General features: G+C 38.6%; 6 protein-coding genes and 3 long non-coding RNA genes across 18 annotated transcripts; 4 read left to right on the top strand and 5 right to left on the bottom strand.

Annotated features, from left to right (window-relative positions):
- Window positions 1-26957: 26957 nt before the first annotated feature.
- Window positions 26958-32218, top strand: LOC135782715 (uncharacterized). The gene is made up of 5 exons (XR_010545469.2): window positions 26958-27814; window positions 30656-30712; window positions 30854-30915; window positions 31203-31264; window positions 31425-32218. It is a non-coding gene; the product is annotated as an uncharacterized lncRNA (long non-coding RNA).
- Window positions 32219-33704: 1486 nt separating this feature from the next.
- osbpl6 (oxysterol binding protein-like 6) lies at window positions 33705-115100 on the top strand. 3 transcript variants are annotated; one of them, XM_065293185.1, is made up of 23 exons: window positions 33705-33951; window positions 61391-61651; window positions 65599-65721; window positions 65805-65858; window positions 69247-69360; window positions 69524-69685; window positions 69769-69877; window positions 70022-70125; window positions 72599-72691; window positions 89430-89598; window positions 89709-89839; window positions 90003-90110; window positions 95778-95915; window positions 98970-99057; window positions 100189-100442; window positions 102553-102651; window positions 104442-104505; window positions 104588-104666; window positions 104750-104894; window positions 105912-106056; window positions 108444-108570; window positions 109141-109263; window positions 110519-115100. In XM_065293185.1, exons 2-23 carry the CDS (start codon window positions 61505-61507, stop codon window positions 110625-110627), a joined length of 2685 nt encoding a protein of 894 aa, XP_065149257.1. In that variant the 5' UTR covers window positions 33705-33951; window positions 61391-61504; the 3' UTR covers window positions 110628-115100. The 3 variants fall into 3 exon arrangements, with proteins under 3 accessions (XP_065149257.1, XP_065149256.1, XP_065149258.1); XM_065293184.1 differs by having other exon boundaries at window positions 102553-102690; XM_065293186.1 differs by lacking the exon at window positions 72599-72691 and having other exon boundaries at window positions 102553-102690.
- LOC135782886 (uncharacterized) lies at window positions 77896-83629 on the bottom strand. Its single transcript, XM_065293373.1, has 7 exons — window positions 83390-83629; window positions 82444-82516; window positions 81905-82108; window positions 80442-81493; window positions 80299-80368; window positions 80044-80218; window positions 77896-78061 (listed from the first exon to the last, which is right to left on the bottom strand). Exons 1-7 carry the CDS (start codon window positions 83627-83629, stop codon window positions 77896-77898), a joined length of 1980 nt encoding a protein of 659 aa, XP_065149445.1.
- A 2237-nt stretch (window positions 115101-117337) lies between the features above and the next one.
- Window positions 117338-123225, bottom strand: prkra (protein kinase, interferon-inducible double stranded RNA dependent activator). Its single transcript, XM_065293187.1, has 8 exons — window positions 123134-123225; window positions 122693-122868; window positions 122435-122516; window positions 122281-122350; window positions 122074-122191; window positions 121902-121996; window positions 118568-118730; window positions 117338-117948 (listed from the first exon to the last, which is right to left on the bottom strand). Exons 1-8 carry the CDS (start codon window positions 123166-123168, stop codon window positions 117791-117793), a joined length of 897 nt encoding a protein of 298 aa, XP_065149259.1. The 5' UTR covers window positions 123169-123225; the 3' UTR covers window positions 117338-117790.
- Window positions 123226-138554: 15329 nt separating this feature from the next.
- LOC135782869 (uncharacterized) lies at window positions 138555-143193 on the top strand. 2 transcript variants are annotated; one of them, XM_065293362.1, is made up of 5 exons: window positions 138555-138721; window positions 138896-139204; window positions 139290-139401; window positions 141224-141257; window positions 141364-143193. In XM_065293362.1, exons 1-5 carry the CDS (start codon window positions 138688-138690, stop codon window positions 141478-141480), a joined length of 606 nt encoding a protein of 201 aa, XP_065149434.1. In that variant the 5' UTR covers window positions 138555-138687; the 3' UTR covers window positions 141481-143193. The 2 variants fall into 2 exon arrangements, with proteins under 2 accessions (XP_065149434.1, XP_065149433.1); XM_065293361.1 differs by having other exon boundaries at window positions 138555-138751.
- A 13337-nt stretch (window positions 143194-156530) lies between these two features.
- Window positions 156531-157992, top strand: LOC135782712 (uncharacterized). Its single transcript, XR_010545468.2, has 3 exons — window positions 156531-156970; window positions 157398-157534; window positions 157853-157992. It is a non-coding gene; the product is annotated as an uncharacterized lncRNA (long non-coding RNA).
- Window positions 157899-159743, bottom strand: LOC135782711 (uncharacterized). The gene is made up of 4 exons (XR_010545467.2): window positions 158563-159743; window positions 158332-158464; window positions 158149-158249; window positions 157899-158038 (listed from the first exon to the last, which is right to left on the bottom strand). It is a non-coding gene; the product is annotated as an uncharacterized lncRNA (long non-coding RNA).
- A 354-nt stretch (window positions 159744-160097) lies between these two features.
- On the bottom strand, window positions 160098-171082 carry casp10 (caspase 10, apoptosis-related cysteine peptidase). Of its 4 annotated transcripts, none has more exons than XM_065293179.1 (12): window positions 170953-171082; window positions 168330-168416; window positions 167052-167392; window positions 166741-166846; window positions 166544-166676; window positions 166248-166306; window positions 164711-164738; window positions 164240-164284; window positions 164062-164138; window positions 163877-163982; window positions 163088-163586; window positions 160098-161279 (listed from the first exon to the last, which is right to left on the bottom strand). In XM_065293179.1, exons 3-12 carry the CDS (start codon window positions 167354-167356, stop codon window positions 161126-161128), a joined length of 1512 nt encoding a protein of 503 aa, XP_065149251.1. In that variant the 5' UTR covers window positions 167357-167392; window positions 168330-168416; window positions 170953-171082; the 3' UTR covers window positions 160098-161125. The 4 variants fall into 4 exon arrangements, with proteins under 4 accessions (XP_065149251.1, XP_065149252.1, XP_065149253.1 ...); XM_065293180.1 differs by having other exon boundaries at window positions 167052-167384; XM_065293181.1 differs by lacking the exon at window positions 168330-168416 and having other exon boundaries at window positions 170953-171072.
- Window positions 171083-182246: 11164 nt separating this feature from the next.
- Window positions 182247-233753, bottom strand: adam23b (ADAM metallopeptidase domain 23b). 4 transcript variants are annotated; one of them, XM_065293176.2, is made up of 27 exons: window positions 233519-233753; window positions 232473-232684; window positions 231415-231491; window positions 225399-225462; window positions 220488-220570; window positions 220337-220400; window positions 219853-219925; window positions 219104-219168; window positions 217866-217931; window positions 217491-217559; window positions 215420-215586; window positions 215236-215320; window positions 214752-214839; window positions 214590-214641; window positions 212882-212981; window positions 210006-210077; window positions 209802-209888; window positions 205361-205441; window positions 205126-205176; window positions 204816-204879; window positions 204607-204712; window positions 201859-201978; window positions 201449-201617; window positions 197757-197868; window positions 194585-194675; window positions 190537-190661; window positions 186498-186520 (listed from the first exon to the last, which is right to left on the bottom strand). In XM_065293176.2, exons 1-26 carry the CDS (start codon window positions 233592-233594, stop codon window positions 190652-190654), a joined length of 2304 nt encoding a protein of 767 aa, XP_065149248.1. In that variant the 5' UTR covers window positions 233595-233753; the 3' UTR covers window positions 186498-186520; window positions 190537-190651. The 4 variants fall into 4 exon arrangements, with proteins under 4 accessions (XP_065149249.1, XP_065149247.1, XP_065149250.1 ...); XM_065293177.2 differs by lacking the exon at window positions 194585-194675 and having other exon boundaries at window positions 182247-186520; XM_065293175.2 differs by lacking the exon at window positions 190537-190661 and having other exon boundaries at window positions 182247-186520; window positions 233519-233752.
- Window positions 233754-234650: the final 897 nt, after the last annotated feature.

Genomic DNA, 234650 nt, shown 5'->3' with positions numbered 1-234650 from the left:
CATCAATCGTCAAGGCGGTTTACGCTCGCGTCACCTGTCGCATCTCGCCCGTCATCTCCTCACTTGGAGTCAGAAGAATTTGAGGTCTCTTCATGCCATTTACATCCCGGGCACGCTCAATGTAGAGGCGGATGCGCTCTCTCGGGCTGCGCATCCCGGCGAATGGCGACTCCACCCCATTGCGGTTCAGCAGATTTGGAGACGTTTCGGCAAAGCGCAGATAGATCTGTTTGCTTCCCCAGAGACGACCCATTGTCGCCTGTTCTATTCACTAGCCGACGACTCGCTCGGCGTGGATGCATTGGCACACAGCTGGCCGCGAAACATGCGCAAATACGCGTTCCCTCCGGTGAGCCTCATTGCGCAAACCCTATGCAAAATCCGGGAGGACGAGGAGAGCGTGCTGTTGGTGGCACCGTATTGGACAACCAGGAGTTGGTTTCCAGAACTCTCTCTCCTCGCGACAGCCCCTCCGTGGAAGATTCCCCTGAGGAAGGACCTTCTTTCTCAACAAGAGGGCACATTATGGCACCCGCGCCCCGACCTGTGGAACCTCCATGTGTGGTCTCTGGACGGGGCACGGAGGATTTGAGTGATTTACCGCAAGAGGTATCTAACACTATTGCTGCTGCGCGAGCGCCGTCTACGAGACAGGCTTACGCGCTTAAATGGAACCTGTTTGTCGACTGGTGTTCTTCCCAAAGTGAAAACCCCCGAGAATGCCCGATTAGTGTTGTGCTTTTATATCTCCAGTGCCGTTTGGAGAATAGGCTGTCACCATCCACTATTAAGGTCGATATAGCTGCGATATCAGCTCACCATTCACCCGTAAACGGTAGGACAGTGGGTCAGCACGACCTGGTCATTAGATTTCTCAGAGGCGCTCGAAGACTGAATCCTTCGCGTCCTCCCTCTATTCCTCCTTGGGACCTGTCCTTGGTGCTGAAATCACTCCAGGAAGCCCCATTTGAGCCTCTGCATAGTGTGAGTGTTAAATTTCTTACTATGAAAACATTAACTCTCCTTGCTTTGGCTTCTGTTAAGAGGATAGGGGATATTCATGCATTTTCGGTCGACGAATCGTGCCTTCAGTTCGGGCCGGCTGCATCCAGCGTAACACTGAGACCCCGGCCCGGCTTTGTGCCCAAAGTTCCCACCACTCCTTTCAGAGATCAAGTGGTGAACCTCCAAGCGCTGCCTTTGGAGGAGGCAGACCCAGCCACGGCTTTGTTATGCCCTGTTCGTGCACTACGTGTGTATATAGACAGGACGCAAAGCTTTAGGACCTCAGATCAGCTCTTTGTTTGTTACGGTGGTCAGCAGAAAGGAAAAGCTGTCACCAAGCAGAGGATGTCCCATTGGATTGTGGATACTATAGCCCTTGCATATCAAAAGCAGAATGTGCCTTGTCCGTTTAATTTACGTGCCCACTCTACACGCAGTGTGGCATCATCTTGGGCACTGGCTCGCGGTTCCTTGCTAACAGATATTTGTAGAGCTGCAGGCTGGGCGACACCTAATACGTTCACAAGATTCTATAGTGTTCGTGTCGAACCGGTTTCCACTCGGGTTCTTTCTACTTACTAGTTAAGAATGCCGAGGGTCGGCTCGTGTGTCGGCTTGGAGCCTCTATTTTGGTGCTGCACATCTGCACCAATATGGAAGGCCATCGGGGCAAAAACGTCTAAAAAACTGTTTTTGCCTCTCCTCCACCGCCCTGATAGCTGGTGTTGCGGAGCATCCGCTGTCAACCTATCACTGATGTATTCTCTGTAAACCTGTGTAGGCTAGGCGTCCACATTTGTCCCCTACGTGGGGTTCATTTGTGTGTATACTCCGTGGGGTACTAATCCTCCACGTTTTCCTTAGCAGAGCCTGCTCTGCATCTCTCTGCATACTGTTTTGTTCAGAGACTTTTTATGAGCAACCTATCGGTCATCCATTCAATCTTCTTAGGGGATGGCTTCCGCAGTGTTCTAGCTCCGCTCAGTTTAGACGCTTCCCCAGTTCGCTGCTTCACTATCGTGGGTTAAGGAACAGGTAGTGACCGGCCTTCTGCATTTCGCCTTAGGTTCCGCCCCCTATGTGGAGGGCGGAGGGCTTTTACAGACACTGGAAGGGTTCAGCTGCAGTGGCGTTTTGGTAGGGATTCCCAATTCGTCGGTCACGACGTGACGTCGTAGTGACCGACTGAAAGGGAACGTCTCGGTTACGTATGTAACCCTCGTTCCCTGAAGGAAGGGAACGGAGACGTCACGTCCCGTCGCCACAGTTTGCTGTTCCATTGCTGTTTTTCAGGCCGGGCACTGTTGCTCGGCTTCTCAGCAATAATATAGCTAATTTGGTATTGTGCACCTGCGGCTTATATACGCACCTGGCGGGGCGGCGTCGGCATTATGCAAATACCTGCATGCCAAGTTCATTGGCGTTTTTATAGTTTCTCGAAGTAGATAGGTCACCCGCGGAGCGGTTCCCAATTCGTCGGTCACGACGTGACGTCTCCGTTCCCTTCCTTCAGGGAACGAGGGTTACATACGTAACCGAGACGTTTTCCACCTTGGTAGGAAGACTGTCCATACTCTCTGGAAATAGTTTGATTTCTTTGTGCTTCTCCTATCGATTGTCCAATCTTTTTCATTTTTGAAAACAGTTCCTTAGATGAAGCTTTCATGGCTATTGTTCCGATTCGTATGTCACAGGATCTTTTAGACCTGTCGTTCTGGATCTTAGCAGTCGTTCTGGATCTTAGCAGGTTTGGAAATGTCTGGATTTCCTATTCCAGTAGTAACTCTAGAGAAGTCCTGATTCCTCTTTCTTGAGGAAGTACCCTGGCATCACCTGTCCTGTTGGCCTTCTGGTCCAAATCGTCTTTCTCCCTAAGGTTAAACATTTTAGACATCTCCATGCTTACACCTGAAACAAGAAGAATAGAAGAGGTTGCCCCCCTTTTCCCCCACAAGAATTTTCCACATTCAAAACATCAAAGTCACATATGATTAATCACAACATATGATTAATCAGAACATCAAACATCAGTAATGTTTAAAAAAATATATTTTTTTAAATTATTGTCATTAAAACATTTCTTCTAAATAAATGTACATATCAATCACATTAAATCATTTTTAATGAATCTTCAAGAATCACCCCCCTTTTGATAGTAAACATATTTTTCCTAAAATGTGCTACTATCATAAAACAATTCTCTAGTTCACATCAACATCTGCTTGTGACTGAGTTACAGTCATGTTGTTCACACAGTGATGTGTCTGGCAAGGTTTCTTCCTTCTTTCCATTCAACAGTGCTAACTGGGTTTCTAAATTGACCATTTTCTTAAGCAAATCATGAAAGCCCATCTGCCTTTTATGTGAAAAGTGACACTGTCTTGCCTTGTGTCCTGTCTTTCCACATCTAAAGCAAACAACTTCCTTATCTTTCCATCTTTTCTCTGAACAATGCCTAGCAATGTGACCATCTTTTCCACATGCATGACAGACAAAGTTTCGATATCTCTCTTTATCTTGACAATGTCTAGCAATGTGACCGGCGTTTCCACATGCATAGCAAAGAATAACACCTTCTGAATTTATTCCTGCAAATCTCCTTTGTCTATGATGGAAGCCATCAGTTAATCTAAAATATTCTGTTCTGCCAAAAGCAGCAACTGGGTGTCTAGATTTGGCACTTTTCATTTTAGTATTAGCATTATTGTTGTAAAACTGTGTCATTTTAGCAATAATGTCATCATATTCAGAGAAAGGCGTCACAAACATTGACACAGCAGAATGAGTGATTGGATCACATTTGTTAATCAAGGCAGACTTGAAAGTGACATCATTCTTAGTAATATCAGGATTGCCACTGAAAATTTTAAATGTCTCCAGTAATCATTCGGAAAACGCTGCTGGGTGCTCCCCTTTCCTCATCTGCATCTCAGATATTTTATCCCAATCAACTGACATCATACCCAAAACTTCAAGAAGTGCCTGTTTCCTCTCTGACTTATTTGCTGTTCTGTCCTTTACTTTCTGAGTTAAGGCTCCAGACAAAGTATCAGGGAGACACATTTTTAGCACAACACAGGCATCACCATCAGTAAAATTATACAGATCTGCATATTGTTCCAGATTCTTTAGAAAATCTAATGGGTCCTGCTTGGCAGGGTCAAATTTCCCAATGTTCTTGATCACAATTTCTAGTTCAGTTGGATTAAATGCTCTGACCGTAGAGGTCATTCGCTCTCCCCTTCCTTCACTAGCACGCATAGCTGTAGTCACATGAACTGGTGCCATTGGAAATCTAACTCTACAGTCAGAGTACTGACTTCTGAATGATTGAGAATCTCTTTCCCAACACTCAGGACTTTCTTCCTGCAAATCTGGCATTTCCAAAACTGGACTACACACTGTAACATCTAACAATGTCTTACTAGCATTTTTCTCAATTGTGCCATTCATTATCATACATTGACAAGCTGTCTGTGCTTCCTCCAAATTGTTGGCCAAAATTTCCACAGACGATTTTAAGCATGTCCTTGTTAGTTCTAAGGAGTGCAATCTCATTCTGCATCTTGACCTTTTCTTCTTTCCATATTGTTTCAAAAGCCTGGTAATTTTTGTAGAAATTACCTCAACACTGAGTCGCTCATTTTCAGCTTTTAACTCATCTACTCTCTTCCTAATGACGTTGTATGACGCAAAAACCGCTTGAAGCGCATTGGCAATCTTTCCTTTTTCATTTTTAGGCATTTTAGGATAAGTTTCAAACTTAGAGATAGCCCATTCATATGGCTTATCAACAACGTTCTCTATCCCATCAAACATTCCATGTGAGCCATGCTTGGCGATGTATTTAACAATCAGCTTTTCCATTTCAATTGTCTTACCGAATTATGTGCAATAATTCAATAGGTATTTACAACTCACTATTACAATGACTACACGTTATCTAGTTGCTTTAAGATATTCGTTAGTCTGTTTGTTCATAGTTCCTGTATGTCGGACACTGAATTAACAACACAATATGTCTGGCCTCTAAACCTGAAGGTTCCTGCTTCAGACATGGCCACAGTCCGTCAGGCCTTAAGTTCATCTACACAAATGCTCACAAGCAGTTTAAAATATAACACTGTCACAATACATCGGACCCACCACACTATTATATTTTACAATAGTCTACCTAGCTGTAGCACTTCAGGGGCAACAACAGTTATCAAGTTTAAAACACAGCTGCAATACCTCGAGCAAACCCCCACTGGTTAAGGTTTTTGTTTTAAACTTCACAGAGCCACGGTGCGTTGGGCTCTCTACACAACAATTTCAGTTACTTTAGGAACTTATTTGTTATAATTCTGCCACCACACTATGTTCACTAATTCAATTCCTTTAGAATCTTAACAGAGATTATAACAATTCCAAACCAAGTTTCTTTTAACTTGAAAGTCTCACTACTTTGGAGGCCACACTCCTTTGGGCCTCAAACTCTGCTTCACCAATACCCACAAATAGATTAAAATGCAACACTGTCACAGTACGTCGGACAAAACCACAATACGTCGGGCTTTTGTGTTATATCTTAAACTATCTAGCCACAGTACTTCGGGCTTACAACACTATATATCACGTTTAAAACTCTACTACATCAAGCAAAACCACACTGCTTCGGGTTTTTAGTTTTAAACTTCACAAAGCCACAGTTCGTCGGGCTCTCACTACAAGATGTTTCAGTTACTTTAGAAACTCTTTTGTTATAATTCTGCCACCACACTACGTCGGGTTGATTCAGTTACTTTAGAATCTTAACAGAAATTATAACAACACAACCCCATGTTTCAGTTACTTAAGAAACACACAAACTTAAACACTTTGCTTCAATTACGTTAGAAACAAAAATTCTAATACAACTCTGCTACCACACTGCGTCGGGTTAATTCAGTTTCGTTAGAATCTTAAACAGAATTGTATAGAATAGGCTTAAGAACTCCTCCTGCTAAATTAAACAAACTAAATTCCTTCCTCTCCTTACAATTTTCTTTTCTAGATTTTTTTTAAACGAGGGGGTTCCCTAAAACAAAAACAGCATTAAAGAAGAAAAGTCCACCTTTCTTACCTTTCCCCGCTTTTTTTCCGGAAATCCCTCGCTGGTTGGCTCGCCAATTGTAAAAAAAAAATGATGACGTTGAAGGTCTCAATCAAAAAGTCGTTTATTCAATTGAAGCAGTAGCAAAGTACATGAAGCACTCTGGGTTCATCGGAGTTGGAGTGAACCCTGAGCAAAGTCAGTCTTAATACTTTATAGTTTCAAACCTGTTTTCCCACCCCTAATGCTAATGAAGTATCCCTTTAAATGTAAATTAAGACTAATACTACAAATGACCCCTATGTCTCCCACTGTGCCTAAATGGGTCCTGGGATTTGTATGATCAGGCTATCTTAGTACCCAACTGTGTGCTCAACCAAGTGGTCAGATAATGGATAGATGTCTTTTATTATCATGAACCCTCTTTGATCTGTGTTGGTTCGAGAAGTCTCACATTTGCTCCCATACTACTAGTAAGAAAGTATTACTTCAGGTTATATAATTGTAATGCTTGAACTGAGATTACCTTTTATGATTATCAAGCCTTTTAGAGGGATGAGCTTGTTTCAACATCTAAATTGGAGTGGAATCTTTGTCAAGGCTGACTATAAATTCTTACAGTGGACTACTCCTTTAAGTGCACTCAGTAGTGCACACATGGAGAAACACGTTGTTTTCTTTAAATCACATCAACAGTAGGCAGCAATGTAATGCTCGTGACATGCGTGTCCCTTTATCCAGTGTGTTATTCAAAACAACTCTGTTTACTATAGCTCAAAAAGACAGGGATTTGACTGTTTGTGCTTTTTACATTAGTGCAAAAATTTTATCTATAAAAATCTTTGTTTTTATCACAAGCATCTGCTCTACCTTTAAATCCGCCCATGTTGCCCTACGCATATCTCCTATTAAAAATTAACTACACATTCGCCACTACCACGTCCCATCTTAAACCCATCTTAAACCCATCTTCGAGGTCAGTGGCGGAGCGCGCACCAGTACAGTAACTAGGAAATGACCAACAGTAATATCTGCCAGTCTTCTCAGTTGCACGATCAATTTTCACAGCCCTACACCCGTCGCTCAAGAGATACCAGTCTGTAATTTTTATTGATGTTCACAAAGTGAAATGGTAGGAAAACTATTCCAAACAAATAGAGCGCTTGAGACAGACTGGGGGAACAGCCATGCTGTAAAAAAGTAACTCTTTAAAAGTGACAATCTCTGATGTTTGCTGCTCGGGGGAAGCCTTCTCACGTTGTAAGCTGCTATGGTCACTTAACCTGATTTTAGCCTGTTTTAGACTTGTTTTAGACCAGGGGTCTCAAACTCAAACTGGCTTGGGGCCATTTCTGAGATTGACATTTCATCGGAGGGCCGCAGACTTATTTTAATGTTCAAAAAAGTAAAATTTTTTGGTAAATGTACTGTTTCAATTCTATTATTTAATGTATAATAATAATAATAATAATAATACTTGAAAATATATATAATCAGGGGGTTTTATCTTTTAAATATACATTATTTTATAAAAGTAAATCATTTCTTAACCTTATCTTTAATAAGTAAGGCCTATTAAAACCTTGCACTTATCTAACAAATTAAATTTCTGTATACATTTATAAACTATTATAAAAATATTACCATCAGTGTTTTGATTTATTTTGGATTGTTTTCAGTCATAGTATTGACTTCAGAAGTTCCATCTTTGATATTCCACAGTTTTAATGAATTTGTTATTATATGTGGAAAAATATTAAAAAGTGAAAGTGATCCTAAAACTTTTGAATGAGTAGTCAATGTTACATAAGCTAGTTAAACAGAAAACAAATATAATACTGCTCTATGTGTAATTGCATAGCAAGCTATAATATATTATACTTCATTATATATAGCAGTATACATACTTTTATCTTCTGTAGGCTACGTTTCTCCACATCTTTCCTCTTTTCTTAACCTGGGCACTTTGATGGTTCTTTTTCTTATCTGTACTTTAATACTGCATTACATCTATGGCTCTGCCATGCGGTGTCTCCATAAAAAGTGACTTGTTGATGTGAACTCCACCGCAGCTCTTCTCTGAGCTGAGAATCCACCCGGAAATAACAAATCTTCTCTGGACAAACACAAAGTCCCGACCAGATTAACTGATCGCATTGTGACAATGATATGATTGACGCGAGGTTCAGATGAGGAATTAAAATCCGATCACGCATTCCGTTCTCATCGCAATCACGGAGGGCGCGCGCGGCTCATGGCTGCGTAGCAACGGGTGACGCCACCCGTACGGAGCGCAACGTCAGAGCACTTTAGAAAGTAAGAAACGCCTTAACACACATTGTTAGACGCGACATGTGAACGAACCATTAAACGTTTAAATTAAAAATCAGACGAATATTTAACAAAGTGAATAAAAATCTTTCTGCGGGCCAGATTATGTTATAATGTTGAAAGGTGCCGCGGGCCGCAAATAGGGGGAGGGCGGGCCGCAAATGGCCCGCGGGCCGGGAGTTTGAGACCACTGTTTTAGACTATACCTGCTTTCTGGAATATCCTCAACCCGAATTCCCCACAGAAAGAGCTTAAATCTCTCTTATTTCGTCTTTCATCAGGTCGAGTGCTCCATTGGGCCGAATCTCTGTGTCAGCAGAAAGAACCAGCAACACAATCACTCAAACGTTTCATCTTGCACTTCCGTGAAGTTTTTGGATGTCTAGAAAAGGGGGTTCAACTATCAGTGATCAACTCTTTTATCTTAAACAAGGACGTTCGACCATCCATGACTATGCTCTCTGATCCATACTCTAGCTGTAGTAAAGAACGAAAGAAGAAAGGCCCATCGTTGTCCTGACTTTTATTTGTGTTCTGTAAAAATTATAGTACAAACACAACAGTTGGCGACGAGGATTTATTTTTGGATATGATATGAAAACGCTGTCTCCAAGTTTTTTTTCGGATGGGCATTTTTTTTTCTGGGAGAAGCGTGACGAAACCCGGGCACAGAGGGGTAAATTCAGTGCAAAAACAGTAAATAAGAGCAAAAACAAGACAAAATGGCTGGATACATTGGAAAGATCGACCCATTTGACAGCGGTACGGATGACTGGACGATGTACTGTGAACAAATCGAGCAGTATTTCAAAGCGAACAGCATCGATGACGACAAGCGAGTGTCAGTGTTGTTGAGTGCGATAGGAAGTAAAGCGTATGCACTGCTGAGAAGCCTCACTGCTCCCGCAAAACCGGCTGATCTGAGTTTTGACAACATTGTAAAGGTAATGCAAGAGCACCTAGCGCCAAAACCGCTGCTCATTGCTGAGCGTTTCAGATTTCATAAAAGGAATCAGAACGACGGAGAGTCAATTGCAGCTTATGTAGCTGCGTTAAAAAAGTTGTCAGGATGTCACAAGGTGACGATCTTTTGGGCGGAACCAAAAGTCGGGAAACTTTGGTTCCGCCCGGATGTTTCCGCCCAGACCGAAGAACGGAAACACCGGACATCCGGCAGCCTCGCGAAGGCTGTAATCAGCCGATTGAGCACAGCTGTGCCTAGTTAAAGAGATCGCCGGGCAATTGGACAACTAGAGTACATGAAGGAGTATTTAAAGCACAGTTAAAGGACAGTTCGGGAGTTCGGGCACGAGAGGGGGATTGACACGGGGAAAGCTCCTCTGCTTAATGCAGAAAAAGAACGACGTACCTTTTGAAGAGCCCGCAGGCTCTGTTGATCCGGGCTGCGCTTGGAGCGCGCGGAAAGAAGACAGGAGCTGCCTGGGGTGAAAGAAAGGCGATACGTGGGTGGAGAAAAGGAGCACCCCGAAGAGAGCATTGTGCTGACGGTGCGTAGTGTGTGCTGAGAAACGGAGCTGTGCTCATTGTTTGGACGTGGTGGCTGTCTGTGTTTCTCTCTCTCTCTCTCGTTGTAGTCTTTATTGTGGACCTGCTGGAGTAAACAGGAAAATCCTATGGGTAGAAAGGAACTTTGTTCTAACCAACACTGAAGGAGTAAAGCAGGAAGAAAATTGACCTTCTGGCACAACGTAAACAAAGGCTATTCACCGTGAGTATACCCTTTTGGTGTGGAGTAACTTGCAAAAATTAACTTGTGTAACCATTGGAAACCTCCAGGAGAAGGAGGGCGGCCCTACCCCTACAATAGTGTGGTGGGCGAGCCGTTAGAAGTACAAATTCAAACAGCCACTGCTACAAGACTTTATTGTGGTCGTATTTTCCATCGCCCCTATCGTAGCCCAAGCGCAGTGGAGGACACCGGGCGCTTCCCTTGTTGTGGTGCACTTATAGTGTGGTGAGTGAGACTGTGTAATAAATCTTTTCACGTTGGAGTGGTGCTGTGTATTTGCTGTGGGTTGCTGTGTGTCTTGTAGACGAAGCCCCGCACCATCCATTTTCTTCTACTGGGCAGAGGACGGAGAGGCCAACGACCTCAGAAATTACTGTTACCATATGTAGTGTGCTGTTCGGAGTACGAAGGGACGCAGACCAAGAGCTGTCCGTGACCGTGAGTAAACCATTGGAAACATTCGTGGTGTAAACTTACCTGTGTCTGTTTTGTCGCAGAGTCAGAGGCGAAAGGGTCCGCCGCCCCGTGGTCTCTACGAAAAGGGCGCCCCCGTCTAGGAATCGATCGGCCTATGGGCATTGGAGATAGGGCAGCGCTCGACCCGGTGAGGTGGTGTGTGACCTTCGCCCCTCTGCTGACCTACGGAGGAGAACCATACCTACCCAGAAAGCTGTAAACAGCAGAGCCGGTGAGAAATACTCGAAGTCTCAGTAACAGTGTCTTTGTGTCCTAGCGGCCACCTGTGGAGAGAGAGCAGAACGAGAGTGAATGATTGAAGAACAGACTGTGAACGTGATACCTACCCAGAAAGCTGTAAACAGCAGAGCCGGTGAGAAATACTCGAAGTCTCAGTAACAGTGTCTTTGTGTCCTAGCGGCCACCTGTGGAGAGAAAGGAAAACGAGAATGAACATGAGGAGCATGGACTGTGTGAAGATACAGTGGTGGTGGAGGAGAGCCTAGAGTGGCCATTATTTTAAGTTCCCCTTTTCCCCTTCCCTATTTAATATTTTTAAGTAATTTAATAAAGGATATTTTAATTTTATGCTTACCTTGTGTGTCTGGTCATTGGGGTGGCTTTGGGAATCTCCTCGAGGTGGAGAAAGGGGCGTGACCTTATTTACACCTGGGTCCACCCCTACCTGTGACAGATTTGGCGTAGTCGGCAGGGCACCTCGGGTTGAGACCAAGGTCCCCCAATGGCCTACCACGTTTTTTTAAAGAAAAGCTCCCATCAACACCCTATCAGTCCCTAAACAACGCGTTCTCGGGACGAGAACGGATTGGCGGGGGAGGATGTCACAAGGTGACGATCTTTTGGGCGGAACCAAAAGTCGGGAAACTTTGGTTCCGCCCGGATGTTTCCGCCCAGACCGAAGAACGGAAACACCGGACATCCGGCAGCCTCGCGAAGGCTGTAATCAGCCGATTGAGCACAGCTGTGCCTAGTTAAAGAGATCGCCGGGCAATTGGACAACTAGAGTACATGAAGGAGTATTTAAAGCACAGTTAAAGGACAGTTCGGGAGTTCGGGCACGAGAGGGGGATTGACACGGGGAAAGCTCCTCTGCTTAATGCAGAAAAAGAACGACGTACCTTTTGAAGAGCCCGCAGGCTCTGTTGATCCGGGCTGCGCTTGGAGCGCGCGGAAAGAAGACAGGAGCTGCCTGGGGTGAAAGAAAGGCGATACGTGGGTGGAGAAAAGGAGCACCCCGAAGAGAGCATTGTGCTGACGGTGCGTAGTGTGTGCTGAGAAACGGAGCTGTGCTCATTGTTTGGACGTGGTGGCTGTCTGTGTTTCTCTCTCTCTCTCTCGTTGTAGTCTTTATTGTGGACCTGCTGGAGTAAACAGGAAAATCCTATGGGTAGAAAGGAACTTTGTTCTAACCAACACTGAAGGAGTAAAGCAGGAAGAAAATTGACCTTCTGGCACAACGTAAACAAAGGCTATTCACCGTGAGTATACCCTTTTGGTGTGGAGTAACTTGCAAAAATTAACTTGTGTAACCATTGGAAACCTCCAGGAGAAGGAGGGCGGCCCTACCCCTACAAAAGTGTGGTGGGCGAGCCGTTAGAAGTACAAATTCAAACAGCCACTGCTACGAGACTTTATTGTGGTCGTATTTTCCATCGCCCCTATCGTAGCCCAAGCGCAGTGGAGGACACCGGGCGCTTCCCTTGTTGTGGTGCACTTATAGTGTGGTGAGTGAGACTGTGTAATAAATCTTTTCACGTTGGAGTGGTGCTGTGTATTTGCTGTGGGTTGCTGTGTGTCTTGTAGACGAAGCCCCGCACCATCCATTTTCTTCTACTGGGCAGAGGACGGAGAGGCCAACGACCTCAGAAATTACTGTTACCATATGTAGTGTGCTGTTCGGAGTACGAAGGGACGCAGACCAAGAGCTGTCCGTGACCGTGAGTAAACCATTGGAAACATTCGTGGTGTAAACTTACCTGTGTCTGTTTTGTCGCAGAGTCAGAGGCGAAAGGGTCCGCCGCCCCGTGGTCTCTACGAAAAGGGCGCCCCCGTCTAGGAATCGATCGGCCTATGGGCATTGGAGATAGGGCAGCGCTCGACCCGGTGAGGTGGTGTGTGACCTTCGCCCCTCTGCTGACCTACGGAGGAGAACCATACCTACCCAGAAAGCTGTAAACAGCAGAGCCGGTGAGAAATACTCGAAGTCTCAGTAACAGTGTCTTTGTGTCCTAGCGGCCACCTGTGGAGAGAGAGCAGAACGAGAGTGAATGATTGAAGAACAGACTGTGAACGTGATACCTACCCAGAAAGCTGTAAACAGCAGAGCCGGTGAGAAATACTCGAAGTCTCAGTAACAGTGTCTTTGTGTCCTAGCGGCCACCTGTGGAGAGAGAGCAGAACGAGAGTGAATAATTGAAGAACAGACTGTGAACGTGATACCTACCCAGAAAGCTGTAAACAGCAGAGCCGGTGAGAAATACTCGAAGTCTCAGTAACAGTATCTTTGTGTCCTAGTGGCTACCTGTGGAGAGAGAGCAGAACGAGAGTGAATAATTGAAGAACAGACTGTGAACGTGATACCTACCCAGAAAGCTGTAAACCGCAGAGCCGGTGAGAAATACTCGAAGTCTCAGTAACAGTGTCTTTGTGTCCTAGCGGCCACCTGTGGAGAGAGAGCAGAACGAGAGCGAATAATTGAAGAACGGACTGTGAACGTGATACCTACCCAGAAAGCTGTAAGCAGCAGAGCCGGTGAGAAATACCCGAAGTCCAAGTAACAGTGTCTTTGTGTCCTAGTGGCCGCCTGTGGAGAGCAAGGAGAAACAATTGGAGAACAGACTGTGTAACGTGATACCTACCCAGAGAGTTGTAAGCAGCAGAGCCGGTGAGAAACACCCCAAGTTCAAGCTAACAGTGCTTTTGTGTCGCAGTGACTATCTGTGGGGCACGTGGGGCGAAGACCCCCTGCCGACTCGAGGAAAGGTATACCGACAGTGGAGATCCTCCTTACCAGTCACACCGAAATTATTCTGCCTCCAGGACGGAAGAAGGAGGGCGCCACGGTTAGCAGGGTCCAGGCCGGAGCCTGACGTTTCCCTTCTCCCCCGGCTTATGGTGGTTGGCACCCCTGTTGCCCTTGCCTGTCTGCCGTGGCTGCAGTCTCCCTGGAGGGAGGAGAAGAGACCTATTAGTTTTAATTTCCCCTTTCCCCAATTCCCAGTTCTTTTAAATATTTAAACCAAATAAAGCTTGTTTTAAATTTTACTTACCTGTTCCCGTGTTTGTCTGGTCATTGGGTTGGCTTTGGGGACCTCCTCGAGGTGGGAGTTGAAAAGGGGCGTGGCTTTAGTACAAAATAGCCAGCCCCTGGTGGTGACAAGAACACTGTCAGTTTGGGGATGGACTAAATGATGCGTTGAGAGATCGTTTAGTCTGTGGCATTTCACAAGAGAGTACACAGAAGAGACTGCTCACAGAGGCGGATTTAACGTTTAAACGTGCGGTTGAAATTGCTGTCGCTATGGAAACGGCTGCCAGAGACGCTATGGAGCTGCGATCTGGAGTGAAAATGTCTGTGAACAAGGTGAGCACTGTGTATAAACCTAAACAACCAATGCAAAGAGTTGAACTGTGTTACCGCTGTGACAGAGGTGGGCACAAAGCAAACCAGTGCAGATTTAAAACTGAAACGTGCAGAAAGTAGGGGTGCAACGGGTCACAAAACTCACGGTTCGGATCACATTACGTATTTTGAGGCACGGATCGGATCATTTTTCGGATCAGCAAAAAAAAAGTATGGGAAAATTCTAATAACAAATCAAGAAATTACAAACATTTATAAAAAGAATAAGGTTGCACATTAAGTAAGGTCTAAAATCATTAGTTACAGAAATCAAATGAATAATAACACTGCATTTATTGTATTAATTAAATGTAATTATTATTTTTTTAAAGCTTCAGAAGTGATTTTCTCTTTGTCTTGGGTTGTTTGATAAACATTAATGACACAGACTTAAGGAGGTCAATTGAGCTTACTGTCTCTTTAAGACCAAATGTGCACAGACTGCATCTCTCTGTTTGTGCACTACCGAGTCCCCTTAAACGAGCGCACAGACACAGACAAAGGGTGAATTACAGACGGCGCAGCATTACAGTCGTCCCACATAAAAACGTTACGTTGTTTTTCATTGCTCTATTAGCCAAATGTATTTTAATACACTACAGTATGAGAGAGAGTAGCGCAACTCTCTGAAATGTAAACATCAAGAGTTCTGATCTTTGAAGGATGATTACGTCTTACTCGAGCTGGACCGGACGCATTCAACCGCACGCGTGCGTTTGTGCGTAAAGTAAACTGATCACTTTAGCGCCGTTTTGCAGTTAAACTGTTTAAAATCACTTGAATGTTAACATTTGCAAACCTTTATAACACTTACATATTATAAACTTTCCCTATTTAAATTTGCGTATTAATCCGCGAATCACATGCGAGCCGAACCGTGGGTCGTGATCCGTACGGATCACGGATCAACTGCGATCCGTTGCACCACTAGCAGAAAGTGCAACAAAATTGGACACATACAAAGAGCATGTCGATCAGATGTACTGCACAAAGAGAGAGAGAGGCAATACAAAGCTCAGAAAAAGAAAAGTAAAAATTTGCATGTTGTCGGACAGATCTCTGATGAAGAAAGTGAAACAGGGTTGGCAAATTTAGAAATCTACAGTCTGAAAAGTGACTTGAAACAAGCAATCTGGCTTACACCACAAGTGAATGGACAAACAATCAGAATGGAACTGGACACAGGCTCTGCTGTATCAGTGATGTCACAGCATGAGTTTAAAGAACATTTCAAGTTCAATAAATTAAAACCGTCGCCTGTCAAACTGAAAACATATACATGTGAGCCCATAATTCCTCTAGGAATAATGCCTGTGACAGTAAAGTACAATGATCAACAGAGTGAATTAGATCTGTACATAGTACCAACAGATGGACCAGCACTTTGGGGACGTGACTGGTTAAGAAAGATGCAGTTGGACTGGAAATCCATAAAAAGTCTGCAAATTACAGTTCCAGAGTCACTGTGCACTAAAAAGAAACTGGAAGAAGTACTGGCTGGGGCTGCTGCAGTGTTTCAGTCTGGCATTGGAACTCTAAAGCATATAAAAGGAAAAATAACGCTGAATAAGGATGCAGTACCAAAGTTCCATAAGGCACGTCCTGTTCCCTATCCTATTCGCCAGAAAGTTGAAACTGAGCTGGATCGGTTGGAAGCTGAAGGAATACTTTCCAAGGTTGACTGGAGTCCATGGGCAACCCCAGTTGTTCCTGTTGCCAAAAAGGATGGAACTGTAAGACTGTGTGGGGATTTTAAAGTCTCCATTAACCCTGAATTGCAGGTGGAACAATATCCACTACCGAGAATAGAGGATATTTTTGCTTCACTTTCAGGAGGACAGCTCTTTAGCAAAATAGACCTTGCCGAAGCCTATTTGCAAATGGAAATAGAGGAGGACTCAAAAGTCTTCTTGACTATTAATACCCACAAGGGCCTATATCGTTATAACAGACTTGTTTTTGGTGTTGCCTCAGCACCAGCTATATGGCAAAGAGCTATGGATCAGGTACTTCAGGGATGCCCCAGTACCCAGTGTTACCTTGATGACATCATCGTCACGGGTGAGAGTGACAGCAGTCATCTGGAAAACTTAGCACAGGTCTTAAAGAGGCTGGAAGAGTATGGACTGCGTGCAAGACGTGACAAGTGTGAATTTTTCAAAGAAACCGTCACATATTGTGGACACAAAATCGATGTAAACGGTCTGCACAAATGTCACGATAAGCTAAGAGCAGTCGCAGAGGCCCCTCAGCCAGAAAATGTCTCACAATTGAGGTCCTTTCTTGGATTTGTCAATTACTACAACAGGTTTTTGCCAAATCTAGCCACTGTACTGCACCCTCTGAATGCCCTGTTACAAGCAGGAAAGAAATGGACATGGACAAAACAGTGCATGCAAGCTTTTCAGGAAGCAAAGAAACTGGTGATGTCAGATACAGTTCTGACCCACTTCGACCCACATAAACCACTAAGGTTGGCGTGTGATGCTTCTCCATATGGCATCGGAGCAGTGCTTTCACATGTAATGGATGATGGAACGGAGCGTCCCATAGCATTTGGATCACGCTCCCTCAATGCTGCCGAAAAGAATTACGCACAGATTGACAGAGAGGCTTTGAGCCTGGTATGGGGTGTGAAACGATTCAATCAATATCTGTATGGAAACAAATTTACACTGGTTACAGACCATCAGCCTTTGGTTTCCATCTTCAGTCTACAGAAAGGAGTTCCACTGACAGCTGCAGCACGAATGCAGATATGGGCGTTGTTCCTGGGAGGACACAGATACCAGATTGAGTTTAAAAGAACACACAGACATGCAAATGCTGATGGACTATCACATCTTCCATCGGATGGACCTGATAAAAACTCAGTGACCGAAAACATACCCTTGGATGTGTTTACATTGACTCAGCTTGAAAGTTCCCCTGTCACAGACGAAATGATTCGAAGAGAGACCAGGAGAGACCCCGCATTGTCCCAAGTATATACAGCCATACAGTCTGGTTGGACTGCAGATAAAAAGATCCAGTTCAAGCAGTTCTGTCAACGCCGTGAAGAACTAACTCTGGATGGTGGTTGTGTTATGTGGGGACTCAGAGTTGTTGTACCACCTAAGCTGCAAACCCAAGTCTTGAAGGAGCTTCATGTGGGACATCTTGGAGTGGTAAAGATGAAGTCACTCGCCAGAAGCTTTGTATGGTGGCCTGGTATAGATCAGCAGATTGAACAGCTCGCCATGCAGTGCTCTGGATGTCAACATGTGCAAAAGATGCCAAAAACTGCACCACTACATCCATGGGAGTGGCCTGCATTACCATGGCAACGGATTCATGTCGATTTTGCGGGTCCATTCATGGGCACCACATTTCTGGTCGTGGTGGATGCTTGCTCAAAATGGCCAGAGGTGTTCAGCATGGCCTCCACAACAGCTGCTCAAACTGTGACGGTTCTCAGAGAACTCTTTGCAAGAACTGGTGTACCAGAACAGCTAGTGAGTGACAATGGGCCCCAGTTTATATCTGAGGAGTTTCAGATCTTTCTAAAGAACAATGGAATCAAGCATGTGACCTCAGCACCCTACCACCCAGCCACCAATGGCTTAGCTGAAAGGTTTGTGCAAAGCTTGAAGAATGGTCTGCGAGCCATGACAGATGAACGGCTTACACTAAACCAGAAGTCACATAATTTCTTGTTTGCATATCGCAATGCGACTCATGTCACTACAAATCGAACACCCGCTATGTTGTTCCTTGGTAGACCTTTACGCTCAAGGCTGGACTTGCTGAAACCCAATCTGAGGAGAGCTGTACAGGATAAGCAGATGAAACAGTCACAAGGAGGTGGAGAAACAAGAGAGTTGGAAATTGGAGAGAGTGTGCTTGCTAGAAATTATAGAGGAGATCACAAATGGACGCCTGCAAAGGTTAAAGAAAGAACAGGACCACTCTCATATACTGTTGATATTGCACCAGATACTGTCTGGCGACGTCACATTGATCAGTTAAGAAGATCGGCTGTTCCTCTGGACAGTGCTCCTGTGAGTGTTCCATTCACCACTGTTAATCCTGCTGCAGGTGGAAGTGATATAACAACACCTCAAGATGTCACTACATCTTTCAGTGAAGCACCACAAACATCAACTTCAATTTCTGAAGAGAAACGTTATCCTACCAGAATAAGGAAACCACCAAACCGTCTTGATTTATAAATAATAAAGAACAACCTTACAAAGGACATCATAACTATGCAGTAGCATACATTTCTTTTTGTTTAGTATATAAAATGTTTTGTTGTAAAGAGAACAGAGAGAAAAAAAAATTGATTGATAATACTTGTTTAAGATTTTCTTATCTAAGGGGGGAGGAAACTGTAGTGTATTTATATGTTGTTGAACTCTGTGTAAGGTTTTGGTAGTGTATTTAGATGTTGTTGAACTCTGTGTAAAGTTCTGGTTGGCCCGTTCATGATGCAATGAATAACAAGTAACGTGTTGCAGAGTTTCTGACGCGCAGTAAAGAACGAAAGAAGAAATGCCCATCGTTGTCCTGACTTTTATTTGTGTTCTGTAAAAATTATAGTACAAACACAACAATGCAGGCATCGATTCATGTGGTCTACTGCAGGGGTCCCCAACCTTTTTGTCACCACGGACCGGTTTCAGCTTTAAAAAAAATTCGCGGACGGGGGGGTGAGATTGGGGGGGGGGGGGGGTTGGGGTCGCTGAGTTGCTGTTCAAACATGCTGAAAATCCTCCTTTTCGAAATTTACGTTTTAAACGGAAGTAAAGATAACAACCATGCATTAGGAAAATAAATAATTGCTTTATTTCGGCTATAGTATATTTTCTATAGACGTGTAAAATTATATTTTGGCGGATTGTTTTTTACTTTCATTGTTTTTACTAGTTTGCCTGCCCATTTAGTCTTAATAATTAATGGAACCTAAACGAACTTGGCTTGCTGTTCTCGAAGGCAGCTTGAATCTTGGTCGGGCTTGAGACCCAATTCCAAGTAACAGAAGAGAAGCAAAAAGCAGTGAAGGAGGAGAGATGCCAGAAGACTTGCGGCTGGGCGCAGAGGCATGGAGACTCACGTTTACCATGATTAATGATGATTGACAAGTTTATAGGTTCCTTTCAAACCTACGTTAAAAGTGTAGCCGTTAAAATATTATTAGCCTAATAGTTTATTTTGATCATGGTGCTACGATCGATGGATAATTCTGAAGTTGTTTTAAAGAAGAATAAAATAATTACTTTTCAGTCATTTGCGGTGTCACACATTTGAACGTCTCCGCATATGTACACATTGCGACGTACATTTGCAAATGCTTCATAAAGTCATACCTCCGCAATTCTTTGATCGATTGTGTTTTAGAAGTACTGTATGCTCAAACTCTAATGACAGCAATGTGATCGCTGATGCGCTGGTAGAGAGAGAGAGAGGCGGAGAAAAAGAGAGAGAGCGCGGCTCTGTTCAAAAGTGGAAATGATTGATGTTATTTGAAGTCGGCTCTTACAGTACAAAATACCCGATTAAGCTATTACGTGGCTATTATACACATTTTTTCGGGACGTTCTTGCGACCCGGTGGCAACTTGTCCACGACCCAGTACTGGGTCGCGACCCGGTGGTTGGGGACCTCTGGTCTACTGTGTGCAAATCTGTATGGAAGGCCACGATGGCCAAAATCCACGTCAATTTTCCACCAACCCGAGTACACCAGCACTCCAGAACCAACAGCTGAGCCCATGCAGGTGGATAACACCTTTTTGTCCTCGGTCAAACACCAATGGCAGTTGACCCCTTGGTCTTTGTCTCTATTGTGGCAATGCTGGACGTGTTTTACAGACATGTCCCATACGTCCACCACGTCCGGTGGAGTGTTTTTTCCCCTCTTCTTTCAATGTTTAACTCCTCACCACTGCTGTGTTAATCACTACTGAGTCACAATGTGTCTTAGCCACTGCTCTCCTTGACTTTGGGTCAGCCTGCAACTTCATCTCGGCCAGTTTCTGCAATAGGCTTCAGCTTAAGAAAATACTTTATATAAAACCTCTTACAAAGTCCAATCTATAACAGGAAAACCCATCGGCCGGAGACATGTCAAGTTCTGTGTGAGCCCTGTCCCCTTCTCAGGGTCGGACTATTACATGTTTAAGACACAATCCCATTTTCTAATGGTCAACCGGAGAAGTAATGAAATGTGATGATAACTGTTTTCAGAGAGGTCTCCCCCGGTCTACCTCAATCTGTTCCACTAATTCCTGTGCTTCCTATGAACTCAACATCCAAAAATCCAGCTAAAAAACTGCACTTTCCATCAAATCTCCATCCAGTTCCCTGGTTACCAAATTACTGTCAACGGCATCTAGATGAATGAGAAGGTGGAAGCCATCTATTCCTGGTCCATTCCCACTACTATTAAAGAACTCCAGATTTCTAAGTTTTTCAAATTTCTGACCCTAATTCATAAAAAAATTACAGAATGGTCACTTCACCTCTCGCCAATTTTTTCAAAAATAAGCCCAAATATCTTGTCCTGGACACCTGCAGCCGCTGCTGCTGCAAAAAAATTATTTGTTACATTTAATCTTGTTCATATTTACCATCATGTAAACAAGTCAAACATTTGCTAACATGCCGCATCAAATGTAATAAAGTAGATGCAAGTGGACTGGCCAGTTGTTCCCAGTGTTCCGCCTCCAGAATGCGATCAGAATGGGGAACAGCGACGCAATCGAATTCTGGAGGTGGCACATCGGGGGAAAAGACCCAGTTCTTGAGTTTGCCAGTCCACTACAGCGATCGCGGACAGACTGTGGAACGGCAATGTTAAATGACTGAGATGGAGACCACCTGGAATCACCAAGAGAGGGGTGTGAGGTGTGCTGCTTCTGGTGAAACAGTCCAGGGCTCTTAGGCTTTAACCCACTAAACTTATGATTTCAGGTGACAACAGCATTATAAATCTTGCATCTGGTTTGTCGAAGGATGTATGATAACATATGACAATCTTCCAGTGGTGTCCCATTGTTTAGAGGATTTTTCTAACCCTTCCCCATTCCACTCTTTCAATTGGCAAGCACAGGGGTATATGTATAAGTGTATATGTAAATGGGGATATTAAGAGAATATTATCTTTTTACAGATTCAGAAAATGCATAGTCTGAGGCTTAGTTGACAATAAACCCCCATCACCATTCATCAACTGACTAACCAATATATGTTATTCTGAAACCATACATTGAAAAAAAAAGGAATTTGTTTATATAAAATCTTATTAAATATAATATCTTCTAAGGGAAAATTTATGTTTATATGCCAATGTCCATGCCATTAGAGCTTGCTAACGAAATCTTGCAAGTTTTACTGGAATTTTATCAATAATTAAATTTTAACAAGAATTCAAGACCACCAACTGACTTAAAAAAAAAAGATAATGTTGAATACTTTTAATAAATTCTTGTTTAAGTGTTGTGTTATCCAATTCATTTTAAAATGTAGTGTATCATAATTCAATGCCTCTAAGCCTCCATTATCTTTAGAATTGCACAAAATCTCTTTTCTCAAGTAATGGGCTTTCCTCTTCTAAATAAAATCAAAAAGTAATTTGTCCAAAACTTTAGTTCTTTTAGAGGGTATATCAAGTGCTAAGAAAACATAAACTGATCTGGAGTTTCCTTCAGCTTTGTACAAAAGGATTCTTTCCTGTAATGATATATCCCTTTGTAACCACATGTTGAATCATATATTGTTAGTTTTTCTAATTATTGGGTCAAACTTTAATTCACTACGTGTATTTTCATCTTTACATATAATTACTCCAAGATAAATCACTGCATTTTTCATTGGAACGCCACAAATATCTGATAAATTACAGTTTTTCTAAAGAAAAAAAAAAGTATTTAATCTGATTCATTTGTAATCCTAATACATCTGAGAACTGATTTATACAGTTAATAGCTTTATGGACTTCATGTATATTTTAAAATGCTGTTGTCATCCGCAAATTGACACAACTTAAATTCCCTCCTTATAGTTGTAATACCTTAAAAAATGTCCTTTCTTAAGATGAGTAGCCATTATTTTGGGTTGCTAATACAAATAAAAAAATAGAGGAAAATGGACAACCCTGTCTTATTCCTCTGCCACTTTCAAATCTATTAGATGTTCCTAGTGCTAATTTTACAGAACTTTTGCATCCTTTATATAATGTTTTAACAGCCTTTAAAAAGTACTTGCCAAATAAAAAAATTAAATCAATAAATATTATAAGTTAAAATGTATTCATTATCTACAGTAGGATAAATCTAATATTATTACTAATACTAATGTCGTCCTGGAATGAATTTAGTTTGTTCTTTATCAATAATGTCATCTGACCCTTGCTTTAGTTTTTAGCAAATGTACGTGCAAATACTTTGGCATCATTATTTACAAACTAATAGGCCTTTAGTTGTCTAAGTGAAGAATATCTTTGTGGTTTTGGAGTAAGATTAATCTTGTCTTTACTAGTCTGGCAACTCTATTTATTGATTCTGTATATACTGCAAGCAAAAACGGGGCTAATTTATCTCTGAAAAACGTATAAAATGTACTAAGTCCATCATTACCTGGAGACCAATTATCTTTTACATTCCCAATACCTCATTTAATTTCTTCCAATTGTATTTTTTCATCACAGAATAATTTGAAATCCTTATAAAACTGACCAACATGTTGGGATACTGCTTTATAATCCTCTGGCACTGTATTATTTATTAATGGTCTATACATTTCTCCATTTTCTTTTTCCAAGTAAAAAAAGTACTTTCATAACTTTAGCCTGAGCCCAATACTGGTCAACAATTTTTATTACCTTCAAATTAAATGTTTCATTTTCTAAAAGTGTCTTATTGAGTTTCCAGTAACTTCTGTCTGCTTTAAATAAGCTTGAACCATGTTCATTTGTCAATTGCTATTCGTTTATGATCCGTCAAGACTGAAGACTATGGAAACCGATTAAATTGAATCTTCCAGTGTGTCTGAAATTAAAAATTCAATACTTGACTGTTTGGACCGATCTTTATTACTCCATGTATAGATGATTTGGTTTGAATTGTTACAGCGCCAAATATTATTCCTAAACTAAAGCATACATTGCTTATTTCAGCATTAACATCATGTTTTGGTGGCCATCTATCCAGTATTTCATTATTTACGAATCTAAATTGCCCACCCCATATTATTTTAGCATCAGTGAATTTATACCTAATTTGTACGTATTTTAATTCAATATTTCAAAAACACAGCATTTTGTTGTTTGTTTTTTAGTGACGCATGAATTCACCAAGACATAACATGACTGATCACTGCTTACTTGCATTATTACCAATCCTCCAGAATTATTTCTCATGGCTAAGAACATGACCTTTAAATTTCCCCTTGAGTATTGCGACCCCTGCTGCTCTGTTGCTGCCATGGGAAAACCAAATATCATTCCCCCATTGACTTCTCCAAAACTTTTCATCTTCTTTAAATGAATGTGTTTCCTGCGCAAAATAAAAATCTGCATCCTTACCTTTACAGTATAAAAATTAAGATTTCATTTTCAAGATTACGTAAACCTCTGGCATTAATTTTAAAAAATTGAATCAGACACAACAAACTTTAAACAATGGCTTATCTTAGTTAGTACTAAGACTAAAACGTATGGTCACTCATTTCTGAATTTCCTTTGCAAAAATACATTTTCATTTTTAACAACATATCAAATTACAACAACAGCGATACTTTATCATAATGGCATTCATTTGCACGGTAACAATTGATGGACAGCTATGCCCAGGAAGACACATCATTCTCCAAATGGAAAAGAAAAGTCAAAAATAAAACCTGTGCATCACTTTCAGGTCAGTTCACAAGCCTGTGAAAATGTATAGCTTTGACTGCCATCACCACCAACTCATCTACGTGATTTAAATAGTATAACAATGTACCAATTGATGTCATGTAACTTTAATTGTTTAAGTGACATTGTGCTGTGTTGAGTTTTGAGGTATGGTAAAGATATCTATGCCATTCGTTGTTTTGTATTATGGTAATAACTACACTTATTTAAATTAACAAAAACTGTTAAACCTTTATGCTTGAGCGTTAAATCAATCAAACACCTGAATTATTGAGAACATAACCATACATACAAACATTTTCTTTTGTTAACAGACATCTGCTGTTTTCTTACAAGAAAGACATTTAGTAATTCTCCAAAATTGCTTGGATTTATACTGACACATAAGATTAGCTGTCACATTAGATTAAGCTGAAGTCCATTACACGGGTATAGGTGCAGAAATATAGGCTATATAATTGCATATTTGTTTAATTGTAGTGTGTTGCCAGCAAAATGCAAATATAAATAATAACAATAGCATATTAATAAACTTCAATTCTGACACATACTATAGTGGTGTGTGTGATTTTGTTGTTTATTTGTTTTTTAACTACAGGGGGCACCAATCTGGCCAGCAGCGGCCCTGACCATATGTTACAACACCACTGTTAAGTATACACTGTATACTAATATGGGCACTAAAACAAAACTTCTTGTGTAAGTACATGAAAATGTCTCAGCCCTATACCGGTATATTATGTTAGAAAGTTGTCTTTAAAAAAATATTGGTGATATCTACATAAGGCTTTGGCCCACATTTTGACTGTTGATGATGTTGATTCTCATGTCCTCTGATCTCAGCAGGATCCATGTGCTGTGTCATAGGCAATCAGATCTTCACCAACCTCATCTTCATCATGTTGAGCTCTGTCTCACTGGCAGCTGCCAGTCTGCCCATCTGCCAGAAACAGCAGAGGTGTAAAGCAGTGAAGTATTTTTGCTCACTTCTCAAGTATCTGTACTTAGTGGTGCCTGCAGCCTTACTGCTGTACACATTGTGCGTACCATGAGAGGGCGATAATGTGGTTTTGTTTTTACATCATTTTAAATTGATTGTTGATCTCTCTATGTACACTCACAACATATAAGAATGCTAGAAAGAATATGGAAAAATAAAGGTGTGCATTTAGGGGAAAACTGTGCATAAGTGATTTCATGTGGCACTGCAGAGAATGATCGGCATACATGAACGTGGGAGTTCTGCAAGAGCGATTAGTATGCACTGGTCTCGAAATAGTGTCGCGTAACTTTGATGTCATACGCTGATCAGTCTGCGCAGTACTGCATGAACTACAACACAGTGTGGTGGAGGAGAGCGGGTTTAGCCTCAAAAACAAAATCTTAACGTTGTCTGTCTGAGGTGACGTCTGCATTACTCTAGTCTGTCTTACCCTGAAATTAAATACCATGCTCTTGTGTACTTTATCAGAATGTTATTCATTGGCAAACTTTTACTTTACTATATTCTGATGCATAATATTCTACTTTTCACTCCTCTAAATTTCATGAATAAAAGTACTTTATTTTTCATACTAAAGTACATTAAAAACTTTCTTATTAATTCTCAAGTGCAGCTTTTACTTAAGTGAACATAATTCAGTACTTTTAATTTTAAATATTATTAAATTTGAAATGTAGTGGAGTAAAAGTATATAAATAGATAGTTGTTAGGCGTGTGTGTGAGGAAGGAGATGAACAATGAAAAAGATGAACTTCATGTAAACAAGAGTAGAATAAACAACGATGGCAGGTGATGATGATTGGAGACACGAGACGGAATAGATGGGGAAAAGAACAGGAGGACAGATAGGGAGCATGATAATACTTTGCAAAATTTTCTTGATTTCAGTAAAAAATATTTGATCATTGTTTGGTGTAAATGTAATTTTGTGGGCCAGAGGTGTAAGCAAAGGGTTCATATTTTGACAATTTTTCTCACAGGTGTACACATCTATACTTTAACCTAACCCTATTGCATTATTTATTCTTAACAGAACAAATATGGATCTTCCCAAAAGGTTTTTTCATGTTTCTCTTACTTTTGGGTACAAATTTACATTGATACATAGATTTTAACCGTATGATCAAACCAATGACTGTTGACATTACAGGTCCATATCACTTTTTGAGGATAACTGAAACAATTGTATACAATCCAGTACAGTCCAGCACAGAGAATACATGTGTACAGTTATGAGAGGGAAAAGCCTGTAAACAACTAATAAGTTATTTATTTTTGTCATATTTTGCCAGGCTTTACAGTAGTCATTTAACAGTTCGTAATGGAATCCAGTCCAGGCTTTACAATAGTATTCTTACAGTTTATGAAATCCAGTCCAGGCTTTACAATAGTATTCTTACAGTTTATGAAATCCAGTCCAGGCTTTACAATAGTATTCTTACAGTTTATGAAATCCAGTCCTGGCTTTACAATAGTATTCTTACAGTTTATGAAATCCAGTCCAGGCTTTACAATAGTATTCTTACAGTTTATGAAATCCAGTCCAGGCTTTACAATAGTATTCTTACAGTTTATGAAATCCAGTCCAGGCTTTACAGTTGTTTTTTTACAGTTCGTTTACGTAATCCATGCTAGGCTTTAGTAGTATTCTTACAGTTTATGAAATCCAGTTCAAGATTAACAAAAAATTTCTTACATTTTGTTATAAAAATCCAGTCCAGGCTTTAAAGTTGTCATTTTGCAGTTCGCAATGAAATCCAGTACAGGATTTACAATAGAATTATTACATTTTGATATGGAATCCAGACCAAGATTTACAATAGTATTCTTACATTTCATTATGAAATCCAGTACAGGATTTACAATAGTATTCTTACATTTCCTTATGAAATCCAGTACAGGATTTACAATAATATTCTTGCATTTCGTTATGGATTCCAGTCCAGGCTTTACAATAGTATTCTTACATTTCGTTATGAAATCCAATCCAGGCTTTACAGTTTTTTACAGTTTGTTTACATAAGCCATGCTAGGCTTTACAGTAGTCATTTTACAGTTCGTTACATTGTAGTGGAAGATTTTCTATTTTCATTTTAATTATAGTTTATGAACTTATAATTGTTAAATGGAAAATCCTGTTCTTCTGTTCTAGTGAAAGATTTCTGTTCTTTCCATCTGTTCAGTAGTAAAATGTCCAAAGACTAGAACATTATGCAAAGTCCTACCAGATAAGATAAAGGGGGGCTAGTGAATGACATAAGTAACAAATGATGAACAAGTGGAAAAACTCAGTAACGGTAGTTTCACTGAGAACAAAATAATTTCTTCTATTTGACCAGATGTGCTTCAACTGATACACTGTTAGATGTCGCTGTAGATTTAGCAGCACTGTACTGTAAAAATCCACAGTACTATACTGTATGTGTACATTACAGTACAGTACTGCAGTTCATAATGCATTCTGGGTAAATTTGTTTGAGCGGGAAAATTTTACAGTATATTTTGGTCTTGATGTAACCTTGCTGTAGCCATTGCTGTAATGTGCCAGGTGTACTTGCAATAATCAGAGAAAGTGCGCCAACGTCAAATCACACAGACAGAGGGAGAGCACAACTCTTGGCTGCAGCTGAAGGAGGACGATTGATTTCTGTCAGTTCGGTAAGTTTGAAATATTTCTGTTTCATGAAAACTTAATTTTTAGTTTAAGAATGTTGTCAATAGTTTGTCACAATATTGTTTTAAACGTGCAATGAGAGAGAAAAACGGTCGCCAACAAAGTTTCAATCTCCCTCAGAAAGTAAGCTAACGTTACACACAGATGTCTACCGCTGCTTTAACTCGCTTTACACCTTTTTTTTAATGAATATAGGGTTGTTTTAACTAAATTATGACGGTTTGGTGAGTTTATATTGTGTTGAAAGTGTGGTGACAATGAAACTATTTTTAACGAAATGGACAAAGACAACCCGCCAGCGCGGTCTTGCGGTCCCAGCATAACGGTCGTTTATCTCGGCGTTTCATCCGTTCAGTTAGCGTCAGAGAAAAGTATTAAGTTCGACTGTTTGGCAAGGCTGACTCGTGGTTGTAAACAGATAGGACTTGACACCCCGTACACAGCATAGTACCGAACTCCTCCACAGAAGTGAAAACAAGAAACCTCATATTTAACTGGATACATGCATCAAACTCATCGCAGCTTTAACTTCGACCAAATATAATTCAGACCTGGGCTCATCTTAATATCAGATGAACGAAAGGGATTGCCGCGCTTATTGTTGTTGTTATTATATTACGTAGCAATGCTGACATCGCGGGCACGCGCGTCGAATTTCTGGGTCGAAGAATCTGTTTCAGCCCACGCAGTACTTTTAAATGTGTGTCATGCAATATCCACTTCTCGCCGCAAGGTTGTAGTATGTTTTTACTAAATACGACAATTAATAGGTCAAGTCCGACCACCGGAAGCGTTTGATGTTTTTAACTTTCAACTCGGAGGTGTTTTTAATTCACAGCAACTGTTTAAACATTTGTGTCAGTTTCAACCGGGCGGTGTGCTTCCACTAAGCTCTGGTCTCTAATGAAAGGTAGATGGACCCAAATAAATATCTTTTATCTTGGTCCTGAAACATTTTACTCTGAGTCTATGGTGGAGAACGTATTTAAAGAGTAACTAAACCCCTGGTCAGAGCCTGACTCCACCCACTGCAATATTTGAAAAATGCAAGAAAAGTGGGCAGATCCCAACGAAGATAGAGGGGACGAACTAAGCTCGTATCAAGTGTGTGGTGAGATCGTAACAAGGGCGTGGTGAGCTTGAACCTGCTTACGTCACGAGTCATTTTTTGGACCCAACATCCAATGGGAAAATTCAACTGCAGTAGCCACCGTTCAACCTGAAGAGGGCAGCAATCAGACGTTTTTACACCATATATTGTAGTATTGAAACACTTTATAACCAAATGTCAAAAACATTACTTAAATCAATGAACAGCACTAATAAAGCTTCATTCTTACAGATCATTAATTAAAAAAAGTTGGTTTAGGGTTTAGTTACTCTTTAAATAAACCGCGGAAATTTCGTAGTCGCGTAACTTTATCTATTAATAGACTACAGTGAACGTTCTGTCAGAATGTCCACTGCAGGTATCGTTCTAAAAACCATGGTTCCGATGCACATTCCAACTAAAGTTTGATGCCCATTCCAACTAAAACAGTAAATGTTTATAATTTATTTTGAAAGTACTAACAAAATTCTACCTTCTGTTAAAATTTCATGCAAATATCTGATAAAATGAGAAAGTTACAAGCAAAAACTTGTGAATAAGCAGCATTTCGGTCACACACATTCCATAGACATCCATATATAACTTTTTCCCCTGATTTCTAATATTAAAAATATCATATCTTTCTCAATACTCAATAGATTTTTACAATCCTTGTTTCTTTGCAAATGGGAATGTCTGCTCTGTCTAGTCATGTGATAAATTTAGAGTTTTGGGGTTTTTGAAAATTTTGTCATCATACCTATAATTATTACGGTATATCAGCAAAAGCAGAGAATATCTTCTCTTAAGCGTTTTACACGCCCAGTAAGTTGTCCAATACATTTTTATGGCATATTGTTTCCACCACTTCAGATGCATTACACGCTGTATATAAGTTTCCAAAACACATCAAATCAATGCACGAAAAGAGAATGGGCTCCGCATTTACGTACCTTTGTCTTCTCGTCTCTGTCATCTGATCCTTCATCTCTGGATGTAAAATAGTCCATTATAACATCGTGTAGGAAACTGGCATCACCAGGATTGCTCAGATTTAGGCGATCATGTTTATCTTTAAAGTGAGCAGCTAGCTACTAACTTGTTAAAAAACTTTGCGTGAAATAGTGTTACACCGCAGCCGTCCGGGTAAAACATTAAAGGGACAGTCTTTTTACCTTGTCACTATAAATCGCTATTTTCTGCAGTAAACGAGACATTTTCAGAGATTTTCTGTAGACAAGATGTTATAGAATAATAATTAAAAAAGACTTATTTAGATATTTATATATAATATAACAACTAATATATATATATATATATATATATATATATATATATATATATATATATATATATATATATATATATATATATATATATATATATATATATATATATATATATATATATATATATATATATATATATATATGTTTTACAACTGACTTAACACTTACAGTAATGTTTTATTTGTTAGCATAGCATGATATTAGATTTAAACACTTAATACATTTTTAAATCAATCACTTTGTCTCTGCACAATGAACATTATCAAATATTATTAATGTTGTAAAATATATTGTTCATTGTTAGTTCATATTAGCTAAGGCATTACCAAATGTTAAGGAATAAAGTCTTATAGTAAAGTGTTACTAAATTTTCTTTTACCATTTCCTTTACAATGTCTACTTATTTCTATGGCTAACAGATTTTGTAACATTTGTCTTTTTTACAGTCTTACCATTGCTTGTAAGTCGGATTGGGTAAGATGGATCATCTTTAAAGGCACCAGGCAAGTACATGATGTACAGTTACAAGTCATGTATTTTTTCGACTGCAATATTAAATGCTTTCACGTCATATGTAAAAGTACACAGGAATGTGCTGATCACTTTTTATTTGTAGTTTACATGAGTGTCCTTGCACTTTTCAGGAGTTAAGGCAGATGTGGAGGCACAACGGGTGACACCAGACACACACCAAGCACATTGTTCGGTAAGTTTGCACTTTACCACTACAGTTTCTTTAAATACCCATGTATACACTCATTCACAATTCCCACACACAACACTGTAACACGACCATACACAACATGTACACAATTGTCTTAGTTTGCCATGTAGAAATATACAAACAGAAATATTCAGACTTTGGTTATAAGAAATTTAATTTAATAATTGTATTTATTTAGCAGAGGTGTCCCTGGACTTTATTGACAAAAGATTTTGTTTTCAGAATAAAAAGTTGTGTCCAAATCAGTAACAATTGTACTTTCTGTTCAGGACATTCAATCATGACATGATCCATGTGGATGCTGTCCATTGAGGAAAGAGTTTGTTCAGCGGTAAGTGAATCTTCTGTATTTTAGTGAAATTAGGTGTGGAACAGTAGAATAAGAGCAAAAGGTTTCAGAATAGGGGTAAATTCAAGGCTGAGTTTAGTTTTTTTAAGAATCTTTTTCTATCTTATATTTGTTGACTTAATGTTTATGATATTTCTAACAGGTTTCTGGATAGAATTAATTCCAAAGATGGGAAAAAGTGCACATCCAGACAAGGAGCAAGCAAATAGACAAGGAACTTGGTGCAGAGAAAAGCTGTGGCCATTGACCCCCATGTGAACAGCTTCATGCAGTCCCTGATTGAGTTCGAATGGACGACTTCAAAGTAAAGGCCACTGTGGTCTGTCTGCCACAGTTTAATGCATTTATTTTTAGTGTTAAATGAAATTCAAGTAGAATATTTAAAACTATGGGCCAGTGTTCTTTTTACCACAGTGAAATGTTACCTTTTAGTCGATGATGGACTTTAAACTGAAAACTTCAAACTATGGAACAGTGTTCTATTTGCCAGAGTTAAATATGTTACAGCAGGGGTCTCCAAACTTGTTTATACTTGTTGATTTTATTTTATGTTACTTGATTATATGTTTATTATTGTTTAAAATCTTGTTTTAAATATGTTTTGTTTCGATTAAATGTTTTTTAAATAAAATTTTGATACAAACATTGCTTGGATTGCCTTTTAATTCATTATGTCATGTCAAGGATAGCATTTTTACCATATTAATAACTATAGATTTAAACCTAAATCTCTAGCTATTTTATATAATATTATTGTATTAACTGTAATAAGTAATAAATAGTATTTATGGGTCAATATAGACATTACAGTAAATTACTGTAAAAATAGACTACTGTAATAAAATATTGTAAAATTACAGTAAAGTACTGCTTTGTAACTATACAGTACTAGTTTGTGTACTGTAAAATGGTATTACAGTACAGTACTGTAAAACCAAAATACAGTAACTTACTGGCAACCGTGCTGCCAGTACCGTACTGTAAAAATACAGGGAAATCGTTAACAGTGTAGGTTTCTTAGTCATTGATAAATTGAAGGTTTATTTTCTAAGTGACGCTGGAACTACGATGAAATTTTTGCATCATGGGCGGAGATGGGATGACTGTGTTTTTCAGTATCTTACTATAAATATGTGCTCAACCTTGTAAATGGGGCTCTTAGGTTTTTAAACTTCTAGCACCACGGGGGTGAGAGCCTATTCTGCAGAATATATTAAATTCAGACAAAGAAAATTCTGTCGACAGTGTGTCTGTGTGATCCTTGACTTTTGCTCTTAGTGAGTATTATTTGATGCGGCTAAAATTCCACGACAACATAATCCAGTCTATCCCTGATAGCAATAAGCTCCGGAACGGATCTGCAACGGATCTGCTCCGAAGCCGACAGCTCCGGTCTGGATCCGTTGCGGATCCGCCCCGGAGCCTATTGCTATCAGGGATGCTTTAGTTTTATTCTTACATTTTATTATGAAATCCAGTTCAAGATTAACAATAGTATTCTTTCATTTCGTTATAAAAATCCAGTCCAGGCTTCACAGTAGTCATTTTGCAGTTCGTTATGATATCCAGTGCAGGATTTACATTAGTATGCTTACATTTCGTTATGGAATCCAGTCCAGGCTTTACAATAGTATTCTTACATTTCGTTATGAAATCCAGTACAGGATTTACAATAGTATTCTTACATTTCGTTATGGAATCCAGTCCAGGCTTTACAGTAGTATTATTACATCTCGTTATGGAATCCAGTCTAGGCTTTACAATAGTATTCTTACATTTCGTTATGAAATCCAGTACAGGATTTACAATAGTAGGCTATATCCAGTCCAGGCTTTACAGTTTTTTTACAGTTTGTTTACATAAGCCATGCTAGGCTTTACAGTAGTCATTTTACAGTTCGTTACATAATCCAGTGCTTTAGTTTTATTCTTACATTTTATTATGAAATCCAGTTCAAGATTAACAATAGTATTCTTTCATTTCGTTATGAAATCCAGTCCAGGCTTTACAGTTTTTTTACAGTTTGTTTACATAAGCAATGCTAGGCTTTACAGTAGTCATTTTACAGTTCGTTACATAATCCATTATATGCTTTAGTTGTATTCTTATATTTTATTATGAAATCCAGTTCAAGGTTAACAATAGTATTTCATTTCGTTACAAAATCCAGTCCAGGCTTCACAGTAGTCATTTTGCAGTTTGTTATGAAATCCAGTGCAGGATTTTCATTAGTATGCTTACATTTCGTTATGGAATCCAGTCCTGGCTTTACAATAGTATTATTACATCTCGTTATGGAATCCAGTCTAGGCTTTACAGTTCGTTACATAAACCAGTCCAAGCTTTACAGTAGTCATTTTACAGTTCGTAATGTAATCCAGTCCAGGCTTTACAGCATCCCTTGAGTCATTCTACTGCAAGGAGGAGCGTCGAGCGCGCAGCATCCGTCTCAACTGCGTTCAAATCCAACCGTACACAGCACTTTGACTGACTTACCCCACTTAATACAACCTAACAGTGACAACCATTGTTTCTATAACTATGATTACCTATTGGAACTGACTGCTGACCTAGCGGAATTGTATAAAAGATTTCACCGCGGTTACGGCATCGGTAATTCAGAGCATCGGGTTTCTACGCCAAGAGATGATCCGAGCAGCAAACCACCGGTACGTATCGCTTTTGTAACGCTACCCTTGCTTTCCTTTCTATTATTGTTTATTTCATTTTTCCACATTTGATCTCTATTTGGGTTAAGAAAGCCCGTCGCAAGCGTTTAGTGTCAGTGCCCTCTAGATATTGATAAGCTGATTATAATGGATCAATGGCAGCCGCGCATCATTACAGAAGTCTGTCACTAAACATCATGTTAAATGATATATAATTCAGCATTGTAGACGACAATCATATAAATCTTGTTTATTTGGTCCTGCTCATCTGAAATGTCTGGTACATCATCTATTTGTCTTAGTTTGAAGACAAACAGGTCAGTCTGTATATTAACTTGCCTGCTTTGGTGATTGTGATGATGTCTGTGTGACCCGCTGGTTGCCCGAAAACCTCTTGCCCACCACCGGGAGACGTTTTGTGGATCTTGAAACCCAAGGTCAGGCAGAGACACTGCAGTGTGTTTGATGGAGACATTAAAATGATGCCTATGATAAAATATGACTCTGACCAGTTCATTTTAATCTGTCAATAGTTTGAATGGGTAGTGATTATGGTTGGATCTGACTCACACTCCTCACACACACAGACAGGCAGGCAGTTGTCCTTTACTTGTGTGTGTGTGTGCTCATCTGTTCTCATACTGAAAGAAAATCTGTCGTCATCTACTTGTTTACTCATTTATGTAACTTTGTTTCACACATAAAACACGTTTATTTTATATTAGATCTCTGTGAGAGGAACAGATCAAGCTATATGTTGTCACTTGCTAAAAGTCAAGCCTTTGCTGTCTAGTGCTGTGTCAAACCTGAGGTTATAAGTTTGTAAGTGTGCAGGTCACTGTAACCTTAAGGAAAAGAGAAGAGGATAAATAAATGATAGTGACAAATGTTTTTTTTTCTTTTCAACAAACGAATGCACGATTAAATATGGCAAAACCAAGGTAGTGATACTGTGTTTAATTGTTATTGACATGTTATGTCTTGGAGTTAATCAAAATTTTGATAATTTTAAGCATTTAACATCATAACGGACAGCATTCATTCCATTCATAAGGGGAGAGTGGGGCACAACTTAACTCAGGGTTAATTGTAACACGGCTACTTTACATATTTACAGGGTCAAGCAATCTGTGCTTTTGGTTTTTATCAGAAGATGATCTCCTGGGAATTAGTGAAAAGTTTTGATTAAGATATTGAACAAAGAGTGTTTTGGAGGCATGAAAGTAAATTTCTTCTTTTTATGTTTTTTAAGATTTCTAAGTTGGGTGAGAAAGTCACCGAATCCAACTTTACGTAAGGAATAATAGACAACTGGCCATTGAATTATAAGAAAATAATGCACAACCAAGGTGCAATGCGGCACGACGCGAACTGGAGCTGTTACACCGTGGGTGTGCATTATTTTCAAATAATTCAAAGGACCGGAGTCAATTATTCCTCTTATACCACGGTTACCACAAACATTGTTCTGGTGCCTATTTTTAAGACATTTGACAAGTTAGGTGTGCGGTTATCAGAAATTAATGCATACCCACGGAACATTTCTCAGCCAATCAGAATAAAGCATTCAACAGACCCGTGGTATAAAGTATTTAAATCACGGTCTTGTTACCTAAAACATAACACCATTTTAAAGGTGCAGTGTGTAATTTTTAAAAGGATCTCTTGACAGAAATGCAAAATAATATACAAAACTATATTATCAGGGGTGTATAAAGACCTTACATAATGAACCGGTATGTGTTTATTACCTTAGAATGAGACCTTTTTATCTACATACAACGAGGTTCCCCTTATATGGAAGTCGCCATTTTGTGCCGCCATTTTACGACAGAAGCCCTTAATGACAAACTTTTTTATTAAGTTGTCACTGACGATGACATGTTTGTCTGCTGGCAGCTACCGTAGCTTCTCAATGAGGCTGTTTACACTTGGCATTAACATGCGTTTTCGTCGATCGGATCACAAGTGGACGACGTTAATGCCAGGTGTAAACGGTGTTCAAAACGTTTTGAACGCGTCCACTTTCGACCACTTTCAACCACATTCAGAGGTAGTCGAAACCACTTTCGATCGGATCGCTTTGGAGTTGCGGAACGCAATGTGGTTGAATGCGTTCGAACAGCCACATGCGACCGCCTTCTCTCCGCCCATTTATCTAATCTGAGGTATTAAACACTAATTTTACGTCTTTTTTGACTTCTGCCGTGAACATACGGTGAACAGCGCTATTTTTAGCCTTTCATTGATAAAACTACTGCGGGGTGTTCTCCGTAGTTTCGTTTTGAAAGCGTGAAAGTTGCGCGATCCTATTTCATCAATTGTGCTGAAAATTCAGAGAAAGCTCCAACAAATAAACGTACAAAACACTGTGCAGCATGTATACTTGCTAAACAAGCAGCGGGCTCCGACATTATATTAGTTTGCGTCCATATAAACTCATAATTACTCCCGCTCGCGTTTGAATGACAGCAGAGAGACTCGCCCACCGTCTCACAGACCACCCCCTCACAGTATTCAGGACAGATGCGGTCGAAAGTGGACAAAAGAGACGGATTTAAATACCAGGTGTAAACGCAATGTGTCTCTCTCGTCCACTTGTGATCCGATCGATGAAAACACATCTTAATACCAAGTGTGAACAGCCCCTATGTGTTTCAAAAGTGAGGGGTGAGCAGTGGACTAAGCCGTTGGTTGCAGTTCACAACCTCACCACTAGATGCTGCTAAAATTTACACACTGCACCTTTTAAAACATGTATTCTCCTAGTAACTGATAGCTGGGATTGAAAGTTGTCACACAGTGTTAAAATTAAACCTCAGGTATACAATGATTATGAAATAAAAACAATGTTAATACTGCGAATAATCTGCGAACACAGCAGCCACATATCGGCCGATGCCAATACACATAAAAAAATCCAAAAACGGCCCGATATATCGGCCTATCAATTATTATAATACAAGGATGGTTAGATGAAGGATCATCGATGGATGAATGAATGTGTGGATATCTATCTATTATATGCAGATACAACATTTTCTAGCAGGTGTTACAACAAATCCTCTGTTTGCTAGTTACACCAATGGGGTAAGTTGTAACGTTTGCACTCCTTTCACTTTCTGTGTAATTGTACGATAACTTTAGGTTTCAGCAAACTTTAAGTGTTCATTTGTAGCAGAGATGTGTGTGTTGATTTAAGCTTCAGTATGTACATGTGGTCATTCAGGTTGACCTGAACACTATTAGTATTTGTTATAAAAAGGTGATGATAAGAGAGGTCTGTGTGCTTAAACAATAGTAAACTGACCCCCACTGCCTGATTCTGACAATTACAGACACCTTTAATAATGCAGAAGACTGAAACAGGACTGTTATTGTCATGGACAAGCACGCACGCACACAGAGAGACTGTCTGGACTATTACAGTCAATGTTTATAGACACAATCATCTGTAATTGATGTTTGTGTAATTAATGTGTTTATTAATTTGTTAATACCCATACTGGTTTGTGTTATCGAGTATACTGTTGTAGCGGTTATGACTGCCAACACGAAGCTTTGTGATCGATGTGACACTTACACTTGAGAGATGATGTGTGTTATTACACTAAATGTCAGAGGCGTCACATCTTTGCTCATGAGAGATGATGGATGAATTGTAGATTTGGTTGTCCAGAGAGTCCTTCCCCTTTAAATACAGTAAGTAGGCGCAGTGATTTACTGTTTTCAGAGTCTCATGGGTGACATTAACATTAACTCGTGGCGGTCATTATTCTTCTGAGTAGGGATGTGCCAAACTAAACATTTATTTTAAGTACATTTTTGTCTCCTAGACAGTAGTTTGGGAGAGGACAGGAAAGCACAGGGAGAAACTCTCCACTACATCATTGGCAATCAACATATTTCTGAATTGAAAACTGGACTGTTTGTAACTTGATACAGTGACTTAAAAATGCAAAACGTATGGTTGAGATGCACAAATACAGTGCAAGAATTGCTAAGACATTTGTTTGAATATGTCACTACACTGTACAGTGTAAAACAAAGCATTACCATACTGCTAAAGCAAAGTGCTCTTATGAAAGCACCGGTTGTTAGGTAATTCTCGGTTAAATCGCCATTGTGAGCTCACCTGTCAATTTCGAACAGAGTGAAGGGGGCAGAAAAATATTTTGTGCATAATATATGTGCATTTGTTTTTTTCGCTCATATCCAGTTTTAGAGAAGAGATTGTTTTTTCTGTGCATTCTCTTATTTGTTATAATAAATAACTGGACTGGACTGAGCCGGGTTCAGCGGGTTAAGTTGTGTATCCATCTGTTCTGTTCTTGCATGCAATGGGCGTGAACTCCTTTTATGTGTTTGTGAAGCGTAGTGCTTCAGGTACTGTATGTTTGAGGTGAGTAAATACTTTTGTCTGTATAAATGACTGTTGACAAATGAAGCAATTACTAATCTCAGTCATGGGTTTTGGGAGGACAGCTGTTTTATTTCTGGTGACCAGATGCAGACTCAACAGGAGTCGGTGGGATTTTACACACCTTAATCATGGGAATATACTTCACAAATCTGTGCTGTTTGTGCAACAAGCTAGATAAACTTCTGCTACTGATCAAAACAAGCAGACCTGTTTAAAAACTGAGACCAGTTTCATTTAAATTCTTACAGTGCTCTTCGGCTCTTTACGCTGTTTACCGTATTGCACACAGCAAAAAGATTAAACAGATCAACTAGACTTTTACATTTTTTGAAGAGTTAAAGCAGTGATTTAAGAGCTTAAAGGAATAGTCCATTTTCTTAAAAGAATAATCCAGATTTTTTACTCACCACCATGTCATCCAAAATGTTGATGTCTTTCTTTGTTCAGTCGAGAAGAAATAGTTTGGACTTCAATGGACACCAACACTTAACATAGTAACAGTTTTTTTCAACAGAGAGGCTGTTTACACTTGGCATTAACATGCGTTTTCGTCGATCGGATCACAAGTGGACGAAGTTAATGCCAGGTGTAAACGGTGTTCAAAACGTTTTGAACGCGTCCACTTTCGACCACTTTCAACCACATCCAGAGGTAGTCGAAACCACTTTCGATCGGATCGCTTTGGAGCTGCGGAACGCAATGTGGTTGAATGTGTTCGAACAGCCACACGCGACCGCCTTCTCTCCGCCCATTTATCTAATCTGAGGTATTAAACACAAATTTTACGTCTTTTTTTACTTCTGGCGTGAACATACGGTGAACAGCGCTATTTTTAGCCTTTCATTGATAAAACTACTGCGGGGGTTCTCCGTAGTTTCGTTTTGAAAGCGTGAAAGTTGCGCGATCCTATTTCATCAATTGCGCTGAAAATTCAGAGAAAGCTCCAACAAATAAACGTACAAAACACTGTGCAGCATGTATACTTGCTAAACAAGCAGCGGGCTCCGACAAAATATAAGTTTGCGTCCATATAAACTCATAATTACTCCCGCTCGCATTTGAATGACAGCAGAGAGACTCGCCCACCGTCTCACAGACCACCCCCTCACAGTATTCAGGACAGATGCGGTCGAAAGTGGACAAAAGAGACTTATTTAAATACCAGGTGTAAACGTAATGTGTCTCTCTCGTCCACTTGTGATCCGATCGATGAAAACACATCTAAATACCAAGTGTAAACAGCCCCAGAGCTTCAAAGGACTCTAAACGATCCCAAACGAGGCATAAGGGTCTTATCTAGCAAAACGATTTTCATTTTTGACAAGAAAAATAACAAATACACACTTTTAAACCACAACTTCTCGTCTAGATCCGGTCCAGCGCGACCTAACGTAAATGCGTAGTGACGTAGGGAGGTCACGTGTTACATATATAAAACGCACATTTGCAGACCATTTTAAACAATAAACTGACACAAAGACATTAATTAGTATCAGTTGACATTCAACAATGTCGGAACGGTCCTCTTTCAACACACTTGTAAACACTAGGCCGGAGTTTCGCGTTCGTCCTCTGTGACCTCTTGACGTCATAACGTATTGCGTGAGGTCACGCTGACGCTTTCAGGACTGGATCTAGGTGAGAAATTGTGATTTAAAAGTGTAATTTGTTATTTTTCTTGTCAAAAATGACAATCGTTTTGCTAGATAAGACTCTTATGCCTTGTTTGGGATCGTTTATAGTCCTTTGAAACTCCGAAAAAAAAAAAAAACTGTTAAGTGTTGAGTTAAGTATTAAATGTTGGGCTCTATTAAAGTCCATTAAAATGAGAAAAATCCTGCAATGTTTTCCTCAAAAAATATAATTTCTTCTCCACTGAACAAAGAAAGACCTCAACATTTTGGATGACATGGTGGTGAGTAAATGATCTGGATTTTTCTTTTAAGAAAATTGACTATTCCTTTAATGTTGGGTGGTTAGTATGCGGCTGTTAGAGTGTTGCTGTGCTCTTGCACGGATGTTGATAGCTGTTTACATAAAGAACCACTTAAATATAACAGACAGTAGTTAGTATGGATGCCTTCTATTAACCCTAAAAAAACCTTTCAACAGAAAAGCAAAAATTAGGGATGCACCGATTGTTCGGCAACCGAAATTATTGGTTCAAAAATGGCAAAAAAACAATAGTGAAAAGACCGAATATATTTTACCAAACAATGAGGTCTATGATCGCGATCAAATAGCAACCAGCGCAGAGAGCTGCACAAATTCAGAAAACATGTTGGTAAGCATTTTAAAGTGTCTGAGAGACTCGAAAACAGACAACACTACAAGTTTCATTTAAAAATCATGAGACAACCTGAACACCATGCAGTGTATGAGAAAGATACGGCGGTGATCCTGGCTATTTGTTGAAGAACGAGAGACTTAAGCTCTTCATTTCATGTCATAGATGAGGAGAGGAACAACGAAGCGCGTCAGCAGTATGTAATAATTATTTTCTAGAACCAGTAAAGTCCTACAATACAAACACACTTATATTAAATCAGAAATAAAACATTTAATGACAAAAGCTTTTTGTTAGACCCAAGCGTTTTTTCTCTGTCCTCTGTCAATCTTGCAGCAGTCTTTCGCTCTCGCTGCTTGTGCCTCGTTCTTGACCGTCCACGCAGGCGCGCGTCTGCTGCTCAGCATCAGTGCTGCATAAAAGCGTCATTGCAAGTTTTTTTAAGACAGGATAATGAAAAGGTTATTTGCGTATTGTGCTGGAGAAGATCAGATTAATATCCGTTTAGCAAAGACTAATGTGGTTGAATGTAAATGGAACAGTTTTAACTCTGATATCTTTCTGATTTGAGAAGTGACCAGATGAAAAAGGCCCTATAATTTAAATGTGTGTGTGTCTCTCACACATATAGCTGTCATATTACTTTATAAGATAAGACAACAAGAATCATAGTGAAGGGAGCTATTCTGAGAAGCTGTTTTCAGCTAATGACCCATAGTGGACCGCACAGCAGTTTGTAATGAAGTTACTTACTGTACTTTGACTAACAGCACACATCAGTACGGTCAGGAGCATCTCTATATACAAACTACATCACCTCGGTTGACCTTTCTGTAAAACACTTGAGCTTTACTGATTGACCTCATACTGTTAGCGAAAGTCACTAACTAATCTCCTGTGGACAGACTGAGGTGGAACTAATCACAGATCAGCTACAATCATTATAAACTCCAGAAGCTCCTTAAAGGGACAGTTCACCCAAAAATGAAAATTCTGTCATTGACTTACTCTCATGTTACAAACATGTATACATTTCTGATGAACATGAAGATATTTTGAGGAATGTTGGAAACAATCCATTCATGAGCCCCAGTTTTTTTCTACTATGAAAGTCAATGGTGCTCATGATTGGTCATTTTTGGGTGAACTATCTCTTTAACATTACAGCAGGCTCAACTGTTAGCACTTTTGAGACCTTCGGGTCCTTGGGAGCTTTGATTTAGTCAGGATGTTGATAGAAATGAATGTAGACTTTTTGTACATCCTAAACTAATTCACAGACACAACATATACACTTCTGCATGTAGTTTATAAAGGTTTAGTATGACGTTTTGATACCACTAACCCAGGAAATTCAATATTTGAAGGGCTTACTGAATTGGCTAGTCTCTTCCAGGCCTTGAAATGCACAGTCACATTGTGATCATAAGAAATTTGCTGTTGACATTCAGCATCTGCAGTAACTCCCACATATTAATTTACATTCATGTTAACAGTGTACAGAACGTCATATTTACATTGATTTACGCTGCTTTTTTATTCTGCTACAGCTACATAACCTCAATCTGTAGACGCTTACTTTACATTTTATTGCTGCAATGCATTCATTTATTCAGTCGGACTCTGCCCAGCTAGAAGCATTGTTTTAACATACTGGATTTATAGAGTATGATTAAAGTATATTAATCTAAATCTTTATCTTCCAGTGAAAGGATTTCACCTAATATAATGATTACAGTATATATTTTATTTTACGGAGTAAAAAATAATAATGAAAAAAATTGTGTCCTTAAAGTCGCAATGAAATTGAAATGAAAAACTATATATGTATTTTTAATATTGTGGTATTATTAACAAATGACTTATCTGTGAGCTTCATTATTTTTTAAAAATTCGTGTGTGCTCATAATCTTTAATCAAAAATGCAAATCTCCTCCCCTCCTCAAAACGATCTCTCTTCACTTCCGGTCAAAAGTATGGCAGGTGGGCGGGGTCCGGGAGAAGATCGCAGTGATTAGCAATTAGCAACACGACCCAACTTCAAACGATCCAATCAGATCTCGATGGACAAATTCAAATCCAGCCCTGCCTTATTTCATCTCAAAAGCCGTTTCATTCGGATATACGTCACCACGGGGAAAATAAGGCAATCGCTACTTCCGTTTCATGGCGACTTTAACTGTTTTATTAAAGCCATAAGATGTTTGAAGGCATATTATATTGTGAATAGTTACTATATTGCTTTGCAGATAGTTGTCTTTCTCTTTACAAAGTGTAAGAAGATTCTGGATGCTTTCAACAAAGAGAAAATTATTTTTAACTATCATATAAATCTCCACACAGTCTTATCCTGAGCCCCACACTTGAGTAGTTTATCAAGAATTTCCCATACTTGGCTGCGTTGGCTTTCCTAAAATCACTGAGTAAAATAAATGGAAAAATACTTCTGTTACTCTGTTGTTTAAAGGTCAAGTTCTTTAGTTAGTGTGCAATGTTACTGTTAAAGCATAAATAATACCTGCAAAATGATAAAGCTCAAAGTTCAATGCCAGGCGATATATTTTCTTTAACAGAATTCCCTTTTCAAAGCCTACAGCGATCGGCCGGTTTGGACTACAGTCCTTTAGAGGCTGTTTACACTTGGCATTAACATGCGTTTTCGTCAATCGGATCACAAGTGGACGACGTTAATGCCAGGTGTAAACGGTGTTCAAAACATTTTGAGCTCGTCCACTTTCAACCACTTTCAACCACATCCAGAGGTAGTCGAAACCACTTTCGATCGAATCGCTTTGGAGTTGCGGAACGCATATGTGGTTGAATGTGTTTGAACAGCCACACGCGACCGCCTTCTCTCCGCCCATTTATCTAATCTGAGGTATTAAACACAAGTTTTACGTCTTTTTTTACTTCTGGCGTAAAAACATACAGTGAACAGCGCTATTTTTAGCCTTTCATTGATACAACTAAAGCGGCTGATCTCCGTAGTTTCGTTTTGAAAGCGTGTGAAAGTTGCGCGATCTTATTTCATCAATTGCGCTGAAAATTCAGAGAAAGCTCCAACATATAAACATACAAAACACTGTGCAGCACGTATACTTGCTAAACAAGCAGTGGACTCCGACATAATATTAGTTTGCGTCCATATAAACTCATAATTACTCCCGCTCGGGTTTGAATGACAGCAGAGAGACTCGCCCACCGTCTCACAGACCACCCCCTCACAGTATTCAGGACAGATGCGGTCGAAAGTGGACAAAAGAGACGGATTTAAATACCAGGTGTAAACGTAATGTGTCTCTCTCGTCCACTTGTGATCCAATCGATGAAAACGCATGTTAATGCCAAGTGTAAACAGCCTCTTAGTTCCCGGTTGAATCACGTCAGAGTGTTTGACTAAACTCCACCCACAGGAATACGTCAGTCACCAGCTAATTTAAGCTGCTTTAAAATCACAACACACTAAACAAACTACACAATCAGAACTTGTTATGTATTTCTGAAGGAGGGTTCTTATAGGACGAGGAAGACACCTGCCCGTTTTTAGGAAAGTGAAACGGCGGTGTAGAGAAAAGTAATTTGTGTGAAAATACTGTACTGTGTTTTTTACACACGTGAAACATGAACATGTTATATTGCACACCGTAAACCCAATCATAGTTTCAATAACACGGGACCTTTAATTGTTTATCCAAATTTTTGAAGCAATTTAGTGATATATTGATTTTACAGATTTCTTTAGAAGTCTAATTTTATTTTAATGTATAATCTGCAAGTCATTTGGATATTTGGTCAATGTGTGACTGACTGACATCCACATTGTGTCCAGTTCTGTTGGATTGTTACTAGAGTTAAATCACAATGACATTTATGAAACCCCATGCAGTTGTAACTCAATGACACAGATGTGTGTTCAGTTAGTATGAGACTCATGAGCCTTAAACAGACCAAGGGCAAGATTTACAAACCGCGCAAACTATTTTGTCGTTAAATAACGTCTGTTGTGATTTACTTAAGACGTGCAGTGGATAATTAGCTCTGAAAAGGTGTGGTCTAGTTATTTTTGCGACTGTTCTTATTGCATATGCATTTCTAAGTTTCTTTTTCAGATGCAAGACTTATGGGAGGAGATTATTTAAATAATTTATGCAACATGATTTACTAATGTTTGCGTGTGTGATATGACTGGTATTTTGCGCCATTATTTAACGCCAAAAAAGCATGTCTTAAATGATTTTGCGCTTAAAATGAAATGAAAAGAGTTTATTTGGAATGCCAGAGGAACATATTATTAAAAAATATTGTTTGCCAAGTAATATTATTTTTATTTGCTGGAGGAAATTCAATAGCAGGTGTTTAAAAACTTGTCCTCCAGTTCTTTTCAGTGTATTATGTTTCATTAGCTGGGATTTCACACCCCAGCTAATGCCCATGGTGCTGAACTCAAGCACATCAGGCGTAAGTTGATCACCAGCACCTCAACAGCTCTGCTTATTTATGACCCTGAACTAATTTGCGCTGCTCTTAACTCTTAGATTACGTTGGTCATTGTGGAGCTGTTGCACCTGTGTTGTTTTATTTGCGGCTTTTTAGTTAATAACAAGCAGATGTTACCACTCCATTGGCGCTTTTTGGGATTTGCGCTCACGCTAATTTGCCCAGTTTAATAAATCTTTGCATTTAGCATTTGTGATCACATCAGTGTTTGCATGATGAAAGTTTTTTTTTATATAATACTCACATGAGTTAATGTCTTTTTACTTGAAATGGGAATACTAATAGTATGTCATTTAGCTGTTCTTCTTCCTTAACAATTCCTTTCATGAATCTCCTTCAGAGATAGCAGGATAATGTTTTGTGTGTGTTGCTTGCTTATGACTCGCTCCGCTTGTGGTACGCTTCCAGTGGCTTGGGTTTTTCTGGAAACTATCGCTGATCAGTCTTTTAGACTGTTTTAAACTCTTCAGAGATAAGAAGGATGAAATTACTACTCTATAGGTACTCAAGATTAACGTAAGATAAGCAGAAACAGCATTTGTTATGTGAGCTTTAATGAAAGCTGTTTATTTTACATGGAGCAGGTCGCCTCATGGTTAGTGACACGTCAAGATCATATGACATCTAGAATCAGTTAGAGGGGTCGTATTAGTCAGTGTTACATAACCAAAATATAATGAAATATAATATAATTGAAATCTTGCAAATGCATTGAATACAGAAAGGATCAGAAATAGTTTTTTTATGGTTATGTGTCTTATATTATTTTAGTGACTACCAGTTATTCACTCTACCATTTGAGTGTAGGAATTATGAAAGTCAAGCTTCCTATTTGTGCCTTTCAAGAGATTGGCTTGACTGTATCTAATATTACCTTTGTTTGGGCATGATGTATAAACTACAGGTTGGATAGTCAATACAAGATGTTCACTTGATCCAAAATTCTGCTTATGTGATTGGAAAATATATCCATAATACTTACAGAGCACTTCTGTCTAAAAATAAGACTAGGGACATATATTTAGGAAGTAAATAATCAATATTATGTTAAATTATAGGATATGGCATTTGCAAGCTGTTTGGCTCTTGTAATATGATGTATTACCATCTCATTTAAGACTGGACTTGAATTCATCATTTATAATGGGCCTTGCATACCAATTTGTCTGTTAAGATTACTTACAATTCTTCAATAATCTGTGGAGACGTTTGATGACGTTAGTTTTTTTCAATGGCAGGGCAGGTTCTTACATTCTGATCATATTTCTTTCTTTTGAATAACAATGAGGAAATGTTAATAAGAACAGGAACACGTGCTATAAGAGAACAGTTCGTGTCTATTGGTTGAATCCTGTTGAATCATTACTGCGCACCTGTCATGGATAATGACATCATACCTTAACATTAATATTTAACGTTTGGTGTGAAACCAATGTGTTACCGGAGCTGCTCCTGATAACATGATACAGTGTTTCCTCTAGGATTTTTTTCAGCTGTGGCGGCAGGGGGCGCCCATGAGAATTATAAATGTAAAAAAAAAATTAATGTAGAATATATGCTACAGTAAACTAACATGTATTTTTTTTATAATTTTCGCGCTGTCATTTACTTTTCCTTATATTTATAGCATATTGCTTTTCTATGTTTGATCTAAACTGTATTTTCTTAAAAAACGTTACAGCTAAGTACGTAGTTCGGATATTTCATTGTAGTTTTAATGTAGTGTGCATTGCAAGTTCGTCCTCGTGTTTAGCGTACAGAGCTGTTACAAAGTCATGCAGTCCTGTTTGATAATCCGCACCGCTGTGATTGACAGAACAACCGACCAGTTATCCGACATCAGCAGCAATTTTATTTCACACCCGTACCATTTGACATAAAGACTGTGACCCCGAGCCGGTCACACCGCAAATCGTGCAGTTAAATATAAACCTTTACCGGTCTTCAGACAGATCTTAAACACAAATAAGCACGGGACATTTAAAAACGAGTCGAATTTTGGTCTTGGATGTTAGACACGCATTTTACTCTTGTCTATTGAGTCCCGACCTGCATCTACAACACAAATGACACGCAAATAGCCTATTACACCCGTTAGATCAAATATTATGCGGTTCACCCGCGGGTACCCCGACCCTGCTGTTTCGTCTGAAAACAGATAAAACAGTCTCAACGTCTGCCTCAAGTTTCTATTACCAACGTTCTTCTCTTCCACGGGAATAATGTAAGTTTCCTTACAAACAGATTCGACTATTAATGTCTTGCAGTCGCATATAAGTAGTATTCAGTATTTAGCCTTTTGTTTTTGGACAAATATCTTATCATTTAATGTGAAACTTTGTGAGTGTCGATCTAAAGCACAGACGATTGACTGACAGCTGAGCGCTCAGCAGTGCGCTGCGCTTATAGCCTATACTGAATAACTAATGGCCAGATAAGTTGATAATATGAGTACAGTGATTCCAAATGAATGTCCAAAAAACTCGTAATATGTTAAATCAAAAGTTTAATAATGTCTTTTCTCGCAGCCCTGCGCTGTGTTGGTGTAGATATGCGCCGGTGAACATCATATGCGTTATGACCTTGCAGCTTAAATTACCCTAAATTTATAGTCATAAAGATAAAAGTAAAACAACATTCGAAACTTCAAATGATGTATTTTTATTTGTGTAAACTCACAATAAGGAGAAAACCTTGTGCTTATTTATAATCATTAAAAACATGACGTGTTTTCTGCTGGTTTGGTTTTAGAGCGCGTCACAAAAAAAGAACAGAAACTCATCATTTTTATTCGTTTTGTCAATTTAATAATTATTTAAGTGCAACATATTTCGTATAGGCTTATTTATTTTATTATTATTTCTCAAAACAGAAACGTAGCTTAATAATCCTCTGTTGATTTAAATCTATTTGTGCAATGAAACTAAACCCATGGAGGAAATTATGATATTTTAGGAGATTTATTTATAAATGAGTGAACAACGCAAATCCAGAAAGGAATTTATTTCTAGACAGCCAGTCTCGCAGAGCGGACATTTCGGTAGCTTTTTGCGAGCTGACGCTGTGGGTTTTGTCTAGAAGGGATACAGCAAATGCCGAAAAGTTAAGGATTAGATTTGGAGGTAGGATTTTTAGGATGAAAACAGCGGTTCTGGCTAAATTGGATACAAATACATCCTACAATCGTGTGAAATTTTGTGTTTAGAGTTGGGTTTGGTTAAAGGATTAGGATAAAACAGTGCTCATCCAACGAGATTTCGTTTGCTGTATCCCTTCTATCCATAACCGCAGGCGTGGCGGGGATGTTTTAGGAGTGGCGGGCCGCCACGGTTGAATGTATATAGCGGAAACACTGTGATATCACAAAAATTGAATTTTACAAATACTTTGTTTAATAAAGAGCTAGCAGTAGACTTCAGTGAGTAATTATGCCTCATTTTTATTTGGTTTAGGGATGAGATGTTTTTTGAGTATGGGATGTGTTGGTGTTGAGATGATGTTACAGGTAGATGTAGACAGACAGTAACTGAATACACCTGAACTACTGTACAGGCCTGCTCTACTTTAAAAATGAACTTGTGTGCTGAAAGATCTTGTTCCTCTTTATATAAATATACATGTGTGTGTGTGCAGCATTGCAGACAGATCTGAGTTCAGTTACTGTCTGAACCGTAGCTTTGACTTCAGTGCACACAGGTTGTAGTGATCTTATCCTCGGTTAATCTAACACATCTCAATGAATGAGTGATGCACGTTTTCAAAAACATTTAAAACAAACATTTATATCTAAAATATACAACCGCACTTATAGACCCCAGCATTTGTTTTTCAGATCTGTCCTGGATCTGTTGCAGGTTTCATTGAAGAGTATTGTTTCACTTGCTCTGGTTTTGAGGAGGCAAATTTAGGCAGAACTTTTAGGGGTTAACTTTTGTAATAAGTTTACATTTTACTTTTATCGATATGATGGTGTTTATTCTTGTAAGCCTACAGAATCTTCACTCATGAGAAATAAAAGCATACAGTTAGCTTCTGCTTTTCCCTTCCTTATTTTAAGGTTTCTGTGCTGGTAAAAATCTTCTGGCCAATCGTGTGCTTTGTGTTTGGCCTTGTAAAGAGGATCTGAGCAGAACGTCACGTAAATGACCGTTGTAAGGTAGTTTGTATGTGAACACAACTCTCCATCAGTCATAAGCCGCTGGGAAAATCAAAGTACTTTTGGGAGGCTATTGTACATTGTGTTCTTGTTGCAGCCCTAATCTACTTTCTGAAAAAAAAAACAGTTTTCATGACTTCACAGGAAAGAAACTTTTAAGCATCCAATCATTTCTCTTTCTGAAAGCACTCATAGGTTTTTCAATTCAGCTGCTGATGTTTCTTATGACGTGTGTTTACATTAACCTTCAGTCTCTGTCCTCCAGGACTGTTGTCTGCTGTCTGATATGATAGTTGAGCTCTCCGTGTTCTGGATTTAGCTCCAGTTTTTGCTATACTTGCATCTGTGTCAACTGTACAATTCACAGTGAATAGATGACACAAAATATAAAAAATTGAGAATACTGAACGGGGCATATATACCAAGGTGTTTTCGCGTGCAGCCTATGTTTTCAATTGTTTCCCACAAATACCACAACCAACTGATAAACAAAACTGTATCACTTGGCAAACTTGAATTTGGTTTCTGACTGCCGTTTTTAGCGACCTTAAAATGCTTGTGTGTACATGCTTTCTAATGGGACATACACACCCGAAGCGAATTTAACTATTTGCGTGAAGAAACGCAAACTTGCACGGGGCAATGCGAATGGCGTGTATTGCCTTGTATTCCATACAAGTTGAAAATATTCAACTCAAGCTAAAATTTCATAACACGAGGTTAAATCTTGCGAGTAATCTAGAGCGAGGACTGTAATGCTTGGCTTTTGGAGTGTAGGGAGGGAGTATAAAGGCCGGTTCACACCTCGCCTTTAAAACTACGCAGAAAGCACGACCATGCCACTCTCCTCCTCATTTCTAACACGCTTTCCAACGCAGCGTTTTTAAATGGCTGTAAATAAGTGTACAACACGCCCACGTTGCGCTCCGTTTGAGCGTTAAAAAAAGTATTTGCATGCACAAAAGATGCGAAATGTGAACCGTACACACCAAACACGAATTCAATTAGGGATGCACCGATAGGATTTTTTGGACCGATACGGATTTAAACAGACAACTTCTGGCCGATACCGATATTAAACACTTATATACTATACAGTTGGTCTATTAGCTAGTATATTTCTGCATCAAATTTTTTTACTGAACATGGATTGGATCTAATTAACATTCAACTAACCAACATAATAAGAGATGGACAAATTAAGCTAAAACTAATATAGTTAATTACTAGGGTTGGGAACCGATAACCGGTTCTTATTCAGAACCGGTTCCGTTTTTTAAAAGGAACCGGAATCGCACGTAATTCTTAAGTTTCGGTTCTAAAAGCGGTTCTGATGCGAGGCACGTGCAAAGCGCTTATGTCTCTTACCTCATGAATATTAATTACGTTGAGCCACTGTTTATAGTCACTCGCGCGCTCAACCAAATTAACCCAGCTTACCACAGAAAACACTCGGGCTGCTGAGGTAAGCTTTGTATACTTAGTGTTAAACATGTCTAAAAGTCAAAAGTGTGGATTCTAGGGCTGTTGACGGTACAGTGCCACCCGCGATGCCGTGCACTTCACAAACTATGAAAAATATAAAGTACAGTCTCACCCAGCGAGATGTCTTCAAGTTCGCGTGAAAGCAAACGGACATAAGACTCAAGAGTTAATGCGCTATAAACTGATATCAGTGATGACCCGCTGGCTTGGGGGCGGAACAATGAGGTAAGATATTCTTGGTCAAGGTTGCGAAAAAGTATCAATCTGCACTACCAGTATAGCAACATGCGTTTTCAGCACTTTGCAGACATTATAACCCCAAAAAGGTTCCTCACTTGAACCGTGTGTTGTTTCACGGATGAAAGTGATCAAATAAACACATAGCCGCGCTGATCCCGTGGTCGCTTCGGGGCTCGAGCATCACCCACCGAAATGGCCATGCACATTATGCTCAATTGCTTCACATTTCGCATCTAAAACCACGCGGAAAACGTGATCGCGCCACTTTTCTCCAAAGCGCGTGGATGCTCCAAAGCGTCTGTGGTTGCTAAGTAACCTAAGCATTGCTTGATGTTGTGACGAGCAGCCTCCGGCGAAAAGAAATCAGCGCATATGAACACGCATGTTTGTTAAGAAACGTATATCTGATCCTCATTTACATTTTTATATTTCAAAATATATGTATGCATTATATATAAGCCTATACGCATGCACATACAAAAATTATTACTTGTACAGCAGCCTTTTCAGGATATAAAACACTTGCTCCAGCCTATAAATCTCAAATCATATGTTTGAGAACTACTGCTGCTATCATGTTCACTTCAACAGGTAGGATCTTACGAGGACTACAACAGGAATAAATGATATAGGCCTAGTGACTGAAAAAGTGAATATATTAATCATTTTACATTTAAAATATTTTATCAGTAATTAATAGGGATGTGACGAGATCTCGTGCGACGAGATCTCGCGAGATTAAATGTGTATCGCGAGATTTCTTGTGTAGGTGAAATTCTGGCCGTTTCTCAAAAAAAAAAGGCTGCATCCTTCGGAGGTCTTTTTAGAGACTAACAATTATAAAGTTTACTAATAATTTAGTTAATCGCAAATTGTTGTAATATGCTCACGACTTGCGAATGTAATGCTCAGTTAATGATCTGAAATAAACCTTAATGACGTATGCAGCCTGCATATGCGACCTCCGGAGGAGGCAGTTGCAGGCGCCTTTTTTAAATGATATTCTATGGGCATGGAGCGTTTGCGCGCTGTTTATGCGCGCTGAGCGCCTTGCGGTTTTTGCCGGCGGCCGCAGCACGCGCCTTTGAAGGAACGCTGAGAGCGGAGAAGCGCCCGACGTCATTCGCGTCTTTCCATTGTCCACTCGAATGAGGGGAGATGCGGGCCTTACGTTGTGGTGAGGGAAGTTTACAGTTGCTTTGAAGAACCGGACTCCACTCGCTCACTCTCTCCTGCGTGTTTGTGCACCTCTCACCCTCAAACAAGGTCAGATCAAGCATCCTCTTTTTAAAGTTTCTGCTAATATGACAGTCAACAGCAAAAGAGCGCACGCTTCAATATTTGATTGACAAGACAGCTGACTAGGTGGGTTGCCTAGCAATATTAAAAGCCGCGTCGACACGCACTGCTCTTTTTTTTTAAAAGGCAGTGCGTCGCGTCTTGCGTTTCCAAGCGTTTAAAGCGTGGTTGGTATAATAAGCCTCTTACAGTGCATGCATTATATTCTATCTTTTACTGCATTTGCTTTTTTGTTTGGGTTTCCAATAATGTTCGTTTGGGAGCTCGTATGAAGTCTGAGACGTGTTGTGTTTTTCTGTAGATCAGTGTCAGATGTGAAGTCTCAGCAGATTAAACCATCACAGAGTTTACATGATTTAATGTCTGCATGTTCATTTCTATTGTAAAGAAATGGACGTATATTAAATATTCAAATGGATTTAAACATTGTTTGGCTAAAAAATAAGCGTTTTTTTTCCGTCTAAAGTGAAAGTGAAAGTAGGGCTGCACGATTAATCGAAAAAGAATCACGATCTCGATTCATACATATAGGCGATCTTCATTTTAAATGACGGCGATTCACTTGCATTTACAGTATTTCCCTGTATTCAGTTTCTGCGTTCAAGTGTTCACGTATTTACATTACAACAACCCAAGAATATCAGTCAAACTTGCTAACACACACTCATACAGGGTAAAACCAAACCCTATTCATTCACCAATCAGACCCGATCGTTTCTCTCCTCTCTCTCATCTCATTTGCGGTGTTCCGCTGTCACTCGCGTGACGTATAACATGGCGGCAGACCTAAACACAGTTGTTTACTTGGTGGATCTGGAGCGGCAATTTTCACAAAAAAGAGAGGATAAACGAGTGTCACTGTGGAAAATCCTGGTGGCGACGGAGAAAGTGAAGATGCAACAACATTGGTTTCGAAAAAAGGCAAGGAAATTATTTACCTCAGGCTCCGGACGTTTCTAAATCGGAAGGCTGCAACCTCAGGAGGTCGCATGCAGGCTGTATACGTCATCAAGCCTGGTTCATTTGAGTCAACGGAGCATTACATTCGCAAGTCATTAACATACTTCAACAATTTATTATTAACTAAAAATATTAGTCATCTTTATAACGTTAATTGTTAATATTCTGAAATTAGACAGTCTTTATGATGCGCAGTTTAGAAATGCGACCTCCAGAGAGGCTGCAGCCTTCACATTGAGAAACGGCCTCTTTGCGTTCCCCATTAGAAAGGGTTTTTCGCACGAGGGGAACATTGTTACATGTCTGCGTTTCTCTCTGATGCCTCAAAATGTTGATCTTTTAGTCTTTTAAAGGTTTAACGTTAGTGTTTTTAAAGTTTTAAGGTTGGCCAGTTTGATAGTACAAAAAGCACAGGTGCAATTTAACAGCTAACAAATTTTAAATTATTCTAAATTTTAAGGGGTCTAAAATAAGAAAAAGAGACTTTTAAGAAACGTTATTATAACTGAAAGTCCTGTAGCACATTTTTTAGTTAAGTGCATAATAAATGTTTTTGTTAAAATAAAGAGAATCGGGTGAGAGAATCGGGATCTCAATTCCCATGGAAAAAATCGGGATTCACATTTTAGCTTGAATCGTGCAGCCCTAAGTGAAAGTGAAGATAGCATCCGAGACGAGTCTACTATCGCCCCCTGCAGGCATTTGTTATAATATATACATAATGCTATTTATTTATAGACCACAAATGTAATGTGTTTGTTAATGTAATGTTGTTTAATGTAACTTGGTTTTAATACTTTATTTGAACCAATTATTATTGCATCTTCGTTATTATGTAATTTTAAAGGCTACTGCTCACTTGGGTCTATTTTTATTACCCAAAAATAACAAATTACTTCATTATCAGTTAGTAAAATAATTGTAAGGGGCAGTCCTTGATTAGTTAAAACATTTAAAAATAACATGATTTCAGTTTCTTATTCATTTATTTTATCATCGAGGGTTTCTTAAAAAGTGTAAAAATATCGTCTCGTCTCGTTCTCGTGAACCCAATCTCGTGTCTCGTCTCGTCTCGTGGATTAAGTGTCTCGTCACACCCCTAGTAATTAATAAACACAAATTGAATTGTTTAAGTATTGTGCATTATTTTTTATTATATGGAACCGGAATCAGAACCGGAATCGTTAGGCAGAACCGGAATCGGAACCGGAAAATTTCTAACGATTCCCAACCCTATTAATTACAGTTAATTAGTTAACAATCGGTATCTGCCTTTCTTGTGCTATTGCCGATATGCAGATGGTTTCAAATTCATCAAAAATACATCGGTGCATCACTAAATTCTACATTTTGCGTGCGTACATTACATACAAAGTCGGTGCAAAGACGCAAAAAGATGTGGATTCATGTGGGGCGATGTGAATAACGCCATCGCAGCAATGGCATTATTCACATCGCCTCGCATGAATCCATGTATCAAACACACACACACACACACACACACACACACACACACACACACACATATATATGCATAGATTAATCTCATACAAAATAAAAGTAATTTTTTTGCATAACATATGAGTTTGTGCTGTGCGTTATACATTCATGTTTGTTTGTATTTAGAAACTTTTTCATGTGTATGCATATTTTTTTATATATTCTAAATTATATATAAATAAAAACGATATTTAAATAAAACATTTCTTAAGTGTGTGTGTGTGCGTGCGTGCGTGCGTGCGTGCGTGTGCGTGTGTGTGTGTGTATATATGTGTATATGTGTGTGTGTGTGTGTGTGTGTGTGTGTGTGTGTGTGTGTGTGTGTGTGTGTGTTTAAATATACATATTTACACACATCACAGACTCATTTATTATGCAAAAATTACTTTTATTTTGTATGAGATTAATCTATATTAATCTATGCCCAGCCCTAATGTATAGTATGTGTAGTAATTATTATAACCTTCTACAGTGTGCCATAGGAAATATTATACTAGAGTATTAAAAGTAGATTACAGAATTTTTTTTCTGGGGAAGAAATTAGAAATCTTTCTCAATCTCATTTTGCATTTGTTAAATGAAACTAAAAGAAACCATCTTTTTATTTTCTTCTTTCATTCAGATGGGATATCAAGAAATAAAATGCATTGGTGAAATCTCATTTTGATTTGCTTGAATTAATTTATATTCAAAAACAAGTCTGTGAACGTTTACATTTTGTGCATTTGGCAGATGCGATGAGAATCAAACCCACAACTTTTGCACTACAGACACAATACTTTATCAATAAAACAGAAACCGGAATAATCAAATAAGCAACTTCATCAGTCTCAGTTATTGCTACCACAAACACTTTGTGCCTAGAAAAAAAAACTTAAAACTTTAAGATGGCGTTTCATGCCCTATGCACATACGTCGCCTGTGGAAAGTTACTGGAGCATGCACGTCTCTCACAAGGATCATAATGGCAGTGATTGACGAGGGCCAATTGGGTGATGTTTTTAAGGCCATATCTTGTGCACAGATGACGTATATTAATATTATTACTTTCAGTGCACCTAAAAAATTGCCTTTTATCAGTTAGAAAAAAAAAATGCATAAAACAAACATCCTCTATTGTACATTTTAATGATGACTCTTCATTAGTTTATGGTTAGTACATGCCTTAGCTCAGCATAACTTAATATTTAAGTAAGAATTAAGTAAATGTGTAATGTCAGAACCCAAAAGTAAAGGGAAAACAGATTTATTAACTAGATAAAGTCCAACTCAAAAATGTTATCCTTTAAAACTGGTGCATTTTAACAGCATATGTAACTGATAATTTTTCATGCCTTATAACAGCTTGAATGTAGCTGTGCATTCACACCGCCACCGGCGAGAGCATCAATAAAAGCTCTGGCTGCCCTGCCAACGACGCTAAAGAAAAGGTGTAGTGGACACTCTGACGCTCTAATGCATTCTCTGAACTCCTCTCAGGCGGAGGTTTCCGCCTTCCGATTGGTTGCAGCTGAACATTTCCGCCTTCCGATTGGTTGCCGCCGAACCGCGTCATATCTCATTACCATAAAGTTGAGCTGATTTCAACTCTCCTCGACGCTCACGCTAGGGGTGGGCGATAAACCGGTAGACAAAATTAACCGGTAGAAATTTGTCAACCGGTAGAGATTTTGGACTATCGTTTCTATCGAGGTTACGTGCCCACGTCACGCTCCTGTGCGTGTGGTCGCGAAAACGTAACGTTTGTACACGGATTTAAGCACTGCAGTTTTAAAACAAGTTATTTTAAGCCATTGAAACACAGACAACAGATCTGTATGCGTGCGTTCTTTCTGTGTGTCAGGAGCGGACAAGTCGCGCAACCGCTGCTCTTTCTGTCTGTGAGGAGCGCGCAAGTCGCGCGACCTCTGCTTATTAAGCTCGTGAGCATTTTTCCCGCTTTATTGGCCTTAAATACACATATGCGTCAAAATTCCCGTCTTTGCAAGCATCATCATAAACACGACCAGTAAGGTCTTAAGAGAAAGTAAACAGCTAAAAGAGAAAGCGCATGTGTAACAGTGTATTGGATCCGGACTTTGGTCTTAAAGGGGAAGTTACCTAATTTTGCTCCTGTCTGTCACTCGTGTTAATCAAACAGGATTGAGAAAAAAATCTCTCACTGCTCCTGATTAAATCACTTTTCTACCTTAAATAAAAATATATATAGGCCTATACATACATGCATAATTATTTATTATCATTCTTATTGACTGTGTATCTTCAGAGAGCTTGAGTTTTGTTTGTTTTTATCTTCTTTCTATGCTTGTATATGTTTTTTGTGAGAATTATGAACATTTCTATGGTATTAAAGATTTAAACCTTATTAAAACATAAAAAACTCTACCGTGATACATATCGTTATCATGATATAAAATTAATCCTATCGTGATAGAAGATTTTGGTCATATCGCCCACCCCTAGCTCACGCTGTACATGATGCGCCGTGCCGCTGCTCGCCGCCGGCTCTCATTGAAAATTAATGACTTCCAGCCACTTTGACGCTCTCGCCGGTGGCGGTCTGAATGCACAGTAACTCTACACCCTTGTCTCATTTAGTTTTACGTGGATCTATAAATATGAAAATTAGTCCCCGCCTCCACTCAATCCCAACACCTCGGAGATCTTGACGAGATCTTGTGCGTCGAGATCGCGCAAGATTAAATGTGTTTGTCACAAGATTTCTTGTGGAGGTGAAATGCTGGCCGTTTCTCAAATAAAAGACTGCATCCTGCGGAGGTCGCATTTCTTAAATGCATTTACATCACAAAGACTGTCTCATTAGAGAATATTAACAATTATAAAGTTTACTAACAATTTGGTTAATCGCGAAGTGTTGTAATATGCTCATGACTTGTGAATGTAATGCTCAGTTAATGATCTGAAATAAACCTTGATGACGTAGGCAGCCTTCATATGCAATCTCCGGAGGATACAGCTTTCTTTTTGAACCTTTTACAGTGCATGCATTATATTCTGTCATTTACTGAGTGTGCTTTTTTGTTTGGGTTTCCATTATGTTTGTATGGGAACTCGTGTGAAGCCTGAGACGCGTTGTGTTTGTCTGTTGATCAGTGTCAGATGTGAAGTCTCAGCAGATTAAACCCTCACACAGAGTTTACATTTTTTAATGTCTGCATGTTCTTGCTCAAAAATGACAGTGACTGTATCATTTCTATTGTAAAGAAATGGACATATATTAAATATTCAAATGGATTTAAACATTGTTTGGCTAAAAATAAGCATTTCTCTCCGTCTAAAGTGAAAGTGAAGATAGCGTCCGCGAGACGAATCCACTATCGCCCCCTGCAGGCATTTGTTATAATACATTCATAATGCTTTTTATTTATAGGCCACAAATGTAATATGTTTGTTAATGTAATGTTGTGTAACTTGGTTCTGATACTTTATTTGAACCAATTATTATTGCATCTTTGTTATTATATAATTTTAAAAGCTACTGCTCACTTGGGTCTATTTTATAACCCAAAAATAACAAATTACTCTATTATCAGTTAGCAAAATAATTAAGGACAGTCCTTGATTAGTTAAAACATTTAAAAATAACGTGATTTTAGTTTCTTATTCGTTTATTTTATCATTGAGTTTTTCTGAAAAAGTGTGAACATATCGTCTCGTTCTCGTGAACCCAATCTTGGGTCTCGTCTCGTCTCGTCTCGTGGATTGTCTCGTCACAACCCTAGTAGCTGATGGTTTCACAATGCATGTGTAGGGTGTGGGTTTGCAACACGCCAGGGCGTGGCAATCAAAGGGGCGGGGCTTACGCATCATGATGAAAATTAATATATTTTTATTTAAAACACTCAAATAAAACTTAATTTTGAAGAAACTATGATAGAAAATGAACACATACTAGATTATTAATGAATTCAATGTTTTTACCTCTAACGGGAATAGCTGCGTGATGAAGTGAAACTAAAGGGTTAATAAACACAAACTAAAGCAGATGTTTTAGAATGTCTGGCGAACGATGATAGATGCTCCAAAAATTGTAAAAACAGATCATTTCCCACTATTAATTACATTATCTTAAAGGAGTGTAACTACTATAGCATGTAAATAATGCACATAAATTAAGTAAGCAAGAGGCTCAACAATTATATCTAATCAACAGGCATGTGAAACCTAGCTAGCAGGTTGCTCAAACAACAAAATCACCAGCTAACTTACTTTAAAATTAGAAGAACTATAGACTAATACAGGCTTAAATAAACCCTAAACAAAAGTCCACTTACAGTTCTCACGGACATGTGTTTTATCAACTGGCTATTCTCCAGACATGACGGACCACATCTGTATCTCATATCGGCCGTGTGGTGCGCGTGCACTCTCGCGGTGTGAAGCGCGTCCGCGCTATTCTCCGAGATATTTTATCAACTGGCTAGTTATCCTCCAGACAGTGACGGTCCGGACCACGCCTTTCTCATTCGGCCGTATGGCATGTGTGCCCGCCCGCTTATGGTGTGAACCGCGTCCGCGTTATTCTCCTAGATGCACTTGAGTATTTTTTTTTTTTGGACGACCTAGTTAAGGCGATTAGGGTTTCCCAGCTTAGGCGGGCCGCCCGAACTGCAAAATCCTGCAGGAAACCCTGGACTACAACAATTACACGGGTTGTAGTCAACAGTTTACCTCCTGGGATTGGTAATGTAGACAAGACCGACATTATCATCATTCCTCCCGCTTCAGACTCACAGCCTGTAAGTTAACTCCTGTTAGCATTGCATTGTGAGCGAATCTTTCAAACATGGTAAGGAGCGTCACATTTCCTGCTGACATCAGAGATATTCAGTCCAATGAATACGTTCAGATTGGCTGGCCAATCAGGAACACTGCGCTTTTCAATCGATTAATTTTGTGCAAAATCATTGCGTTTCAGAAAGACCGTGAAATCTTCAGCTACAAAAATTCTAACAAAATTTGTTTTTTTTACACCATGAACCACGCAAACATATTTTATGTTGTTGTTTTAAGCAATGAAATGGGTGCACTTTAAGGCTATAATTTATTTAGGCTTAGTGCACGTTTTCTTTATTAGAAAGTGAATCTTGTTGAGGAGAAACTTGAGCACTCTTCTGTTCTTTGTTTGTATTTTCTTCACACCTCAGTTATGTGTGTTAGCACAGCGCTGGAGGAGACCCCTTCAATTATAAATGTGTGTTCATGCTGTGTTTGTGGTTTTCTTCAGAATGCTTGGTAAGCATGTTTGTGTTAGGAAGGTCTGAACAGATGTATCCTGTTATCTCAGCTGTAACCGTGCCCAGTCATGAAACACATTTACTCAAACTGCAGAACCTGCACAGTAACTGGATGTGTCTGTTTGTTCATTTGGGTTCAATTATGCTGGATGGGTTTCCTCTCAATACTGCATGACAAATCAATACTGTCGACACATGCAGACACTATAGCACATACAATACTGTACACACATATGTGTGTAACCCTTACATTATGTCTGTATAGTGTGACATCATCAAGGCTAGGGTTGAGAATCAAGGAGTGTTTCAGAAAACATAGGAATCCAATTTTCTTCATATAAAATTTATTCCCGTGTTTGTGTTGTTTCTGTGATGTGGACTGAGCATTAAAATGTTTGGTCTGTTGTTTTGGTATTCATGTTCAGTGGCGTTCAGTGTACATGAATGCAATTCATCACGTTTGTATAATGTAACATTTATATATGAAAGCTAGTCAATCCTTTAACCCAGTGACTTGAGATGGTTGGTAGACTGAATGACATAGAAAGAGGAAAAACATAATGAGTCGTGCTCAATGCTGATTGGACAATTCCTCTGATCAATGGTAATCCAATTTCCTATGCCTTGTGTCAATCACAAGTGTTGCTTTTTATTGCTGTGGTTGTATAAACTCATTATCATTGAAGAGATCAGATAAGCTGCTGGATTTGTGCGTAACAGTCACACAAAAGGAACGCATACAAAGTTTCTGTCTAGATATGGGTGGTATGACTTAAAATTTTCTGGAATCATTGATTTTATTTAACTGTATATTTCATGGTATATGTGTTTCTCACCTTTATTTTTTATATTGTTTTTGGAATATACAAGTTTGCAGAAATGTCCCACTCACTAATACGCTTTTATCAGGGAAAGCCAAAAAAACGGCGTAAGCAAAAACCGATCGGCACTGGTAGTTTTTTGATTTCACATTGCATGTAATCACTTTAACCAGTTTTCTCAGTTTTGTTCATGTGTGCACGTCTCTGCGTATAAAAGATAAATGTCACACACGGATGTAAGCCCATAGTAACGCATAGAAGTCTGCTCTCGACTCACGCAGGTGGCCGGGAAACTTTGATAATTAAAGCTCATGTTACATTTACAGGTTACAAAGATATACAACACTAAATAAGCATTTTGAGATGAATGGACTTCACAAAGCATTCATCTGAAAGGTGTTTCATTAAAAAGCAATAAATATAACTGTATATAATGTCATGTCAAAGGTGCATCTTTTAAATGAATTGTTGTCGCATTATACATTTCTGATTCTCCCTTCATTTGTGTTTCAGGTAAACGTGATCAAGGATTGACTGGTCATGCTGCGCTTTATTGGAACAACACGAGTCAGTAAATAAAATAGGAAGAAAAAATTCGAGTGAGAGAGGAGGCTGAGAGTCGTCATTATGTCTCGCCATCAAAGCCGAACCACCAGCCTGGAAGAGAAGACGGTCACGCCCATTCACAAGAGCTCCACCTCCTCACACAAGAGCTCCACCCCCACTCACAAGAGCGCATCCTCGTCCTCTTCCTCTCAGAGAGACAGTCGACAGGCAAGATTCACCCAAAACATGACCTGCATAGGCCATTCATTTTATCCACAGCTTTTTATTGTATCTTTAATAGATTCTTAACTGTAGATTAAAACATGAACAGTGCAAAATATGGCATAAGATTTTAGATACGCCGTGGTCCTGAAGTCAAACCAGATTACTCAGATTAACCATAAGTCTCTTACTTTTTATTTCTATGGTAACAGCAGCTTATTTTCCATTAAAGGAGCATTTCAACCGTAGAAACATTCATCTTTATTGAAAGATATATTTGTAGTCGAAATGAAACATTCATTTAGAATTTGGTGCCTATTTGACAGAGAAAAGGGGTGTTTGTAGTCTCACTCCCTCAACAAAGATATTGGACTTCCTTCTTTCAATGATGCAAAATGATGATTTTTACATCATTGAAAGAAGGAAGTGCAACACTGAAATCTGTATTTCTCCTGTCTCAGCATCAACTGAGAAAATTATGCATGACCATTCAAAAACATGACTGGGGTTCTAACTATACAAAGCTTAATGCAAATGGGTGAAGTGTCCCTTTAAACTTCTACACAAGAATTTGACTAAAAGGATTTTTTTGAGCTTATAGCAGACCTGAGGTAATATTACCATGGCCCTCTAAAGCAGTGATTTTCAAACTTTTCAGCGTGCAAACACCCCCCCCCCCATATAGGGGCATCATTTCGTCAATTCTTTACTTAAAACAATCTCAAACGTATTAAATGATACAATGTTTAGTTTGCTTAGTCACCTTATTTTTCTGATGTTTAATTATGTAGAATTTAAGTTATATTAATATTTTTATAAGATGTAATAAAACTGGACCCCCTGGCACCAACTTGCGCACTCCAGTTTAAGAGCCACTGCTCTAAAGTATTTAAATCATGATAACTCTTGGAATGTAGTTTTATCATTTTAATGTGGCACGAAAAACATAAGCTTTGTCTTCAGCGGCTTAAATCTGCTAAGCTGCCTGCTGGCATAAGCGAAAGCTTTTGCTGAATCATGCACACATTTACAGAGAATAGGAATACATGCTGCTGCATGGAAATAGGGAGAACTCTTGTAACAGATCTAGGCAGGTGGTGCTTAGAAGGAGGTGGGCTAGGAATACCCACTGAAAGCTAGTTATTATAGTTTATAAAGTTTTAAATATGGTAGTTCTTACAAAATCGATCACCCTCAAAAGTCCCTGAAACCGCATGGATTACATCTGATTTGAAGCCCAAAAAAGTCAATCCATCCTTCGCAGAAGTTGTTTCCTGGTCCCTGTTTTTAGCAAGGACATTTTTTTGTATAACTCTAATTGTGTTCGCCTGAAGAAAGATAATTATGTACATCGAGGATGGCTTGAGGGTGAATAAATCATTGGGTAATCTTCAAACACATTCTTTAGCAATGAATGCACTAAAACACCTGCAGCACCATATTGTAAATAACCATAAAAGCAAGAGTCTGAGGTTTTGCAAGCACCAGTCACTTTACACGTGTGTGCTTATGTGCATATTCTTGGATAATTATATTGCTCTGTTTAATGGTATTTTTAAAATGTTTGACACAGGGCTGAGGCTACATAAGGGCCAGGGTGGCGCTGGCCCACCCAGTCAGAAGGGACACAAAATAAAAGCAGAAGAAATCACGCATGCATTATAATAATCTCTCTTTAATAATCACTCAAATCATTCAGAAATAAATAACTGTTTATATAGAAAGTGTATGATTTGCATGTGTTTCTAAACCTTGCAAATGTTAACATTTGAGTGATTTTAAACGATTTAATCGCAAGATGATGATGTTAAAGTAAGCTTTTTTGTGCACACACGCAATAGCGCAGAGGCACACACATACTGAAATAGGCACATACTTTGTTTTATAAAATATATAAATAATGACTTCAACACAATATAGAAGACTTAAAACAGACATTTATTCACAGATAAATAAACACTTACAGATCTTGCCACTGCACTTAGTTGCCTATCCGTTTTTAGATAAAACATTATCAAATTCCTTTTCATCATATTCTCTTTATAAAATGTGTCAAATCAATCGGAAATCATTAAAATATATTTTTGTTCACACATATTACTATTACTATGTTAACGTTACTAAATTAATAAATATATAAATATATAAAATAATTCGCTAAAATAGTCTGAGATATGAAATGAAGAAAACGAAAAATAAAACATTTAGCGCCATTTTAATATCAATCAAAAGTTTCTAACGTAATAGTCTCTTCATATAGACTTTAACTCTTTCGCCGCCATTGATGAGATATCTCGTCAATCAAGAGAAACCGCTTCCCTGCCAATGACGAGTATTTCTGGCTTTCCGCAATACCGCTATTATCCACCAGGTGGCGCCCTTCCGCAACTTTTTAAACCCGGAAGTATTGCCCTATGGCAGTGCTTCTCAAATAGTGGGGCGGGACCCCCAGGGGGGGCTCGAAGCGACACCAGGGGGGGCGCGCGAGACCCCAGGGAAAAATACTTTTTCAGGAAGTGCTTTTTTTGCACCGTCACTTAAAGACATTACACCCCAATCACGCCGATAAGTTGCTTGAGTTTTTATTATTATTTATTGATTATATTTTATTTTATTTTTCAAATGGTCAAAAAATATTATACTTTAAATAAGGATAGATTTTTTTATTTCAGGCAAATTGATGCATTTTAAGTCATTTCTGTTACAGACTAAAAAACAATGTTAATGAAGTTATTCTTTGTTGTAAGTTGATCGATGTTTCTTTTTTTGTGTGTTTTCTTTAATGTTAATAAGGATACAATGTTTTGCAGATGTGTAATTTTATAAACAAATTATACTATTTACAGTCGCGGCGGAGAGTTGGGGTGGCGCGAAATGTTTACTTCTTCCTAGGGGGGGCGTGACAAAATTTTTTTGAGAAGCACTGCCCTATGGCAAGCTGCTGCATGTCCGTGTCTGTTTTAAAGATCGCTCTGAATGGGATCTCTATGAAAAGTCCGTCACAAAAATGGAATTATCTCTGCTTTTTGCTCAAAATGTGGTGTTTTTGCAGAAACCTACCCATATTCAAAATTCATTTTGTTTGAAAGCAGAGAGTCTGTTCTTTCATTTGGTATATGGTATGTTTATATATTTAAAGGAGAACATTTTCTGGAAGGCATTAAACTTTTGTGAAAATCATGAAAAGCGCTGGCGCTGGCTGGCAACTTAAAAAAAAAAAAACGCTGGTGGCGAAAGAGTTAAATCAATCGAAAACCTGAAAAATATATATTTGTTCTCTCATATTTACGTTACTAAAATCAGTAAAATAATGAAAGTCTCTGAGTCTGAGGTAAAATTAAACAATTGGAAATTTTTTAATCGAGCACGTGCTGGAGCAGAAGAGCGGAGCAGAGAGGCGTGTGCTGCAGCAATGGAGCGCACACATCACACTTATAGTGCACTAATAAAGGAATACAATGAATTTAATGATGGTTTCACTTAATTCCCTCAAAAAATCTGATTGATAACGCAGTAGAAGTGAACACACACGGAGCAGAGGGCATTTACTGCGCTACCCTGGGAGCTTTACCAGGTTGTCGTGATAAAGCCCATCCATTATAAAAGTTTATTCGTTATATCTCAAATAACCTACAGGGAACATTCTATAATTTCTTAATTTGTTCTTATTTCATTTTCCCTAGTTCCATTTTTTGCTGATCTGTAAATTGTTCGATCCATAACTCAAAAAACGTAATGTAATCCGTTTAACCACTATATTGTAAAATTATGTAATTTGAGAGGTCCACCTTATTTAACCAAGGTCCACTCAGTTTAACATTTCTGGCCTTGCCACTGGTTTGACATTTAGATAAGCATGTGAAATAAGCTTTAAACACCATGTGATCTTTCTTTCACAAACACATGACTAAAGTGACAGGGCAAATGAACATCTCATTGATGTTCTTCTGTAGGAGACAGATAGCTGGGAAATCATAGAGGGACTGAAGATTGGACAGACTCATGTACAGAGACCTGACAAACATGAAGGGTTTATGTTAAAGAAGAGAAAATGGCCTCTGAAGGGCTGGCACAAGGTTAGTACAACTGCACAGCAGTACTGTATATTAAAAAAAGAATTATAAATAAAATAATTAATTTTATCTTGTGTTTTTTGCAGCGTTTTTTTGTTCTGGAGAATGGGATCCTGAAATACTCCAAATCTCCTGTAGATGTGAGTTTGTTTTGGTTGTTTAGTGGTACATAAAGTACTGTACGTCCTGTGTGTGTTGTGTGAATAATACTGATGTGTAGGTTGGTCAGAGGGAGGCTGAGCTGGGATTGGTTTTCTGCTTTGGCTGCGTCATGATTCAGATGGGATGAGCTCAGAGTCAAAAACACAATCATCACTTAACGCTGATGCAGCAGTGAACACAGACGGTGTGTGTGTTGTGTGTGTGTGTGCGTGTGTGTGCGTGTCTGTGTTGTATTCTTATATCCTAAAATATACTGAAGTTACAGGAAACAGTGTAGAGAGGATGGGTCATATTTCAACAAAAACATTTTGTATGAAGAAAATGAAGCCTTTTATAACTGAAGCCTCAAGTAATGAGACTTTGCATTGCATTATTATAATAATAATAATTAATTAATTTTAATTCAGTCAGCTTAAAGGATTACTCCACTTTAATAAGAAGATATCCTGATAATTTTTTTCATCCCTATGTCATAGATGTTTGTTTTTCTTTCCTCATTCGAAAAGAAATGTTTTTTTTTTTAGGAACACATTCTAAGATTTTTCTCCATATAGTGGATTTCAGTTGATGAACCCAATGATTTGAAGGTCCAAATTGCAGTTTAAGTGCAGCTTTAAAGGGCTCTAATGATCCCAATTACGTAATCACTTGGAAAAAGTCATGTTTGACCATAGTGGGTGAAGCTGAGGTGACTGGCTGCCAAAACCACACCTGCCTAGCTCGACTCTAGTGACAGCAGTGGCAGTTCACCTGTCACTTAGAACTTTAAGGCTTAATATCATTTAAACGAATGAATTACAAAAAAATTCACCCCCCTCACAGTTGTCATGAAGGGCAAAATTAGCTATACAGACCAAAAACACTTTTTGTATCAGGCTGTAAACATATTATTTTCTGCTCTAAAGTTGGTCATTTTAGCATGGAGGTCTATGAGAATTGACTCCCTTTTGGAGCCTGCCTCTAGCGGCCTGTTAATGAATTGCAGTTTGAGTCACTCCATGTTGGCTTCATCGGAGAGATCAGAAGGTGTCGTGCTTGACATGTTAAAGGCGCTCTAAGCGAATTGAAGCGTTTTAGACCATAAAACATTTTTTGTTACATACCGGAAACATCTCCTCACTATCTGCTTGCTGCCTGTCCGCTGATCAAACTGTAAAAAAAACGCGATCTCTGTAGACAGCCCAGGCTTCACAAACAGCAATATCAACAAGTGGCCAAACCTAGCATCACAAAACAAAACAAAGTATTCCAGCCAATAAACGACAAAAAAGATTTGGGGGTGGGGGTTGGGCGCGTTCATGAAAGCACAGAAGGGAGGGGGAGGAGTTAGCTACGCTCCGTCTGTTTGAAAACCGTTTCAAACGTCAACAATAACTAACGTCTCGCAGATTCGCTTAGAGACTTTAAATATACACGTACGGACCATTTTATCGCTGGAGCAGGAGTGTGATGTAGCTCTATATCATATATAGCTCTATATAGCCTTGTGTCACTGGCCTAATCACAGCCGTGATGATATAGAGCTATATCACATGACTTCAAGAGTGATATTGCTTTTATACAACAGTTCGACACAAGTTTGAAGACTAGAAAACAACAACGTAGTGATTTTTAAAAGCCCCTTTGTTGGGGAACTACTTTCTTGCACCACGGATTTGAAGGCCTGAATGACAGGTAACCCTTTCGGCCGTTTGTTTTGAATGTCATAATAACTGAGTAGACTACTGTAAGTGTAGTTTTAAGATTAGTTCAGTTGAGAATTTATATATATATTTGTATAATATTCAATTCTGCAGTCGATTAGTAAAGATAGTGCCTACTTGAACATTTGCTTGTAAAGATTTCGGACCTCAGTCTGATCTCGGACACTTATAAAATCTCGCTTGCTCTGATGTATCTGTGTGTGTTGGTCAAAAATGAGGTTTTATTTATTCTGGTTTGATCAAACCAGCAGTATCTGGTCTCATGAATCTGTTACTTATTTCTTTTATTCATATTTAGTCTTTGTTATTGTTTTGGCGGAGGTAAAAATTAAACTATATTTATGTGCTATTGATTTTCCATTTTCTTTTTACGTGGTACGAGCACTTGCTTTATTACTGGGTGTTTGTTCTTGTCAGTACTACATAAAACAGAATCATTAAGTTAAGTGTTTTATATTGCAACCGTTTATTTTTTTTTTATAAGTCAGAGATGTTTCTGTGTGCTGCTTATAAATATCAGTGGTGATATCTCACTCGAAAATAAGTCATTAATTGTCCCAATGTATAGTGAGCCAGTGTCCTTACCTGCAGTTCCAAATGTTTTTGCATCACTTTAAGTACACTTCGGGAAGGAGAGACGCGTAAACAGACACTCCAGATAAAGCGATAATGATCTTTTCATTGCTTTAAAGAATCATTAAAGCAATGATAATGTCACACGATGTGACATTAATACGCTACTCCCTCGAAAGTTTACATCCAAGAGCTCTAAACATCGAAGTGATTAGGGCGTAAGGATAATCACTTTCGATTGGGATTCACAGACTGATTCATGAGCTATTGAACTTATTGAGACACTAAGAAAGTGTTTTAAAACAGCATTTGTGCCCATGGATGTGTTTGTGTGACCAATCGCTCTGGTGGCACCTTTTTCAGTTAGATATATGAGCGTAAGTGTTTAAAGAAGCCTCCCTCACTAATAATAAAATGATACAAATTGGACAGCGGTTACTGTTATGTTATCAGTAGAATATCTCATGGCTGGGAAGGGCTCTTAGCCAATCAGATTTGAGAACCAAAAAGAACTGTAGTATAATTAGTATCATTCCACATATAACAACTTCTGAATATTTGTCCTTCTCCACACTTGTAAACATTGGAGCGGTAGCTTCACGTATGTCATATGTGACCTTTCTACAGGATAACGTAATGTAACGTCGCACATGCTCATCCCAGGTCTAGTGCAAAAAGAGAAGTTGTGATTTTTAACACTTTTGTTTGGTCAAATTATGCTTGTTTGCTAGATCAGACCCTTATGACTAATTCGGATCGTTTAGAGGCCTTTGAAGCTGCATTGAAACTGCAATTAAAACCGTCAAACCGTTGGGTTCAATTAAAGTCCGTTGTATGGAAAAACCTAAAAAAAGTAATATCTTTTCGACTGATGAAAGAAAGACATAAACATCTTCAGGGACGTTTACATACAGATGAACTGCACACGTTTACAGTAAGAAGTACTAAGTGTTAAATGGCTTAAATTCTGCATTTATTTTAGTTTACCTGATTCTTTCATGTACAACTACTATTCCAGAAATGCAAATCTAGTACAGCGTTATCAGACACACAGAATACCTGTATGAATATAGTGTTTGTGTTGTGTTAGATTCAAAAGGGAAAGCTTCATGGCAGTATAGATGTGGGACTGTCTGTGATGTCCGTCAAGAAAAGAGCTCGACGTATTGATTTGGACACAGAGGAACACATCTACCATCTAAAGGTGTGTGTTTGTTCATCTGTATTTGTGCATTAATTTCATTATATAAATGTGTATGGAATAATAAATCTATAGAGAAAGTAAGTGGTTTTTCTTCAACTAGATGCAGTTTTGCCCCTTTTGTTTCCTGAATATCTCCTGTCTGTCTTTATTTTCTCTTTTCAAGGTGAAATCTCCAGATACCTTTGACATCTGGGTGTGCAAGCTGCGTAATCATCGTTTATTTCGTCAGAACGAGATTGTCCGTTCTCCTCGCGATGCTACGTTACGAACCTTCCCTCCGTCTGCCAGCGCAGAGACGACTCCATCCGCCACACACCAAAGCAAGGTCAATGCCGCCCCCTTCTGTACTTGTGTGTATTTGTGAAATGAATGGCAAGTTATGTTTTTGTGTCTGTGGCCATTGAGCAGGTTAAACCCAGCAGTCTGTCCTGGCAGTTACCTCCGTCTTGTAGTAATGGACAGAGTAAAGTAGCCGCCTGGTTACAGGAGTCAGAAGAGATGGACAAGTGTGCAGAAGGTAATGCAGAGTTTTATTAAACTGGTCCTTATGGGAACACTACATCAGACTGTGTCATACAACAGAGGTGTGTGTGTGTGTGTGTGTGTGTGTGTGTGTGTGTGTGTGTGTGTGTGTGTGTGTGTGTGTGTGTGTGTGTTACAGATCTCGCCTACTGCCAGTCTAGTCTTCTAGAATTAAGTCAACTGCTGCAAAATCTGGAGATCTTACAGAGGACACAGTCAGCTCCAAACTTCACGGACATGCAGGTATACAAACACACACAGTGACAGGTGGTCAGAGATCAGGTGTACAGACTGTGTTAATGTGTATAGGTATAAAGAGCTGATTTCCTCGGCTGCATGCACACTTGGGCCCTGATACACAGATTTAATATTTTGACAAACGTTTCCTTGTCTGTTTACATAAATCCTTCATGAGCGTACCTGTGCTTGGGCCAAACTGGTTGATGGTGCTGTATAAGCAGATCATGGCTGTAGCAGCCCCTTGGCGTCGACAAACGAGACACAGAGAGTTTCGACGGGTGCTTAATCCTCTTTATTTCGCTCGCTCATTAATCGTGACTTTGAGAAACGTTGCATTGTAGCACCGTGAAACTACATAAAGAAACGATATACTCATAAATACAAAACGTATGTACAAATGACACATTGTTTAAACAAATACACACATTTACAGATACCCAAAAGGCAAATTAATTTTTACATGCATAAGAAATTAACCAGAAGAGCTCGACAGACACGCAATAAAAACACATACCTCGCTCCGCTTGCCAAAGGGTACTAAAGGAACCGAAACATGAAGTGCATCCACCTTTTACAATGTATTTTTCAAACTTTAGTAAACACCATGTGGGAACCACAATGTGCTCCTCGTCCGCACCTCTCTCTTCTACCTGCGGCTGTTGATGTTTGCATTTTGATTGGCCCTCTTTTGGAGAGTTTAATACTGAAACACACAGTGTGCCTTTTCTTTATTATCCTTAAGCTATTTCAGCATTTATGACTATATTCATGGTAGGGATGGGACGGTATGAAAATTTCAAATCATGATTATAGTGACCAAAGTTATCACGGTTATCAATATTATCATGGTTTTGTTAAAATGAGATGGAAATGTTCAAAAAGAACTGATACACACACGGAAAACATTTTAAAGTTTTATTTTTGAAATTACAATGTAATATTTCATGTCCCTGAAATTATTTTTGTGGTAAAAAAATAAATCTGTCTAAGTTTATCGTGAAGGAATACAATACATTATCCCTTAAATGCCGCCTTGTGCAAAAAACTATGTTGCATGTGCGCGCCTGCATCAAACTGATTATACGATAATACTAACCATCAGGACATTTTATCGCGGTTAATCGTGAAACCAGTAATCGTCCCATCCCTAATTCATGGTAAGAACCGGTTAATCTACACACAAGTTAATGTATACACAATTGATCTATATAGGTTGGGACTGTTTGACTTTAACTCTTTCCCCACCAGCGTTTTTAACTCTTTCCACGCCATTGACGAGATATCTCGTCAATCAAGAGAAAACGCTTCCCTGCCAATGACGAGATTTTCCGTCTTTCCGCAATACCGATATTATCCACTAGGTTCCGCAACTTTTTAAACCCGGAAGTATTGCCCTATGGCAAGCTGCTGCATGTCCGTGTCTGTTTTAAAGATCGCTCTGAATGGGATCTCATGAAAAGTCCGTCACAAAAATTGAATTATCTCTGCTTTTTGCTCAAAATGTGGTGTTTTTGCAGAAACCTACCCATATTCAAAAGCTGATTACAAAAGAACCACTGAAGATAGGATGAAACGTTTTTTTTTTGTTTGAAAGCAGAGGGTCTGTTCTTTCATTTGGTATATTGTATGTTTATATATTTGAAGAAGAACATTTTCTGGAAGGCAAAACTGTGGTGAAAATCATGAAAAACGCTGGCGCTGGCTGGCAACTTTTTTTAAAAACGCTGGCGGTGAAAGAGTTAAAAAAAGTTGCCAGCGTGCACAAGAATTTTTGATCCTTTTTTGAACAGATCCTCTGCTTTCATCCTTTCTTAATTTGTTCTCTTTTTATCACCTCTCAAACATGGGTAGGGTTCTTCAAAAATACCTAATTTTAAGCAAAAAGCTGAGATGATTGCATTTTTGTAAAGGACTTTTATTACAATCAGGGTTCTTTTCTTAATTGATAACTCGTCAATGGCGGGGAAAAAGTTAAAGGATAATTCCGGAATTTAACACTTTGAGTCTCATTTCTGGTTTGTTTTGAATGAACTTAAGTGATGGACAATGAAATTTTGACAATGGGTTGTGTCTTGAGTTTTTGACTCGTTTAGAAGTGTCTCTTGACTGCTTTAGAATGGAAGTCAATGACCATGCACAAACATGTCATTAAAACAACACTTAACGTTCTTTTTCAAAACTGTACTACACTAAACACTGTACTGAAAATTATGTCTGAGAAATAATATAAATATATTTAAAAAGTGTAAGATACCAAATTTAATTCTCAAACATATATATTGTATTTAGACCCATATAAAAGAAATGGTCTCAAATCATGAATTTTACAGCTGACCTTTACTTATGTCAGTCTCATCACTTTCTCTTTACATAATATACAACCCAATCCATTCATCATCTCACAGCATCTCATCTGCACCTGTCACTGCTTTTAACCCTTTCACCCGTGTGCTGTGCGTGTGTGTTTGTGATTTAGAGTAACTGTGTAGATTTGAGAAAGAAAGAGAAGCGAGGCAGCCGAAGATGGAGGACTAAAAGTGTCAGCAAAGATGCAAAATTGCAACTGCAGGTACATCATCTTCATCACACTCACCTTTAGCACTCAAGGCCAAATTCACCAGACAGCTCCATCGGTTTTGTTACGGTATTTCAGCACACAATCCACATGTCATTCTGTTACCTCCAGTTTAGCACTTTAGTTTTAGCTAAAGGATTAGTTCACCCAAAAAGTTTGAATAAGACAGGAGTGAATTTGACTAAATAATCTTTTTTGGGCAAACTAACCCATTAGATCATTGGTGCTAGTTGTGCTATTACAGTAAAGTTAGCAAATATTTCTATGGATCATGGTTGAAGTAATTTATGAAATGATTATGATATAATTGAGCGATATAAATGGGTGCATTTTACAGACATGCAGTGAAGTTGTGTTCACTTTAAAGAGTCTACTTTACTCTAAAAACAAACGGTGCTATATAGCACCAAAAGTGGTTCTTTGCTCGTAATCATGGAAGAACCATTTTTAGTGCCATATAGCACCAGTGAAGCACCTGTGTAGAACCAAATAGGGGCCATATAGCACCACATATGGTTCTACATAGCACTATATGGTTCTACACAGGTGCTTCACCGGTGCTATATGGCACTAAAAACGGTTCTTCTATGATTACGAGCAAAGAACCACTTTTGGTGCTATATAGCACCGTTTGTTTTTGGAGTGTTGGATGTGAGGGGTGATGCTGTAGAGTAAACCAGATTACTGTAATTGGCCGTGTCTAGGTCTCAGAAACAGCCTGCAGGATGTGCAAAATCACAGTGTAAATTGGGTTTATTACAGTTTATTGGAGTGTTTTCATCATTATGAACACTACACAGCTAAACAACACTACCAGCAGGAGTTATTCACTCCTCTCACAGACCACAGCTGTGAGAGTTTAATGTGTGAATGTGTTCCTAACCTTTACACACACGCCCACACACATGCAGACACCCATGCCAACATGCATGTACACACACACACACACACACACACACACACACACACACACACACACACACACACACACACACACACACACACACACACACACACCACACACACACACACACACACACACACACACACACACACACACACACACACACACACACACACACACACACAGAGACTTTAACTTCACAGTTTAGATATAACAAATAAATATGAGCTTTACAATTCTGCTTTAATGCTTCAGTTATTATTATTTATTTATTTGTGTTAAGCGTTTGTTTGTGTTTGAATTGTAAAGTCTGTTACACTATTTTAATGGCCACGACTAAATAAATAAATAAATAGATTTGACTGTAAACATTGTTTTTGTAAATGAAGGCTAATCAAAATGATTTCATTCACCACTGTCACCCCAAACCCAACCCTTAACCCAAAATCTCATCCCATTCAGCCAAAACCGCTCTAGGTCCAGTTACGTCTTCAGTCACACAGTGCTAAAGTAAGAACCTGCATGGTGATGTCATTGTGGTATCACTTATGGTGCTTTTCCATTGCCCACGGGTCAGGTTGTGTCAGCTCACTTTACTTTGGCTTGGTTAGCTTTTCCATTGAGTTAAGTACTACTTTAGAGTGGGAGGGATTGTAGACATGTTATATTTGAGCTGCCTACTGCTGTGACATCATACAAAAAGTGGAAGTGAGCAACAGACGGAGCATCGTTGGAATGCAGTTTTCCCATACATACATGCATTTATTTGTAGTCTGCCAAAAAAACAAAGCACTTTGTGTAGCATCTCTGTCAGCATAGCAGTGGTAAGAGAAGCTGTGTGATTATATAATAGATCCGAAGATATTGTATAAATGGAGAATAGGAGTGGTCCAAGCACTGATCTTTGAGGGACTCCAGTGACCGTGGTATGTAATTTGGACAGCACTCCCCTTCTAAACATCCTAAAGCATCAAACAAGTGTAATGCAGTTTCCTGTTATCCCTAGCAATGAGACGATTGATAAAATTATCTGGTGATTTAATGTCTAAAATCAGCAGACAGATATAGCAGAATAACAACTAAAGATTTAGACTCGGCCTTTGCTAGCCGCAGAGTTTTAAAGATTGAGAGCAGTGCTGTCTCAGTGGAATGCTTGCTCTTGAAGCCTGATTGCCTGCAATCCAGCAGATTGTTTTGAGAGAGTAAGATACCAGGTTGAAAACAGCTCGTTCAAGTGTTTTTACTCCAAACGGGAGATGGGAAATGGGTCTGTAGTTGTCCACAAGTAAAGAATTCAGTCTAGGTGTTAACATCCCAGACAGAGTGGGCAAAAACTTGCCTATTTGTGCCAAACAATTTTGCCAGACTCTTACAAACCTGAGCCAATACAAAGCTGGACTACTCGCATCCAAGTTGTATTTAAAGGATGAAGCTGTGCCATCAATCCATCACACAGATGTAAGTTGTAAAATATGTAAACACAGATTAAAAATCCTATTTGTGTTTCTTTTGGTTAATGCTAGCAAACACCAACATCTGAGGTAGTGGCTTATAGTAGAGGTGTATAACGTCAATTTTCAAACATGAGTTAATAGCTTACAATAGATGTGTTTGTATTCATTTTAATAGCTAATTGTGAGTAACAGGTTAACCTTTATACAGTTTTGTTGTACTATTATGTCAATTTATAACAATAATAACAACGTTAGTCTATTGTGAACTAAACATATGGTGGAGAGGGGGGCTAAAGGGCTCATTATAGTTGTGCGTAGGTCCTACGGCGTAGCCGCGACGGCATAGGTTCCACGTCGGTTTTCATTTATACTTTTGCGTCGTCGTCCGCATCGACATGCAAACACATGCGCAATCTGCTGTTAGGCAGTATCCACGCATGTTACCTTTTAGCAGCGTGACCGTCAGAGAAGAAGAAGCTTTGCAAGTTAACCCACAAACGAAGAAGAAACAGCAACATGTTGTGTATGATTTGAGAAGACCAGCAATGATGGAAGCAAATAAACAACGACTTTTGTTGCAGTTTGAGTTAAATCACTCCTCAACTTGGCTCATCTTTGTTCTCACCGTTGCAAACGGAAATAACTATGACTGATGGGAGGGGTTCTGGTGGACCAATCACAGCGCTTGCGGTCCGCGTAGAACTGACGCGCTGTTAAAAATATTGCGAGGTGTAGGACTTACGCACGACTATAAGGCAAAGATAGCATTTAAAGCCTAAAACATGCTCTACACTGTTAGACATTTCAAAGGGTTTTTACAGTAGTCTACTGGCAACACTGTTGCCAGTAGACTACTGTAATCTCAATTTACAATACTATACTGTATTTCAGGTTTACAGTATCTCTGCAATACTGTAATTTTGTTATACAGTAAAATACTGTAAAATACACGGAGTTAACGGTACACTACTGTAATATTTCATCATTTGTATTCATTGGTTTATCAATTTGTTCTAAATATAAATTAGGATTTTATAGAAATGATTTTATTTATACTACACAAATACAACTGAAATTTAATACAAACAGCCACAGTTGTAACAAAATATAACATTTTTATTTCAAAAATGACATACAAGAACTTTCAACATTCAAAAATTGAATGAAAAAAATGTATTTAATGCTGCAATGTAATAAATTACCACAAAACACATGGGTTTACATGGGCATTAACGTGCATTGTAGAATGCACACTCAATAAATAGAAACAATCACAGTAGCTTCAAAATGAAAACAAATAAATTACCACAAAACACATGGGTTTACATGGACATTAACGTGCATTATAGAATGCACACTCAATAAATAGAAACAATCACAGTTGCTTCAAAATGAAAACAAATGTGTGTCACAAAACACATGGGTTTACATGGACATTAACATGCATTATAAAATGCACACTCAATAAATAGAAATAATCACAGTTGCTTCAAAATGAAAACAAATGTGTGTCACAAAACACATGGGTTTACATGGACATTAACGTGCATTATAGAATGCACACTCAATCAATAGGAAAATCACAGTAGCTTCAAAATGAAAACAAATGTGTGTCACAAAACACATGGGTTTACATGGACATTAACGTGCATTATAGAATGCACACTCAATAAATAGAAACAATCACAGTTGCTTCAAAATGAAAACAAATAAATTACCACAAAACACATGGGTTTACATGGACATTAACGTGCATTATAGAATGCACACTCAATCAATGGAAACATCTTATTAACATCAAAATCAATTGAACTTTTTGTATAAATACAAAGTAAAACGTTAGTAAAACATGTTGTCTTGTAACAAAACAACCCATCTGATGTCCTGTAGGTAAAAAAGATGGTTATAATAATTTTTTGACTAAACATACATTTTTATGAAACTTAAAATATCCTACAAAATATTCCTCTCTATAAAATTAAACATTGATGGGCAGTTTCCCAGACAGGGTTCAGATTAATCCAGAACTGGGCCTTGGTTATAATTAAAGGGATAGTTCGGCCACAAAATGATATTAAATCTATGATTTACTCACCCTCAAGCTGTCCAAGATGCATATGTTCATAACTTTTCAGACAAACAGATTTTCAGTTATTTTAGAAAATGTCCTAAATCTTACAGTTCATAAAATGCAAGGGTATGGGGTGCACCGCCAAGTCCAAAAAATCTGCATCCGTCATTCACAAAAGAAATCCAAACGGCTCTAGTGGGTAAAAAAGGCCTTCTGGGAATAATCTGTATGGTTTTGTTGTACAAATATCCACATGTAAAACTTTATAAGAATATAACTAGATTCCGGTAATGCGGCCATCTTAGACCCCTCTGCATTCAGATAAGAGTGTATGCACTTTGCGGAGTTCTTTGCTGCTGCTTTGTGCCTTCGCCCTCTGCGTTTGTCATACATGACTAAGAAAAGAGCGTACACTACACTGATACTCTCTCCTGAATGCGGAGGAGTCTAAGATGGCGGCAGAACTGGAAGCTAATTGTTTTCGTTTATAAAGTTTTACATCTGGATATTCCACAACACCGCAGAGATTACCCTGGTTGGATTACTTTTGTGAGGGATGGATGCACATTTTTTGGACTTAAAGGAGGATCTTAGACATTTTCTAAAATAACAAAAAATATGTTAGTCTGAAAAATGATGAACATATGCATCTCAGAAGACTTGAGGGTAAATCAGTCATGGGTTTAATATCATTTTTGGCCGAACAATCCCTTTAACTAAAAACTAAACTGTCTGTATACTGTACATGTCCTAATCAGAAGTGTCTTACCTAATCAAAGTTTTTCCATTCAAACTCTGTGAGGTGTCGTAGGAAGGAAGATACTCTGCTGTTGATGACTGTTGTTTTTCTGTTTACCATTTCCCCAGTCTTGCGGCTCACTCCAGTTTTAGCAGTGCACTTACTTCCATCCTCTGGATTGATCCTCACGAAGAATCTTTAGGTTACAGGAAAAAGTAAAAATTAATACATGTGTGATATTACATTGTGACATAACATTGTGACAGTGTGAACAAGGTCTAAATGGCTATTGGACTTGTTTTGTTTTGAGTGCATATAAACTAGGTCTACACAATAAATCACATGCCATTGTCACACGCATCTTGTCAGTAAAGCCGGTTCTTTGATTATTTGTTAATCGTCATCACCTGCCTTCAGATTGAGCAGCTTTTACTACACAGAGCCGTAGTTCACTGACAAGCTGGGCAATATTGCATTCATAATTGCGGACAAATCACATTCAGTAATGAATCAGATATTGCCTAGATTTTCAGTAGGCTCTGTGTAGTAAATTCTGCTCCATCTGAAAGCAGGTGATGACGATTAACAAATAATCAAAGAACTGGCTTTACTGACAAGATGCGTGTGACAATCGCATGTGATTTATTGTGCAGACCTAGTTTATATGCACTCAAAACAAAACAAGTCCAGTGGCCATTTAGACTTTGTTCACACTGTCAGTCCAAATCTGATTTTGGTGCATATCCGATTTGACACTCACTTTTTTGATTCAACGTCTGGCGTGTTTACGTTTTACGTCACGCTACAGCATGATGTAACCGAAAAGCTACACAAATGCGATCAGAGCGATCAGACTGAATTGGATTTCCGGAAATGTGATTTGAAAAGGTTTTCAAACCACCTCTGGATGTAGCCTGAAACGGATTAGAAAAAAAACAAACAAATTTTGTGTGCTTTTTGACCGTTCACACGTTCTAAATGTGATTGGATTCGGCTATGCACCAAAATCAGATTTGAACTGAAAGTGTGAACAATGTCTTTGAGTCTAAATACAAAAACAATTTAAAAAATCTTTCCTCGTTTAACCAGCAATAAAAATTATAGAGAAAACAGTTTAAAAGTTTACCAATTCTAAACACAAACTGGGTGTGATTGTCTCTTGTACACTGTAAAAAAAATCCGTAGAAATTGCAGCTGGGTTGCCGGTAATTTACCGTAGATTTAAATTTATGTTATTTACTTGCAAAATTTTGTTCAAAGTTGAATGAACATTTAACATTTACAAGTCTTTGTCTTTACAGAGTAAAACTAAACAAACAGCATCAAGTAAAACGTTCTGGGAAACAAAATCTGAAGCAAAAAACAGAAAAAGGTTGATGATGATTTCTGGTTCCCAGAATGCTTTGCATGAGACTGTTATTGTATAGTTTTATTCTGTAAAGATAAAGACTTGTTAATATTTAAAATTTATTTAACTTTGAACAAACTCTTGCCAGTAAATAACATAAATTTAAATCTACGGTAAATTACCGGCAACCCAGCTGCAATAACATTGTAATTTCTACGGATTTTTTTTACAGTGTACTTGGCCTGCAGCCTTTATACATATTTTTGGATATAAAAAGTGTATATGAGAGAACCATCTTTGTGAAAGCACCATCTTTGTAAAACTGCTTTGAACACGTTTTGCACTTTTGACAGAGATAGTTCCCCTAAAAGCTAATAAAAGAATGTCAAAAACAACAGTTATGAAGGAAGAGGTTTTGAGGAATGTTTGTAACCAAACCAATGATGAGCCCCATTCACTTACATAGTTGGAAAAAGAATACTATGGAGGTGAATGGAGCTCATGAACGGTTTGGTTACAAACATTCCTCAAAATATCTTCCTTTGTGTTCATTAGAACTATCCCTTTAAACCAGGAGTGGGCATTCCTGATCCTGTAGGGCCACTGTCCAGCAAAGTTTAGCTTAAACCCTAATCAAACACACCTGCAAGATTTAATCAAAGACTGCAGGATTAATTGGAAATTATATTCAGGTGTGTTTGATAAGGGTTGGAACTAAACTTTGCTTGACAGTGGCTCTACAGGACCAGGAATGCCCACCCTGATTGAAACAGATGTGAAATAAACACTGAATTAAAAGTAAATGTGGAGAAACAAAGAGAGGTACTTACCGTTGTATGAGTTCCAGTGTCACACAGGCTTGCTCCTGGTATTCTATGTTGAAAACATAGAAGCTTGCAAAGAATACTGAAAAGGCATCTGCGAATCCCAGGTGCTCCTCCAGAATATAAGCCACTTTTCCATCAATGCTCACCATCCACTTTGATGCAGAAAGAAACGTGTTCCCTAAAATACATGCAAATAAAGGCTTAGCTCAAATGGACAACACAAACCCTTCTCAAAATCATAGGCAAGTCTTTTCTTACCAAGCATTATTAGTCTGGGTGTGGCTGGCAGACTCGTGTCTTCCTCTATGGATGACTTTGTTGCAGTTGTCTTTAAAACAGAAACATTTGTGAAAACGAAATTAAAAAATGATGAATAATATGCTAATAAAATGTCTACTTACATCTGCCAAAATAAAGATGGAGTCTTCTTTTTCAAGGAAGTGCTTCATCAGAAGCAGCACTGCTGCTATGCCGGTCCGGTTCTGCTGCATGACTGTTGTGTCATTGTCAATGTCGTGTAAAAGTCTCTGGATCTGGATGTCTTTGTTTTGTGTTCCTCTTTGAAAAAAATGTATGATCCTCTTTCCTTTGGTTTGTAGAGCCTCTCCTACTCGATCACAAATGTCAATACCTGTGAGAGTTTTGAAATGGGCACAGAGTCCTCTTTTTGTAAAAAGAAAAGGCCATTGTTCCTCAACTGTAATCATACTTGGGGGAGGGCAGCTGTTTATCATGTGACGTTGATAAATGTATGTCAAATTCATTGACTCGTCAATTTCTGGCAAGTCAGCAGCTCTGGGGCCAGCAGACTGAAATATGACCACCATATTTTGTCTTCTGTCTTCTAGAGATTCAACTGTCTCTCCTTCTGGTAGATGTTTTGGCTGCCAATTTGTGCAGCCATAGCGGTCTTGTTTGCTTCGTACGGTTTTGGAGGTAGCGCTACCACCACTAGTTTCTGTCACTGCCCTTGGTTTCCGCATTCTTTCCCTTACATTGTTGCGGTTGACATGTTCAACTCTTGTTTTAAGTTGATTAACAAGTGAATAGTAACCTATTCCTAATTGTTCACCTTCCTCATCTGTGTCTGCAAAGGTCAAAGGATATTTTGACACAATCACTTTGGCTATATCTACACAGGCAGCCCTATTGGGATTTGGACAGCTTTTTTGCATAGCTGCCACCACAGTTCTCACCATGGCTCTTCTGTCTGCAGAGTTAGCCCTATGCCCTCTTAATATTGCCTCTGAGAGTGAAGTAGGCATCTTGTCCCAAGGAATCTCAAACTGATGGGTCCATGAGTTTGGTGTTTTTGTTAAAGATAATCCAGAATTGCGGGACTGTGTACAAGATGGTGTTGGGTGGGAACGTTCATCAATCAATTCGATGTTCAAGGTAGTGACTGGCACTGGGCCTGTCTGTTCATTTGGCACGCAGTTGGCAGTAGTGTCCACTATATTCAATTATTTGAGAGAGAAAACAAATACATTAACAAGTTTTTACAAATACATTAACAAATATTTACAAAGTTAGCTTATTTACAGTATATACTCTTTACATATAAAATAACTAAAATTTTATGAATGATTCTCAAATATGCTTTAATTTTCTAAACAATCCAACATCAATAGTTATTAATAAGTCACATTTTCTGTGTTTTAAGTGGTATCACAATATCAATTTATGCTTAGATGAGAACAATTAATTAGTTTTATCCCTACTGTCATTTTAGAGGCTACATTAATTTAGTAATTTAAAATCATTATAAAAACATAAAATAATAGTGTCTCAAGCTTTACCAAGAAAGATGTCTTATACAGTATCTTCAAAATTTTACACTGCTATAGACCCACTGTTTCCTCACCTCTTTGTTTAAAGGTGTGGATGACTTTCAGGCACTGTATTGGTGTTAAAAGATGCTGCAAGTCATCCTTCTCAATAAAGGCAAGGTCCTCTTTTCTTGTTACTCCAACCGCTGATGACAGGTGTTCTATGAGGACCTTCAATCTCTCATAATCTAAATCAGGTAGCACTCTTTGAATTTCCTGAATGCAGTCGACATCCATACCTAGAACAAAGAACACACAGAATGATGTAAGCAAACAGTAGGGAGGTCAAAGATGTTGTACACTGCCAGTGGGTAATAGTCTTGCAACCTGTCTGCATTGACATATGTATATTCATTATCTGACTTTAGGTAGTAGACTCCAAGATCAACTAACAGAACTGCATGATGTACCAACGCAACAAAGTAAACCTCTTTGTCATCAGTAAATATTAGGGATATTTTCCCAAAAACCAGTGCATCACCAGTGTGCTTTAAAACAACAACAAGGCCCTTGCTGTACTTGGTCCCTTTATAAATTACTGATGAAACCTCTGAGGTTTTGCTTTTGTCAATACCAGCTGACTTTAACAGCATCTGTATATCCCTGTTGTATGCCTGCTCATCAATTTCATTTGCTTCACCAGCAACCTGAATAGGAGGAGGAAACAACTGACCACAACTTAGGTATGACTGTAGAAGCTGGTGTCGTTCTGCCAGTGTTTTACTTAAGTGTAAAAAATTTCTAAGTTTCCTGGCACATTCCTTGAAATAGGAGTGCTTGCTCTCAAACCGGAGGGTCCACAAGCGTATCAGTGGCCCAAACTTAAGGATAAGATCAGGATAATGCAACATGTAGTGATGCTTTGGTTTGAGGGGGTGGTCAGGGAACATGCTGCTGCGCAAATACATATATTCCTCTAGCAAAACTTTCAGATATGCAACCTCATTCTGGTTAATTTTTGGAGCACAGATTAATTCAGCTATTTCCTTTAGTTTTAGACACAACTGCCAAACCTCACTTTCAATAGGATGTTTGATCCACTTACCAACATAAACTGGTAACAGTCGTAAGAGACACCAATTCTGTGTTGCTGTACCACTCAGCTTTTTAGCATTTTGCTTAATCTCACATGGTTTGTTATTCGAGTCACTACCCTGAAGTTTTGTTTGTGAAATGGCACGATTTAGCTGTAAGTAAGTGAAATCTTTTTCAACTTTTACTAAATGTTCAATATAGAGGGCCAAATCATTTGCTACTACTCCCTCAAAAAGGTCATGTCCAAGACATGGAGGAAGGCCGCTGCAGACATGAAAAGACTTCAGTGTGTTAAAACATGAATCAAATTTGATTCCATCTACTAAATTCTGTTCAGAGGTCAGTCGCTGAACACTGTCATTATAATTTGCAGGTGTTCGTTGTGGGCCAAATACCAGTGGCGATTTGGTAAATGTTTCCCTGTCAATCAAGCAGTACCTACAAAAGTTTGTGCTACTGCTAAAATTTTCTGTAAATCCACCAACAGAGTGGGAACCAAGATTGTCACCACATATGGCAAGTAGTGATGCTTTAATGTGGCTTCCATCCTCTAGCTGAAAACCTGAATCCTCCAAGTCTTTAAGGTCACCAATAAGGCGGGAAAACACCTTGTCCTGACCAAAATACTTAAAATCTTGCTCTCTGCATAGCAAAACAAGTTGTGTAGGGTCAATAGTGGATCGATTATGGGGTAATATTTCCCCAAGTGTCATGTACATGGCCATAATTTTGTGCTTTTTTTTCCCAGAGCCTAGGGGGTTTGTCACCTCAAAGGCATCAAGGTACAGAATAATTGACAAAGAACCAGAATCCTGTAAAATGACATTTTGTTTAAAGTTTTTGCCATCATTTACATCGTTTAATAACATATCACTTTGCACATGGAGTTTGGACTGTGCATACTGGTCTTTCACAGTGGACTGTTTAAACAATGCAGAAAGTGTATCCTTTACAGGAACATACTGACAAAAACGTTCCTTACCACTGGTATCTGTCCCTAGGTATATTTGAGCAGGTGCAACATAATCAAATTTTTCTTTGAAATATGTTTTCCTGGTTCTGTCAGATCTCAAAACACCTTCATTGCAAACAGTTAATAGATCCGTCTGTCTAATGTCCTCAATTATTTTCTGTATTTCATCCTTGGTAATGTTTAGCCCTGTCAGTGTCTGCTCAACTTTTTGAAGCACTTTCTTCATTCCAGTGCTATGGACCTCCTGAAATTCCTCAACAATGCACTGTACTGTTGTGGCTGGCAAAAGCAGTTTGGCCTGTAGTTTTAAATAAAACAATGCCAGATTCTTTATAAATATGTCAGCGTATAAATCTTGGATTGTTTCATCACCATTAAGCAGTGGACAAAGATTCTCATCAATGTCACTGATGTCTTGATCTTGAACTTGCAGTCTTGAATTAGTATCTGGTGGTGTATCTGGCTGTGCTACACATGACTGCCTGTGTTTTCTAGATATGTGTGTAGCAAAGGATGACCTCACTCTAAAATATTTTGAGCATCCCTCAAAAGGACAAGTTACTTTTTTACCATTCCGTATGTGTATTCTTAAATGTATGCACAACGATGATAAATTATCAGTCACATAATCACATCCTTGAACGCTGCATTTTTGGTTACCACTTTGCTGATACACATTATGTTTTTGTGACACAGCAGGTGTGTGGTTTCTGTACATGTGGGACTTTAAGGCAGAAAACGTTCTGAAGTTGCAAGAGCAGTGTTCTATGCCACATGAAAATCTGTGATTAGCCAAGTTTTTATGAGTTTTGGTATGGGCACAAAAGGTTTTGAAACTGGCAGTGTGGTGGCTACAAACTTTGCAGATATACATGCTGCTAGCAGTCTTTTCACTACAGACACAAAAGAGTTATATTTATACAATATGGTCAATAATGGAGCTTTTTCATGTACCTCTTGTTGAGCTTATAATTTTTATGTTCAAACAAACAATTTACTTTCAAATATAGCGTTTAAACATTGGCCATCGATAACAAACTCTACTTTATAATTTAAACGATACAATAAACGCGTAACAAGCAAATGTTATTAGGTTATTAATTCAGGTAAACAAACCATATAACAGCGTATCAAATATTCTTACCTTGCGGGCCTTTTTCTCTTCCCCGAATGAAATCTTCTGGGTCTTCAAGTCATTAAAAAAAACCCGTCGTCTCCGGGATATAAATCGTCGTCAAAAAAAGCACTGCTGGTGGAAATTAGCGTTAAAAACCCATTTGCTTTTATCCTCCGTTAGTTCCTCGCATCTGTGTCACAAAACACGTACCTTTACTGTCAAATCTTCGTTAAAAAAGCACTGTTATTTGTGGCAAAACTCCTCGTTGAAAACTCCTCAGCTTAACAAAAATACACTTTATTTAGTACCAGCACCCGTGTCACAAAAACAACATCCCTGACAAATCTTCGTGGGGGAACTCCTCGTTTAAAACTCCTCAGCTTAAAAAGTACACTTTATTTGTTCCCAGCACCCGTGTCACACAAATAACTTCCCTGACAAATCTTCGTGGATAAACTCCTCGTTTAAACTCCTCAAATTAAAATAAATAAATAAACTACACTTTATTTGTTTCCATCACATGTGTCACTAAACGCCTTCCCTGACTAAATGTCGTCGAAAAACACCGTTATTTGTGGAGAAAATCCTTGTTTAAAACTCCTCAACTTAAAAATAGATCTCCTCAATTTATTTTCTTCCCCGCATCTTTGTCATACCTAAACAACTTGCATGGCAAACCTTCGTCGAAACGCGGTGTTGTTTTGGTGAAACTCGTTAAAAACTCCTTAGTTTACCCGTGTAACAGATTTGTGTCACCTGTGGCACCTTCCCTGCAAAACGTGTGGCGCGGCTGTGGGGGTTCCTAATCTAAAACATGGGGCATAGCCTGTACATGCATTTGTAAGAAATAAGCTAAATGGCTTAGATTAATAGTAAAAAGACCGCCAAAAGAGAGACTGTAAATACAGTAGCATACTTCAATTCTTAAAAATACAGTAAGTAACTGTATATTGTGTTTGACGTCACAGAAAATTCCCACAATGCACTGCAAATTACAGTTCCTTACTGTAAAGATAATTTGCTGTATGATACTGTGTGAAATACAGTAAATAACTGTAAAAATTACAGAAATGTCTAACAGTGTATATTCATCTGTTATTTTATGGGCACTTGCTGTTTGCCTGTATGTCAGTGGCGGCTGGTGACTTCTTTTTTAAAGGCGCTCGATGCGAAGCTCGTCACAACATGTATTTAGCTCTTCATGTGTGTGGTTCGTCATTTCAAAATTTGTGTTCTGCGCATCAAGTTACCTATGTGCATCTTGTGTTTTGTCAAAATAAGTGCCTGCTGTATACGCATATAAAGGGTTAATGATAAATGAGATGCTAACGTTTGCCAGATAGCGTCTCTTTTATCATAAACGTGTATCATCGACGCATGTGCAGCAGGCACTTATTTTGACAAGACACGTGATGCACGTGGTTCACATGAAGCAAACAACACACATTTTGAATTCACGCCCCTCACTCACCAGCCACCACTGATGTATGTTGGTATGTGCATTAGTACGTTTAGCTGTGGCATTGATGTCACTGATGTGTAATATTTGCTCTGTTTGCCATGTGTGCTATGGTGAGCTCATTCAAATGCACAGAAACGGGTAGACGTAAACAAAGGCTGAATCTAAATACTTGGTGTTTCGTGTTCCTTACCACAACCCCATGCAAAGTTTAAAGATTGAGGACTTGACATAAAGTACGCTTTTGTCTTGTAAACAGACTCAATGAATTTAAATATTTAGTAAGACAAGGTAGAAACGGTGTTGCATTACACAACCATAAGGAATTTTAACCAAAGTATGTTAAAAACATTTTATAAAGACCCTAAAGAATTATACCAACTTGATGCCCTCTTTAAACCATTATCAAGGTGTTCAGGACTATTTGAAATTTTATGATTGGAGCAAATAGTTTCTAAAAGCTCATAAGTTCTTAGACTTTGAAATATGGGATTAATAGTAGGTTGTCTGAACAATGTACCCACCAGCCAGTTAATGATGACCTGTGGAAGCCTAATGTCCATATCTGCTGCCCCCAATAAATAAAGTAGCTATAGGGATCTTGTGGTTCCTCACTACTTCCAACACTGAATAACTCTAGAAGATCCTACCCTATTTATCCTACAAGACTTTTGTTCAAGCAGGGATAAGAGTGTAAGATTAAACCCAAAGCACTTTCTGTGCTGAAGAGAGACCTCAAGACCTCTATTCTTTAGTTCTGTTCTTAAAACTACATTCTGAGAGACCATCTGTTCCTGCGACTAACCATTCAATCATTGAAATATCTCATAACCCTCATACTCCTCCTCAGCACCATTTATGTGAGGCACCAGGGTTCAATAGAGCTTCATTTAAATTCAATTCAAATTTATCTCTATAGTGCATTACACAACTTTGCATTGTTGCAAAGCAGCTTTACAGAAAATACATTCTAAACCATTGTATATTAACATAAGTAAAAAACAATCAGAGAAAACAGGAAGTTGATAAATATATGGTATCTATAAATAATACATGTTCTGTATATTTCATAATGTTTTAAAATGAGAAGAGAGATGCTTGGTAAAACAGTGAGGCTCCAAAATTGTCATTCTCTCTATTCGTCTGTCTCTGTACTTTTGAGTCTAACCTTTATAGCGTGTGCTGAATGCTTTTGTAAAAAGTGAGAAAATTGATTGATACTGGGTCCATGCAATTATGTAAGGAGTGTGAGTCTCTAGTTCACTGGCCAGTGGCATAGAGGTTATGGTAAGTGAAGCTGGGTGGTTAAACAAATCTCCTGTAGTAAGATGTTGACTAAAAGATATCCAGTAGACAGTGTGCTTATGTATCTGATGTAGTTGTGTTTTCTCCACTCTCCTTCTAAGCACCTTAAGTAGGGTAGACTGGGTACAGTTGAGACACAGGTACAGTTGAGACATCTTAAAGGAGCGGTGAATCAAACAATACATTTTAACTTGATTAATTGTTATATAAGGGGTCATTATACTTAAATCCTGCAAGTTTCAAAACTGAAAACGTCCTCTTTACTGAAATGTAATGTTTTTTGGCACCAAGCCAAGAAAACGGTTGGTTCAGGAATCTCCCGAAATATGATGTCAGAGTAGAATTGAAACACCTCCCCAAACCCAAATATAACGACCACTTTTGTAGCCCTGCCCACAGCTTCACGTGACACGTACGGGTCAGGGGCAAAGCAAACCATGCAGTGTCTCAACAATCAATAAACATGTCTTAAAAGATTGCCAAATGTAACCAAAATTACTTTTAAATAAATTTTTCCTGAGAGACTTTTATTTTGAGGCGCTGATCTGTTATGAGTAACCATGTAAACGGAGTGTTCGGTTGTGGAAGAACCGTCTGGGAACAACACACAACGCTGTATACCTTCACTTGGAGACTCTGAACATAACATTAGGAATGAGTGATTAAAGTTTGTTTTTAAAGAAGTTCCAGCTCTCGTGGGGAGTGTTTGTTTGTTTTTTATTCAGTATACACAGTAAGTAAAATTTTTTACTTTATTTAAGATAACGTTACGCAATTTCACTATTACTTTGTAAGAGATGTCCTTTTGTAACATCCGTGTCTAATGTTTACTAAAAACATTAAATGATTAATAAAGGTGCCACACTTAACAATACGACTGTAATATAGCGGTAGAATTTAAATTACTGTGTTGTATATGGTAATTTAGGCAAGTTTCGTTTGAAAAGTCCAACACTTAACAAAGCTTTTTTATCATAAGGTTTTTACCATTTTTTACCAAAGTTCAAAATTTCCAACTCGGGCGTCAGCCGCAAATTTGCATCAAACGCAAAATCCACAAAAAGCACCGTTAGCACGTACCGCACACCACGCTCAATTTGCGCCATTCACGTGAACTAGATGTGCGAATAACGCCTCATCCACGCCGGGGGACCTACAGACGCGCGTCAACACGTCTTCACATTGACTTAACATTGAAATCACTCACGCTTCACGCCTCTACCGCGGCTGGTGTAAACGCAGCATAATATTAATCGATAATATCTTAGTCTACAAGCTAATGAAATGTCATGTGGAAATTCACTTCTTTTCAGTATCTATTTTTGTGTGAAAAATCTGAAAGCAAAAAGTGTCTCAACGGTACCAAGTCTACCCTACACATATGGCACTCATGTCTTCATCAACGCCTTTATTTACCCCATATGACATTGTTGGGTCAAATGTTTATCTTGCGGAGGGGTCACAGAATCATTATGCTGTGGTGTTTAAAAGACCTGCTGTCTTAGAACTGCTATCAAACTAAACTGCCCTTTTCTCTAAACGATTGTCAACATACACTGTGGTTTTTCCTCAGCCGATGCATTCACTTACAGGTTCTTTCAGGGAATCTGTTTGTCTGCTCAGAAATCCCTGGTGCTCCGTCTCATGGTGAATGCCGTGTGTGTTTTTCAGGTTCCCTTGAGTGCGAGTATGTCTCAAGTGCGTCTCCACTCCTCTAACCCTAACCTGTGTGCAGAGCTGTCTGACTTTCAGACCCCTGGCACGCGTCTAACTAACAGTATCGATGGCGCCAGTGACTACATCAAACTTCAGGGTGATTTCTGTGTCATTGCTCAGAAAGGTAAAGAAAAGCTGTACAGCTGTTCTTGAGGAAAAACATCCAGGTTGTAACAAAGAGGTAAAACCCTAAGAGAGTTGGGAAGTGCTAAGCATAAACTGTGTTTGTTTCAGTGCATTCCCTGCTGAAGTCTGCTTTCAACACTGTAGCCATAGAAAAGGAGAAGATCAAGCAGGTGTTGTCAGAACAGGAGCAGACTGGCCAGACGTCTCAAATTATGACCCTTCGCCACTCCCTGTCACAGGTCTGCGTTTGTCTACCTTATTATGCTACCATACTATTCCAAAGTCTGTTTGTAGGATTCATTTGGCATTAGCTTTGTTATGTGTTTGGTGACAATCATGGCTTTCAATAATGAGACTTCAGATTCAAAGTTTCATGCTTTTTTGACAATACTCTTTTTTTAGGCCCTGTCCCAGAATGTTGAACTGAAAACCCGCCTGAACAGGATCCATTCAGAGTCGGTTCTGTCGGAGCAGGTTGTGAGTGTGAACATCATCAGCAGTCCGGACGAGGTTTGCCTTTTCTTTATCACACCAGTTAACACTCATTCACATACATTTGGACTTTTTCAAACCTCTGTGCATGGATCACTTTAGTTAGTAGTCAAAGGTAGTTAATATAAGATTTGTTCTGTAAAGATAGTCATGAAATTGCCACATTAACCTTATATAATCTTTGTACAATGTAAACTGGTTAATAGAAAAAAGTTTGCCACAACAAGAGTATGAAAATGGACTCAAGAAAGTTGTCTTTCGTAGGTTCAGTGCTGTTTTTGGGGAAATCTTCAGGTGTTACGAACAGTGTTGTGTGTAACGCGTTACAAAGTAACGCGTTACAGTAACGTAACTACTTTTTTGAGAAAAAAGTAGTGTAACGCGTTACTACTGAAAATTTGGTAACGTAACGTAGTTCATTTGCCAATTCAGCGCAACGTTACTTTTGGTTAGATTTGACAGCGACACTGCCATCTGCGTGCTTGCGCAATATAAGGTCCACACACATGACAGAGGCTCGTATCAGTCTGCAAAGAAATCATGGCAAGCAAGAAGCAGCTGACGCTAACTGTTGAGGGATGGAGGCATCTTAATTTTAATCAATGTTTTATCAACCAATTGCCTGATTTTAATAAATAAGAAATAAATTAAAGAAAACGATTCAGCTTCATATTTATGTTTAAATGAAATATTTTTTTTAAACATAAATATAAAACTAAATCGTTTTCTTTTATTTATTTCTTATTTATTAAATTCAAGCAATTGGTTGATAAAACATTGATTGAAATTAAGATACAATTAATACAAAACGAAATTTACTTTAGAGAAAGGTTTCTACGAAAACAAACTTAATAAAGTGGTCAAAATCATGTCTCCCCACTCCGTATGAAGTGAATTTCGTTTTGTATTAATTGTATCTTAGTATAGTATCTCGGAAGCTCGTGCTTGTTAAATAGCTCTGTGGCTATACTGCACTGAATCGGCAGTTTAAAATATAAACCCAGAATTCAGCGAACGTCAAGAACAAGAAAACGGAAACAACAATCAGACAGAGACGCGGAATTTACATAATGTTACACAGACCATGTTTAAATTTCAATGTTTCTGCACAGAAATACCAACTTGTTCACTTTGTTTGGTATTAATAAGCTGCGCATTGGAGTGCTGGCCGCGGTGCTGAAGACGCGCTCGGACGGAGTACTGGTGGCAGCACAGATATTTACGTGCAACCTATTGGAAACTATTATTCGTTATTATATAATTATTCGTTATTTTACATTATTACTTCCACTTAAGAAGAGTTCTGCACTTTTTATTTCAATAGTTCTCTTTATATAAATACTATATAATATATAATGAATATATAATGAAATCTATAATTTCATTATTTTACTAACCCAACTAACTCATCTGGGCTTTCCGATAGGAAGCACGAAAGGGGAAAAGCTTTCTTCCCCTTGAGAAGAGTTCTGCACTTTTAAACTTAAAAAAATATATCTCTTTACAAAAAACTTATTTTCTTCTATTTAAAAGCTGTAATTTCGTTATTTTACTAACCCAACTAATGACTCCTCCACTTTCCAATAGATTGCACGTAGATATCTGTGTATATGTGCCATCACGCGTCTTCAGCACCGCGGGGAGCAGCCAGCACTCCAATGTGCAGCTTATTAATACCAGACAAAGTTGGTATTTCTATCCAGAAACATTGAAATTTATACATGGTCCGTGTAACGTAATTTAAATCCCGCGTCTTGGCCTTATTGTTTTTTTCTTGTTCTTTACGTTCGCTGAATTCTGGGTTTATATTTTAAACTGCCGCTCCAGTGCAGTATAGCCACAAAGCTATTTAACAATGAGCACAATCTCCCGAGACACTACAACATGCTACTAATAATTCATTAATAAGAGCTGTTTTCTTGTACACAATTAAATATTTTAAGTTAAATGTACAGTGTTAAAACATGTAAAAAAGACAAGATTTAAACAATGTCAAGATCAAATGCCTTAGTAACAGGGTATTGTGTGTATGTGTTCGTGTGTTTGTGTGTGTTTCCAAAATATTTTCAAAATAAAGAAAAACAAGACAAAGCTGTGCAGTTTGTTTCTGTGTAAGTTATGAACAAAATGATCGGAACACAATTGTGATTCTGGGACCAGGTGAAATCTTGCCTAGGGCAGCAAATTGGCCAGGGCTGGCCCTGCACCATCCAGTGCACTAGTGGAAAGGCTGTTCAGCCTGGTAGGTCTTGTGCTTACCCCCAGAAGAAACAGACTTTCAGATAAATTTATTTTGAGACATATGACTCATCATTTTGAGGTTACCATGATGTTCCTAAGGAACTTATTGATACTTTTTTATAATAAAGAGCACAAAAGAAATACCTGTTATGTCCTCCATAGTATAACTTTATTTAGGCCTACACATTTAGAAACAGATATTGGGTTCTGCCCAATGTCAGGCAACATAAAAGTAACGTAAAAGTAACGAGTAACGTAAAAAGTTACTTTCCAAAGGCGGTAACTAAGTAAAGTAATGGATTACTTTTTTTAAAAGTAACGAGTAACGAGCAAACACTACTTTTTTAAAGTAACTTCCCCAACACTGGTTACGAATGTGTTAAGCGCATGTACTACAATGCCAATTTCCCTGGCCAATGATGAAGCACATGGCCAGTGCATGCACCTTCTCAAAGCTCACTCCTTCCGGAGGATGATAGTCTGTTGTTTGTGTATAAGGATGGATTAACTGCATTTAGAAAGTGTAAATTCTCTGTCTCTGTCTTCATCTTTATTATTAAAAATGAAGAAACGCATGATTTATGTCTCTCAGAGTGTGGCAAGTTCTCTTAGTACTGGAGGGCAGAATGGCTGCTACCCATTGTTCTAGCTCGACGTTTCCACACAGACTGAGATCATGGGGTCTGTTTTATCTCTGTCAGTCTGTTTCACCAGCTTATGAGTCTCATGCCAGCAGTTCTAGTTGGCCCTGTTTCATATGAGGCCGTTTCAGTGGTTGCTTAACAGCAGAAACTTTTGTTTGAGCAGGATGTGAGTGTGAACTGTTACAGACAATAAGGGCTACAGTGTCCTACTTAGGGAGGTTTATTATCAACTGGTGGTGCTGTTCACGAGAGCCTAGCACTGTTGAATCTTAACATACTGTTAAGGCAGCGGCTGAGGCCCAGAGAGACTGTATCCCCAGTTGGTTAAGTTGATTTGGAAGTGTTTCAGCAGGGAGAAAGTTTATCTGTTTGCCTTGATCAAGACGATCCACAATCCCCTCTGGTTTACTCTCTTGCTTCCGTACTGCTGTGGCTGGATGCAATGTTACAGATGTGGCCACGGACATGCCTATACGCCTTCCCTCAAATTGTGCTGCTCCTGAGACATCTGGCGAGGATGCGTTGAGACTGAGTTTGCTTTTTGGTCCACACTGGCCATCCTGAGACTGGTTTTTGGACCTGGCACTCTTGGGAGACTTTCCTTGGGAGATTCTGGTCAGAAACCATCTGCTTGTTTCTGAACTGAGGTTTTGGTTGACCTCTACCACAGTGGTTCTCAAACTGGGGGCCCGCGAGATGGTGCAAGGACATTTCATAAAATACATTAATTTATCATGAATTCTGTGTAATTAAACCTAAAAAAAAAATAAGGCTACTAACCAACAGCACAACTTTGTGTACTTTAATATGTTTTGTCTTATTAAAAGAACAAATTTGTTATAAAAAAAATTGGGGGCCGCGAAGGAATGCACCATATACAAGGGGGGCCGCACGCTGAAAAAGTTTGAGAACCACTGCTCTACCAAGTATGTTTTTTGGCAGGGGCAACCTCTGGACACTTTAAAGGGGTATGCACACCAAAACTTTTAAACGTGCCTGAAAACGCCTCGAGGACGCCGAATGCTTTAATTTAACTGAGCACTTTGGAAGCTCTGAGACTTGAGGTGTGAGCCAGTTGTTGTGATTTTTGTCCCGCCCTTCCTCTGCTGTGATTGGAAGGCCGTGTGAGAACTGACATTGATGAGCAGAGCTTTTCATGAGCGTGGAAAAAACGCAGAGCGCCGGCTTTCAGTGTGGAAAAAATCTGCCAGCTGCTTTTTGAAAAACACCACGCTTCCATTGGAAACAATTGAAAACACTGCGGGTGTAAAAGCTTTGGTGTGCACGCCTTGTAAGTGTGCTTGATCGCCATTGTTGCTCCGCATTTGCTCTTTGATAACACAATTATCAGGCTAATCCTTGTCAGAGTCAGATTTGAATAAATTTATCACCCTTAAGGTGGTTCTTTTGCTAGCCTGATGTCTCTTAAACGTGGGTTTTTCCTGCCCCACTTATTTGCATTTTTCCTCTGGCCTTGTTAAAGCCTCATTGCATATTTGCCGTGGATTATGTTCTGAAGGTGCCTTCCTCTACACTGTAAAAAAGTTAAAACATTTTGGTCTTGCAAGTCAATTCAACCTAATATTTAAAGTTTTGGCTTGTGATAAGTTGACATAAATTAAAAAATCAAGTTGTAATACTTTTTCCCCCATCTTTTCAGTCTGTGAACCAAGGAAGGAACATTTTTGTCAACCACACAGGTGGATTTCGGTTTTAAACTCAGGACTAAACCCTGGGATCTCAGGTTCTTATGGGTTAAATCTGTTCACTGTTTGCAAAACTTGTGCTGTGTTTATTTCATGATTTTGGTGGACTGTCATTCTATCTTTGGTATCATTTCCCCAAAGTATTGCAGATGCACAGTGTCAAGAAACCTATACATAACCTTGGTTTCCTGAATAGGGAATGAGAAGGATTGCCATACTATGTCATCTTTGTTAAGCCTTCCTCAGAGAAATCTGGAAACATCATAATACAGATGGCCTTTTATTGGCATGCATGATTTAGACACTGCACATCTCTGGTGTTCCCTTAAACATCAAGTATTTAGCATCATTGAATTGTGGGTGATAGAGAGGATGCTGGAAGAGTCAGCATACTTCACACAGTATACAACACAGTACACTTGTGATGATTGACACAGCAGAAATTACTTTACGAACTGTAACTGTGTACTATGTGTTCATAGAGTGGGTGGCCAAAACAGTAAAACACCCAACCAAATATTGATAAAATTTCATCAATAAGATGTAAACCCATATTTTAGATTTGTAAAGAAGTTGTGTGGAAAGCTGGGAAGGGTGGAGAGAGAGAGAGGACGAAAGGGACATTGTACTCTCTGACCTTATACTCTTTGGCTGCTATATGGACAAACAGTGCAATCGCTGGACCTAATGACTCAATTTTCAATAACCTGAAACCTTTTGACACTCACATTAGGTTATATGGTTTCTCTGAACACTCATTTTGAACATAAGTGGTTTTCATACGGCACATGGATTCAGCTCAGTCAAACGGAATGAGTTGAGAATAATTTTCCTGACCTACATCCACTGTTCCTTTCTGCCAATGTTTTTGCTGTTTTATTGTTTAAGAAAATTTTCTTTGACCCACACATTTGTAGTTTTGTAACACTTGCAGCAAATTTTAAACAATACTTGACCTCTTATTAGTTGTCTAATGATGCTGTAAAAAAGCGATATTTTCAGCAGCATTTAACTGGACTTGACACAAGTTTTCTCATGTACTGTATGTGTTCTGAACTGAATGCGTCTTTATATTTGTGTGTTGTGTTGTGCAGGCAGGTGAGTCTCTTCATGTGGGCGTCCCTCTGTCTCAGCAGATGACCAATGAAAGCAGATTGTCCATGTCAGAGTCTGTGTCCGAGTTCTTTGACGCTCAGGAGGTTCTTCTGTCAGCGAGTTCTTCAGAGAATGAGGTGAGACACGTGTGTGTGTGTGTCTGTGTGTGTGTGTGTCTGTGTTGATATAATGTTAAGGCATGCTGCAGAAGGTAAAGATCACACAGGACAGAATAAGGCAGATTAACTGTAAAATAAAATAAAATAAAATATTAGTGGTATTTAATATCAAGTTATAACTACTTTTTTTGATGTAGCTTTTAGCAAAAAACCTGTGCATTTATTTTTCCTTACAAAATTAATCATGGTTTTACTACAGCTAATAGTAATCATTACACACACACACAAAAAAACATGGGGTCTTATTCGTAAATATACGAGTAAATATGTGGGTGATTTGCGCGTAAACAGACCTTTCTGAAAACTCTCCTCCTGATTCACAAATACTTTGTAAACGTCAAATTTGATAGTGAAATGTGTGTAAATTTAATGAATTCCAATCATTCCTAAACAGTCTCTGTCTATAAACTACAGCTATGCAAATTGCGTATCTTGGAATGCTGTAATCCTCTAAACCCCATTCTCTGGTTTGGCTACATTATACGAGTAAATATGTTGAAAGCTTGAATTGCGATTAAAATGTGAATCGATTTTTTTTTGCACAACCCTAATGACAACGCTACATTCAACTGCTTTTGAAATACAGTGTTTTTTTTCACTTCCTGAAAAGTAACCGTTTTGGACATACGTGAGTTTCATCGGGCAGCGACGATATGTTGCATACAAATTATATTGCATATATGCATAAGCGACTTATATGCTACATGCCTATCAATAAAATTATTTAAACTGTGTCCACCCAAGCATTTTTAAGCCAGCTGAAGTAATGCCTTGTACTCTTTTGAAAACGACCAGCATGGTGTCGCTGGAGAGCGCTTTGAAGTATGAAGCATGATGGTTGGTCAATGTAGTGTTTGTCCCGCCCCTCCTCTACTGTGATTGGATGGCTATGTAAAAAAGGACAGTGACGAGGTCTATTTTTCCCAAAGTTAGATGGTAAAAAAAAGAATAAAGACAGCATAGTTTAGCTTGTCTAAATAAATACAGAACGTTTGAATGTTTTAGGCACCATTTACATGTGGTGGAGAGCAGGTGTACATTTGTCATACCAGCTAACCTTTTGAAAATACGAACATGAATCCGAAAATTTACGCCAGATCGACTTTACGGACAATTTACACAAAAATTCGCTCATGTTTCATGAATGAGACCCATACTGACTACACTTTTACTACACAACAAAAAACGTGGTTAATTTTTGTAAGGGTTCGTACATACTGTATAGCAATATATCGAAGACGATCTTCCACAATTAGGAACGCGAGTTTGCCTAGCTTTTCCGTGAAGTACGGCTCTGTGTAGTAAATGCCGCTCCATGTAAAAGCAGGTGATGGCAATTTACTACTCATCACTGAATCGGCTTTACTGATGAGATGCGCATGAGAATCGGTGAATCGTAGACGATTTTTTTCACCAGCTCTAAGTTATACTTACCGCCTGTGACTCATGACCCGGTTGGGACTGCTCCATATAAAAAAATCCCTTTTTAAACACACACACATGCACAACTCCGGATAAACAAACTATATCCCTTGTTTAACATAATGCTGGGTTCAATGGGAAGCTGAACAAGCCTAAATTTCCCTCACAAACAAAAAACACCTCTCTGGTGATGTTGATTTGATGTCAGGTTTTGGTTGTAAAGCAATATTGTTACATATGCATCTCATTTTCACAACTTTCTGAAACTTGTAGGAACCCTGGTGAAGTGCATTCGGCACAGAAATACTCCGTCATGCGTCCAACTGCTATTTTGGACACTTGTTTAGCACAAGGAATCTAACTCTTAAAGCTGACATAGAATGATTGAACGGGGTATTTATCCTTGTTCTGTGATGTGACATGAGGACAAAAAATGTTTTGTTTGGGTCTGTAATGCCTTAGAAGCTTCCTAAAAACCTCTCTCAGATAGCTCTATTAGGGTGGGGGATTTTAAACAAGTGGTTTTGCACCTATTTGGCTCCCCCTACTGGCTTAACTTACAATCTCATTACTGATTGGCTGACTTTGCTGCCACTCAAAAAATGGAGCCAATTATTTTAAAGTGGAGGGGCAGTGAGATGCCTGTGATGTCATAAGCATCAGTTTTTCAGATTGGGCCGTTTTCTGACTGACATTTCTAAAAGAGGAATTTCTATGAGACTGAGATGTTTAGCATGTTTAGCACTTTTTGTATGTTCGTGAATGTGGGTAGACTACCATTATTCAACAAAGACAAGGTAAAAATGTTTTTTTCATTCTCTGTCCCCTTTAAAGGGTGTTAATAAGTTAGAATGCATGAAATAGCATTAACAACCCGCCCCCCAATTTAATAACAGACCTTGAGGAGAAACTGTGATAATGCTATTTTTAACCATTCGGCATTGCTTTCCAATATCAATTTCTGACGAATTAGGATGAAGTATGTGGTGATGTTTAGAGTATTTCTTCATGTCTCTAAAAATGTGTGGGCTTTTTGGACATTACCAGTTACTGCCTAGAAAATTACAACCCAAAATGATTACTATTGTATAGGTAAAGGTACACACAGCCAAAGTTCAGGTGAATAATTACATTCATCATTTATGTAACAGACCTTTAACAGCTGTCCTGATTTGTTTTTTTGTGTGTTTGTGTGCCTGATTGTGTGTTAGTGTGCATATCTGCACACACAGATTGTTGTAGGTCATTGCGTAGACGTGTGCATGTTTTCCTATTAGTCAGCATTGCACAAAATGAAAGACAGTGAGTAACCTCACCTCCCCTTCTCTCTCTCTCTCTCTCTCTCTCTCTCTCTCTCTCTCTCTCTCTCTCTCTCTCTCTCTCTCTCTCTCTCTCTCTCTCTCTCTCTCTCTCTCTCTCTCTCTCTCTCTCTCTCTCCTCTCTCTCTCTCTCTCTCTCTCTCTCTCTCTCTCTCTCTCTCTCTCTCTCTCTCTCTCTCTCTCTCTCTCTCTCTCTCTCTCTCTCTCGCTCTCGCTCTCGCTCTCGCTCTCTCTCTCGCTCTCTCTCTCTCTCTCTCGCTCTCTCTCTCAGGCCTCTGATGATGAGTCTTACGTCAGTGATGTGAGCGATAACATTTCAGAGGACAATGCCAGCGTCATAGATAACGTTTCCAGACAGAGTAAGATCTGCATTCAGCATTTATTACAGCACAACACTGACATGACCTTAGTGAAAGTTTATATTTAGCATGTTAGTTAACATGATTGTTTTTTAATTATAGTGGCTGTTAGGGCACAAAAGCCTTTGAACTCAGCGCCCAATGCTGAGAAAATAATTTTTTTATCAATAAAAGGTATTTCATTAAGCTATACCAGTAAACCTTTGATGGGTCATTCTCACAAAACTGTCAGTAAAGATTTCAATTAGGGGTGGGATTGGATATCGGGTTGATCTAGACCTTTTTTGCTTTTTATACACTTACAATAACCATTTTAAACATCTGATAAAGTCTCAGTAAACCAGTGGATGAATGCAATAGACTATGTGCCTAGCATATACAAGATCTGTAAGAGGATGCTTTAAAAGGACATTTCATAGATAAAAACATTAATCTCTATTGAAAGGGGGTCATATTTGTAGTCGTGATGTAACATAAATTTAAAATTTGGTGGCTATTTGACCAAGAAAAGACAAAGCGTGACTTTAGTGTGCATTTGTATGGAAAACTACAACTCCCACAATGCACCACAATGTACAGCTCTGCAAGCCACTCCCACTAACCAGAACAGCACTCAGCTGTATGCTATTGTGTACATACATGCCACGTTAGTATAACAAAGAAAATAGAAACACTCACTTTATAGTCAGACGTCCGTTTATCCCTGCAGGCTTTGGCTGTTGCTTCCATTTTAGGATTCTAAAATATGTATCCAGGACGACACAAACTTAGTGTGACGTAGGAGCAGGCTTCTTGCAGCAAAGAGAGCCTGTCACCAATAGTTGCTTCTAGATTTAAAGCATTTCAATGCAAAAACTTAAAATCCGTTAAAAATGTTTACCACTGACAAAATACTAAATCTGTTAAAATGGCAGTTCATATACGAACTAATTTGGGGAAATGAATCGACTTTTTATTTAGACCCATTTTGTAATCTAGTTAAATTAAGTTTTTCATCTACATGTGTTATCTTTAGGTCTTTAAAAAACTTACTGGTCATCAGGTCAAATAGAAAATGCAGAGCACCGTTTTTAAAACATTTATTGTAAATATACCAAATAATCTATACGTGACTGTCTGTTTCTTCCACAGTGCTGAATGGAGATGTGACTAGTGGCGTGCTCCGAAATGGGAGACGTACGTGTCTCCCGTCTCCCGCCCCTGACACATCCAACCTTAACCTGTGGAACATCTTGAAGAACAACATTGGGAAGGACCTGTCGAAGGTTTCCATGCCTGTGGAACTGAACGAACCGCTCAACACGTTACAGCACATGTGTGAAGAGCTGGAGTACACAGAACTGCTGGACAAAGCTGCTCACACAGATGATCTCTATGAACGCATGGTACGAAACCTGACAGCCAATGAAATCAGAGCTACAGACATAATCATAACATCATGTCATACAGTGAGACACATGAGCTTTGCTTGAATATGTGTAAAGGTCATTCTGTTAGATAGCAACGTTTTCAAACAAAGCAACATTCATTTCAAAGAAAGATAAAACAGGATACCCTGCCTCCCCGCAAGACACAATAAACTTGAAGGAAACTCACATCAGACATCCACTAAAAAACAACTTGATGGCATCATTGTAAAAATTAAAGAGTATTTTTTTAGAAAAGGTCTGGCATGCAGATCTAGTTTGCAGATGTTTGATATTGCGTTATCCATTCAAGTAAAATACATATGTTGTATTTAAAGGCTTGAGAGCACTTTGAAGGGAGGGTGAGATCTCATGCTTTCAAAGCTAGCTTGCTATTGCTAGCCTTTTTGAAATTGCCTACCCTAAGGTTAAATACTTCCTGGACAACAAAATCTAGAAATTCAGATTGTAATGTTTTCCTACTTACATCCAGTCATTCAAATGACGGCAAAGTAACCCTGTTGGAAGTATCCTGTCATATTAACTTCATGTGCTAATGACCTAAATGAACTGAATTTTCCAGAAAGGAAAGATGCTCAGAGTCTGAGGACATACAGCACATGATTGTTCACACACTGGCCTACATGCAGTGAAATAATCGGATCTGTAAAGTCATACAGTGCCTAAAGCAGGAGCTCATGTCCCTCGTGGATGAACAGACTTTATGAGGGCAGAAGAAGAATTCCCATCTGTTTAGCTCTGTAGTTTGGCACACATTGATGTACTGTACACCTTTATACTGTACATACAGCTCACTGCCCGCTCTCATTGACTGTTTGATGTGTTGCTGTTATAGGCAGATTGTCATGGCCATGAGTTTGCCAGGAAACAGATGTTAAAACTTTAAGTCATTGTAGGTGTTGTTGATTTTTTTTATCATAAGAGATCCTCAAGAGAGGTTTGATTTCAATGTGAAGCATGACCTCTACAATGTTTCTGCATTGAGTTGCCAGTGTTTCTGGGTCAACATCCTAGAATAACATTTTGACAACTAATCAGATGTTAGGACAGAGACTGGAGTACACAGTTTTTTATTACAAGAGACCCTATGACATTGCTTAAAAACATTATTTGGTGTAATGCAATATGTTTACGTGGTTTATGGTTCAAAAAACACATTCCTCATATCTCCTCCATGCCCCGCCTTTCTAAAAGCATTGATTTCTACAAAGCTCATTGTTTTAGAAGCCCAGCTATCCAGTGTGTTTTGATTGGCTGCAAACCTCAAGCGTGTGGCAGAAATGTGACGCTCCATACCATATTTGGAAGATCAGCTCCCAACAGGAGTTAATATTGTGTTTTGTACTTTATCAGCCAGAATCTGATCCAGGAAATGCAGATGACCAAGCTGATGGCTTGAGCAGGATGTTAAAGTGCATTTATTCATTGCTAAAAACGTTATTTTGTGTATTTGATATAATACAATGTGTTCACGTGGTTTATGTAGCTTCAGATTTCACCCTCATTCCTGAAACGCATTCACAATGCAATGCCAACAGGAGTTAACTTACAGGCTGAGTCCAAAGGGGGAGGAATTATGAAAATTTCGGTCTTGTTCGTGTCATCCGACCCAAGGAAGTAAACTGTTGCCTACAATCCGTTTGTTTAAGTCCAAGAAAAGAGATTTATGTTGGAGACGATAACTTGTGTCATTGTAGACTTTGGGATTTGAAACTTGTCAGATGGTTAACATGAACGAATACACACCTACACACCAGAGGAATTGTAAAATCATGATAAGGAAAATAGGGACTCTTTAAACTTATATTTCACTGTAGTTTAGGGGTTGGGTTATGTTTACACTTGAACTGTTACAAGATGTTGAAAATATGTTGACCCAGGATCACCTTACTTTCAAAATCAGGATGTATCAAGAATCAGCCATTTCAATTTCCCCTGAATCTGAGGCTAAAGGCACATTTACTCCATTATCATCTTTCATAAGCGCCGCTCCGTCTCTTCTAAGAGTACACAGTGCTGCTGTCAGTATAATGACCGTATTGACAGGTTGCTTTGTTTGTTTGTGCAGGTAATCGTGGCTGCGTTTGCTGTTTCTGGATATTCCTCCACCTACTACAGAGCAGGCAGTAAACCCTTCAACCCACTGCTGGGAGAAACATACGAGTGTGTACGTGAAGACAAGGGCTTCTGCTTCTTCTCTGAACAGGTGTCAACTTTATAATGCATCACACACACTTTATCTGTAGGTCCCGGTGAACACTTTACTTTTAGTGAATGCTTTACTCTGCTGCTCCCGTGTGTACGCGTGTGCGCGCGTGCGTGCATGTGCGTGTAATGCAGTATTCACCCTCAGGTGAAGTTTCTTTATTGTTTGACTTTGTTGTCAGCACTAAACTTTCCCACTGGCTGTGTGTATGTGGGACATAATGCAGTACGTTCACAGCAGAAGTCTGTGGATGTTTTCTATCACATGCACATATTTAATCTAAAACTTCAACAAGATATGCGACATTGCTGTTGCGTGAGCACTGATACAGTATTATGATGTTATGTGTTTTATACCCATCAACATTGGGATTTGAAAATATGGGACATTTCCCAAACCGTGCTACACTTGGGAATGGATGGGTATACCTTATAATTTATATAATTTATTGTATGACTCTCTTGCATCTGCAAGGTACTTGTTATAAATGTAGATCACAGACGTTGCATTCCTTAACACCTTCTGGGTTAAGTGGTTAAGCACAAACAGCAGTGTTTCACGCAAAGTGCACATCCAAGTGTGCGAGTTTGTGTACGCGGGGAGTGGATGGAGGTGCACTAAATGCCCGAGGCGGTTGTATCTTTGCAAGTGGCTCTGCATTCTCCACCTGCCCTCAGGAAGCTTTTCTTCTTCGACTGCTATTCTTGTTTTATTGGCGGGTGGGTTTTTTTGACTGATATGTTACAGATATACTGTCGTCTGCTTTAGCGGAGGTTAACACTTTTTTACAACACTAACGACAGTTTCACACCACAAGCGTGAGCAGCGCGTGTTTTTTTTTCGCCGCCCGTGTTAACAAGTTAAAGCATGCACACCACATGTGGTAGCAGCGTCGCTGAACAGTGCATTGTTTATGGTTTAAATGATTGTGGATTGACGCGAAAAAGTGTAATTTTACACTTTGTTACACGCCAAGTGTGTTTCAAACAGTCATGACTTTGAGCAATTTAAAAGAAAGCAATGAAATATTTAAAAACACACTGCTGCCAGAAGACTGCGCTGTCACTAAATGAATCCTCATCTATCTTAATAATCTTCAGAGAAACCGATACATCTATTAATCTAAATCTTATGCTTAAACTGTTGAAAGGGAAACACGATCGACTGGTTCATGCTGTCAATCACTGAGAGTGAATTTTTTGTTGTATCGTAAAACTTCAGAGAAACAGATTTAATAATGTGCCATGGACTTTTTATGTATATAATTGTGTATTGTATCTATATCTTTCATTGCATGGACCAGAACAGCATGAAAATAATGTGGATTAAATAAATCAGTTATATAAATTACACTGACCGTCAAAAGGCGTCTTGGAGAGGTTTTGCTCATAAATGCATGTAAAATAATGTAATGTGAACTTGAGATTTTTATACTGTTATTTAAACTGCACAGTTTGTGCTGCAAACGCAGCCGGTGTGAAAGCAAAATGGCCACGTACAGTAAACGCTGTCCTCACGTGCTGCTCACGCTAGCGTTGTGAAACATCAAATACGGCCAGTGGGATTTTTTAGAGAAAGATTAAAAATACAGGAGAAATAGGGGAAATAATTTAAATGGGATGATGGTAAGTTAGAATGGTAAAATAAGGGAGAATGCTGAGAAAAATGGGAGGGTTGACAGGAATGTGTATTTGATAGGATTTGTGTCCTTGTTCATGATCAGTTCATTGTATTTGCCTATCTATGTGCAGGTGAGCCATCATCCACCCATCTCTGCCTGTCACTGTGAATCACAGAACTTCACCTTCTGGCAGGGTAAGACACATCCTATTCATCTCTTTATATTCTCATATTTACATCATCACACTCCCAACGTCTGTATGTCTCTGTGCTTCAGATGTCAGGTGGAAGAATAAATTTTGGGGGAAGTCTATGGAGATCCTTCCTATTGGAACAGTGAATATTATGTTGCCCAGGTACTCGCTCTCTCTCTCTTGCTCTCTCTCCTGTATATGTCTCTCTTTCTCTATTCAAGTGTGATTTTTGTATGTGTTAATAGTTATGGTGAACACTATGAATGGAATAAGGTGACGACATGCGTACACAACATTCTCAGTGGCAGACGTTGGATTGAACACTATGGAGAGATTACCATCAGAAACACACGCAACCCTACCTGCATCTGCAAACTTACCTTTATTAAGGTACACACACACACACACACACACGCACGCGCGTGCATCAGTTTGGTTTTAATTTTAACTCCCTCCACGCCATTGACGGGTTAACTCGTCAATTAGGAGAAAACGCTCATCTGCCATTGACAAGTTTTAGCGGCAATCCATATTTCCGCTATTATTCACCAGGTGGCGCTCTAACCCAATTTATAAAACCCAAAAGTATCCCCTTAGGGCAAACTCTGTGTATGTTTTGAGGATCGCTCTGAATCTGATCTCTAGCAAAAGCCCTTCACAAAAATTATCTATTATTTTTAATTCTATAAAAAACTTGTGGGTAAAGAGTTAAAGGCAGGGTATCTGATTCGATCCAGAAACAGTTAGTTATGCTGGTTGAGTCTTCTCACATCCTGATAGCAATCACTATGTTAAGTTGTCTCAATGTATTTGTATAAATAATTGTCATCTGTGGCAGACATCATACGTCATGAGAGCACTCACATCCGCTCTGTAAACAGAGGAAAACAAACTTTCCTGTTGATTGACCACTATGTAGTTTCTGTACCTTCGCGAATTAAAAACGATATCGTTTTCAAAACTACATCTACACAACTGAAAACGTGCTGTATCTTATTTTTGTAATGTCATTCACTTTGTACTGCAAAGTTTTCTCACTGGTGAATGAAACATGAGATGTGGAAGTCTGGTCCGTGCGTGTTTGTGTTTTGGAGGAGGCGTGGCTTTGGATGGTGATTTGAACGGAGGGTGGGATTGTGATTTCAGTGCTAGTAAGCTAAAGTTAGCATTTTTCAAAATCAAATACCCTGCCTTTAACATATACTGGTACATATGCAACATAAGCAAACAGATGCAGGTGCTGTGCAGTACTGCAAAATCCCCCCCAGAGGGCGAGCATTCAGCAGCTGATAACACACAAACACAAGCTAAACAAACTTCTTATATCACAACCTTATAATGGCAACAAGTGTTTGTGTGATGAGTATTGTTTCCATTTTGTGTGTCTGTGTGTGTGTGTGTTTGCAGGGAAATTACTGGAGCTCGAATGTGAATGAGGTGCAGGGATCTGTAATGGACCAGGAGGGCAAAGTCATTCACAGACTATTTGGGAAATGGCATGAGGGTCTTTACTGTGGAGTTCCACCTTCAGCCAAGTGCATCTGGAGACCAGGTACACACACACACACACACACACACACACACACACACACACACACACATTCGTACAGACACAGAGTACAGAATTAAGACTCAATACAGTGCAGAGTGGGGACATTTAATGTAAGAGATAATGTTTTAGACAGAGATATATTTTTGCTGTGGTCAATAACTCAAGTGTGGTTGATCAATAACAGGTGGAATATTGAACAAATGTAGATAAATGTCAAAATATCTTTGCAGTTACGTATGTCAGGTATAATTAATAAAAATTAAAGTAACACAACAAAATCGTTCTTGTACTGTTGTTTAACTTTCGTCCCAGCTGACAGGGTCTAAAGTAACAATGTGCAACTTTAGTATAATTTCAATTACATTTTTATTTTAAATTTAAGTTTTATCATTTGTTTCAAAAGCAACATAGCAGTAACTTGAATTGTTGAGAATAAAACCGTATGAACACTATTAAAATAAACTTAAATGAGCTAAATTTTCATTCTCAATATAATGCAACAGTGTTTTCTTCCAGATGTTTTTGTTTAAATTCAAAATGTGCATAAAACATCAGGATTAAAACACTACAAAATCATAAGTGTATGTAGAAAAGCTGATATATGGCTTAAAGAGATGTTTTAATAAATGCTGCAACACACAAAGTCGCCACATTAGCAGTGTATTATGCCAATCACAACGCACTGGATAGCAGCGCTTTCTCAGAACGATGAGCTTTGTACAAGTTGATGTGTTACTGAAGGCAGGTGCTACAATAATGTACGGTAACTGAAAATAATGCGTTTTTTAAACCATAAACCACGCAAACACGTTGCATTACACCAGATGCACAGTAATATGCTTTTTAGCCATGGAATATTGGCCCTTTAAACCTGATTTACTTTTATACTGAAAAACTCTGAAAAGGCTTTAAATTTACAGCATTAAATAACATGTAGATTGATCAGTACTGTAACATAAAAAATAAATGACAGCATTCTGGACCTAACCGCTGTGTATTATATCGAAATCATGAGATATTTGGCAGCCCTATCAAGGGTTTCCCTTCTGGACTCTGAGTTACTGTGTAGTTTTACTGACAGACCAGTCAAATATTTGCTTGTAAAAAGAAACAAGCTAATAATTTGTTTGTTAAGCAGTCGTTTATTGTGGATATGAAGTTACTTTTATAAGTGACCTTACAATTTTTATGTGGCTGAAAAAGGCCCAAAATTGAACAATGGAAACTACAGTTTACGGTTCAGTAAGAAATATTTGTGGGCAGTAAATAATCTCAATTCACTTGACGTGTGTGCCAATAAATAAAGTGTAGGTCCTTGCCAATGGGAGTGCAGTTACAGTGCCACATACAGTCAAAGAGCGAGATCAAGTGTAGATATACATCATGGCTTTCTGCAGCCAGGAGAAACCCCTTACAGGAGAGAAACGTATCAAAGGACCCCCTTAAAACTCTAACCATTACTAAGCACTTTCCTTAAAGCATATTTTACACTTATTTTATAGTGATTAAACCTATGTGTTTTTATAAGGGTTGTTTTGTTCAAATTACATTTATATCTTTCGATTCAACAGTTATATTTATGATTTAGCTTTAAATTGTAGTAAGACCGACATGGTTTGTACATGTAAACATTCCCTTATTAATAATACAACACAATTATATCATTTATTATTTTTCCGACCCCCTGGCTAATCATTAAGGACCACCAGGGGTCCCTGAACTCCACTTTGAGGACCCCTGGGGACCGGATTTACGAAAACATTAAGGCAAAAAATAAGAACGTTCTTGAGATAAATGATAAGAAGTTTGTAAGAATGATCCTAAGTGCAATTCTCAAACATTTCTTAGGAATTTGTTTTCTTAAGAATATCTAAAAATTTTATTTTAAGAGTAAAATGACAAGCTTTATAATGAAGTCTTCTACCCTGCTAATGAGGTAACAATACACATATCCATTAATCTTTTCACTACCGTACCTTGCGATCATTAACGTGATATACTACAAATGGGTGATGTGTTAAGAATATAAGATGTTATTCTCCAGAGGCCAGCTGGTATTAAGGCGGTGGGTAAATTAACATCAGTCCCTAATGTCCCAATCGGTCCGTCATGTGGGTCGAGCGCTCTGTGCGTGCGTGCATGCTTTATGCACCAAGAGACAGACACGAAGAGTGAAGCATGTCTGGGCTTAAGTCATCCTTAAGGAAAAAATAAGAACTTTCTTAAAAAGGTTTTTTGAGAATACAAAATATATTCTTAACTTTCTTCTTAAGTATGTTTTGTGAATCCAGCACCATATGCAGTACTGAGGTTTTCTCTCCCTCTCTGTCTCTCTTTCTGTCTTTCTGTGTGTGTGTGTGTGTGTGTGTGTGTGCGTGTGCATGCAGGTGTTATGCCCACAGATTATGAGCTGTATTACGGCTTCAGTAGGTTTGCTATAGAGCTCAATGAGCTGTTTCCTGAGATGAAAGATCTTCTGCCACCAACAGATGCACGTTTCAGACCGGACCAGAGGTACACATATAACACAAACACATACACATTTGATGTTTTTATATGTGGAGAACAAAATGACTGACAGTCTCAGATAAAAACCACTTCATTATAAAACCTTGATTTTCTCTGGATGATATTGTTGCATTAAAAGTATTACACAGATTTCACAAGCTTAAAAACCCACACTTATTTTTTTTACTGTGAGATGCTTTGTGAATATTTTTAATGCCTGGTTAAGTTGCACTTTGTTCTCAAAATCTGTTCATATCAACAGAGGAATATTGGATGTTTTTTTTGTGATTCTTTGGCTGAAGCTCAATTTGTTAGCAACATCACAGTCATGAGTTTGATTTCCTCTGAAGACACCTACATGATTCATTACCATAATATGACCATATTGTACTGAAAGTCACTAAAGAGAAAAGCATTTGAGCCTTACTAAGAATTGTTTTCATTAAAAACACACAATGTGATCTTAAAGTGTTTATTATTTTAGTTTTATATGAGTATATTTAATGTTCAGTTTTACATTGATGTAAAGCTCAAGGTTAAATGATGATGATGATGTGCGTGTTGAATGTGTGACAGGTGTCTGGAGGAAGGAAACGTTCAGATGGCAGGAGCTGAGAAACAGAGAATTGAAGAACAGCAGAGACACAGGAGGAAATGGATGGAGGAGAATAACATTAAACACCAGCCACGATTCTTCAAGTCAGTGCATCTTCTCACCTGTCTCATCTCTACCTTCTAACATTACTGCATTCATCATCTGTGCTTCTGCTCTCACATCTTTATATACATCCTCCTTTAAAGCAACACTATGTAGTTTTTTTACCTTTAAGTAATGTCTCTAAAATTATTTCAGTGATAGAACAACTTTTAACTGGACAAATTGTACTGTTGCTGCAACCTGAGCAAACTTCTAGCTGCTACAAGCACACTTTGAAAGTGGCGGTGGAGGGTAGAGCACACAGCCCCGTCCCTCCCTCCCCCTGCCTGCAGAAGAGTGTCTGATACCAGGCACTGTTGCGCTTTTCAACCACATGGGGGAGCTGTACATGGAAACTACATAGTGTTGCTTTAATAGAGGCTTTCTACATCCACAGCTTTCCCATAAAGATAAATAAAGAGTTTATTAAACATCCATACTTACATAAGTCCATCCTCATGCCATCCTAGATATACTTTTTTTTAAAACAAATATACACGTTGAAGCTCTTAAAAGCATCACCATTCATTTAATAAAATCATCCAACAAAAAAGTGAAATAATTGGCGTGTATGACAAAACTTATGTAGTAAAGCATAAACCAAGTTACCAAAATATATTAAAAAAATAAGAACGATAACTTTAAAACTCATTGGTTTATGTGTGTCTTGTGACCTAAATGTGATCCTGTCTGTGAAATCATAATCTAATGATGCGATTGGGAGCCGCAAAAGAGTTTCCTTTAATGATGCTGATGATAACATTATCATTTATTTTAAGGGCATCTGCTATATACAGTGGTATGAAAAAGTGTTGCCCCCTCCAGATTTATTATGTATTGCATATTAGTCACATTTTAATGTTTCAGATCATTAACAATTCACACAAATATCAATCAAAGATAACACAACATGCAGTTTATAATGGGTTTTTTTACTATGAAGGCAGAATAAAATCCAAGCCCACATGACCCTTTGTAAAAAGTGTTTGCCCCCTAAACCTAATAACTGGATGGGGCACCCTTAGCAGCAACAACTGCAATCTGGCATTTGCAATAACTTGCAATGAGTCTGTTACAACGCTGTGGATAAATTTTGGTCCACTCATCTTTGCAGAATTGTTGAAAATTCAGCCACATTGGAGGGTTTTCAAGCATGAACCGAATTTAAAGGGACCTTTTTAAAGGGGTCAGCTTTTGTACCTTTATCTGTGAATGTGTTCCTGACCCGTGTTTCCTCTGGGCTTTATATTATAACAGAAAGGTTACGGACAGTAACCAAAGAGAGAGATGGGTGTCGAATAACACATACTGGGATCTGCGAAAGGACCCTGGATTCCTCAAACTAGAAAACCCGGATCTGTGGTAGGATCCCATCACCTGCTCGGATGATGCTTACTATGCAGAACCCAACTGAACAGGAGAAGCCCTGTGATCTGCGCCTCACTTCAGCAGTCTCCGCCTCCATCATCTCCATAGTAACGCAGAGAGATGCTGCTGTTGTCAGGGCAACAGTAAGAGCCGTCCACACGAAGCCACTTGCGCTTCCTTATATGTCTTTGCCTTAAGAATTCGCTTCTCGACGACATGGTTTTAACGAAACTCATTCATTGACTGAATTCCGTCATCATGTCTACAGAATATTCTGCATGTGTAGAAGGCAGCTTTCATTGGCAATATGTTATACAAACACATCAAAACGACATGTAGACTTTAGTGGTATTTTTCTAAATGACCAAAAGGACATTGTTGCTTTTTCAGTTTAAGGCTGATGATGAGATCGGACAATTTCTTCTTCTTTCAGATGGGCAGTTGAATGAATGTACTGTATGACAATGCTTTTATAATTGTGGAAATCCTCACATTTCAAATCCTTCCAAAGAATCAAACTGAACGATTTGAGGTGATATCAATCCGCTGATGTTGAGAGACGAGAGTCATGGCTTTCTGCTATCTCTGTAGCTGCTTAAAGGTGCAATGAATCTACCAATGGCCAGAAGTAATGATCAGCTGTAGCAGCCCTGTCCCTGTTCAGATAGTCTTCAGAAGTCATCTGTAGTCCTGCTATTGCTTAAACCAGAATTTAAGCCTTAAATTGATATAGAAACCACATGCATAAGTCAATTCTTCATAGCTGCATTTAGATTTTTCACACAGGGATGTTAAATGGAGATGTGCAGGTGTGTAAACTCGCTGGAGCCTCTGCTGGCTGATCATCGCTACTGCATCCATCACAATCTTTCTCCCTTCATGAAAAGGTGTTTGAAATACAGTACTCGTGTACTGCTTACTGCATAATCCTCCTAATACTGTATATGCTGTACTCAGTATTTGAAATATGTGCCATACGTACGCAGTACTATGGAACACTAAACACATCACATGGGTCACATGGGTCTTTGACACAGTTATTTGACATTTTCTCCTAAATAAGATGTTAAAGTCAATATTTGTAAAGTCACAATCTGAAAAAAACTGTTACAAGTTTAAATCAAGTTCTGCATTGCATTGTGGGATACAGTATATTGTATGCTAGTCTCGCGTACCCAGACCTTCAATACTGGATAAAGCCCGCCCACGAGCTGTTGACCGACATGTCAAACAACCAATCACAGTTTGTTTCGTCTAGCGTCACATTTCGTACTCCCCACAATAACGAGCCGGCTGGCAACAAGTCAGTTATTGAAATAACCAGCCAACCGATTAGCATCTAAATAAACAACATTACTCACCATAGAACAACGTTGTGCACTTTATCAACAGCCACACTAATGAGACGCTCCCGTTAAACGTCTGTTTGAAGCATATCTCTTCACTTTTTAACACCTACAAGCAATTCAGGAGAACCACACTTTTTGACTCCACTAACTGCCTCAAGCAAAACTCTTGGATGTCTTTTAGAGAGTTTATGCTGCGAACTTTGCAGATTTTTGAGAATCCAATGTTTAGCTGATCATGATAACTGCTCATTATTATCCACGTGAACACGACTGATTCTCTTCCTCAATGGAACGTCAGAGCTTTGTTTTCCAGGGACCGAAACTAATCGCGATACTCGCGTCTCCTGGAAATCCGGTTTATTTCAACCAATTAAATAGCGACTTCGACATTCCCACAGGGTTTCCAGAAAAGTGTACGGAAAACATCAGACGTTTAGGCAACAATCTGTGGGCGTGACATCTGAGGCTGAGACTAACTGTATACTAAAAATATAGCCGGTCAAATGCAGAAAACTGCCATACTGTACACTAAAAGCCCTAATGCCATTTTGTATTCTTAAATTTTGCATTTTTGGATCCATAACTCAACTGTCTTCGTTCATTTAACTTATTAACTTACAAAAACAAACCATAAATTGATTGACATAGAGTCAGTCCTGAATTATTTTCATTACACTTTGTTATATGAAGTTACATTACAATTTTAAGTTCAGTCACTGTGAAAGCCAAGTGAACTTAATTGTTTAAGTGCATTGCACAAACTCCCAAGTTTGGTGAACTTAACAATTTAAGTTCATCCATGTGACCACCAAGTTATCTGAACTTAAATATTTAAAGGGGACAGAGAATGAAAAACCATTTTTACCTTGTCTTTGTTGAATAATGGTAGTCTACCCGCATCCACAAACATACAAAATGTTCTAGACATGCTAAACATCTCAGTCTCATAGAAATTCCTCTTTTAGTAATGTCAGCCAGAAAACGGCCCAATCTGAAAAACTGATGCTTATGACATCACAGGCATCTCACTGCCCCTCCACTTTAAAATAATTGCCTACATTTTTTGAGTGGCAGCAAAGTCAGCCAATCAGTAATGAGATTGCAAGTTAAGCCAGTAGGGGGAGCCAAAATGGTGCAAAACCACTTGTTTAAAATCCTCCATCCTAATAGAGATAACTGAGAGAGGTTTTTAGGAAGCTTCTAAGGCATTACAGACCCAAACAAAAACATTTTTGTCTACATGTCACAACACAGAACAAGGATAAATACTCCGTTCAATCATCCTATGTCACCTTTAAGTTTTTGGGAGTCCCGTTACTTAATTTAATTGAGGGAATGAGTTTACTCGATCAAATGAGTTCAGTCAACTTATTAGGGTTTTCAGTGTACGGTAGACTTTCTGCATCTTATTGATCATTATCAATCAGACCAACAAAAGTTTTAGGACATTTTTTTCCAGAACATGGTTAGGTCATGTGACGACAATGTGGAGTACTGCTTTTTAAAATTTTATGCATTATGTTCTCCATATATTTTTTGAGGGATGGTTGATGATTAATTTACTCATCTTTACGCAATCCACGATGTTATAGAGATTGTTTGAGCTGAAACCATGATGATTTATAAAATAATAAGTCCTTCTTTGTTTTTTTACAACATTACTGTTCATCTATAGCCTCAGGCGAATGACCCGGGCGCATCTGAAACATGAGCTTTCTATTGCATTGATGTTTGCGCACACATTTGAGATGGCCTTAGAGTGAGGAAATTTCAGTAGTATGCAGTGTACAGTTTAAGGGTATTGTATGCAGTAAGTAGAACTAGTATTGTATTCTGAACATTGCCATTGGATCTCAACTGACTTTAGTATCACTCATGCCATTAATGGACTTCTTTCATCACACAAACATTCACAACATTCTTGCATAAATTGTTGCATGAATGGAAACATTTTTATACAGAAGCTACCGGCTATAGCAAGCAGATTTTTTGCCCTAAGCAGAAGTTATAAATATTTAAAAAATAAAAGATTATTTAATGTGCTTTACTGTAGATTTACTGTAATGTTGGTAGATTACTGAACAAGCCAAAAGCAGTGTAGACACAGTGAGAGAGAGAGAGAGCAGCTCACGTCTCCTGTATCTCACTGTTTGAGTCTTTCACTGTGCCTTAATGTATATATAAAATCATATCAACACACTTTAACACACACACTGAGCAACAGATTCTCAACACTAATGCACTTTTCCCTACAGAGCTCTGTCTCGCACTGATATCAAATATATATATATACATATATACACAGTACTGATATGAAGGGTCTGTAAAACAAAGTAGATACAGTGAGCTCCAAAAGTAGAGTTAAGTAAAATGAACTTTTCATTTCATACATTTACACAAATCATCTTTAAGGACATCATCCACTCCAGGGCAACACCCCATGACGACATGAACTGAAGATGTCTTGTGCTTTGATGGAAAGGAGATCTTATATTTCTGTGTGGAAATGATTAATGGTCATCACCACTTTCTATGATTAGTCATTTGTGAATTCTGTTTGTTTGAAAAAAATTGGAGATTTAAATGAAAGGGACATAAAAGCGTTCACTGTGGTTTTTGGATCATTTCTATTAAATGCAGTTCAGTTTTGTATCATGCTTATGTTTGTATGAATAGCATCATCACCAGCTAAACTCTAGCTCATCTGATTGAATCTTTCTGAAGCATACAGAGATTATTAATATTATTATTATTATTATTATTTAGATTGATCAGCTGATCCTGGAAGAGATTTTTGTTATAGTTTATGATAAGTGTACTGAGCTGGCATTTTCTCCCCCATTGCATGAAAACATGTGACAGTCTGCCAATGATGATTTCTAATGCCTTATAGAGATGTTGATTTTCTTGATAGGGTTCATTCATTGACAGATCCTGCACTGTGTGTAGGATAAGATGTTCACAGCTGCTGGACCGCTTTGCTTTAACAGAAGACTGATGTACAACTGTTGTTTCTCTCGACGTGTTAATAGGACACCAATGAATATAAAAAACTCTCTAGACCTGCTGTTTCACATTTACACTAAATACATAGAAATACATATTTATGTTCTAAGCCATGATCTGTTTCTGTGTTTTTTTTTAAATAATCAAAGTATTTACACAGGTAAAAATAAAGTATACTTGCATGTACACTGTAAAAAGTGAAAGTTGGGTTAACATAAAAAAAGATTTTAGATTACTTTTACATAAGTTTATAAAGCTTATTTTTTTGGTGTTACCAATTAAAGTATTATTTTTTTAAATAGCTCCAACTTTCACTTTTTACAATAAAAAAACTACTTAAATACCAGCACGTACATTTGTAGTATATTGCTATTTTTGTGCTAAATAAAAGTGTAAAAGTTATACACTATAAATATACTTTAGTACAGTTTAACTTTAGTACATTTGAAAAGGCAAGTTGTGGTATAGTATTGAAATATTTGATTGATTTATCCGTGTTCATGGACGTGATTTTCCGTTTTTATGCCATTGAGCAAGAATGTATTTTTTGTTTCACTTGGTACGAATTTCTATAAATCGTAGTTTTCGTGTTATTTTATGTATGTGTTTTTTGTTGTTTTTTCCTATTTTTTTTACCATTGTCGCTAGGTGTTGGGGTTAGAATGACTTTGTTACATTTCAGACATCCTAATCCAAACCCCAATTCTAACCCCAAGTGAAAATAGTTTAAAAATAGGAAAAAACAAAATATAAAATGACACGAAAAAGAAAGCCATGCTACAGACACTGAACACTATTTATAGAAATGAGTTCTAAGTGACACGAAAAAAATCCCTGAAAATCGTGTCCATAACCATCAAAGAATCTGTGACTATACCACAACGTGCCTTGAGATTGTGTTGAATATTTTTACTCATGGTTTTACAGACGAGGCTTAAAGGAAAACACCACCGTTTTTCAATATTTTACTATGTTCTTACCTCAACTTGGATCAATGAATACATACCTATATTTATTCAATGCATGCACTTTTAATCTTTATACAGCGTGTCATGATAGTGTTAGCATTTAGCCTAGCCTCATTCATTCCTATGGCTCCAAACAAAAGTTTTATTTTGTTTACTCGCGTAACTACTTATGTAACAGTCTTTAAATAGGGAAAATCATAGTGTTTGGTGGCTTCTAAAATTCATCCATGTTTGGATCCTAAGGAATGAATGGGGCTAGGATAAATCCAATCACAAGACTGTTATCTTTGATCACCTGAAGTGCAGTCACCATTTGTCTACACTGTGAAAAATATGCAGCATTTTTATCAAAGCAACATATTTTTGTCACTTTAACTAAGAAATAAGTTAAACAATTTAAGTTATTTCAACTTTTCACAGCCAAACCTTAATAAGTATGTTGAATTGACTTGCATAACCAAGTTGTTTTAACTTCATGCTGCATATTTTATTACAGTGTAGAAAATGGAAACCCGTACTCGTGTCATTTTTTCAAAAGGCTTCTTAAATTATTACTTTAGACTGTATATTGAAGAATAAGCAGCCGATAGAGCCTAGATTAAATGTGAACTCCTTCAATAATCTTTAAAATTCATCCTATGTCATCTAATTTGAAGTGTCTCAAAACTTGTCATAAAAGTTGTCTTAAAATATTGAACAATAGGCATTCTTGTCTTGGAACAACTTTGAACTTTTTGGATCCACTAGTGTATTTCAAAAAGAATATTTTAAAATAAAGATGTAGTTTAAAGAAATTAATGTTTGGCACAGGTATATTGTTGTCTATAAAAGTGATTTCATAGTAGCTAACATTTCAGTCAAGTGTTCCTGAACTTTTGACCGCTAGTGTATGTTAAGAATGGTAGTGCAAGATGTTTTAAAATGAATGCAGCTCAAACATGCATTTTAGTCTGGGACTAAACCCAGTCTGCCCATTGAGATTGGAAGCATTAAAGATGTTCTTGCCATGAGTTTGGTTTCTTTAATATTGACTAAGAAAGATCATGTCAAAGATATCAAGATTATACTTTCACAGAATGCTCTTAACATTATTAAATCAGAAGTAAATCACTGTTTTCAACATAAATCACAGTAAAATAACTTTAGCTCAGTTTTTACAGACTATAGCTCACATTTACTGAAACTAAACGAAAACAACAAACTCGGTCCACATCAGCAACATCAAGCAAATAATTAAAAGAGCAAATCTTAATGCTTTTAACATTTGCTTCACCATCCCGAAAAAGACATAAAGGGTCACACAAATATTATATATACAGTGTGTAATTTAGGATTGTATTGAACTCATTGTAACTTAAAAGGGAAAAAACTTCACAACACAGACGTTTGCAATACATGTTTTAATAAAACAAGATTAAAATGCAGCAGTGAAGCACTGTCGTGTTTGATGAACATACTCAAAGACCAACATACCGACAGCACTTTATTCAATAAACCACCTGACTGAATCCAGACTATTTAAAAACCTAACAATGACATGATATAGTTTTAAACAAGTCACTAAAGATGAATTCCTTTTAATAAACCCCTCCAATTCAGAATTTCATTTAAATGTGTAACTTCACCACATCTTACTCCTTATTCTTTTATTTATGGTGGTTATTGAAGGAAATAAATGTTTACTGACACAAACGCTGTCATTAGTGTGAAATCATGCTGGCTGTTTAATCTGAGCGGTGTAAAACAGACTGAGCTCATACAGGTCTGCTCATAGAGCAGATATCATCCACCATACTGATCTCAGTTCAGTGCTGCAAATGCTGCTCACAGATCTGTTCCTATTGTTTATTGGCGACCATCTTGACGTACTGCAGGGCGTTATGTGCAGCAGAGTTTTGGGCGTTACTGCTGGTTATTCCTGATCCATGGCAAACGGTCACAGGTCTGGTGGACAGTTCAACCAAACACTGATACTGTCCATTCACTGTCAGCTCATCTGAAATAAACAACCACAGAGTTTAACACATCACAGATGAAATACACAAATAAATCATCTGACACTTCATCACTATGTGTTATGACTGCTGTCGTGTTATTCACCCCTATTTTTTTACAGAATAATAATAATAAAATGGTAACAAGAGGAGTTTCTTTACATTCAACATTTGTAATAAAGACACCATAAAATAATTACTAGTAATAAGGGTATAAGTAATATGCATAAATACACGCAACTAACTTTAAACCTAAGCCTACAACTAGGTACACACCAGGTTGATGGTCGGGCAAAGTCATCTGACTTCCACAAGGTCCACTAAAGTATGTCACCGTCGCCTTGTTTTTGGCCCGTTCACCATAGCTCTCACACACAGATTACAGGAAAACACACCGAAAATGCCTTCTGGGATTCGTTTAATTTTGGTTTAATTTTGCCAATGATTTTCTGGAATCCCATGAAGATCCCGTAAAGACTCATGACGTGCATTGTGTTTTCAATCGTGCACTTACGATTCATCTCAAGTTTGCTTATTATTCTCGAGAAACCACACGCATACATGTTTGTTTATGATTCGATCTCTCTCTTCTCGTGTTTTAACTGAGAAACATGAACTAACCAATGTCCATGTATGTGACCTGAAATCCCTGTTCCAGTGAAAGCTCCAGCAACATCTGAATGTAGTCTGTGTTGGGAATGCTGAGAGGAGATCTCTTCAGGAGTGAAATCCTCTCCCCTGTTGAATGCCAAAAACTGTCCAGATTCACACGAGGTGGAGGGGTCTGAGGATCACAGAGAACACAGCTGGATAACATATCATACAAAACAACAAATCAAGTCATACGTGGCATGCAAAGAGACCTTTATCCATAATATATAGTAGGTGAGGCGACTTTACGGTACGATTTGTCACGATACAGGGCAGTTTTTGATTGCTTATTGCTTATAACTCATACAGAGGAGTTTGAAAAAGAAGGCGACTGTATCAGAAGGTGCTGTATCAATGCGCGCATCATCATAAGTTCATGACGATGCATCATTGGAACGATATTTTGAAAACAGCACTAGTGATTCAAATGCCCAAATTCATAGTATTCGAAAAGTTAACAGCTCACTTGTTGTTGAGACAGTGTGTGACACGTGATATCAACATGGCAAAGATAGTATGTCAAGAGATTTATTCACACTACCCATATTATACTATACTGAAATGTACGGTTTTAACAGTAAGTAGCAGAACTGGAACCATTAATCGCGATTCATACTAATAATACCTGTCTGAATCGCATAACTTTCATGTATTAATGGCTCTTTGATCACCAGGAAGTCCTTATCAATCTAGAATCACTGAGGGCTCTATCTTACACCCGGCGCAATGCGCGACACAAGTGTCTATTGCTAGTTTTCAACCCTGCGCAATGATAATTTTGACGTTTAGCACCACGTTGTTTAAATAGCAAATGCATTTGCGCCCATGGGCGTTCTGGTCTGAAAACGAGGTGTGTTCAGGCGCATTGTTGGCGCGTTGCTAGTTTGAGGCAACTAAAATAGACTACGCCATTGACCAACAAAAACCTGCTCTAAAGTCTAAAGTCAATGGCGCAATAGTGTTTTTTGTTATTTAAAGAGCGCATTAGTAATATGCGCCTATAAACGGGACAACAATGCGGGTTTGCTTATCACAAGGTACATGAATGCGCAGCAGCACAAAATGCTTTAAAATATGAAAGATTTAAGGATTGAATGTAAAAGATTATTATTGAGTCTCTTGGACATAAATGAGGACTGATTATGAGACGTTAGAAGACAAAAAGAGCTGCTTCACCTGTAGCCTGGTAAGTAAATAAATGCTTTGCTTTAAACAAATGCGTCTGTTTTTAAATGTTTTTTTTTAATGCTACCTCACGAATTTATTATATGATGACTCTGTACCTGTGGATATGATGTGATGAAAAAACATTCTTAAGTAATGCTTTTAAAAAACTCATGACGCTGTCCAAGTGCTGAAAAGGCTTTCCGCACGTTTGTAAATTCTTTATCTCCTGTTTGTTACAAATAAAGTATTTTTATGGTACAAACCTTATCTTACATACTTGTAAATTATTTTTTGATGATATTGGATAGCCATACATTTAAAGCAATTTAAAGCCTGCTTTTTTACTTCCATGACTAAAAGAAAATGGGTTTTAAAGGTTTTAATAAAAAAATAACAATTTCAATACAAGTGAAAAACAACACTATTATTTAACATTAATCTTAAACTGGGGATCTTCTTCCTCCGCTTAGTTTTTCAGTTTACAAAGTCTGTCATCTAAATAGGGATTAGACATAGCGCCAGCACAACTTGCTTTTAAAGGGGATGAGAGCTGAGACTCTCATTGGTTTATTGCACGTTACGCCCAAAATAATAATAATAGGACCAACCCTTTTGGACCATGCGCTCGGCGCACAAACCATTTTTCCCGTCGTTAAATTAGAAAAAGCGACATCGGACACACTAATCAAAAACGTTGCGCTGTGTGATTTAGACAATGAGCTTAGATTGTTAAAAAGGGCCCTGAGAGTTTGAGTCATTTATAACATGCACTTACAAAATTAAAAACATGAGTCAAACATAATCATTATAAATTAGAGCTGGACAAAAAAAAAATATCGCCTGCGATTCTTATGCGTGCTTCATCAGTAAAGCTGGTTCAGTGATTAGTAGTAAATTGCCATCACCTGCTTTCAGATGGAGCGGCATTAACTACACAGAGCCGTATTTCACCAAGAAGTTAGGCAAAATCGCGTTCATAATCGAAAACGATCTTCCACGATAACAAACACGATTTTGTCTAGCTTTCGGTGAAATACTGCTCTGTGTAGTAAATGCAACTACATCTGAAAGCAGGTGATATTGGTTAACTACTAATCACCGAACCGGCTTTACTGATGAGACCCGCATGAGAATCGGAGAATCACAGACGAGTTTTTCGTCAGCTCTATTATAAATATTCTTTATTATCATGAAAATACCTACATTTTTTAATATACATATGCTTAAAGGCATTTCCTGGAGCTGTGTGTAAATGGTACATCTGCGGCGCATATTGAGTTTGTAGGGGAATTTCACCGTAATTCATTGAGAAGCGTAGAAAGCATAATCGCATGATTAATCGCCCCAGCCCTATTGAGTAGGTAGGAACGTCACTCTTAAGCCGGGTACACACCACAAGATAAAAACGGGCTGAATTGGGCACACTTACGACAATCCTCTGTAGTATCTCAATCGTCTATGTGTTTAAACCAATTAGCTTATCAGATTTTCCTGTGGTGCGCAGTGCATTAAGATCTCAAATCAGTTGTGTGGGGGGAACCCCAAGGACAAACACACACATGAAACATAACGATAACCAATAAGAAAGCGAGCTGATGAAAGACGAAACTAAAAACGAAAGTCGAAAGTGTGATGACCATCAAAGATGTAAAAATGCAATCCATTACATGCAATTTTTTTGTTTACTGTGAAGTCACGTTTGGCCGCAAGAAACATTGCAAGATCTCAGCGAGATTTCCTGTGTTCTTAATTGAGACTCGCGTTGTTTGTGAAGTTAATCTGATGGTGCGCGGTGTGCTGTCATGACCACATAGCAGCACTCCACACAACATAGGAACAAACGTGTTAAGTGTTTTTCTCATCATGTTTGTGGTCTCTCACATTTTGAAAATCTGATGGATTTAAAAAATCTTTTGGTGTGGCTAAAAGTCACAATATGCGATTTCAGGGGCAGGGATGCAGACTTGAAATAGGTTGAAGAAGAAACTATGAATTAGAATATGTATTGAGGTCAGCCACTTTCTGTAAAAGAAACACAAACGGCCTTCATATACTACCTTTGGGTTTGAGGTCATGTACGTGAGCAATTTTATTATTTAAATACATTTATCATGTGTACTGTATGTGTCACACTTACCCATGTAATCTCAGAAGATCCAGATAAAATCCGGAGTTTTTCCAGCATTCGCTCGGCCGCCGCTCTTCTGGCCATCTTTTTAGAGCTGCCGGTACCTGGTGTGTAAAAGCACATTTACAGTCACAGGAGCGTTCATACACAGAACATGCGAGTAGCATTACGGTAAACTTACCCGCTTCTTCCAGTCCTTCTAATCGACAGACAACCGAGAACTCTTTCATATGATCGGGCCCTGTTTCCATACACAACACATACTCCGGCAAACACCAAACTCTCTGCATCGCCAACTCCTGAAACACAAAACGTTTGATAAACACTACAGTTTTACTAAAAACACTCTCGAATAATAACACTTGACATGAAGGGTTGTGTCAGATACCTGCAGTATTCCCACAGGATTCGAGGCATCAACAGATTCAAGAGACACACCATGATTCTCTCTCTCATCACTATGAAAGATTCAGGAAACAAGCGTTAGCTCAATTTAAAGTTAATATTGTCATTTATATAAGAGTCTATAGTGTGTTGTTTACTTCAGCTGGGTGTCGATTTGTAATAATTTTAAGGCAGCGGTGGCAGCTTCTTGCTTGGCAGCCTTTTTAGTGGATCCTTGACCTTTACAAAACAATAGGAATCGTGTTAATAATGGTGTACACAGATAATGTCGTTTGAATATACAATACACTGTGATCTACAGGTTTTCTAAATATCTTAATTATAAATGATTGTAATAATACTAGTATTGCTTTAAATAAGTTTAAAATGAGCTACAGACTGATGTAAAAACAGACCTTTGCAGACAACATCTCCAATAGTGACACTCAAGATGAAAGAGGGCTGGTGCGCGTCCCCGTCAGCACGAATGAGCGCGTACTCGGGGGCAGTGCCGGTTTTGACGCCGTATTCATGAAGGATCTGGACGGGAGTTTTATCAGCCACACTGAGCCGACGAGGAGCTAAAACGCCGCTGAAAAACAATGACATACCGTTGTTATTAAACCAGATCGCACCCCCCCAACAACACGTAAACTTTAACAGTAATGAAACGAGCGTGTGTTTGAAATATTAACGCATGATAAACTCCCGCCTTTAAGACTGTAAACAAAACAACGTCACATATTCGTTTAGCTTCAGTCTCACAACATACATTATATGAAACAGACTCACGTTTACAGACATGATATGATGTATGTGTTAATGTGTAAATGAAAACAAAAGCGTTAGATACTTACGCTGAATCGGCCATCATTGTTGTCCGTATGCGCATGCGTACACGGTTTCTGATTGACGGACAGAAACGCTGGCCAATAGCTGCTGCTGCTGCTTCTTCCTTGAGGTTTAACGGTAGCTTCCATTCAAAAGCGTTGCATTATCGCCATCTAGCGGTTTTGTTTCTGTACTGTTCATCTTATAGTTCTCCTTATAAATAAAACAGTTTTTCTGCCTTATCCATTCCCACCACTCTGCAGGATATACTTTTTCTGCCCCGTCTGATAACTCAACCTTTCTTAATTCTTCCATCATGTTTCCCTCTGTCCTTCATAATCTCTACCTCTTAAGCACATCCATAACCTGACAACCCTGCTGAAAAAAAACAATAAAACCATAACAGAAAATTCTAATGGTTTCCATTAAAATACCAATAGGAACCATTAGCTTTTACCATTAAAACCACTACACTTTAGTGTGTTTTGGGCCATATTCCATTAGTACCAATACATATTCAATTAGAACCAATAGAATTTTCTGTAATGGTTTTATTGTTTTTTCAGTAGGGAATACTCTGTTTTGAATCCATTCTAGCGCCACCATCATGAAAGAAAATAACTAAGGTTGCAAAATTCTGGAAATTTTCAAGGCTGGAAACTTTCCATGGGAATTAACGGGAATAAACTGGGAAATGCAGAGTTGCCTATAACAGGGAATTTAATATAGTTTTAAAAATCTTGCAGCATAACTTTGTTTAAAACAACAACAAGATTTAATGCAATTTCAGCTGAATTTATATCCTTCTTCAGTCACATGTACACAGCACACTGTTTACTGAATGGCCATTGAGGCCACACCCCTTGCATGTACTTGTATTCTTCATAACATGCACAGATCATTTCTTGAATCCTGCACAAAAAATAACGTCAAAATGTCCATCTTTGCGTATATTCACGTAAATTACATAAATGTGTTTAAAACTTCCTTGTGCAACATTTAACATTATACCATTGTAAAACCAATATACTTACTGAGAAAACATTTAAGTGAGATAATTTTAAAAATTACCCCCTCTCCCCACACTTACTCCCCCTGAAATAAAAAATCTTACAAATCACTTAGGGTGATTTAAAGAATCCATTAAAAACAATGTTTTTTTGTGTATTTGGTATAACACAATACGTTCGCATGGTTTATAGTTAAAAACACTTTATTTACCACATACCGTACATTTGTGTAGCTTCAGATATTCTGCATAGCTCCTTACCGTGTTTGAAAGATGTGTTCACAATGCAATGCTAACAGGAGTTAAATTACAAGCTGTGAGTCTGAAGTGGGAGGAATTATGATAATGACCGTCCTGACCACGTCAACAGGTCCAGGAAGTAAACTGTTGCCTACAATCGTGTGTTTGTTGTAGTCCAAGAAAAGAGATTTGTGTTGGAAACGATAACTCGCGTCATTCTTTACCTTGGGGTTTGGAGCCTACCTTTTGCATATCGTTAACATGTCCGATATTGTGCCCCCTAGCTGAGAAAGAAGGTCCTTCTAAGGGGAATTGGCCAAGGAGCGCAGTCGCGAGGAGTATGAGTTTGGGGAACCACATCATGGAGAAGCCACTAGTTGAACGCACTCCTTGTTCTCCCTGACTTTACACAGTGTTTGTGCAAGCAGGCTCACTGGGGGAAACGCATACTTGCGAAGGCCAGGTGTGTGCCAACACATCTAAACCAAGTGTTCCTCCGGTCAGAGGGTAAAACAGGTGGCAGTGGGACGTCTCTGAGGAAGCAAACAGATCATTTCCAAGTAGGGCTGCATGATAAAGCGCATGCGATATCACGCGCATCTCGTCAGTAATGCCGGTTCCTTGATTAGTATTAAATCGCCATCAGCTGCTTTCAGATGGAGTGGCAATAACTGCACAGAGCCGTAATTCATTGACAGTCGGGGCAATTTCGCATTAATTATCGCAGACGTATCACCTGCGATATGTATGCGGTATGGCCCAGCTTGTCAGGGAACTACGGCTCTGTGCAGTTAATGCCGCTTCATCTAAAAACAGCTGATGGCGATTTAATAGTAATCAAGGAACCGGCATTACTGATGAGATGGGCGTGATATCGCATGCAATTTATCGTGCAGCCCTAATTTCCAGGTCGCCCGTCTCAAGGCCCCTTACATTTCATTTTCCCTCCAGGATGGGTGGCGAGCGAGGCAGACACAGCACGATGCCCTCGGTAAGGAGCAGACTGAAGAGCCAACATAGATGGATAGGAAGGGGCAGCTGGCTTCCGACATGGCAGGATGTGTTTGATCGCCTTAGTCTGCTTCTGGGCGGCCGAGAACTGTTGGGCAAAGCTCTCGAACGCTTCATTGAAGAGGCCGGCTGGGGAGAAAGGGGGACTCCTCTGCATCCTTCATGTCCACCAGGCACAGCCATAGATGGCATTCCTGGATCACCATGTTGGACATTGCACCACCCACAGCCTGTGCGGGACCTTGGTTGCACGAAGTACAAGGTGGTAGCCGCACAAAGGTCTTCAAAGACAGCCTGGTTGTGACCTCACTCGTGCAGGTCCTTCAGTACTTGAGCCTGATGAACCTTCAGCACTGCTATAGAGTGCAATCCCTGCAAGGCCGGTACGCAGTAGCCATCAAGGTCAAGTGTTTTCAGACTCACGAGGGAAGGGCTGGCTTGACCCTCCTGGATGCAGCAGTGTTCAGACACAGTTGCATTGCGATTGATCGCTCCACCATTGGGACAGCCGTGTCGCCCTTAATGGCCCCACCATCGAGAGAGGTGAGGGGTGAAGGCGTACAAGGCCGGTAGTGGGAGGAGAAAGGAGCCCCCCACTACCTTGTCAGCTCTTCATGTACCTCGGAAAGAATAGTACTGGAGACGGACGCTGAGGACCAGCGCAGCCCCCCCAGAGAACCAATTATCAAGGCATGACGGATCGTTAATTCCACTCCAAGCCGAACGCCGTCCAAGCAAGCATAGCCATCATCTCCGAGTCAGTTAGGGGCTGTGCAACCCGCTCTGAAGGCGGCAACATGTTCGAGCTGGCGTCAGAGAGTAACTGCCCCCCATCCTCGAAAGAGCCAAAAGATCGTAGTGGTCTAGTTTTTGGCGGGTCAGCCCCTTCAAAGTCTCTACTGGCTTCGGAACTAGGGTGTGAGAGGGCCCGAAGCGTTGGTGTCCTGCGGGGTTACCTGACAGTGACCTGGAGGTCGCCTCCCTGGGTGCCTGCACTCATAGTTTTTAATGTGCAAGGCAAGGTGAGGGGGGCCACACCATTTTCAGATAGCGGACCCATCTCTTTAGATCCACGAGAGATATGTTCCCGCAATGGGAACATGACTCCTCCACAACTCTGCCTCAGAGTGCTTAATGCCCAGGCATTAGAGGCAACTATCGTTACCATCCACAGGTCCCATATTTTTGCAACATCCATTAACACACAGGCTATACGACACTTAGAAAGACACAACACATCTGTGTACATAAGAGAACAGTTGTATTTATAAAAACACAAATTCAGCTAGTGCAGCTCTTTTAGAAAAACTGTTCTTTAGTGCTGCTTTCAGTGGCTTTGCACCAACGATCTGAGCCCGCAGTTAGTTCCCAGACTTAGGAGAGCTTCTAACAAGCAGCTTACTGCAGCCAAAAAAGCTGATTATGCAGTGCACCTGCTTCTCATTTTATACTCGCACAGCAGGGCGGCACCAGCAGATGCAAATAAGGCATGCCAACATTCATTGGCTCTTTGTTAGTTTCTTGAAGCAGATTAGTCTCTCTAGCGAGTACTCAATATGTCAGTCAACGACGTGACGTCAAAGTGACCGACTGAAAGGGAATTTTTTTATTTTTAGGTGAACTATCCTTTAAAAAGGATGAAAGAAAAAGGTCATGAATTGGTTAATTTTTATGTTTTTGTACAAAACTATAAACTAAAGTAGTATTATAATTACATCTCAGGTGAAATGAAAAAAAAAAACATTTCATGACTATTGCTCTTGTGAACATCTTTCAGTGCAACGCCTTCACTGTAAAACATTTGACAGTATCACTGGCAGCTGTTTGCCAGTAACTTACTGTAGATTTAAATGTATGTTATTTACTGGCAACAGTTTGTTTAAAGTTAAATTAACATTAAACATTAACAAATCTTTATCTTTACAGAATAAAACTAAAATAACAGCCTCATGCAAAGTATTCTGGGAACCAAAATCTAAAGGAAAAAACATAAAAGGGTTGATGAGGATTTCTGGTTCCAAGGATGCTTTGCATGAGGCTGTTATTTTAGTTTTATTATGTAAAGATAAAGACTAATGATTAATGTTTATTTAAAGCTCCACTGTGTACTTTTTTGAGTTAATTCTTAGCAAAAACCCATGTTTTCTTTCAAAAGTATGTGCTCATTCATGTGTAATTATTTCCCACCCACTAATCAAAGTATTCTCGTAAGTGTAGAATCTGCTATTTAAAATACATATGGTCGAGTCGCTCGACTGGCGCATCCATGTTGTGCCTCCATCTTTGAAATACATTCGCCGACGAGGGACATTCCTGAAATTCAAGCTCCGCCTTTCGCGCTTTCACTCTACACTCACGCTGGCCGCTAGCTGAAGCCTCCCGAGGTTGCATGTGTAGGCGGTATACCTCATCAAGACAGTCTTATTTCAGAATATTAACAATTATAAAGCTGACAATTATTCTTAGTTAAAGGTAGGGTAACAGATTTGATCCTGAAACATTTTTAGTTATGCTGGTTAAAAGTCTCCTCACATTCTGATAGCAATCACTGTGTTAAGTTGTTTAAATGTTTTTGTAAAAATTTATGTCATCTGTGAAAGGCGTAGGACCAAAAAATGTTCAACAAATCATAGATTTCGGTCCGAACGGACGTTTCCTTTTATGTCCCTCATACGTAAGCGTAATTTGAATTCCCACCGCGCAGCGAGTCCACGCAGATACCATACGTCTTCGGCGCGTTCACGTGCGCTCTGTCTGTAAACAGCGAGAACAGCAAACTTTTCTGCTGAATTGACAACCTACACAGGAGCAACAAAACTAAATGCATCTTTTATAACAACAACAGCAAAAACTGCCTGGATCAGCAAGAGCAAAAACCGAAATTAACATCGATAACTTTACTGCTTTACCGCGAGATGCAAACAGCTACAGGAGGCAAAGGGTCTGAAAGGGTCGTTGCACTGTTTATTTTGGTAAGGTAGGTATGCGATATGTTTGTATTGAGATGGATTCAGATATTCTACTTTGATGAAACGTTGTGTTGCTTATGAAATTTGTGTTCGTTTTCCGGATTAGCATAACGATATAGTTACTACGTCTACACAATCGAACGTGTGCTTAAACTAATTCTGATGTAAACCAGTTGTTTGGTTATTTTGGAAGTGTTATTCACTTTGTACTGCAAAGTTTTCTCACTGGTGAATGAGACATGAGATGTGAACGTCTGATCTGTGCGTGTTCATGTGTTTGGAAAGAGGCGTGACTTTGGATGGCGATTTGACTTGAGGGTGGGATCGGGATTTCATTGCTAGGCGGCTACCGTTAGCATTTTTCAAAATGTGTTACCCTACCTTTAATTGTAAATGTATGTAATATGCTTATGACTTGCGAATGTAATGCTCAGTTAATTTAAATAAACCAGGCTTGATGACGTATGCAGCCCGTATATGTGACCTGTGTAGACTGAATCCTTCGGCTGCAACAGCTGCAAACCGTGATGATCCTGCGATCTTTGATTTGAGGCAGATTTGAAAGCCTGTTGAAGACCTATTCTCGAGGACATTAAAACAAGTCGCCAAGGAAGCGAAAATGGGATTTAAAACGACAACGCGACAGGAAAAACAACAAGACCAAAGTCAATATTGGAGTTAGTTTTCCAAGATGGGACTCAAGGGAGACAGAAGTTGCACTTTCTATCTTCTCCACAGGTAATTCAGCATATTCGTTTACATCTATACAGTCTATGTTGTAAACTTGAAGTTTTATAGTTCCTTGTGTAACTGTAGCATGGTTATGCAGTTAGTGTAAACACGCATGTGGTTTAATGTGTTCGAACAGCCAAACGCCGTCTCTCCGCCCATTTATGTAATCTGAGGTACTGAGATCAATGTTTTTCATCTTTTCTGACCTCTAGCACAAACACACGGTGACAGCCCTATTTTTAGCCTTTCATTGATAAAACTGATCTGTGCGACTTTCGTTTCATTTTACAAGCGTGTGAAAGTTGAGCGATCTTATTTCACCAATATCAGAGAAAGCTCTTACATATACACGGACATGTAACGTTTACTTAAAACATAAGCATTGTACTCTGACATAATATTAGTTCGCGTCCATTTAAACCCGTCATTACTCCCGCTCATGATTAAATGACAGGAGAGGGACTCGTCCACAGACCATCCCCTCAGTAATCTGGAGAGAAGCAGCGAAAATGGACAAAAAGAGACGGATTTAAACACCAAGTGTAAACGTAATTTGTCTCTCTCGTTCACTTGTGATCCGATCGACGAAAACACATCCAAGTGTAACAGCCCCTGGGATATTTTTACTCGCGTCAATGAAAAAGGAGTGTCTAAGCTACGTTTATGAATGTATGTGATTTTAAGCGGACATATCATGAAAATCAGACTTTTTCCATGTTTAACATAAATCTGTGTGATTTGATGGATCACAGGCAAAGGACATTGCAAATTGTTCATTTTTTTCATTGCTTTTGCTTTGTAGCTACTGGAAGCCATGTTAACTCTTTCACCGCCAGCGTTTTTAAAAAAAGTTGCCAGCCAGCGCCAGCGTTTTTCATGATTTTCACCAAAGTTTAATGCCTTCCAGAAAATGTTCTTCTTTAAATAAATAAACATACAATATACCAAATGAAAGAACAGACCCTCTGCTTTCAAACAAAAAAAAAAAAACGTTTCATCCTACCTTTAGTGGTTCTTTTGCAATCAGCTTTTGAATATGGGTATGTTTTTGCAAAAACACCACATTTTGAGCAAAAAGCAGAGATAATTCCATTTTTGTGACGGACTTTTCATAGAGATCCCATTCAGAGCGATCTTTAAAACAGAAACGGACATGCAGCAGCTTGCGCCATAGGGCAATACTTCCGGTTTTAAAAAGTTGCGGAAGGGCGCCACCTGGTGGATAATAGCGGTATTGCGGAAAGACGGAAAATCTCGTCATTGGCGGGGAAGCGTTTTCTCTTAATTGACGAGATATCTCGTCAATGGCGGGGAAATAGTTAACCTTGGCATGACACGGCCACCGTATGAGTTTAAACGCGCTCCGAATGGGGGGGGGTGCTAGAAAGTAATATTCAGTTAGTTGTCATATAGAATTTCACCGCTAGATGGGAGTAGATCTTACACAGTGGAGCTTTAACTTTCAACAAACTGTTGCCAGTAAATAACATAATCTAAGTTACTAGCAACCAACTGCATAATTACAGCTATTTTTTACATTGTTGTAGTTTATTCTATATGTTTTATATAAGTTTACTTATTTACATTTTTGATCTTATTTTTTTTGTGGGGGGGCTGTTGGGTTTAGGTGTTTTGAAACAATGTAACATTAAAGCAACACTATGTAGTTTCCAGTGTTGGGAACGTTACTTTAAAAAAGTAATTAGTTATAGTTACTAATTACTTCTCACAAATAGTAACTGAGTTAGTAACTGCGTAACATCATTATAAAAGTAACTAATTACCAGGGAAAGTAATTACTGCATTACTTAAAAAATGTATAATATTTCACATAACTTGGATGCCCCTTAAAATTAAATATGTTAAATGAATAAAATGGATACTAAAGAGAAATCACTAATTTTGTGGCATCATGTGATGTGAGGTGCTTTATTAGATCAGAATTACACGTGGAGAGACTTTTTCTTCCTGGGCATAATTTGCACTTTACACAAACATTCATGCCTTTCACATCAACAATGGAAAAGTAGTGCTTCGTGTTTGCGACCGCTACCTTTAAGCTCGTTGTATTTGCCATCGCCCTGTCGCTGGTGTGTTCTGAGTGATTGATGGGCGATGACCGGGCTGCATGTCAGTGCTTTGAGATGGGGCACAGCAGCAGCAGCCGCTGCTCGTTGAGAAGAGAGAACGACGCGTGTTTTCATGTCAGTCTACAAAAGTCTCCAACCACGCCAGAAAAGATTGCTAGATTTGTCCTTGTTGCTTTTTTGAAATAAAGTCGCTAAAGTGATAGAAAGTTGCTAAATCTAGCGACTAAGTGACCAAGTTGCTCAGACTTTTTTACACTGCTCGGAGTCAGACTGTGCGTGCTTGCCTTGTGTGGGAACTCTGCCTCAGGTTGGCTAACGATGGAAGTTAAGCCAATCATCATCAGCTATGTGGTTGTCCCCCCCCTCTAACACGCACACACCAATCATCATCAGTTATGTTTCTCCCAACACACACACAAGAGAAAAACAGTGTCTAGCTGAGAGAGTGAGCATACACGGGTGAAAATCACTTCAGTGAGATTAATTTTAGTAACGTGCATCATTTTAATGTAAGTAACGATAACGGCGTTATAACAGGGGAAACAGTAATTTATTTGATTACTCGTTAGTGAAAAAATAACTTGGTTAGTAACACTGATTACTTATAACGCCGTTATTCCAATCACTGGTAGTTTCCATGTAAAAATGACTTACAGCTCCCCCATGTGGTTGAAAAGTGCAACAATGCCTGGTATCAGACACTCTTCTGCAGGCAGGGGGAGGGGCGGGGCTGTGTTTCCTACCCTCCACCGCCACTTTCAAAGTGTGCTAGCAGCAAGGAGACTGCTCAGGTTGCAGCAACAGTACAATTTGTCCAGTTTAAAGTTGTTCTATCACTGAAATAATTTTAGAGACATTATTTAAAGGTAAAAAAAACTAGTGTTGCTTAAATAAAGTGCTGTATATACATAAAAAAATGAAATATTGTTAAAAGAAAGTTACAACTAAATGGCCAGTGAATTCTAAAACCATCTGTATAAAAACACTCATGCGTTTATGAGTGAGTGAAACTGTCAGGCTTCACTTCCTCTCCCACTAACGTCATGCAGCTGTTTTATACAAACACACGCACACATGCATGCACACACACGCACGCACACACAGTATAGACATGCAGTATTACAAACCTTATAAGCCATGTAAGTTAAAATAGTAAATTACTCAGCGCTGACTACTATACTACAATATGTGTGTCAGCTTTATTTTGAGAGGTCGGTTTTATGAAGTTACAAGTTTTTTATAATAAAGGTTTGTGTAACAAAGGAAACAAAGGTAACTGGTAATATATGGCCCTGATAGTTTGTGGTTAAGGTGAGAAATAGTTTAGTATTTTTAGACTACCAAATGTTAACCAGACCATGCTTTTATTCCATAACACAAACATTTCACTTAACTACAGTATAACAACTAATAGATTAAAACTCAGATGTTTATTTTAATCTTAGATTTAATTTCAGATTAATTTTTTTTGGGGGGGGGGGGTTAACTTTTTTGGACATGAATACCTATATTTTTATACCTGCATACATGACCTATAAAAATACAAAAGTATAGTTTACACCAGAGGTCGTCTTAAACTACTCTTCTTCAAGGGCCAGATTTTAATAATGTAAATATGATGTGGGCCAAACTTTAACTCCTATTTTTACCTTGTATATATTTTTATATTCTCTTTTATATATGGAATAATTGACGACAGGCCATTATTAGAAAATAATGCACACCCAAGGTGGTCATGCGGCATATTATTTTTTAATAATTCAAAGGACTGGAGTCAATTACTCCACTTACATTGCTCTGGTGCTTATTTTAAGACCTTTTAAGGTTAAGTGTGATTTACAGAAAGTTATTTATACAAAGTTATTATACACAGTTCACACACATATATGATGTAAACAAAAACGTTTATTCTGCTATAGATTAATCGCGATTAATTGTTAAGCATCTCTTGTCACGGTTAATCACCATGATCTGCTTTTGTGTGTGTTTTGTTACTTTGATTGTTGTCACCTGGGCATGTCATTAATTACTATCATCATCAACACCTGTTTTAGTCTGTATATATATGCCTGTCTGTTGATCTGATGTGTTAGCATTGTCATTGAGTCTCTAGTGTTTTCATATACGTTCTTGTCTAAGTGCCTGCCTGTTTGTTTACGTATCATTACAGAAGAATCTGGCCATGTATTCGGAAGACGTGGTCGATGACAGTTACCGCTGTTTCCTTGGCTGACGGTAATTTGGGCAAGGAAATAAAGTGGGTCGCCTTCGAGAATCGGTCCACTACGGTTAAAATCACCGTATTACCATGGGATGGTGGGAGGACGGTAATAAAATCTAGCGAAATATGGGACCAGGGTCTCGAAGGGACTGGCAGCGGTAAAAGTAACCCATCTGGAGGTTGATTGGAAGTCTTACCAGTGGCGCAAACCGAGCAAGCCAAGATGAAAACGTGGGTCTCGCGAGCCATACCTGGCCACCAAAATCGTTGCTTGACTAGAAATCTAGTTCTACTACCCCTGGATGACAAGACAGACTGGAGCAATGACCCCACTGAAGGACGTCCGGCACAAATAAACGGTTTGGTGGGCAGCAAGCCGGGGGTGTTTACCCTTCTAAGGCTGTCAAAACCTTCGATTCGACCTCCCATCTGAGCGTGGAGATAATGATGGTCTCTGGCAAAATGCGCTCGGGAGTAGCAGTATGATCGGAACACTCAAAAAGAAGGGATAAAGCATCAGGTTTGGTATTTTTGGATCCCGGACGGTAAGAGAGTGTAAAATCGAAACGGCCGGAAAAAAGAGCCCACCGAGCCTGCCTGGAGCAGAGCATGTGAGCGGTGCGGAGCGGGAGCGGAGCGTTGAGCGGTGCGGTAATATTTCCATCAGAGCGCAGAGCGCATTTCCGAAAATTACGCTCTGTTTGCTCAATACGCTCAGCACCGCTCGCTCATCCCAGAATGCCCTTTGGTAATTTGCTAGTTCGAGAATCTGTAAAAATGGCTAGCAATAAGTTATGGAGTTCAAATATTGTTTTAATGAAGTTGTCAGCCTTATATATAAATGAAAGAAATGAAACTAAGATGACAGAATAACTGTAGCGTCGTCTGCATCTAGATGCAGTTTTAAAGATTAAAATAACTTTAATCTAACTGATCAACACAAATACAAATATATTTATAACTGATTGCTTAAAACCACTTAAAATAAAAACATTTATAGTTCTTTGTGTATGTACAGCGGCCACTCCGTGGATGAGGAAGCTGTAGCCAAAAACGCCGGTGCATTTAGTATTAACTGACTGAACACTTGACTTACCTGGACATTTAGATATTAAATTTTTTCATCAACAGTATCTGCGTGGAACATTATAAACATTGATGATAATCTGCCGACTCGACTGATTCAGCACATCCTCTATTTTACAGAGAGTCCGCTTAATTAACGGCTTTTCGTTCGGTCCGCGTGACCTAAACATTTTTGTTCTGTAATTTGTTCTCGTATAGGCTATATTTCTACATATTTTCAACCATGTAACATTTGGGATAAAATGTAAGTTGTTATAGATAGCATTTAAGCTTGTTCTTGTACTGAAATGATGAAATGTTTAGTCTGACTAAAATGATCTATCGAGATTAATTTAGCCAAAATAATGATTTATTCGTTTTCATAGATACATGTTAATTTATCTACTAATATACTATTGAAAATGCCATAAATAAATATTCTGTATTGCATTCGTTTTGTACATTTACAGGTTCATAAATACTGTCTAATTTTAATTTCTTTAAGACACTGTGTTCTGTTTTTACCGATGCAATGTAAATTCGCACTTAAAAACCTTCTTGTTAAGAAATTGTTCTTCAATTTATTTTAGTTTTTTTCAAATAATATATTTATATAATATTATAGTTTGTTAATCTTTTTCTCGTAAGGGGAACGAATTGTTATAATATTTCGTAATTACTTATTACATTTATTATAACTTAAAATTGTGAATTAGTAAAACATGTGGATGTCATGGAAACAAATTGTTAATTTGAATTGTATCCGTATCAGTTAAACTAGGTCTAATAGCCAACACACAACTGTACATAACTGCTATTTATCAGCTAATACTTTAATTAAATGCAATTATCCAAGAACGTCAGTACAGAAAACAATTAGGCTTACTAAATATTTTTTTTATGTCGGAGCGGGATCTGAGCGGGAATTGGTTTATTTGCGAGCGTGAGCGGAAAGTTAACGGAGCGCTTGCTTGGGCGGTGAGCGACTGAGTGGAGCGCTTGAACAGTAGAGCGGAATATTTAGCGGAGCGTCACACCGCTCCACACCGCTCACATGCTCTGGCCTGGAGTTAAGTCTTTTGGCAATTCTAATGTATTCGAGATTCTTATGGTTCGTCCACACAATGAAAGGTACCCCCGACCCCTCAAGCCAGTGACGCCATTCCTCCAGTGCTAGTTTGAATGCTAACACCACTGGATGCAGCGAGTTACACAACGCTGGGCATGGAGTCGAGGAGTGGATCTCCTCCTAAAATTTTTCTGAGGGAGAGTAGGGAGCATCGGGCTCTGCAAGTTTTAGAGCTTCGTTCCAATACAACCTCACTGAGAGGGAAAGCTCTGAACTTCCTGCTTGACACAGGATGGCCACTACTATTCCTAGTTCAGTTCCTGGGATGACCGCCACCATGCTCGCTTCAGTTCTCAAGTTGGCCGCCACCATGCTCGATTTATTCCCTGGGGTGGTCGCTGCCATTCACGAGCCTGTTCCCGAGATGGTCGAATCTTCTGAGTCGGCTCCCAAGACGGTCGAATCTTCTGAGTTGGTTCCCGACACGGTCGAATCTTCTGAGTCGGTTCCCGAGACGGTCGAATCTTCTGAGTCGGTTCCCGAGACGGTCGAATCTTCTGAGTCGGCTCCCAAGACGGTCGAATCTTCTGAGTCGGTTCCCGAGACGGTCGAATCTTCTGAGTCGGTCGAATTGTCGGAGGAAGGCTCTGCCTGGATCAAGATGGCCGGCCCTGTTCTGTCGGATCCGTCCTGGCCACCCAATCTACCAGCTCCGCCCTGGTTTCTTGACCCTCCGTCCCTCCCCCAGATCCACCCACCTAGACTTGAGTTTTCCCTGAGGTGGAGTGTCTGGTAGCCACTCCTTAGGGGGGAGGTTATGTCACGGTTAATCACCGTGATCTGCTTTTGTGTGTGTTTTGTTACTTTGATTGTTGTCACCTGGACATGTTATTAATTACTATCATCATCAACACCTGTTTTAGTCTGTATATATATGCCTGTCTGTTGTCTGATCTGATGTGTTAGCATTGTCATTGAGTCTCTAGTGTTTTCATATAGGTTCTTGTCTAACTGCCTGCCTGTTTGTTTTATTCGTTTAGTGTTATTTGAAAATAAATATATGTTTTTGATAACTTGCGTCTACATCCTCTTACCTGTTCTACCAACCCAGTCTCACCCCATGTCGTCAATATTTGACGACACTTGACCATTCGTCAATATGTGATGCGGAGGGTATACCTTTCGCGTCATTTTTTGACGAACTGGGGACTTCAATACTATTACGTCCGTTGCATTCTCTTCTCCTATTTTCTTACCAATTTCGTGTCGGTTTAGGGTTAGATTTACATAATGACATCCCTACCCAAACCTAACTCTAACCCCAACGCCAGGTGACAACTGTTTCTAACCCCAACGCCAGGTGACAACTGTTTAATTTCGCGTACACTGTTTAATTTCGCGTACACTGTTTAATTTTGCGTAATCTAACCCTAAACCGACGCGAAAATGGTAAGAAAATAGGAGAAGAGAATGCAACGGACGTAATAGTATTGAAGTCCCCAGTTCGTCAAAAAATGACGCGAAAGGTATACCCTGTGTTAGTTCTACGTAGTGTGACATCTCTACTTCACAACATATAGCCAATCTTCTCCTAATGATTCAAATTGCACTATGTTTTCTTTTAAAAATATTTTAAAGATACTGTATATAGGCCAAACTGGCTTTCCATTGTACACTACAGTACATTCAGACACAACAGTCGGAGTTCGCCACCTAGTGGCAGTCGTAATAAAATTTCTGTTTAATTGTAAATCCTTAAGAAGCTCATTCCAGCACAAGAGCCTTTAATCTACGAATATATTTATACTTATTAATTCACTTATCAGTAATTAATTGTTTTTAAAGGATTCAAGTGTTGAAAACAAAAAATTATGAATAATTTTCACCCTGCACACAGTGTTTCATTGGAACACACTGAAATACATCACAATTCTTGTCGACGTGTCACATGCAGTGTAGTCGCACAAGTTTATTTTTATGCATCAAAAGCTCAAATCAAATCTGATAATTACATACCCACAGATGCTTGGTACCACCCGTAGCCCCTTTCCGACTCGACTTCCGGTTTATAGGCTGTCATTTGTTATGTACAGTAAAAAGGTACAAGTAATATCGCTGATTTTAAAGCTCCCGTTATTTCTGTGTTTTTGAAGCTTTGACTGTGTTAAAGTGGGCAATATAACATGTATTCATGTTTCACATGTAAAAAAACGGGGTATTTTTCACACAATATACTTATCTGTATAGCGCTGTTTTCACTGTCCTAATAACAGTCGGATGTCTTCCTTGTTCTATGAAGACTCTCCTTCAGAAATACGTAATGAGTTCTGATTGTGTAGTTTGTTTAGTGTGTTGTGATGCGATAGCAGCTTAGCTTAGCAGAGCCATTTGAGCCAAAGCTGGCGACTGACGTATTCATGTGGGCTGAGGTTAGTAAAAAAAAAAACATTTTACTGACTTCATTAAAGCAGGAAATAGAGGGCTGTAGCCTGTAGTCCAAACCGGCCGTTCGCTGTAGGCTTTGAAAAGGAATTCTATTGAAGAAAATATATTGCCTGGCAGTGAACTTTTATCTTTATCATTTTACAGGTATTATTTATGTTATTATAGCAACATTACACACTAACTAGGGTTTAAAAAATGACCTTTATATCAGACAAAGATAAAAACAAAACTAATAAAATTTCATTCACTTTAAACATCAGATGAAGTGTTTACTATTTCCATCACATGTTTTGTGGTTCAAGCCAATAAAAATGCTGATAAACCAATCAAAAAATAAGGCACACTGAAAAATCAGGTCTGAAGGGGTTAATGAAGAAATTTGATGCCAAATCAAAAACTCTTCTAAAAAAAAGGTAAGATATTATGATGATTTTTTTTTAATTATAAAATTTTAGTATTTTTTGTTACCTGTGCAGTATACTTGTGAATATATTGTGTTCATAAATCTTCCAAATGCAATTCATCTTTGTGTTTCCGGTTTAAATTTAAGCCCCATCAAAACTTTCACCTGCCCCCTCAGTCATTTTTGCTTCATACTGAACATCACAGCGGCGTCTCATTGACATTTAAACCACTTCCCCTGCCTTCAGATTCTCAGCAGAAGAGCTTTAAGTTGCTCACAGGAGAGTAACGGGTTCATTTCGACATCATTATACTGGAATTATCTTAATGGAGATATTTGAAAGCATGATTCTTCACCCATGTCTGTGTGTCTTCCTTACTTTATATGCAGGTACATTTTATTGCCAACATAATACAGTTTATTGCATTGTTTAGTTATCTAAATATTGTGTTGGTGACACAGTAGTTTTTCACCTACTGTAGTGCATTGTGCAGTAATTGAAAACGTGACTGTGGTTTCGTGTCTTTTAATCAGTGTCCCAATCCAGCATGCAAAAAATTCAGCATCACATCTACAAAACAGTGTTGGTGGGGGACACAGTCACACTTTCCTGCAATACAACTCTACAAAGAGATGATATCACATGGAAAATGAATAGCATCAATATTTTTAGTTACGACTCATTCAGTAATAGAAGTATGACAAACTTCAACTCAAACAGGATGTATATTGATCCAGCAATTCCAACGGAGCTAAAAATAAATAAAATACAAACATCTGATGCTGCAAACTATTCCTGTTACAGTTCTTCAACACCAATAAAATGGATATTAACAGTAACAGGTTATTACATCATTTCTGTATTTTTATCATTTTGTAGGTTGGCTTACTGATAATAATATAGGTTTGTTTCACTTTTGTCTCACAGAAAGCACATCCTTACAGTTATTTGAACCACCACTGCTTTACATTATCGGCTCATGTGCTGGAGGCTGTCTGATCATCGGTCTGATCATTGCTCTGATCGTCTGTATTCACAGGTGAGACATGATCAATACATGAGACACAGATGAGAGTGCTCTTTAGTGATGTTTACTGATTCTAGTTTTTTTTTGTTATGATTTAACAGTAACTATATCACAATCCAGGACTTCTTGAACTTTCTAGCCATAAATCACATACTGTAGTTTTATTTTCACGCTTAGGCTAACAACTGATTCTTTACAAAAATGACAAACTATACTGAAAGCAGTGCACACAAAATATTCCTGTGCTTGAGACACAGTGAGTAAGGAATAATTGATGACCAGCTGTTGAATTATTAGAAAATAATGTTCACCCAATACAGCACGACGCTATATATATATTTAAATAGATGACTTGGACTTAACATTATAGAAAAGCAGCCAATAATAGCCCAGATTAAATGTGAACTGCTTAATATTTTTATAATTCATCCTAAAGTGCAACTTCAAAAAGCTTCTTGATAAAATGACACGAGTATAGTTTTGCAATTTCTAGGCAAAGTGTGAATGCACCTTTGGATGGTTTTAGTCATAACATAATTCACACAGTTACATTTGTGTAATGCTTTAGTTTGTAATATAAAGAACGAGTGAGTGTTTCAAAACGTTTGACCGGTAGTTTATGTCATATGAGTTTCATATCATTAAACTTCAATTTATATATTATTTGTATATTTTTATATACAAATCCTCAGTAGTATAAGTCTGCAGTAGTGCACTGTTCCTTGCAGCCTTGCAAATTTGTTGTATTTTTCAAATATATCATTTACAATTTAGTCCAAATACAGTAGGATAAACAATTATGATTTTGCCATAATCGTGCAGCCCTGCCATAAGACATTTAAATATTATTCAAGTAAACTTATTTAAAAACTACTGAAAGGGAACAAATGTGTTTTCCCCTATACATGTATTTCTATTTCTAAAAAAAAGTGGGTCTTAAAATTACCTGTTGGGTTGATAAAGTTTGGAAACCCCTGATATACAATACACAAGCAAGAATTATAAAGTATGCATTGGAAACAAATGTAAAAAAATCTGTAGGCCTATCTTAATTTTTAAGTACTTAGATCATGTCTATTGCCAAATAATGTAGGCTAAGCTAACTTAGTTAACAATTTTGTTGGTTGCAATGCAATTTCCCATTGCCAACCAAGTAAGTTGCTAACGATGCTTTTGGGAAACGCACTCCAGATGAGTTTTGCATCAATAGATTTTTGTTGCTCTTGCAATAAATGATGAATAATGATTATTCATAGACGATTCATTGTCTATGAATAGTCATAGAGGCCGTTCGTATCAAGACGCACTCAAGTTTATTTTAAGACGCGCGGCAAGCGCACTCAAATATAGATGCGTCTGAGACAAAGCTCATGTTCACAGGTGAGCGCTTTGAAAAGCAGAAGAAAGCAGCACGTCCTGCATTTTCCATACGTTATAGATGTTAATAAACCTTAATAATGCAAGATTTCTTCCATTAAGTGCTCGGGACTCGGGATACAATCAACTTGGGCTTAAACGGCGGGGACATCTCTCACCCGCACATAAGCAAATGGGGCTGCAGTGAGCAACCTTCAACCCGGTAGCATGATAACATCGGCCCTTGTGGCCAAAAAAAAAAACTGACCGGCCCACCGGGAATCTTCCCAGTCCAGCCTATGGCCAATCCGGGCCTGGTGTGCTAGTATATGTTTATCACATTTGTTTGCTGTGCTAATGTATAAGACATGAAATGAATGTGATGAGTAGACAGGTGCAAAACTGAGCATCTCACTTTTATTAGTTTTGTTTTTATTTATCTTTAAACAAAACATGTGTGTGTGTGTTGTATTGACAGGAGAAGGACAAACAACAGAGATGAAGGTGACAGGGTAAGTTTTTTAAATTTTTGCACAGCTTTAAAATGATTTTATAATAAAAAAAAAATCCATAGAAAAGTTTTACCAATTTATGGTTTGATTTATTATCTTATATTAGTCACAGGCACCAGTCAGAAAACAGTCAACCAAGAAAACCTCTCACTGTATGGCAGTGGTTGAAGATGATGATCAGTGTGATAATGGCATATATGAAAATTACCAAAATATGTTGTAGTCAAGCTTTGATTAAATGTAAAGTAATTGGAAATTAATGCATACACGGTGAGTACAGAGGCCAAACCGTCTGACATGTTTTGTTTTAAATATATATATATATATATATATAAATGAGTTTATCTTTATTTAACCTTTATAAGATTCTGTAAACACTTGAATATTTCACAACAGGCAATAAATAGTCACTTTTCTTGTACATTAGTCTTGCTCTTATTAACCTGTTAGATGGACTCCTTTATTACAGAGTGTCTTAATGCAGTGTCTGACAAGTGGGCTGCGTTCCACTCCAGTTTTAGACACGCACTTGCGAACCATAAAACAGAACAATAAACACCATAGGGTTTTCACACTTGAAATAGTTAACCCTGGATTATTCTAAACTCCAGGTTAACAGAATCCTGGCTTAACTGTTTCACACTGTTCGTACTTAACCAGGAGTAAAGAGATATCCCTGGGTATTCATAATCACAGCCCGTGACTTTAACATAATAGGGAGTTTAAACCCGGAAGGCAAAAATATCACAATAAAGCTAAAAATTAACTAGTTTTCTCCTAATATTAAAATTAACAGATACTAACATTGTCTTCTGTGATGTGCAACAAAACTAACTTTGTTAACATCTAAAAAAAGTGTTGGTTAGTGTTTCATGACGCTTTAAACACCTACTGTATGCTAGTAAAAGCCTCATGTAATGGAGATCAAAGGAAATGTGTGAAAACATCATTCACATTAAATATTACTTTACATTAACATAATACTGGGTTGTTTTCTACTCATGGTCGGGTTAACTGTCACTAAGGGCAAGCACATGCAACCCAAAATATAAATGCAATGCGTTAATTGCTACCAAAATACAAGGTTGTGAAAAGATGTAAAAACATCTCGGGTTTAGTGTTTGCTGGCCATCTTGAGGTTTAACATGCACCAAAACACTTAGCCGTATTAAATGTGGTTATGGTTATTTTGTCAGAAGTGTCAGAAGATACATTGTCACCTGATAAATGGCTGCATTACTACGGTAAAAATTTGATTTGAGTTTGCTTGGGTCCCCCCAAATTTTTTAAGCACCAGCTGCCACTGGAATCGATCAGACAAAAACGGTGAAGTTGTTGATGTGGTATGATAATTACTCTTAACGTTTTCTTGCATTTATCTGTTTTGTTTTAAAAGGGATCAATTTATAACGCCATATTATTATTATTATAATCATTTACGGATTTATTACCAACGTTTGACTTTCCATGGGCGATTTTAGTCCGTTAAAAAAATATTTGGGGGTTTATATGTTATATGTAATGTTGCTTGTATATGGTTAATCAATTTAAATTTAATGTAAGAATGTTATTGTTAGTTTTCAATGTTTTATGCACATGTAGCCTACTGTAAGTTATATGTAATATGAAGTTGTATTTTTTTTATTGAAATTGAAAGTTAAACTGTTTGTTTGTATCCATATAGCATGCCAGTCTACTGAGGTAAATGAGATCAAGTTTTTATCATTTTAATGTCTCCCTTTATTTTCTAATGATTACGTACAGAGACAGTATTTAGGAATCTTGCTTCTTGACATCTCATGAAGATTTGGTTTATTTTTTAATGAAATATGTTCAAGAAGCTTTATGTAACACTATGATATGTTGTATTTCACCTGAAATATATTGGGGTTATTTTGTACTTACATGAATTCGTTTTAAATGTTTACAAAATGTTATTTGGTCAATAAATAAAGCAATTAATGCAATCCTGGGTTTGACTATTTTTTATTCAACCATCTCTGAATAAGTAATATAATTTTTTTACTAATAGCTAATCATTATTAATAATAATTTAGTAGATCTGTTGCTTACTACCAATAGAGTTAATGTTACTCAATTTTTCAATTAGTTATGAGAAATTTTAGGTAGACCTTACCTATTTTTGTCATAAATGTTAAATTTAGGCACTCTTTACTCTTCTGTAACACGTGGATTTGTACAAAGCTCATCGTTCTGAGAAAACATGGCGTGATCGGATTGGCCAGCTATCTAGTGCGTTGTGACTGGCCGAATACCTCAATTTTGTAAACGGAAATGTGACACTCCTTACCATGTTTGAAAGATGGAGCTCCAAAAGCAGGAAATAATATTGTCTTTACTACCTTATCAAAACGAGCCTGAATCTGACCCAGAAAAAGCAGATGACCAAGTTGATTGATCAACTTTACCACCGCAAAGTGAGCAAAACGTAACAGATCGGTAAGATAAGGATACTAAAGCATAAAACCATGTCTCCATTTGTGATTGTAGAAACGACAAACAACAGCAGCTACAACCACAATCTGAAACAAGTTTCATGTTTGGGTAGAAGCGCACAGCCCCGTCCATCCCGTGCCAGTTTCTGCATTCAGAGGTTCTAGCAGTTTAGTCAAAAATTCATGTTTATTGCCCTGCTCAGGGGGAGGCTTATACAGCGACAGTATTTACTACCCTGGTAAAAGACAAATGCACTTATTAACCACATTGGGAAACTGTGAGCCAACATAGTGTTGCTTTAAGATCTTGTGATCAAGAGATTTTGTGATCTAGTGTAAAAAAATCTATCAATTTTTTGTTTATATTATTTAGGACTACCTTTTAAAACATTATGTGACTTTGTGTGAAATTTAATCTAATGATGAGGTCTGAAGCATCAAAGTTTGTTTTCACTCATTGATTTTAATCTTTAGTATGATTTTACTCAGTCAGTATTAAAGATATCAAGGTTATATTTGCACAGAATGTTCTTTACATTATGTTAAATGATTTTATAGAAAACAATAAATCACTAAGAATGACTTTATCTGGGCTTTGAGTCACATCAACAGTGCTTTGCTTAGAGTTAAGTGGCTATGCACTGTGGTTAGGTTTCTGTGTTAAAGGGCTCTTAGTTATGGCAGGAAATGTGTGGCTTATGAGGCTTGCTACACAAACAATTGTAAAGTCTGACCTTGAAATAAAATGTGTGAATTTTATTCAAAATGTACAGAATGTGTGGCATACATTTATGCTAACATAGAGTGGCGGGCTGCTTTGTGTCTAACCATCTTGAGATGTGAACAACATGTACAATTATAACGTAGGCTATACACTACCGGTCAAAAGTTTTTAAACACTCACTCACTTTATTTTTTTTTTCCCATTAGAATAATTAGAAACATATACAAAAGATGGCATAGTTGTGGGAATTATGTTGTGACTAAAAGCATAAAAAAATTAATCAAAATGGTTATATTTTATCATCTGAAGTGCAGTCACCATTTGCCTTCAAACTTTCAAATTGTAAAACAAACTGTGAAGTTTCACACTGAGCTCAGTGATTTTCAATAGTATCTAACTGACACTAAGCCACCTCCCCTTATTTCTATATATACATTTTCACCACAAGAGCTTTACAGTAAATGCAGATATTATGCTTTCATTTAGTGCAGGGGTGGGGAACCCTGGTCCTGGAGGGCCATTGTCCTGCAGAGTTTAGTTCTTAAACACACCTAAAAAAATCAAATTTAAGTCTTCAGGATTACTTGGAAATGAAATTCAGGTGTGTTTGATTAGGGTTGGAACTAAACTCTGCAGGACAGTGGCCCTCCAGGACCCAGGGTTCCCCACTCCTGATTTAGTGTGTTACAGCGGGGAAAACAAGTATTTGACACATCAGCATTTTATTTATTATGACTCAACTTAAAGGTATTGCGGAGGATTTTCTTTTTCCGGGTGGATCATAAAGAGAGTGGAGAAGGCGGTTCTTTTCTAAAATCCGAGAAAATCCTCCGCTACACCTTTAAATGTTCTTATTTCTTTGTATGAATTCAATATTTGGCTTGATGGCTACATCTGGTTGAAATTTTGTTTCAATAGCCCACTTAGAAATCCCCTTACTGATAAAAATGCCGATGTGTAAATAGCTCATTGTACATGTAAGCCATCTGCACGGTTAGGAAGTCCACACTAATGTGAGTTATATGCTGAGTCCCAATTCGCATACTATCTGTCCTAAATAGTATTCGAAACTAGAATTAGTACGTCCCAAATCGTAGTATGTTGAAATGAGTATCCCAAAGATACCCGGATGGTCTACTGTTTCCAGTTAGAATTCGAAGTGCAGATCAATGCACACTCTAACGGCTAATATTGCCCACAACCCATTGCGTGCGGAAGGGAGGAGCTTAACCACACTGACCCTCTTGCTTATTTGTAGTAATACTGTGGCTGTAGAAATGTTAACTTTATTATTCCAGCGAAAGAAACATGGTTCATACACTTTTACTGTAGTAAAAGCATGGAGTTATATGTAGTATAAAATACGTTAAACAATAGTTATACTATAAACTTTTTAATATTTGGACTTTAAAATAAGTAGCTTTTGTTACACACATTGCACATGAACGTCAGAACCAGCCGCCTCACAAACGACCTGCGTTTTGGTTCTAATGACGCTCTGCTTCACTCCTCAACTTGGTAGAACACATTGTAAAATGTATTGTGAAAAAAAACCGATGAGAAATAAAGATGGGAATAGTAAATAAAATTATATTTGACATGAGTTACAAGAATGAATGAAATATTGTTAACAGTCGTGGTGTGCATAACTAGGCAACCACGTTTTCGTTCACGTTGCATGACGTCATCGAAGTACGTCCCAGAACGTGCATACTCTTTTGCTACACACTCAAAAGTATGTACATTTTCCTCACAAAAACAGTACATACTTTTAGGTCGTAGTATAAGTAGGCGAATTGGGACTCAGCAATAGTCTCTAACAGACTGTTGTCCTGTAGGTATATTGGCTATTTACGTCCCTTTATTCACCTTATTCCACCACGCCCCTTTTCAATTCTTCGCTCTTCCGCATTTTGTCAACCAACTTCCGCTGCTAATATGGCACAGTGCATTCGGTAGCTAGTTTGGTGGTTAGAAGATTGTTTGTAGTTCACTATAACTTTAGCAAAATTACAAATATCGCACCTGCTGTAAATGTTTTAAATTAGGAGCACGGAGAAAACTTCCTAGACGCTCGGATAGTCTTACAATGTCCCATCAATCGTCTCGTGGTTAGACGATATGAAGCAGCTGCGGCAAGTAACCTATGGGACATATTTCATTACCTCGTCCTGTCAGAAGGAGCAGCATTGAAAATTATTAAAGTACTTATGCCTACCAATATTTACACAGTGATTTTGTCTTTTTTAAAGCAAATGTGCACCTTAGCCAGTCCAATAGACCCCTTCACGGTTCACGTCACAGGCGGTTCCCACTGCGCATGTCGGGGTCAGAAAAGTAATTACAGCAGATTGAGTTGCGTGTTATTCGGTATCGTAAAAATGCCTACTTACGTCGTGGGCTCTGAAAATCGCGCCAGGTCTTCCGTTAAGTTTTCGCCATTCATGCAGAATCTCAAAAACAAAAAAATACAACATCTGCGGCTGCAAGCTATTAACGTGCAGACTGGAACAATACAAATATCAAAGAGGCTTGTGATTGTAGTGCTCACTTCATTTGAGGTAAGTCATCATTTTTCATCCCTGTTAGATTCAATTTTAAAGTCTCGATTGTATGAACAGTTTGACCCCATGCTGCACGCGCACCCGATAGTCATTCAATGTTTACAAACCTTGAAGGGGTCTATAACTATTTCGTTTTTATGTGGTAAAGTACCATGATAGAATTCATTTGCAAACTTGCCAACACTTATTCCTTCAAATCAGGAGACTTAAATCCTTTTAAGTGGAATCTGCAAAGCTCACATATGGTTTTAGAAATTCATCACAGATAATTTCTGATCACACTGTAAAGGTTTATATAACTGCATGACAGGTAACATCTGATCACATAGTAAAGGTTTAATATAACTGCACAATATCTGATCACATTGTAAAGGTTTAATATAAATGCATGACAGGTAACATCTGATCACATAGTAAAGATTTAATATAAATGCACAACATCTGATCACATTGTAAAGGTTTAATATAACTGCATGGCAGGTAATATCTGATCACATTGTAAATGTTTAATATCACTGTATGACATCTGATCACATATGAAGGTTTAATGTAACTTTACAACAGGTAAAATCAGGTCACATTGTAAAGGTTTATAAAAATAATTATGGACTAAGAAACTTTTCAGCAAGACCACCCTGCAAGGAATTAAGACGCAGCTTTATCAGAGTCATCAGGAGCTGATCCCAAGTGTTTATCTGGAAGCTGTTGGTGTATGTACTGGTGATGTGCTTCGCGACTGTGTAATGCATGCAATATCAACCCTGTGTAAAGCTGACAAAGATGGTTGTTTCTCAGCAGAGATATGTACATTTGTGCCAGCTCAACACATGAAGCAGAAGCATTGAAGCAGTTTCTCGGACAGGGTTTACATGACTAGGCCTTAATTATATTAGGACATTTTTGTTTTTACAAACAAACCACATCTTGTGACAAAACAATGGCACTCATATATGTTGAGGTATGTCAGTACAAGGCGTTTATTATCGTAGCTCAAAAAGCATTTAGCCTGGGACCAGCATAAGCCCTGTCCGGGAAACCGCAAGGTTGTTTTCCCATATCACAGTGGTTCTTAACGTTATTCCTCAAGGCCCACTGCTTTGCACATTTTGTATGTCTCTTTTATCTGACAGACTCAGTTCAGTTCATGGAGATCTCTTCTAATGAGCTGATGATTTGAATCAGGTGTGTTAAATAAGGGAGACATACAAACTGTGCAGTGGGCCTCGAGGAATAATGTTAAGAACCACTGCCATATCTGATGTAGGTTGCTTCAGGTTGAGTTGTGATTTTAAAGTGTAGTTGTGTTCAGAGACGGATGGATCCTCCCATTGTGTTTCTGCATCACAGTTTAGGAACACGTTGATTGTATATCATCCTTACAGTTAGGGATGGGCGATATGGCCTAAAACAGGGGTTTTCAAACTTTTTGTGTGTGTGGACCACTATTTGTAATCAAGAATTTTCGCGGACCACCTCATAATACTCATTATAAAATATGTCTACACAAAGTCCTGAATTAATCTGCACATCTAAATTGTCTTACTAGCACTAAAACTATAACTTGTCATCACATCAGTACAACAGGTTTCTTAAAAGAAAGTTTACTGCACAAAACAGCTGCCACATATTCATACAGCAATCCATTTTGTAGGCACTGAACTTGAATGTCACGGCCGAGCGCCACTGGCCTATTTTAGTAATCACACAATAACTTGACAATTTAATTAAAAATTTATATCAAAATTCTTATATCAATATTATTTATATACATATTCTCAGTGTTGGGAAAGTTCACTTTCTACATGAACTACTTCAGTTCACAGTTTACAAATTTTAAAATGAAGTAGTTCAGTTCATATTTCAAAATTTTGAACTAGTTCACAGTTCCAAAAATTAACTAATTTATAGTTCTTTTTTCCCATATTATAAAAAAAAAGATTGCCATTATAGCCCATAAAGAACCACAGACAACAATTATTTCATCAGTTTTAACACTGAAGCTAAATGCGTCAGATTTCATCTTAATATCCAACTTTAAATCCTTATCCAACCAGGGTTTACATAAGCATTGACTGTCTTTTAATTTTTGTATTTGCTTGCAAATACCTTAAGAAGGCTAGTCGGGTGGGGGTCGCAACCCGGGCGAGAAGCGCTGCTGCGAGGCATTGCGTGTATGACAACTCTCAGGTATCGCACACCGCACGTGCACGTTAAATAGCGTGAGCTAGTCAGAGTATATTTCAAGATCCGGAATATGCGTTAGCAGCCTATGTTAATCGTTAACAATTTAAGACAAATATGATGTTATTTAATGTTAAACTATTTGAGTGGCGCGGCAGGAATATCAACTGTGTTGTTTTGATTACGCATGCAGCGTGACTGGTGAACACTGACTGGTGGCGGTGTTGCCAGATTGGGTGTTTTTTCCGCTACACATTAAGGCCTGTTTACAGTGTGTTTTAGTCGGGTTTTCGCCTGGAAGAATATAGAAATCTGGCACCCTATTGAACGACGTTAAACTGAAAGAGCGTGCAGTTCACAGGCACCATAATCAACGAGTTCACAGTAACATTCATCAGGCAGTAATACAGTACGTTCAAATCACGTTCAATTTTTGTTCAATGAACTCGTTCAAGCACAACACAGCATATTCTCAAAATATACATATTCTTATTTTGCCTTTACACGGACCACCTGCAGTACCCTCACGGACCACTAGTGGTCCGCGGACCACAGTTTGGGAATGGCCGGCCTAAAATCCATATTGCGTTATACATTGCAGCCTCTTGCGATAGCGATATGTATTGCGATATAATAATTTCAATAGACTAATTTCAGAACAGGTTATATAGACCCTTAGAAAAGCCAAACTGCTAAAAAAGTAAGTAAAAGTAAACCGTTATGGCCAGATTAGTCTTGTTACCTCTCGTAGCTGGAACTTTTGCCTGACACACTCTACAGCAGGGGTGTCCAGACTTCTTTGTTTGGTGATCTACTTTTAAAATGATAAAGCCGACAAGATCTATCTGCTAAAAAACACAGTTAATTATTTTTATAACACTAAACACTTTAAATGCTTGTAAGGACTATACTGCATATATACTGCATGTTTCACAATTACTAGACCATAATGCCAATTTCCCGCATGCAGCAGCAGTTAACTTGTGTGCGATCTACCAGCATTGCCGTATTGGACACCCTTGCTCTACAGAGTATATTTTCCTGCTGCTTGTTGGACGGCTTAAATCCAAATAATGTTGCATCTGTCTTTTTCACGAGTTCCTCTGTTTCGATGACGCTTTCATCCATGTTTTTTCGGCTGCAGCTCGTGGCTCTAAAGTTCGCGGGTAGATTGTGTCATCAACACGCATTATCGCGATAGTGCAATAGATTTAAAATCTCTATCGTATGCCAATTTTCTATCGTTTATATTGCATATTGTTTATATTGCCCATCCCTACTCACAGTTGTCCATTGCATCACTAAACATCAATGCATCTGTGAAAATAATATAACCATAAACATTTTTATGTTAGTATTTAAAAGAAACTTGCATCATGAGAATTAATAATGACATCCATACTTAAACAGAACAGTGTGTGAGAGAGAGAGGCATTAAAAAGAGACAGTAACATCATACACACAACCTCTAAGTTCAGTGTTGAATAATATGTCGTTTAATATGTCATTATCAACAATATCTGAATGAGAAATAAACTGACCTTCTTATGGAGCTAGAAGAGTCTCAATAAAGATAAATGCACACACTACATTCAAATATGCACAAACAGGATTCATAAATACACACGCAGGATACACAAATGCGCACAAAATTCACAAATGCACAACCAATTCAGAAATGCAAACAACATTTACAAATGCACTCAAGATTCACAAATGCACAGGACAAGATTCAGAAATGTATTTCTGATGCACACACAAATTTATCTTGATTTACAAACTGTTTTGGTCTGTGAACTTTACTGCATTTCTGTGTGAATTTTGAGACTCCCCTGACTTGGCTCGACACACAAATGCCTTTTTTTAAACAGGGAATGATCTGCAACCAATCAGATATCTCCCTTGTTATAGCCAATCACAAGAAAGCACCTCACGTGGGGGATTGTTTACTTATAAGCCAATCATATGACCTTTAAGCTGGTTTGCCAACCGCCAATAAAACCGGAAAAGAAGAAGTAGTTTACACAGCGTGATATGCACGTGGTGCGGGCGCGAGCTAAAGTTAGCGCGGTGAAGTTCTGCCTGTCAGTTGGTTGGTTGAGAATAATTGCAGATTATTCACATTGATATTGTAATCACGATTATCTGTATTTGGTGTCCAAACATAGGTCCGAAACGCACAAAAATAAGCACAAATGGATAGTTGTAATTGAGGCTTTTGGCGATTATAACAAGGAGATAACTAGCTAAACACTTTAAGTTCTACATACCGCTCCCCTGTGGTTGCCAGAAGCCATGTTGAGGTCTCAACCAACCAACTGACAGACAGAACTCCACCGCGCTAACGTTAGCTCGCGCCCGCACCACGTGCATATCACGCTGTGTAAACTACTTCTTCTTTTCCGGTTTTATTGGCGGTTGGCAAACCAGCTTAAAGGTCATGTGATTGGCTTATAAGTAAACAATCCCCCACGTGAGGTGCTTTCTTGTGATTGGCTATAACAAGGGAGATATCTGATTGGTTGCAGATCATTCCCTGTTTAAAAAAAGGCATTTGTGTGTCGAGCCAAGTCAGGGGAGTCTCAAAATTCACACAGAAATGCAGTAAAGTTCACAGACCAAAACAGTTTGTAAATCAAGATATATTTGTGTGTGCATCAGAAATACATTTCTGAATCTTGTCCTGTGCATTTGTGAATCTTGAGTGCATTTGTAAATGTTGTTTGCATTTCTGAATTGGTTGAGTATTTATGAATTTTGTGTCCGTTTCTGAATTTTGTGTGCATTTGTGAATCTTCTGTGCTTCTTAAATGTTGTGTGTGCATTTGTGAATTTTGTGTGCATTTGTGTATCCTGCGTGTGTATTTATGAATCCTGTGTGTGCATATGTGAATGTAGTGTGTGCATTTATCTTTATTGAGACTCTTCTAGCTCCATACCTTCTAGCATCTGAAATCTCGGTAACTTGTATGAATCACGTGAGCTACTGTAAGAATGTAATGTACTAATATATTGTTATCTTATCTTAAATATAAAAATATAGGTGGGCAATCAAAATCATTCAAAATAATTGCATTTTATAAACTAACGTTACTTATCTTAAGTTTATTCGTAGAACGGACATCACAAATCCAACGTTAGGCGAAAGAGCACATTTAGCTAAGATAGCTTACCTGAAACTGACCACCTTTTCAACACCCGGCATGGCTTCAAGTTACTGGAACATCGTAGTCAAACCATTACTTGGGATTAGGGTGTTCCTCAGTCGGCTTAAAATTGGTAAGAAACAAACATAAAGGCGCTTAAGTGCGCTTTTTAAGTATAACGCGTCGCCTTCAGCCACTGCCTCAGCTGCTCATCATATGCAGCCGGAAGTACGTTGACAAAATGAGCGCAATGGCGCCGCCCTTGTTGTCGTGGAAAATAAGGTGAATACAACGGGGCTGTTGAATGCTTTATTCTGATTGGCTGAGAAATGTTCCACGGGTGTTGATCATTTTCCTCTAAACCACACACCTGACCTGTCAAATGTCTTAAAATAGGCATCAGAGTAATGTCTGTGGTAACTGTGGTATAAAAGGAAAATTTTCTTCCAGTCCTTTAAATTATAAAAATATGATGCACACCCATGTCACTTTGCGTTGTGCCGCATTATCACCCTGAGTGTTCATTTTTATTAATAATTAAATGGCCCGTCGACACTTATTCCTTACGTGTCACACATTTACATTATGAACTGCTGTCATATTTTGTCTGCCCTCAAAGAACAGTTGAGTTAAGTGCTGCTTTTTTCACTGCAAGAGTTAAAATTTACATTGAGCGAACCTCCAAAAATCTGTAATAATTCCTCAATACTGCAATCATAACTTTTATTTATTTTTGCTGAATTTCAGATTTATTCATCTGGCAGATGCTTTTTGTTATACATTTTATTACTACAGTATGTTCAGTGGTACTATATCTAAGAGATGGTTTAGTTTCTATTCACCACTTCAACCTGTATGTATGCAGATAATGCGGGAGACACTTAGGGACATGTCTCTCGCACTTTTTAACTTGCAACCAGCATTCCCGCCTATGTTATTTGGACAATTGCTCATAATTTGTTATATTATTATGAGGTGCGAGGACTCTATTGTTCTTCAAGGAGTTATTCTTATTCTCCGCATTCAGAGGGCCTAAACATGCTCGAAAAGTCATTAATCTTTCAGACATCAAGAGTGGTGAAAATGTACATATGGTGTAGACTTTGGAATTAGGTGTGGGCAAATGGTAATATAGCACCACCTATTATCAACAAAGCAGCTCTCGGACTCTGTTTGACATAAATGTACGAAATTTGGTACGCTTCTGTACCATGGAAAGACCTACAAAAAAGTATCTTGGAGTGAAATCAAACACCAAAAAGGAAGTCAGCTATTCTGAGTGATTTTTTTGTGATTTTGGTACAGTTTTTGTCATTTCTCCTCCTACAGTTTTCGTTGGACCATCATCATATTTGGTAAGTCTCCTCTTAAGGCCTTTATGATGCTAAATTGCAAAGGATTTGACGCTACTTAAAAATCTTGTCCGACAAAGCTTGATGTTTTGCCATCAAACAGGAAGTTGCCGAAACTTCATACAGTGGAAGGCGTGTCCGTTGATAAGAGTCCTGACCTGAACTTCCATAGTAGGAAAAAATATTTTGGAAATATTGTGATAAATGATGAAGAAAATATTTTGATAAATGATGGTAAGCACACAGTTGACGGTACTCATTAAATCCCATCATATTTTTATTCCTACTATGGAAGTCAATGGTCACTTACTGCTGTGTGTTAACCATCATTTCTCAAAATATCTTATTTGTGTTCATCAGAAAAAAGAAATTCATACAGGTTTAGAACAACATGAGGATGAGTAAATGATGACAGCATTTTCATTTTAAAGTGAACTATCCCTATCAGTTGCTGATTTCATGTCGATGTCCTGCGACACGTTTTTTGGTCAATAATTTAATGTCAAACCACTTTTTTTTTTCTGGAAGTGTTCTCTCCAGACCCAATGGAATTAACCACACTGACATGTTCCCATGCAGATTTGTTTTCTTTTGTTAGTCATTCCTCCCGCAATAAGTGCACCAAACAGTATGTTGCTTGGATTTAACCCCATCAACCAGTAACTCCATTTCTGTGTCTGTAAAGTTCCTCTTTTTTGTTCTCTTTCCTATTATTGCTGTGAGAGAAAAAACACAACCACGTGACTTATAAAGGGAGGTGTGGTCACCATATATGGTTCATTGGAGGCGTTTCAGAACGCAAATGACCATATAGATGTGGACAGGCTTGGTGCTTAAGAATATGTGGGATTTATCAACAGGGATTACTTACTCATGAGCGTAAGAACCACGAGCGCATGTTTAATAAATACAGATTTTTTTTGGATTTACACCAAACTAAATTTCATTTGTAGAACAAAATATAATACATTTTCTATGCACTGTTGACGCCCCCTTGACTGAAGAAATCTACATGCCAATAGTCACTTATGGTCATAGAGCCACCAGCTGGCAAAAGGAAGTGACATGTTATGCAATGTCCAATCTGCCTCCCTTCACATGATTGATAAGAGTCCTAGACTAAAGACATCAACATGGCAATATATTTAGTTAGAGTCATAGCACCACCACCATAGCACCACCTGCTGGCATCATGAACAGGCATATTTTGCACTAGCAAAAATATACAGTGTTCAATCTGTGCTCTAATTAATATTCAAAAAAACTCCAGGACCAGTGGCGGCCGGTGACTTCTTTTTCGAGGAGGCTCGATGCGAAGTTCGTCACAACATGTATGTAGCCCGTCATGTGTGTGGTACGTAATTTCAAAATATGTGTTCTGCACTTTGAGAGATCGTATGTGCATCACGTGTCCTGCCAAAATAAGTGTCTGCTGCAGAAGCGTCAAAGGGTTTATGATAAAAGAGACGCTCGCATTTGCCAGATACTCGCATAATCTCATGCGTAATCAGAGTTTAATGTTAAGGGAGTGTCTTTTGGAACATGAGCGTCTCTTTTATCATAAACGGTTTTGATGCGTGTGCAGCAGGCACTTATTTTGACAAAACACGTGATGCACACATGATCTCTCAACACACAGGACACATATTTTGGAAAAGGGAACCACACACGATACACCGAACACCTATTTTGAATTCGCGCCCCTCGGATGAGGAGTCACGAGCCGCCACTGTCCAGGACTGAAGGCATTTATGTACACTATCCAATTTTAGTTATTGTGCCACCTGCTGCCAACAGGAGGTGTGGCACATCAAAATACCTTTGCCCTATTTCTCCTATATTTACCCACTTAAATGCATATCCCCATTGTTCACTGCTTTTCTAAGGCCATTGGTTGGCGCCTTGGCGGTGGCCATGGGTGCAAGGACCCTTTCATGGCTGCTTGCAGCTTTAATTTACTATTTGCCTTTTATTACTGTCCATTTGCTTTTCTTTAAATACAAACATATATACATATATACATACATTATATATATATACACACGCATGTTGGTGTATGTGGTTTACAGGGACATCTCCATAGACGCAATGCATTTTATACTGTCCAAACGGTTATATTCTATTCCCCTTACCTACCCCAGTCCCTAACCCCAATGTCACAAAAACCTGTTGCCAGTCTTTAATCTATGAAAAACTACAATTAAGTATGTTTTTTTAGCGTTTCAGTTTATGGGGACACTCTCTGTGTCCCCGTAAACCACATTTATAGCATAATAAACATGTCATTATACACTACTCATGTCCTCGTAAACCACATAGACCAACCCCCCCCCCCCCCACACACACACACACACATATATAAAAAATGTTGATATATATATAAAATATAAAAAAGATGGTAAACAAAACATGGTCAGGTCAAAGTGGCTTAATAATTTTTGGTCCTAAATTGTTATCAGTTTTACTGGTAGACCACTGTATAAAACGTGTTGGGCCTAATATGTCACAGCTTACTTTATTTTACTTTACTATATACATGTCCCTGTCTCCCTCACGTTTAAGATGCCGGCTACGCCCCGATCATGCAGTTGTTTGTTGTTCTTACTGTCTTGAATATGTTTCAGATATGGAGGTGGATATGTTTACAAACATGTTATGTTACATCTACAAACCACAGTACACTGTAAAAATTACAGTTTAACTGGCAGCTATTTGCCAGTAACTTTTTGTAGATTTACATGTATGTTATATACTAAACATTTGTTCCAAGTTAAATGACTATTAAACATTAAAGAGCACCAATTATGCTAATAAATTGGCACGTTAGCACGTTATTGCAATATCCCATTGTACATACATGTTATTAAAACTTGAACTAATGCATTGTGAGTCTTATAAATTGCTTACATACCTCACCGATTTCTGCATGTCTGGAAAACGCTCGGTTTAGTTCCTGTCTCCGCCTTCCAAAATGTCTAGTGTAATCGGATTGGTCAGATGACTACTCAACTGTTATTGGTCAGCTGGGTTCGGCGTGTGTTTGAAAGGTTACGCCCCTGACTACGCGTGGGTTGACACAGATTCTGACTGAGAGTCACAGCCTCAGAGGCATCGTAAACAAGTGTCTGTACTGCCTTACCACTTCGAGCTCGATCCAGAGAGTTCAGAAGGCCGTTACGATATAAACGATCTCCGTCAATGAATGCGATTGGATTTAACTTTTTTAGGTGTCCTTAGCTCTGCCAGAATGCTAAACGAAGACGAAAATGTGTTGCAAAGACATCCAAAAGGTAATTATAACGTACTACATAACTATATGGAAACACCAAATGTAGCACATAGAAAGTATTTGTTGAAATGATTATAAAACGATTTCACTTGGTAATTTCTACATTATTTTACTCTAGTAAAATTTATTATAAGACTGCTTACATACTGTATTACTGTGCAAACTATATGGAAACACCAAATGTAGCACATATAAAGTATTTGTTGAAATGATTATAAAACGATTTCACTTGGTAATTTCTACATTATTTTACTATAGTAAACTTAATTATAAAATACTGCTTATATACTATTTTACTGTGCAAACTATATGGAAACACCAAATGTAGCACAAAAAAAGTATTAATTGAAATGAATGTTAGTTCTACATTATTTATTTACTATGGTAAACTTTATTATGAAAGACTGTGCTATGTTTTTACTTACTAGGTTTTAAGGAGATTGCAACAGGTTCCAGGGCCTCTTACCTGCGTGATTCATCATCCAGGTTTTGCACAAATTGTCTAAATCCCTACACACAGAACATTTATTGTACCGACTATAAGCCTTTGAGGTGCAGGACTAGAGTAAGTTTTATTACATTTTTAAACCAATAACACTAAAGTATCATTATAGTAACAAAGTACCCAAAAGAACAAAAGATGTAACTTTAAAGAAAATATAAAAGTCAGTCAAAAGTTTATTTATTACAAATATATATTTAAATGTTAAACAATATACAAATAAACATACTTTAGTAACCATATTGTGCTCTTCTTTCAAAAATTGTTCAATTCATTTCTTACAGCTATCTATTCAGATAAATGGCATATCAAAGCTTTGTCAGCTGATGCTATCTAAGATGACACTTTAGGGTTATCATCCTGTCGTGTGTTGTTCTCCAGATACGCTTGGAGCTTCCTGATCGGAATGTTGGCTTCCGACGACCCCTGCACTGAAGATGGCATGCAATCACGTCCTCCTTTGAAGGTCTCTCAAACTGTGATGCCAGGTCCATTGGAATCGGGGTTTCCTTCAGCTTATCTTCAAATACCTCATCAAACACAAGCCTGATCACATCATCCACATAACTGTAGAAATATTGCGGTCAATAAATCTTTTGTTTTGATCATTTATTTCCCTGCTTCATACATTAAGTTTTTAATCATGAATGTATTTGAAATAAAACATTACTGCTTACGGTATGTCACTTGTGTGTTTTGGGAACATAGCCTTGTACTTTCCCTCTCCTGCTTTTGTTACGGCTTGGTGACATTGTAATGGATGGCTGCAAGGTACAACCTGTAAAAATATAAGCAAGCATAAATTTATTGTAAAAGTAAATACTACTTTATTTAACACAGTTACTAAAATACTTAAATACCTGCATAGCATTCCAATAAATGAGAAAATCAATTTTTTTTGCTGCAAATCTGGAATCTCAGGCTACGGACGGCAAAGGCATCCACTGATGATGGTGATGGAAACATTGTGAAACGATGCTACTGTCTGGGTTCCTATTATTATGCAGAGAAAAAAAACTTTGTCATCATCAGTTATACATTTAAGACTGGTAGTGGTTTCATTAGCTAAATACATCATTTGTGTTAAACACCTTTGCTCCTCATATGCCAGTCTGACTCCTTGTACTGTGTGTTATGATGTTGCATGTTTGCATACAGTGTAGAAGGATGTGTCCAGCTGCGAATCTAAGATATAGACAAATAAAACAAACATGTATTCAGTCAAAAAGACATATTATAACAATAGAGTACAACGACTATAACTCGTTAGACTATTCATTAAAACGTAAATGTATTACATGTTACATGGCCCAACATTAGCAACACACATTACGTGTTTACTTCGTTTCAAAATCTAAGAAAGCTTCAAGTAAAAACAACAGTAAAATACATATAACTTTAAACAAATCATCTGTACTTAGAGTTTCTTGAGTTTGATCATGAGAACAAATTTTACCGGTAACAGTTTAGCTGGTAACTTAGCAAGTTTGTAAACATGTCTTAACCAACATCGATAAAAAAACGATAGTCTGCATAATTCAACATACACGTGTGTAAATATGGTACGTTGTTTATGAAATACAGTATTACAACACAAAACAGTTCGCTTGCAAGCTTAGCTCTACACGCACATTATGTTAATCTCCGGTTACCGGTTACGTAATGTACAGTAAAAGGCAAATAATAAACGTGAATACTTACAGCCTGTGATCCAGAAGTGCACAGTAACGTTAATCCAACTTTCAGAAGGAGACGTCCAGGTTCGGTTCATGAGAAGCAGTTATTGTGAAAACTCCGTGAACAACTTCTGACTGGATTTTTCCGGAACCGTATTAAACATGATGTCCTCTGTGTAAGTCCATAAAGTGCTATTTTGCCCTCGCATCTAAAGAGACAGCGTCTACTCGAGAGATTTAATCGCTTAAACGATGAAACAAGAGTTTGCAAACAGAGTCAAAGCAGGGACTCACAACCTCCGCCATTTTAGCTCTCTTCTGACTCGGCGCTCCCCACCCTCGTCTTTGAGGGCGTACCCAAGCAAAGCAGAGAGGGCTGAACTATGATAATGTTGGTCTTATCTACGTCACTAATCCCAGGAAGTAAACTGTTGCCTACAATCCGAGTGTTTTTTGTAGTCCTCGAACGTTAGAGACGATAACTCGCGTCATCGTTTTCTTTGAGGTATGTACTTTTTGAATATCGTTAGCATGTACTAATACACACTTACACACAAAATGATGTTTAAAAACGTGTATCCCATAATAGGTGCTCTTTAACAAGTCTTTATTTTACAAAATAAAACAATAAAATATCAGCCTCTTGGAAACCATTTCTGGAAACCAAAATCTAAAGAAGAAAACAGAAAAGGTTAAAAAAGATTTCTGGTTCCCAGAATGCTTAGCATGAGGCTGTTTTATAAATATTAAGAGTTGTTTATGTTTAATGTTCATTTAACAAAATGTTGCCAGGAAATAACATTCATTTAAATTTACAGTAAGTTACTGGCAAACAGCTGCATAACTACAGCTATTTTTATAGTTTAGTACTAAGCTGCTATTAGGCAAAGGACGGTATGGGATTTTGGTGATACAATTACATTTAGGAAAAATACTACGGTTTTACAATGTTGCCAAAATGTGTTATTTATTTTCAAATGTCTGCGTATAAAACAACTTTTTTACTGGATACAATAATTTTATTTTTAAGCAAGATACAGCATGTATTCAAATTTTTTTTTGCATTATATATCAATGTAAACATCAAATTAGTTACATAACTTAATGATTAAATAAATTTTGTGTAAACACAGCTCATACCTTTGAAACATTATCATACCAAATTTCAGTGGTTTTGAAACCTTGACTCTTTAAAGGTGTAACTGCTACAGTATATGCACTTTAAAAATAATTTTATGTGCATTTATAATTACAGTAATACCATTACTTAATGTTGACTGTTTGAGATGGTCATAAAATGTTTCTTTTGAACATGAAACATTTATTGTGTAAGTCAATGATTTTATTGATTAAAATGTCTTGTGTTGAGTTACAAAGTGTCTTAAAATATTTCATAAAAAACAATCTTTATTTTTTGCTTTACACTGTGTCCTGACCAGATGTGATGGCATATAATTCCAGTGACAGGCAATTTGTCAGAACTGAACATGAAAAGGGGGCGTGACACAATGCATAATTGTGAAGTTTCAGTAAATCAGAACGTTCATCTTTGTTTGTGCGCCACCCTCTCGCACTTCATCTGAAGAGCGCGCACACAAACACACACACTCATCCCTCTGCTTGTTATGGCTTTCCTAGTGGGATTTAGTGTATATTTCGGTCTCTCATCATCCATGTTTGATGATTCATATCATTAATGTGCAGAACTTTCATTGATCTAAAATAAATCCTCTGCCGCTCGACGTAGCAACACATTGCACCTGGTTCAAAAAAACTCAACATGGAAACATCTACCAAATCTGGTTAGGACACTGTGTTAGCTATAGGATTTGGATAACATAAATTGTCATATTCCCTCTTTCAAACATGTAAAAAACATGTTACGATCTGTGCATCATTTGCACAGATTGTCCATGTAAACACTTTTTTTGTAGGATAAAAATCAAGTATCTTGGTGTGCACTGTCAGCAGTATGAGATTATTGTGGTGGTTGGGTTTTAGGGATGGGAAAAACAACTCTCTTAGTAAGGGTGAACTCTGGTTGTGGCATCTGCTTCCACCTACCAGTGGGGTGGGATTTTCTGCTTACATCATTGTTCACTTGTGTCAGGATAGACAGCAGATCCACACCCCTACATGCACACAAAGAGACAAAGAAAGAGACATATCAGAGATTAAACCAATGTCATGAGTCAAAATGAATAAGTTAAAGTATTGTTTATACATTTGCATCAGACCTACGCAGTACCTCTACGCTGTAGGTTACGCAGCATCAGTTTTCATAAAATTATATTATTTTCATTGCTGTAGTGGATTTTATTCGACCATAGTATGAGACACCACTGCGCAACTCTCTCTAGAGTTTATACATCGGGGGCAGATTTACCAGACAGGTATTAGACTAGTCCTAGATAAAGAGCTCTATCTTACACTCGGCGCAATGCAGCGCAATGCGCAACGCAAGTGTCTTTTGCTAGTTTCCACCCTGCGCAATGATCATTTTCACGTTTTACGCCATGTTGTTTAAATAGCAAATGCACGTGCACCCCCTTTTGCGCCCATGGGCGTTCTGGTCTGAAAACGAGGTGTGTTCAGGTGCATTGTTGGCGCGTTTTTATTTTAAGGCAACTACAATAGACTACGCAATAGGTGCAATATGTTTTTTGTTATTTAAAGAGGGCATTAGTAATATGCGCCTATAAACGGGTCGACAACGCGGGTTTGCTTATCACATACATGAATGCGCAGGAGCACAAAATGTTTTTAAATATGAAAGATTAAAGGATTTAAATGTAAAAGATTATTATTGAGTCTCTTGGACATAAATGAGGACGTTAATTTTGAGACGTTAGAAAGGGGAAAGAGCTGCTTCACCTGCAGCCTAGTAAGTAAATAAATGCTTTGCTTTAAACAAATGCATCTATTATTAAATGTTTTTAAATGCTATCTTACAGATTTATTGGATATGATGACTCTGTACCTGTGGATATGGTGAGTAGAGAAACATTTTAAGTAATGCTTTGTAAAAATTCCATGGCGCTGTTCTAGTGCTGAAACGCTTCGGCTCTCTGCACGTTTGTAAATCCTTTATCTCTTGTTTGTATTTTTAGAGTACAAACCTTTTCTTGCATATTTGCAAATTATTTTATGAGATTACAATGATTATTTAGGATATCAATACATTTACAGCAATTAAAAGCCTGCTATTTGTACTTCTATGACTGAAAGGCTTTTAAAGGTTTTAATCCAAAAAATTTAAATTTCAATAAAAATGAAAACATTTTTTAACATTAATCTTAAACTGATGGTCTTCTTCCTCCGCTTAGTTTTACAGTTCACAAAGTCCGTCATCTTCATAGGGATTAGACACAGCGCCAGCGCAACTGGCTTTTAAATGGGATGAGAGATAGGATTCTCATTAGTGTATTGCAACTTACGCCCTAAACACTCCCCTTACTCATTAAGAAAATATTAACAACCCTTTTCGATCGTGCGGCCGGCGCATAAACTATTTTTCCTGTTGTTAAATTAGCAAAAGTGGCATCGGACACGCCCATTTAGACCGTGCACCGTGGACAATGCGCTTAGATCTTTAAGAATGTAAAAGCTATCAAACTGAAAACAACTTGCACTGAAAAAATAATATAAGTGCCCTATGTTTTGCATCAAAATGCACACAAGTAATGTTTTTAGTAAGGCATGTTTGTCAAAAAAAATTATATTTCCTAATTAAACTAAACTCTAGCTAATCCCTGTCCGAGGAACCACTCCCAAGAGTTTTGGGAATAGGGCATAGGGATGATGACTTCCGACTGGAATTCACCCACAGTTAAAGCTATGCTGAACCATTCATGTAGGTGCTAAACTGGCCTTCTACAACATCACCACCAAACTCAGTTACGCAAATGACAAACAGTAACAAATATCTCTATGTACTCACCTTGGCACCAGCTGTTTCAGGTTATGACAGAGAGCTTGTATAAACCAGGTTCCTTTAGTTTTCTCTCTGAAGGACACATTGTCAGGTACTGTGGACATGGCTAACAAGAAGTCTGCTCCCTCAGGTATGGAGTCAGGTATGGAGTCTGTGGAAATATCAGCATCACCGAATGCCACGTCATCGGCTCTGTTATTCTGTGGCCACATCGGTCTCTGCTTGCTGGTTCCCCTGCAGGCTTGGATGAAGAACAGTTTGGGTTTCCGAAAGAGGGAAGAACACTGTAGCGACTCCTTCAGCTCTCTAAATGTGACTTTCCCTTCATCTGTCCCAAATACTCCATCCACACATCCGTGGCTAAGCACACAACAGACCACGCAATCCGCCCCAGTGTGATCACGACCGGCCAGATCCTTTAAGACCTCCAGCATTCGTTTCTTATCACAGTCCTGTTCTGTACAGACTTCAAAGCCCAGCCACTGGAATACAGCCTTCAAACTCTCTATACAGTACACACACACACAAACACATTTTATACACATGCATACCGCTGTACATCTGGTATAACATGAGGGTGAAGTATTTAAAACATTTTTATTTTGGGGTTTATTTTTTTAAAGTGTAATATGACCAGCAAAATAAAAATAAGTTGCTTATACATGTTTAAATATACAAACAAGCCTATGGATGGCCATTGGTCTATATAAATGCAGTCCATTTACCATAATAGTTAATATAATTTATTATCATGGTATGTGTATGGGTTTATGTCGTTGTCTATATTATTTGAACCTTTGTCAATGTCTGTTCCTTCTCTCATCTGCATGCTGGTGAAGTTACAGTTGTTGATGATTAAACATATCCCCCTTTTGTCACCCTTCATCTCATATTGATGAATCTAGGACACAAAAACATCACAATACAGACTGAGATTACACCGAGACGTTCTGTAAACTGTATAATAATCTGAATCTCACCTCTGGATCATCAGAAACACATAAATGTGAACTCTCATTTGAAATCCCTGAGGTAATGTCCAAACTCTGGCTCTGATCTAAAACATGTGAATGATGTGTGTTGTAGTTAGAATCACAGTTAAAATATGGTATTGGTATATTGAGATACACACATATGGTTATGAATGAATAATCTAACCTTCAGTTACACTGACTCTGTCCACCTGCTCCTCCATCATTTCATCTGTTAACAAGAACAACGGCATAAATTTGCTTTAAGTCTGTATTAATATTCATATGCATGATTTGAAAATACAGTTTAATGAGCACACTAATATTTCATATGACAGCGGCTCAGAACTCATACTGACACTTTCAAAATGAAAAATGAAAATGTGTAACTAAAGACTCCAAGTCTTGTACAGTTAAGAGAATAAGCACACAATATTTCACAAACACAAATTAAAGCAGAATATTCAGTTCAAACTAAACTATTTCAAATACACTAACCTGACAAAGTTTCAAGTGATTAGTTAATGTAGTTTTAACTCAATATCTAGCTTTATCAGTTTCTAGAAAGTTTTATGATCAGTTTTTTCAGTTTTATGGTCAGTGAACAGACTGTAGTATTCTGTGATATTTTTTTGTGCTTTATGCTAAGTAAACTTACCTAATGGGAGTGATGTCACTGATAAAGGCTGCGAGAAAGAGACAGAGTTACATTATCACAACTTTATACTATAGGGTTTTATGTACAGCAACCAGAGCTTAACCATGGTTTTAACAAATGGTAATCAAGTTACTCAACTTTTTAAGGTGCAATGTGTAGATTTTAGTGGCATCTAGTGGTGAGGTTGCAACCAAAAACTCACTCCTTCCTTTCAAAGCACACAAAGAAGCTACGGTAGCCGCCACAGGACAAATATATCGTCTGAGACAACATACACTGGCTGCATCCAAAATCCTGCCTTCGGAGGCGGCATTCAGAGGCAGGAAGGCATTAAGGCACATCTGAATCTAATGTTTGCTTTACTTCCTGACTCCTGAGATACCTTCACCGTCTTATCCTACAATTCTATGTGTGTGTGCGGGGATGTAATTGGTCAAGTTCTAAAAAATAAAAATGGAGGCCAAGAAAGCAGCTGGATCACAAATTTAGTGTAAATAAAAAAATAGTGTATTCACTTTTCACACCTTTTGATTGCATTACTAGTGAGAAATTAGTATTGCAGTCATGTTAAATATGAGATTAGTTATCACAAAGGCGCTCTATGTTTATATTTCATGCCTTCGGTTTCAGACGAAGCTACTGTAAAAAAATTATGGCACTAACATTTTAAAGTTCAATTTGAAATTACAATAAATTTCAACTTTCTTGACTAGTGAGGAGTTGCTATTACTTTATTAAAATATAAAGTTGAAATAACTAATTCAACTTTATTTTTATAATTTATAGCAACAACTTATAGCAATGTACATGCTCCCGTATAGCTCAGTGGTAGAGCAATGCATCACCATTGCAGAAGGTCATGGGTTCAAACCCAAGGAGTACACATGTGAACCTTGTAATGCAATGTAAGTCGCTTTGGATAAAAGTGTCTGCCAAATGAATAAATGTGAATCCTCACTAGTCAGGAAAGTTGAAATGAGTTGTAAATTTAGTAAACTTTACAGTGAAGTGAAAAACCCGCTCTGTAGAGCAGTTTGTCCGTTTAGGGCTACTGTAGAAAGATGGCGACTTCCATGCAAACGGACCTGCCGTGTATGTAGATAAAAATGGCTCATTCTAAGGTAATAATAACAATACAGTTTATTATGTAAGGTCTTTTTACACCACTGATAATATAGTAGATTATATTGCATTTCTGCGAAGAGATCCTCCTAAAAGTTACATAATTGCACCTTTAATATAAAAAAAACCCATGGTTCATTTTGTTTACCAAGTTTTTAATGTACCATTGTAGAACACAGTGATGTTTACCACACACCTACTAACAAGTGACCTTTACGCCAGTAACACACTGTCAGTATGATCGTTTTGCATGTGGTATGGTCTGACATTTGGTTGTTTTCACTTAAATTTCTAAAACGGTAACTAGAAAAGTTAAAGGTGGTATGAACATAAATCGACAAGTCTCGTTTGATGTTTTACACCAGATATTCATACCAGTTTGGTATGGCAAAACTCTAAGCCAAACATTTCTTACCTGAACTGACATGGAAAAATTATTTTCAGTCTCCTGAGCAATGAACGTTTCACCTGCAGCTATAAGACAGGAAAAATATCAATGAAGCAAAACAAATTATAGTTCAATGCTATGGTTAAAAAAAAACGTATATACTATTATACACTAACATAATCAACATTTTATCTCCATCAAGTAAAACACTGGTTTGTTGCTGATTCACTTACTTAAATCTGTGAGAACACATGCAAACTAATAATTAGTCACTGAATAAATCATATCAACTCATAATATTACAAATAAACAGATGAACTCACCCTCTTCTTTATATTGAATAATTCTTTTTTCTAAAGCAGGATAGACGTTTCCTATAACTTCCTGTAGAATCTCTACATTATTTTCATCCAGACGGTCTTCCTTCTCCAGCTCCCAAAACAACTGCAACAGTGTCTGAAAGAAAGGATTTTTGAAACGGTTTGTAAAAAACACATACTGTCAGGTTACGATCACCTACCGTCTCTCTCTCCAGTTTTTTGCGTGGTAGTGTTTTACCCAACATGAATTTGATGTTTTTCAGGTCCTTATCACAGATGGATTGTGACAGCTCAAACAACAACAGTCTGAAACACAGAAAATTACAAACCGTTCACCAGGGCTGAATCTGGGATTTAAGGGTGAACAAAAGTTAACGTGAAAGGTAAATCCTGAAAGTGAAGCTTGTTGGGATAAATGACTGAAGATCATTAGTTTACAGTTGTATCGGGTGAATGCACCCTGAGAACAAACACACACAGAGTCGGCACTTTCTAGCAGCATCGTCCTCACCTGTACGCTGAGATTGTGCCGTTGTTTTCCATACATCCATCTAAACCCAGTTTCCGAATCAGATTGTTTTGTTTCATGATAGTGAGTAGCTCCACAAGCAGAGATGGATCATTGGGTGACAGCAGCTCTTTGGTTTGAAGACAACTGAAGAGGTCTGTGGCTGTAGACGCCTCGCTGAGCTCTCTTGGACTGAGAAGATCTGAGCAGAGGAAAAGCAGATCCTGCAGATCATCGTCCCCGAGAGACTCCTGTACTCTTAACAGCATCTGCTGAAACTTCATCTCTTCATCACAGAGAAATGCCATCTAGATGATCTACTGAGAATCACCACTCCTGAAAGACTTGAAAGACACAGAGAGCAAGAATTTTAAAAGATTAATAATTAGACCGGTATTGCAGTGGCCGATGATATATATCGGCCAATATTTGGATTTTTTTTATCTGCATTAGCAGATATATCTTTTCATTTTTCTGTTCCTTAAATTTGTTGTTTGTAATAAAAAGACACTCAAATGTAAAGTAATGTGATGTGTCGGATCGATAGTTTATGTCTTCAAGGGTATATTTATAAATAAATATTCTGCATAAAAGTTTATTTAGTTTCACCAATTTTCTGTTTGTTTCTGATTTGCTACTTAATTACATTTGGGTTATCGGCCTCATAGCGGCCAATAGGGCTTGGGCGCCGCGTTGCATTCTGGGACGTGGCGGCCATGTTGATGGCCTCGTGAATGTAAACATACAGAAGGTCAAACAAGGAGAAGCAGCAGAGTTGGGAGAATGAAAAGAAAGAAAAAAGATGTTAAAATCCCGAAAAGGATGTGGAATTTACTGGGATACGTTAGATAGGGCAGCAGGGACCGGTATGTGGACAAAATCGAAACTATTAACGGTTTGGATCCATATGAAAAAAGAGTGAATAAAGAGCATTTTTAAAATAACAGCATGGTTGTGGTGAGAGCACATTTTCACGCCAATCTGTAAACAAAGTCACGTACGACCTAGCTGCACAACTAGCTTAGTTTATGCAGCAGTTTTTGCTGTCAGCAGAGGGAAAGCAACAGAAAGATAAATGTTGAAATTTTCCCGTATTTTGGGTGAGTAAACCGGGACATTTCACTTATTTTGAATGTTCAATGTTGACTTAAGCTATCTAAATTAATATTCAGATGTTATACTTCACTGTCATACATATAAATGTCATTTATATGTCATGTATACATTACTGAGGGGTTGAGGTTAATGTTTGGTTTTCTATATAGAATAATAATTCCTTACATTTATATAGCGCTTTTCTCAGTACTCAAAGCGCTTTACATATGAACGGGGGAATCTTCTCAACCACCACCAATGTGCAGCATCCACCTGGATGATGAATAAAACACAGAATAAAACACAATGAAGTGTTGTCCTTATCTGTCATTTTTAATGTAATGTGTTACTTTATTATTAATACAGCAACGGTTTACCACGGTTGAAATAATAACACCAAATTAATCAAATTAAGACACATGACTGAGAGGAAGTATTTCTAAAAACAGAGCGCAGTATTCCGAGTAGCAGTAGTGGAGGCAATCAACATGGCCGCTACGACAAGTAATGACGTCACAACGCCCAAGCCCTATTAGCAATACTGCTTTCTTAAATGTCCCATATTTTAAAGCTTTCTAAAGTTTTATTTTAGGTTATAATGTTATTAAGAATATATATTTGCAGTTTAAGTACCAGAAACAATCTCTATATATTTTCTACAGCTCCTTTTTCAGGAGCTCTTCTAAGAACAGGTCATTTTGGCCTGCAATAAGCAATATTCATGAGCCTCTCTTCTGACTGGCCTGTTGTTTTATGAGTGAAATACACATTTGACATAACGTTACCCATGGAAGTACACTAAATGTTAGTTTCTGTACGCTAAATGTTAGGTTAGCAAACCAAGAGACACAGAGACTAAGATAACTTAACCTCAATAAAAAACTCAATAAAATAAAAAACAGACACCAACAGGAGTTTTGAAATTTATATGGTACATAGCCCCTAGACCTCAGTTATTATGAAAAAAGCCAGATTTGACAATATGGGACCTTTAATAAATAACTTAAAATGTGCATTGAATTTTTTGACCTTAAAGCATTTACAATTCAAAACTATCAATTACATAACAGTGAGTAGAGCAGGGGTCCCCAACCATTATGTGGGCAAGGGCTACCACAATGGATAAAACAAACTGGAGGGCTTCTTTTTAATATAGTCTATTCAAAATGTTTTTGTTTTACTTGTTTACTTAAATGTTGATATATTTTAGTAATGTTGAAAATGTTAACATATGTAAACCAAGCCAAGCTCGTATAAAAATATGTAATAAATAAATATTACAATTGAGACTATTAATAGAATGTGCTTTGGCGGGCACCTCACAAACTCAGTGCGGGCTACCACATTGGAGACCCCTGGAGTAGAGCATGGTGCTCATGGGGTCATAACTATCATGAAGAATGAGGTGATTTATTTTATAAGAGCCCTATTTTCCTTTCCGTGACTTAATTTGGTGTGTAATTGTGTGCTAGTACGCTACATGTTAACGATCTGGAAAGTTACAAATCCCTAAGTCTACAATGAGGGAGTTATCGTCTCCAACTGAAATCTTTGTTCTTGGACTACAATGAACGCAAGGATTGTAGTCATCAGTTTACTTCTGTAACGAGTCGACATGGACTTGAAGCACTTTTTTATAATTCTGCCTGCTCTGTGCTTTGGTACAGGTACACCTTTAAAAATCCACTGGGGTCTGAAGGGAACAAAAGTGGCTTTGGGAGCAGATATTCCAAATATTATAAGTATCATAACATTTCCATCAAGCCTGAGGTATTCGGCCAATCACAACACACTGAATTGCTGGCCAATCACAGCACACTGTGCCTTTCAGAACGATAAGCTTTGTACAAAATGTACGGTATCTGGAAAATAGTGTGTTTTTTTAAACCTTTAACCACGACTCATTTAAACTAGAATCATTTTATATTCTGTTTTATAATATACTACATTTTTATAAATGTGATCCAATCCAATAGAAATTAGCTGTGAGAAGAGTTATATGTACTTGGGACTAGTTGGCTATAGAATACATAAGCACTGTAAGATGAAATGATTCAATTAAATTGATGTGTATAAACATTTATTGCAGTAATGGTCAACTGGAGGGCCGGTGTCCACTGTCCAGCAGAGTTTAGCTCTAACTTGCCTCAGCACACCTGCCTAAAAGTGTCTAGTATGCCTAGTAAGACCTTAATTGGCTGCTCCAGGTGTGTTTAATTTTGGTTGGAGCTAAACTCTGCACTGCAGGACCGAAGTTGCCCATCCCTGATCTACTGTATGTCATACTCTAATCTGGTTTGTAATGTGAGGTCTCTATGAGTCATGCAGCATAAATTTTGGTCCTCTGTAGAAAATGTTTTCTAAAGCTAAGCTATGACTGACACAAATCCTATATTCATTTCTTTAGGTGTTAAACTTATAGCAATTTAGAACAATCCAAACTTCTTTAGGAGTTTTTCATACTTTAAAACTGAACTGTACCAGATTTAAAGCAGACAAGAGAGCTTTTACGAGCTAAAGCATATCAGTTTACTCATGACGTAACGTTTTAACCTACATATTTTTACATATCTCACCGAAGAGAGATTATAGTGTTAAAATAACATCACAGGAAACGTCACAACATTACAGTAAAACACATATTTATTATAATAGGGACCTATATTTACTCAGTAATTCAGATTTAAAGTGTAATTTATGACCAGACTCACAAAACTTCATGGTTTGCACACTTCCTTATCACGTCATTACAACAAAAACTCACTGTTTTTTAGCGAATATAGTAAATCAACAAAAACTTTATTCTTACCTTTAGTGATCAGTGAGATTCTCAGTCTTTATCATCAAGTCTTTAACTTTAGCATCTTTATTTCTAACTTTAACTCTAATGATGAAACCGAAAGTACCGGGTTGAAAGAAGCCACGCCCCTTTGTGCGTCACAGTTCGTCACGTGATTTTGTTGAATTCAGTAGGTTACGTATACTTCCTTAAAAACTTATACATACTTTTAAAACTTCCTCTTTTTTGCACATTTTCATTTTTTATTTCCCTGGTTAGTTTTCTCCTTAGTATAGGCCTACATGTAAAATAATAAAGCTAAAATAATAAAGTTTATCTGCAGTTGATTGTCCACATGTTTAACGTTTTTAAATAACATTTCCTCATATTTTTAATTCTGTAATTATTTCTAGTCATTATAACATTGAATTCCTCATTCTTATTCAAGAGATATTGTTGTCTATTTAAAGTTTTTTTTATTAAATCACTTATTAACACACATTACCATTTAGATCGGCTGTAATTATGTTGGCTTGAGAAAGCCAACATACTGTTGTTGCACTTAAACTTATTATTATTATTCTTCTTTTTCTTCTGAGACTAAAATTTCTAACTCTAACTCGTCCTAGAGCTTTCAAGCTACAGCCATCAAACTTTGGACAGACTTTCGGTCTGATCTGACGAGGTGTGCTATATCTTTTCTAACTGATGGGACCTTCCGAATTCCTAAACGGGGCGCTGAAACACCCCAAAATTTCCATTGACTTAACATTGAGACAAACTTTGACGGGTCATAGCTGCGAGTGAGAAACTTGTAGAAACTTGTGGCTTACCACATTTAAGGAGGCTGACAGGCTGTGTAAGAACATACCTCACAATGGGGTGTAAGCTGTACCCCTGGGGTGTAAGAGGCCCCCAAAATTTCCCATTGACTTATAATGGGGCAGGAAACATGCCCATAAAAGGGAATAAAAGCGTCCCAGATGGAATATCTTCACTTTAGAGTGTCTTAGAGACATGGGGGTGGGCTCATTTTACTCAAGCATCCAATCAGTCTCTTAGGATCACCCCAGAGCTATTAAGCCACGCCCCTAGCAACAATTTTGGGTACCCTAGCAACATCTCCCATAGACTACCATTATAAAAAGCCCAGATGGATATCTTTGCACCAGAGTGTCATAGAGACATAGGGGTGGGCTCATTTTACTCAGGCATCCAATCAGTCTCTTAGGATTCTTATTGAGGTATTAAGCCACGCCCCTAGCAACAAAATATGAAGACCCTAGCAACATAATAAACAAAGCCTTATATCTCTGGATCTGAACATCGTAGAGACACAGGGGTTGGACCGTTTTACTTGTGGCTTGAAGTGTGATCATTATGGGATGCCAATTTTCTCCCTAGCAACCAAACTTAGTACCCTAGCAACGGAATAACAAAGCCTCATATCGCTGCATCAGAACATTGTAGAGACACGGGGGTTGGACCGTTTTACTTGTGGCTTGAAGTGTGATCATTATGGGATGCCAATTTTCTCCCTAGCAACCAAACTTAGTACCCTAGTAACGGAATAAACAAAGCCTTATATCTCCGCATCAGAACATTGTAGAGACACGGGGGTTGGACCGTTTTACTTGTGGCTTGAAGGGTGATCATTATGGGATGCCAATTTTCTCCCTAGCAACCAAACTTAGTACCCTAGCAACGCAATAAATGTTAGCTTCATGCTAGCTTCCTGCTAATCATGCTAGCTTCATGCTAGCTTCATGCTAATCATGCTAACATCATGCTAGCTTCCTGCTAATCATGCTAGCTTCATAATAGCTTCATGCTAATCATGCTAACATCATGCTAGCTTCATGCTAATCATGCTAACATCATGCTAGCTTCATGCTAATCATGCTAGCATCATGCTAGCTTCATGCTAATCATGCTAGCATCATGCTAGCTTCATGCTAATCATGCTAGCATCATGCTAGCTTCATGCTAATCATGCTAGCATCAAGCTAGCTTCATGCTAATCATGCTAGCATCATGCTAGCTTCATGCTAATCATGCTAGCATCATGCTAGCTTCATGCAAATCATGCTAGCATCATGCTAACTTCATGCTAATCATGCTAACATCATGCTAGCTTCATGCTAATCATGCTAGCATCATGCTAGCTTCATGCTAATCATGCTAACTTCATGCTAATCATGCTAACATCATGCTAGCTTCATGCTAATCATGCTAGCAACAAGCTAGCTTCATGCTAATCATGCTAGCATCATGCTAGCTTCATGCTAATCATGCTAACATCATGCTAGCTTCATGGTAAATCATGCTACCTTCATACTTAAACATACTAACAGCCAGATAGCCTACTAAACTAAACTTATGTCAAACCGTTTTAAACGTTCAGGCTACGCTTTCTCAAGCCAACATAAAGTTTGTCTTCAAACTTTACCATCTAGTTATATTTTCATACTGAAGTGTTTATAGTCTCATGACACTTACTACCTTGGCAGCCTTGAATTTAAGTGTGTTTCTAAATGGTTTCTAAACGGTGACAAGTCATTAGTTCACAGGTTTGGTGCAGATACTTATCAAATTTTAAGTCTTTCAAGGCCATGTCAAGTGTTCAGGCTTACAATAGTGCATTTTTACAAATCCACCTATAAATAAATAAATAAATAAAACTCTTGCAAAATGGTTAATACTATTCAGCACTTTGTTAGCAAAATCATACATACTACTGCATTTGATATAAAACATTTGTTGAATTCTTTGCAACCACAACCTTCCTCACAAAAGAGAAAAATGAAATGATAAATTATTTAAAATTGCCAGGATTTCCAGTGGTAATACAAGGCTTGAAATTATAATACACATTAATACACTTTCAGCTATTGCTGATTGACAGAAGGGATTATGTGTAACCAAATAAACATTATAGTATAACATTATATAATATGTGGTAATTTCAATACCCTTGAAATGAGTTCCTGGTGGTAGCAGAAGGTCTTGGATTTAATGTGGTGGCACATAGGACATGTTTAACACCTTCCTCAATGTGGCCCTCAAAGCATGGGAAATGCAAATGTTGAGGCCCTATGATGAACCATAAATAGGCTAGTCCAATCTCTAGCAGAGCCTCTTCAGGGGAATGACCCCTTCCCTTCCATCCTCGCCCTCTCAAGTTCTCCTCACTCACCCAATGTTGCCAACTTGCTGTGAGCGAGGAGGAAGAAGAAAGCAAGGCCTGCCAAGGCTGGTGAGTTGGCAAAAGCCTCCCCAAGTCAGCTGAAGCTTCCCCCAATCCAGACCTCCAGTCAGCTGCATCTTCTTCAAGACCGGTGTCCAAGTCAGCTGCACCTTCTCCTAAATCAGTATTTCAGCAGCCGCAGCTTCCCCTATGCCGATACACTCTATGCCCCTGTGCTTGATGATGCCATAGATGAACCTTTTCTGTATGAATGGTTCTTTAAAACACCTTTAACATCTGAAAAACTTTCAGGTTCATACAGGTACGTGAAAATAGGTCTTTCAGATGATAAACATTTATAAAGAAATGGTTCTGTAGAGATCTTAATGGTTCTTTGACGAACCAAAAAAATTTTCTTCTATATGGCATCACACTTTAAAAAGTAATGCCTTGATCTAACTTATAAAAAGTGAGGCAAGTGATTGCATGGGAAGTTTTAGGTTGAGTCAACTTGCAACCTTTTTTAAGTATATTGAACACACTAACATTACTTAATATGAATGCAATAAAATCGAGTTGAGTTAAAGGCGGAGTCCATGATGTTTGAAAGCCAATGTTGATATTTGAAATCACCTAAACAAACACGGCCCTACCCCAATAGAATCTGGACCTTCTGTTGATAGACACGCCCCACACATACGCAATCCGGCATTTGATTTGATTTGATTGGCTATAAGTGTGTTTTGGTAGTCGGCCCGTCTCCTTTTCCAAAGCGTTTTTCAAACATCGTGGACTCCGCCTTTAACTAATTGTACTAGAAACTATCGAAGTCAAAGATAAATGAACATTAAACACTAAAAAGTCTTTCTTTTTAGTTAAAAACAAAACAAAAAAGTTTCAATTCAAATTTTACTATCCAAATGCAGTCCCATGCAAAGCATGCTGGGAACGTCTCGGTTACGTATGTAACCCTCGTTCCCTGAAGGAAGGGAATGGAGACGTCACGTCGTGACCGACGAATTGGGAACCGCTCCGCGGGTGACCTATCTACTTCGAGAAACTATAAAAACGCCAATGAACTTGGCATGCAGGTATTTGCATAATGCCGGCGCCGCCCCGCCAGGTGCGTATATAAGCCGCAGGTGCACAATACCAAATTAGCTATATTATTGCTGAGAAGCCGAGCAACAGTGCCCGGCCTGAAAACAGCAATGGAACAGCAAACTGTGGCGACGGGACGTGACGTCTCCGTTCCCTTCCTTCAGGGAACGAGGGTTACATACGTAACCGAGACGTTCCCTTTCAGTCGGTCACTACGACGTCACGTCGGGACCGACGAATCGGGAATCCCTACCAAAACGCCACTGCAGCTGAACCCTTCCAGTGCCTGCAAAAGCCCTCCGCCCTCCACGTAAGGGGCGGAACCTAAGGCAAAATGCAGAAGGCCGGTCACTACCTGTTCCTTAACCCACGATAGTGAAGCAGCGAACTGGGGAAGCGTCTAAACTGAGCGGAGCTAGAACACTGCGGAAGCCATCCCCTAAGAAGGTTGAATGGATGACATTAATATATGAAACAACCGAAGGTTGCTCATAAAAAGTCTCTGAACAAAACATAGTATGCAGAGAGATGCAGAGCAAGCTCTGCTAAGGAAAACGTGGAGGATTAGTACCCCACGGAGTATACACACAAATGAACCCCACGTAGGGGACAAATGTGGGCGCCTAGCCTACACAGGTTTACAGAGAATACATCAGTGATAGGTTGACAGCGGATGCTCCGCAACACCAGCTATAGGGTGGTGGAGGAGAGGCAAAAACAGTTTTTGAGACGTTTTTGCCCCGATGGCCTTCCATATTGGTGCAGATGTGCAGCACCAAAATAGAGGCTCCAAGCCGACACACGAGCCGACCCTCGGCATTCTTAACTAGTTAGTAGAAAGAACCCGAGTGGAAACCGGTTCGACACGAACACTATAGAATCTTGTGAACGTATTAGGTGTCGCCCAGCCTGCAGCTCTACAAATATCTGTTAGTGAGGAACCGCGAGCCAGTGCCCAAGATGATGCCACACTGCGTGTAGAGTGAGCACGTAAATTAAATGGACAAGGCACATTCTGCTTTTGATATGCAAGGGCTATAGTATCCACAATCCAATGGGACATCCTCTGCTTGGTGACAGCTTTTCCTTTCTGCTGACCACCGTAACAAACAAAGAGCTGATCTGAGGTCCTAAAACTTTGCGTCCTGTCTATATACACACGTAGTGCACGAACAGGGCATAACAAAGCCATGGCTGGGTCTGCCTCCTCCAAAGGCAGCGCTTGGAGGTTCACCACTTGATCTCTGAAAGGAGTGGTGGGAACTTTGGGCACAAAGCCGGGCCGGGGTCTCAGTGTTACGCTGGATGCAGCCGGCCCGAACTGAAGGCACGATTCATCGACCGAAAATGCATGAATATCCCCTATCCTCTTAACAGAAGCCAAAGCAAGGGGAGTTAATGTTTTCATAGTAAGAAATTTAACACTCACACTATGCTGAGGCTCAAATGGGGCTTCCTGGAGTGATTTCAGCACCAAGGACAGGTCCCAAGGAGGAATAGAGGGAGGACGCAAAGGATTCAGTCTTCGAGCGCCTCTAAGAAATCTAATGACCAGGTCGTGCTGACCCACTGTTCTACCGTTTACGGGTGAATGGGGAGCTGATATCGCAGCGATATCGACCTTAATAGTGGATGGTGACAGCCTATTCTCCAAACGACGCTGGAGATATAAAAGCACAACACTAATCGGGCATTCTCGGGGGTTTTCACTTTGGGAAGAACACCAGTCGACAAACAGGTTCCATTTAAGCACGTAAGCCTGTCTCGTAGACGGCGCTCGCGCAGCAGCAATAGTGTTAGATACCTCTTGCGGTAAATCACTCAAATCCTCCGTGCCCCGTCCAGAGACCACACATGGAGGTTCCACAGGTCGGGGCGCGGGTGCCATAATGTGCCCTCTTGTTGAGAAAGAAGGTCCTTCCTCAGGGGAATCTTCCACGGAGGGGCTGTCGCGAGGAGAGAGAGTTCTGGAAACCAACTCCTGGTTGTCCAATACGGTGCCACCAACAGCACGCTCTAACAGATCTATCTGCGCTTTGCCGAAACGTCTCCAAATCTGCTGAACCGCAATGGGGTGGAGTCGCCATTCGCCGGGACGCGCAGCCCGAGAGAGCGCATCCGCCTCTACATTGAGCGTGCCTGGGATGTAAATGGCACGAAGAGACCTCAAATTCTTCTGACTCCAAGTGAGGAGATGACGGGCGAGATGCGACAGGTGACGCGAGCGTAAACCGCCTTGACGATTGATGTACGCCACGGTCGCAGTGTTGTCTGTGCGAACTAATACATCTTTGCCCTGTAACTCGTTGCTGAAACGGACGAGCGCAAGATATACAGCCCACATTTCTCGGCAATTTATGTGCCAATGCAGCTGGGGTGCCGTCCAGACCCCCGAAGCCGCAAGCCCATCGTACGTGGCCCCCCACCCCGTGTCCGAAGCATCTGTGCATACTATTGCATGCCTGGAGACCTGTCTCAGAGGCACACCGGCTCGGAGAAACGCACGGTCTGACCACGGAGTGAAAGTGCGACGACACGCAGGTGTAATGATAACACGGTGAATGCCGCGCAGCCACGCTCTCCTCGGGACTCGATCGTGAAGCCAATGCTGAAGCGGTCGCATATGAAGCAGTCCGAGCGGAGTTACAGCTGCGGCTGCTGCCATATGCCCCAGGAGCTTCTGAAATTGTTTCAGCGGGACCGCGCTCTTGCTCTTGAATGTATTCAGGCAAGTCAGAATCGACTGTACACGCGCTTCTGTTAGACGAGCTGTCAAATCGATCGAGTCCAGTTCCATCCCGAGAAAAGAGATTCTCTGCACGGGGCAAAGCTTGCTCTTTTCCCAGTTGACCCGAAGACCCAAACGAGCGAGGTGTTTTAGAGTTAAATCTCTGTGATCGCACAGCGTCTGACGTGTTTGAGCGATTATGAGCCAATCGTCTAAATACGCGAGAATGCGCACACCTTTCTCTCTCAGGGGTTTTAAAGCCCCCTCCACTACTTTGGTGAATACACGGGGAGACAGAGAGAGCCCGAATGGGAGGACTTTGTACTGGTATGCTCGCCCCTCGAACGCAAAGCGGAGAAACGGCCTGTGCCGGGGGAGAATCGATACGTGGAAGTACGCGTCCTTCAGGTCGATGGATGCGAACCAATCGTTTGGACGAATGCATGGAAATATGCGCTTGGGCGTCAGCATCTTGAACGGCATTCTGTGAAGTGCACGGTTCAGCGAACGCAGGTCCAGGATCGGTCGCAAGCCGCCGCTTTTCTTGGGTACAATAAAGTAAGGGCTGTAAAACCCCGACCTCATCTCGGCTGGAGGGACCGGCTCGATCGCGTCCTTCGCCAGTAGGACAGCGATCTCCGCACGGAGGACGTGCGCATCGGCAGCTCTCACCGCAGTGAAACGAACGCCGGAGAATTTGGGGGGACGCCGGGCAAATTGGATCGCGTAGCCGAGACGAATCGTGTGTAAAAGCCAACGCGATGGGCTGGGAAGCTGTTCCCACGCCCCCAGACACCGTGCGAGAGGGACTAAAGGCATGATCGGAGTACCCGCGGCGGGCGCAACGGAGGTGATCGCCGGTGTGTGCGTATTGGCCGCACCGACAGCAGTGTTGTGCATGATAACACTCACCTGAGTCCGCTGCTGGGTGGGTGAGTAAGGGAGGCTCTGCTGGAGACACCTCACGCCACTCGATGCACCCTCTGGCGAAGGGGGAGGAAGACGATGGGTTATGAGCCCGTGATTGTCTTCTCTCCCCTGAGAAGACATAGAGCGCGGAGGGGTTATGAGCCCGTGCGTTGCTCTCGTACTCCTCTGATGAGTCGGAGAACGAGGGGGGGTTATGAGCCCGCTCGTGTCTCCGGCGCTCATCTGAAGACCTAGAGATGGAAGTGGAATTCGCTCTTTTTGTGGAATTGTCGGTGCCGACTGAAAAGTCGGCGGAACAGAAAATTGAAACAAAGGATTCCCCAACCGGCCCTCCTCCGGTGGGGGGAGTGGTGCTTTCACCATCTCCCGAAGAGCGATCCCCTCCATCTCTAGGTCGCCCGTCTCAGGGCCGCTTCGATTTTCTTTTTCCACCCTTTGAAGCGGGCTGAGCGGGCGGGGCGGGCTGCTGACGACCGGTTCCTCGCTTCTTAGAAGAGCCCCGGGGAGGAACGGAGGCGAGGACTGAGAAGCCCTGGCACCCCCGAAGAACCAATCATCGAGGCGGGACGGTTCAGGTGGGGGAGGTTTAGTCCACTCCAAGCCGACCGCCTCCGCCGCCCGAGCGAGCATGGCTGCCATCTCGGGGTCGAACACAGAAGCCGCAACCTGGCCCGAAGGCGGGAGCGGATCCGGATCGACGTCCGAGGCTGACAACCCCCCTTCCGATGTTACGGTGGACATCGCGTCGGGTGGAGGCTCGACAGAGCGCGAGGACACCGTAGAACACGGGCCGCTCGTCTCCATCGGGACCTCCGCTGGCAACGGATCAGGGCGCTGGGAGCTGCTGGACGAACCAGCAGACCGACCCAGCACCGTTATACGGAGATCATCCTTCGCAAGTCTGGTAGCTGCGCTCTTAGCAGCACCAGACTTGGAAGGCGGGCGCCGTTCCCGGAGAAACGACACCCGTCTCCGCAAATCCGACATAGTCATGCCCTCACAGATGGAGCATGAACTATCACGCAACGCTGCCTCTGCGTGCTGGAGCCCCAGACACGAAAGACAACGCTGGTGGCCATCCCGGGGGGCGATGAACACACCGCATCCAGAAACCGAACACGGACGGAAATCCATCTTTAAAAAGACGACCCCGACCGTGACACGAATGAGTGGCTGTCTTTAAAAAGACACAAAGCTCAAACGTGCTGCTCTTTTAGGGAAATCACTCTTTTGTGCGAGCTGGTGAAACACACAGGGAGAGGCAACGCACTCACTCGAACTCAAGTCCTAAATTAAAGAGACAGAGAGAGAGAGAGAAAGGGTGGAGAAAAAACACTGCGAGCCTCCGCTGAGGTGTCTTTGCCCAACCAACTTCAGCAAGCTGAGATCTTATTTTCTTCCCTTCCAGAACAGGATCTACGAAGATCAGATAGAAAGCTTCTCGAGAGCAGATGTCTGCCGGCTTCGAAGCAATAAAAGCTAATTTGGTATTGTGCACCTGCGGCTTATATACGCACCTGGCGGGGCGGCGCCGGCATTATGCAAATACCTGCATGCCAAGTTCATTGGCGTTTTTATAGTTTCTCGAAGTAGATAGGTCACCCGCGGAGCGGTTCCCAATTCGTCGGTCACGACGTGACGTCGTAGTGACCGACTGAAAGGGAACTGCAAGTCCACTGCCTAGTTAGTTGTGTTTACTAAAATAATTCATGTAGTTTTAACACAAAATTATTAAGTTAATTTCTTTCTTACAAATTTAAATGGATTATACATAATGAAATTAAGTTGAATTTACTCAATAATGTGTTCATTTCGAATTACTCAAATTATTCAAATTTCTATGTTATTTTAACTCATATTTTGATAAAAAAACAAGAAATTAAATTTTTTAATACAGTTTACTTAATTTGTTTTTGTTAAATCTACTAAGGCACAGAAACACTTTTTACAGAGAAACTTTTAAGCACTTTAATTTTTAAGAGTGTATCTGGGTCACATTCAATGAGGAAGAACAGAATTTCTACTTCCTACAATGCTGCTCTAGCGCACAGGTCCTGGCACAAACTAACCTGTTTTTCAGATCTGCTCCTGGAGACTCTCATCACACATTTACATTAGTTTTCCAATTAAAAATCTTTTAAAATTTTCTGACACAACAAACACTGAAAAAATTATTCATTGAATTTGTGCAATTTTTTAGGGTAAGTGGTTGCACGCAATTAAATGATCTAAATTGAGATTTAGTTTACTCAATTGTTTTTGGTTACCAATTGAGTTGATCTGAGTAAAAATGAGTTAAATTCATCAATGCTACTATTATCTAATCATGCTAGTTCTACTTAAATCTAGAAATATAAAGTTATTATACAACAGCAACAGCACACATTAGCAAGCTAAATATAACTAACACTCAACTGAAACAGAAGCAGATTATTAAACATTTCCAATGTAAATGCTTTCAATTCAAGGCATTAACATTAAAGCCCTTTTCACACAGATATTACGGAAAATACACGAGAAATGTATCCGGGATTGTTTAATTTTTTGTTCATTCACACTGCCAATGATTTATGGAATCTGTTTGTGCGTTCACACAGATGCCTTAAAGATCCTGTAAAGATACGTGACGTGTTTAAAGTCCTTTAATCTTTTTAGTCTGAAGTTTGCTTATTATCCGTTATTTTTCTAAAGCACTTGCATGCATTTTTGATTATGATAAGATTATAAAGGAATGCATGACGCGCTGTTCTAGTATGCTGGTGAATGATCTCAGCTTCAGAGTGGATATTTGACGAGCTCCCTGAACTCTGATTCCAGTTTGCAAACATTTCGACATTTCTCACTATGACAGTTAATGTGCATTTAAAACCCCGCTATTTTTATGCTGCTGAATGATCTCAGCTTCAGCACGTGACGAGCTCCATGATACCTGCTTCAGTCCAGTTTGCAGACATTTCTCGTCGTGAATGTTAATCTGCATGTAAATTTCTCATTTTAAAGAGGTGAACCGTAACTTCATTGTTGCATCCTTACTGCTGCACGCCACTTACAGGATTGTTTCTGCGTCTTGTTCAGACAGTGGGCTTTCCGGGAATGTTATGGGAATGTTACTAGGTCCTCTATCCGAAACATTTACGGGATATGTTTGCGTTCACACAGAAACCTGTCTGCCAATTTTACGGATATTTTCTGGGACCAAAGTGCTCTGTGAATGAGGTTTAACAGTAAAACCCCAGCAACAAAACAGAAACTATTTTTACTACTTATATAGCAGCATACTAATTAGTCCCATACCACGTTTCTTATCTTAATTAAATATGCATAAAATAACTCTTTATTTTGAAATTTTCAGTAAATGAATACAGAAAATCAAACTCAAACATTTAAAATATTGTTGATTTTATTATTTTCATGACTTTTACTTATGCATTATGGATTTCTATGAATAACAGCAGCTCAAGATAGTGCTAATGACAAAAAAGAAAAGTGATTCAGTTCGCATCTGAAACCTCAAATGTGAAATGTAATTCAGAATTTATTTTTTATGTTTTTAAGAAAAGAAAATACATTCATTCCTTTCTAGGATAATAAGAAACAGTTGTATAATTCCTGATATGTGAAACGTGGCATAATCATCATGGATGAAGAACTGGGGCAAATGAGAGATTTTAAAATAATATTTTGCTGTTTTATCCTTTTGCTTTGTGCAGCAAATTCTTTTGCATAGTAAATAAAAGGTTTGTAGCTGACATGCACATATAGCACAGCGCAGTCTCTGAAATATACTGTATATTCCTACGGGCAATCACACTTCATACTTACAGAGTAATAAGCCCACTATAGTGAATTCATGCAATGGTTGACTGCTAAAGGTGAACGATATGGACAATAAAGACTTCATAATAAGGTCTGAATAATAAGACAAATGTGGTAAGCAGATTTAACAGGTAAAACAAGGTACGGTGTAATTGAAGGACTGAATTATTGCCGGTGTGTTTGAGGTGATCAGTAACCATATCACTACCTTATCTCACAGGTGAATCAACATCACAGTAAAGTGCCGTGTTTAACATCCAAACATACATTTGTTCTTTAGATCTTTGGCTTAGAGTCACTTACTAATTCAAAGTGGCAGGTGACATACAGCATCTATACATTAGGTGTTCACTTACATCCCCGTTTCAGAGCAAATAACTTAACACTTGCATGTAAAAGCACTAAACTGATTTGAAATAAATGTTGCTAAAAAACAGTGTGACTTGAAAATAGGCAGAAAACAACAAACGTACAATCAAATGAGACAAAATGATCTGTTAAAAATGACTTGCAGTCCATGTTCTTAAAGAAACTGTACAGTATGTATACATATCTTCACCCCATATGATTTTTTTATTCACACATATTGAACATATGGCTTCAGAACTGGGCAGCTTTATCATTTCTGCAGTGTTTGTCTTTTTTCAAGCTCTTTCAAACCCACCTTCAGCCAATAAAAAATGTGATCCATATTCTGCATCTCCTCTTGTGTTTTATGGTATAAAAACATGCCGGTTTGAGAAAAAAATATTTTAAGTTGTCTACATTGCCATGTATGTGTTGAATGAAATCTGACCTAAACTTTTACTCAACACATGTCCAGGGGCGCCGTTAGGGGGGGTGCAGAGTATGCAAGGCATAAGGGCCCATGAGTACGCTAGGGGACCCCACCGTCATCACTTTTCCATTTTTTTTTGTCGTACACGTTGAATTATTAACACTATAGTAAAATGTAAAGTAAATGAATAACTTTAAAAAACTAATGTAAATGACTTTGTGATAAGTAAAATTGAGACACTTTTTAAAACAGCGTGCAAGCATGACCTAGTAGATGCAATTACATATTTGGCGGTTCTGGTGGTTTTTAATTTGATTGTGCAGGGGCCTCATTTATAAAGCGTGCGTACGCACAGATTTGATCGTAAAGTGTGCGTACGCAAAAATCCACGGCAAAGTCCATATTTATAAAAACTGTCTTTGACGTGGAAAAGTGCTTAGCGCCACGTCAGGGTCTGAGCAGACGTACGCACTTTTGCTTGTCTGATTGCTGCAGGTTTTTGGAAATATTAGCCATTCTTGCTGCTCGAAATTGTGTTTAAACATTGACAAGTGCTCTTTTATATGTCTGTGACATAAATTAGGCATCGTTTAAAGGCGGAGATCTGAAACTGCTCGGCTGCGCGCACAAGTTCAAGTTCATTTGCGATTTATAGATTTGAAAGGGATACGCGCGTTTTCTGCGCGTACGTTCGGTTTATGAATCACACCTACGCATTTTTGATAAATGATCGTAAGATCAAATGTAGGATGTTTTTTACGCAGCATTTTATAAATGAGGCCCCAGGTATGGATATGGGTGGGTAGGCAACATTTTGGTTTGGGATCAGGGATGCAATCCTTTTAAGTTACCACAAACAGTCGAAAGCCCTACTGTTTGGCATTTCAAGGTAAGATCTCACATGCCACTAAAAAGCGCTCGTGCTGATCCGTAAACCGTAAAATGTTTCATGAAAAATAAAAATATGTGTTAAAACAAAAGGACAGCAAGGCCTTTATTTAAGGAAATATTAGGATAGCGACTGCTGAAAAATAGGCCAATGCATTTCTAAGACGGACAATTAAAAGGCGTAGTTAAAAATATTATTTTCTGCAATTGTGGACTCTTTATTAAATAAACATGAAATAGGAGAATTGTCTTAGCCATTGTAATTTAGTTAAATTTTAAATGACTAAGAGCTGGTTTTAATGTGACAGCGCATTATTTTCATAGTGAAAGTGATTCATTTTTATTCAGGTTTGCAACGGAGGTTTAGCCCTTAGTGCAGCTATTATAAACGCTATATCAGATTGTTTTTAACATGTATCCGAATAGAGAATGTCTGTTCTATATTTATGTTTAAGTATTGTTTTGTTTAAATATTGTTGTAATGTTGTTACTGTTTTGTTTCAATTTAATTCGATTATTAAGACTGTAATTTTAAACGCTATATATTGGGCGTTGTAATGGATTGAGGGCTAATGACGGTAAAAATAGAGTGAATCATAAGACATAATTTTCGAGTTTAATTTAAGTTTTGTTTGCTTCAAATGTTTGCTTAAAATAAATTTCGTTTAATATAATTAGTCTCTTAATTTTAATGAATGTTTTGTTGATAAGTGTTGTGAATATTAAAGAAAAAGAACATTAAAAAGAACACCGTGCATCATTACGTATATATAAACTACTGCAATATGCTATCAAATGCCAAAACATGCAGTATTATTTTTGTAATAATATAGTTGTTGTTGGATGTGCAAAATCATATTATGGATTATATCACTTTTATCGCTTTTCAAAAAACAGCCTTCAGTGCACAGAAATTAAATGCCCATCAGCAGCACATTTGATGATTGCGGCATGCTTTTGACTGAAAATCAACGTCATATTTAAAACTTTAGCCGATTGTGCTTTTTGCAATTTCTGTGTCACTGGCTAAGGGCTTGCGTGGGCGAGGCACACACTTTAAAAAAAATCAACGTCATATTAATTTTTAAAACTTTTGCCAACCACGCTTTTTGTCATGAGTGGAGGACGCGTGTGGGGGTTACGGGAAACACACACCACACGCACAGAGAACAACGACATAAAGAGAATATAAGTGGTGTTTTCTGATGAATACAATCGGTTTGTAAGAACATTTTTAAATGGACTAAATGGACTATAAAGATCATCAATATGAATTAAATTGAACTCTGAAGAATGAACTATTATAGGCTAAACATAAATGTACACATTTCGCTTCTAAAACCGCACAGAAAACTCGACTGCCGTGACTTTCAAAGCGCCTTCCATAGATTTCCATAGATTCAGAAATGCATCTCCATGCATTATTCTTCTTTTAGTGATCTCTTTAAAATCAGTCATGTAAATGTTTTCTGCAATTCCAGATTAAAATGGTATTCATTTTTCGAATAGCCTAAATCTTTTTTTTTTTTTTTGCTTCATGTATTTATTTTTAGGTGCAAATGCGACTTGTAAAATTAAATAAACGCACTCAATTGAGTAATTTTCTATAGCTACACATTATAGTATGAAAATCAAACAATCATCTAAAGAAAGGGGCCCAAAATTCTGTCTCGCATACCCCCCTTGAAACTCTTCATTGCGCCCCTGCACATGTCTCTCTAAAACTTAGGCATGCAGCGTTTAATAACCTCTGTCAAAAAGAAATGATGGGCATCTGAGATCAATAATCTCTTCACAGATTGTAATGCTGTACTCTGCTGGAGATTGATGACCGTGGAGGCATTAGTTTAGCCATGCATATCCTTATATCAGGGTGCCAAAACCGCCAAGCTGGATTGTGTGATGTCATGCTTTTGTCATGTAAGGATGATCTGATTAACTTTTAGGGTGAAATGGCAAAAAGACTTTTATAAAAAAGGGAGTGGCTACATAACTAAGGTATTATTAAATTCCTCACTATTATGTATAATATTTTCAAGTATACCCTAATGCCTGAAAATAGCAGCAAAAACAGAAGCCCAGCTGATTACTGAAGCCCTGGAGATCAGCATTTCTTTCTGTCCACTAGATGCCGCCAGCATTCGGATCATATCCTCGCCGTTTCACTGTTCTTGAATTATGAAAGAAAAGGCAGAGGAAGGAAAAATGTTAATGAGAAGCAAACTAATACAATAGAAATACACCAGAAGGGGCGGTTCACATTTCACATCTAAAACCGTGCGGAAAATCACATTGCTTCCCCTTTTTCTTTCCAATGCGCTTTTGGCATAGCATTCCGAAAAGTTGCCACGTCACTCTATATTTGAGCGCGCTTGCCGCGTGGCAACATCCGAATTACGTATTTGCGTGCGCAAAAGAGAGAAATGTGAATCGTCCCTTGTGACTCTGCTTCAGTTACACAGAACCTATTTTAATATCATAAAGCTCAACATCTGCACACAGTCCTTAATATCATCAAATGATATATAATCTACAAATTGTGAAACTGATGCAGATCTACAGAGAACAGCACTGTGTCGCCATGCTATGTATTAGCAGACCGGGACAAATAGACTGGCAGGCCAGAAATGGAAAAGAGAAGAACAACATGCCACGCTCGGTGTGCATGTAATTAAGATCTTAAGGGCTTCACACTGACAGCAATTTATTTATTAATGATTTTAGGCAACATCAGTGGTAACAACAACATTATGTCAAGCAACCTTTAGCTTTAGGCCAGAAACTAAATGCAAATATGCAAATGTGAAGACAGTTGCCTTCTCAGTGACATATCTAACCTGGTTCCCTGAGAAGAGAACGAGCATGTAGCTGACCTTCGGTGTCTGAAGCACGCTCGGACAGGCGACAGAGAGTCACGCGTCACCAAGACCAAGCATTCCCAGGTTCTGATGCACAGGGATGCCTAAAGTATGCAAGCATGACCTCTTGATCTCTTCTGAGGGAACTGAATTACATATGAGGGAATGTAATCCTTTTTGAGGGAATTCAATGCTGCATGATGGAGTGCAAGCTGTGGGTATTGTGCCAGTGTAAATCCACCTCTTTATACCACCATTTTGACGCCATCAGCATCATACAAAAAACAGCATAACGTGGTTGCATCAAAGACAGCCATCTCTTGAAGGGAGATCTTCAGATTTGTTCGCAAAAAAAAACAAAAAAAACAAGACCATTTTGACTCGATTCTACACACGCTAATAAGCAGCTGTTAATATAATATAAGCTGTGCTTATTTGTGTTCACAGTCTCCAGAGATAACTACCATCCCAGATAGGTATCTCACATTATTATAATCAGATACCTATCCACGATCGCAGGGGTCTCGTACCTGATGATGTACTGAATGTACAAAATCCCTTTACTTTCTGTTAATAGCAGCTGTTTAGTCAAATACGCTTCATAATTATACAATTATAACATTAGATAGTTTTGGCTGGTATTGTATGTCGTAAGCCCGGGATACACTGCATGATTATTGGCCGTCCTAGACAAAAGATTGCCATCGTGAAACAATCGTCGCGATTTCTGTTATCATGGCTCTTCATCGGTGGTCCTATGTCGTACAATGAGAGAGGTTCAAAGACGGCCGTTTTCCTGGTCTTGCGTCCAAAGATAGTCTACGATAGTTTTCTGACAGTGTCAGAAATTCAGCATGATCACAGCACAGTGTGTTTGCTGCTACGATCTGCGTACTGGTATTTGTTAACCACGAGCGCATGCTGGTGACTTATCGCAACGTGTGACGCAGCCGCCGAAGCTTCCGTGTCATCATCGTACAGTCTACATGCCTGTCGTACCCGAGTTTAAACTATCCATGTCGCACAGTGTGATAAGTTAATGATCTTATAAGAGGGCAAAAATCCTGCAGTGTATTCCCGGCTTTAGGCCTAGTCCACACATACACAGGTATTTTATAAACAGAGTTTTTCCTCCTTCATTTAACAAAATCTCTGCATCCACACGAACACGCTGAAACCGGTATGAAGCGCTGTCAAGAGCATGCCAAACCAACAGATGGCCATATATCCCTAACCTTTAAGCCATGTTGGCCAATCAGATCGGAATGTAATCCATCGTCGTCCCAATATTGGTTGGCTCTCCCCCTCTACGCTAGCACTAGAGTCGATCGGAGTCAACGGAGGACGAGCAACTATGTCCTTATTTTGTGCATCTTACGGTTGCAATATCCGGCGCAGTAGTGATACCAGATCCCATGGGATTACCTTTCACAGTAAGATTAAACAATCATTTTGGTTATTTTACCATTTATAATATTATGTCATCGTAACTAACGTTACTTACGTTTAACCAAACCGTGTTAAAATCCAATAAAAATTTGTGGAGTAATGATTATTGTGGTTGGGGATACACCTTCCTTGGTAGAAATAAATGCAGGATGGGGCGTATTGGGGACCCATCCAAGATGGCGGCCGCGCTGTCCGCTCCAATAGGCATCGTAAGTTTTTGAGGTGTTTTTGATAATGTCTATGCCCCGCAGTACATCACAGACCAAAACTTCTGGTTTCACTGGCAACGCTGCGACCAGAGTTTCTAAAAATCTTCACCCTGGCAGGAGTTTTTATAAAAGTGCATAAAAAAGGTACAGTTTTGAAAATACACGTGTACGTGTGAACTAGGCCTTAAAGGACAAGTTCAGTATTTTACACTTAAAGCCCTGTTTTCAGATTGTTTATGATGAAATAGAACGGTTTTGACTGAAATTTGGACATATGATGCTGGCCCGAGAATTTTCGGATGTTTGTTGTATCACCCCCACCTCTACAATGGGTGTATAGGTGCACTGGAACAATCCGTCATAAAATGCATTAAACTTTCATTTACAAAGACATGAAACTCACCGAGTGGTCAGGGTTGTTCACTGATATGCTCACACAAAAATCGCTGCAAAAGATGCTTTCCAACAGGTGTTTTACCATTCGTTGTAAACTTGTGGACCTATTTTTCCAAACGCCTCACAACCGTATATTCTTCCGTTGAGAGCTTGAATAATAAACACTCCAGCCCAGTTGGTGGCGATATTTCACCTTTGCAAATTGCAAGAATAGAAACAACGTTCCCGGCGCGGAGTAACACCGTACCTCACAGCACATCTAATACAAGTCAATGGAGTTGGACAAAAACTACGATAAAACCTGTTGGAATAACAGCGCATAAACAATATGAAAACAGCGCTTTAAGTGTAAAATACAGAACTTGTCCTTTAATGTTTACTTAAATGGAGTTTGGTAGTACGGTCTTTGACCATCCAATCAACTACGCATGATGGATGGCCTTGGAGTCACCAAATCGAAATCTGATTGGTTAAAGCAACAGCTTCATTGCCATTCATTTGAAGAGGACATTTGAAATACTTTTTTTTTTAATAAAGATATCAAATAAATCTTTGGTGTCCCCAGAGTTTATTTACCAAAAATAAGTTACTGGTTTGATCTTTGACACATTTTCTAGAAGGATAGAAGCACTGGGGACCCAATTATAGCACTTAAACATGGGAAAAGTCAGATGTTCATGATATGTCCACCTTAAAGCTAGGTGCCCACACTGATGATTCTGACCCTGACAGCACATGATGGTGAAATATGATTGGATAAAAACTTCAACATAAAAATACACTACTGGAAGCAGTGCAACTAATAGAAAATGTATGAAATCATGAGAATTAACTATTGGGAAAAATTATGGAAAAATGTAATAAAATGTATGTCAGTGATTCTGACAGTATACAATATAATTATGTGCATGTTATAGCATATGTTGTAACAGCATTGTCATGTTCACGATGCAGCATTGAATAACCTCAAAAGGTAATTTTGCCATTAAACTGAGTGTGTTAGTCAGGAAGTTAGCTATAAACATGACTGTTTATATTCACTTTATATGAACTGTTTTTATTAACCAATAGGAGTGCAAGACAGTGGAGCTCTAGATACGGTTATCCCAGCTGTCAGTGTGAATGCTCCTTTAGATGACATCAGTAAATGATCAAACTATGAAGATGAAATGACTGCTTTCCAGGACTCCCCCATGCAGATGTGATAGTTGTGTGAGATGTCACTATATCTGGACAGGGTCAAGCAGACCAGTGCCAGTGAGAACTGTCTGTACCAGATTGTGTGCCAGCCAGCACCTCCACAAGTAGACAGATCCTGGTGCTCCCGGCACAGGGCGTGAGGAGCACATGTCATGTCAGAAAGGCTGTTACCCTGCTTTCCTCTTGAGTTTACCCAGGACTGAAAGAGAGTGTAAGGGTTATGATGATGTCTCACCAAATTCCTTCATTAGTTAGACCCACACACTTCATCACTTAGAAGCAAAGTTCACTCAAAAAAATGAATTCTGTTCCTGTACTCACTCTTATGTTGTTTTCAACCTGTATGATTTTATTTTAGGTCTCTGATACTTTATAGAAACAGGTCTGTGATGCTTAAAGTGTTGTCCACAGAACTAGAGTCTTTTAAAGTCACCATGTTGTCTTCTTTTCCATATCATGACATATACCCGAGTAAAACGGCTTCTGAAATGAGATCAAATTTAGGGTGGGACTTGATTTCATCCATAGAGAACTGATTGAATCGTTGGAACTTCAGCTGTGTTAATTGCTAATTTAAATCAAGTCTCCAATAGCCCCAACTTGGCACCATTCCTTGTGACAGGAAGTGAAGAGAGGTCGTTTCAAGGAGGTTAACGTTTATAATTAAAGATTTTAAGGGCACACGTGGATTAAAAAAATAATGAAGTGCATAGAAATAGTTATATAAGCACCACAATATTCCATAAAAAAATTCACTTAAATTTCATGGTGATCTTAAATGACTTCATGACTTTTTCTTTGACCTGTTTCTCACACACAGCTTTTTGTGGGTTGAAAAGACTTTCAGTAGATGATTTGAGAATTTATAGAGCTTAAAGGTGCGGTGAATTGGCTGTTTTTTGTATCCTGCTTTTGATGCTCTTTGGAGAAATGCTCTGTTTTGATGAGCGGGCCGCATTGAAGACCTGGACGTTAACGCCTACTGCTATGATTGGATGGCGTTCAACTCCGTCATTTCATATGGGGAATTGTTTTGAAAGCTCGGATGTGTAAAAATAGCAGCCGAACAAATATATGTTCAAGCCACAAGAGGTTCTGGGTGGTAGAGATGATTCACAAAAATGACAATGCATATGGTAACAAATCTTAAAACCCGAAGTGACTAAATTACCGTAACCAACACAGTAAGCGCGCATCAGAATCTAAATAGTAGGGATGCACCGAATCCAGATTTTTTTGGTTCGGCCGAATCCCGAATCCACCGTTTAAGATTCGGCCGAAACCGAATACCGAATCCTACTCGCATCCTTATTCCATTAACACAGTAAAACACATTAATGAATTATACAACGTCCACAGCATGTATTTTTCATTTTTTTAAAAAAATTTTAACTGTACATTATGCCAGGATGACAAGTTGGAAAACTATTTTGACAATTACCATAAGCCTATGCATAATGAAAGCGATGCGTTGCGACACGCTCGTTTTTCCAATAAGCAAGCAGCTCCGCGCTGAAAACAATATTTAACTTTGAGTGAGAAGCTCCGCTCGTCAATGTCCGTTTTCACACGGCCGTCCAATTACAATGGAGGAGGGGCGGGACATTACCACAGCAACCAACCGGCTCACAGCTGAAGCATCACAGCTACCAAGCGCTTGGCTGAAAAACAGCTGGCATTTGACGTCCTCAAGGCGTTTTCAGCCGTGTTTAAAAGTTTTGGTGTGTCCAGCCCCTAAAGCTCACCGAAAGAAAAAGCTCATCTCCACGTCAGCACCCGATGTGTGTAATCAACGGCCGTGTGAAGTCGAGCAGCGTAGCGCAAGCCTAGGATTCGGTTCGGTGGAAAAAAATTATAGGATTCGGCCGAACCCGAACCCCGTCAAAAAGCCCAGTATTCGGCCGAATCCGAATCCGAATCCTGGATTCGGTGCATCCCTACTAAATAGCAACCTTAAGGACTAGTGATAGTCCTTATCACTAACTTTCTATATTTTTAATGTGCTTGTGAGTTTGCTCTTATGAACACTACAGTCCTATAGTATGTGTGTGCCTTTTGCCAGAACCGAGATGGGTAAAACCTCGTTTTTATATGTTGCGGCCTCGGATTGGAATTTGCTCCAAACTGAGATGAAGTTAACTAATTTAATATGTCTTGTGGTCAGTTTAAATATTTATTAAACAATCATCAGAGTAAATTAATGGCGTGTAAATGTTTTTAATCACATGTATTTTTATATTTAGGTAACGATGTTTGTTGTATATTTGTGTGTTGTAACTTCAATGTAAAATTGTCTATGTAAACTCAGCTGCTCTTGGCCAGGACACTCCCATAAACGAGATTTTAATCTCAGTGAGGTTTATTTCTTGGTTAAATAAAGGTATTAACACGTAACGTTACAGTTATTTGATAAAAAAGCTTTGTTTGTTGAGTGTTGGACCTTTCAAACGCAACTTGCCTAAATCACAGTAAACAACACAGTATGCGCGCATAAGAATCTAAATCGCGGCCTTATCACTTACTTTGTATATTTCTAACGTTAAATTACAGTTATATTATAAGTGTTGGTCCTTTATAAATCGTTAATGTTTTTAGTAAAATATACGTGTTAAGACACTGTGACATTCCTGTCAGATCCAATACTGATGGAACAAGCATTGCTTTTTAATCAAAGTCTCTCTGCAAATCCAACATCGACTTCTGGCTACTTTACAAATAAATCAACAGTACAATAAAATAAACAAACAAACACTCTGTTTACCTAACGCAAGCTGGAACTTCTTTAAAAGTTCAACCATGCATTGTTAGGTTCTAAGGGAAGGTTATACAGCGACTGTGTTCTTCCACAACCGGACACTGTACGTACAAACTTTGGCAATCTTTGTTTGTTGATTAGCGGCACTTGTAACAGTACATTCACACGGGGCAAAAGCATTAACGCTTGACGGAAGGCTTGTCTGAAGCGTGGCCTAGAGCCAGTCACAGTGGCCACAACACATACTCCGGTCTTGCATAAACGTAATTGGCTGGCTCGCACTAGGTTAAGCTGATCTGCATAAGACGATCTGATTGGCTGACGCACACATTGGCGCTTGAAAAGTTGAGAGATGTTCAACTTTTGGCATGAGCAAAGGCAGTGACGCCACGTTGACGGATTTACAATTCAGTTTGGCAACGCATGACTTCATCCATTAAAGTAAATGTGAAGCGTTAATGCCTACGCCCATGTGAATGTACCGATACTATACCTGAACCTGTGGGTAGGGCTACAAAAGATGTCTATGCCATTCTTTTTTGGAGGTGGTGTTTAAAATCACGACTACGTCATAGATAGGCACATTTCAGAACCTGTCTTGGTGTCAATAAGAGTAACAAGGATGCTTTCAGTTCTGAAACTTACAAGATGTTCGCTGAAGTATTCCTCTTATATAAAAAAACTCAAGTTAAAATGTATTTATTGATTCACCGCTCCTTTAAGGGCATCTATCTATCTATCCCCAATCACTTTCATCGTATGGAATAAAGTTCCCAGCACATTCTGGGCTACGAAATGATCTGCAGACACAAGAAAGTCGTACAGATTTAAAATATCATTAGAGTGAGTAACAATGACAGACTTCTCTTTTTGTTGAACTTTCCTTTAAAACTGCTTGTGAATGTTTTCTCTCATGTTGTGTTTTGAGTTCAAATGTTGTATGATGATAGATCAGCAGTTATGATTGAACCACAAGCCTCTGATTGAGACCAAATGCTGCAGCATTGACATTCACTACATTATTCTCTGAAAGCTGATTGGGCCGACTCTCAGATATGCAGATTCAGCCTTCCGCAGCTTGTGGTGTGACGTAAAGCTTGCGGCTGGTGAATGAACACTGAGGTTGTGGGTAAATTTAACATGCAGGTCAGGACTTCAGCTGGGTCCTTTAAGCTGATTTGAGTTTCTGCTGCAGTTTAACTTTAATCTAGACTTTGCTGCATTTAAGCTTTGTATTAGTTCTGCATGATTTAGCTTGCAGGTCCTCGTGAGGGTCATGCACCTGTAGCAGAAACTCAAATCATGGCACGTGTAAGCTGCAGGTGTGGTGTGGCCTAGCCGAAACAGACATGCAGACTGGTGCTTACTTAAACCCCCAGCCTGTACCACCCAGGACTATAGCGGCCACCAGGATTGCCCCTGCGATGGAGCCTATGATCAGATTGGTGGCACTGGGACCTGTTTGGGCAAGTGTGGAAAAACGGGACATGAGCTTTCATTGGCTAAAACTTACAATATCTGCTCCAATCACATGGTGATTTTATTCTTGAATGTTTTAAAAGATACAACAAATCCAGAGATTTTAAGTTGATTGTTATTGTACTATTGCAAATTCTTCTAGTTTTGTTACTTTGTAGTTATGCGTTTATGCTGTAGTTAGTTGCAGATTCTCTGTTGGTACTGTAAGTGTCTGCTACTACAGTAAATATATGTTGCAGAATACCCATGAACCTTCAGTCTGCTCATTGCCTGATTCATACACAAAAACTTTAAATTTTATTTAAACAAAGGCCAAACAATTCACTGAGTCCTGTCTGTTTGTGAAATAATCATTATGTATTTCTTTGTTAAGACAGAAATACTGGAATAAATATTTCATATAAACTCACACTTTATAAAAGATGTAAATTGTGACAGACACAGTGAAACATCTGGCTTATTAAGAGTAATGTGACTTTTGTTTAAAGAAAGTAAACATCAGTCACTTGCTCAGACAAACAAACCCTGTAATATACACAGCTAGTGCATCTGCAATAGAGTTACAACACAACAGCTGTGAGTCAAGCAGCCAAATAAAAACACTGTGATTATACACTCATAAATCATAACTCAACAGTTTCATTACAGGACAGAATAACAGTTATGTACTAACAGCACTAAAGAATATAATACGTAAACAACAAAAACAGCAACAAGACATTGCATATAAACACAACATGATTGTGAACATATTCATGTATTTTGTTTACATATGTATTTTTGAAAACTTGATTTTTTAAATAAAGAGCTCCATATATATAGAGAAAAAATAAAGGAAAACACCACAGTTTTTAATATTTTACTATGTTCTTACCTCAACCTAGATTAATTTAATACATCCCTAAATTTTTTAATGGATGCACTTCATCTTTGCACATCGCGTCGTGAATCTGTTAGCATTTAGCCTAGCCCCATTCCTTCCTTAGGATCCAAACAGGGATGAATTATGAAGCCATCAAACACTTCCTTGTTTTCCCTATTTAAATTCATATTTATTTTATGAGTAGTTACATGAGTAAGTATGGTGGCACAAAATAAAACGTGGTGATTTTTTAAGCAGATAAAAATAGGAACTATATTGTATGGCAAAAGATGACTAAGTTTGCAGCACTTTGACGTCAGGCGCAAAAATTCGCCATGTTTTATTTTGTGCCACCAAACTTACTCATGTAACAGTCTTTAAATAGGGAAAACATGGAAGTGTTTGATTGCTTCTAAATTCATCCCTGTTTGGATCCTAAGGAATAAATGGGGCTAGGCTAAATGCTAACACATTCACAATGCACTGTACAAAGATTAAGTGCACGCATTGAAAAAAAGATAAATATGTATTCATTTGTCTAAATTGAGGTAAGAACATAGTAAAATATTGAAAACGGTGGTGTTTTCCTTTAAAAGTGAACACTATTGCAATAGAAGCTTAGATTTTTTTAAAGCAATCCTGTGGACTTAGGGGTACACTCACGTTATTCTTAACTACTGAACCATACCAGAGTACGCATTAAATAAAAAATGACAATTCTTATTTTTTATGTAATATTGCAGTGTTCATTATAAAAATTGATCTGTGTGGGTCTTTTTTAAATTGAATCAAAATCTGAAAATGTTCTTCTGGCCACTTTTGGCGATCATTCGCTGATGACATCAGCTAGACGGCTTGGGCGGGAGCATCGGTTAACCCCGCCCCCTTTTCTGAATTTAATTTCATTGATTAGATTTGCTAAATCTAATCAATTCACGGTAGAAAGTGTAAGCCATGCCCACTAATTTCCTTGTGTGATTTTCCGTTTCACTCTAACAGAAAGTCACAAAACAGAAGTAAAGGCGATCGCAACTTCCTGTTCACGGGACTTTAAAAGATGCAATTGTTTTGATGAAAATTGGAAGATATGTTCATAAGAGTTCTGCAGATTAATGGCCGCATGACATTAAAGGCAGGCTCCATGATCTCTGAAAGCCAATGTTAACATTTGAAATCACCTAAACATACACGCCTCTACCCCAATAGAATCTGGACCTTCTTTTGAAAGATCCGCCCCACACATACACAACCCAGGCAACAATGTCGTTTAGTTGACACGCCCATTACTGCTCATTGGCTACAAGTGTGTTTTGGTAGACGGCACGACTCCCTTTTCCAAAGCGTTTTTCAGAAATCATGCACCCCGCCTTTAACGTAAGATGTGAGCGATTGGAGAGCAGACTCAGGATTGGTCTGTGCAGTCCACACAATGTCAAACACACGTCTGTAATCTGGGGTATCTTGGGATGCGGTGACAAGTGGCTGCATTTATCAGAATATTTTTACACTGAAAGCTGAAGTTTCGCACTCCGGCGCAGTTAGCGCTCGCGTCCCACCCCCAACCAAAGTCAACCATTTCAAAGACCACCACTGCAAGCGTACCAGCATATGCTTAAGCGTACCGCACCCTGGAACAGTACGGAGCGATCACACTAGCCAAATGAACTGTACTTTAAGGGTCAAATGAGGTCAAGCGTACTCGGGTACGGTACACATAGTGTGAGTACACCCTTAGTAACACTTTTCATTCACTCAAATTAGCTTAAAAAATGACTGTTAAAGAATCTCTTATAATGTTTTTCTCATAATACAGACATAGTGGAGCTCTGTCCCTCAAGTTTAGATTGACCAGCACATCTGATGTTTCTGAATGATGATAAAATAGACATGTGTATGTAGAGTAAACACCTCTTCAGGTTCAGAGAAACATGTCTGGTGGATGTACTTGCTAGTTTTAGTCTAGGATTTGAATTAAGAATCATTGGATGGAAAACAGCTGGAAATTACAGCAGCTACATCTCATTTTATTTCAAGTTTTGAGAAACAAGATTCCTTGTTTCTAATTAGTTGTTGAGGGGCCAATTTCAGTATATGAAATACATTTAGCTACTGTAAAATCACTACTCGGCTTTGATTGTGATTGTGTGTGTGTGTGTGTGATTGTGACAGAGAGAGATAGAGAGAATAAGACGACACACCTTTCGGGCCCTCTTCTTCACTGGGCTTTGGCTCTTTTGGAGGGTCAGGTATACTGCAGTCTGTCCCTGCCCATGTTGAGTCACACGAGCACGTGGCCTCATTATTGCACACCTGACAGAGACAATGCAAACATAACAAATTGCGATCATTTCTAGACATATTATTGAAAATAGATTTACATCTTAATCTGCAGACATCCTGTCTCATAATAATTTTCTTATGCAATAAAGTGTATTCATAGTCAATTTAATGTACAGAATATGTAGTTATACTCATTCTAATGGGTCATTCTATTAAGTTTTAGCATTTTACTTACTGTTACTGCTGAACTTTCATAAAATCATATAATCCCAAGTACCATTACCGAGAGCCATATTCACCACAGACATTGGATTTTCATACACATGTGCTTCCTGGCAGTGATGTCACTTACTGTCACGACCTGCATTCTCTTATGCACTTAGGTTGACATCGCAACATCACATGTAATTGACGCATAATGGAGAGTGGTGTAAAAGTAGTTCGGTAATTACAGCAGAAGGTCAATATAATAAACTATACTTTTTTATTGCTCTTTAGATAGATACACTTACTTAAAGGATTATTAGGAACACCATACTAATACTGTGTTTGACCCCCTTTCGTCTTCAGAACTGCCTTAATTCTACGTGGCATTGATTCAACAAGGTGCTGAAAGCATTCTTTAGAAATGTTGGCCCATATTGATAGGATAGCATCTTGCAGTTGATGGAGATTTGTGGGATGCACATCCAGGGCACGAAGCTCCCGTTCCACCACATCCAAAAGATGGTCTATTGGGTTGAGATCTGGTGACTGTGGGGGCCATTTTAGTACAGTGAACTCATTGTCATGTTCAAGAAACCAATTTGAAATGATTGGAGCTTTGTGACATGGTGCATTATCCTGCTGGAAGTAGCCATTAGAGGATGGGTACATGGTGGTCATAAAAGGATGGACATGGTCAGAAACAATGCTCAGGTAGACTGTGGCATTTAAACGATGCCCAATTGGCACTAAGGGGCCTAAAGTGTGCCAAGAAAACATCCCCCACACCATTACACCACCAGCCTGCACAGTGGTAACAAGGCATGATGAATCCATGTTCTCATTCTGTTTACGCCAAATTCTGACTCTACCATCTGAATGTCTCAACAGAAATCGAGACTCATCAGACCAGGCAACATTTTTTCAGTCTTCAATGGTCTAATTTTGGTGAGCTCCTGCAAATTGTAGCCTCCAGTGTTAATTTCGTTGACGAAGACGATGACGAAAAATATTCGTCAACGAACCTTTTTCACGGACGAAAACTAAATAAAACTAAATAAAATCATATATGATGACGAAGACTGTAACGAAATATAACTGACACTTTAGTCAACGAATAAAAACAAGACGAAAATGTTAGGGAGGGACGAATGGAGAAGAGATCCAATCAGAGCTACTCATTTTGTGGGACAGTTGGGAAGAAATCCAATCAGAGCGAATCTTTGAGGGTAGGTTGATCTACACAGGCAGCAGTCGGCTGAGTCATTTCGAAAACCCGCGGCAAAGTTTGTTTTCACAACAGGTTGTTTACATTATATTTAGTTGTACAGTCTTAGTTCCCAGCTTTGGCTGATTTCAGTTGACTTCGCTCGTTAGCAACACGCTAACGTTTTGCGGTGCACCCGGTCCGAAGACATGTCTCATTAACAACAAAAATGTCAGAGATAGCGTCTAATCTGGTCACACTACAAATATGACAAGACGACAGCCTGTAAAGACGACTCATCCAGAAATACATGCGAACGTAAGCATACACGCTAAGGTTATTTTATCAGATAAACCACAGTGTTTTCGCTAAACTTGGTATAACATAGAAACGAAAGGAATACACATCTGAACTGTATTGATTGTATTGGGTTGTCTGAATTAATACTGAGTATAAATATTCAGTGTCCTCAAATTGAATGAAATGTGTAACGTTACTATTATAGTATATGTTGTGGTTTTACATGACTGGACAAAGTGCGTGCGTAAGTGCGTGTGTGTGTCTCTGTCTGTGTGTCTGCCCGCGTGTGTATCTGTGTGTGCATGTCATTTAGGGACAATGCATATCTTTTTCAGGGACCATGTATATTTTTAGGTAGAGCGGGCCTTATGCTTATTTTATGTGATATTTTTTTTGGTGAAAAAGCCACGGTCAGTTTTTTTGACATTAAGAATAAAATAAAATACGTGTTTTCTATAACAACCATTAAATCTGTGTCTGTATTGCATATTCAAACCTTAATACCATTCTATAACAGACTAAAAAACTTAAGACTAGACTAAAACTCTTATGATATTTCGTCGACTAAAACTAGACTAAAACTAAAAGATTTCAGATGACTAAAATAAGACTAAAACTAAATGGTGTGTTATTCAAAAGACTAAGACTAAGACTAAATCAGAATTTGCTGCTAAAATGAACACTGGTAGCCTCTTTATCCTATTTGTAGTGGAGATGAGTGGTACCCGGTGGGGTCTCCTGCTGTTGTAGCCCATCTGCCTCATGGTTGTGTGTGTTGTGGCTTCACAAATGCTTTGCTGCATACCTCGGTTGTAACGAGTGGTTATTCCAGTCAAAGTTGCTCTTCTATCAGCTTGAATCAGTCGGCCCATTCTCCTCTGACCTCCAGCATCAACTAGGCATTTTCACCCACAGGACTGCCGCATACTGGATGTTTTTCCCTTTTCACACCATTCTTTGTAAACCTTAGAAATGGTTGTGCGTGAAAATCCCAGTAACTAAGCAGATTGTGAAATACTCAGACCAGGCCGTCTGGCACCAACAACCATGCCACGCTCAAAATTGCTTAAATCACCTTTCTTTCCCATTCTGACATTCAGTTTGGAGTTCAGGAGATTGTCTTGACGAGGACCACACACCCCTTAATGCATTGAAGCAACTGCCATGTGATTGGTTGATAAGAAAATTGCATTAATGAGAAATTGAACAGGTGTTCGTAATAATCCTTTAAGTGAGTGTATAACAACTTCTTTGTATCTTTGATAATTATTAACTTTGCTGTAAATATTAAAAGTATTTCACTTGAAAACTAAAATATAAAATGTATTAAATCCTATGATAAACACAAGGAAAAAAATTCTTTGCTATGGTGGGTAAGTAAAATGGATACCCTTTATTTTGATCTTCCACTTTAGACATTGTACTAATTTGCCACTACATGTCAACTAACTGTCATTAGATTATTAGTAGAATGTAATGGGTAGGCTTATGGAAGAGGTTAGGTTACTGGAATGGATCATCACAATAAAGTGTTAGTAGATATTAAGAAGACAATCTATACTGTAAAGATTGGTAGTTGATAAGTAGATGCAAAGTTATCTATGATTAGTAAAATGTCTAAAGTGGAATATTGAAATAAAGGGTTACCAGTAAAAATAACAGTTCCAGGGTCCATTGGCAACACAAACAAACTTTTCCTTTTGGTGACTGCTAACATCACTGCCAGGAAACGCATGTGTCTGAGAGTGCAAGTCTGAGAATGCAAACGCAACTGCTGCAGCCAGACCCTTCACTATAACTGACTGAACACTAGGAGGAGCTTGTGTGTTAGATGTCAATATCCCTGTAGTGTTGCGTACGTGGCTGTGTGCTCAAGGGTTTAGGTTTCAGTACACCCACCCCATAACTGGAACAGACGAGTCCGTTGGGCCCAGTAGGGCAGGAGCTCAGGTTCAAAGACTGAATGGGAAGACACTTTTTGTCCAGACACATCATAGACGGACCACATGGAGTTCCATCCTCTACATAACCGACATCAGTCTGATCATCCAGCAACACGTGACCACCGCTGCATGTGTTTATTTCAGGGTAGAGGAGTAAAAACCATATGACAGTTCAGATTATGGTTGAATCATTTGTAAACAAAATCTGATGTATGTTATTAATTATGTATTTATATTAATGTATTTGTCTGGTTCGGGCATCTTAGAATAACAAACCTTAGAATAGCACTACTGACCAATCAGAATCAAGCATTTCAAAACGGTATATATATATATATATATATATGAATAGTAAATGATTCTCACATGCAGTCGATCAGTCTGCCCTGATGATTGAAGTTTGTAGGTGTGACATCTCCTTTCAGCATTCCAATACGAGGGATTTGTCCAGTGTTAGTGCATAACAGATAGCCACAAAACACATCACTGTAAATGAAGAAACAGCACTGTAAAACCCCTTAAAATCACAGTACTTACATTCAGAAAAAAACATGAACACATGCCTCTGCAGACAGACAGATAAGCCAAGTACAGAAGCTAAGACAAGCATCAATATAGATTTAATATAATATATTTTAACCTCTTACATTTTTAAACCCCCAGTCTTGAATTGTAACCTAACAATAAAACTTTCTATATACTCTTAGCAATCACCCAGAATCATTCTAGTACATTCCTTAGCAAGCACCCATAACAGAAACATCTTGGTTGCATAACTGACCGAAATGTTGTGTTGATGTAGTGACACTAGGAGTTTGCTCTTAAGAGACGGAAATTTGTTGAGTGGTATTTGCATGCCTTTTCGAACTAGGCGGTTGCCTAGGGCACCACCTGCTGCAGGGGTCACCAAAGAGTGCATATACATTTTGACTGCTACTTCACTGACTTGAATAAGTTAAAAATGAGCACTGCAACAAAATAAAAGATAAACTCTCAAGTCGCGTGTTTAACACAGAATGGACAGCAAAATATTTTACCAGCATCAGACAGAAGGTGGTATGTGTGATTTGCCAAAAGTATTGCCAACCATTTTTACTTTGTTTTTAACAAATATTTTTTCATGATAATTGATATGTAATAAATGTCAAGCAATGCACTTGTGATGATTTGCCTTTAAGAAAATGAAGCATGATTAAACTATAATAAATATTGTTTTATTTGTAGTTAATAACCACAAATGTACTATGTTCTCGCTATAATAACAATTGTATTTTGATTGTAGTACAACTATAATACAAATGGTAATTGATCTGCCAAAACGTGATTACTACAAAAATAAAGCCATGGTTAAAGCGTCCATAACACAAGCTGTTTCTGCGTATCTGATGTTAATCTGGAGTACCTATAGAGTAGTAGTAATACATCCTTCATATCTCTGAAGAGTCTGTAGTTTTATCAGATTTATAAAAGACAGATTAGCTTTACCGATTCTTTCCAATAACGTACGAAAAAATTTGGAAGGAGTTACTAGCTGCGGGAGGAGCGAGTACTAGTCAACACTTTATACACCACTGACTGGAAAACTAATGATTCACTATATGTTTGTGTCGTTTATATAATATACACTAACTCGCCTATTTCCAACATAACACATAAGTTTTACTTACAGCATCTATCCCGCATAAACAAACTATCCATTGTAGTGAATGTAGTGAATCATAAGTTTTCCAGTCAGTGTTGTATAAAGTGTTGACTAGTACTCGCCCCTCCCGCAGCTAGTAACTCCTTTCAAATTTTTTAAAGCTTTCTTCTCCTTACATCCAAAAACACACTTCTTTTGTGCCATTGTTGAGTTTGATATAAAACAAAGCTGTCGCATGAAGTGACGCCTGTAACTTAGCCTCCTTGGCTCTCCTGCTGATTGACGTTTGAGTGGTTCTCCAGGGGAAATGCCCATAAAAAGAAGTGATATGTATAGCGTACCCCTGAAACGTCAGCTAAACCTATAATCTGAAAAAACGTTCCGAAACTTGTACGAACCCTGGCGAAGTAACAGGTCTAACTTCTTTTTTGGCACTATGCATTTGTTTAGAAAGAGGAAACTAACTCTTAAACTGTGTTAAGAAGTCAAAATGCATTAAATACCACTGAACCCCCCCCATTAAATTTTCTCATGATGATAACTGTAAAAATGTCTCACAATGGATATGAAACAAGAGTTAAATCTTACTATGCTAAATATATTATCTATATCAATATATATCTTGTTTGGGGGTGTGAATATGGATTTCGCCTAGAACAGGAGTGGGGAACCCTGGGTCCTGGAGGGCCACTGTCCAGCAGAGTTTAGTTCAAACCCTAATCAAACACACCTTAATTTCATTTCCAAGTAATCCTGAAGACTTTAATTAGATTTTTCAGGTGTGTTTAATACGGGTTGGAACAAAACTTTGCAGGACTGTGGCCCTCCAGGACCAGGGTTCCCCACCCCTGGCATAGAGCATCGAAATGGCTAAAAACAGCCCTGTGCATGCCAGTCCCGGTCAATGTAGAACGAACCTTTCTCTGACGCTTCTCGTCCCTGCACGAAGCAAGCAACCTGTGTGAACGCAACATTCTCATGGACATACTCTCGCAATGATGGCATAATCCACCCACAAACATTGTCTGAGCAGGGTCAAAGCCCAAGCAATCCAGACACAGATCGTGGGAGTCAGAGAGACAGGTAAACCAACCGCAACCAGAAGTAAAGGGGCAGAAAGACTTGTTTAAATGTTGCTACCCTTTGTACAAGCTCTTCTGGATGAAAACTTGCTCTTTTAGCAACAGTGGCAATATCTGCAGTGGCGAAGATCTGCAGAAACTCAGAGGGAAAGCAACAGCTGATCCACACCGTAAAATTGTCCATATAAGTAGTGTCAGAATTAACACACATATGTGATCGGCTCCGAAGAACTAATCTGAATGACTATTGCACGCCATTTGCCTTGTATACTTGAATGTCCTAGGAGGACTGGCCTTTTCCAAAAAGATCAGACCAAACCCCTAGTGTCGCTACATCGACACACATCGAAGTGAATGAGAGATAGGGAACAACTTTAGCGTTGAACTCACTGTTTACTGCACTGGATCCATTTCTCACCATCCCGACCACAGTTGCCTTTCTCTGAGCCCTCTGTGTTCAACTTTTCATAACAGAACTTCTCTGAGCTCGCAGCCTCTGTGTGAAGAGCAGAAGGAATTCAACATCTTAATGTTTCACTTTAATCTACGGCACACGTACTTCACACGAGTGATCTGATTGGCCGGTGATGTTGACTCACTTGGACCCCACACATATTTACACTGACTCTCTCTCATCTTGCACTCTCCAGCATAACAGCGACCCTGAAATCACAACACAATCTCTGTTCAACTCACCATAAATCTGAACCACTGACCGCTAGTGTATATACAGTAGTAATATTATAATGGATGTTGCCATTTCACGGTCAACCATTGAAAAATAGCAACATCATCATTTTAGTAATGCATTATTGCTAAATTTATAAATATATTATATGTGTACTGAATATAGCATGATGTGGTCCAGGTTAATGACATTTTAGTATCGGTTTGTGTAGCTGTGTGTACCTGGTTGAGAGAGCAGAAGTAACCGTCCTGCTTGTGTAGATTTGGAGGGCACTGCAGACACACACACACACACACACACACACACACACACACACACACACACACACACACACACACACACACACACACACACACACACACACACACACACACACACATGAATGATGAACTCAGTGTTAAGTGTATTTTTTACAGTGTGTTCCTTCAGGCAGATTTCAGTCAAACGGCCACCGACCTGTCCGGTGTCTCCAGAGCACGTCTCTGAAATATCACAGTCATTCACTGCATAGCGACACGTGAAGCCACGGGGATAAAACTGAAACACAGAGACTGTAAGTTATTCAATGCTGCCAATAGAGCTGTTAACACATTAATTTAGTTAAAAAAATAAGGCAGTATTTTCTGTGTGATCTGATCTTATATTGGTCACATGTCAGGTCAGTTTTCACCCAACCTAAACGTTTGTGCACAGCAGGAAGCATTGTCTTTACATCAGCTTGTGTTTCCAATAACCTGTGTTTATATACAGTGCCTTGTAAAAGTATTCATTATTTTTCACAACCACAAACCTAACTTGAATCCAGTGGGTCCATTTGTCTTCAGAAGTTACCAAAGTCCACCTGTGTGAAATTTAATCTCAGTATAAAGACAGCTGTTCTGTGAAGTCCTCAGAGGTTTGTGAATGAACGTGAGTGACCAACAGGATCATGAAGATCAAGGAACACACCAGACCGGTCAATGATAGAATTGTGGAGAAGTTTAAAACAGGATTAGGTTATAAAAAAATATCCCAAGCATTGAACATCTCACAAGGCACTTGTACAATCTGTCATCCGAAAATGAAAAGAGTATGGCCCAACTGCAAACCTACCAAGACATGGCCATCCACCTAAACTGACAAGCCGGGCAAGCTGGAGAAGCTGCAGAGATCCACAGCTCAGTTGGGAGAATCTGTCCACGGGACATCTATTAGTCATGCACCCCACAAATCTGGCCACAAAGAGTGGCAAGAAGAAAGCCACTTTTGAAAGAAAGTCATAAGAAGTCCTGCCTGCAGTTTGTGACAAGCATTTGAAAGACACTGCTCTGAATTTGACTTTTTAGGCTAAATGCAAAATGCTATTTGTGGCAAAAACCTTACAAAGCACATCACCCTGATCACACCATCAGCATCATGTTGTGGGGATGCTTTTCTTCAGCTGGGACATGAAAGTTGATAGGAAGATGGATAGAGCCAATATAAGATAGAAAACCTGTTAGAGTCTGCAAAAGACTTGAGACTGGGGAGGAGGACCTTCCAGTAGGACAATGACCCTAAACATACAGCCAGAGCTACAATTAAAAGGTTTAGATCAAAGCATATTCATGTGTTGGAACGGCCCAGTCCAGACCCAATCGGACTGAGCTTGAGCTTTTTTGCAAAGAAGAATGGGCAAACATTTCACTCTCTAGATGTGCAAAGCTGGTAGAGACCCCATAAAACGTGCAGCTGTAATGGCAGCGAAATATGGTTCTAAAAAAGTATTGATTCTTTTGGCACTTTTCAAATATTTCTATGTAAAAATCCTACATTTCACAGCTTGATGATAGGATGATCTCAAAATGGGGACTATCACCCAACACTTATACCATTTATTATTTTCCATCCATTTCACAATTATGTGCCACTTTGCATAAGTCAATCACATAAAATTTGTTTTTGGTTTTAACATGAAAAAATGTGGAAAAGTTCAGTGGGTATAAATACTTTTGCAAGGCACTGTATGTATAGATGAGTAAACTATGATACTGTTATACTATTATTGTCACGGTTGATCTGTGTCATGTTTTGTGTCTGTTCAGATTGTTGTCACTTGAACATTCATTAACTGATTCCTTGTCACATCACACCTGTTATCACTTAGTCTGTGTGTATTTGAAGAGTTTGGTTCCAAAATGCAATAAATCAATGTTTTCTATACAAAGAAAGTGACAAGATGATAGCCACTATTTTCTTTTACAAACTTTCACATAGCATCTTTAGGTTATAAAAACATAAAAAATTCAAATCCATAACTTGATTTTCAAAGATTTATTATAAAAACAAATTATTTTTTCCACAAAAAGCAATAAATCCATGACAAGTTTTTTATCAAAATGCTATAAATCTATTCAATCAATGTATAAATGTGCATTCATTTTTGCCATTTTATATTCATTTAGTTGACTAGTTGTACACACTAATAAAAAATAAACATTAATGGCATTAATCAACACACTTACTTTGTCATAACAGGAACACTGTCATTGCTGCGGTAATACTTGACGTCGTCGCTTAAAATTTTTCACAGCCATCAGCTGTGATTCTCGTTGACTTTGAGTAAAATTATGGAAAGTTTTTCATAAGATCCACTGGGGTCAATGTGTTAGCACGAGTGAAGCTAGATGCTGTCGGGAGAACAAGCGAACGTCTCTCGAGTGCCTCTCGCGTAAATTATTAGATCTTGATGACTTACGTTTCTTTCCCGTCACAGAAAACCACAGGTTTATCAATGCTATTATTTCGTTTTTGTTTGTTTGTAGATCCAAAATTTACAAAGTAGATGAGGAAAACTAAGACTCTGTGTACTCAACACACCGCCATTGTTTGTTTACATTGCCTGGAATGGTGCGCTGTAATTTGTGTAGCGGATTTATTGCATTCTGTAGAAAAGGAGGAGTGGCGTTTATTGTGTTTTGGGAAAAAGGGAGAAAAGATGACAGAATAACACGGCGGATATTGGATTTTGCGTAAAATTAAGAATTTACTTTTAAATACTGACCTAATATAATATTGATTTTGGCAGTAACTAATTTTTTTCAAAAATGGCATTTATTGTGTTTTGGAACCAAACTCTTCATTTACACCCCTGTCTGTGTGATGCTCCTTACCATGTTTGAAAAACTCGCTCAGAATGCAATGCTAACATGAGTTAACTTACAGGTTGTGAGTCTGAAGCGGGAGGATTTATGATAATGTCGGTCTTGCCTACATCACCAATCCCAGGAAGTAAACTGTTGCATACAATCCTTGTGTTTGTTGTAGTCCAAGAAAGGAGATTTACGTTGGAGATGGGGTTTGTACCTTTTGCATATCGTTAACATGAACTAATCCACACTTACACATCAAAGGAAATGTAAAAACGTGAAATTGACAATAGGTGCTCTTTAAGGCCGAAGTATAATGTATTTTTTAAGTGTATGCGAGGGTCCGAGTACAATGTGTGTGACACTCATTAGAAAATTATGTGTACTGTATTGTACATGTCATTTGCACCTACAGGAGAGTGTAGTATGTAGCCCAGGAGATGCATTGCATTTTGTCACAATGCGTTAAATGTCTGTGTCAAATAAACCATACTTTGCAAGGCTTTGCGTTCGACATTGCATATGTTTGTGTACGTGTAAAAAATAGATAGTACTCTGGGCTTTAGTGTCTTAATACCAAGCCCCTAAGGGGACATTGGAGTAAAAAAAATATAAAGTTTAGTTTCATGTGTTCATGTATGGCGTGTGCATTTGAAACTATCGCATTTAGTTTCGTGTGCTCACGTGAAACTATCGCGTGCACACGTAAAACTTTCATGTGCTCATGCGAAACCCTCATGTGCAAAATTTTTTGTAAAAGTTTCGTTTCGCATGCTCGTGTGAAACTTTTGCGTGCTCGTGTGAAACTTTTGCGTGCTCACGTGAAACTTTCGCGCATGAGAAACCTTCGCGTGCACGTAAAAGTTTCACGTGTGCACGCAATAGTTTCACGTGAGCACACGAAACTAAATGCGATAGTTTCAAATGCACACGCAATAGTTTCACGTGCACACTGCAAAAAATGACTTTCTTACTCAGTATTTTTGTCTTGTTATCAGTAGAAATATCAAAAAATTCTTAAATTAAGATGCTTTTTCTTGACGAGCAAAATGACCTTAGTAAATCATTCTAGTTTTAAGACAAATAATATACAATTTAAGTGAAAATGTCCTTAAAACAAGCAAAATTATCTGCCAATGGGGTGAGAAAAAAAAAGTGAAATAAGATTTCTTTTTTCTTAAACACTTTATTCAAGTAAAATTTTCTCACCCCATTGGCACATATTTTTGCTTGTTTTAAGCACAAATTCACTTAAATTGTATATTTTTTGTCTAAAAACTAGTATTATTTTCTTAGGTCATTTTTCTCATCAAGAAAATACATCTTGATTTAAGAATTTTTAGATATTTCTACTGAAAACAAGACAAAAATACTAAGTAAGAAAGTCATTTTTTGCAGTGCACACGCGATAGTTTCACGTGCGCACATGAAACTAAACTTTATTTAATTTTTGCTCCATGTCCCCTTAGGGGCTCCGTATCTTAAAGTTACAGATGTGTGTTTGCAGTTCTAAATGTGTGTTTGTCTATACTATATTGTGGCCTGTTTAAGTCTTTTTATAGTGACTTTCAATTAAAAACAGATTGAGATCTGTTGTACCGTATACAATGACAATAAAGTCTATGTTTTCTAATATCTTTTATTTAATACTTTGAACTGATCTGATTGGCATGAAAATGTAAATAATTGTGATTTATTTGATTGAGGAATCAATATGAAGTGTGTCAGCTGTACTCATAATGTACCCATTGTGTGTGTGCGTGTATGCGTGTGTTGTGTGTTTCTCTCACCAGACATGAGTTATTGCAGCAGGGTCCATCACTGCAGTGTGCCCCATTCGACAGGGAACACTTCTTACAGCATTCTTTAACACAATCCTGAAAACCACACAAGAGTCAGTCAATACTGCAGTCAGCTAATATCATATACATGTATGGAATCTAGAGATTCTGTTATGTACTGTACGTGCAGTCTAGTGTATACGTTAAGCTTACATCTCTCGGCCCACAGTCGCACTCTTCTCCCGCTTCCACGTATCCGTTTCCACAATCGGTGGCTTCAAAGAGCTGCAAGACAAACAGACAGAATATTCCAGCCAGCTGTGAGCCAATGGCAGCGCTATCTGATGTCATGTGACCCCCACTGAGGGCTCTCTCTCTTCTATAGCTGCAGACATTTAAATTAACTCATTCTGTGTGTGATAATGATGAGATGTTACATTACATGTGGGAGATGAAGCAAACCACAATATCAAACATCTCAGGGTTCCTGTCTATGCCAAACAGACACACCCAGAACAATAATGTGATGTTACATGCTTTCTTCAAAGACTATTTGGACTTAGAGGTCTTAATGGGTCCACTTAGATCTGAAACCCAGGGTCTGAAAGTGGGTTCTGGTCTAAAAATTTCATGTGTGCATCAGACACAGGTCGGGTATTGGCGGCATCGGGTCTCGGGTATTAAAAAATTAGAAGACCCTAGAAGACCCGAACTATATCGTGTGAGTCCTTTTCTAACCCCTCCACTGTTTGCCAAGAGCGCTTGTGACATTGTGTGGCTAGCGGTAGGTTAATTTTCGTTGAACCAGACCAGTCAATACATTTTAAATGCACACTGTACTTTTCTTTGGACCCGTAAGACAAAGTTCTTTTAAACGGTCACATCTTTGATCCACATGAAAAAGTAAAGAATCTCTATATTGGATGACATTATAGATTTTCATTGGTAATTGTAGTGTAAGCAGGTAATGTGTTTGTCAATACGGTGGTTTGCTCTCTTAAAGGAATGTTCAATACAAGTTAAGCTCTGCTGTCGATTGCTACAGACAATAATGGTGCAGAAAATCTATGTCGCAAGACTAAGAAAAATGTTCAAATAACACACTGAATGGAAATTACAGCCACATTAGTGTAATAAAATCACTTACTAACCTTGTCTGAGTAAAGTTGCATCCAAGATTATAACTTGAGTGCATTACTGTAAACACAAATTGTATTTGTTTTCACAAACTGAAGCAGTATTTTAAAGCGATCATTTCTTGTGTTCATTAACACAGATACAGAATAACTTGTATTGAATCCAGAACATTCCTTTAATCAAAAGGTGGGACTTTATTTTCTTACGACTGCCATGGTCATAGGCGTCATGCCCATTCACATGCCTCATAGATTTTTGAATACAACCTTAAAATCTATTAAACATCTTTTCATCTGTCACTTTGTTACATTGGCAAAATATGATCAGCTCTTCACTTTTCTGAGATTTTTAATCCTCTGCATGCTTCATTGTGGACGCAATGAATTATTAATTAATTATACAAACCCAGACAAAACAGTACTGGTGCACAGTTGCAGATCAACTGTGTCCAAAATGATAGTTTAAAGTCCATTTCTTATGTTCATATTTAAGGGGGTCGGACACAGGACGCGCAGCTCAGCGCCGCGGCGTTCACAAAAAAAAAATTTGCACACATTGTTTTTTTATGAGTATACGCACACCGGCGCCGACAGGGGGCGCCTGTCCCCGGCACCCAGCTTTGACTCAGGAAGTTGCTCAAATCCCTGTGGCACCACAGAGCACCAATTTTTACATTAAATAACATCATATTTGTCCAAAATCGTTAACATTGGATGCTAACGTATATTTTGCATTTTGAAGTAGACGCTATCTGACTAAGCTTGCGCTATTTAATTTACACTTCTTGTAAAAAACCTCTGAGTTGTCCTAGACGTGACTCGAAGCGGCGCTGCGTGGCGTTGAGCTGCGCGTCCGGTGTGCAACCCCCTTTAGATTCACCTGAATCATGTGCTCTGACTATGCATGCCTATAATAATTTAAATATAAATATGTTGGTTACACTTTACAATAAGGTTATTTGTTAAAAATGGTTAATGTTTAAGCTAAAATGAACTAACAATGATCAATACTTTTACAGCTTTTATTAATCTTAGTTTATGTTAATTTCGGCATTTACTGATACATTTATAAAATCAAGCGTTGTAACTGTTTACATTAATTAATGCACCATAAACTAACATAAATAACTGTATTGACATTAACTAACATTAACACATGTTGAGAAACAATATTGTTCACCGTTTGCTCATGTTAGTTAATGCATTTACCAATGTTTACTAATACAACCTTATTGTAAAGTTTTAGGGTTACTAATATGTTTATAGGGTAGCTTTTAAAAATAATGTGCTTTCAATGCAATTAAAACAATAATAATTAAAAATGTAGACTACAACATTACATTTCGATCTGCTTACGCTGTATCTAAGGTTTACAGTTTTTGCAGTGTTGATCGTTACAGCCAATCACAGCTGTCACGTGACTGTTGAGTGGGTTTTCTTAAATGTGTAAAACAGCAATAAATGTCCTTCATAAATGCATCTCTTTTGTCTGTATAGTTTATGAGAATATGGCATATTTAGGGTTTTGATGTTAAATGGGTGTTATACCACGGGTCTGTTGAATGCTGTATTCTGATTGGCTGAGAAATGTTCCGTGGGTATGCATTAATTTCTGATAACCGCACACCTAACTTGTCAAATGTCTTAAAAATAGGCACCAGAGCAATGTTTGTGGTAACCGTGGTATAAGAGGAATAATTGACTCCAGTCCTTTGAATTATTTGAAAATAATGCACACCCGCGTTGTAACGGCATTGCACCTTGGGTGTGCATTATTTTCGTATAATTCAATGGCCCGTCGTCTAATATTCCTTACTTACTGTAATAGTTAGGGTAGGTGTACACACTGTCCCCCCTTAAAAAATGTGGTGCATGACGCCCCTGGCCATGGTGATCAAATTTCTATTATAACAGTCTATAACTGTTTATATATGCTTCATAAATATTTCTGACCTTGTTGGGTTTATTAAAGAGACAGGATCCTCCCCCCTTCAACAGGAACTCTTTAAAATCAGAGATACTACACTTGGAGAAGGTCCGTGAATGCTGGGCCCTATGTGGAGACACAAGAGGACAGTGAAGAGATTTCATAGATGTTAATGGTCAAACAAAACAACAAAGCTGCTGTCATTTTTCTGCCTATTTCTGTTCACATACAAATTGAAACAAGCGCTCAGAGTTTTTACAACACTTTGATATTTATTGAGAAGCATTTTGTTTTAGTTAATGAATAGGAAATAATTGTGTAGTGTATGTGTAATGATAATCATTGTGTGTGTTTTGATAGGTGTGGGGGGTTAAGTCAAGTCACATTATTTGTATACCGCCTAATGTTTCATTGCATTAAAGTAGCTTTACAAGAAAAATATTTAAAAAAAAACAGTACAAAGTCAAACCACAAAACAGGTAAATGATTAAATTAACAGTGTAGACTATATTATAGAGTACTATTATTGCAAGTGAAACATCACAAAAGCCATCTGATTGAAGATGAAAGCATTCATATTTACATCAGTGACAATATACTTTATCAAGATAATAAACGCTGCATGTTTTAAAGTATGTCAAGTATTTTCACGTGTTTGCCATTGTTGTTATAAACTTTAGAGACGTTCACAAATGATGGTTGCACACCGGTCTGTTATTGTAACGACATCTCCAAGCCCCTAAACCTATATAAACATGACATGGCAGATGATGGCACAAAGCGAAACATGATTGGTTGCTTAACGTGTCGGTCATATGGCCTTTTGGGCGGTCCTTGGCTATTCAAAGCAGCCATGGTTCCCAGACCTTTAGTAGGAATGTCTGGCTATGCGATAATAGCAATCTCCCAGTAAGAAGGAAAACTCCACATGTGGAAACAAAAACCTTGTGAGAAACCAGACTTAGCCGAGAGGGCCATTTCTCATCGCCACAGTTGCACCCCTTAACTTTTCTTTTGTAATAGGTGATTTTAGTGTGTATTACTGGAGTTATTTTGTGATATATATATATATATATTATATTATATTGTTATTATTAATTATGCATCTTTGTGCTAAATGTAAGCATTAGTAAGTATTAAACTGCATATGCATTGACTCGCAGTACCCAGATGAGTCATTTTGGGCAGCTGTTATCTGGGAATAACAAACCTTGAAATTCCTCAACTGGCCAATCAGAATCAAGCAATCTAGAGGACCATGTAATACGTAATATGCATATAACTTAGAGACCAGAATGTAAATGCCTTTGTGTGTATGAGTGCATGCACATTCTCTGATATGTGGATTATCAATGATCAAAAAGAATGTAAAACTTTTGTCTTAAAGCAACACTATGTAGTTTTTTTACCTTTAAATAATGTCTCTAAAATAATTTCAGTGATAGAAGAACGTTTAATTGTACAAATTGTACTGTTGCTGCAACCTGAGCAGCCTCCTAGCTGATACAAGCACACTCTGAAAGTGGCGGTGGAGGGTAGAGCACACAGTCCCGCCCCTCCCCCTGCCTGCAGAAGACTGTGTGTTAGCAGGCACTGTTGCGCTTTTCAACCACATGGGGGAGCTGTAAGTCATTTTTACATGGAAACTACATAGTGTTGCTTTAATGCAAATATTGCATTATTACGAACGCCATGGCATTATTGCATATGCAGCCCTTGTTTGTAGCATCTCACCCAGTGTCTTCCATGATGCAACCAATCCAAGAGTTCACGCAGCCACACTCCTCTGAACACAAACATACACAAACATTTGTCAACGAATACACAATCTAAGTATTTTACATGTGTCAGTATCAAAGCAGATGATAATTTTTCATTAGATAGTGTGCACTTTACTTCTCTTTGACGCTGTGTCCCACTGAATGCCAAGATTCTGAGCCAAACTCTGGGACAGCAGGAGTGCCATTGTCCATGTTGACCCATACTGCATATAAACGACACACATGGTGCAGTTAATGGAGATAAAATGTGATTTCTGGGATCTCGACTGTAATGTGACCTCTCTAGGGTTACTCAGAGTGAACAGCTGAAGAAATTGTAGCTTTTTCTAAAAATGAGATCACTGTTAGTCAAAGACGTTCCAAGTCATAAATCTTATTTTAACCTAACGCCTTTGGGAGGTGATGGAATGGGGGATACCAAACAGAAACGGCAGCTGACAAACTCTACAAAAAATCCTGGTGATGTAATCATGTGAAAACAAACCAGAATATCAAAGAATTACTACAAATATATTGTCGAACCCACATGCATCTTTTTGGGAGGCCAGTGTTTTTGATTGATTGGATTTTTATATGGGCTAAACCCCTGATCCTCTTACCTCATTCACTCCAACGCCACGACTCACAGAACACATCCCTCCGAAATACGCCGCACTGCTCCGTGGATAGTGAAATGTGACATTACTGCACACAGAAGAGAGTTGAACAAACACAGTCTTCATTACTGTACAGAAGTGTGTGTATTATAAAAAGGGGTTATGAACACACAATGAATGCACTTACGAAAATAGATGCACAGCATCCGCGTGCTGTCTGATGTGCTGCTGTCGGTATTTGGAAAAGTGCTTCAGCATGTCAAATGGAATCACACTGATGGGAATGTGATCCCTGTCTGTCCACATCTCAACAGCAACCAGAACCACACGCGTGTTTAGATGCTCTTTAAAAATCTTTCACAGAAAGAGTAAAATAACAAGATGAGCCACAAAGGATAGAGAGAGAGAGAGAGAGAGAGAGAGAGAGAGAGAGAGAGATGCCAGAAGGTTTACACTTATAAACACATGGTCAATAAACAGAGGAGGAGAAGATGGAGAGAATAAGAAAAACAAAGCAACAGAGTTTTGAAACACAATCTGTTTACACTTTTCAGGGATATCAGCATGTGATTTTTTTCCCTTTCGACATCATGAACTGGGATATACTAGTCAACATTTGAAGTGGATCAAAAAAATTTGTCCTAATACAAGAACGGGTATTGTTCAAAACACAAAAACAACTTTAATGAAAGGTTGATCCACTTCAAATGTTGACCAGTGTATATTAAAGTGCCAGTCAGATTCACCTTTATTGCAGTGTGCAAATTTGTTAACCCAAAAAGTGCACAAAGTTATTGGCATCTAAAGTTGGGAGTCGACTATGAACCGCGTTTATGAGTCATATAATTTTCTAATCTCTTGTCTGTCTACATAAGAAGGAAATTGATAGAAATGAAAGATAGATTAAATTAGTAAACGTATTTGGCGTGCTATTTGGGAGAGGGCTCTGAGCTTGTTAATTGGCCCGAACGCAGAGTACCCCACCAGGTTTAGGAAGTAACCTGATGAGTAAGAGGAGACGGGGTGGTGGATTGACTCTTGGGCTGTTTCTCAATATGCGTTCTTCAGCGATCTTGCATCCTTGTGTCCTCACTCTACGTCATCATTAACAGTCGAAGTTCAATTCCAATTCTCAAGAACGCAATTACAGAAGACGCATGAAAATATCAGAATGTGTTCTTGATATCGATGATGCATCGTGTGCATACTTGCGCGCTTAACTCGCTTTACGTCCCAGAAGTCATTGCGGCAAAACGATGGCGGAGGTCAGGTGACCAACAGGAAGATCACACAAATCTCAATTCTCGCAAGTGCTTTTTGTGTTCTCACGACTTTCTGAGTTCGTTCTTCCAAGGTCGCCTGGCAAGAACGATCTCCACGAGACAAAAAGTTCATTCTTTGCGTTCTTGGAATTAAGAAACAGCCTTGGTAAGTCATTATGTGAGTTTGACTGTAATTATATATGGGCTTGCTTTGATTGGGTAGATATGTTGATTACTGATTTTAGACAGCTGGTAATACTTGAGTAGCTTATTTGACTTGTTCCTCCCAAACTACATTAATAAAACATCATTTGTTGTGTTCCCGTCATTTTAATGACGATTGCTTCTCCAATCTCGGCGAGTTCAAGACAGGATTTGCGAAATGTTGGGCCATAAAAGATAGTTCAGTACCCGCTTTATTTGAACCAACATACGTCTCGTAACCACAACCAGTAAGTATGATTATTACTTTTATTATGTTTCAATTTTCTCCTGAGTGTTCTGAATGTCTCATTTGCTGTAATGTCTTCTCACCCTACTGAAAAATAAACTGGTAGCTGGTCTAAACTGGTCCTCCCAGCCTGGCAAAGCTGGTCAAGCTGGTGGGCCAGGTGGTCTTTCAGCATGACCAGCTAAGTCTAACTAGACTTAAAAAGTGACCAAAACACATTGTTTACTGTGCGGAAAAAACAATCATAACCAACTGTGTCAGTTGACCAATCAGAGCAGAGTAGGCTACCGAAAGGTGAGGTTGAGGCAGACTGAATCTTTCAATGGCTTTGCACATATGGTTTGGGGATTTCTGAGAAATGGGGTAATATTAAATGTGTATTATGAGAAAATGACAGTGTTTTTTTTTACCTTAAACCTGTTGTTGGGGAGTCCAAAACAATATCAGAAAGTTTAAATATTGGATCTCACTGGCACTTTAACACAAGCAACTGTGAGCAATATTAATCAGTAAGATGTCATTTTAAAATCATAATTTAAACTCACAGCATCCACCAGGTTGACCACAGACTTGGCATAATTCCGTGTGTGCTGTTTGGTCTTATGTCTCTTAAACTGTGAAATAATATTGATATAATTATAAAAACATTAAACAATCAAAGCATCAAACACTAACACAGAACACATAAATGCCGCCCTTATTGAGGCAATTAAACATTTCTCAACACTAATCCTTTGATCATCTCAACATGAGAATGAGTCTGGAGAACAGAAACATTTTTCATCATGCATCATGTGTTTCTGGAATAATGGACATAGGAAAACCACATTTTCTGAGCCAGAATGTGGCTCCATAATAACTCCTGAAATTCAATTTGACAAATTACAATATTATTGCCCCCCCCCCACACACAGACATACCATGTTGTGGTCAATAACAATCATCAGTTCAAGGTACTTCATCTCTTCGAACACATTCCTGGGCATCTGTGAGACAAAAAAGAACATTTACACTTTGCAGTACCACTTCAGCTCGTATATGTGCTGTATTGAATGGGCAACAAGTCAAAATTTCGAATCTAGCAAAAAGTTGATCTTTTATTGTGTCTCTGCTGGAAAAGGTTTTTGAATGCATCTCTCTAATTTACTTTAATTTTATTACAGCAAAATGAACAGACCAACGTTCACATACTACTTGTAATGTTAAATTTTTTGGGATGCACTAATCCAGTGACGAGGCTACATAAGGACCAGGGTGGCACTGGCCAACTCAGATTGACGGCTGGCACACCCAGTCAGAACAGACACAAAATATTTTTGTGGAAAAGCAGAAGAAATCATGTATAAATTATAATAATCTCTCTAATAATAATAACTGTTTATATAAAAAAGTTTAAATTCAAGCCATTTTAAATAATTTGAGCGCAAGATGTTAAAGTGAGCTGTTTTATGTGCATACACGTAAACGCACACACATCAATCAGACACAAACTCATAAGCGCACACACGGAGACGCACATTTCAAAAAGCACACGAACACAGAATCTCTATGCGCTTGACAGGACACATATGCACATAATTATCTTAAAATATCACAGTCTTGGCAATTATTCTCACAAAACAGTCATGTGTATATGGATCCATGCTTATCCGGTCTTAATTGTCAGTAACTTTAAGAAATTATGTTTCTTATGTTTGTGTCATTATGTTAATCAAACAACAGAAGACAAAGGAAAATCACTTCTGAAGCTTTAAAAAGATGAATTATATTTAATTTATAGAAGGAAGTAAAGTTTTATTGTTTTCATATGGTTATAATTTTTTGATTTGTTCTTATTTTATTTTCCTTATTTCCCTTTTTTGCTAATCTGAAAATGTATCGATCCATGACTCAAAAAATTTAATGTAATCCATTTATCCACTACTATATTGTAAAATAAGAGTAAACACTGAGCTCCACCCTTTTTCACAGAGGTCCACTCTTTCTGGCCTCGCCACTGCATTAATCTTTATATTGTATAATATTATTATAAATGGAGATTTGAAATACAGTGTTTTTATACAGGTCTGAATCTGATTCATGATGTCTGATGACTGAAGTTACTGCTCTTCAGTAGATCACATTGTCTTCAACATCTGGGTCCTATTCAAACTCTTACAGCTCGCTTGTTCCTCCGCCCAAGCCAAGACGAATCATCTGGATGTGACAGTTCTTCCTTCAGTCCTGCACACACCCAAAACACAAACACACAAACAGACACACACACACACACGCAAACAAATCTTTGCTTTGGTCTACTTTTTAACATTTGTTGTGTTTCAGCAATTAAGTGTTCCCAAAACTGAATAATAATACATTGTGTTTTTATTTTATATTTGTCAAAACACTGTGGAGAACACTGAATAATCTCACTGATAAAAATATGGACATTCAGTGCTATTGTCGTACTGATGATCTCATTGGGTCAGCATTTACGAGAGGTCGTGTATGCCAAATGCCATGAAATATTTTTACAATGAACCACTTTTCCAAACTCAAAACCACACTTATGAATCACTGCTGTTTAGAAACAAGTTACCACAGTCGAGTAAACATATCGTTTTTTAAGAATAATTCATGCAAAACATAAAAGTAAATCATTTAAATGTATGCCTTTCAACTATCACACTATCTGAATATGTACTACAGAGGATTTTTTCTGGTCTTTAAAAAGTTTTTTAGACACTGCCCACTGCATGTGTTCATTGTTTACAATGCAACCGTCTGCTAAATGTCTCTTTTTGAAACAAGTTTGGATCAACATGTGAGATTATTATGAAGAATTTACATTTTATTTTTTCAGGAGAAGTCCAGTTTTTTTATTATAAACTGAACTTTATTATTATTATTTAGTTGTGTTGTGTTTACCTTCCTCTCCAGCAGCTGGCCTCTGTTGCCGGATGGGTGTCCTGTATAAGATGTGCGGTCTGGCCGTTCCCTCCTAACCGTAAACAAACTCAATATGAGCACCAAATTCATGCAATAAATCTCATTTAATGTGATTAGGGTGAATTATATGTGTATATGTTTAAACTTTAAATGAGTTTTTATTCATTGTGCTGTTTGTGTGGTGTATTTCTTTGATGATGTGATGTCCATAAGTGTGTACATAGGGGCGAGTGTGTGTATGGTGTTCATTAAACTGTTTTTATTTTCAGTGTATTATGCATAGGAAGTGACAGCGTTGCTTAAGGGTGTGGGCAGTGCTGTAGTGACATCATCTGTACAATTCACACAAAAACATCACAACTAGACTGTTTGCAATGGTCAAACATGTAAACTGTGTTTTGTATGGATAACTAGAGTAAACATCTTGAGAGTTTGGGGTTAGTGTCTGTGTTATGTTACTTACAATAGAGTGAGTCTGTTTAAGTGGCTCAATTGTGTACATGTGGATCCCATCTTCAAACATGCCACTAGATACCAGAGAAAATAACATTATGTTTAATCATTTTATCCAAAGCCACTTAAAATGAAGATTTAACAGAAAAGATTGTACTCACTGTAAACCATTACAGGTGGATAGAGCCACATTAGATCTATCATTGTCTCTGATTTGGCCATGATAATAACAGTGCTCTCCACCCTGCGAACACACACACACATACACAGCTGATGATGTGATGATCTCTGTATTGTCAACAGAAACCTGTGCCAACATGTAGAAAGATATTGCAAAATAAACTGAGCCTCCATATGAGAGAAGATAAGGGTGACCTTTTTCCTCAGAAAATGTATATTATTTATATAATTCATATGTTCATCAAATACTTGCACTTTAAATTTGCTTCATCTCAGCCTCCGACCATTCAGAAATACCAGTTTGTTGGCAGAATCCATTAAACGCCACAATGATTTTTTAGCAAAGTCCTCTAAGTGCATAGAAGAAGAATGGGATGAACCATGGTGTGCGTACATCAAGCTGCAAGAGTTTTTACCGGATTCAAAGAGGTTTACTCAATATATTGGATATTGAAAAAAATCAGCCTTTTACCTTTGATTCATGGGTGTCAGAACAATTATATGTGGGTGGGATAAGACCCTTAAAAAATTACAAATAAATTTCAACTTGTTTTTATGTTATGTCAACTACTCACAGGTCAAAACGTAAAAAAAAATGGGTTGAACTGACTTGCAAAACTACGGAGCCCCTACGGGGACATGAAGCGAAAATTAAATAAAGTTTAGTTTTGCGTGCGCACGTGAAACTATCGCGTGCACACCGGAAACTACCATGTTTAGTTTCGCTTGCTCAATTATCACGTGAGCACGCAAAACTAAACTTAAAGGAACGGTGAATCAAATACTCAATTTTAACTTGATAATTTGTTATATAAGAGGTCATCATAGTTAAATGAACATCCTGCAAGTTTCAGAACTGAAAACGTCCGTGCTACTGAAATATAACCGTTTTTGGCACCAAGCCAGTATTACAGCCGAGCGTGGAATTCAGAGAAATATGACGTCAAAGTAGAATTGAAGCACCTCCCCAAATCTAAATACGACCACTTTTGTAGCCCCGCCCACAGCTTCGCGTGACTGTCTGAGAGACTTTAATTTTGACGCGGTGATCTGTTATGATAGAGTAACCATGGAAACGGAGTCTTGGGTTGTGGAAGAACCGTGTGGGAACAACACAAAAGCTGAATACTTTCATTTGGAGACTCGGAACATAACATTAGGAATGCGTGGATAAAGTTTGTTTTTTAAGAAGTTCCAGCTCGCGTGGGGAGTGTTTAATAACTTTGTGTCCTGCGGATTCATTTGTAAAGAAGTCGATGCTGGATTTGCAGAGAGACTGTGATTAAAAGCACCACTAATATTGGATCAGACGAAAATGACACAGCAAGTAAGACATTTTACTTTATTTAAGCTACTGCGTTTCACTATTGCATTGTTAGAAGAGATCGCTTGATATGTCCTGTTGTAACATCCGTGTCTAAACACGTATGTTTGACTGCATGTTTTAATTTTGACTGAGTACATGAAACTAAACTTTAGATTTTTTTTCTCCATATCACCTTAGGGGCTCGGTACAAAACCAAGTTGTTTTAACGTCATGCTTCCTTTTTTGTTTTTACAGTGGGGAATGCTCTAATACAGTGATCTTCAACCCTGGCCCTTAAGGACCCCCTTTCATAAAGTTTTAACCCCGGGATACACTGCACGATTATTGGCCGTCCCAGACGAAAGATTGCCATTGTAAAACAATCGTCGCGATTTCATTGATTGTGGCTCTTCATCGGTGGTCCTACTATGTCGTACAGTGAGAGAGGTTCAAAGATAGCCATTTTAACGGTTTTGCTTCCAAAGAGCCTACGATAGTTTTCTGACAGTGTCATAAATATTAAGGTAAAGATCTTATAGGAATGCAAAAATCCTGCTGGGAATCACGGGCTTTAGATGCCTCTTTATTTAAAACATCTGAACTAAGTCATCAGCCTCCTTCCAGAATGTCTCCCTAACAAGCTAATGAGTTAAATCAGGTGTGTTAATTATTGGTCCTCAAGGACCAGGGTTGAAGAACACTGCCCTAATAAATTAAACTGAATTAAAAAAATTAAATAAACAGGCTTGACTTCCTCAGATCCATTCCATTGGCTCATTTAAAGTCTATATAATTTAAACACCATTTTGTGTTTTCACTTCTTTCGCCTGCACTCCGGGTGCGACACAACAACAGAGCTTTCAGGCTATAAAAGCAATTGTTTAATTAAAAGGGACCAGAATACAAGGCATCTACTCCAGTAAATGTTTTGGACCCACCCACATTTTTTTGCTATTGACGCCCATGCTTTGTTCAGAAAGGACAGTGAAGAGTGACTAAAGATTTTTGAATGCATTTAAATTGATTTACCAGTGAAATTATTGAAGTGATATTTGTGAAAATAAGGCATTTCAGTTCATGACTAATAATCTTTTTTATTGATATTAAAATGTGATATTACTCAACCTAAACATAAGAGCCTGAGAAAAATGCTAATTTACAAGATAACAAGAGGGTTTTCCATCTGAACTCTTATACAGTATTATAGCTTGTTTTATCATTAAAGAGTTTTTATCAAGTTCTCTGTAATGAGGAACAGAATCTGTTAGACTGAGTTGTCATATCATTAAATTATTTTAATCATGTTTAAAAATGTTAAAGCAGGGATTATCACTGCTGTCAGTGCGTGTCCTGGTCTTTGTTAGTAAACCCCTTCAGTTCAACAGAACACATGACATCTGTTTTTCATCTTCACTGTTGTGAATTTAAGTTAATTCGTTGTGTGACCACAATTTTTACACCCCATTAACTACATTATCTCTAACAAACTCACCACAAACTCATGTATTGGATTTAAAGTATGTCACTGACTGAAATTTCCCTGCTAGCTGAAGCAACTTACTACAAATAAATCAGACCTCCGCCTCTTTTCTGAACACATGCAAAATAGCATATACATGTGGCTATTCAAACAGAAAGGACTAATTTAAGACTTATGTTCTTTAGTGCAACTTTCATGAAGTTAATAAAAGTGATTAAATGTGGAGGAATCTTCAGTCTCTCTCTTCATTGTTACTGCAGAGTAATGTCTGCTGATCTGATCTGCTGCTACGCTGATTCAGCAATGAAGCCACCAGATCTCTTCCTGTTTTAACATCTATTATTAACCCCTCTCTCTCTCTCTCTCTCTCTCTCTCTCTCTCTCTCTCTCTCTCTCTCTCTCTCTCTCTCTCTCTCTCTCACACTCTCTCTAAAAATCACTTTAGCTGCTTTAACCTAATGTATAGAGATTAATATTTTTCTAGATTTAAATTTCTACAGCTAATTTAAATTTCAAAATATAAGGCCCACTCTCAGATTACAAAACAAAACATTTGCAACCATGAAATACTATATACTAGATATAAAGTTACAAAGAATGTTTTTATCAATTAATGTATTCGTCTTATTCATTCATCTTTCAAAGTATAAAACACACTTTAAAAAACCAAGCTGAAAGGTACAAAATATGAATAATTATAATAAAAAGATATTATATTATATTATATTATATTATATTATATTATATTATATTATATTATATTATATTATATTATATTATATTATATTATATTATATTATATTATATTAATGATTCTATAAATGCTTAATGTCAATTATTTAAAAAAATATATAATAATAATTATAATATTATAATATTATTTTATATTATATTACAATGCAATTACATTACATTATATTAAACTACATTAATGCTTCTATAAATGTTATAAATGCTAAATGCCAACATTTTTATAAGTATTGCATTGTATTGTTTTGGATTGGATTGCTTTGTATTGTATTGTAATTACATTAAATGTTAATTACATTTCATTATATTATAATTAGATTACATTACATTAATGCTTCTATGGGGTGGTTTCCCGGACAGAGTTTAGCTTAAGCCAGAACTAGACCTTAGTTTAATTAGGAAATATAACTAGTTTGAACAAACTTGCCTTCCTAAAAACATTACTTGTGTGCATTTCGAGGCAAAACAAAGGGCACTGATGTATTTTTCGATATGTCAGTGCAAGTTGTTTTCAGTTTGGACAGCTCTTACATTTATTTTAGTCTAGGACTAGTCGAATCCCTGTCTGGGAAACCACCCCAATAAATGCTAAATGTAAAAAATATATAATAATTATATGATATTGTGTTGTATTTGTCTTATTTTGTATTGTATTGTAATTACATTACATTTCAATTACATTTCATTATAATTACATTACATTAATGCTCACAAATGCTTAATTCTGCTGGTGCTATGACAGATTATGATCACTGGTACAGTGTATTTTTTAAGCACATGGATATAAAAACTCTGGTACATTGGGTGTGTGCAAATATTACACCATTTTGCTGTTCAATGCCCTCAGGGGTTATAATCATCCTTCTTTAAATGTTGTCATGGACACGTTACTGGTTATGAAATGGTTTGTTCCAGTATACTTGATTCTAACTGGTTAACAACTGTGTGTAATTTATGAAAAAACACATAACTGCTGTGTTTGACTGCACAGCAACTTTGGCAATGTAAACATATGTGAAACATTATGTACTGTTCACAGTCGGTCATTGCAGGGGTTATTTTCTCCAATTGAAGGAAGACTGTTAGTGATTTTACTTTACTTTTTTTATTTAATTTTAGCAATAAGGTCCTCAAGGCTGTACTGTATCGTGAATTAATCCAAACTGCTTCTTGTTGTGCCTAACAACATCCTTCACAATACATCCTCTCATAATGCATTGCTTATGTACACTGTGGACTAAGACTATGTGTGTTGTTGAATCTAAAACATCCCGATAGTTTATATCACTATTACAGGCAAAACTTTAAAGCATGAAATGAAAAACACAGTGAAGAGTAAAATGACAAAATGAATACCTTCCAAAGGACGGGTTTCCCTCCCTCATAATGTATCTCCACATAATCTGATGACAGCAGATCACTGAAATACACAAACACACAGAACATAAACTGACACAAACTATCACTTATGCCTTCATTCTGAAGATAAGAATATTTGGCTCATGTTATCATTGAGACGCTGATATCTAAGCCAGATCTCTACTGAAGAGGATTTGCTTTGAGAAGGAAAGAATCTGAAAAAAATTTAATGGCCTGGCCTCTATAATTCAGGCCAAATGTCACAGCCTGCAGTTTTGCATCTGTGAAACACGTGTTTCATGTAGAAAAATCTGATACAATCTCAGAAGGACGAACTAAATATTCAACTTTTAGGCAGTTTTATTGTATAATTATTATGAGATAATTAAGTACCACTGATCAGTGCCAAACTCACCTGGAACTAACTTTAATATTAATGCAAAACTTAAAAATATGCTTTAGGTTTTATTTTACAAGTTTATTGTTTGCCCAGTCATAGCCTTGCTAAATTATAGTTGCTGACTATAAATACACAGTAATCCAGATGTTTTTTTTCCCTCAACAATTTGTTCAGATTTGATGATTCATTCAATCTGCTGGTTCGACTTTATCTGAACAATGACAGATACAGTAAAAAAGCCTTTCAGATCTAACAAGTTAAAGAGTAAATCACATTAAACACTCATCACTGACAAGATAACACTTTTAAAAAAACATCTGCATTGCACCACAGTGCCAACAATGAACAGGACAGTAAGCTGACTTCTTCATGTAGAGGCTCTTCAATAAAGATGAATCTGATGGTGTTTATGACACAAAATATCCTAATTTTAATATGCCCATGTTAGCCACCCTAATAGAAATTTGCATTGAAAAATGCCGATTTAATTTTAAGCGAATGACAGAACAGTTTTCATTTGAATACGTGTCCTCACATTACATAACTTCATGCACATGTGTAGTGATGTGTTACTGATGCTCATGCAGACTTCAACAGTATCAGAGCCAATCGAATCAAAGCATACTGTTGTTACTGTTAGATTTTTGGAGTATTTTTAAGATGCATCAACACTTAAGTTAAGAATAAATAAATGTAAATGCAGTGATACAGGTAACATTGATGATAGAGTTGTTATGGTCATCAGTGTGATTATAACACGGCCAGTACCACAGACTCACCTTCAATGTCCTCTAATCATCACAGGCATTGAGTCAGCACAGCATAGCACACACACACAGAGAGAGAGGGAGATCGGACTGTACTGTACTGTACTGTAGCTGACAAACAGCTAGCTGTCTTTGGACTCCTGACCTGACTACTCGCTTTAACAGAGAGCACTTTCTGTCTGAATGCTGTTTTCCAGTAACCCTGTGCAAATGAGTCAAACACACACAGATCAGGTGCGGTCAGGAGCAAACACGGCTGAAAGTTAAGATCTGAATATTTGAGGGGGTGGGAAGAGGCTGCTGTGTATGTGTGAGTGTTTGCATTTGGTTTATGACCAAACCATCTTACAGTGCATTTAAGGTATACATTTATAATCAGTACGTGTATTCCCTGGGAATCGAACCCACCAACTTTTGTGTTGTTCATGCAATGCTTTACCACTTTGCAATTTTATGTTTCAAGCTTTAAATTAACACATAAACTACAGACAAGGTTTCAGAAGAGCTGCATTACCAACAACATTAGCCTTAAACTAGATAGTAAAGTTTGCGGACAAAGTTTATGTTTGTTTGAGAAAGCCTTGTGCAAAAGTTTTAAATAGTTGGAAAGCTGTAACTTTGAAAAAATTAAGATTGCTACGGTGCTCAACAATGGTTGCTAGGGTGAAGGTGATTGGCTGGACCGAGTCAAACAAGCCAACCCTCATGTCTCTGTTACACTTTTGTCCAAAGATTTCCCTTTGAATAAAAGTCTGTGAAACGTGTTGCTAGTGTGCTCTAAATTGTTGCTAGGTCATGGCTTGATAGCTAGACAATGATCCTGAGAGACTGATTGGTTGCCTGATTAAATGGGCCCACCCCTTTGTCTCTATGACACTGTGCTGCAAAGATATCCATCTGAGCCTTTATAATGGCAGTTTATGGGATCGGTTGCTAGGATGCACTAAGGGAGCACTCACATTATCTATAACAAACCGTATACCGTAAGTGGTAACTCAATTGACATCTCTCCTTTTGAAAGTTATTTGCGATCACTCCATTTAGCGCCCAAGCCAACATCAGCGGGCCAGGGCGCCATTACAGTTTTTTTCAGTCGCTTTGGTACATTTCTCAGATCAGAATTGAAGTTCTCAAAACTACTTGGTCACATCAAAAAATCTGTTTCTCATTTCCTTGAAGAAGTTGCAAATGCTTGATATATCCATGCAAATGATTATGTACAATTCTCTGCGGTTTCCTACATTATCAATTGCTTATGTCATGTTGATCAAAATGTATTATAATTCCTCTCTGTTGAATTATTATCTTACCCCCTACAACATTAAGCCATTAGTCTTTACATGAAAAATGGTTGAACAAGTTGTCATAATATCTATACATTCTATACATATTTGCATATTTCTATACATTTCCATTAGACTTTTTTTCTAAATCTATCCTGAATTGATAAATTGCTCCCACATGAATCTTGACTTTCAGGAATGTTAGGAGGTGTAGGAAGACTGCACTGTAATTCCTACAGCAATGCATGTACAGTTATCCCTAAGAAGATTGTCCTATGTCCTTTTCTATGAATCGTTTTTAAAAATGCACTTACTCTTACTGTTTTGCAAATATCGAGGATGATTCGAGAAATGTACCAGAGCGACTGAGAAAAAGCCACGCCAGGGCAACAACATCTGAGCAAGTGGGTTTGAATAATGTGAGTGCACCCTAAATAGCATGTGGCTTGATAACTCCATGATGATCTGGATGCCTGACTAAAATAAGCCCACCTCCTTGTTTTTATGTTTTAATGTTCCATACAAATCCCTATACAATTTACCATAGTAGGATAAATGCATTGTTTCATGGGTGTTCCCTTCACCATTATATATTTATGGGGCAATTTCGAGCTGTATTCCTGCCCCAGGGGTACAATTTACACCCCATTTCGAGGTATGTTCTTTAAATGTAGTAACCCACATGTTTTTACAAAATCCTTGCTCGGAGCTATGACCTGTCAAAGTTTGTCACAATGTTAAGTCGGAAATTTGATTGCAGTTGTAAGAATTCTGTAAGCCCGATCCATTAGAAAAGATATAGCAACCAAATTCAGACCACTCTGAAGGTCTGTGCAAAGTTTAGTGGCTGTGGTTTGAAAGCTCTGGGAGTTAGAGTTGATCCTTTAACTTAGTGGTTCTCAAACACCCCCCCTTGTGTACGGTGATCCCCCACTTGTGCCCTTCAAGAAAATGTATGACATAAAACATTATAAAACATAACATTTGAATTAACCAAAACTTCTTAAAATATACAATGTATGTAGTGCTGTTGGTTAGTAGCCGTATTTTTCTGAGGTTTAATCACATGGTTAAAAAAGTCAAAACTTGGGGTCAAAGTTTGAGAACCACTGCTTTAACTGCCTGAATAATAATAATACATTTACTTTCTCAAGCCAACATAACAATGATTTTATAGCTATTTGGCTGCAAGTTATCATTACATCACTGTTCTTATGGTGACATAAGCCAAAAGGAATGTTGTTTTAAAGGCGAAACAAACATTTTTAGAGATGCACAGCAAAGAAATTTGCATCAGGAACAACTCCAGGAAAGTCCATTTTGATTTCAAACCCAAGAGATACACACTCCAACCTGCCAAACATCCAGCAATCCAAAACATATCAGCTCAGGCCAATAAGATCAGATGATGTGTAAAAGGAGGTGATGTCTTAAAGCATCTGAAGCTGTGATGAGCCGGTGATGAAGAGAGAACAGCAGAGTGATGATGAGATGATGCTGATGTTTTACCGAGCAGGAACTACTCTCACTGTCTGTATGCTGTCAGATGATGGCTATATTTAGATCAAGATTGCCACTCAACCACAACACCGGACAGTGTATAGTTGCAAACTCCACATTCTCATGCTTACAGAGTGCATTGAAGGAAAGAGAGAAAGGCTAAACTATCGGTAGATGTCATTCGCTAGATGTCACACAAAAATGTTGTATCAGTGCATTCGTAGTAATGATCTACAGAATGTAATAACCTACAGATGTCCTCTGCTTATTTACACTACAAAGCTTATCAGAAATAAGTCCCAGCACCAAACATATCCTTTAATAACACAAAAGAGTAAATCTGTGCTCACATAAGTGCATGTGTTCAGTTCACAGAATCACAACTCAATCAATAGTCTGGCCCATTAATGGTCAGTAGAGACACGCTGAGGTCATGAGTGTGCATTATGTCATATAATGTTTCTACATACTGTAAGTGAGGCACTATATGGGTGCACTTATATCTTGAACCTTCCCCTCCCCACTCCCCCACAGGCTTGCACCAGCACTGTACTTCGATCCATGCTCAAGCACACTTTTGGCATTACAATGCTATTGTTTTAAAGAAAGCACTCTTTTAACACTGGAGCACATCGCAATGGTATGCTGTGGTCGTCTGGGATGCAAAACATGCAGCCCTCTCACCACGCGTATCATATTGCTTACTTATTTAGCTTTTATCCAAAGTGACTTACAATTGCTATATATGTCAGAGTTTGCACACCTCTGGAGCAACTAGGGTTTAAGTGTCTTGCTCAGGGACACAATGGTGTGTCACATTGGATTCGAACCCGGGTCTCTCACACTGTGCCTAAAATTATTCTTGCATAAGTAAGCGTACTTGTCCAAACCACACCCGAGTGCGTTCGACCCCCAAAACTTGGTTGGTTTGACTAGTGTGATCGCTCCGTACCGTGCTTAGGCCTGGTTTGGTTAATCGTGCCTTGGCCCGGTTGGAGAGGTGGGTTTAGGCGTGTGTCTTATCCACGGCGCCATCACAACCCCCATATTGCTTAGTCGATCCATTGCTTATGCCGCGCAGACGTTCACATAACCATGTTGCACGCATCAGAAGGTTTTTACGAAACTAACTTTTAAACCACGATTTGTCCAAGTGAACCACGCCCAAACCCACCTCTCCAACCAGGCCAGGGCATGACTAACCAAACCACGCCCAGGCACGAGCGATCACACTAGTCAAACCAACCAAGTTTTGGGGGTTGAACGCACTCGGGCGCGGTTTTGACAAGTACGCTTACTCGAGCAAGAATAATTTTAGGCACAGTAAGACTTAAAGGTATAGCGGAAGATTTCCGTTTTCCGGGTGGATCACCACTGTTATTGGTCATCCCAGATGTCAATCATTCTGATTATATGTTGACGTATAACCGTCGCACGTGCTCGCCTCTACGTTCGCTTTCTGCACACTCGCACTTTCACATGTATGTGTGTTGTGCTACGGTTTCAACCATTCATTGAAGGTCGCGTTCTCACTGTGTTTTTTCAAAATGTCTGAGGGTCGCAAGAGAAAAAGTGTCTACGAATTGTATGACAAGAAGAGAAAGGACTATAAATAAAGAAACAAGACCAGATGTTTATGGGAGACTATTTCACACGCTGGCGTGAGCTAAAAGGACAGGTTGGGCTTCCCACGCGAAGTTTCTACTGGAAAGGTACATTTTGTCATGCTATTTGGAGAAATCCATTTAAAATCACTGCTGGTAAAAGTTGATGTAAGCTATGATTTGCGATGCTAGCCCTGGCACAAGTCACGAACCGCACAGACACGGTAAACATGCCGACAGAAACTTGTAAACAGAGCGAAGAGAAGAACTGAGCTCCTGCACGCTCTCTCTCTGTCTCGTGCACGCGTTTAACAGGCGTTCCCTCTCGGGAGCATTTTTTTGAAAATATCGAGGGGCGGTTCTTTTAAATAATTCGGGAAAATCTTCCGCTATACCTTTAAGAAGAGAAACAATGCATTATATTCTTCATAAATAACAATCTGGTTGAGAAATACTCACTTGTTCAATGTTAGGTCCAAAATGAATTGGGTTCCAAAGGCGTGTAGTTGAAATGAAGCCTGAGCAAGATGAACCTCCTGTAGTGGAAGAAGAAACAAGGTAGCCAGGAGTTAAGGGTTCATTCATAATTTGTTCGGATCAATGTGCAATTACACATGCAGACCGCTAGTAGGCAGTATCCACACCCACAGTAGCAGAGCAACAGCTGAAGAAGAAGCAGCTTGTCCAGTAAACCCACAAATAAAGGAGAATCTTGAGTACGTTATTTGACAAGACCAGCAGTGATGGAGGTAAATGACAAGCGAATATTGTTGCAGTTTGAGTTAAATATCACATCTCAACTTGGCCCAAATTGGGAGAGGTACACATCAGGCTATGCCGAAGGCTACTGCGTATGGTTTGCGTCTCTGCGTAGGGTTCGCGTCTCTGCGTAGGGTTCGCGTCTCTGCGTAGGGTTCGCATCTCTGCGTAGGAAACACTGTACAATCATCACAGAAGTTTAAAGTCCACTTTACTGTATGTCCTCTCATTGGGTAGAATAAGAGAAGGACAGGCAATGATTCTGGCTGCTGTGGGACTTAACTTAACACAGCCCATGAAACAGATTTTAGTTTGATCCAAACATGATCCCCACACATTTAAGAAATACGATGAAGTGAGACACAATACTTCACCGCACTAACCTCACAAGCTGCTGTTTTGTTCTTAAGTGCAATAGTATTTATAAAAGCACAAACTTTTCTTGTCAATAAGCAGTCAGCGTTTCTAATCTCCCAAAATGTTTACATTTAGCCATCGTATGTCAGAAAGTTGCACACGTGGACAAAATGAAATGTGGTGTTCATGTAGGAGCTACTGGTTTGGATCTGACCTGCATCATCATCATCATCTCGATCTCTTTCCCCTTTTCTTACTCATTTTCCCTTTACTGGCTTTTTAATAAAAGTAACATTAAGCTTTCCAAACACAATATAGCATTTAGCTTGTACTATAAGTCCCCCATATTCTGCTTCTGACGTAACTGGATCCATGCACATAAGCTGAGATGTTAAACTCACCTGTCCGTGCTGGTCAGGGGTCTTGGCGTGAGTGTTGAGGTCATGGTACGTGCTCTCCGATGCTTCGTTTAGGTAGTAGATGAGGCGAGATGGATAAGTTAGCGTGTGCTCAGACTCCTGCGGTCCGCTGGCATTGTGCGTCTGTCGGTCTGCAGTATCACCCTGCTGTAGCAGCAATGACACCGCTTCCCTCGAGGGCTCGCTCTCTAACACTAAAAGAACACACACACATTTACAGTAACATCATGTGTACATAGCCAAACTGATACTGAACCTCAAATAAATAAATAAAGTGGAAAAATGTACAGTTCTCAAATCACAATCTAAAAAAGCAGTGAATGTTAATCTGTTTAGGTTAATAACAATATAATTTTTCCTACAGATACTCATCCACTATATCATTTTGGATGATGATGTTGTTGCCATACTCTTAGGTATCTCTTAGATATAGGTGGATTGCTCAGAGGTTGTTAATTAAATTCCTGGGAAAACATTTTGATGGATGCTTTTCCCCACGCCTAATATACCATCATAGGATTATAGTAGGACCTTTCATTATAGCATCACAGGGTTCGGGACATAACACCCCTTCTGTAAACTCTAAAGATTAGAGTCTTTAAATGAGATTAAGGTTAAAAACAACAAAGAACCCTGAATTCTGGGTGTTGGATGTACAGACTTTTTCTCATGCATTATAAGGCTAAAGTGTGTGTTTACTCTCCATTTAACCTAATCTTATGATACTGAGCATCAACTGAGAAGATACAATTTGAGTTTTTTCCTTTACAAAACTCTTAATATACAAAAAGAGGCAGATGCATTTCAGCACATGCAGTTCATCCGGGAGCTCAGACAATATCAAAAAACAGACATTCAGCTCAGTGCGGTGTTTCAGGGCAGAGATGCTGTCAGATGCCCTTGCAGTAAAACACATCCCGAACCTGACATCACATTCCGTTATAAAACCGCCTACAAGAACCATGTTTTGCAGTGTAAACTGCGCAAGAACGACACACAGTGTAAGTGAGTTAAGGTTAAGTACATACCGGCGGACGCCACGGACGGCTGGAGACAGGACGCGAGGACGCACGCGAGCAAATTTGACAGTACTATCACATACATGATTCATAGCGCGGGGTTAACGCGTGGATGCGGTGACTCGCTCGCGGCTCATTGTCCTCGATGGTCCTCCTGATGCTGCGGCGCGTGAAGGCGGTGGCGCTCCGCGAGCACGCTCCAGATAATAATGCTGATGCGACCGCGCGGCGCGCAGGTGCTGTGCGTATCCTCTGCCCACACTGCCCATCTGCTGTCTACACATCCTATTTGCATAGGATACGACATATAGGGGAGAGTGGGGTAAAGTGAGACATTTTTTACATTTGCTCCCCTCTAAGCGAGCTAAAATGATATATCAGTCGAATTTACACATTTCCCATTAATTCAGGATGTTTCCTAGCTATGTAAATTACCAGAATGTATTCAGGACGAAGAGCAGTGAAAATATGATTGTTTTAAAAAAAGTGGTCTTGTGTCTCACTTTCCCCCAGCTTAGGGGTAAACTGAGACAGACCAGAAAAATCAAGGGGGTAAAGTGAACCAGCTCGGGGTAAACTGATCCACTTACTTTTTCCACTCTGAAACTACCATAACAGCACATATTGTAACAGATAAAATCCTGACGGCTAGCTTGACAACCACACATTCCAGAACTAATGTTGGACTAGTAAAAGAATGGGGTTTGGTCAATTAAGAACATTATTTTTCTAAACACTTAAAAGTACAGTAACTCTGAACCAATATCAAATACAACATAATATAATTCAAAAGTTATTATTTTTTGGCCAGTTTTTGCCTTTATTTAACAGTGAGTTTTGGAGAGGACAGGAAAGGACAGGGAGGAGAGAAGGGTATTGGATTGGCAAATGACCACGAGCCGGGAAGCGAACTCAGGTCCCAGAAAGTGTGAAAGCACCACATGTCGGAGCGCTGCCCACTATACACCATTGGCTCCGACAATTCAATTTTTTTTAATTAACATTCAAATGACATATAGAACCAGTTAGATTAGAACGCAGTCTGGGGGTCAGAACAAAGGACCCTTAGAGCCAGCTAGTGTCTGCGGGTCAGCGCAAAAAACAATCAGAACCATCAATCAATATTTCTATCCCTTGCAGC

The sequence above is a fragment of the Paramisgurnus dabryanus genome, chromosome 15 (assembly GCF_030506205.2).
Source record: "Paramisgurnus dabryanus chromosome 15, PD_genome_1.1, whole genome shotgun sequence".
NCBI classification, from domain to species: domain Eukaryota; kingdom Metazoa; phylum Chordata; class Actinopteri; order Cypriniformes; family Cobitidae; genus Paramisgurnus; species Paramisgurnus dabryanus.
The sequence above is the reverse complement of the archived record's forward strand: the minus strand, read 5'-3'. Positions and strand labels throughout refer to the sequence as shown.

Coding starts and splice junctions, on each gene's coding strand:
- casp10 (XM_065293179.1), bottom strand. CDS start 167,356: ATGGCATTTCTCTGTGATGAAGAGATGAAGTTTCAGCAGATGCTGTTA. Junction 166,307..166,543: donor TATTCAATATAAAGAAGAGG/GTGAGTTCATCT, acceptor CCTGTCTTATAG/CTGCAGGTGAAACGTTCATT. Junction 164,285..164,710: donor AGTGACATCACTCCCATTAG/GTAAGTTTACTT, acceptor TCTTGTTAACAG/ATGAAATGATGGAGGAGCAG.
- LOC135782886 (XM_065293373.1), bottom strand. CDS start 83,629: ATGGCCATGTACATGACACTTGGGGAAATATTACCCCATAATCGATCC. Junction 82,517..83,389: donor ACAATCTTGGTTCCCACTCT/GTTGGTGGATTT, acceptor CCTCCTATTCAG/GTTGCTGGTGAAGCAAATGA. Junction 78,062..80,043: donor ACACTGGAACTCATACAACG/GTAAGTACCTCT, acceptor TGTAACCTAAAG/ATTCTTCGTGAGGATCAATC.
- osbpl6 (XM_065293184.1), top strand. CDS start 61,505: ATGTCTCGCCATCAAAGCCGAACCACCAGCCTGGAAGAGAAGACGGTC. Junction 70,126..72,598: donor CAAACTTCACGGACATGCAG/GTATACAAACAC, acceptor TTTGTGATTTAG/AGTAACTGTGTAGATTTGAG. Junction 104,895..105,911: donor GCAAACTTACCTTTATTAAG/GTACACACACAC, acceptor GTGTGTTTGCAG/GGAAATTACTGGAGCTCGAA.
- LOC135782869 (XM_065293361.1), top strand. CDS start 138,688: ATGGAGATATTTGAAAGCATGATTCTTCACCCATGTCTGTGTGTCTTC. Junction 139,205..139,289: donor ATGGATATTAACAGTAACAG/GTTATTACATCA, acceptor TTTGTCTCACAG/AAAGCACATCCTTACAGTTA. Junction 141,258..141,363: donor ACAGAGATGAAGGTGACAGG/GTAAGTTTTTTA, acceptor ATCTTATATTAG/TCACAGGCACCAGTCAGAAA.
- adam23b (XM_065293175.2), bottom strand. CDS start 233,594: ATGTATGTGATAGTACTGTCAAATTTGCTCGCGTGCGTCCTCGCGTCC. Junction 225,463..231,414: donor TTGGACCTAACATTGAACAA/GTGAGTATTTCT, acceptor TGTGTATTTCAG/TGATCTGCTGTCATCAGATT. Junction 220,571..225,398: donor GGAAACCCGTCCTTTGGAAG/GTATTCATTTTG, acceptor GTGTGTTCGCAG/GGTGGAGAGCACTGTTATTA.
- prkra (XM_065293187.1), bottom strand. CDS start 123,168: ATGCGCATACGGACAACAATGATGGCCGATTCAGC. Junction 122,517..122,692: donor TGGAGATGTTGTCTGCAAAG/GTCTGTTTTTAC, acceptor TGTTTTGTAAAG/GTCAAGGATCCACTAAAAAG. Junction 118,731..121,901: donor GATCTTCTGAGATTACATGG/GTAAGTGTGACA, acceptor TGTGATCCTCAG/ACCCCTCCACCTCGTGTGAA.